Source organism: Meleagris gallopavo, chromosome 6 (assembly GCF_905368555.1).
Source record: "Meleagris gallopavo chromosome 6, MGAL_WU_HG_1.1, whole genome shotgun sequence".
Taxonomy (NCBI): Eukaryota; Metazoa; Chordata; class Aves; order Galliformes; family Phasianidae; genus Meleagris; species Meleagris gallopavo.
In genome coordinates this window covers 31,095,794-31,370,339 of record NC_139409.1, presented here as the reverse complement: position 1 = coordinate 31,370,339, position 274,546 = coordinate 31,095,794, and the positions used below count along the sequence as shown (strand labels likewise).

The 274,546-nt window shown below is 39.4% G+C and overlaps 5 protein-coding genes and 1 long non-coding RNA gene across 27 annotated transcripts; 4 read left to right on the top strand and 2 right to left on the bottom strand.

Moving 5' to 3' along the window:
• Nucleotides 1-14,467: 14,467 nt before the first annotated feature.
• On the top strand, nucleotides 14,468-32,540 carry SPMIP4 (sperm microtubule inner protein 4). Of its 2 annotated transcripts, none has more exons than XM_085226215.1 (9): nucleotides 14,468-14,601; nucleotides 18,037-18,201; nucleotides 19,790-19,861; nucleotides 23,769-23,798; nucleotides 26,158-26,342; nucleotides 27,961-28,051; nucleotides 29,185-29,285; nucleotides 29,504-29,595; nucleotides 31,770-32,540. In XM_085226215.1, the coding sequence occupies exons 1-9, from the start codon at nucleotides 14,468-14,470 to the stop codon at nucleotides 32,442-32,444; spliced, it is 1,545 nt and encodes a 514-aa protein (XP_085082341.1). In that variant the 3' UTR covers nucleotides 32,445-32,540. The 2 variants fall into 2 exon arrangements, with proteins under 2 accessions (XP_085082341.1, XP_010711092.2); XM_010712790.4 differs by having other exon boundaries at nucleotides 14,471-14,601; nucleotides 27,961-28,049; nucleotides 29,111-29,285.
• A 4,030-nt stretch (nucleotides 32,541-36,570) lies between these two features.
• CYCS (cytochrome c, somatic) lies at nucleotides 36,571-39,133 on the top strand. 3 transcript variants are annotated; one of them, XM_010712789.4, is made up of 3 exons: nucleotides 36,571-36,718; nucleotides 37,582-37,758; nucleotides 37,923-39,133. In XM_010712789.4, exons 2-3 carry the CDS (start codon nucleotides 37,590-37,592, stop codon nucleotides 38,069-38,071), a joined length of 318 nt encoding a protein of 105 aa, XP_010711091.1. In that variant the 5' UTR covers nucleotides 36,571-36,718; nucleotides 37,582-37,589; the 3' UTR covers nucleotides 38,072-39,133. The 3 variants fall into 3 exon arrangements, with proteins under 3 accessions (XP_010711091.1, XP_010711090.1, XP_003207183.1); XM_010712788.3 differs by having other exon boundaries at nucleotides 36,582-36,743; XM_003207135.5 differs by having other exon boundaries at nucleotides 36,589-36,739.
• A 30,151-nt stretch (nucleotides 39,134-69,284) lies between these two features.
• OSBPL3 (oxysterol binding protein like 3) lies at nucleotides 69,285-158,273 on the top strand. 8 transcript variants are annotated; one of them, XM_085226214.1, is made up of 27 exons: nucleotides 69,285-69,431; nucleotides 87,180-87,305; nucleotides 107,812-107,943; nucleotides 108,238-108,419; nucleotides 110,287-110,336; nucleotides 110,861-111,104; nucleotides 121,346-121,465; nucleotides 121,704-121,757; nucleotides 121,964-122,077; nucleotides 122,617-122,787; nucleotides 127,219-127,345; nucleotides 128,091-128,194; nucleotides 128,336-128,428; nucleotides 129,045-129,201; nucleotides 131,305-131,435; nucleotides 136,384-136,491; nucleotides 139,221-139,355; nucleotides 140,020-140,113; nucleotides 142,225-142,475; nucleotides 144,417-144,554; nucleotides 147,224-147,287; nucleotides 149,596-149,674; nucleotides 150,834-150,978; nucleotides 152,268-152,412; nucleotides 152,998-153,124; nucleotides 153,681-153,803; nucleotides 155,404-158,273. In XM_085226214.1, exons 6-27 carry the CDS (start codon nucleotides 111,012-111,014, stop codon nucleotides 155,498-155,500), a joined length of 2,670 nt encoding a protein of 889 aa, XP_085082340.1. In that variant the 5' UTR covers nucleotides 69,285-69,431; nucleotides 87,180-87,305; nucleotides 107,812-107,943; nucleotides 108,238-108,419; nucleotides 110,287-110,336; nucleotides 110,861-111,011; the 3' UTR covers nucleotides 155,501-158,273. The 8 variants fall into 8 exon arrangements, with proteins under 8 accessions (XP_085082340.1, XP_010711085.2, XP_010711080.2 ...); XM_010712783.4 differs by lacking the exons at nucleotides 107,812-107,943; nucleotides 108,238-108,419 and having other exon boundaries at nucleotides 121,349-121,465; XM_010712778.4 differs by lacking the exons at nucleotides 107,812-107,943; nucleotides 108,238-108,419.
• A 12,101-nt stretch (nucleotides 158,274-170,374) lies between these two features.
• On the top strand, nucleotides 170,375-195,318 carry GSDME (gasdermin E). 8 transcript variants are annotated; one of them, XM_085226209.1, is made up of 13 exons: nucleotides 170,386-170,525; nucleotides 171,634-171,741; nucleotides 172,218-172,311; nucleotides 173,269-173,385; nucleotides 173,812-174,042; nucleotides 175,143-175,335; nucleotides 182,376-182,547; nucleotides 183,474-183,594; nucleotides 187,914-188,102; nucleotides 190,423-190,550; nucleotides 191,026-191,212; nucleotides 192,691-192,764; nucleotides 193,826-195,318. In XM_085226209.1, the coding sequence occupies exons 5-13, from the start codon at nucleotides 173,832-173,834 to the stop codon at nucleotides 194,066-194,068; spliced, it is 1,518 nt and encodes a 505-aa protein (XP_085082335.1). In that variant the 5' UTR covers nucleotides 170,386-170,525; nucleotides 171,634-171,741; nucleotides 172,218-172,311; nucleotides 173,269-173,385; nucleotides 173,812-173,831; the 3' UTR covers nucleotides 194,069-195,318. The 8 variants fall into 8 exon arrangements, with proteins under 8 accessions (XP_010711078.1, XP_085082339.1, XP_085082334.1 ...); XM_085226208.1 differs by lacking the exon at nucleotides 171,634-171,741 and having other exon boundaries at nucleotides 170,379-170,525; XM_085226212.1 differs by lacking the exon at nucleotides 173,269-173,385.
• A 1,360-nt stretch (nucleotides 195,319-196,678) lies between these two features.
• Nucleotides 196,679-251,565, bottom strand: PALS2 (protein associated with LIN7 2, MAGUK p55 family member). Of its 5 annotated transcripts, XR_014883885.1 has the most exons (13): nucleotides 251,278-251,563; nucleotides 222,642-222,763; nucleotides 219,060-219,212; nucleotides 212,793-212,945; nucleotides 212,078-212,305; nucleotides 210,987-211,118; nucleotides 209,654-209,753; nucleotides 209,012-209,080; nucleotides 207,787-207,948; nucleotides 205,966-206,168; nucleotides 205,428-205,556; nucleotides 202,516-203,450; nucleotides 196,679-201,811 (listed from the first exon to the last, which is right to left on the bottom strand). XR_014883885.1 is itself a non-coding variant. In XM_085226206.1 (12 exons), the coding sequence occupies exons 2-12, from the start codon at nucleotides 222,756-222,758 to the stop codon at nucleotides 203,274-203,276; spliced, it is 1,605 nt and encodes a 534-aa protein (XP_085082332.1). In that variant the 5' UTR covers nucleotides 222,759-222,763; nucleotides 251,278-251,565; the 3' UTR covers nucleotides 196,679-203,273. The 5 variants fall into 5 exon arrangements, 4 of the variants coding, with proteins under 4 accessions (XP_085082332.1, XP_085082333.1, XP_085082330.1 ...); XM_085226206.1 differs by having other exon boundaries at nucleotides 196,679-203,450; nucleotides 222,660-222,763; nucleotides 251,278-251,565; XM_085226207.1 differs by having other exon boundaries at nucleotides 196,679-203,450; nucleotides 222,660-222,760; nucleotides 251,278-251,565.
• A 5,347-nt stretch (nucleotides 251,566-256,912) lies between these two features.
• LOC146544125 (uncharacterized) lies at nucleotides 256,913-263,515 on the bottom strand. The gene is made up of 3 exons (XR_014884140.1): nucleotides 263,398-263,515; nucleotides 259,775-259,819; nucleotides 256,913-259,234 (listed from the first exon to the last, which is right to left on the bottom strand). It is a non-coding gene; the product is annotated as an uncharacterized LOC146544125 (long non-coding RNA).
• Between the last annotated feature and the right edge of the window lie 11,031 nt (nucleotides 263,516-274,546).

Here is a 274,546-nt window from a genome sequence, read left to right as displayed (position 1 = left end):
ATGGCCTGATCCTCTTCTCACTCATAGGCCAATCAGATTCAGAGCTTGCTAGCAGATTTTCCTCCCAGACACGTGAACAGGTCCCTCTAACAGCTGCTCGTGACGTGGTCCCTCTAAGCAGCTGACACACAGCCCTGGTCCCTCCAGCCTCCTGACCTATGAACAGCTCCCACATCTCTTATCCTGCTCAGCAGCTAATCCAGCCTTAAGTTTATATTAAGGTTGTGTGAACACACACACATACATGCACAAACGGGTCGCTCCATTAACTGGTGCCTTGACAATCATTCTCTTCTCAAAGAGAAGATGGATCCAATTGAGACCTAATTTCCATCTCAAGTTGCTGGCACTCAGAATGCTCTACTCACTCCTTCAAGCTAGTTTAGCTTGAAATTTTTCAATGGGTCATACATAAGCACACAAAACAGAGAGCACACTCACATAGGAAAGCACAGTTATTAATTAACAAGAAGACAGAGCAAGATGCTCAGGCACAAGGCATGACCGGACAAACATAGCAACAGCAGATTATTTGCATGCAACAGATTTCCTTTAATCCCAGCCTTCTTCATTTTCCCATGGTTGTTACTCTCTCAACTATCTTGATCCCTATTCTTTTGACTGTCTTTGGCTTTCCCCTTTCCCCTAAACATCCCCAAAGAAGTTTACACTTTCCCAGATCCCTTTATAATATCCCATATTAAGTTTTATGTTATCCCACAAGCCCTCTCGAATCTTAAGTTTGCTCTTTCCCATGGTTATTATGAGATCTATGACAGGCAGTTACAAAGCTCTGGCTGAGCCTCATTGAGGCGCTAAGAAGTTCTTTATGGCCCTATCAATCAGTGATCTAGGAGTTCTGCTCTTTGTTACTGTCTAGTTATCTCCAGTTCCTCAGGGGTTGGGTATCTGACTGTTGAATTTATTACTTCTCCTGTATCTTGGTATTTTATGCTGAATAACAGTAACTTGATATCTACATTCCACATATCTTTAGAGTAACCTTAAAAAATGAAGAAATCACAATCAAATTGATTTTTTTTTTTTTTTGTCAGATAAATTTGTAGTTGGGACAGAGTCTGAGATGCCATTCCTCTACAAAGTTAATGAGGCTGCTTGAAAGACAATGCTAATTAATCAACCTGTGTCTGGTGAATCTACACGTGTCACTCTGAAAGTAACACCTTCTATTTATTTTCATGGAAATTACAATGGATATAAAGAGGACAATAATACTACTTGATAGAACAAATTCTCAGCTAGAAAAGACTATTTTTTAACATAGGCATCACAATTAGCTATGCATTTTTGCAAGCAATGAATAAGAGTCCGCATGCTGTGCTCAGAAAAGTTTGCAAAAGCACAGGTGACCCACTATTTCACAGCTACTATGACAAACTACATCACTGCTAGGAAAATTTTGCCCACACAGCCCATCTTCATTGGCCCAAACAGAAGGTGCCAAATCCAAATTATATGGCAGGTGTGGTAAGACAATCCAGCCAAGACTGGCAACATGCTCCACAGTCTTCAAACTGAGAAGGGGACTGGTGTTATGATGCTGCAGGAGAAAGGCTGTCATCTTTTCTAGCCTGACTCTGGCAGTACAAGTCTTCCACTCAGTCAGAGCAGAGATGTAATGGTCAGAGTTAACAGTTTCCCTGGAATCCAGAAATCCAGAAGGAACATCCTCTTCCCATCCCAAAAAATAGTGCAAATCTCTTTACCCGATGGCTGATTTTTCTTTGATGGAGAATTAATGTCACTGATCCATGGACTGCTGTTCTGACTCTTGTGGCTTGTAGTGGGACACTACATCTTATCACCAGTAACAGTATGATCCAGGAAACTATCACCTTCAGCCTTTTATTGGTTCAATAGGACCTGACAAACTCTCATATAGGGCTCTTTCTGTTCCTGCGTGAGCATGCATGGGACCCACCTGGTGCAAACCCTGTAACATTCCAACCTTACCACTATCATTTCCAATGCTTTGAAGCCAATATTCAGCTCCATACACAGTTTCCTGATCATAGTTTGACAATTTGCATGGATGAGATGACCAAGACTCTCTTCTTTCTATGGTGTGACAGCTGTGCATGGCCAACAGAACATGGCTTGTCTTTCACAATGCTGTCACCACTGCTGAAATGCACCACCCACCACCTCACTGTGCTCACACCTGCTATTTGGTCTCCATAAATGTTCAGCATGCATCAGTGTATGTCAGTGGATGCCATTTTTTCCACACAGAGGAATTCAATTCCACTCCTTTGCTTCATACACACTTCCATGTCAGACACCATTCTGTCAGACTGCCCTTCTGCTGCCAACTTCTCATGGCAACACGATGTTATGGAATACTGGTGGGAAGGTTCAACCTCAACTGCCATACCACCAATATCTGCCTCTGAAATTGTGGGCCAATATAATGAAATAGGAGGTATTACTTTGAGAGCAGCCCTCATAATTCAATCTGAATTAGTAAAACTAAAGTCCTGAGAATATCTAATCTGTCTGTTCACTCACACTGAAACACCAAAGAGAAAGGGAGATAAAAAAATATTATGATGGGACTCAATCTTTTGAAAGCAGAGTCCCAAACCTATCTTTGTGTTTCTCTCTGAGTTTCAGAAAACACTTTACCTAATAAGTGCTGGTAACATCGGTTTTGCAGCCCAGCTCTCGAGCACTGCTGCTAAGTCAATGCTGAAGGATATTGGTCAACATATTGTTTGTACAGGGGAAAGTCCAAACCACAGCCTATGAAGTAGTTTTATCATTGCCTGTGTATGGGGCTGCTGAATCACAGCCTGAACCTTTGATTGATCACCTGAGGCAAGCAATGAGTCAGCACGGGAGCACAGGTGAAGGCAATTCACCTGTGCTGCAGGAAGGGGTGGAGCCTGGCTGCACCTCTCCCAGACCCACTTAAGAGCTGACTGCCAGTGGGGAAGGGTCTCTCTGGAGATCTGCTCCATCAAGAGTTCATCTTGTGAGCCCAGGACAGGGTGAATGACTTTCTCTCATTTCCTCCAGTATAAATTATATTAGCCAAGCTCCTGGAGATACACTCCCCAATACACACCCCCCCACACCCACCACACCCCCCATCTGTAAATACATTGATTAAACAGCCTGCCACCAGAACAGGATATTGTTCTTTCTGTAATCAGGAATACTGTGGAATTTTTAGTGATTTATGGTCAAATGAACAGCAGAAGGAAATTCTCTGAGCTTTGAATTGTGTTCTGGTCCTGCAAACCCCAATGCATATCACGTGAACCAAGAGAAAATAAGATTTGTGAGAATCTCTGAGCAGCAATAGGAGCTGCTTTTTTAAGACACATATCACCAAGCTTCACAATTGGGAAGGGGTACACATCAACCGGCTTTAATGATGGCTGCTGTGGGAGGAAAGCAGAAGCCCAAACAATGGCCCAGCACCAGGTACAATTAGGTCACCCTCTTATTGCAAGCTCCACAGCACGGACAGAGGAGATGGCTGTTGATTTATTTTCCCTCAGCAGAGGAAGAGCTAGGTGAAAAGTACATAAAGGAGGAATTATGCTATGCTGTGCAAATTTTCTGTTTGGTTTGAGAGCACGTGAGCCAAGAAAACAATCACTGGATAGTGCAACAAGAAGAGAAGGGGCACAACGGGCAACAAAGACTGCTATAGCTATTACTCACTGGATTATTTATTATCTGTATATAGATATTATTCATGAATTGAGCAAAAGCGAGGAAAGGACTAAAGTAAATCAAGTGACAGACTATCAAGGCTCACCAGCACAAATTCTAGTAGGATTCAGGAGCTCCCAGCCTTCCCTGCCATACACGTAATATTTATGTCTGTTATTAAAGCCCCATGCAAAAACAAAACCAGGCTTATTTTAGATTCTGACTTCAGCTCATAGAGAGGACAGCTGACAATCTACTGATTAATTTAAAAGTCTGAGGGATCATCATGTGGTTGATCGCAATACATCATTTGGACAGATTTAGTGGAATGTAAAGAGACACTGTTGTTTTACCCTCAGAAGGAGCTGAAAACTTGGGCATCTGGCATTTGAAAATTCCCATTTGTCTGTCAGTTTTCCTTCACGGGGGCAGAAAATCAGCCTCTCACACTTCTAAAGACCCAAGAAGCCAGCCAAAGCTGGTCAGTGGAACGGAGACCATTTCTGTCCTTTTATTAAGCATCTGGCATGCAGGTGCATGGTCAGTTGGCACTGCTCTGACTGCAGGCTCTTGGCAAAAGGATCAGTGCTTCTGCTCTCCACCCTATGACTGTAATACTCCACCATGTCTCTAGTAGCTGTATTAGCCATCATGAAATGGTAAGGATGGAAAAACCCTACAAAATCCCCAGTGTTTTGTTTTCAATGGGCTCAGCTTGCACTGCCCTATAATCACTAATGACAATCTAAAGGAAAGAAGATTGAGTTTAACACAGGCAATTTTTCAATCTTACGTTTGCTTCTGATGCTTTTGCAACTGCAAAAGATGATAAGTGTGATGGTCTTGGTCCAAGTGCTTCCAAAGCGACAAGCCACTAGAAGTTTCCAATAAGACATTTTAAAAATTGCCCCCTTTTGAAGAGTAACTATTACCAGAAGTTGAAAATGTTTTCATTAGTGACACCCACTGAATTATGTCTAGCAGAGAATCATGGACATCCATAGATACTCAGTACACACTTGTGCAGCTCACCTGAGGACATAAGAAGTAAAGAGGCCTCAGAATATATATGAAAAAAAAAACCTCACCATCAGTAAGGGGGAAAAGAGGCTTGCAGGAGGCTTATGTATGCTTTATCTCAAATGGACAGGTGTGAAATATATTTTTTCTTCTTTTCATGGAATCACACAAAATGGGGGGGGTTGGAAGGGACCTTTGGAGATCATCTAGTCCAACCCCCAGCTAAAGCAGGCTCCCTACAGCAGGTTACACAGGAAAGTATCTAGGTGTGTTTTGAATATCTCGAGAGGAGACCTCACATCCTCTCTGGGAAGTCTGTTCCAGTGCTCTGTCACTCTCACAGTAAAGAAGTTCTTCCACATGTTTTTATGGAACTTCCACATGTTCCAATTTGTGCCCATTGGCCCTTGTCCTGTCACTATACACCACTGAAAAGAACGTGGCCCTATCCACTTGTTGCTTGTTCTTTAGACATTTACAAGCACTGGTAAGATTCTCCTCTCAGTCTTCTCTTCTCCAGGCTGAAAAGTTCCAGGTATCTCAGCCTTTCCTCATACAGGAGATGCTCCAGGACCCTAACCTTCTTTGTGGCCCTCTGCTGTAATTTTCTCTAGCAGATTCCTGTCTTTTTTTTAACTGAGGAGTCCAGAACTGTATTCCAGATACATCTCACCAGGATAGAGTAGAGGGGGAGGACCTATGCATGTGGATTCAACGAAGCCAGAAGTTTGGTCCTATGGTCAAAGAATTACAGGAAAATCTATGAAGACTAGTAATTCTCAGGTGGCAAAAGAAACGAACAATAGAGGAAATAACAAGAAGATATAAAATCATGACTTGTACATAGAAAGAAGAACAGAAAATAAGTTTTTATTTCTGGTAACACAAGAACAGATGGAATGAAAAAAATGTTGAATGAGAGGCTTTAGCTTAAACTAACAGAAGATCTTAACAGACAATATGCAAACGATGGATTTCATTGCCATGGAATGCTGTGCAATCCCAATATCTGCCACAGGTTTCTACTGGAGACAGGATGCTTGGTTCAGAGGAACCTTTGCCTTTGCCACTAAGGCCGTTCTGGTTTTGGACACAAGCTAAGAGCAGCTCCTGAATGAGCTGTTGCCAGAGTTGGAAACTCAAACTTGTCATGTATCCAGTTCTGATGTCATACCTTTGGGCAGACTCTGAACTTAAACACTGTACTTCCAGTGCATGCTGCTGTTGGGCAAGGGTCTGGGTAAACTCGTAAGAAGTTTTACCTTGTTTAGGTGATAAAACCCTCCCTTACAGAATGTGATGAAGAAGTACTGAAAGATGGAGATACTAATTGCTTCAGAAGGCTGATCCTAGTCGTGTGAAAATATACAAGGAGTTGTTCTGCAAAATAGTAGAAGGACCTACAGTTCAGACAAACCTGGAGGGCCAATCTTACAGAAATTGCTAGAGATAATCAATAACCAAACGAGGTACATCTCAATCCTTTCCATTACAGCTTCACATTCTACCAATTGTAAAACACACGTTCACTTCTTCCTCAGATATATCTGACATCTCAGATATAACGAATGAAGAAATGGCTAAATATTAGAAACTAAACCACACACCTCTGTAACATAGCTCAGATGCACAGACATGAACAACAAAATACATACATTGTAGGGCATATTAACTTATCATATCTGACTTTGCAAATATCACAGTTGTACATGTACTCGTACTGAGTGATAGATGATCAGTGGTTCAAAAGCAGAAGCATATCCTAATTCAAAACTCTGCTTGGGTTTTGACCCTTAGTCTCTAAATCCATCCTGCCTCACATCAAAGAGAATATACTAAATTACTTCGCATCACTGAGAATCAAAGTGTGTAGTAGGTCATCTTACAGCTCTGAGGGGCTTTTATACCTTTTTTTTTTCAGTTGAAAACAAATAGATTTACAATTTGTGTAGGTGCTGAACAGAGGCAGCATTTTCCGATGACCCTCATGTACTGTTCATTCCCAGCAGGAATTAGCTGGGCTGTTTGCATGGATTTGTGAGGGAGAACAGAGAGGAACTTTGTAAAATCAACCGCTTCTCTTAGCTGCTCAACTCTGTGAGTACATAAAGAACATCTGTATCTTGGGGTAATAAAAGTGTTGAGAATTAGTTACATTATGGGACCAATATGGAGAAGTTTATTTGTAAAAAAAAAAATGGGGATAAACTCTCTCTGAACCCTGCTGTTGAAGAGAGAAGCTCAAGTTTAAAATATAAACATATGCTGGGTCCCAAGAAGTTTAACCCACTTGCCTCTATGGACCAGCACCAAGCTGCAAGTTTCCTTTCAAGAGGCATCTCAAACAAAATGGTACATTTTGATTCTGCAGCTGATGTTTTTGGCAGCCAGGAAGGAGAAGGCAGCAGTTTAATCTAGATGCCTACAAAGAAATTAAATGCCAGGGAATGCACACTGCAGTACCTATTGTGCTGTTATACTGGGATCATATGACTTGAAACAGGGAAGTGTGAGTGCAGCTGGTTCTGAATTGCTCATGAAGTAGAAATGTCAGTTGTATGTGAAAAGAGCAGGTGAAAAGAGCAGATTGTTGTCAGAACACACTTCCCACATCAGCTCAGCCACTGCTCCTTGCTTTCCCGAGTTCCATCCAGGAAGACATTTCCTTACGTGCCTGCACATATTTATACTGCACATGAGTTTATGAATCCCCAAGGGTTGTCTGGAGGACTGCAGAGTCCACCCCCATCTCAGATTTACAACTAGTGGTAAATGCTTTCTGGGTCTTATTTTGCTCTCATGCCAAGGGCAGGTGGTGCATGTTGAAATGGGCATAACAGCAGTGCAGTCTGTGCTGGTGCAATAGCCCTCAAAGGGAATTTTTCTAATTTCTCCAGATGTCAGAGTGATTGGGGTATGGTAACTTGGACTGAGTGTGGAAAAGGAGCAGGTACGGGAAAGTCTGAAGTAAATATAGATAATAGTGGCTTTTGTTGTTGTTGTTTCCTAATAAATATGTTGTTATAACAGCAAAATACTCTCATCTTGTTAGTGTTAACTTGACAGTGAATAATCTATTCTGTTCTTGTTTTGTGTAACATTGCTCTCTTAAATACTATTGCATTCTAGGCCATTTTTTTTCCTATTATTTGTCTGCTATGACATTTACTATTCAGATCCTTAGCAGCTAGAGAACATTAGAGTGGCTTCTGTGCATGTATACGTCCCTATTCTTTCTCCATATGTTTGATCATCAGAAGAGTGATAAGCAGCAGCTCACTTAGGCCTTGAATGAAACTGCACAGCCCTACACAAAACCCTTAAACTGCACAGAGTCTTTGTAAAACACAACTTGGCTTTATGGTATAACCTTGTTCTCACTCAGGGATCAGTGTAAAGGAACTTCACTGGAATCAGTTCATTTATTAATTGATTGATTTAACAAAGAAATTTTGAGTGGGCTTTTGTCACAGAAGTGAAGGAGCTGCTGTATGCAGTGATGCAACATGTATCATGCAGACAAAAGTGAAGCATAGATCCTTGAACTGAAATGACCTTAGTGACTAAAAAAGAAATTATTCTTACCTGCTCCTCCTAACATGCAAGTCACATCTTTGCATTCCATGTTATCATATAAAACTAAGAAAAATGTATATAATGAATTTGACAATTTAGATAGTCTAATGCTCAGCTAAATCACATAAGTAAATACAATGTATACAGAAAAGCACTTCATGCTTTTGTAAAGTAAAAGACATTAGGAGTAACCAAGTGCAAAGCAAGCTTTTGAAAAATCACGTCGTGGCAAAGCTGCAGCACCGCCGTGTGGCCACCTGAGGGCAGAAAGAACACTGAAAAACGGATTCCGTTACCGCCTCTGCTGCTGGTCACCGTGAGAGCCTGACAGAGCAGCTGGGAGCCGGACGGAGCTCTGAGCACACTGACGCAGCTGTAGGTGTCCCTGTTCATTACAGGGGGGTTAGACTAGATGGCCTTTATGGGTCTCTTCCAATTGAGATGATTCTACAATACTATCATACTCCATGTATTCCATGTGCAAAGGTACTGGTTTAGTAACTGTAAATCTTCATTCTTTCTGTATTAGTTACTGAAAAGTTTGAAACAGCTCTGATCTGAGAACATGCATATGCAAAACACACACAACTATTTTATCTGTGTGTCAGAGCCAGTAAGTGACTTTATGCCTTGGGAGCTGAATATTCTGCTTAACAAGGTAAACTACCTCCAGTTTGTAAGCTGCCTTGTTACAAAGCTCCGTCCTCCCTTTGCTCCAGGAAGAGGGATCACTTTCGTTCACACTTTCCACAAAGCTGCCCCCAGCATGGGGACACCTTTGCCAGTTTGTAGGGTAATGGGAGCAAGCAGTCAATTGGCTACTGATGTAAGAAGCAAAAAATGTGGGCAAGACCTCAAAAAGAGCCTCATACTGATAAAAACAGAAGGAACTCAAAGGAACTTAATATAGAACATACTTATTGTGCATAACTATCCAGCTTAGTGAAGTTCTCAGCCTTGTAGTTGTCATTTTTAGGACTGGGTTGAGTTCTACTTCTTTTTGGTCTCCTGAATAACCTGACAAAAATTATAAGCCATCATATATTTCTTAATGTCACCTCATTTCAACTTTTCTTTTCTGATTTCCACAGTATTTCAGAAATAGATCTGATTGTAACAAATCTATTCTCCACATTCTTGAGGACACAAGATGGGTTGACAGGAACCTCAAGTAGTTTAACAAGAAGGACGAAGTCCTGCACCTGGGAATGAAAAATCCCAAGTATCACTACTTGCTAGGGGTCATCCAGCTGGAAAGCAGCTTTGCAGATGAAGGCCTGAAGGTCCTCAGGGACCTCCTGTTGAACATAACGCAAAGAAGGCCAATAGCTAACCTGAACTACATGAGAAAGAATGTTGACAGCAAATCATCTCTCCTGCGAAGAAAGGCTGAGCTGGGACTGCTTAGCCTAGAGAAGATTCATGGGGAATCTCATCAGTGTATTCAAATACCTAAAGGGAATCTCTTTTCAAGTGGAGCCCAGTAACAGGACCGAAGGCAATGGGCACAAACTGGAAAACAGGAGACTCTGAACATCAGGACACACTTCTACTGTGAATATGACTGAGTGCTGGCACAGGCTGCCTAGACAGGTTCTGGAGTTTCTCTTATTGGAGATACAAATGCCTGGACATGGTCCCGGACAGCCTGCTCAAGGTGACACTGCTTGAGCAGGATTTGGGCAAAATAACTTAGTAGAGATCCCTGCCAACCTCAACCATTTTGTGATCTGTGATAAGATTCTGTGATCTTGTGACATCCATCTTTCTCTAATTCTTTCATCACATCAGCACGGAACAATCCCTGTAGCCCAGTAAGGGGGCAATAGAAAGAGGTCTTATGGACCTTAGTCCTCCCAGGCAGTTGTTTCCCACAGAAACTCACTAACTTGCAGACACCGGTGGGAGATGATTATATAACAGAGATACAACCAACTTCTCAGCAGGCAGTGACAGGTTTACATGCTGGGAGATCTCTTCTGTGTGAGGATTCAGATATAAGTGATGATCTAAGATATTTTACCCCCAGCACACCCTCCATAAAAACAAATAATGAATGTCATTCCTGTGGTATCTTAAAACCACAACTCTAAATCTCACATGACATATTTGGAAGGAAATAATAGAGTTTTTCAACAGTTGAGTAATTAATGAAATTAATGAAGGAAAAGATTCTTCCAAGCCTTTCCATACATTCTGGTCTAGACTAAATTGAAGCATGAGAAAGAAACATTAAAAATATTATTTTTTTTAAATATCTTGAACTTGTTAACTCTGGGAATTACTGATAGAGCTATCACATTTTACAGAGCAAAGACATTAGTGTGCAGTTCCCTTTAATGTGATGGCCAAGCTATCCACGTTAAAAACAAACCAGTGTTCCAAAACCATAATAAACCAATTACCAGCTCCACTGGCTGATAACACAACAGTCCATTTAATTGGTATTCAGAAAACCTGTTTATGTATTATCACTTGCCAAATGACTTGCTTCCAGCTTTTTTTTTCCCACCACTTTTCCATGGAAAGGAGGATCTCCAGCTAATTTTGCCATGCTTGGTGAAAGAAACAACAGAACAAAAACACTCTCTTCTAACACATCCATTTATTTTGACAGTTATTCAACTCAAACAAAAAACAGATTGAGAGAAAAGAAAAGGTCAGCAGAAGAAAGTAAAACAGATCAAAATCTATCACCATGTCTGTCAAGCACAGGCACGCAGAAACATCCTGCAAACCAACTAACCAGAATCCATACTCCTTTGGTGTCTATTTTGAAAGACGTTGGGAAAATCCCACAAAAGACACAAACAAAGGATATTGGTGTCTCTCTGGGAATGGAAATAATATGTCATAACTCATAAATGATGTGATGCCATGCTGCTTGCCTTGTGTGAAATGTTTTAGGCTCAGCCAGCTTGGGAAGAATTTAGTAACATCCCTACGGCTTCATTCAGTCCTTCCCAATTATATTCAACATGGTCAAATTTTCTTAGTGAAATGTATTTTGGCTTGGTTTGTGGCTATACTTACTACTTCATTCAGGAGAGGTAAAACCTATCATCGCTACTTGTATCTCAGACCCCTGCTCCCAAGTGTGCTGTGACATCTCCTATCCCTTCATGCTGTAGGCACCCAGCTGCTAACATCACCAGCTGCCTCACTGCAGGAATCACTCCAGAAGATCCCCAATATTCTCTCATAGTGATGTCAAACACTACTAGAACACAGGACAAAGCATACCCACACTGTGTCACACTGAACAAGAAGGTAGGCTTAGCCTGTGCTTTTGCTCTGTGTGATTTCCATCTAAGCTTTTCTTCTGAATACAGACTGACATGCTTGAGAAAAGAGGGACTAATCCTCTGCTTTGGAATAAGATCTCTCTGGTGTTTGGTAAATACTGCATTTAAAATATCATTACATTCAGAAGTTAATTTTTATAGAGATATGATTAGTTTTTCTGTATCTTCCTGCCTTCCTGACTGGCCTTCATAGCTTTTTGTAACCTTAAGGCTCATAGTGAGATGATTTATTGTCTTAGCCACGAACTTCTGAAAACTCTGGGGGTGAAATGTGAAGGATTGTGCTTCCTGCTTTGGAAAGACATAATCCTGGAAACTAGTGATTTCCTTTTGAGCTAACCTATGTAAATAATTTTCCCTGGATCAGGAAGGACTTGAGATTTTGGTCCTGACAGTACTTAGCTCCACCTGGCTTATTATTCCATTATCTCTCTCCTAAAGGTATCCTTTTCCATCTATTGCCAGTCCTTTAGCTTTGGTGGCCTCACTGAGCCATAAGACCCTTGGTTTCTTCTGTGGAGGAGCTGAGCCAGTTTCTCAAGCAGCAGAACAAGACAGAGAATTGGGTCCTTCCACACACATTAGACTGTCTAGAGTGCGACTGTTTGTAGGTATAGAATAATAAATGCCTTGGGTTGGAAGAGACCCTAAATATTATCCAGTTCCAATCCCCAGCCATGCGCAGGACTGCCACCCACCAGCTCAGGATGTCCAGAGCCCCATTCAACCTGGCCTTAAACTTCTCCAGGGATGGGGCATCCACAGCTTCTCCGGGCAGCTGTGCCAGGGCCTTACTGCCCTCTGAGTAAAAGACTTCTCCCTACCACCTAATCTAAATCTCCTCTCTTTTAGCTTAAAATCATTCTCCCTTATCTATCAGACTGTGAAAAATGTTGGTCTCCCTACTGTTTATAAGTTCCTTCCAAGTACAGTGAGGTCTACCTGGAGCCTGCTCTTCTCCAGGCTGAACAAGTCCAACTCCCTCAGCCTTTCTTCATAAAGGGAGGTGCTCCAGCCCTCCGATCATTTTTGCAGCCCTCCTCCGGACACACTCCAACAGCTCCCTATCTTTCCTTAGCTGGGGGCCCCAGGCCTGGATGCAGTATTCCAGACAGGGCTTCACAAAAGCAGAATAGAGGGGGACAATCCAAAGAAGATGAGAACTTTGGCACCTCCCCATATGCGCAACATTAAAGAGCAAAAGAGCAACCAGTTATAGACCTCACTTGAAATTCTGTCTGCCAGGAACATATTTCCCAGAAAGGGTAGGAAAGCTGGATGGAGAGGAACTACATCATACAGCAGAACCACAGTAGTTACATTGAAAGGAAAGTACGGCTTCTGTTTCTTTCCCGTAATGTCAATTGTGAGTCAACAGCTCTGAACATTTTTCTCTTTGCAAGGAAGTAGTACTTGAATTTGAGTCAACTGTATGAGATTCCTGTACTGCTCATGTAGATACCACAGCAGACCACACAACACTCTAGAAATTGCCAACAAGATACAATTCATTTTAATTTTTTCTTTTGAACATATTATAGCAGCTTTTTTTCTTGTGATACAACTGGCCTAAGTGCCTGAACATCTTAGAATAGTAATGTTTCAAATATTTACAAATTATTTTCCTGTTTTAGTAAGTGGAAGTGAAATCCTTTGCATTTCACTGATGCATGCCTGAAGAGAGCTTGATGAAAATATCAAATTTGTCAAACCTTTGCCAATGTCAGGATTGCAAACATGTACCAGTGAGATGAACTTAAATTGTTTCTTTCTTCTTGATACTACCCTCAGACTCCTCTTGCCATTAGAAGTTCTGTATCCAAAAGTAGTACAGAAGGTTAAAGGTATAAGTCAAAATGTGAGGCGATAAAACGAGGGCATCTCGACATTCTAAATACAACGAGGCATTAGTCATTAATCAAAAGGAGCCTTACCACCATTTGTGGAGAGCAGAGTTCCTTTTGTATCTATAAATTTCTACTAAAATCTACTATATACCTGCCCTGGGTTTGAATAGAGCAAATCTGGGAAATGTAGAATTCTTCCATAAGAAGCAAGGCATAGATACAAGAGAGTGTTCTGCTGGCTCCTGTTGGAGGAGGAGGAAACAGCAGTGCTTCTTCATACGCTTTATCTAAGAAGCTATTGGTGTTATTCGACAGAAGACTCCCAATGCTGTCAACCAGAGCTTTAACAAGTAAAGAGGACGATACTTTTCTCCTAATACTTCTCTTTTGCACACCAGAGGAGCTCTGAACAGAGGCAACCTGTTCAGATAGAAACACCTGCATGAGGTCCTAGACAGCAGGATGCTGTCTGAACCTGACAGTATGCTGATGCTGACTTGATATACTACCTACCTGTCCTCACATAGAGCTCATTAGATTATGTACCTTTGTCACCAGTGTTGAAATACAAGTGGCAGAAGCACTAAAGTACTTCCTCTCAGCACACAGGTAGAATGACAATTGCGACAACTAGAAAAAAAGATTCCTATGAGAAACTTTAAGGGAACAGAATCATCTTTTCCAGAGTGGTACTGGTACTTTACACTGAATCCAAATGATCACAAGTGAGACATCCTGTGTACAACTCTAAACTTCCTTCAGCCTTTTCCTTCAGAAAGTATTTTCTAGCTCCTGCTCACCAATAACACAAAGCAACTGAATCATACCTTTGTATTCTCAGTTTTGGTTTATTCTATAACCGAGTAGAAATGACCAATAGCTGGAGTAAAAGAAACAGTCACTTCCAGTCTATACTTAACCAAAATATGCAGAACTCATCTATGTTCCTTATTTAGCAACTGTATGCATAGGCAAAACCTCTGATTATTTGGTATTTTATCCCTCTATCCTCCCCTAGAACATCAGATATGAAAAATGATGATATTGCATGACCTGCTCCGCTACCACAGAGAAACGGGAGGGAAGACAATCTTATCGAGAACCTTTGAGTCCAATGAGGTACTGACTCCACTTCAAATTCCTTCACCTCCAACTGTCTTGCAAGACAGGTAAGAAAAAAATTCACACAGAAAAATGATTCCATTAGAAGTATTTGATATCCAATTGCTGTTACTAAAAAGTATTTTTCTAAGGGTTGTATTTTTCTGGCATATTCTTTTCTTTCCATTATAGCTTAATGCTATGGTCTGTCAGTTATCTGGGAAACATGATTATAACAGAAAATATATCATGTTGTGGTTTTAGGGTTCAAATATCTCTTGAAATAATTTTCATGAAGAATCAAAATGACATGCATATTGTACTTCCAATTTGGAAAGAAAATTAAAAAATAAAAAAGAAGCATATTTCACAAATGTTTATTGCGTTCTTCTTTGATCTAGTTCTGTTTTGAACCCTTTTTCTAGACCACAGATTGACCTAGAATTACTGAGATAAACTTTAAGATAAAAATTTAATGACAGGAAGCCTGCAGTTTGCTTTGGTAGTTATTAACATGTAATAAGAAAGTTTTTGGAACCAATGCGTTATTATATTATTTTATGGGCTAGTTAAACTGTTAGCTGGGAGTCAGCATGTGGCAGAATGCCAAGAGCTTTTAAATTTCTGGCAATCTGAATCTTCATGGTGCTCAGTACTAATGCCAAAATTATTTTGGGATCTACATTTCTATTTTTTTAGATAGGCAACAAATTCAAGGGTTAGATTCAAGTCAGCGTTCTTTGACATGAGATTTTATCTCTGTTGTTACAATATTTAGTTCTGAGTTTTCATGTAACATACAGAGTTCTGTTTTACTACTATTGCTGACTTCTACTATTTTTTATGTTCTGAGAAAATTGAATTTCAGGTGCTGTTTAGTTTAGATTACCTCTAGTACGATTCCAGGGACTGAGTACTGCATTATATTCCTGCTGCATTCCTGTAGCACATCTTCCAGTTTATTTCATCCAGAACGAACCCACTTCATGTCCTTCAAGCCAAGGCACTGCAAAATAGAGACTACTACAAGATTCATGTCAGAAGTGCACACCTGATGCAAATTAAAATGCCTGTGCCAATGGATCCTATGTAAGCTCATATAGAATTGAGTCCCAGTTCTATTGCTCTAAGAAAACACTTTCCACAGATCTGGAAGCTGTTGGCAACATACTTTCAGTTGTGTTGGCTTCATGCGCTGATCAAATCAGTTACTGGCTTCACAAGCTCACAATCTAAGACACTTTATTCATACTTTGGCTTGACCTTCATACAACAAAAAGAAATTTGAAGGCAAAAATGCAACTTTTCTAAAATAAAAAGGTGCCTGCAAATAGATGTTCTGATACCAGAACATCTTCTTTTTCTTTCTTCTGCCAGAACAAAAGAGCTAGAAAGTTATAAGTTGTCTGGCAGCATTCAGAATACATCTAGAATCATGGATATCAGAAACAGAAAACTTGTATTAAATCATTGGCTATACTGCCATGAGCTATGCTTAATGAGCAGTACTTTGTTCACAGTATCTTCTTTAAAAGTCAATCCATCTGAAGCTCCAATTGATATTTTCTGGGCAGAGACACTGTTTCTCTATGTCCTCAAAATCTTTAATATCACTGAATCAATATCAACTATAAATATTTCTTTATGAGAATGAAACTTGGAGACATTTTAAGCTTAACAGAGCCTTGTTTGGGCTGAATGAGCATCAGACTCAGGGATCTGTATGCACAATACTTCATCCTACTGCTTACATAAAATGGCTGTTATGCTAATTAGTAACCTAGAGATAGCAGCCAACAGGGATGATTTATCAATGTTTCCAATGAGAATGGTTTAATGAATACAAATACCACAGCCATGCAGATGGGGCAGCGTCTGCCTGACTACTCTGAGAAAGTGGAAAGGAAGATTTAGGAAGAACATAAGAAATGGATGCTTAAATTCCTTCAGAAATTTAAGCTTTCTGATAATCCTCAGAACATCAGCTTTTTATTTTGGTTCATACTACAACACAAATGTATTGTCCCTTGCATAGTGGCAAAATCATAGAATCACAGAATCATTAAGGTTGTAAAACATCACTAAGGTCATCTAATCCAAGCACCTACCCATCCCCACCATGCCCACTGACCATGTCCCTCAGTGCCACATCTATACAGTTTTCAAACACCTCCAGGGACAGTGACTCCACCACTTCCTTGAGCAGCCTGTTCCAATGCATCACCACTCTTTCTGAGAAGGATTTTTTCCTGATATCCAACCTGAACCCTTCCTAGCACAAAGAAGCAGCACTGGGTGGCAGCAGCATGGTGCTAATATCCAAGGATGAAACCAAATGACAGGATGGCACTGCACTGCCAGGAGACCACAGTGAACACAGAGAACCACACAACAGCAGCAGTGTCCATATCTCATACATCACCATCTCTCCCCTAGAGTTACCTCAGATCTGTTTGAATACACAGGATTCTGCCACGAGAACTTTGGGATCTAAATGCACTTGGAGAAGTTTGTTTGTTTGCTTGTTTTTGTGGCTATTTTTTTTTTTCCTTTTTAAAAGTCTAAACTCACAGCAAAAATCAGGATTGTAAAGCTTGTTGAAATACAGCCACATAATAATGGGTTGATTTCTCTGTATATTTTAAAACATGCAGACTCGAGGTTATTATTCTACCTTCAAATCAATATAAGACTAGACACAGGAGAAACAGCTGAAAAACACTGTAAGCCTGAATCCAGCCAGTACATGTAGAGTGGTGCTTCTCCCGGGTATAGTTTAATCCAAACACTTGCCCCATCTGGTTCCAAATTAATGATCAATATTCCCAAGGATTAATAACATCTCTGCTTCTTTAGCTGATACACCCTGCTCTATCAGAAATTGTACCCATGCACCTAGATCTATGCCATACTTTGGAGCACATGGCAGAGAAGTCCAAGCTGGCTGGGAGCAAGTTGCAATACCTGCATGGCTCACCACATCCTGATTCACCATGTCCTGTGTTGTGGTAGCAGACCAGTGGCTACCCCACAGGCAACAAATGTTTCCTGGTCTGCAACCATGTCCAGATGCTTCACTCACCCCTCTCTAGAGACTGAGAGGTAAGGCACTCAAAGGCACAAACAGCAAGTTCTGAAATCAGTGGGAATTAGATGTTAAAGCTTCCATCTGTGTCACTGTATATGTTCACTGTCCATATGCCGCTCTGTAGTGTTTACTGATGGGACAAGTGTAGGAATCTACATGCTGGAAGCTAAGGTTTTGTGAATGTACGTGCTGCACGTATCAGCTTCTTTCTTACTCTTACTGATCAAAACATAATAGACTTGATTTAACCTTTATTGACAACTGCCAGTCACCACTGTACTTCTAGTGCCAATTCATCACCCAAAATAAGACTGAGTAACTCAGAACCAAGAAAATAAAACCACATTTTCATTGTTGGAGCAACCATCACCATTGCTGCTGTAAAAGGATTACTTTGGGGTGTTCTTTCCTTCAGATACGAGGAGTTCAGGGAATCCCTTCATCACTGCAAGCTTCCTGGGGGAACAGAAAGGGAGCATGGAGGAATTGTTCTGCCTGTATTGTCAAAAGACCAAAAGTCACCATGCGCACATGTGAGAGGACATCCTCATTTTGGTAGTAATGTATTCCCTTGGCCAAGGTAAGCTCAACAAATACTTTTCACAGTCAAAATGTTGAAGTAGAGGGATTTTAACACGAATAGACAGTTAACGGTTTAGAGAGCAATGTAGACTGAAACATGCAAATATCTGAATTCCAGAAAAAGAGCGTTTTAAATTTTCACCCTTTTCACAAAGCCTGCAATATTTGTGTGTGAATATATTGGTACCCACATTATCTCTGCAGAGTATTGTGTTGAAAAACTTAGAATTCCACATTTCCATAATTCCTTTTTTTTGTTTTGTTTTGCCCATCTGTTGATAATGATTTACTATTGACTGCTGTCCCAGCCATCCTTCCTGACGTTAAAAGTGTCTAGTGGCCTAATTTACGCTAAAGTTCAGCATCCACAAATCCCATAGGCATAAAAAATGACAAGTAGATGCACAGCTTTTTCAGAAAGTGATCTGTCTTCACTAGACAACAGCTGAGGGGTTGAGCTCTGGGGTTTGTTTTCTGACTCAAGGTACCTTCTCAAACTCTTAGCACACTTTGCTCTCTTGGTGCTAAACAATACAGCTTGGACTGAAAGCTGCCATTCACCCATCGTGATGCAGTCAGACCCAGTTCAGCAGTGTATCATCCCCTCTGTGCTGCCATGGCCCAGGATCAGATGAGTTCAGGGCCTCTGAGTTCTGAGTTCTGTCTCCTCTGGCCTTGCTCTGTCCAGGCCCTGTCCTTGACTCGTGGACTGAACAGTAAACCTGACTTTTGCAGTGGAGATTATAATAGTTCCTATGGGTTGTGGATTCATTGGTTTCTGGACTTTGGACTTCACCTGGCACATGGAGAGCCTACTAGCTTAGGGCTGACAGAAAGTGAAAACATGTAGTAGCACTTTCCACACCAAGTCGTAAACCCCACTCTTCCCTGCCAGGTCAGACCTCAACCCAGTGCTTTCTGCCCATACTTCAGCTTAGACACAGGGTCCTGTTGACACCACACCTATACATACTCACAGACTCTTTGGTCCCAAAGAACTTGGAACTTGAGTCTAGCTCTTCCTTTCTTGCTTACTGACCTCAGCCTTAGCCTTAGACCAGTAGCCTTAGCCCAGAAATCTCTGTTGGCTCAGATAAGCTGACTATTGCATCTACCTGGGAAAAATGTAAACAAGCACTCCAAGGGGCCCAGCCTCAAACTCAGTTCATCATCTTGTCAGCCAAATTCAAATCCCAGCTCTGGCCCTAACCCAGCTTTCCTGCTGGCAAATCTAAAATAATCAGCTGGTCCTTACTTGAGTCAGCCCTTCAGCATTACCTGGTAACCCAACTGTAAGTTAGGTTCATTGTCCCTTATGATCTTTAAGCCCACTTGTATCCTAGATAACTCTGTCTACACCTCTAAAAAGCCTCTAGCTAGAAGGAAGAACAGTTTCTCAATACAGTATACGATTCAACGCACTCACAGCTGAAATTCTGTTTCTCTTTGAATAGACACACAGTGTATCTTTGCTTCTTCCTCAAGGGGTTCAGAATATATCGGTGAGAAACCAGATCCCGCAGTTTTGGATATTTAGAAGAATATAGGGAATAAGCATTTTGCATTTACATTTTCTCTTTTCACAGAGGCCTTCCCATTGAGCAGTACTATGATGTCACCCTGCTGAAAAAAAGTGATGTGCGTATGAATGACGATCTGTAAGTTCAAACTGTGCTACTCAGCTTGTGAATTTAATGTATGTAACAGCAAATTGAATATTCATTCCACTCTGCTGATATACACGTGATGTGAAATACACATATAACACATGAAAACTAAAAGGACACATTCTGTAAAAAGGGACTAGCTTGTAACAAAAGAGAGCAAACAGCTGGAATAGAAATTCAGAAGGCAGCATTTTGCCCCTTCTTTTTAGCGTCTCTTCAACAAGGGTCTCTGAATTTGTTTTACATGTTGGCCATATTTATCAACCTGTAATACTCAAAAATACCAGCCTGCCTGCTAGGTGGAATTCAGATTAAACTGAATTAACTGCAGTAACCATGACGCCGTGTGTATATATAGACACATACGTACATATAGAACTGGACTTCTGCAATACAACATTTTGCCACTTGATGGCACCAGCAAAACATATAAATTTGATCAAATGACTGCGATTTTAGATTAAACTAATTTAAAAATTAAATGTAAACTTATCAAAAGCAGATAATGAAACATGTTATACCTCTCACGTCGGTGTTAGTAGGTAAGCATATCAGAAACCTGAGAATAATTCTGCAATGATTTTTCTCAGTTATCTTTCCAGGACTGTGAGGGGTATTGTTTGACCCTGTTTAGCCTCCCTGCATAGAAGTTACCTGCTGTCCATTTTGTGTAGACTTAAAACACTCCAGAAAAGCAGGAGAGCTTACTGTGAACAGGCCACAGAGCTACACAAGGAAAGCTGCCACCCTGCCCTTGTAGCCCGCTGCTCTCTGCAAGCTCCTCTTTTTATTGCCTCATTACAGGACAAGAGGAGGTGAACTCGGTTACCTACAGGAGTGCACTGCTTTTTATTGGGACAGACTATGGCCTTTCGCCAGCACTGTGCACATTAACTATATCAGCTGTGCTGCTTTTGGATAATTTGATTACAGCCACAAGGAAGCAGCAAGCTTTCCTGCACACTTCTTCCTACACGTCACCTAGGAACTAACTAGCAATAACTGGCCAATGCACTTTTGTGACATAATGGAGTACTTTTTTTAAAGCTTTTTTTAAAACCAACATCTTTTAGAAAGCTAGCAGAGCCCAGTCCATATACATACTGTGCACACATCTCAAGTTTGAGATGTACAATCAATGCTGAACCAGGATCACCCACTCCTTAACACCAATCACTTCCACAGATTTCTGCTTCTCTTATGTTGCATAGTCAAGGCAGTTGATTTGGTTTTATTTCCTAATCTGCCCCAAGAAAACTCCCATCAACTGCAATGGAATAATACCAGGAAACAATGAGCCCATGATGACCTGCTGGTCAAATAAGTGTCTTGTAATGTGACATCTGTATTGGTGTCCCTGAAACAGCAGAAGCACAGGTAGGTTACACAGAACAATTAAAAATTGTCCTCTGGGTAAGGTAGCAGTGTTTTCAGTATTTCCAAGGCTGGCCAGTCTGAAGTACACATTGGTAAATGAAGCCCAGGGACTCAGGAACTTGTTCACAGCAAGAGATGTCCTCATGCCAGTTCCTCACCACAGTGGATCATTCACATACTCAGGCTGGGACAGAGATCATGGCACATTTCTAGGCATTTGCTTCCTTCAGAGAAAGTAATCAGGGACTGCTCTGACTGTATGGCCTTGTGCTGTCTACATAATGTGGAAGGAGGTGGTAAATAAGCATGCATATTAGACTCTGCCTCCACGCATACTAGAATGTGCATAACCTTGCATACAACCTTATTTGATGTACTTTCTCTACTATTTTGAACCTACATCTTCATCTGAAACATGCCAGATCTCTAAGAATATGTTACAGTTTACACTTTGTCCTAGTTAGAGCAGGTTTTTTTCCTTTAAGGTTATATTCTCTCTGTCTTTTAAAGACTTAATACATCCTTTAAAATGAAAAATGAAACATATGCCAAACAATTCTACCATGTTCAAAGTTCAAGGTCTTTCAGAGCAAACAGTCTTTCTACTGTCAGAGACTATTAAGCAGTGACAGCCACATGGAATGTTTCCTGAAAAATGCTCACTGAGTGCTGCTCTGCAGGTCTACCTGGGAGCTGTTAATACACAGTTTATTTACCTTATAGCCCTGCGAGGGCTCCTCTGAGCCATTAATGTCTTTTGTGGGAGATGAATTACCAGGCATCTGCACTAACTCTGTACACTTTCATGAGACAACCCTGCCTTTGCCTTAAGTACGCACACTGCAGCTCCTTGTACAGTTTTGTATTAGAATGAATCACTTTGTACAGATGTATTTTTTGTGAGTAGTGCACTCAGACCTGATAATCCAATTTGAGTATTAAAAATATAAGGAACACTCTAAATCATTGCCCACCTTTGAATGCGTAAAGCCTTCCTTGCTGCTACAAGAAAGCTTCTCTACATCACAGTACACATGAAATTGCAGCTATCCTTATTTTATTGTTCTGCCTTATGTTCAGATATTATAATGAAGAGTGTTCTACAAAGGTATTTAAATATTTGTGCAATGATGAAGCCCACAGCAGATTTATTCTCCTTATATAGTGAATGCAGTGAAGAACGTAACAATTCACACCGTAACATAATGTGAATGGAGAATAAACACTAACAATTTTCCTGCATGTCTAAAGCACCAAACAATTTTGTTCTAAATGGAGAAATCAAAAACTAATTATCTGTGGAAACCTCCAAAGATTGCTTTTCTGTAAGCATGGTTATTTTTGTAAAGGCTTTCATGTTCCAAGACAGGTCATTATAACAGTATACAAATGATTTTCAAAATCCAGCACTTTGTGAAAGTGCTGCTGTCTTTGTAGGATCACACATGAAAAGGAAAGCAGATCTTTCATTCAACTTAGCTGAGGCATGAGTTATGCTGGTATGCTAATTTTTGAGACATAATACATCATGGTGATCACACTCAGTCCCACAGAATCCCAGAACAGATTTTGCATTGCAGCAGGAATGCTGCACACTGCATCAGAATAACACATAAACAAAACTGATACGGCACTTGGAAGTTTACTTCACAATAACCATTACAGTGAGGAGAAAAATTGAGCACAGGTCTGTATTTAACATCTTTAGGCAAGAGTATGTTTTCTCTTTGTTCCTGTGCAACATCTCTTTTTATGGAGATTAGATCAGGGATGAAGCTATCACCTCCTGCTTGGGAATGAGTCCAAGACATCTCCTCACTGAGAAACACGAGGGAGTTTGGCCAATTTTTGGGCTTCAGTGGAACCATTTTTATTTTTTACTAGGTGATCTGTCTGGTAATGTTCTTTCAGACATTTTTCTATGTTTTTGTTATATCACACAGTACTATTAAGCAAATTAATTAATTTTTTAATCTTAGCCATTTTTCTGGCTTGGTACAATCACCAAAAGACTCTTATCTAGACTCAGTGATTAAATTCTTGCCCTTAAAATTTAATGTTTTCCTTTAATTACATTTTAAAAAATTATTTGAAGCATAAAATAGAAGTCTCCAAGGTAAAAATATAAGTAGTTTATCAGTATAGAGTTAATAAGTGCCTTCCCTGCAAATATGAAAAGGATAAGTTTTCTGATTTGCATTACCAATTTGTTTTTACTGGTATTGCTTTTGGTCATTAATTAATAAAGGATTTATTATGCAGGGGTGTAAAATCCTAGGTTTTTTCCCTCACTCCTTTTAAAAAGACTTTTTTCAGACCACTTGTTCTAGGCACCATTTCTAACTCCCATCAATACCATGCATTTATCATGGAAGAAGTGATATCAGTAATATTGTATGCACTGCTTACACATAGTTCTGTCTTTAATATGTATTGATTGCACAGATCCAGACAAAATGTGGAAGGTGCAAATAAACATGGGTCATTTCGACTAATTCATTATTTTTCTTTTTTTATACAGACTTTGTAAACCACCAAGCAGTTTGGCTAAGTAAGTACATTTCAGTATACTGTACCTTATCTCTTCCTTAATGAAATAAAAAGATAAGGCCTTTTTGCCATAATTGTACAGTGAAAGCCCCTTGGAAGGAAAGCTACTCAGCAAAAAGCTCTCTCTCAAATGAAGCATATAACGATGTGTTCAGCAGGTTAGCAGTGTTTGCCTGGCACACCCACTCTCCTAACAATACCTATCTTGCTGACTTGCCTATGGTCTAATTGGGTTTTCTTGGCTGTGCTGTTCATGGCCTTTTTACCTGATGTGATTTAAAGAGTTTGAGAGCATCTACCAAGAACATTTAATAAAGTATGTATAAAGTGAATTCGCGAGAGAGAAGCCTATGAAGAGCTCAGTTTTGTAAGACAATTTGTTACTTCATGATGCATAGTCTGGGGAATGAATTTTGCTCCCATCTGAGGTCAGCTCTTTACTTTCAGCAACAACTGGGAGATGGCATTTGCTCTCAGTGAGCTGCTGCATGCAGTTGTGGTAGAGCTCAGGAGAATCCAAATGGGATGCTGCTCTTCTGCTGGAATAAAGTACAGCTTTCATTTTCCTCAGATTCCTGTTATTTCAGGATTTAAAATACTTTTTGACTAGTCTATCATGAAAAACCGAAAGCTGAAAAGAACAGCCACAGCAACATGGGAACTCTGTGAAGCCCTGGTTCTCGGAATCCCATAAAACTCTCCAGCTCAGCTTCATCTTTCTTACTCCCAGAAATAAGTGCCTGCTTATATACAAATTTTGATTTCATACACACAAACTCAGTTACTATTAATTTCAATTTCAGCTCTGTGAGAATCAGAAGTTCACATTTCCCTTCCCTTAAGCCACATAAAACTAAATATGAATTGGTATGACCAATTATAAACAAAAGCTGTCGTTCTTTTCTTGCTAAGGAAAGATATAGGCAAAAGAAAAGATACTTCTCATTTCTACTTTCTTCAAGCTACTAATGGGAATGTTCTTCATGCAACATTATATTAAAATCAATATTTGCAAGAATGCACTATTTGTATTTGATTTTTTAATGGTAATAAATAGTTGGCTACCGGAGCCACAGAGATTAGCTGCAGACCTAGCAAGGGATCAACGTGTCCTGGTTTTACATCAATAGCAACCACTATCCTGGTCCAATAATAACAAGAAATCCTCCTGTAAATATTAATTTATGTCAGTCCTTCTAATCTTTTTAGGACAGATATCTTCTAGTATTAAAGTATTAGCACTGGAGTTCTTTTTCACTGACCCCCAGGTTTACTTAGAGTAATTACACATGAAGGGCTGAATAAAACCCAAGCACAGAGAACACAGTTACTGCCACAGGAAACCACACCCACAGTTAATCATGTCTAGAGGTACAATAGTCTCCTGTACAGCATGGAAGTGTAAAGAATTGAATTCAGTGAGTTTTATCCTCTCTCTTTCTTCTGCTTTGTGTCCTGGCCTCTTTTACAGCTCTGCATGAATGAGTGACATGAACATTTGCTTTGGATACAGCAATTGCATCTGAAATCCTTCCCTGTTCTCTTCTAAGGTCAAAATTTCTCAGTCGAGGTTGCACTTGTGAATGGCAGATGAGATTGCTTCTGTTGTGTTGGGTGTTCTTCACTTGTTATTCCCCCCACTTCTCTTCACACTGCTCCTCTGGACAACCTTGCTTTACTTAACCCTTTCACCTTTTGAAGCCTGCAGGAAAACCTTTTCTTCTCACAAGTTCTTCAGTCATTTAAAATTTTCAAAGTGGGCACCTGTCTCTGCAGAGCAATCCTGCCCTGCATCCCATTGAGACCAAAGTAAATTCCTGAATTTGACAATATTCAATATTGTTTGTGATAGACTCACAAGAATTGCTGTGTCTGAGAAATTTATTTGTACATAATTGTAGCTAATAAGAAGCCTATGGTGAAAGAAGCAAATATTTTTATTTGCTTTTGGGGTCTGATAGAGGTATCCCAGTTGACTGGGTTCCATCTTTAAGTATCAGAAAGAAATTGCTGAAAACAGTAGATACTACACTTCAGCACTGGACATGTCCAAAAGGCAACACAACTGTGCTTTGGGCTGAGGAGTGCCGGTGGTCCATGTACGCAGCTCTGCAAATCGCAAGATTGAATGGCTCTCTTTTATAACAGCAAACAACACAGGAGCAAGGCAAGGAATGATCATTGTGAAATCATTATAGGGTACAAGCAAGGGAGGATTAAAGAACAAAGATGTCACCTCTGCTTTTTTACTTCTCTCCTAGTTCTTGCAAACTGCTATATTTAATGCTAAAACTCTGTGAAATGTGAAATAAAAATTCTTTCTTTCTGTTCATTCTCCTGCCAACTGAAACCAATTCAAGACCGCTGAGCCTGCCGTTTCCCACCTCTCATCCCTACCAGACACACATCTCTAAGTATGCCATGTTCCCAGACTTCAGATCACCTGAGGACCGAGACACTGGAACTGATGCAAGCAGTTGCCAGTCTTTTCATTCTAATATCTCTTGCAAGGCTTTTGACATGGTTGTTCTAAGGAATACCAGAGGTAAGATGGTTTTGTGTTCTTTGATCACGTATTCAAGAATCTTATTTAGAACTCTGCTTAAGTCTCATGACTCTTTTCTAACGAAGCTTAAGAGAGCCAGAATCTGAGAACACAGGTGGTCAAGTTGAGCATCTTGTGTGCTGATGCAGTCTCCATGGAGAATATCTCAGCTCTGAGAGTGATGAATTAACCTCTGTTTCATGTAAAGACTTCGTAGCCTCGGAAGCTAACAGAACCATTAAAATTACTGTTAATCTCCATGAAAGCAAGATGTATCCTCCAGCATATCTGATGGCTTCTGGTAGGCAAATAGTTCTTCACGGTCTGAGGGAACAGCAGATGGAAACAGATGGAAAGAAACCATGAGAGGGTTCAAAAACTAGCAATTTTTGGGCAAAAGCCATGCCTGCCATATCTTGGCTGAGGACAAAAGAAGTATCCCTGAAATAAATACTGACTAATTAAAATCTTTTACCACTACAGAAATGATAGAATGAAGTCTAGAATGCCAAAGCAGCTTATTTTTTAAGGAACACAGTGTAAGCCATCATGATGTGCCAGTGTTTAAGCCCAGCAGCATTTTGTCCTGAAAGTGGTTTAAATAATACATTGGATGAAAAGGGAAAGATAACTTTGCTCTTGTTCTGCTGGTTTTTTTGTTTTTTTTTTTTGTTTTGTTTTTGTTTTTGTTTTCTGGGGGCAGCCTACTACATCAGGACTTTGACAGGTACTTTCTTTCCGATGACTTCCCAGACTTACTTGAATGAACTGATGAACAATATTTGGCAGCTGTTGACCACACAGACTCAGGGGGAAGGTGGGACAGAAGAAAGCCACCACCTCTCTGTTCTATGGCTCTCCAGAATGGTTTTGGCAATAGCTGTGTGAAACAGAAGCAGCACACACTGGCATGGATAAGAAGCTTTTCAGTACAGTAAAGGCTGATAATTTTAAGTAACAGGTCAATTTGCATTAATTAGTTGCCATTCCCAGTTGTTGCCACAACTGTACACTTATGTATGTAACTGTGTATACCTTTTTTTTTGGGGGGGGGAGAGGAGGAGCAGGGCAGTGCTTATTTATCCAAATAAAAAATTTCTCCATAGAATATCAATGCCAGGAGTGGCTTTTATTAGTCACTTTTCACTGATCATTGTTCAGTTTTAGAAATGCTAATCACACATGTGGAGGTGGACTTAACGAAGTCTATTTTTGCACAAAAGGAGGATCATTGGAGGCCAAGATCTATTTCCAGAAAAGCTAAGTAGGTTCAGAATTACTAGCTAAGGGAACAGGTACTACTGGCACGTAGGAAGCATTTTAATTTCATTTGCTGTTCCCTCCATGTGATTTGACAGCAAGTGAGAGTTTGATAACTTTCAGAAAGACAGCTCATTAAATACATGAGCTGATCTAACTGCTGATTTTGTTACAGAAGAGTGAAGATGAGTTCTGTCTGCAAATCCGTGAAGTCTCTCTATCTAGGTAGAAAAGACATTAGAGGTGGCTCCAGAAAAAAACATCTGCAATCAGCACAACTGTCTGCAGTGTGAGCAAACATCTACAGCTTAAAATACAGATCCATCTGTCATTCTGACCAATGCTGTTACTATTGCAGGTAACCCATACAGGCATGAAGTTGTCAGCATTCCCTTTGACTCCCTGAAGGAGGCTTTGTGTTGTTCAAGACAGCGCGCATGCTTGCAAGTATGTCATTCATAGAGCAAAGAGTAGAATGTCTTTTTTTTCCCCTTTTAAATCAAATTTCCGTATATCTTTCATGGAGGAAAAAATGTTACATAGGAAGGTACTGTACTGTTCCAAATACTTTCAGGTCATTAACTGAGCATCACACATAAGAGTGCAAGGCTTTCACCCACCACAGCAACATATAAAGATCGGCAGCTAGCTGTTTGTCTTGTGACTGAAGTCCTTCAAGGACTTGACTAATTCTCATAGGTCCTAGCTGAACAGCTCTGGAGATAAGACCAAGATCTAATAGTAGCTGCTGCTGATGCATTCAGAGTTGCAGGAAGTGGGGGGAACCTTTGGATCAGAGAATAAGATTACACTTTGCAGTCCTTAAGAGAAATGGGTCTGAGCAGTAGTTTTTGTTCCTCCATACCTTTACAAAAGTCCTGTGAGCACACTGACAGGGTGTTATACAGACTCTATTTTCATGTCCTGAAGGAAATAGACATCTTTTCTTGAATGGGCTCCAACCTTGCTTTCCTCAGCTATAATGATGGGGACTATCCTGATCCATGAAACAGAAGATTGAAATTCTTTGTGAATGATTGGGTTTCTACTATTCTTCAGCCCAGTTAAACAGTAATTCTCTTCCTAGAGGGATGTAGCTTGAAGTTTATTGACAGATAAAAGTCAGGAAGAATGTAGGAAAAGATAGTGGTAAACAAGAAAGCTATAGACAAGGTCTTTGAAGACACAGTCTTAGGGATGCAAAAGAGAAAAATCAAAGTGGCAGTCCATTTTCAGGCAGGCTATTATTGTGACTACAAAATAAAGCTTATATAGCTTGCAATGTTCTGCCTTCGTGTGGCAGAGAATTTGATTCCAAGTTCTTTGAACAGAATTCAACTGAGTCATGTATCTGTTAAATGTTCCCACTTCAGTCATAATACTGGAAAAAAGATTTGCATCAGAATTTCTAAACAGATTATGTTGGGGTGAGTGGGATGCTTTAAACCTTTAAAACATTTTATCCACACGTTTGGTATATACCTTACCTATTTCTTCTTATCCTTTAGCTTCCTAAATTCTCTGAAGAAAAGGATCAAATATACTATCCAAATCCATCAAAAATTGTGGCCCCTAATTCTACTTTTAGAGAGTTAGAACATAAGGTCTCTTCAAGAACAAGCAATATACTACAAAACATTGAAAGAGCTCAGTGGATCACAACATACAATCGAAACTTCACAGGTAAGCATTTTGTTGTTGTTGTTAATTTACTTGGGATCGCAATTAAAGACCACAAGATGTTATCCCCTAGTTCTCTCAAAGATATTCACTTTTTGTAATTTAGTAACCAAGGTCACATAAACTGTAAATTATCTGATATTTTTCAGAGAGATTGAGCACTAATTCTCATTCTCCTAACTAATAAAAAATGCATGACAATAAAATATGTCTCCATTAAGGAAGAGGTCCTATGAATCCCCTTATCCTGGATGACTACTACATGAAAGCAGTTGGCAGATTAACTGGAGAACTCGGTACAGATGTGGAACTTGTAAGTACAGCATTTACTAAGAATCAGATGCTTTCCCCACAATTAATATCGACAAGAGTATAACCAGATTCAGCTGTAAGAACAAAGCATTCCCTTTCACACCACTTAAATACAAGGCAAGACTCATTCTAAAAGAAAGGCAAAAGTTCAGTATACAAAATCCTTCCTTACGTAGCTGCTTGATAGAACATTTGTGATGAGTTAGTGACTTGTTCAGGGCTTGGAGTGCTGGTGTCAGGTTATTGTGGTCATCTGCTTATTTTTTATCTTATCATTTAAAGTTGCTACCAACTCAAAAGGCCTTTTGCTTTGGGAAATACAAGTAACAGCCTACATAAAAGGAGTTGGCAGCTCTCTAAATGGTGTGGTCTTGCAAAAACTGAAATACACTTGCTAGACATTTAGCTGGTGTTAATCAGCACAGCTGCACTGAACTCATCAGCTTAATGACTTTATTGCCCATTGCCTTATTTGATAAGTGACCTACTACCATTGCAGACTGTTGTGTCCTTGCTAACTATACCAGTTTAAGTCTGGAAGAGTTTCTGTGATTCATCCTCCTTCATTTATGTGAGTGGTTTGCCCTTCTTCCCTAATGGTGCATCCGTAATATTACCAAATTGTATTTTAATGCAAATGCTTACTTTAAAGAATATACAAGCTCGATTGGAAAACTCTATCCTTATTCCCTTTAACAGTGTTTGTATTATTGTGACCTGTATGAAAGTAAAAAGACACTGCAAACAAAGCATGACATGATACATAGGAGTAGTAAATCAAGTTGAGCTGCTTCTTGCTAATGCATCATTACCTGTAATGGCTTAAGTCCTGTCAGTGACATCTGCACACTGTCTTGCCCAGTACATATACAGGTATAATTGATTGGAACTGACTAAGCAAGTCTGCAGGTAGAACAGATTCCTGCTCACACTTTCACAGTATTGCTGGTTTTACAGCACTTGCAGTTTCAGACTTCTTTGCCTGTAATGCCTTCAGATATGACTGCACAGTTACACAAGTAAAGAAGTCAAATGCAGTCTTTTTCTTTCTTTCTTTTTCTTTTTTTAACTTATAGTCCAAAAATGATCCTGGCTAAAAAGACCCCAAATTGTCATGCTTTTTACTACTGGATTTTTTATTTTTTTACTTTTTTTAATCCAAGAAATGAAATCTCCTTCAAAAGGATATTTACAAGTTGTCGATAACTGAATCACTGCATCTGAAATGGAAACACTGTCTGGCTTTTTCTTTAACGTGATGAAGAAACAAATGTTTTGCTTCATGATTATGAACACTTTAAAGAACCATTTCAATAGCTCATCTCTGGAAATGAAAATCCAAAGTCACAGCTTACGTCAATTCAAAACAGAGCAGTTTTATTGCCCTCTGTCTTCCAAAGTGTGATTGGTAGAAACCTACCTTGTGCCATGCTGATTTATCTAAAAAACATTATCCTATTTCAAAGATGCATACACTAAATATCAAATACTCAAAATGTTCAGCATGGTAACTGCTGATGTCCACTCTCTGGGAACATGACACAAAGGTGTTTTGTTATACAATGTGGCTTTGAGTTCATGTTAGTATCTGAAGCTTCAACACAATAAATGACGAATACACAGTAACAGTATTCAAGCAGCGGGTCAAATTGGTTGAGAGAGCTGCCTACCAGTCAACATCCTCAGTCCCACTACCAACAGTTCCCCCAGAAAGTTAGAAACGTGCTATTGCAAGTCACTGTTCATGTTACAGAACTACTTACAAAACCAAAAATTGGAAGATAATCGCTTATAGAGAAACAGAGGTGAAGGCACAAGACCTTTATAACCCTTTGTATCTAGTGTTAAAGCAGAATATTTTGTCTTTTCCAAAGCAAAAAGATCAACTACAACGCACCTAAGCAGCAGGGCCATTACAAATGCTTGGGCTGCTTCCCTTTGCCAGCATGTGTTTTGCATAGTGTCAGAGTGAAGAAGTGGCCAAGAGTGCTGTGGCACTCACACCAGGCATGTTACAGCAAGCTCCTAAGCATCACGCTTCCCTCATGTCCCACAGTGTGGGGCGGTAAAGACAGACCCAGAAATTAGTAATTTCACTAGTCTCAGACAACGGTTACACCAATTGCTGCTAAGATGCTCAGATTACAGTGTTAATTCTGTTCCTTCTTCCCTTAGAAAGAAACATTCATGTCTAGTCTCTCACAAGCGAGGCCGCTTGGAGGGCGCACGGCGCGTTTACTGCAAGGCCGACGTCCCCGTGAATCTGTTCTGCAGGAACAGCAGTGCTGCCACAAGCAGGCCAAACTGCCTCAGGTATCCCACCAGCAAGACCACTATCTGGACGCAGGGCTGCCAGTAAGCAAATTTCAGAAAATCATTGATAGAAAGCAAGCAGAAGCACTGTACCAGGGGCAGTTTTCAGGAAGGCCTGAACTTCAGTCCCTTCCAGAGTCTGTGCATTCTCTTTCCTGTGAAGATTTAAAGCCCAAACATCTGGACCAACATACAATATGGGCAAACCCACTTAGTAAGACAGTCTTGCCACAGGATGGAAACAGGGAGGAAAGCAAAATTGTATTGCACGAGCTCTGGAACCAAGAAGCAAGTGAGCCTGCATGGAGAGCAGAGGACAGACTAAGAGAGCTGGCACTGCCCGAGTGGATCCCTGGCTCTGAGGTTGCTCGGCGCCAAACAGTGCTGCTGGAATTGCAGGATTCCTTCTCAAAGACAGCAGCACAAAAATGTTTTCATGATTCTATCAACGGAGAGACAAAAGATCTCAGAGATAACATTAATGAGGGAAGGAGACATGAATTCTATGGTTTCAATGCTTTTTATTTCCATAACTGACACATTCATTGGTATTTTAAAAATAGTAACAAATAAAGAAGCACTTCAATACAACCTGCCTATTCTTTTGTGTTGCTTGTGGCAAAGATAGAGTTTATTTTCCCATAGTGGCTTGTATGGTGCTATGCTTTGGATTTGTGATAAGAACGGTGTTGACAATGTGCTGTGTTTTAGCTGTTTCTGTGCAGTGCTTAGACAGAATCAAGGAGATTTCTGCAAGTGAGCAAACTGGCAGTGTGTAAGTTGATGGGAGGGGCCACAACCAGCACAGCTACCCCTAATGGACCAAGGGAATATTCTACACCATGTGCCATCATGTTCAGCAATAACAGCTTGGGGGAAAAGAAGGAAAGGGGTATATTCAGAGTTATGCTGTGTCTTCCCAAGAAACCACTATATGTGATGAAGTTCTGCTATCACGGAAAAGGCTGAACATCTGCCTGTTGGTGGAAAACCGTGAATTAATTCCTTATTTTGCTTGCTTGCGCAGCTTTTGCTTGACCTATTAAACAGTATTTGTCTCAACCCGTGAGTTTTTTCACCATTGCCTTTCTGATTCTCTTTCCCACCTCTCTGGGGAAAGTGAGTGAGCAGCTGTGTAGCTTGGCTGTCTACCAGGCTTAAATCACAACACTTCATTTTGGTGCCCAGAATGGGGGTCAAAGGGTTCAAGATAATGACAGATTGCTGTATGCTAGACTAAATTTATAGCACTTATATCTGCTTATCTGCTAATTGGCAGGCTCCTGTGCTGGACACAAGGCCTGCTTCTCAGAAGGAATCAGATTCTCAGACAACGCTGAAGGACATTTTATACTTCTTTTAACCGTAGCTTTCCAGTAAACTGTATCAGCCTCCACAACAGCATGAGACTAAGATTAAACTTTCAGTCCTTTGTACACCTGAAACCTCTCATAGCAGCATAGCCTTTCTCTCTCCCTTAATACCACATAGCTGCATCAACAGCTCTACAAAATTCACTCTACAAAAGAGGAAGAGTAGATACAAAAAGAGTTTTAAGTTCTGCTTTATCTGCTGAGATCAAATCCTTCAATAGCTACTTTGCACCCTTGGGTACATAAAATACTTCTACATACATACCGAAACATGTTATCTTCATAGCATAGGTATGACAATACAGCAGCGATTCTTTTTAATATCTTTACTCTTTAATATCTTCATCAGTGACAGTGACAGTGGGTCGAGTGCACCCTCAGCAAGTTTGCAGATGACACCAAACTGTGAGGTGTGGTCAACACACCATAGGGATAGGATGCCATCCAGAGAGACCTAGACAGGCTCGAGCAGTGGGCCCAGGTGAACCTCACGATGTTCAACAAATCCAACTGCAAGGTCTTGTACTGGGCCAAGGCAACCCCCACTACCAATACCAATACAAGCTGTGATGTAGTGATGGTGATGAAAGGATTGAGTGCAGCCCTACCAAAAAAAGACCTGAGGGTAATGGTGGATGGCATCTGGACATGAGCCAGCAATGTGACTTTGCAGCCCAGAAGGCCAACTGTATCCTGGGCTGCATCAAATGTGGCATGGCCAGCAGGGCAAGAGAGGAGATCCTACCCCTCCATTCTGTGCTGGTGAGACCTCACCTGGAGTACTACGTGCAGATGTGGAGTTCTTAGTACAAGAGAAACATAAATCTGTTGGAGTGTGTCCAGACAAGGGCCACAAAACCAATCCAAGAGATGGAACACCTCCCCTGCAAGGACAGGCTGAAAAAGCTGGGGCTGTTCTGCCTTCAGAAGAGAAGGCTCCACGATGACATGATAGTGGCCTTTCAGTATCTAAAGAGGAGCTACAGGAAAGAAGGGGACAGACTCTTTAGCAGTGTCTGTGGTTATAGAACAAGGGGAAACGGTTTCAAGCTTAAAGAGGGGAGATTAAAGTTAGATATAAGGAAAAAGTCTTCTATACTGAAGGTAGTGAGGCATTGGTACAAGGTGCCCAGATAGGTGGTGGATGCCCCATCCCTGGAGAGTTTCAAGGCGAGGCTGGATCAGGACCTGAGCAATCTGATCTAGCTGTGGTGTCCCTGCTCACTGCAAGGGATTTGGATCAGATGGCCTTTAAAGGTCCCTTCCAACTCTAAGGATTCTATGATTCTACGACCCTTTTTATCTTAACAAAGCTTTTATCTTTTCAATAATGGAAAAATATACATTGAGTGCAATCCAGATATTCATTTTAATATTTAATCCAGATATTCATTTTAATATTTAATATCACATTTTTCATTTGAAAAAGGATATTTGTCAAAGACAACACAAGATATATATCACAAAACTGAGAAATAAATCATGATCTCCTGAGTTCCAGCCCAGTCCCAAGAAGGTGATCTTTCCTCTTTCATCTGCAGTGTACCTCTGAAGAGAACTGGTTGGATGTGCTGTTATGTTTTCTCTAAGCTGTACTTTGGTATATATTTGTTTTATTTTCCCTTCTTTCAGAACAAAACTACATTGCAATAAGCATAAATAAGCTGCAAAATAATCATTGCAGTTTGAAATGATCTGAGTGATTAAAAAGATGAAGCTGTTTAAGGTATAACCACTCTGAATAACTGAAAGCTTAAAACACAGTTGTTCCAGGCAAACCACATCAAGGTAAACATCCCAATTAATTTTATTACACCTAGAAAAGTAACAGTGCACTGAAAATGTGTTGAGTAATTTTAGTTTACTTCTGCAATGCAAACCCATAAAGACACAAAAGCCCTGACTTTGCCTTCTGCACAACCTCCAGAAATTCCACGTATTCTCTCCTACTGAAGAAGTCATAAAACTTATGCAGGATTCATGCAAAATATACACTACAAATCTTGTGTCTAGCAGAGAAGGGTAACATTTCATTACTAATCTGTCCTACTGTAGAATGCACCTGATCTAGCCATAGATGTCTCTGTTCACTGCCCTCGAGCTGGTCTGGATGGCCTTTAAGAGCGAGTCCCTTTTAGCTCAGATGGGTCTATGACTCCCTCAGAAAAGGAATGAGCATTTCTATAATGTCCTTCTACCTGGATCAGAAGTGGTTACTGTGAGGCTCAAGACACAATGCTTAGTACAGAGCGTACACATTTAGACACCAAAACCCAATCAAAATGGTGAATCACACATCCTTCAAGTCTGGCTGTGGTGAAGAACAGACCTTTCCAGTGGATGTCAGCAGGCACCAATGCTCACCAAGTCCTCCAAGCAGCCTGCATCAGCCCTCATTGAGTGCTTAAAGAAGCTTAAGAGTTTACACTCCTGTCAGTTCTTAAGGCAGCTTAAAAGGCACCTCCTGCTCTGTGATGGAAGGCTTACCATGAGCCTCAGGATCCCATTACATACACCCAATGCCAAGAAGCACTGCAAACACACAGGCCTTATTAAAAAACCAACCAAACCCCAAACTAAACACAATGTCTTTAGTTTTTAATCTTTCCAGTCATAGTTCTGGGAGTCTTGGTTTGAGATTGGAATTCAGCACTGGCAGAAATCAAGGTGAGCATTTCAGTCAGCTCCCTTGGACCTCGCTGACACGAATCTAACCATACATCATAAGCAAAGTAGCTTTATTTTAGTAACTTTACAGTTGGTGACAGCGTTGTTAACCCTTCACAGCAGGCAGATATTGCACGTCCACCACGTGAGGAAATACCTTAGCATCGCTTTCACCAACTGTGACGCTTCCTCCACCCTTTACTCCCTTCGGGAACCACACAGAACTCGCCCCAAACAGCACAGAGTCCTCGCGGAAGCCCAACTCCCCCCCCCCCCGCGCTCCTCACTCTCTCCCCGCCGGGCGGGGCTGACATCGCAGTCACGGTACTGGCCCAGGCCCCGCCCACCGCCACGCCGCCGCCAGCTGAGGTCAGAGCGTGATCGGGGCGCCCCGGGACACTTGCTTCACTTTCCGTTGTGCGCATGTGTTGCAGGCCCTCCCGCGCTTCGCGTCTGCCTTTACGTAGAGGAGTTCCGCCAGACGTCTTCCGCCGGAAGTAGTAGGAGAAGGAGCCCGGCGCCCGCGGTCGCAACCTACCCCGCTACTCGTCAGCGTCGTGACGTCATCCTTGACGGACAGGTGCTACAACCAGTCATAAGTCCGGCAGTCTGCATTTGATTGCTTACTGAGCCAGAGTGGGCGGGCGGGGTGCCGGCGCGGTTTGGCTGCAGCGACACCGGCTTACATAGGGCGGAGTCCGGCGTGTCCTTGGGCGCAGAAGCCGGACGGTGCGGGGCGGCCGGACTTATAGTCACCGCCGTGGGCGCAGCGTAAGCGGAGCGGCTGGTCAGGCAGGTGCGGGCGGCGTTAGGCGAGGCCCGCGGGTGATCAGGTTTTGACCTCCAAGTGGTGGTGCCCGCGTCTGGTGCCACTACGCGGCCCGGCGGACCGTTAGGCGGGAAGGGGGCGATGAGGGATGGGGCAAGGTGGTTCTGCCGCCTGCCTGGACGGCGGCCCGCTAGGATCCCTGAGGCGCGGCCTCAGCTGGCAGCGGAAGGTCACGGCCGGGCCTAGCGTCTCGCGGGGCGCCGCGTCCTGAGGGGCCCGGGGAGGTGCGGGGGGCCTCGCTGTGGATGAAGCTGCTGGGCCAGCCCTCGTCCCATCGTGAGGTGACCGCTCCGAGCGCGCCGCTCGCCTCAAGGTCAGCCCGGGCTGGGCCAGCAGCTGGGCATTGTGCGGCGGTGCCGCTCTCGGCGCTTCTGAGGTGGCGTGTTGCCCTGCGGGAGTGGGAATAGGAGCTGCTCTGTCCTTTATGCGAGGCTGTTGGTGACTGGGATGCCCCGCAGTTGTTGATCCTCAAGCTATACCTAGAACTTGTGCTCAATTTGCACTTCAAAAGTTACTGCCGTGCTTCTTAAATGCTCTGGGGCGTACTTGAGCTGAGGCATGTTTTTTTTTTTCCTGTTCTTCAGGCGTAAAATCTGTCACCCTAGTACCTTTTACACAGTCTAATAGTTCTATGCAAATCTTCAAACCAAAGAGCTGTAACTCGTGGCTGAAAGGCATTCAGGAGCGTTACCAGATTGATGACTGTAGCTGCAGTTTTGTAAACCAATGTGAACCTTTTTAAACTTTCTGTTGAGTAGTTGACCTTGATATTGTGATCCTGACCTCTGTATGTTTCCTGGTCTAGTACCAACAATGGGAGATATTGAGAAGGGCAAGAAGATTTTTGTCCAGAAATGTTCCCAGTGCCATACAGTTGAAAAAGGAGGCAAGCATAAGACTGGACCCAATCTCCATGGCCTGTTTGGACGCAAAACAGGGCAAGCTGAAGGCTTCTCTTACACAGATGCTAATAAGAACAAAGGTAAATGTGAAAGAGCTCCCCTGAGCTACTGGTGGTTCTTGGTGATAGTCAGAAGTACTGAAACCTGCAGAAAGCAAAATAATGTGAACGACCAGAAAAAAAATGTATTCATTTCACTTTGAAGTCGCTGCTTGTTTGTTCTTATTTTTTCACTTTTTTGCCAGGTATCACTTGGGGTGAGGATACTCTGATGGAGTATTTGGAAAATCCAAAGAAGTACATCCCAGGAACAAAGATGATTTTCGCGGGTATCAAGAAGAAGTCTGAGAGAGTAGACTTAATAGCATATCTCAAAGATGCCACTTCAAAATAAAAGTTATCTGCTGCCTTATTTATTTCACAAAGGAGATGGCAATGGAAATGTCTGTGACAAGATTGGTTTTTAAACTTTCTATTTTTACGTATACCATGTCTAACCTTAAAATCAGTTTTACCCATCGGATAATATCACTTGTGGTGGGTTACTGATGAGCACACTTGGCAGCCGTTAACTTATGGAATCTATGTAACTGGGTTGATTTAAATGAGTATAATGTTCAGTTGTTCTTAATCATGAAATTAAAAAAAAAAAAAAAAAATTTCCTGCCTCTTCATTGTTTAGAACAAAAAAGTACCAAACAAGTAACTGTAAAAAGTGTAATAGCTTTGATAACCCAACTTTTCAAAGTAAAAAAAATAGAGTGGGTCTTGGCATCTTCCACTGTAAGTCTTCTATTACATTATACTAAAGATTTAAAAGTAAACAAAGACTTAAAAATATTTTTCTAAACTTGATCAGTTCTAGGTGTTGTGGTGCATATTAATCTATCTAAAGCTTGGGGTAAGAATGCATCTCAAGTGCTACTTGTAAAATGACACTTGTGCCCAGATCCTTCGATCTAGTAGAAACGTTACTTGATTTATCTGCATTTTCACAGTTGCATGCACCAGTAGACTATAATTCTCCAGTATCATCTTTAAATCTTTTTGAATGTTATTGAAACTCTGTGTTCACTAGATCTCCAGAGAACAAACATTTGTAGTATAATGAATGAAAGAAGAAACATTTCTTCTGGAAAGGTAACTACAAAAGGCTGAGCTGAGAGTTGATAAATCTTATTTCAGCAGTAGCGTTAACCTAAAATCTACTGTTACACACAACTGCTGATGGAGATGCACAGCAATGAATGCACTGGTAGACTAATAAGAAACAGTCTTCTTCTGTGCCTGGCTGTAGCCTGTGTTATTGACAGTGTTAAGTAGTATTTTAGTATTTTAATTGCTTTTTTCTTTTTTTTCGGACTAAGCAAATTGTTCAGATGAATGTATTTACTGTGTATCAACAGTAAGGCACAACTAAGCGATCCATCTTGTAAATTAAAAGAATTCAAAGTTTTGTTTGCTGTATGTGTCTGAAACAAAAATGGTGGGGTTGTACAGGCTTTATATCACTACAGGACAAGCAAAAGCTCAGCATGAAAAAAGTAAATGCTAATAGTGTGGTGTGAATGCTGGTATGAAAAGTACTTGGAAGTGTGGCGCAGTTAGAAAGTATTTTGAACTAGAACCAGCAAAGCTAGGCTCTTCTTCCAGTGTTACCTTTGCTGTGCTTCTTTAACTGGATAGAACTGAAAACTCTAAATATCTTGAAGCTGTGCTGTGAAGTTGGTGGAATTCTCAAGTTATGTCAGGACAGAATGTTTAGCAACTGAGTTGGAAGTGACTGTTGTTCACAGTAAGTGGGGAAAAAAAGATTGCTGAGAAGTCTCAATGGTTGCTTCGTCATGTTTTGCGATTTTTTTCTTAATTTTTTTTCCAAACAATGTGCAAGTAGAGTTTCATGCAAACAGGAAGAAAGACTCAATATTAAGCATGTTGAATCAACAAAAAAACCAACAGAACTGAAGACATACCTTCAAGCTGTAGTTGTTAGACACTGCACAGTCTTCAGAAGTGGTGTTTTTATTGCATCTGTATGGCTATGCAGAACTTGTTGGTTTTTCACTGTGTCAGAGCCCTCATAGAACAGCCCTAGATGAAGAACATAACCTTACCCAGCTCTACAGTTTTTTTAAGATGGATTATAAAAGAGTGCTGTGAAACGAAACTGTTCCATTAGCACCTTTGTGAAACTGCAACACTTAGATTTTTCAAGCTGTCATTCTTTTCTGATAAGGGTGAAGAAGAAACAGTATATTCTGAGGAGTGTTTTGCAGTTAGACACCATTTAAGTCTGCACAAATCAAGTTATATCCTATCAGAAAAGAACTCCAGGAAAAGACAGAATGATCCTTTGTCCTAAGGTAGTAGTATATTTAGTTTAGCTTGTTTGGTTTTATCTGTATCTTAGAGCCTTTTTACAAGAGTGAAGTTCAAGCTAAAGCATAATGTTGGAAGGGGAGAAAATTGAACTTTTTCTTTCTAGATTAGTGATACATCCTTATTTATGTTTTGAAGGAAAGACCTCACTGTTAAAATGACATTTTTCTATGCATACAGTGCTGGAGATCAACAGATCACGAGATTTGTTGTAGTAAATAGTTAGCTTCCATTCTACTTGACAACACTGGGCAAGTGTGCTACAGCATTGCTGCAAGTGGCTCAGCAAAGTAGGAATACTGAAATGGAAGAATGTAAAATTGTCACTTATTGAGGCTAATATGAGTGCAAGTACCTGGGTGGTACTTTTTTGTTGGTTTCTTGGTTGGGTTTTTGTTTTGTTTTTGGAAGGAGGTGAGAGTAGGGAAGGAATGAGATTGACTGTGTATAATCAGTATTTTGTTCTTTGGTTTCAAGTTTTACTGAACAGAAATCTTATGTTTTGTGAAGTAGCAAGTGAATTGTTTTCAGTCTAAACACATATGTGATATTTCAGTAATTTATAATTACAAATTAAGGAATCGAGGCACCAAACATTGCACAATCCCATAAAGATGGGATTTTAATGGGACTATGCCATCAAACATATTCCTTTTCAAAGTATTGCTTTTCAAAACCAGAATGAAAGAGGAGAATTTTGAAATCATGGAAGTTATTAGTTATGCATCCTGGTGAAATTTAATGATACAGAAGCTCCATTTTAGAGTGATAGTTCATGTGATCTCACTGCAAACAGCTGCATTTGGGGAATCTGCATTTGTAGCAATTCACACCATTGTAGGTCGACACTTTGGCTAAAGATTTTTTTTATTTTTTTATTTTTGTTATAAAATATAGTATCAGTTGTCCAAAACAAATGTGATATGTTAGGCTTCTCTTAAGGGGAGGAAAGGAGATTGAACTTGTAAAGGAATTATCAGATATTCTAGTCTTGTCGTACATATCAAAGGTCATTAAAGTGCGCACGTTTACTTCTATTAAGCCTGGTCATTTGCTTTTAAAATGCATCCAAAAAACTTCCAGGACCTAAACCAACAAAATTCTTTATGTTGCTGCATATGGGATGAATAGAACAGTTTAAAACTGATACCCTGAAAACCAGGTTATTCTGAGAGGAGAGCAGCCCAGTGCTAGTAAGAACGTTAATCCTGAGAACCTGTATGCAGTCATGTCCTTCTCCAGCAGTCATGTCTGAATCGAGACTGAGATGGCTACATCCATTTGCTCGTGATTCACTGCTTGCGTGTAAGTACCTGCATGGATTTTTTTTTCCCACAATTATTTTGCTCTGAAATGGAGAAAATGTAATGGTTGCCTTTCAAATAATTAGTTTCTGGTTAGAGGTTTCACTAGAGGTGAGAGACTTGGATTACATGTTTGCATTGGTGACAGGATACCAACTGACATTCCTGAATTTCTAGAATATTGTTTTAAACATCAAGGTGAACACGTGCTAGAACAAAAATGTTCGCTGCTTCTTTTGGTGCTGTCTTTATGCAAGAGCAGAACTGGAAAGAAAACAAGCAGTGGGGACCTAACTGTAGCACAGTGTTCAAAACACATACCTTGGAGCAGGGAAGAAGTTGTGTGCTTTCCAGATGGTTTATGCATTTAATTTTAAACAGTCACGTATAAAAATAAACTTGGCAGTGGAGATCAGAAATCAATACTCAAGGCATTCTATGTCTCATTAACAGTTTTCGCTGCTGCTTTCTGCTGTGGGCCAGTGTTTGTTTGATGATGCAATGTGAACCCCTGCTCTCTTACCATCAGAATCACCCACTTTCTCGATGTGTTTTCTTCCTCCTCGTCATCCAGGTCTTGAAACATGCTTTTGTATGTTAGAATGTGCTGCCCTCATCTCGCCATACTGCCAGTGGGTCGTAAGCACCCAAAAGCTGTTGAACAGAAGAGTGTTCTCATCTTTACAGTACCCTACAGAAATTTACTGCTTGTGTCCTCGGTCAGCTGTGACTGATGACAATTTAACATGTCTGATGGTTTTTAGTTGGTCTTCCACTGACTTTTGCTGATCTTGTTTAACTCTCAGTTTTTATTAGGACTAACAAGCAGGTAGTTTTACATGGCTTTTAGCTGCACTATGTCAGGTCTTATTTATGGTGAGCTGCAACGTGAGAGCTGAGCAATAATTTGGGTCCACTTTACCTGATATGTAGTGCTTCCAGACAAATAAGAAAAATGCACTACATCTGGTAAATTTAAAAAATATCATTGGTGTCACCTCTGTGTGACTGGTCACCTCAACGTTGCAGCCATGTGCTGACGCTGACTGGAACCAGCCTTTCCCTGACAGCTTTTCATTCTACTGCTGATTCATTGCTCAGAGAGCAGAAGGAAATGAAAATCAGACTTCTCCATACTGTAACATGTTCCTTATGGGACTGTGACATTTTAATTCCAATTATGTTGTCAGCTTACCTTCTATTGATATTAAACCTGAAGATTTTGCCAGTGCTATTTTTAAAGGAAAGGTACCGCATTTTCAATTCTACAGATTTCTACCATAGTCACTAATTTTGAATTCTGTTTCTCATGTAGAAGTATTCATTAGTTAGTTCACCTACTAGGTCTTATTTCATGCTACTTTTATAATTAATAGTTTTTCTGTTTTGCCTGAACTGCAGGTAGTTCAGTGCTCAAATTAACTCTTTAATTTCAATGTCTCTTAATTCTGTAGTGGACTTTTTTCCAGTTTCTGAAAAATCATTTAACTCAGAAATGCTAATTTAATTGTCTTTTTCATCATTTAAAATAAGATATATATTTTTTTATTTATTGGAGAGTTTGCTTTTTAACAAAAAAAACACAGTTGCATTTTAGTTGATTACTCTGTGTATACACTTTTTCACCCAGGTATTCTTATGTATTGAAGAGTGATTGTATTCTTCATTAGGATACCTGGAAATAATCTTTCCTTGTAAGCTTTTGGAACTTGCTTCCAAAAAGCAATCGCATTCGGTGCTGACATCTGTAACTGATCACTTTGTTGTTTACACCAAATGAACAGAAGAGGGAGCCAATGTACTAAAAAGCAGAAGAAATTCATAGCGTGTACTTGAAGGCAATTTTGAACGAGCCTTTGACCATTTGAAAGGCAACATTCATTTGTACAAAAAGCACTTTTACTGGAAGTGCTCAGCAAAAAGCGCTGGAGATTATTAGTACAGCTGAATGCCTTGAAATGTCTTCTGAATTCTTAAGCTGATATGTGTTTCATATTTCATCAGGCTAACTCAAGTTTGAAGTAGCTTATATTTAATTTCAACTTATTCATATTGTAAAAGATTCCTTCAGTTAGAAGGTATAATGTTACTTTCTGACTGTTAAGAGAATCTTAATCGAAAGTGGGGATCTCCAATGCATACTTTGGCTTTGTTCCTGCTGTGGAGCTCCCCTGATGTTGTCATTTCAAGAATTGTGCCTAAAATGGATTTACAGATTCTAGTAGTTTCTCCACTAGCATTTAGGTAGGAACACATAGATCTTCGTTAAAAATAAGCTTTGTCCTGTTTTTAATACTGATACATAAATAATGCTTGGTGATAGACTCCAATTGCTCAGAAAACCATGATATATAATATAAGTATATACTAGCATTGTTGCAATTTAAGGTCCTAGGGAAACAGACACTTAAAATCTTGAGTGAGAACCTTAATTAACTAGGATATGTATCTGGGTGGTCAACCATCTGAATGGCTTTTCTGGCACATACCTAAATATAAGGCATTTTCAGCTTCAAGATCATGTTGTTTTTCGTGTCAAATCATACTGATTACAATTCAAGCTAAAATGTTGAATATGAGTGCCAGTTGGGAATCCCATCTCCCACTATTTTCTAAAATAATAATAATAATAAAAAAGGCCAGCTTTGCAATACTCAAGGCCTTGAGCCTTCGTGGGTGTTCAAATCTTATATTAGGTCTAAACTTGTTTTTCAGTGCCTATTAGAAGACGTGTGAGCAGGCATTAAAATTTTAGTTTGTATGTGTATGTGCTGCCACTCTGAGTTCTCAGAAAGATGACACATCTTTCTACACCAGCATGCCGATGACACATCAGAAACAACTCCCTGTAGAACGAAGCAAAGGTTCATGGAACAATCCAAAGGTTGGACTTTGCAGTCGAAAGATTCTTCCATATCAGAAAATCTATCAAGGATAGAGGGAAGTCTTCAACAACTGAACAGGGTCATAGGATAGAAATCAAGATGACACAAATGAAGGAAAGAAAGGGGAAACAAAGTGGAAATGAAACAAGGTTAGTAAAGGTTGAGATGTTACGTATTCTCCTTACATGTTCAGCATTTATCAGGATTAGCACTGTGCCTGTGCTTTAGCCTACTTAATAGATGCCAGGTACTGCAGTCTGAAAGGAAAAGCAGTGGAAGCCTAGAAACAATAAGCAATAAACTCACCTACCTGCAACTGAAAGTTTGGCAACTCCCTGTGTTCAGTAAATTTTCCTTTGGTTGGATGCATTTAATTTTGCTTCAGCTGGTGAAATCACCCAGATGAGGTTACCTGTCTCCAGTAGTCTATATTTTGCTGTCACTTATTTTAATGTAATATGTTCCACGTTAGCAAATCAGCCAGCTGAGGCATGGTGTGATATTTACTCAGTGCATGTATCAAATGATATTTTGCAGGGCTGCAAGCTCTGATCCTTCTTCTGCAACACTGGAGCCCAATGTCTCCACTTACACAATGTGCTTGAGTTACGCTACAGTTGATGATATAACTTCAAGTTTCAAATCCTACCTGAAAAGTACAAGGCAGTAATCTGCACTAGCTATTGTTAGCAGAATATAGGTAAAAGGGCAACAAAGAAGGACTCAAGAACAGTAGAAACAGTAGAATCAGCACTAAAAACAACCTCTGTTTCTTAGCTAGAATTTATTTTTTAAAAAGCATCGATGTGCAGGGGAGTATGGCCTAAATTATATTTACATTGTGGGCTTTTTCAATTATTATTTTTTATGGAAACTAATTCTCTGAGGTGCTCTGTGCCCGTGCAGAAATCACTTTAAAGTCCTGTCATCAACAAACAAAGATAAAAAGCCACAAAGCCCAGTAAATTTGCACTGGCTACAGTAAGGTCTGCTTCTTAGCTGTCTTAATCAGTTATTTTTCTTTTCCTAGACCAAGTATCCTAAAGCTATGATTGATCAGATTAGCCAAATTTCTGTTTTGCTCTCAGGAAATGGTTTCCAACAGCTTCTCTTCATTATTACAAGATTTTGAGAAACTTATTAGCTTGGTAAAGAAGTTGCTTTTACTTTTCTCCTATCAATCAAAATTCACAGCAACTGTAAATATTTCTTTGTTCATACATGTCATTAAGACTCTGTAATCATTCTGGAAAAGAAAAATGAAGGAAAGATACTTCACAGGTAGATACCTAGAAATAGGATGCATTTCTTGTTCCATCTTCTCCAGCTCTCCTGAGACCAAGCAATAGATGGATGGGTATGCATTTGTAAGCTTTCTTCCTTTTAAGAGTCTGAGAACACAAGCAGATTCATTCCAAGATTACATGCTTATGCATAATACCTTGACACAATGGTTTCTCCCTTCTCCTACTTCCCTCCGAACAGGGAAGAGAGAAACATTTTGATTCTGTCTGTTCAGGAAGAGAGAAGAGATGGGTGTATGGTAGACTGCTTGCTGGGGGAGAATTAAAAAGCCCTTCTTAGAAAATGATTTTTTAGTGTAAATCAGTGCTGTATACAGCACTTAGGTATTCCCAGAAGGAAAAATGGCCACAACCACCTTAGCTGAAGCTGTTACCAGTTGGTGCACTGTGATGTGAGGGTTATGCCTGAGAGAGTTTCCAGTTTGGGCTGGTATGCTGTGAGATGTTTTGCCACCCAGAGCAATCTTTGATTTTGATCTTCCCGCTGCCTGTTAGCATTAGCGTCTCCACTGCCCCTCTGACTCCTCTCACTGCATCTCCTCTTCTGCTTGGCTGAGCAGGAATTCTACCAGCTCCTGGGCATGTTTGGCTCCTTCCAAAAGGAAGAGTCTCCACTGATATTCCTGCTGGGTGTGATTTTTCTTTCTACTGCATTACAATTTCCTTTCTTTCTAGCTTTAACGTTACAGATTTTGGTTGTTACTTTTAAGAGCAATATGGGACGTTCTCTGGAGCAATGACGTCTTGCCTAATCTTTGATTTCTCCAGGTCTCTCTTGGGCAATCCAATCACTCTTGTTTGTTTTACTGAAGGAGTTGGGCTTATTATATTCTGTAATGTCATCCAAGTTTGAGGAGTGGTTTGAGTGGTTTTTATGGTAGATTGGGTGAATTTTTTTTTGTTTGTTTATTTTTTTGTAAGAACGAATCATTTTTAATTTGTAATGTCTCAATGTCTCCATCAGTCCCTTCATTGTGGGAGAAAAATATAATATAATGACAGGGGATTTGTATTTCTTCCTATTTATCTTACTGGAAAGTGACTCAGGGACTTCAACTATTGGGTAATTATTAGGTAATAAATTCTTATTACTTTACTGCAGAAGTTCTGTTTCTTGGCACACATCAAAGACTCACTTTCTCTTCATTTCTGGACATGTCATTCTAGAGTTTATAAGTTCACTGAAAACAGTAGCAAATATCAAGCATGTGATTTATGACAGCATTCAAAATCAAAAGGTTTCAAATACATTTTTCCTAACTTTCAGTAAAGCAGATGCAGAAATCTAATCAAAAGCTTTATTCTAGCACAATGAGATTCTATAATATGAAAGTTTCATATTATAGCTACACATCCACAGAAAAACAAACATATTGCTGTAATGATTGCTAAACCTAGCTAGCAGCTAGCAAATGCTTGTTTCAAGCTATTTTTAACAGTGCTCCTGCATGAATACTATAGCTTGTTCTTTTTTTTTAATTATTATTATTTTGATTTAACTGAGGCCCTTGTCTCTCTCTCACACACCAGTGTGGAAGAGGGAAGAGTGCTCATGAACTCTGACTGCTGTATAACGCACTTTTCCAAAACTCTGCTCACAGTACGAATGGTGGGAGTTTCTGTTTCCCATGACTTGTTCATGCAGTTACTTTCCATCCACAGAGGAGGAAACATTCTTCCTTTTTGTGAAGTCACCTATTAAAGGAAGGCCTGGTGTTTTTTTGCTTCAGCCTGTCTCTTCCTGTAATACTTATTCAGTAGGTGGAATGAGTCTGAGTCTGTGCAGTCTTGTGCCAGTCTGTGAAGTTTTCTTTTCAAGAGATGCAGGGATTTTATTTGATAAATAGGAGATTTCATTACTTCCAGGACAGTGCCCACATTCAACTATAAAATTAAACGCTTTTAATTTTCTGACTGGGGACAAATATTATGTGTTTCTTTAATATTTGGAAGTGGGTGGAATTCTATCTTCCCAGGATCAGCAGCAACTACATAGTAATACAAGTAATTTGTAAGTATTTAATGCAGTTTGGTCAATTTAAAAAAATACTATGTGTTTCCTTATGCTTTAGTGGATATATGAAATTGTGAACTTGCCAATATATGTTTAATCACAGAAAACGCAAATGCCGGTAAGTTCACAAAGCTTATACAAAATAAGTTAAAGTTGTGTTCTCAACTGTTTATTTCTTGTCAGTCTTAAGAAATCCTTAAAAAATGTTAGATGCCAACTGCGGCCATATATACTTATCTCAAACGTGGGTGCCTAAAATTTGGCTATATTCTATACTCACACTTCAGTGATAAAGATTTACTCCAAGTTGGCCTTGGTTAGTGTTAGTTCCCTGTTACCAAGACCAAAATGAGAGCTGTCTTCCAAGCATTGTGTTGGCTGGGAAAGCTGGGTGTAGATCATGGCATCAGGGTATCTCAATATGGGCTCGCAAAGCTGATGTATACATGTAAGGCCTGAAGGCTTAGCATTTAGTTTTTCAACTTTATAGTTACTTGCTGATATGTCCTTTTCAAGGTTATTTTCCTTATAGCTTCAGAGTTTGCCTTGGAAACACTCAGACACCAATATTTCTATTCCTTGTTTGAATTCTGTTTTAGGGAAGACATAGCAGAGGGTAGTGCAATACTTATGAAGAAGTTAACATTTCACTGCTGTTGTCTTGAGTCTCTGATAGCCAGAAAATCTAATTTGATAACTACAGCAACAACTTTGTTTAAAGACATCCTTTATCTGTAATCCCAGCATTCTGTTCTAGAGGGATCAGTGCTTCATCCTTCCTTTATCCAGCATTAAACAGTCAATTCAGAAAGAACTTGTTTACTATGAATAGGTAACAAACTTCTTCTTCTAGCTCCTTCTGAAATAGTGGTTTGTCTACTTTCTCTGGACAAAATGTTGTCTTTGTATGGTTCTGCAGTTTGCTCAATGATTGCTATCTCAAATACAGTTATATTCTATTGCTTCCTCAGTGTTCGTACTAGTGAATAAAAGCCTGCATGATGTAAGTTACTATAATAATAACTTCAGGCTTGCTGCACTGATTTTTTTTTTAATATATATTTCTAAAGTAATGACTTAAAGTAATGACTCCTGGTAGATCAGAACTGATAAATAGAATGTTGGATAAAGATACCCAGCTCTGGACTATATTTTCAGAAATCCTGCTTTTGCAGCTCCATTTTTACTTTTCATATGCATCATTTTTATCAATGTATATGGAGCTCAAGTGGAAAATAATCAGCTTTTGTGGGATTTAGAGCTTGCAGTGCTTCTCTGTTTCTAAGCATTCAAGTAATAAGGGCTTTGGTAATCGTCTCCAGCATACAGCTTCACTGTCTTTCCAAGGCCGCTATTGCTGTTAAGCTTAATGGCTACTCTGCAACTTAGGAGCAGCTATGAGTATCAAAAAGGATGACACCACAGCTATAGACTGAAATCCAGAAAGCTATGGTTTCTGCTCCAAGAGAATTATTGAATGCATTAGCAGAACATGACTTCATTAACAGCATTAAAAGTTAGCATTTACGGGAAGGCAGGCTCTACTTTGGCTTGTATTTCATTAAATGGCAACAACTTTTTGAATATTTAAACTAACACGCATCGACAGCTCGTTTAGGGCACAGGTCTAAAAACATTTAAGACTACAGCAATTTCTTTAAAACAATATGAAGAATTGTTATTACATTCATATTTTTTTTAATTTTGAAAAGGAATTTTCCAGAACGTTTAGTATTTACTGATGTTCATATATAATTAAAACCACAGCCAAGATCATGTCTCTGAGCTAATTTTGTTGCTCAGCATCTTTCTAAAAAAATTGTCTTTTGTGCTTTTATTTTTACTTCACTGTAAAAAAAAGAAACAGATTCTAAATTTTGTTCCTTTGTGGCTTTTATAGCTTTGCTTAGGGATGGCTCAGTTTGGAGACAATGGGATTGGACTGTGTCCTCCTGGTTCTCCTCTATCCTCATCTTTATACCACAGACTGGATTGAATGAAGATCTCTTATTTCCATCTGGACAGCAGAGTCCTCTCCTAGGTAGCTGTCATAGCTGCTTCTACCATGAGATTCAGCTTTTGTGACCTTTCCGGGAACAGTGAGACAGATCTCTTGCAAGCCACCTAACTGAATAATACTACTGAACTAACTAACTGAATAACACTACTCTCTAAGTCTATCATTGTTTCCTGAGCCAGCAAAACAACAGCGATCATATTTCTTAGCTGTGTTGATGATATTTTTTTGCTCTTCAGCTTTGTGATTGTTACATGAATAATTGCTACAATTTTTATTTCAGACAGCATCATTCAATGTTTCAGAAAATAAGGATCAATTTCAATTAGGGTTTTCCAATTACCTTTTACTTATAGAAAAAAAAAAAAAAATCGAAGTGGGTAAGAATGCTATTGCATCTCTGGGGACTTCATGCTTACAGTTGTAAGACTTGATTCTCTTATCTTCTACAGTGATACATACCAGGCATAAATGTAAGGCATAATGTAAATGTATGCTGATGTAAAAGCAGAGAGGAGAGAGAATTTGGCTGCATGAAGTGCATCTTTGAAGTAGAGGGGACAAAGACAGGAGGTCCAGTAAGCTTGAAGTGGTTGCAGCAATTGGAACTCAAATCCTGCAGAGAAGCATTAGAGGTAACTGGTTTGGTGTCCCTGCCAACTCTCTCCTAAGTTGTATATTTTTGGGTACAGATCTTTGGACAAGAAAACATACAGATGGGCCACTTGCAGACAGAAAGGGAATATAACCATCTGCACAAACCTTCTCTGCACTTTTAGGGACTGTGAGAGGAGAGGGAGGGCCGATTGGCTGCCCTTGTGTCCTGCCTGGGGCTGAGTGGCCACAGACCAAGTACATCTCACTGTGACATAGAGAACCCAGAGGTTCTGAAACCCAGGATTACCTCTCAGCAGCTGAGATGCCCAAGGCACTGCAGATCTGCAAGGAGCTTCCTTTGCCATGCATGGGCCTGGAGCAGATGATGGAAAGCAGACCTCTCCTCGGCAGTTAGAGAAGTTGCACAAGTGTCACTTGCTGTCACCGCATCCTAACAGAGGCAGAGGTCTCATCTGTAAGGGAGCTGAGCACTGTCACTGCCATACTAAAATGGATGAAAGATGAAGTTTAAAGAAATATGAGAAGAAAGCAGGAAAATAAATAATGCCAGGAGTCAAGATAAGAACAAGCCTGTCCTTCTGCTATTGCAGTAAAGGAGTGGAGACAATAAATCAGCAAGACCTAGTCGGAGGACAGAGTACTGTATCAGTTAACAGCAGAAGCTGAAGATGTATGCTTGTGTCTCGAATATTCACCTTATTACTCACATTTAATTGTCTACCAATGCTTTCAGTAATAATGTCCATTAAACAATACCATGTGTATACACCATGGGGAGAAGAGTCAGTACAAATTGTGGGGGCACCAGGAAGGTTATGGGTAAGCTGCTTATCCCGTGCCTTCTTGATGCAGTAATGCAGAGATACTGGAATAAAAGGGTGAAAACTGAAGGGAGGAAAGGAGCAAGGAAAACAAGAAAGGGGTAAAGGGAAGGCTAATAGATTTCATGGAGAAAGAATGTCCTCAGGAGTCCGTTCCTCAGGAAGAAAAGGACAAAAGGATGAGGCAGTGAGAGGGAAGAACGGATATTGAAGTGATCATATGGAAATTAGAGAGGCAGACCTGATAACATCTATTGAGAGACAGAACTAAAGGGATATCAAGAAGAAAAGCAGAAGATTTTAGGAAAGGGGAGTGGGGAAAGCAAATGAAATTTAAAAGGACCAGACTTCCTGGAAAAGTGTGAGAAAGACAACAAAAAATTCACCCAGACATAAAACAGTCAAAGAAGAAAGGAAGAATCATAGCAGGAATAGGACATTTGGCCTCTCCAGCAAATTACCCTGTGAGTTTATGGGTAATGGCTTGCTTCCTTCCCTAGACTGTTTGTTTGAATACAGTCAGGACTAACATATCCATGATACACTAGATGATGCTGTTGTTAAGCTGTACTTAGTGGAGTAAACACCACTCTATGTAACATTTGTTCTAACCTTTGTGAACTTGTTGCGGAATGAGTGTGTTTGTGAGGTCAAGGTTGATGACCTGGGAGAAAGTGTGCTGGGTTAGGACAGTCCTCTAGATTCTGATTCATGCAAAACTAGTAAGGAAGTTTGCCTTTTCCTTCCCCTCCGCCTTTTCCTTCCCTCCTTTCCCTCTTTCCCTCCCTTCCTTCCTTTCTTCATTCCTTCCTTTTCCTTCATTCCTTTTCCTTCCTCCCTTCCTTACTTCCCTCCTCACTTCCTCACTTCTTTTCCTTCTTTCTTTCCTTTTTCTTCCTTCTTTCCTTCTCCATTCTCTTCTTTCCTTCCTGCCCTCTTGCCTGCATGTTCCCAGATAAGCCTGCCAATTGGCAATTCATGCACAGTGGCCCCAGCAGCTCCAAAGGACTTTATCACTCGCAGTGAGATCAGGAGATCTTCACACCTTTGGTTCTCAACCAAGCTTCTCCATGAGAGGCCAGGCTGGTGGGTGGCAGTGGCAGCCCTGCAGTACAAACATGGTATTGATTCAGTTCTTCCTCCGTCCTGAACACAGCAGGGCTCTGTTCCTCCATTCCAAGTGAAGCAGCAGAGCAGGCCTGAGGCAGAGCAGTGTATCAGGGAATGCCTGGGGAGCTCTATAGCATCATAGCCTGTGCTGCAGCACTGTGCTATTGAGTTTGCTCCACTCTCTTGTCACCAAGCTGCATTAAAGCTTAGTTCTCCTAAAAGCTACATTACAAGGACATGGGTAGAAGATCCGCTGCACCTCCACATGTTGTCCAAAAAGCTTTCAGGATTAGATAGGCCTAATGTGGTGAGATAGTGTATAAACTTTCTCAGTGATGGCTGGAAATCTTTTTTGTTATGCCAGGCTTTGCTGTCCTGAGAGAGAAAGAGTATTGTGTCAAATTCCATCCTGAGTGCAGCTCCATAAGTCATTGTTAATGCTTTGCTTCTTAGAGCTATAGGCAATTAAGAACAGCCTAAATGAGCAATAGTGTATATTTAACTATGCATGAGGTATGATTTGCACAACACAAAGGCTGTGTGTTGGATGTGCTATCCATAAATGCAGTAATGAAGCTGTTTCCTCGGGAACACTCACTTTCTTCTAGCCAAATGACAAGAAATCCTTTTTGGCATTGTATGGTAATGATACCGCAAGTTTTGAAGTGCAGAAATAAACTTGAAAATCTAATCTAACACTGAACAGTAGCTTGCTGATCACAGACCATGTAATTTATTTTGAGGTAAATCACTTTCATCTAGACAACAGCATTTAATGCCTAGATACAGAGGTATAGTGGGCAATTGAGAAGACAGTGATGTCTTCTTCCCCATGTCTCATAAACTCAATGTCCAGAATGTACATAGTGCCGCTTAACCTTCAACAGTGTCCTTTGAAGAACACATTGCAAATGTTCTGGACATTTGCATCTTAAAGGACGACTAAAATGAAAATGGTCATGGTTTATTCTTGCTGTTGTTTGTTGCAAGATCCTGACCGAGATTCAGCCTGCCTTAGGGCAGCTTTGCACCATGCTCTGGAGCAGGATGCTCTTGACAAGGGCATAGCTGGTGTTCTGTTTGTGGACTATACTGCAAGGGGTCTTAGGCAGCAAAAGTCAATCTCTACTTACTCTGTGATCTTTTTTTATGTAAGTCAGAAAAAGCTAAGGGCAGAAAAGCCCACAACATTTAGTTTGTAAAGAGTATGCTGCCTACAGCCTATGTTAAAATAATGTTTGGCAAACAAATCCAACAAGATATCAAATTGACTCCTGCTAAAAATTCCAAATCAGGCCTTAATATTGAAGAAAATGAGTGAGGGGACCAGCCATTCTAGCTAGCACCCTTTGAGTTTGCTGCTTGGTACTGATGCTAGAAGTCCAAGTTGGCGCTCAGAATTTAGTCTGACAAGCATTACCTTACTTTTACCTTTTCCTGAAATGTACTGTAGTATAACTGGGCTCTCATCTACTTTTTCCTGAGTAATGAGCTTCTATCATCCTAATTCTGCTAAGAAAAAGAAAGGAGACAGCGTCATGTCCACTGGATTTAGCTTATACCTGAAACTTACTTTTCTTTCTCCAGCCTGTCCTTTCTGCATTGTCCTTCCTTTTCATTTCTGTTATTCTTCCTTCTCCCTCTCCCTCTTCTTGAGCAGGTAAGATATGACACCTGGATTAGAAAGCCTTAAAGAGGCTGAATGCTAATACCATCTCACTTACTTCTGCAGGCTGTGGATTTAACCTAGCTGCAAGAGTGCTTTCTCTCTGCTGAATGTACTTTGTTTTGTCTTTGCAGAAATACAACTGATTTCTCAACAGCTACAGTGAAAGATCATGCTATCTGCTCTTTTCTTCAACAAACTCTTCCCTGATCAGAGAAGTGCAACAAGAAGGGTTCCTGTCTCAATGCTGTCAGGCCAGCATGATCCATCTTGATGCAGGGAAAATCAGATTTGTCTCTCCTCTGTATCTTACAGTCACAAATGTGCATGTGCACACACACAAATTTCTTACCTGTCCTTTCCAGTGCTCTGATTGCCACGCCAGCACACTATAGCATAGAGGAAGGAGGTTCCTCTTTCCTGTATGCTTAGATCTGTCCAGTGACATCCCACAACATGAAAGAGAATCAAGATCCAAAACAGCCCCTGCAGTCTGCTTTTGTGTCTGACAAGCTGCACCATACACTGAGACTATCAGCAAGTGCTGCATTCCCCAACCAGTAACCAACCTGCTCCTGTCCTAGGACTGAGCAGACCTGGTTGGACCCATCACTCCGAACTGCCCTTATTTACTGTCCCACAGAAAGCTGATTGTTCAAGCCCCACTCATTCATCTTCCTCATTTCACCTCTGACATTAGCTCAAATCTGGCCATTCTTCACTTATAAGCCATTATGTAGGCAGATGAGAACGCTGTTGGAATTCTTATGCCTGTATCTGCTGGAGGAAGCAGCTGATCTGCAGAGCCTGGGGCCTAATTCTTCAGCATGAATGAAGCTGGGATGGAAATACCTCCCACACACTTCAGGTCATGCAGAAGCCAGAATGGAGAAAATATTTGCTGCAACTGATAGCAGAAGTAGACTGTAGTCAATCTCAAACTGCAAGTAAGCACACATTATGAGACTAGGTAAGCATGTTTAAATATTAAAAGACTGATGCAAACTGTATGGTTTCTAGAAGAGTCTGAGTTTTAGCTTTCCTCATTAGAAATACAAGTTTCTGCATCTTCATCAATGGTGAAGTTTAAAACAAGAGTGAAGCAGGTGTCAGGAGCAATCTTCGTACTCTCCCTGCTGCCACTGTGGAAGCCACAATGGATTTGATATTTTCTTCCTTTAATTATGTCAATTTTCGTTTTCTGGCTGTCCATAAGGAAGCTACTAGCCTGGAATAGCTGCTGGAGCCATGTAAAATGAACTCCAGCCATGCCTAGGCTCCAGCAGACGGGTACTGCTCTGCACTGCTGATGCATCTGGTGCTGACATACCGTCCTGAAGCCAAGTGCAGAAGGCTGAAAGCTGGATATGCCCTGGAGATCAGTTTGTCCTGTCTTCTTTGGGGTTTATCTTCTTAGGCCTTGCAGAGATGGATTTATGGGGGGGAAGTCAGGAGAAATATAATGCTCTCCATCTATAAGTACCATAGTGTATTTTGCATCATAAGAGAGGAAAGTGGTCATAGCACTGATTTCCTTCCCGAAGCACCATATTTATAACTACTTTATAACTAATCCAGAGCTATGGATGTGTATATACAGTGCCTCTGGAAAATCCTACCTACCTTTTACTCCCCACTTTCCACCCCAGAGAACATGGAGCAATTTCTTGAAAGAAGGCAAATCTGCCCTGGCTGGAAAATGTCACCCCAGCTAAAACAGAGGTTGATCTCTATGTCAGCAGAGGTGATTTACCTAAGAACAGTAGTTTGTGTGCTGCTCTAGGCTTCTGCCTTGGAATTTTTATCTCAGGGCATATTTGGTCAGTGTTTCTGCCCTGGTTTTACCTGTTCTGTGAGTGATATTATGTGGCCTCCAGTACTTCCAGTGCAGTATGTGGCTGTAATTTTCCCAAGACTCCCTTTGTCCTGTCACTCTAAATGATCTTTACTTAAATTAAGGCTGTGTTTCAAGGGGAAAATCAGCAATTCTATGGTGAGTCAAACAGAGGCATGAAATCAGCTGGCATAACTTAACAAGAGAGAAACTTGTGTGTTGAAAATTTCCTCCTACAAAATGTGTTTGGTTCAATTTAGGGCACTCTTTCGCCATGGACTAAGTCCCTCAGGATTAAGGACCACTTTAGTCACATTAGGACCACTTTAATCCAAAATGAAAACATCAATGTGGGGCTCTAATACACTTGGCTTCCCATGGTCAGGTGAATTGTCTTAACTTACCGAGCATCCCCTTGCAGACAAACCCTAAGTCTCCTTTGTTTTGCGTTTTTGCAGTGTCCTACAGCAAAGGACTGCTGCATCACACCTGCTACCCCACGTGTCTAAAATCCTCTTTCCTTTCCTAAGTCACTGACTCATCCTCTCATCAACTCTTGACTCTCTTTGCAAAGTTTCTAGGCTGCAAGCTATATAAAGAAACAAATAATGCTCAACTGCATTAGCAAGAAGCCTGGAGGGATTTTTTGTTTTCTTTTTATTTTTTTTTCCATGCAGCATCAGAAAACAATTTGACCAAATCTTCAAACTTTCTGAAACATTTGACTCACATTCCTGATTTCTCAGGACTACTTTGTGCCTTGAAATTACTGCACGTGCCAATACTTCACTCTTTCATTTACTGCCTTCTTTATTCAGAGTCGATGACTTTTTCAGAAATAATGCAGATGATGTTACAATTAGATTATTTCACATAGAACAGTCACATCCATCTACTCTCTCACTGTAATTAGAGAGAAAAGTTTCACATCTGAAAATAAATAACCTAAGCATGAGGTGTTTTTGTGGAACAATTCAGAACAAGTGGGAGGACAGGAATGCAGAAACAGAGCCAGGACTCTGAGTGGCAGAAATTGGCTCATCTCCATTAGCTTGCAAGAGCTACAATAGCTTGAACTCTCACATTTGGCGACGGGCTATAAAATGATTAAAAATGCATAGAATAAGGAGAAATGTATCCTTTTAAGCTGTTCTTTCAGTAGAGCTCTACTGGCAACAACATTTTCAGAAACTTAGGATTCTTCAGTTGCACTTCTGGCTGCAACTCATAGGGGCTTACATCAGAACAGAACCGGGGTCTCGGTGACAGCTGGAGTGAAGGATATATGCAGGAGGTAAGTGAAAAGATTTTCCCTCTTGGAGTGATCTGAGTGATATGGAGATATGATTACTCAGATTGACAATTCATGACTTGTAATTTATGTCACCGGGTAGTGAAGAGAGAAGAATATGGTAAAAAATCCTTGGATTTTCTCCTCTTCTTACTAGCACAGCTGTTTCTTATCCTCAGTTAGATTCTGGAATAGTCTCCTCAAAAATGCCTACATTTCCTTAAAAAACCTGGGATGTGAGTTCCAAATTCAAGGTGCTGTTAGAAGTTGTATTCCCATCCTGCCAGTCATCACTAACTTGATATCACCATCCTCCCATGGCACAGCTTCTGCTTAGTTTCTCACAAGCAGATTTCTAGTTTTTGTAAGTTGGTTGGCCTTCGTTGGTATCTTCCAGATCATGGACAGTGCTCAATAAACAACCAAGCAACTAAAATCTTCTCCAGTAATAATTTTGTTAGCACTAGGAAGAGAAAAGCAGATCTTTGTGACCCAGATTTCTAGTGTAGTACCTACTCATAGAAATGTGTCTGGAAGCAAGAGCTTATTGACTTGTTTGGTGCTGCTTAAGGAAACCAGGACATTAAGTCCAGTTATTTGTACTGATCTTTACTTGAGAATTTTTTCTTTTTTATTTTGCTATAAGCCAAAAGATTTTAGCATATCCTTAGAAAGACCTCACAACTGCTGTGATGTTTATCAGTCAGAAGTCTGCCAAAGCCTTTTCTCTTTATGACTCTCCAAAAATATTCTTGCTCTCTTTCATTTATTTCCTGCTATTGGCTGACAGCAGCTTTTCAATCTGCTTGATAAAGCAGGTAAATATTATGAATTTGCAGCATATAGAGCATCAAAGGAGAGAAGTACATCTTACTATGACCTCTCTCATTTCTCAGGCTAATTTAAAATGATGTATGCTTCTGATGCTGAATTGGAAACAAATTGTTGTTTCATGTATTTTTGTTGCTCTTGTTGTTTGATTTAGGTTATGTTTAAAAGGGTACTCTACTCTCACATACCTACATGGGAAATATTATAAGTAAGAATCATCTTTATTGCACTTTCTTCCTCCATGATGTTAGCAGTAGGGATAGCAAGGATGTTTTATGTGCTGTTCCATTCCCTGACAGCTGAGACTGAGACCAGTACTTGGTTTTCAGAGCTGACAGCTGAGTTTCACACTTACATGACTCCTGTCCTGGAATCTGCAGGACACAATTATTTGTGCAGAACTCTGCTAAAGTATTAAGGACTATTATTAGGACATTGTTGTGAAGAAAGAAATTTCTATCCACTGTATGTTTAGCTACACAAGTGACCCAGGTGTTTATGTAAAAAGCTCATTTTTATTATTATTATTACTGAACGAAGTATGTTAACATGATTATTTATTTGCTGAGTTTTGCTACAATGAGCAATCCAGCAGTCACTTGTATTGCTGCTGTTCATGCAAGGGGAGACCACAAGAACACTGCTAAGGACCAGAAGTTGCTCAAAATTGTTTATTGGTGATAAGGTTGAGATGCCTGTGACATTTCAGGCAATACTTGCAGTTTGGGGGAAGTTTGGGGGATGGGAAGAATCAGAATTGAGACTGAGAACTTGCATGGTGCTTCAGCCACAAGGGGCCATCTGGACTCAATGCCCAGGAAGTGCATTAGGGACTGCCAGCATCACTTATCTGCAAGCAGAAGGGAATGAGTAATCCTTTGGATGTCACCCTGCACCTCTCCTGCTGCAGAGTGGTGCTGTTGCTACAGAGGAGCCACCATCACACTCTGGGTTCCAGGGTGGCAGCAGGAATACTGTCTCAATCAGTTCTGCCTCAAACAAACCCTTGGCATAAGTGACACTATGGCCTTGATTAAGAAGAAATAAAGAGCTGAGCCTGAGAATATTTTCCCTACATTTGGGGGGATATTTTTTTGGAGCACCATGCACCTCCAACCCTTCTACAGGTTCTCACTTCCATAGGTTCTCACTGTCCAGTGTTTAAGGATGCTAAGTTTCCATGCTCTTCTTAATGGTTTATTCCTATTAGAGAAAGAGAAGAAGGGAGAATAGAGTGTGTTTTTTGTTTTTTTTTTCTTCCTGGTGTTAATTCTTCCTGGTGTTTTCTTCCAGGCTTAATTTGCTTTACCGCCAGTGGAGTAAGTTATTTTTCCCTTTAGTCCCAATTGCTGTTGCTTTGTTTTTGTATTGGATCCCTCATCAGCAATGACCTGAGAGGCAGATACAATCTTTCACAGACGCTTGAGATTTTAGGCTGGCAAAAAATAGCAAGGGAACAGCTCCCTGACAGCTACAGTAAGCAAATGGAAGAGTCCCAGCTCTAAAGAGTGTGTGTGTGTATACATGCATCCATGTGTGTACGTGCATGTATTTTGGTAGCAGATCTCTTAGCTCAGTGATCTGTGCAAATTAAAAGCAGAAGTCAGTAACAGCCAGCCCATTTTAGCAGAATACTTACCAGAAGTGTGGTGTTTAACACTTTCTCCTGTTCTTGGCTTTTGATCTGTCTGGTGTGGGTGTTCTGCAAATGTGAATAGTCTTTATCAAGCCTGTGGCCTTGAAAGAGCTGCTGGCATGCAAGAAAACAGACTATGTTCATACAGCACTTGTGTCAGAGTCACTCGCAGTCCACCATGAACTTCTTACCCACTTGCTTGGTGAATGGAGGTATTTTTCACTTGGCAGTGTGCTTAATTAGGAGTTAGTATCAACCAGAGATTAAATCTAGTTCAGTTACCTACTTCCAGGAATAGCATTTGCCATACTGTTTCCATTGTCAAGGTAACTGTGTCACCCTTTTTGTAGTTCAGTGTTATGTTTGTATAAGACTTCGGATTTTCTGAAGTTGTAAAGCAAAAGGCAACATCAACAACATTTCTGTGATGCTCCAAGAAAGTGGTGGGCTACTACAAAGTGAAAAGAATTGGGATAATAACCCCTATGCTTTCAGAATCCATGCTACTCATCACATAAAGTACCATGAAACTTACAAAACTTGGCATCAGCTCGCACAAACGGGTATAGCAGACAACTCGGCAGTACAAGGCTCTGCAAACCCATGTGACCTTAATGCAATAAAGCCTAGAATGCATCCTATGAGATCACAGATACATTGCTTTCATGTTCAGGCTGGCTCGCCTGGAGCCTGTGTGACAGTTTCTGCAAAGACAGCACAGCTGCCATGCTCACAGTTACTTCTGCCCCAGATAACCAGGAAGAGATTGCCATTGCTTTGGTTCCGGATGGATTAATAGCAACTGAAACGCTCTTGCCTGTATTTTGCACGAACTAAAACAGATGAGAATTACTTGATCTGGTGCTAGGATGGCAGCGTTTTACCAGAAATATACTGTTCCATGCTCATAATGCTTCAACCCAGCTTGGAGACTATATTGCCTCTTTATTCTTTTGGTTTTTTAGGAGCTAATTTCCATTTACAGAGTTATTTCATCTGGATCAGATAGCTAAGCTTTATTTCTCTTATAATGGCAGAAAATTATTTACATCTATTCATAGGGAAAAAAGCCCTAAATTTTGGGCATTCAAAAGAGAAAACTATTTTTAGTTCATTTTCTTAAGGAAACCATGCCCACTCAGTCAAGTTGTTTGTTCACCCATCTATCAATTTGGTTCTAATAACTATGAACCTGCACACTGATTTCAGCCAGATTTGGCAAATTTTCTGTGTTCCTGCAAATCATCTAAACACATGTGGTTAGATTGAAAGAACCTATTATTTCCTTCATCATGCAGAAAAAATCAGCTATTCTTTGCTCTTTTGGGTGAGAGAAGCGTGGCCAATTAGTCTGTGCTACTAATTGATTGGGTGCAGAGGTGTATCTAATACAGCTACAGCACATCTGGCCCCTTCCCTGCCTGCTAATTATAGCACTCTGAGGTGAGACTACTGTAGGAGAATGTAGGGATATATGGAAAGATAAGGGGAAAACTAAGGTTATTGAAGGCCTGTTGGGGGCTTTGTAGGAATCAGGAAGAGAAACAAATCTGTAAGAGATCAGGCTTCAGTAGTTCTGCTACTCATGAAATACTGTCTTCTCTTTCCCCCAGGAGTATCTCACTCTGAGCTTTTTTGCCATTTATACTCGTAAACCTCACCTGAATGACTCAGATCTTCTCAGCTGGCACTTTGAAGATGTCATTGCCATTCAGCCTACATTTGCTGGATAAAAATGACAGCCACCTTTCTGGGCATCTCCTCTCTCAACTACTTGAGAACACAGAATCCCAAAAGCACACAGCATTCTCCCCCCTCACTCACACACTGTCTGTGTCACTTTTCATCCTTTTCTTCCTCGGGAGAATGAACACTGAATATACATCTTTCACTGGAACAGGGGAACTTTTATGGTGACAGTCATGATTTGTGAAAGAGCCAGCTGGCTTTGCCTGGTTTGTCTCTCTTGTAAGATATTAATAATTGCAAGCACACATTTTAGCAAGTATCTGCTAAGCAAGGTACTTTTCAAATTTAAGATCTTCTCTATCTCAAATACATACACAAGTGAAGGATGGCAACCGGAGAAGGTGAGAGGGGAAGAAAGGGAAAAATAGAGGGAAAATAGTAACGGGAATATCTGAGGTTGTGCTTGTGGTATACGTGAGTCAGGTGAAGGACTGAAGAAAAGGAGTTGATAAAATGAGTGAATGGGAGTGCAAAATACTGCAAAGCAAAGCAGTGTGAGATGTTTTTGCAAATCACTTTCTCTGTAGTAGCCTTTTGTGATCTGACAGAGGAATCCCCAGAGGAACACTGCATGGTATCATATTGTTTTCTTCAGTACCTTTCATTCTGTTGTTACAAATTTTAATGCTTTACTTAGTATTTGACATCTGCTGAGCACTTGGCAGACGTCTTGGATGAGCTGTCAGCAAATGCATTTGCATCTTGGGCACTACAAATCGGTTTGACGGCTAAACTGGATAATTTAAATAAAAATAGGTTACAATGAAGAATGAAATCTACCTTCTGCTCACCAAATTAAAATCCTAAAAGCATAGGTTCATTTGGCACAAATATTCCATTCAGCCTCGGATAGTCTTTGCTTAGAAGGAAGGTAGAAGAAAATACACAGTAACCCTCCAACATTACCGTCCCTGCTTCTTCGGTGAGAAAACATTCACCAGTGATGTGGGAGCCCTAACCACCCATCTAACATGTTTTCTTGCATAGCTGAAAGGAATCAAACTTTTCTTGGCATACAACTAAACAAACATGTGGATCAGGTAGAGTCATCTTATGAATAATTGCCAGAGTCAGAGATTGATTATTTATTTATTTATTTGTTTGTTTGTTTGTTTGTTTGTTTGTTTATTTATTACTTTGAGTAAATGAAGCCCCTCAGCCCGCCTGCAGTAGCCCTGATGTTGTCGCACGAGATATGCACCTCCCTCATCAGGAAGGAAAGTGAACTGGTTCGCCTGCATTATTTCAAATTCTCCAGTTACAATTTCACTTTTTTTTTTTTTATTGGACTTTCAAATATATATATATTTTTTTTCTGGAGGAAACAGTTTGACACAAACAATTAACACTGGCCAGCCGTTTCAATTAATGACAGCAATCACACTGGCAATTTTACAGGTGTTTTTGGTATAACCTTGCTGCCTGTTCCTTACAGCTTTCCTTGGAACTTACCAAGGAAATTCACTCAGAGCCCACTGCATACATGTGCTGCAGCCTATTTTTCTTCCAAAAAGCCATATCTTAAACTTTCTCTGTTGGCATTTCCTTTACAGTTATATTGCTTCCAAACATTTATAGTAGCTTTATTAGATCCATCTGGTATCCATCATAATTCTCAAACTGTTCCAAACCCAAACAATGCGTATCACAAGCAAATTTTACTAGCAGACGATTCATCCTCCCAGACTCTGAATAATACACCAAACGTTGGCTCCAGCTGGGGTCCTTGGAGCATCCTGCTATTAACCTTTTTCCATTTTAAGAACTTGTAATTTATTCTGTCTCTTTGTAGGCTCTCTTGGCTAGTTTTTAATTCATGACAGAACTTTACCTTTCACCTCTGATTCTCAAGTTCCTTTGCAGCCTCTCTGAAAAAGATTTTACTGACAGCGCTTCAAGGCTTTAAATTAATTGCACCCCCACATCCTCCCATTATTTTAATACTGCAATATGTTTATGCCTTAGAAAATAAACACTTTTCCTACCACTAGGAAGTGACTTCATTTTGGCTTACCAAAACCAGTTCATGGGAGGTCTATATGCTTGCTTGCTTTCCTTCCCCTATCACTATAACTGTTGATTCCAGCCTATAGCAGTCCCCCAAATGCCTAAGAAGTGTGCCTTTAATACTTTAGCCCAACACTGAACTATAACTCCATAACCTGTATGAGATCCACTTTGAAGAGTAAATATTATTCTTTTCATTTTCTCCTTGCAAAGGAAATGTTTGCCATAACAGATTACCCCAGCTCTTTGAGATTAGATAAACAGCCCATTTAATTCACTGTGAGCTTTTCATTCAGTGGGATAGGTTTTCCTGAATTCACCTACTTCTTATTTTAGTTCTCGCATTCTTATATCACCTGTTCCCCATTAGGTAACATGATTTAACTCATCTTCTTCAAACATGTCTCCAGGAGTCTGTATAACTTCTAACAGCCAAGACAGAACTCTGAGTTCCCATTCCATTACACTAACTAGTGTGAGAATGAATGTGCATAAATAGTTCTATTCCCTTTCCCAGATCTCTTTGGAGGCAAGAAAGTGGGAAGGCAGCCGCGTATCTCTGTCATAGTTGAGGATACTGTTAACTGAATTAGTGCAAAGCGGCTACTGTATGATCAGCAACTGGCTGGACTGAGGTGGCAGTGATGAACCGGCTGTACCTGGGTTGCTGGCAGGTAAATTTCCTTCCCTGCCTTTTCCTAGTGACCTCTATATTTGTGCTTGCCCACGGCACATTGTGTGGGAGGTTTGTTTTTCCTCTATTTTACTTCGTCGGTCATTCGTGTCAGATTGACAATAATGTCAAAAGTACTTTCATTCTCCTTTGCAGCAATCACCTCTCAGTTCAAACGAAAGCTTTCATTGCTTTATTGTTGTCAAAACTTCTTTATTCACAGAAACTCATTCCTTAGCAGCAAACCTTTAGAAACAACAGCATGTATGAAATGATGCATCAAGCATTGGACTAGGAAGCCTCTCTTGCCTCATTTATCACTGGGACAAATAGTAGGGGCAGGTGTTGCCCTCCCAGCTTCTGCTTGCATTCTTATGAACGCCTTGAGATCCAATGGAAATTCCTGCTACTCAACATTTTGAGCCATTAGGTGAGGCATCTGACTCAGTCAGATGATTTTTTTCCTTGATTTCAACAGCTCTGCATCTGGTCTGAGGCAGCTGCCTGGAACTATAAAGCTAAAGGTGAAGATTTTGTTTCCTGGACATCGCTTCTGCCTGGAACTTTCACTAGCCTTCAGCACAAGACAATACAAGATGAAACATAACAAAAAAACCTGTGTGAACTTACTGGCTTTTGTGTTGAGTCTGGTGTACAGTGTCTGTGAAGATGTATTTTTCTGTCAAATAAGGTCTGCTGCCAGCGGGGAAAATGGGAAATAAGCCATATTTGCACACACCTGAATTGTTTTAAAACTCAGACCCTGACACTAATGGCTGTGATACAGAAAAAGAAGGTATTGCTATTGTGTACATCAGCAGAACTGAATCTGCTTAGCTTTTCCCCACTGAAACCTGGCAGCTAGAATGAATAGCTTTTCTGTTTGGAAAATGCCTGATGCAAAATGCAGTCAATTCCCAAACCAGCAACAGGCATGCTTTCAACTCTCCTCGAGTGAAATTCCTACCTACATATATCGTAGAGCTACCACATTAAATAGGCACATTAACCATTTACTGAGGTGCAGGCATGCAAACTATCAATAGGCACAAGCAGGCTGAACCAGTGCCTGTTCTGACAACTGGGAGACTGCCTGATCATGGGAGGGAAAAGGCTCTGGAGCAGCTCTTTGGCTGGAGGCCAGAAGTCTGACTTCAGAGTGTCTGTGAGGAGCGTTGTCTCTCTGCTCCTTCAATCCATCTGTCAGGAATAACTATTTGCTAACAAGCTTAATGTCTGTAACTGGACTTGTACATGTTTTCAGGACTGTGCTTGTTACTGCCATAATGGAACCTTTCCCAATATCATGTGCACTCAAATGAAGCATTACCATCTTCAAGGAGTTTACACAATGGAAAACGTCACCCATGCTGGCAGGAAACATACCTGGTTAGGTACATTTTACAAGGTTTGAACAACATCATTTATTATCCCTTCTAAATGAAATACATAGGCATCTGTCCTACAGCCTTCCAGATATATTCAGTGCCCTTCATGGTCCTGAAAGAATGAAAGAACTCAATATTGGCAATAACTGGGCCTTGAAGTTGTGACTTTTTTTTCTTCCCTGTTTTATGTATTAAAAGGAAAAAGCAAATGGAACCAAATTAGTAAGAGAATGTGGATCCTATTCTCAACAGGAGAATAACAAAGAGGACAGTCCAGCCTCTGGCCTTGAAGTGTGCAATACTGTGTGCAATAGCTAAAGAGAAAGAATAATACAAGGAGTGCCTGGGCCTCACCCAGAGCCCAGTGAAGTAAGTAAAACTCTGGCTGCAATGACAAGTACATCAAGTCTTCCCTCTGCAACAGCATAAAACTTATAAAGGGAAAAGGACAATGAGCGTTGGGATCTCTCTGCTAATCCCTTCTGCCCCACAGGAGGTTTCTGTCTCTCCTACTTGCTAGCAACCTGAGTAAATAAGCTTGCATCAGTAGGAAGGACATGATAGCCCACCTTGCACTGAGATTGTTTTTCAATAGCTGTATGGACTTCTTTTTCAACTGAATGGCATCTGAATGCTAGATTCTGCAGAGATCTGTATCACGTCTCTGCAAATACACTTGCTGAAAATAGAAAACTTTCATGTACTTTGGTATTTTCTGCCTTAAATAATATGGAAAAAATACAACATTTTTTCCATCCGATTGCATTTTAGATAAATACTAAAATCCAAGAATACTTGGAATAATGAGTAATAGTCACCAATCAGGGGGAGGAAGATAAATATTATAAAACAGTGTCGGGCATGTATTAAACCAGTACCGGACTGTCAAATCCAGAATCTTAAATGGCAAATTTGTTTAGTTTCTATTCTTAAAGGAAAACACTACAATTTTTAAAATATCAGAATCATTTTGTCTTGAAAACTTGGAGTTTTCTTTAATTATTTCCAAGTCAGTATCAAAGTTACATGTCCTTGTCTGTCTGAAGTGGAAGCTCAGTGATTTCTTAACTCCCTGCTTCTCCAGTGGTTTGGGCGTTAGATTCACTCATTCATCACATGGTAACCAGCTGACATTCACAAGCTGGCCTTCAACTGCAATAAGCCTGGGAGCTAGACTCACAGCTGGGTCCTCTCATTTTCCCTGAAGCTGGATGGAACAGACAAATCTACAGCAGCAAATTTACATTTTAGTACTAGTGATGAATGTTACTGTTTGGAATTCAACTATTTCCAAATCCGTGGATGCTTACTGAGGCAGCAGCTACACAAACACACGCAAAGGCAGGGTTCTCCAAAGTCCGCATTTTTGACTTGTTTATACAAACAAAAAATTCTTTACTTATTTGATGCATTTTGATGCCTTCCAGCAGTAGATTAGCAGTGCTGTGGAAAAAAGCTGTATAGCTACAATGGGTCACATTACTCAGCAGGCACACCCCATGCACGGTCACTGCAGCCAGAGCAAATCTGTGCTGCCTGTTTCACCCTACCCTTGCTTTGTAACTTTGGGGTCAGAGCAGATATCTTCTGACAATTTGGCACAGGAACTCTCTTGAAGAGCAGTTTTGGTATGGTAGAAGGAACAGCTGCTTACTTTCTTCACTGTGGTACAGTATCCTGAGATAATTCCTTGTGTGCCAGGCTGGTGGACATTCATTCCTTTTTGGTTTTTCTCCTTTCTTTTTCGACTAACTTCTGGCCACACATCTGCTTTACCACCATAAAAAGTCTGTAACCTTCCTGCTCTGAATGAGTAAACTGGAGCCAGTTGAGCCTCTTGTGAAAGAAAAAGTTGGTGGGACAAGAGTCTGTTTTCCCTGAGCTCTTGCCATGAGACAAATGAAAGGCAGAATTGAAATCTCTACAAGTATTTGCAACAATTCATGAATTGTGCAACAGAGGTGAGATACTTTCACATGGGTACTGCAGCATCAGGCACTCGAGAGGAAAACTTTGCACCGCAGAGGTATTCAAAAGCACTCCAAAGGCAGCTTAATCAGGAGAATTTTGGCTGGGAAATACAAGAACCAGGAAAGAGGGCCCAGAGACTACAGATATGTTAAAAGAGCGCTAGGCAGATTAGGGAGATGATAGATAAGTGTTTAGAAATTCAAGCAAGACATATGAAAGCTAGTGCCAGAAGCTTGCATAATACCAGCCTGGATATGAAACAGGACAACAGTGGCGTTTGCCAAAAAAATTGTCAGAGGGAGAGAAGGTTCTTGAGTGTCTTTGAGGGAAAGGAAAAAAAAAAATACAGGATTAAGAACAAAAATGACATGATGGAGAGGGCTGGTGGAAAAGGAAAGCCACCAAGGACAGAAGGACAGATTTATTTTGGCAGACAAGGAAAGATATCGCTAAATTGCAAGACAGATAGCTCCTGTCTAGGACTGAAGATGTATGTGCTAAGTTGTAAGAAAAGAAAGAGTTAATCCAATGACTATGCACACAATTCTACTGCTGCTCACATCTCAGCCACAACGACAATGATAAACATTCCTCTACTGTAAATCTAGAAGGTCTTCAAAAAAAACTTGTCTCAGTTGTTCAACTCAAATTCTAGGATGTAATTTGTCTCTTACAAGCCTCTCTCTGGTCCATATACATGGTATGGGTTCTTGTTCACCAACACGAGACTATGATTACCTGAACATGAAAAATCATTGCATGTCATTGAGTTCAATAGAGATATAGTAATTATTTTCACCTAATAATTAAAAAAAACAAGTGGAAAGCAAAGACAATTATTTTTGTTGCGCTCACTGGAAACACTACTGTGAAACTGACATTACGAAACCACAGGAAAGAGCAAGTTAAAAGGACACACGTAATGGTGGAGTTTTAATTCAGACCACGCAATTTAATTATGCATTACATTAGATCAAAGGGAAACTGAATTAAAAAAAAATAATAATAACTGCTGGATTGTGGAGAATGGAGTTCCTCTTCTTAAAAGCTCTGGAAAGATTGAAGCTGTATCAATCAGAACAGAAAAACCAAAGCGCAAGGATAAATGGAAGGTTAAGTGCACAGGGCTGGGGAACACCCTAACCACTTTTTAAAAGAAAACTATTATAGACCGGATGGCTTTGTGTTGATGGATCTATTGAAAGGGAAAAACACCGATCTATATCCAGGCAGAGGCTTCCTGCCTATACATTTACCCTGATGCATGCAACCATCTTGTATTTTGCCATATTGAAACACTGACACTATTTCTCTGCACTTTGATTTCTCTAACAGAAAGAAGAACGGTCTGATTACCAAAGGGATGCCTACTAATTCATTGTTAAACTTTCCTTTAGCCCGGGAAAAGACACCAATCCAATACAGCTTCACGTTTCTGTCCAATAGGAGAACGGAACAAAAGCGCAAGAAGCAAATCTGTAGAAAAATTAAATTCCTTCCCGGTGTAACTGCAGGTAATACATCCCACAGCTACGCTGAGCCCATGCCTTTCGCTGCACTGAACACAGGAACGCCAAATGCCGTGCATGTCCGCTCCTAGCGGCGCAGAGCTAATTGCTCATCGGAGATGTTTCTTTCCGAGCGGGGTTTCTCAGAGCAGGGCTCACGGTAGGACGGCAGTGCGTGTGAGTGAAGTCCACCCCGGGGCGGCTCTCCCCGCCCCGCGCTTCTTCTCCTCAGCGCACCGCGGGCGAAGGACGGCTGAGGCCGCCGCCAATCCCTCGACGCGGAGCCCGCCCTAAAGCCGCAGTTGGATTAGCTCCGTCCCTCGCCCCCGGGGCGCGCGGTATGCCCTGCCCCGCCCGGCCGCGGGGCTCAGCCCCGACTTAGCACAGCGATCCCGCTCCCCGTCCCCGCATCCCCTTAGCGCAGTCCGCCCCACCTGGCCGCGAGGCGCTGCCCGTGACGTCATGGAAACACCCTCGCCCTCAACGGCCGGGCGGTAATAACGCCCCTCGCGGGCAGGAGGAGGAAGGCGAATGTGATCTTCCCGTTGGCCGAGGCGGCTGTCAATCCACAGCGGCGGTCCCGCCCCCGGCCCCGCTCGGGTTCGTCCCCGCGGAGCCGAGCCGGTGTGCCGAGCTGCGGTGCTGCTCTGCGCGCTCCTGCTCTTCCCGGTGCAGTTAGAGTCGTGCTTTGCGCTCGTGGTTGCCGCTCTTGCCGACTCCTTCTGTCCTCCCTTCTTCCCTGGGACCGGTAGGTGTGGGGCTCAGGTAGGCGCCGGGAGACGGGGCAGGGCGGGAGGCGCGGGCGGGCAGAAGGACTCGGCGGCGGGGCTGCGTGGGCTGAGGAGTCGGGCACCGTCCGGAGGGCAGCGGGAGCCGCGCACCGCGGATAACCCCGCGGTCCTCCGACGTCTCCAGCTGTGCTTTTCGGGGCGACGTGCCGCTTAAACAAAAATCTGTTCCCCGCTCCGGTGGGTTCTCGTTGTGTGTTTCGCTCCTGGCGCGCTCCGTGCGCGTTAGCCGTGAGGTAGGGCTGACTCCGGATGAGGTGCAGAAGCGAGCGCCGCTCCCAGCACGCGGCCCCGCGCCCGTCCCGCTGCCGCCGGCGGTCCGCCCGTGTTGTCGGCTCTGCCCCGCTGTGTCCGCTGCTCGGCACGAGGAAGAAGGGCTGTCGCTGTTACTTACTTATTTATTTATTTTCTTTCCTGCCCACGTCTCAAGAAAATAGGTTAATTAAATCCAGGCGCTTCAGGATGGCGCTGAGTTGATGAAATGTCCATTTGAGGGCGAATTAAGCTGTTTGAGCTTTAAATACTCCGTTACTTGAAGCCGTTTGGAATTATTCCCCAGTACACTTGCTGGTTTATTTTTATTAGGAGATGTGGAATGGCTGGAAAGAGGGCACTTAACTAGTGCACTCCTTCCTTGTGGGATGATTTCTATGCCCCGTGATTTTCCTGAGCTCTAATGCTGGTAACAGACCCAAGAAGGGACACAGGTTGTTGTGGCTTCACCCCTCGGCTCTCATTGAGAACACTCACAGAGTTCCAGATGCCTCTTTCTCCTTTTCTAAGTCTGGTTCACATGCTTGGCATTTTGCATGAAGCCGTAGGTAACCGCAGCTTCAATTCCACGAGCTTCACTTTATTATTACAATAATTATTATTATTCCTAGCAGTGACTAACCAGTAGAGTTCCCAATCCCATATCACCTTTCTCCTTGCTCTGATGTCCAGCCACACACTGCATTAGGCTATGACTGTCCTGTTTGCTTTGTACAGGACCCAGGTCTGGAAGCTGGGAGGGGAACTGTAGGGTAGGGTGATGCTCTCTGTGCAGGTGTAGGTACACACTGTGCTCTGAGGTGCTGCTTAGCAGCTGTGGTCAGGCTGACACTGCTGCACGGTCACTGAGGGCAGGAAGTGATGCTGAGCTCTAATGGAGTTAGCTTGTTGCAACAGTGCGTGTGCAGCCAGCTCACTTACTTTTGAAAGCGTGTATATCATCTTAAAGAATTGGGTCTAATTAGAACACCTATGCATGTATATCTAATAGGCTTTCCTTTGCTTATTGTGTACTATAAATTTTGTTGCATGCTCTCTAGGTGAAATGTGACATTATTATGGCAGTCTTGGATCTTATGGTTTCTATTTGTAAGAATGAATTTTCAGTTGCTACAAAGAGTACTCTAAGCAATTCATATAGGAACTCTATTTCCAACAGGAAGGTTTCCCTCCTTTTGCAGCTGATGTACTTTAGGATTAACTTTGATTTGTTCTCAGCTCTTTGAGATGTGAGGTTTTGGTGCCTATCCTCTGCCACTGAATTTACAAAGTGGGGACAGGCATTGCTTTTAGTTGAATGCAGCTGCCACTTGTGGTACCAGTATGTGAATCTTCCAATACTGTGCCTGGAATTATTGCATTATTGCTCTAGTTCCTTATCTATCTGAAGGATGAGGAGGCGTTGTGTATGTAATGTTGTGGGTACTTGTCTGTATTCTGCTGACATAGAAATTGACACTGACAAATGTATTTTAATTGCCTTAGAGTAATTTGCACTGCCTGCTGTCAGGGTTAAGAGACGTGGGTGCTGATGGTAATATGACAATGTAAGTAAGACAGGAAACAAAACAGTCAAGAAACACACTGCTGAGGGTCTGACAGAACCAGTGTCCATAACTCATTCTCCTGTCTGTCTGCCTTAGGTTGCTCCTTCTGCAGAGTCCTCTTCCTGCTGCTTGTGGCTTTCATGTAGCGCTTATCATGTGTGCAGAAACACCAGATTGTTTCAGATGAAGTAATGACATGAATTAATGCAGTATTTTTAGTGCTAGTTTTGGAGCTCTGTCAGTGTGAAGCCCACAGCATATTGTTTCACATGAACTGAGACAAAACAAAAGTTAAGGGCAGCCTCAGAGAGAAGGAAGAAAATAAAGAACTCAGCTTCTTTCTCACTTGAAGTGTCTGAACTGAGATGACTGCTAACAAACAGCCCTCCACTCAGATAACTTTTGTATCGTTACAGATGTAATGGCAGTTGTGGCAAACATTGTCAGTAAAAGCACAGTGCTGGCTGAGGTCGGTCAGTGCAGTACAGCTCAGCCCACACGGCCCTGCCTGCCTGGTGCGCAGAGCTCTGCTGACTCAATGCAACCTCCTTAGGGTACGAGTCACGTGTTAATATCTAGCAGTGAGCATAACAGTGCTTAATTCTGTTTCAGTGTCTGGGTGTTCCATGGTGCTAACCACAGAAGTAAAAACAAATAGACTTCTGATGTGGAAGGCTCTGAGCAATTTTTACGATGTGCGCTTGCTGAGAATTCTGTCTTCGGCTGAAGGCTGTCCTTCATATAGTTCTTGAGGTGCTTTTTTTCCTGAGGAAGATAAATACCAATAAATGTGGCTTGATAGGAATCCTTGTTATGTGCAACAGAAGAGAGGAAATGAGTGAGGACTGACTTTCGCTGACCTCTGGGCCTTGAGTTGAACCAGTGCATTCAGTACACTAGGAGCGTTCAGAAATGGCTAGGAGCTCAGAGTGATCTCTGAGTGTACTAATCGCATGTCTGATTGCAAGAAAGCCTGATACAGTGACGGCCTAATAGCATCTTAGTAAATTACGGGAGGAAGGCAGCATATGTGCTTCCTCACATGCCTCTGGCGTTGCTCTGCAGTTTTATAACGGCTTAAATTGAATTTGAACAATTCGTCCTTTGCAGTCACTATATAGAATATTAGCCAAGCTCTGTGTCCCTTGTCTGACCAAGAGGTGTGCATGGATTTTTGGCTTGAGATTTCTCCTTTCCATGTCCGGCTGTTAAGATATGAGCACCTGACCTGGACATTTACTCCTTGATCTTTCAGTTGTGGGGGTTTTGTTGGTTGAATCATATTTAGATTGGCAAATATAAATATTGCCATTTCAATGATTTTTTTTCCCTCTGAATGTTTTATTTGGTACTTGTGTTAATATATGCACAAACAAATTTACCTTTCTTCTTTCTTCTAATTCAGTGCATGAATTGGTAATCTTTTGATTTATCACTTCACAATAGCATTTTATGCTATCTTCAAACTCTGCCTGCATGTTGGTTAAATTCAACCCCTCTGTCCTCCCAAAAAAATCAGCAAAAATGTTAGTACATTGCACAATGAATGTCAAGCAGTGCTTGTATTTAACTGTGGCTCCTAGAAGAAAGACAATAATAATCCACAATAATGAAGCTGGGAAACTAATAATCCTTGTTTGCACCCATATTAATTTTAGATCTATTCTTTGTTTATGGTAACGTTCTGTGTTGCACTTTATTGCTGAGTTTCTTTAGTGACTTTGCTGCCAGTAGAAGAATGTGAAGCATTGGGCTTTCTGTCCAGGTGGTGTATCCTCTCATTAATGGTTTTAGAATTGAAGTCTGAAGCGGTTCCCTGGCTGAAGGCAGTCTTACTCTTTCCACACTTAATTTGTGCCATTTCTGTTATCACTACTTAGGGTAGTACCTCTATGACTCTTTTCACCAGGTGTCATCTCTTATCTATTTTTACACAGAGAGTGGAACGCATTGGAACAGGCTGCCCAAGGAGGTTGTGGATGCCCCATCCCTGGAGGCATTCAAGGCCAGGCTGGATGTGGCTCTGGGCAGCCTGGTCTGGTGGTTGGCGACCCTGCACATAGCAGGTGGGCTGAAACTAGATGAGCATTGTGGTCCTTTTCAACCCAGGCCGTTCTGTGTTTCTGTGATTTATGATCGTCATCACTCGTTCACTTTGAGATCACCTTTCTCTGACACTGTCATTTTTATTCCCCTACGTTCTGAAGGTTTTTCCTACTCAGTGTGTATGCATTATTCTTCTGTTTGTTGTTTGTTCCATTTTTCATGTATTGTTGGTGAAACTGAATGAAACTTCCAGTCTTAACAGTTCCAATAAAGAACAACTGTGTGGGTTTACACAATTGCCCTAAGCATTTGCTTCTTTCTGCCTGGGCAGTAGCTGAAACCACAGAAGCGACAAATTCAGACTGGCTTGTCAGTCCCCAGCAGAGCGGTGTGTGTGGGAGACTTTATCCTTCTCAGCGCACAAGTCTGTCTGTGTCATTCTTAATTCTGCTTGTTACAGAAGGTTGTCTTGCCCTTCAAGTTTTTAAATGAGCAGAGAAGGATACTGCTCTCTGGTACAACTTTGTTCTATCTTAACAACCGTTTACTCATACTATTTTTTTGTTGTTGAAATCATAGAATCCATGGAATAGAACTGTGGAATCAGCAAGATTAAAAAGACCTACAAGATCACCTAGTCCAACCATCCACCTATCACCAATATTTCCCACTAAACCATGTCCCTCAGTACAACATCTAAATGATTCTTGAACACCTCCAAGTTTGGCGATTCCACTATCCTGTTCCTGGCAGCCTGTTCCAGCATTTGACACTCTTTCTGGATTTTTCCTAACATCCAACCTCAACTTCCCCCGGTGCAACTTGAGACCATTCCCTCTTGTCCTATCACTAGTTACATAGGAGAAGAGGCCAACCCCCACCTCACCACAGCCTCCCTTCAGAAGGGTGGTAAGGTCTCCCCTGAGCCTCTTACAGACTAAATACTCCCATCTCCCTCAGCTGCTCCAGGCCCTTCACCGGCTTTATTGCCTTTCTCTGGACATGCTCTAGGGCCTTGATGTCTTTCTTGTAGTGAAGGACCCAGAACTGAACACAATACTCAAGGTGCAGCCTCAACAGGGCTGAGTACAGAGGGATAATCATTTCCCTGCTCCTTCTGACAACAGACAGGATGCCATTGGCCTTCTTGGCCACCTGGGCACACTGCTGGCTCATGTTCAGCTGTTGACCAATACCCCCGGTCCATTTCCTCTCCACAGTCTTCCAGCCACTCTCCCCCAAGTCTGTAGCATTGGCTGGTGTTGTTGTGGCTGAAGAGCAGGACCCAGCACTTGGACTTGTTGAACTTCATCCAGTTGGCCTCAGCCCAGCGATTAGCTTGTCCAGATCCATCTGAAGGGCCTTATTACCCTCTGGCAGATGGATGCTTCCTTCCAACTTGTTGTCATCTGCAAACTCACTGAGGGCACACTCAATGCCCTCATCCAAGTTGTCAATAAAATATCGAACATGACAGGCCCCAGTATCAACCTCTGGGGAACACCACTCATGACTGATCACCAGCTGGTTTTAACTCTGTTCCCCACCACTCTCTGGGCCTGGCCATCCAGCCAGCGCTTTACCCAGCAAAAAGTGTATCTGTCCAAACCATAGGCTGCCAGCTTCTCCAGGAGAATACTGGGGGAGACAATATTGAAGGCTTTGTCTCCATTCATTTCAGTGCGATTATTTTGTAGTGTGTCCAGAAAAGCCTTGAGAAAGAATGGAAAGAGTTTCTTTGTAGCCCTACACGAAACATGCGATTCTAAGAGAGCTTTTGCTGTCTTGTCTGTAATTGCAAGAGATGGCTTTAAAACCAGTCCTGATAAGCTTTATTGTCACAAGGCTTCTGCTACTAACAGAAAAGCGGCAACATCTCCACTAAACGAGATGCAGAGCACGTCTTGCACATATTGGTGTCTGAAGCTGCTCTGGCTGCAACCAAAGAAGCTTGTTTAATAGTCCTATAAAATACTGTCTGCTGTCAAAGTGAACAGTTTCTGTATCTCCCATGTGTGATAAATAGGAGTGCTGAGATCCCCCAGACACAACACTGATAGCATGAACTGTGAACTTATAATGTAGTGGCAGGGTAGAAGGGAAGTTTCATTTTGAAGTTGTCACTTTCCAAATATTTTAATTAAAAGAAAAAGGAAGTGACTCTTAATTGTCTGTGGCACTGCTTGCGCACTTTATGTAAATTATCAGTAGCAGTGGGGATCCCCAGGCACCTCCTGGTCATTACCATTCGCCTACTGGGGAGCTGATGCAGTTCACCTCAAAGGATGTGGGTTACAGAAAGCCTTTGCTCACGTGGTGAGATGACTCTGCTTGGAGTTTGTGGTGCCTTTCTCAGGTTCCCTCCCTGAATACCTTGCTGCTTGTCAAAGGCATGCAGGTTGATACTTGCTGAGAGATTCCTTTCTACAATTTAGAAACTTTTTTTTTTTTCTTTTCTTTTTCCCTCTCCTAATGGGATGTATCTGTCTGCTGCTCAGTGATATGTGCAATCATTTGGGTAGCAGATGTTCAAAGAGCAAGGTAGCATGTATCACACAGTTTGTATCCAGCAAATTGTAGGTCTTTGCTTTTTAAATAAGTGAGAATGGCACAAAAGAATGCCCTATTGCATTTATTTTTTTCCCCCAAGACTATACAGTAAGATTTCTCCTTAATGCTTTTGCTAACAAGCAAGAGTGATTAATAAACCACTGTGGTCTGTGCTGGTGTTGTGATGTCCTGGAAACTTCTCAGAAATGGATTTTGCTTGCAATTAGACAGGGTTAACTGGGTTTGTGGAATAACTCAGAACAGTTATCTGTAGTTTCTTTAAAAGATAGCATTCTGTTAGTGGTTTTATCACTTGTTAAGATGTAGAAGAGGACAAGAGAGGATGGGCACAAACTGATACATGGGAAATGAGAAACAACAAGAAATTGTATATGGGAGAGGGAAGAATCTAGACTAAATCTACTTCTGTTACTGAAGTCTAGCCATTTCGGGGAAGAAGAGCTATTTCTTTTTTAAGTCCCAACAGTTGGAGGAGGAGAACTTTTGGTGCTGGTCTACAGGACTTTGTCATGTCCTGGCAAGAAAGTTACCAGCTTTTGGGAAGTGAATTTGGTAGGTGTACCCTTTGGAGCATCAACACATACTGTTTATTGAATAAAATGTTGGGGGATTAAGACTGATCACGAATCTTCATTTGCTTACCTGTTGGTGGCTGTGGTGTTGGTACCACTGCCAGGTTGAGAGGGCACCCAACTGGGGAAGTGAAATGCAAAATAAACACAATATTTGCATGCTGAGTAAAAAAGTGGGACAAAATATTACAATTGCTTCTTGTCGTTTTTAACTGAATGATGCTAATAATTTATACTGAATGACTGCTGTGTGTGAATCCTGATAGACAGCTTAGCAACTCCAAAACCAGTAAGTCAAAAGTACCAGTTTGGGCTTAGCTTACATTATAGATTTCTTGCTGGCTGGGTAAAAATTCTTACATCATTGCCACAGCTGCTGACATTCAGGAAGTATGAAACCCGTTCATTCATTCATTCTTTCCTGTGATGTGAGTTTTTACTGTTGGTTTGTTTTGTTTTGTATTTTAAGAGGAAAGGTACAACCTCTGAATTTATTCCACTTATCTTGTCTATAAGGCAATAAAACTAGAAGCATTTAGTATCACATTAACCTTATGGATCTTATAAAATGAAGGCTCACTGAATGTCTTCTAGCGCTTAGAGAGTTACAGATAGCTGAGAAAAGGGAACTTAATGAAGTAGAGAACTGCTGCTATGAATAAATAAAGTCCTTGCCTTTTAGCTGATGTCCAACTATATGGCCTATTAGCTGTGTAGTTGAAACAAACTAAGAACTGACGAGCACAACTTATTTTTCCCATTCAATTTACTGAATAAATATGGAAAATCGTGCCAGATTCAAAAATAAGATGTTAGAATTTTCCACAGAACAGCAGAATCACAGGCTTTTTTCCACACGCTTCTTTTTTTCCCACATATTATAATCTATTGTATTTTATCCTTTGAAATTCAACAGGATCAACACTTTTTGCAAATTCACAGCTGAGCCATTTCCAGGATGTTACTCAGGCAAATGAAATTTTTTCCTTGGAAAAAAAAATTATTGGTAGACTTTCACAAAATAGAATGTTTGATAAGAGTGACTAGTAAAATATTTTTTTTTCCTCTCTTATTGCAGGAGCACTTAAGCATCCAAGGTCACTTTCTTCTGCTACGTCATATATGTGGAATTGCTGGTGTAGTGAGGATCCCTTACTGGTGATAATCTTACATTTCAAAAGATCAAATTTCAAGTAATGGGACACCACTGATCGTTTCTGAATGCATGCGAGGTCATTGTTTTTATCAGGCAAGCTTCTGCAATCTCCTTTTAGACCTAGCTGATTATTATGATAAGCTGGACAGGGAAGATCTTCTTCCATTTATTCCTGGCTGTATCTTTGTCCCTCTTCTTACTTTAAAGCATATGACTTTCTCAATTCCTTTGTAAGTGGCAGTGATACAGTGACTGTATTAAGCTGTCAAATGCCTGAGTGCTCTCACTTCAGGAGATACTTGTGGAGCTTCTGTGATGGTGGCTGTTGTGAGCTATAAAGACCTAGCAAAACTTTGTCTTTGTGGCATGGGTCAGTACTCGAAAACATAAACAACTTTCTGACTCTGGATGATGTATCAGTCTTGGTAATTCAGACATAGTGACAGTTTGTATTGAATTATCACATTTTTATTGCCAAATGAGCTTCCATTATTTACTTAACCATGTACTCTGGTCATATTAAACATAGAAATATCCTATATGCAGTGCAGAGCAAGAGTTGTGTGCTGTTTTCAAATGAAACTATTAAACAGAATTTTAGTGTGCAGAGCTCTACTACCTAAGGATCACCTTCATTTGCTGTTACGTGAATTTTATCTTCTGGAAAATAAAATGTCTGTTGGATGTTAGGAAGATGTAACACCTCTCTCAGGACAGCTTGTCTCCCAGATTCCAGCATTTGCATCTTGCAGAACTTGAATTAATGAGGGAATTTCATACTTAACTTCATTGCCAACAGTCCTGAAGTGCATTGCCACTCAGTCAGCTGTTACACTGGGACAGAGGAGGTGTAAATGAAACCATCTAAGGAAACTAGAGATGAAGGCTGGGAATCCAGATTTTTTATATGAATACATATAGCTTCTTATTCCAGTTGACCAAACTGTTTGTTTCGGTTTGTTGTTGTTGTTGTTTTTAACTTCCCTGTGGTTCCTTCTTGACCCTTCTTGATGGGCATCTCTGAGCAAAGCAAAGTCATCTTATAAAACTTTTTATAACCACTGAACGAATACCTTTGAAACACTTGTGTGTGAAAAAGTTTTGTGGAAGTAGGAAAAATGCAAGCAGAATTCACAAGTTGTAGCCTGGGTAGATTGGAATAAATAAATATTTATTAAAAAAAAAAAAGAAAAAAGAAAAAAAAAAAGGTCTGGTGGAAGGGAAACTCTAGCACATCTCATGTCCATGCTGTCTGAGTTGTAATGGTTTGCTGTTTATGTTAGATTTGCACTGGATTTACAAGTTAGATTGTAAAGGCTCAAAAGCTGAAGCACAGGAGTCTTTTTTCTTTTGTAAAAAAAACCAAAAAACTTTGATCTCTTATCATGCATTTGATAGCATGAAGTGATCCTAAGGAAATTTGCTGAATAACAGTCATGTCTTTGTGGAGAGAAGTTCACTGGACTACTTGTTAAGAAGTAGATGAAAGGATATGGGTGAGTTCCCAAAAGTAAAACTTACACATGTAAGTCAGTTTCATCTGACAGTGTCTGTAATGTGAGCCTTATGCAGTAAAGAGGAAAATACTATATATTCATTTAACAGCTTAAATTTTAAAAATTAAATGAAAAGGTTCACATAAGTCATAATCAAGTTATAATTTTCATCCTGATTGCCCTCTTTTGGGGAGTTGAAGGCACATGTTCTGATCCCTGCGCAGAGGTTTAAAAATGCCTGTTTGTGTGTATCAGCCTTCCAGAACTCTGGGAATTGCTGTGATTCGGAATATGGGAGCACGCAAAGTATTCTCATCTTTGAAAATCTGTCCTTGAATCAGTAAGAAAATACCAACAAATCTCAAGTCAAATGCTACACGTGCTCAGTTGCTTAAACATAGATTCCAAAAAGTATTATTTCTTTGATCTGCAACTTTTTGAAATTAATATTCTGTAAATATCCTTAACCCCCTTCCTTCCTCTTACACCTTCACAAAAAAGATTCTTGAGTAAAGTTGAAATTTTGATGTTTTGGTGAAGAGATTCACTTTAAATTTATATATAAATCAGTTTTTGGAGGGAAGTTTTAACTTTATTCCTGCGCTTTAACGTATGATGTGCAACTTATCTTTAATCAGTTCCTTCTCTGCCATTTTAGGAAGGCTTGGAGAGGCCTACCTATTCAGGCTCTTTCATCTTAGAATTGTCTACTGCACACTGCATACCATGAGGGATTTCAAGACTGATTTCTGCAGCAGCTCAGCAGTTCTGGTTTGGATTTCCGGATTCTTCAGCACTCCTGACTTCTATAGCTAATTCCTTTTGCTTATTATTCTCTTGTTGGAGAAGTAAATCTCTTGTAATGCACAGTTCCCTGTGATTATAATGAAATCTGTATCAAAGCTGGATTTTTGGGATCCATTTCAGACCTGCAGCATTCCATACAGGATGGTTTTTCTTTGAAGTGCCTTTCTGGACCAAAACAGAGTGTATTCTTTCTTTGTAATGTCTCAGTTTTATATAATGTATCTATTTTAGTCTATCACAGTTTTAAGTTGTGTAGATATGCACCACCCATACATCCACTTCTGTTTTTTCTGAATAACAAGATGTGCTTTAGCTGCCACGGCTCTCTAGTCCCTGTTATTTTTAGGCTTATATTTAATACCCAATTCAAGTTCTTCCGCTTTGTAGGTCTTTTTTTTTCTTTTTTTCCCCCTCTTTAATTATTATTATTTTAAAACTAGTACACTGATACTTCAAAACATTTGCTGTGGTCATGCAAATTTGACTGGGCAGTCTACTTGTCTGCCTGACCCCGCTGTCATCCATGTTAGGGCTTTGTCTTCTATCAAAAGATTAGAGAGAAGAATCCTTCTTGGCCACATCCTCATATTCCTCTGCTAGTGCAGTGAGGCTGCATGCCAGCACTTCGTGGGTGCCCGATAACTTTCACTTCTCACTTCCAGCTGTCAGTCCCTTCTTGGGTGTGTCACCTTGTCCCCCAAGTTCAGTGTCTTGATCTCATGAATGAAGTCCATTTATGAGGAAAGTAGCCACAAGTAACTCAGAGTACTCAGGAGTTTCACCCACCTTTCTCTCTTTCTTATTTTAATTTCTCTTAAATCACCTGAGATGTGGCTGGATCAGTTGTTTGAAGTCTTGCTATATAAATAACCTTCAGGGCTTTTCCTCCCAATCTGTTCTCGAACTGTATTTTGACGAACCTTGAAGAGCCAGGAGAATTACAGCTTTGGTTCAGCAGGGAAGTACCTAAAGTGCAAAGAGGGGGGCAGAAGGCCTTCATTTGTGAATTGTTTGATCTGATGGTGAAAACATTCACCTAAATGTAACTTGAGATGTCTGTCTATCTAAATTCACATTAAGTGTGCATCTATCTACAGATAAATATTTGTATGAGAGAAAACATATATCTGAAGTCATATAAAAGTGAAAATATATATAAATATATATTTTTATTTCCCCATAATGTCACATATATAGCAATAGCTGTTGTTGCAATTTTTCCCCAGCTATTATTACAGCTGAATGAAGCAATCTTGCAGGTCACAAGATGCAGAGAAAAGCATCTGGTAAATTAATGCATTCTGGAATGTGTAGACACGTAATTGGCCGTTTCTATTTCTGTTTATTTGTGCAGGAAAAATTCTTTGAATAAGCCAACTTTGAGTAGGTTGCAGCTTCTGAACAATGACAGAAATTTTATTCTCATGAGTTTTGTTGTTTTAATTAATGGAAAAGCAGTTATGTTACTGTTTCCATGGAAGTTTTGTAAATATTGAGGTTTCAATTGTCCTGACTTGAAACTGAATGTGCTCTGCTTCTTTGATTTTCTGCGTGCAGGTGTGAGACTAAGAGGAACAGAAGGAGGGCTTATACTTACACAGATGTTCTAATTTTGGAGAGGAAAGTAAAACCACTCCAGTATTACTGAGGACAAGAAAACAAATCACCTTTTTCTAGTATCTTTTCTCTCTAATCTTCAGATCCAAATTTACTAGATGGCTACAGGTTATTACAGTTGCATGCTTCCTTTCCCAGACAAGTGTTTGCTTTGCCGTTGTCCACTGTTTTTTCATCTCTTTGTGCTTTTCTTTCTTTTTTTTCAGGACCATTTTTAAAAGGCAACATGTGATGCATCTCTTCTCTACTACATTTTGTACAATGGTTTTAAATATGGCTGGGAGATGCAACCACCCCTGGCAGGCTGCCCCCAATGCTGCCTGTGCCTGGCTGCCACCGCCAGCCAGCAGGACACTGAGTCCTGGGTCACTGCAGTTACCATATAATACTAGGAGTGCTTTTATCCACAAGAAGTGGGTGATGTTGAGTGTGCAGTTATTTTTTAAATAGTCAGCTGTGCTGAATTACTGAATAGGCTGTTGTGATTGGCAAGGTTTTAAAACAGAAATGCTGTATGAGTGGCAGAAAGTCTTTGTATTAAGTCTCTAGAACATTTATCTCTATGTTTGGTATTGTTTGTCTGTATCTTGGTCTGCTACTTCAGAAAGCAAAGCCTTAGTGGCTCTGTTACTGCATTTACCAGAAGTGGATGGAAGAAGTCTGTGTCTGCACTGACAGCAGGGAGCCTTCCTTCTCTTCTGCTCTGTGTCAGCTCTGCTAGCAGGAGAGCATGGATGTTCTAATGTAAAACAGCACGTCAGGAGGCTTGCAATAAACAGCAAATCCACAGAGTTCCTTTAACCTGGTCTATCCAGCCTTCCTCCTTGTCTTGGAAAGTGGTAGGCCAGGGGACAGGAAGTGTGGGATACTGGCTTTGGGCTTGTTCAGTGCAGGAGGTTCCTCCTGGCAGACCTCCAGCTGTGCTTCTGCATCGCGTGCTCAGCTCTGCAAGGCAAGCAGGGCTGGAGTCAACTGGCCCCTCTTTTCATCTCTAATGCCACATTCAGTAATTCTTACGGTCTGATGAATACTTTTTTTTCCATAAATAGCAACATTCTTGTCTGCATGCACCATAGACAAGGGGTGAAGTCAACAAGAATTCTTAAAAATAAGGTTTTTTTTTTTTTTTTGGGGGGGGGGGTGTTTGCTTTTTTAAATTAAGACCTCACCTCAGTAAAATGAGCAGAGGATAGACAAAGCCAGAGAGGAAAAATAGGTGGAGGAGGGAGAAAAGTCAGGTGATGGCACAGTGAGGAGGGGGGTGTAGAAAGGGTGTTGCAGTCAGTGGGAAGTCTGCTGTCTCATTACAGCAGTGATTTATGTCCATCCCCTATCCCCTCCCCCCCCAGCCTTGAGCAGTAGAAAAAGTGGGGAACTTCAGTTACATAATGACTTATAATGCTGGTTAACAAAAATGCTGAATCTATAGGATGTATTTCTAGTTGTCAGCCGAATTTTCTGCCTTTATCAGCTCAGAGAGGGAAATTAAAGCCTGCTGCATAGAACTTTGCATTTAAGATATTTGAAATCCTGATTTGGTGCAAGAAGGTAGAATAACTTGTTTCATGCCTTTATCAGGGTGGTGTAGTCTCTGCTGCTGTATCAGTTGTTGGACCTCTCGTATATGTAATGCCAGTACAAAAGCAGCAGGTGAGGATCAGGCTGCACACGTGTACAGGAGGACACTTGCCCTCGTCTTCTTCCCCTGTGCTGCTGAGCCAGGTGGTACACAGAGAAAAGCACGTGGGTACCAGGGCAGTAGCTTGACTGGAAGCATCGGGCAAGTGGGATTGAGTACAGCCTGCTAGTAGAGCAGAGAAATGGCAGCGCTTGGACAGAAGCAGGTACGTGTGCTTCACTCACTGGCTGTAATTGGAACCAGGGTGAGTGGTGGAAGAGGAGAGCAAACAGCAGCCTACTGCAACCAGGAGTGCTGCATGAGTATTTGAGACTCCAGCTTAAATTGTCTCAGTGGTTTGCTTTCTTTTTCTCTGTGATGATGCACAATTGGATATACCTATTTGCTTTTATTAACTTGAATTTTTTCTTCTTATTGAAAGATGGAAAAGCTGAGGGGGAGCTATTAGATTCCAAGTTATATTTAGCTTGGAGCAATTAAAGCTAGCACCACATAATGGCATTTGTAACTGGCTTATCTGTCATGCAAACTGTAAGATGTTAATGTGTGGTTTCAGTCAGACCTGGCATTACTGATGGCTTTTACTCACATGCATCGAAGTGAATTTAGAAGCCATGCCTATTGCTGGCTGATTCTGGCAAGATGCTTGCTTTCTTACTGCTACTTTGTTCTGAGTTCCATTTTCAGTGTCAATCAGCATAATTTCATGCCACTTCCAAAAATGGGGTAGCTGCTCTCTGTGTTCCTTTGTGCAGCTGCTTGGTTTGTTCTTTTTCTTGCATGGATATTGGCATCCATGCAATGAGCTAGTTCAGCTAACAGTGTGGCTAAAAATCTGGCTTTTTTCCTGTCTGAGATTATTAGCTCAATTACTTGAGTTACTTGGATTTATTTCCCAATCTCATTCCAGTCATGTTGCTACTGGCTTGACCAGCAATTGCAGCAGGAACAAATGGCAAAACATTGAGAAGGTGAGAGAATTGGCCAATCACTCATGAAGGGCCTTGTTCTGCCTGCTGCACGCTTCTACCAAATGACATCTAATTGCCAGGTTTGGTATTCGTTTGTTGCAGGCTTTTCCAGAAATACTTAGAGATGTACTGTACCAATACTAGATAAGCTACATAAAAAGCTGAATGAATTGTGGAGCTGTGAAAAAATCAACTACTACATTTTTTTTTTTCTTCTTTTTGAACTTCCTTAGGTGCCAGATAATTGATTTCCTTTGTTCTGCATTAAATGAGCGTGTTTCTATGATGCTCACATGAGCTGTAGCTCCCCTCTGAGAGTTATGTTTGGTCTTCCTTTTGTCATTCTATTCCAGTGTATCGCACTCTACTTGTTCTGATGTCTGTGAAAGTGATAGTGAGAAGTTTTATGTTGCATCTCCACAAGTGGGGATTTTTTTTTCTTTTAGAATTACAAAAAAATTTAAACCATAGATGGACCAACAGGCTGTGAAGTGTTGCAGTTTATCTGGTCTGGATTTCCCAGATGATTTTAGGAAGTGTGCACCTATATTGCAGAATACTCGGCAACAGTATTTATTTTTTTTAATGAGAATAACTTATTACCTGTTGGCCTGTTCACTAGATGAGTTATAAAAGGACTGGAGTTATATAGATATCTGCATGGTCAAAGAACTACTGCTTTTGTCCTCCAGATTTAGAATCTGATCTTTATCTCCTAGGAGTGGAGGAGGTGATGTTTTATGCTATGCTATGTTCCCCTCCTTACCCCTCAAAAAAGTGCATTTTATTTGCAGACATTCTGAAATGCCTCTGTTCCCTGATGGACTTCTCAGGTACCTTTGGGAACACTGTTCAAGGTGAATGCCCCTATACTGGGCTTGTCCTATGTGGCATGTAGATCACAAATTCTGCAGTTGTAAAGGCAAGGCCAAAACTCTTGCACAAGGGGCTACGAAAGAAAGTGGAGAGCTGTAGGTACCGTTCTGTGTAACTCTTGGCTTTCTTTTCCTGTGACCTGTTGGGATTGCTGCGTAATGTCTGACCTTGTTGGTCCCCTTTAGGGTTCTGCTATTTCAGTGTGATATGGAATATACTCCTGATGAACAACATAATTTTCTCAGACTAATCTATATCAGATTATTCCTTCTATTTTTCTTACTTTGTTCATATCATCAACTCAATAAGTTAAAGGCCCTGTTTTTCAAAGCTAGGTATTTGTGTTTATTTGTAGGGGCTTATCATGAAGTTGTTATATTGCCTTGAAGATAAGAAGTTTATAATGAGGGACTGGTGGAGGTTTTTAATGCGAAGCAGCTTAATTTTTGAGATACTGGGAAAGATGCCAGCCATAGATTTGGGAAAGTCTGACTAATAAAATCGTAAAGCTGGTTCATCGCTCAAATATGTTATTATTTCAGCTGCCTCTGCCCACTGCAGGCTCCTACAGGCTAAAAATGTCAACGGGCTATTGCATTAATAGCTATTTTAAGTCACAAATCTTAAAAGGCAGCACAAATGACAGAACTTTGAATTAATACGAAATATCATGGTTAACGCAGCTCTTCCAGCCTTAATATTTTGATACACGAGCTCATACATTAAAAGATCAAATCCTAAAATTAGATCACAGATGTTTAGATTTCAAACCAGCTGGGTGTGGTGGTGGCATTTCTAGGAGTGTAACAAACAGAAGAAGTGAGGAATTCAGTGTAAACATGAAATTAGGAATTATTAAATATAGACAATTGGTGAAAGATGGCAAATGTGTTACTCAAAGCTCAGCGAGATGAAAACAGGAGAAAAGATTTATTTTCTTATCCTTCGGAAAACATGCCAATATTTTAAGAATAATACTAAATGAAGGCAGTAATGCCACTAACTCAGCAAGTACAAAATAATTTAGTTCTACTTCTGAAAAGAAGTCTATTCACAGCATGTCGAAACAGCATGTTAACTTATGTTAAACTAGAAGTTTAGAAGTTTATATATATATAAATATAATATATATAAGACATATATATATGTAGCTTTAGCAGTTATAATTTGTAATTTTTTTTTTCCCCAAACATACATAGTGGATAACAGTTTTGAATCAAGGGTACATATAATTTGAGGAATTCTGTTCTTTCCTGTTGATCTTGAAGAAAGATCAGGAAAGCATCAAAGCGCTGTAGGAAACCTAAGGATACACTAGCTTTTGTAAACAGTAAATGCTATGTGGTACCCAGACACCAGTTTGCCCTCTGCTGATGATAAAGTTCTGGGAAGATTATCATCAGGCTGTTAGGGAGCTGACTTGGTTCAACAGAAATTGAAATACTCAGATTGAAGACCTGTACAGTCTACGACTGTAGAAATAGGTTAAAATATTGATCTTTTTAGCTCAAATTGAGCACATACATAGCTTTTGTCATAGGCCTTTTCTGATTTGCAGTGTTGATATTGTACAGAAAAGTATTACAGGCTGTGAAAACTGCAAAATTGGAATGTCTTCAGAAAAAGTGCATCAAAATACAAAACTCTGTGTTGGTTGCTAGAAAGCAATGGCTGAATAATGGTGCGGATTTGTCAAAGATGGTAGTAACCCCCAGCATCTCCTCCCATGCAGGATTCTTTTTCTTCTTTATGCTGACAAGATGTATGAAAGCAAGTTTCCCAGACCGTAAGCAGAGTTGCCTCTGTTGTGCAGAATTCTGGGCCCTTAGGACAAGAAAGATTTCTGTTGCAAATGTATTAGTCAGGTAGTGTATTAGTAGACTAAAACTTAGTTGCTTAGTTGTAGGAGAATTTTGCTAACTTGAACTTCTAGTGTATACCTGTCAGGAGAGGAAGATGTAGTTATAGGTGCTGTGTTTTAAGCTAAGGTTTTAGTTAACAACAATAGGGGGAAAAAGAAGAGTAAGAAGCTTTCCAGATATTCACAGATCATATTCCCTAGCTCCCTCATACTTTCCAGGTATGGGAGGACAAAGTAGCAGGAAGTTTATTTTAAATCTGATATGTTTGTTTTCAGATCCAGCAGCAGACTCGCATGAGCTTCCCAGGTGTTGCCTAATGGAATTGCTTGGACTTCTACCACTCTAAAAGAAGAAGAGATTTGTATTCTACACGGTCAGCTCTGAGGAACTACCCACTGATTGTAAGTCAGCCTTCCTTATGTTGTGGATTCTGTTCCTTTTCTGTAGGAAAAAAGAACTTAAATTGACATGGAGCCTTTTCTAACCTAGAGGGGATGTGATGACAGAAGTGGTATAAGAAGTTTCTTGCTATGAACAGTCACCTTTTATTGGATCCCATTTATGTGGATTCATACAGGGGGAGATAATTACATTTTTACTTGCGTAGAGGCAGCACTTCCATCTCTTTTTGAGATGATTGTGCTCAACTGCGTTTAGAAGAATTGAAGGATGTAGAAATTCTTCCAAGCTTCATATCGCACAGTTTCCATTGTGAGCATGTACTGTTAGGTGCATATTGTTCAGGAAGGACTTGTATTCCTTTGGAATGTCAGAGTTGAGTCATGAAAACTGAAATATGCAACAGGCTCTGGGTTTGGATCTTTGCAAGATGTGGCTGCTCTTTACACATAAACATCCATCTGCATTTTTTGCTTCTACAAATGGGAGACTGGAAAATAGAGGAGAGCAACAAGTGGAAAATACTCCTACTTGGTTTATTTGCTTTGGTAGGTACTGCTATACTGCTACAATGGTCTCATTCTGGGAGGTGCCCAGTGGCTATAGGATCTTTCTACCTATGCAAATAACAGAGTTTATCAAACACGGTAACTAAACCAGTAACTGATGATATTGGCATGCTTTGTATTTAAGTAGTGAAGTAATGTTTTGTGCTTGTCTACAGACTTGCAGAAAGTTTTGCGTACTTGGCAGAAATGAGTATAGCCCTGCCAAACCCTAGTGTACAACATGTGGCTATTTTATTTTCAGAAGGGATTTATGACACAAAGGTATGTTAATTACCTGCTGCGGAGTAGAACAGGAAATCTTCCCTTTGCGTATCCTAATCTCTAACTTCTGGTGCAAGAAAAACAATTTTGATAGTTGTTAGAAGGAAGGGTGATAGATTTACAGGGACAGAAAACTAACAGTTTGAACAATTACAGGGAGGAAATTCTTTGTGTCTCTTACAGCTACGGAAGAAGGCTGCTATGAGAACCATTACTTCTCAAAAATATTTTTGTTTTCTTACTGGCATAGTACTATCCTGTTGAAATATGTTCCTGGAATCCTTGAAGATTCTTTACCCTTCTTTCATACAATCATAGATGGCCTGGATTGAAAAGGACCTCAAAGATCATCTAGTTTCAACCCCTCTGCTATGTGCAGGGTCACCAACCATTAGATCAGGCTGCTCTTCTTTCTTAAGAGATGTTAAGTCTCATAGTAATGCATGGTGTAATTTTGCTGAATAGCTCTGTCTTAGGAAAAGAAAGGAAACACTTCTTGGTTCTCAAAGTAAATTCACCTTAACATGAATTAAATTCATTTTATGAAGTTGAAAACTAAATCTGTGGCTATTATAGAAAAAGTTTATATGCATTAGTAAGTAAAGGATTTTTTACTACTCACTTGAACATAGGAAAAGACTGTGAAGTAAGTTTTCTCAATCTTCATGGAACTTCTGTGCATTCACTGGTAATTTGTCTCAGTTTTCCCAACCTGAAATTCCAAGTTCAGTTCTTGTATATACTATGTATGTTGATTTTTGTTTTTCTCTCACCTGAAGCACTTGCACAGTCAAATTAAATATTTTTCATAATATTTCTTTTGTAACATTTCTGTCAATATTCAGCTTATGAACATTAGCAGTTCAGCTGTATCTGCTGTCTCTTTACTCTTGTATGAGAAGCTCTTTTGTAAAGGAACTATGAATTCAGTGCTAAAATATATTTTCTTGCTTCGTTTGAAAGAAAGAGATCAAATCCTAGTGTGCACGGGCTTCTAAATGCAAAAATAACCAGTGATCACAAACTTAGCTCTTTGTTTTTCTTGTACCTTCAAATTATTTGTCTCAGTTGAATGACAAAGCATTTCTTGTGGATTTAGTTACTTTCCTTGACTTGTTCAGTGTATAGTAGCTTAAGTAGATGTTTCTGGAGGACAAGAAAGGGAATGATTGGAGGAGAGGGGAAAAAAAAAAATTGTAACTTTACTGTCTCAGAAGTTGCTACTGAAACACATTAATTTTGTTGTTGTTGAAGACTAAAATAAACTATATATCTAAGCATACTGGATGGCATCTTATGCAAGAAAAAGCGGAGGAGAAAGATGACTTTACCTCATAAGGATGTAGTTTATAGTTTTTATTTTATTCATAGGCATTTATATTATAAACAGAGATAACATCCGATCAGACGGAAGAACTGTTTGGAACAACTGGGCTGCTGATTTAGTATGATCCCAGAATAATGTAATTTTTAGAATTTGCCTCAGTAGAAATGAAATGTTTGTGAAGTTACGAAGTGTGGATCAAATGTGCAGTCACAATTATTTAAATAGCTTAAATGCCTCTTAGGGGAATTTGTAAACAGCACGTGTGTCTTGGACTGATATTGGGCTTGCAGAGGTAAGACACTGTGAACTCTGTGATCCTGCGGTCCCTTGCAAAAGAAGCACAGCATGTCTCAGCCTTGAAATTCAGATCTTTCTTGTAGTTACTAATTTCTACATGGTGAGAGACATGAACTCAAGTGCTTGATATAGGCGATTAGCATAGTCAAAAGTAACACGTGAGAGAGGATTACAAGTTTTGTCTCCTGTTACTCAAACCTGTGATTCCTCATGCTTACACACAGAAAAAAGTAGCGTCTGCTACTGTCATTCTAGAAGCAATTGGATTGGTTCTCCTGCATTTTAGGAACAGGGGGAAATTATCTTTTTGTTGGTGCTACTCGGAGGATTTTAACAAAGTGAGGTTCTGTATTTTGGTTTCTGTAAAGTGATATGGAAAAATCCATGTTTTCACCCCTGAGCGAGGTGTTCCCTTTTTAGCTGGATTTCACCATGGAACCAAACTTTTGATGTAAATCAGCCTTGTGCTTGGAGAAACCTTCGTTTTTCCTAAAAATGTGTTCCTCATTTTAAAAGTGGTTCTAACACAGAATCTCTGTTTTCATTGCATGTTTGAACGTATGTTTCCATCAGGATTACATATTTTTCTAGAGAAACCAAGTAACTTTCTCCTGTTTGGGCTATTGTAAATCTGTGGCAAGATGTTTGCTTGTTTTGCAGTAGAAGAAAAAATAATAATGATATACCAGATACATCATAAGGCAAAAGATTTGTCACTTTTCAAGGAATGACTTGAAGAGGAAATTTATTTATGAAGAGCAACGATTAAATGTGACCAAGGCCCCTTCCTTTTCAGTTGTGTAGTGGCAGAGGTTATGCATACAAACTGATTGTGTGGGAGGGAAGGAGAGCTGTAGTCCTTTGTGGACTCCTTCAGTAATATGGTAATGAGATGTGAAATGAATTTTGATCCTGGCATATACTGTTGTGAATTAGGTATGTTTTTGGCCTTTGACTTCTTTGCTCATTCTCTGACTTCTTGATTAAATGCTTTATACTCCCATTTGCTTTTGAGAAAAGGTCATATCCTCATTTTAATTTGAAAGAAGTGTTATTGTGGCAGTAGGTATTTGAAGAAGAAATGAAAATTGTGTTGCTCCTTAGACTTGAAGAAGCTTCCCAGACTAAACAAAAAAACCCAAACAAACAACAACAACAAAAAAATCATGATTATTAAAGTAGGTACTTTCCAAGGAGGAGATTATTTTAAAGACTGAATGAAACATGAACAGTGCATTTATATATACATATATACTTACATATATAAACCATCTGTGTGAAGTTTACCATCAACGTCCTTCTGCAGTGGTGTGCTTTGATCTTACTTTACTTATCATCACGTTGATCCAGGAATGTAAGCTGTTGCTGTTTTTGGTGCTGTCCTTTTGTTTTGCTTTAATTATACATCTTATCAAAGCATATGTGCAATGGGAGGAGGAAAGAAAAAGCTCGAATCTGACCAAGGATAATTATTAGTAGCGATTAGTAAACAGAAGTGTTTTTATGAAAATATAACGTTTGCAATATTTGTTTGACTTTATTAAACACGTGGGCTCTGTGCATGTGCCACACATCTATAAAACAACATGTTTTGTTGTTTTGTGGAGACAAGTCTTTTCGGTTATGAAACTGTAGCAAGAACTTGGACAAGAAAAATACCTTCTACCAACAGCTGAAACTATGTTGAAAGAACACTGATTCTGGCAGAAAATCAAACAAGATTTTATCTGGGAGTAAAACAAGCTGCCTGGTAACTTTGTGGGCACAACAGAGTGCATCAGAGTAATCCAATATAAAATTACTTTGACAAGCTTTAGTAGGTTTTCAATGTAGCTGCCTGATTTACTCTAACTTTCACCATCTTTGTATTTTGTCTGTATTGCCTTAGCTCCCGGAGGAGACCTGGGTATTACAGCTGTGTAGAGGGAAATTCCATAGTGGTGCTAATTGCTGAGGCTTCCAAGCAAACAGCTGCACGGAGGGTTCCGAGTGGAGCTCGCACAGGCCCAGGGAAATTCCCTTCAGTCAAAGACAGCTGTGTGGGTACACAGGATGAATTGCAGGAGGGGCAGCTCATTCAGAGGTTAGAGGGAGAAAACCCCTCTTGTTGGGGCACGAGCTGATGTGAAGGGTCCTCTCTCATCCCTAAGTTGACTGGAGACTGAATGTGAAGTGTTTGGGGCTGGCAACTGTGTACAAAGACAGAGGTGTGTGTATTACAATACACATAACAATACTGAGAGTTTATTTGATTATTAATTTGCACCTTCTTTTGAAGTCAGTCTTCTGTTTCAACTCCAAAAGAGAACTTTAAAAGAAAAAAAAAAAAAAAAAGGTTCTCTTCCCTTGCCCCACCCAAGGTGTTACTGGTTTGCAGCTCATCATAAATAATGCTCACCTGCAAACCTTGTTTTTCCTGTGGCCTTAGACCACAAAGTCTTCCATGGCTCAGCTGCTCTTTTTTTGAAGGATGGCAAATTATTGAATGAAAAGCTCTTTATCCAAGAGCAGATTTAATAGGGAACCTTACCTTATAAAATACCAAGCCCCTTCTCATTTCATTTTGTTGTGGTGGTTTGTCTTTTTTTTTTTTTCTTTTCCCTAGATTTTGTTCAAGCATGCATTTATTCTCAGGAGTTTTTATTCCCAATATTAAAGCTAATCTGTACAATTTGACAACTGTCTGCAGGTGTGTTTGAGTGCTGTGCAAGTAGTAGTCTATTCTAAATAGCAGATCCCTTGCTTTCAGAAAAATCAAAGAAATTTCAATTATGCTTTGAAAGTCTTGTACTAAATGATTGATAAAAGTGGTGATACTAGAAAATTGCCTTTCCGTAGTGCAATAAGTCTAAAAGTGTTTTGAACTGCTAGCAAACTGTCAAGTGCTATGAAATGAAATAATTTTAATTCTTGTGGGCCTTAATGTCATGTTAACTAAAAAGTGATGCTGTCAGCTATAGTAATAGTCAAAAGACAGCAGTGCTGACTGTGTTTAGAGTGAAAAAGCTCAGTGTAATTGAGATACATAATAGAAATTGAATTGTTGCTCATAAGGATAAGGAAGACTTCAAAAGTGCACTGTTCCTTTCAATGCAGATATAACTCCAGGTTTTACATTTGCCTCCAGAGGCTGAAATTGTTAATACAGTTTTTAACTTTTAATGACTGACATGCAGTTCCCTACTTGTTGCTTTTATTGTTGTTGTCATTGGACAAAAGTGATCCAAACAGCAAACGTATTTTGCAAGGTAAAATATGTTCTGAGACACAGTAGTTGGCAGCTTTGCCTGTAATACAATTCAGCTTTTTGTCAACTACTTCGGAGTGAAAATATTTGATTCAGGAAAAGTGGGGGGAAAACTCATTCTTTGTTTGGCTCAGGTATTAGGACTCCTAAGGAAACTACTGGTTCTTCACTGTATGAAGGAAATGTGCTGCTGAATTTCAGAACAGAAATATTCAGTGGATTTTTTTGATATGGGAGTGGCACTAATTTTTCTAGTAATTTTTCTATACCCGTAAGATGATTTTTCATAACTATTAAACTTCTGACTACGTTGACACGTTCTAACCAATGGGCTGCAAAAGTGCAACAGAGCGGACTAACCGGATTGTTCCTCTCTACCCATAAAAAGAATGTGTGTCCATGTCCACTTGGATTCTTAACTTCAACTTCTATTTTTAAAAAGTTGACGAAGATGGTATCCTGTGCATTATCTATGATGAGCTGCATTGGCATGGTAATTAGATAAATCCCAAAATTAATTTTATATTTAATTAAAAAGTTGCAGTATGCAGAGAATTGCTTCGCAGAACCAGTGGTGTTGTGTGGATTTTTTCTAGTTCTGTTTCAGAAGCATAAAAGTTGTAGAACTTATCCCTCTTCGGTTTGTTGGTGATATTTTGTTGACTTATTAGGTGAAAAACAAGTAGGTTTTTTTAGTTCCAATTCAGCTTTCCACTTTTCATTGTGCAACGTGCAGCCCGTGTGACCAGGCACACATATTACCTGAGGATGATGTTGTTATATAAAAGCTCTTTAACTTTTTAGACTGCTCCTGATGCCAAATGCATGAACTCTTAGGATCTCAGTAGATTAAAAATGAGTCATGGCAAAAATCTATAAATGCCAGAAATTTTTCTATTTTAGAGGCAAGCAATGGATCCCACAGAGAGCCTGTTTGGGAAGATGCTTAAGAATGTGCTTACTTTAAGCCTGTGCTTAAATCTCCTTGCTGTATGTGAGTTGGACTTGGTTATCCTTATGTGTCCCTTCCAATTTTGGATATTCTATGATTCTGTGATTACCAGCTCTTCCTAATCTTGTGGTTAGAGTCCCTATAAAATCTTTCCTTTAAGAATTTGCTGTTTTATTTTGCCTTTTTCAATTTAAATGATGTTTAGAATACTGTTGTCAAGCACTGTATCATAACTTCAGAAATCAAATTTCAAGGTCAAAGAACATTTTGACAAGATTGTTGGTGGGTTTGTTTTTTTTTTTTTTTAATCTTTCTGGCTGTCCACTGCAACTAGAATTTCAGTATTTCTAATTTTTCTCATCATCTGGGGATGACGGCCTTTCCCTGTCTTCTGAGAAGCAGAGGATGCCTGCCTTCTTCCTTCCTGTTTTTTTAATGAGAATAACAACGGATCATAAAATATGCAAAACCTCTGACTGCCACAGTCTAAATAACAATGAGACAGTAATTTACTTCCAATAATATGTTTTAAAAGCAGTAACTACTGAAGATTTTTAAATCAAGTTGGTCAAACTCTGGATATACGATCTGGTAGTGTTGTAATTTGGAAAAGGTATTAATGAGTACAATTGCTTACTTATCCTTCTGTTTCAGTATTAATGAATTCAATTGCTCACTTATCCTTCTGTTAAAGTAAACATAAACAAAAGTTTTAGGAAGTGGTGAGGGATTTTTCTTCAGCAGACAGCTAAATAATTTTGTTCATGATGTATCTTTGCTGTATGGCCATAGAAGTGTGAACATCTATTTCTAAATGCTTATGAATTTTTTTTTTGTTCGGTTTTCTTTTAAATAAATCCTTGACAAAATGCATACTTATTTTTATTTCACCCATTGTGATTGGAGGATAACTTGAAGAGAAGGCAAGGGGATGATAGCAGTGATGAATCAGGGTTGTTGTTATCTGGCTAAATAAAGCTGATCATTTTATTACTCTAGTTAATTATCTTCTTAGCTTTCTGCATGGGCTTTTCTAAAGAAGCAGGCTTCTTATCCCAAATTTGATGCTCTAAGAATTTGATGATCTAAGAATTTGTAGACTCCATGACCAGAAATTCCAAATCTTTTGAAAATCTTCTACATGTGAAATTATGCTTCCCTAAGTATGATTCATGCTCTACCTTAGATGGGTATTTGTTCTACTTGGCTTAGGTGCAGTTTATAGTTCATCTGTAAAAATATCACATGTGGTTTGTGGTTGTTTGGTGTTATTTGGTTGGGTGTTGTTTTGTTTGTTTGTTTTTGTTGTTTTGTTTTGTTTAAACCGAACACTTAGAATAGCTGGTTATAGCTCAGTAACATCTGTTGAGGGCATGATCCAACATCTCCCATTGTAGCAGACACTTGTATTCTTACGAGATTTCTGCCTACCCTGTATCTGCAAACTCCTTGATGAAGGAAGAGTTGGCAAACAGGTCAGGAACTGCCACTCTGAATGTGCCCTGGGGTTTTTCTGTACTAACCTCTGACACTGGCCAGTAGCAGATGCTGTGGAGGAATGGGCATCAGTCCTTATCCTGAAGAGTTACAAAGCATCTGCTTATGTTTCAGACTTTTTCTTTAATCTTTATCTGATAAAGGATGACTTATGATCTGATGTGAAAAAGGCTATGTTTAATTTTTTTTTCAAAGTTTGTAGAAACTGCATTTTTCTGTTCCAAGTACATACCTTACTTGGTGGCATACCTGAACCTAAATATGTTTCAACTACAGGGACTGACTTTGCTGCATATGTTTGGCATAAATAAGTTGCTTTTCAAGGGTGGTGTACATCACTTCCATGGGCAAAAGTTTAGCTTGAAAAATTAAGGTCTTTTGTTTTAAATTAAAAAATAAATAAATAAAAATATGATTAGAATACAAGGAAGAAAATCCTGGAACACTGGGGTGAAAAAAAGAGCAATTAATGAACTGTAACAACTGCAATAATGAAGTTAGACATTGAAATGAAAGGAAAAACATGCATGTAAACAAAGAAAGCCCACAGTGAATTGGCTTTACACTGTGTCATTAAATCACACTTGATAAAGATGAGATGTCTGGTTCAGGGCTTTTGCTATAAGAAACTATTTTTTTACTCAAGGCCATTCTCTTCCTGCCCACTGAAATGCTTGCAATCTCTCACTTTTTTTTGGTTATGTTCAGATAAGTTTTTATTTCTTTCTGGAGTTATATTTCAGATGGAAGACTTTTGAATAGTATGAGAAATATTTGCCAAAAGAAAAGGCACATAGCGTACCTAAATCCCAAGTATCTTTCAGATTGTCAGTGCACCAAAACAGTGTCACTGGAATGAAGTGTGCTGTAGCAGAAATGGGTACTTTGGAACAAAAGTAGCACTACACTTTGATAGGAATCATCTCTGCATGGTGGTAGTAAATGTGGAGGGCATCCTGGCTGAAAAATGTGAAGGATGGTGACAGGAGGCCTTAGGGAAATATAGGGAAATAAAGAAAAGAGTAGTAAGAAATTCTTACAACATTGTTATTTTTGCACTTAAAGCCATATATCGTTCTTTTTCCATTTCTGCTTTAAAATATATTATACTGACATTCAAATTAGGAACTGATTATAGACTTTTGTAAAACATAACTAAGCTAAAATCTAATTTCTAAGGGCATTTCATTTATGCTAATCTTGTCTTGGGTTTACTTAGAGTTAAAACCCTCCATTAGGACTGAAATGCAACTCAGTTTCAGTGTCAGCGACTGTCCGTTTCTTCTGATTGTGTACTTGATAGTCTTTTCTCTGAAGTCCTGATGCAGCAGCATATAAATACCTAATTGATAGCTAATATAAATTTGAGTGAAAGTGTCTTACTCTGTATCTGTTCAGAACAAGTTTGAATATCTTGGGCTTTATCTTAGCACCCTACACTTATGGCAGGCAACAGAACCATGAATGATTCTGAAGGTTTTGAGGTGGGATCTTTGTGAGCCGTGGAGGTCAGTTGGAAGCCCTTCTAACAGTGGGTCCCAGGGGATAAGGACAACTTCCTTCTGCGGGATGCCAGCCTGAGTGGGGATGAAACTTCTGCTCCACTTGTGCTACTCCAGCTCTTCATCTGTGAGAAGATCAATTTTATTTTTACAGTTGTGTAACTATGCATCACCTTATATTTAACTTATAGCCCAGAAGTCTGGCCTCAATATACTCAGTGTAATGTATGTGTTTAAAAGAAAGGCATTGTCACAGAAAAAAATCTACTCACTAAGAAAACTTAATTTAAAAAAAGATCATTGACACTTTAACTAGATTATGGTATTCCTGTATATGTGTGTTTAGAAAGAATGTATATAAATGTTAATATAGCTGGTAATAAAGCTAAAATAATAAAATAAATTTATGCCTGAAGAATTGTGGGATCTGCTATGGAACGTACCATGGCTGGAAATGTTCTTACAAGTGGAATAAAGCTGTTAAAGGTGCATTCAGGTAGGGGAGGATGGGGCCCACCCCATTCTCTCAGGCCTAGGATTGTGTGACCAGCTGTGAAAGCACAAGTGATGAGTGCATGGAATGAAGTACCAGTTCTGTTCAGACTGCAGTGACTCAAAGCAGGATGCCCTCAGCCTCAACGTCCAGATATGCTCTGTGTGGTCAGTGTAATCTTGCAGACAGTGACCTTTAATTGCCCTTCAGCCTTGCAGGAGCAAGCTGCAACTGTCACACCCGAGTTTTAGGCAGTAAAATTCCTGTCACTGGGCTGTAGTCTGGGAACAACATTCTTTTTAGTTGGGGTAGCTATATCTGAGATCACACAAAGCATCCTCAGCAAGTTTTTTGCTTGTTTAGCTGCCGTGAAGCAGAACAGCTTATTACCAAGTGCAGGGGAAAGAAGATGGACCTTCTTTAGTAAAGAATATTTTACTTCCGTCACAAATATTTCTGCACTTTTGTTTCAGAGTACTCTGAAATAATTGTAAAAAACAGCATTGCTGACTTTTTTTTCTCATGTTTGCAGTTGTGAACAAGTCCTGATCCTGTATGTTACAGGAAGGTCAAATGGAAGGCTGCTTATAGTGCTGGATAAACTGGCAACCTAATTTGAGCTGTTCATTTTGAAGTGGTTTATTTAAATTGCTACCTGTAAAATATCTTGTTTCAGTGCACGTAGATGTGCCAAATGATTATTCTAAATGGGTGATTCTCAAGTAATAGATCACCACTTGCTCAGCTGAAGAAAAATTGAGCCTGCAGCATCCCTGGAATCAGTTCTGAACTTTTTTTTTTTTTTTTTTTTTTTTTAAGAAAAAAAAAGTCTATGGTTGATTATGTACATAATGTTAATTGTCATTTTGCTGTGTTCAGACATAACTGATGCATGACATAATCTGGATACATTAGCTGAGAATCATTAAATTCACATGGAAAGAAATGCATTTGTCACATGTATTTAGTTTCCTATGCTTAATGCATAACATCCAACTTGACAACTCCTGCACTTGGTGAGTTTAAGCCTCTTAAATTTGCCATGTAAGGTGGTTAAGCTGCTGGTTTTAACTTCTAACGACCTCACACTTTTTCCATGTCCTGGCCTAGCTCTAGAGAAGTATTCCAGGTGCAGGAAGTGGGGCAAGGAGAAAGGTGAAGAGAGATGGAGCTGCATGAACAAATTCACAGCAGATGTAAGCTCTGGTTCAAGCAGTCTGTTGAGTCCCCAGGCAAATCTACTAAGATCTCTCTGCACAAGGGAGCCAAACCAATGCATCACAGCATTTACTGGAAGCTCTAGTTATTCCAAACTCTGTATACCGGAATTGTATGAAGAACTGCAAGAAAAGATGACAGGCTTTTCAGAATGAGCTGGTGGGCACCACAGGCAGAAAAAGCAAATTTATATTAAGTTTTCTGGAATGGTACAAAATTTTTGAGTAGATTGGTACTAGATACGATTGTATGGCTGGGAATATTATCATTCATGATGAAAGCAAAGTGTGAAAGTTTAATGCTGCTCTGAGTCAGTCTAAATGAACAGTACTTCAGAGTGGATGTTTTGGGAAGCATAAAGATACAGTCAGCTTTTTCTGGATACTATTTAGAGCCCAGCATGTGGCTCTCATTTGTCCTACTTTCAAAATCTTCAAAAACGTAATGGTGCTGAATGGAGAGAAACGTAAAAGAGAGACATAAGAATCTTTTAAATCCAAGTAATTCAATAACTTTTGGGATACTTTATGCAAGAGTAAATTACTCAAAATGTGATTTGTGAGCTTCCTAAATAAACTGGCATAGTATTCCGAGAAAATATTCATACAGTTTATCGAAATGAAGAGACAGAATACAAGATCATGTGCTTAAGAAACATTGTGTTGTGCTGTACTCTGTCTCGACTTTTGTCATTTTACAAAGTATGATAGCTACTCAGCTTATTAAGAGATCTATTCTTAAAATCTTGTCTCCAGGGATTGCAAATGATACTGGAATGTTACAGGGGATCCTACTTGCTTTATCACTGTTTTATTTTATAGTTTGGTTGCTAATTTGAAGTAGTATAGTAATACCTAATTGGTATTGTATAGTAATACCTAATTGGTATTGTAAAATCATGGAGCACTGAGAACAGTCTTTCAATCAGCTCACTCTGGGAACAATGTAGAAATGGTTTCAGCAACAACTGTCTTGTGGTTCTCCAGATTAGTTCAAGTTTTCCGTTCTGAAAGATCACTCCAATGAGGGGCATCAGGGGGCTGTGACTGCTTGTGTCTGAGGATTACAGCCCTGGAACAGCGATTGCAGGACTATGGGCTCCAACTGCCTTCCTGATTGCAGCTGGAACAAGCAATTCCCTTACTATTTTTTTTAATACAGAATGGAAGTCTGGAAAACTCCAATTACTGCTGATGTAACTTCTCCTAAAGCAATGCTTTCAACTGCCATCAGTAATGCCAAGAATTACCTTTATGTTTCATGTAAATTGACTGTGTGAGCTTTGTTATGGGAGCAGGTTTGTGATGCTGTCTCAGAAATGAACATATGCATTTCCTGTGGAAGAAGTGTTACAATTCTCTCTACTTAGGTAACCATTCACAGTAATTTTTTTCACATTCTTCTTCCAGCTCTTCACTTCTGAAACACATTTAGTTTTTTCACCTTTTCACAATGAAATGTATGGAACAAAATAACTCATTTTTAAGTGTTGTGTTGACACTGTGTGTTACTGTGTGTAGGGCATAGATACTCTTGTAGAAATAAAAGTGAGTTATGAAGATGCTTTAGACTCAGCAGAGTTCTTCTGCAGTCAAGGCAACAAAAACTTCACATACACTTTCAATTACAAGAGCCTTTGAAAATACAACTTTGTCAAAAGTATTTTATGGCATTAATTTTGTAAAAGTGTTTTCCTCTTTTATGCAGTGTCGATTTTGTAATAGAAAGAAGATGTACTTGGATGAGGTTTCTCAGATGTTTTAACCTAAATGTGTTGCTTGCTGAAAAAAGTGTAGAAAATAATCAATGGAAGATGAATATTGAGCACAAGTGAGCAAAAAATATATAGGTCAGCCTGAATAAAGTGGGCATGACTGCTGTCTGTTAAGAAAACAAAATTCAATATTATGTTTTTTTATTCTACATATTTTACTACTTGAAACATAATTTTAAAAATATATATATTTCAGCTCCTTCCTTTAGGAAATTGCTTCTTTATTCTCATGTTCAAATATTTATTAAGTGCATTATACAAAAGCTTGTGGAAAATGTGTTAAGTGTCAGGATGCACTTTATGCTGCACTACTCATAATTAAGCACAGGTTTCATTTATTTTGTGTTGTAAGCCATGATGATTAGAAAAGCCAATAACAACTGCCAGCATTTTAGAAGCAAATGCAAAAAGGATGAGAGTTTGGGAAGAGAGTATGGAGAGACAGGAAGTGAAGAACATTGCTAGGTGGCACCTTTCTACACTGAGGAGGCTTCAGGGGAGTCTGCCTTCTTTGTAAACACTTTTGTTTGTTGCTTTTCTTTATAGTCTATAATTAAAATCCTAGTTGTTCAGCCATAGTTCAAGTATAACCAACATCAAAAATGCTGTGAAGCAACCATGATGCTAGTCTACATTATAAAAATCTTCACGTTTGCTGTCTCTGTATCCTGCTTAGTGGCTGGAACTGAAATGAAAAAATGACTATGGTCATTAGAAGTAAGAAATATGGATTGTTAAGCTGTAGTACCCTTTCACTAAGCTCACATCAAATTCCTTGTAAGTTATTCATTCTTTCATGTCGCTGAGGCATCCTAATTAAAAACTCCGATCTTTTACACCTCTGAAAATGCTTGAGAATGAGATTGTAGCTGAAATTTTTTTGTGCGTGGAATTTCCTTCATTTTTAATTAAATTCAAATGGGATGGTAGTAGGTTGCAGCAGCCTGAATCTAAATGTAAGATTAGGGGCACAATGTCTTTTCCAGATCTGTCTGAATCAGTTGAAAATAATACTGCTTCCAGTTTCTCATTGCTGCCTACAGGCTGCTGATTACCATGCCTGCATTTCAGCCAACTGAGCAAAGTATGTGCACCACCCACTGTGACAATTGACTCTATGCTGATGTTCATTATGGAAGGCTCCTATGATTTTATTTGTTTGTTAACTAATTTTTATTTATTTATTTATTTTTCCTGAAGGGGAAGTTACTTATCTCCAGTAAAAAGATAGTAACAAATTGTTTGAGGGCAAGAATACCTTAAGCTGATTTGGTCTTTTTCGTAGTGTGTATGAATTTAAACTTTAAGATATCAGTTGGGGAGCACTGAGCTACTGTTGAGAGCTATGAAAGTTCTCAGCAGAGGTATATTAACTATTAGCATGATTGCTCGAGGGATGTCATATTCTACATTGAGATACTATACTGTAGTTGAATGGTATAAAAAAGCTGGGTGCATTAGAACTCCATACATCTTCCTGCTGGATTGTATGTAATAACATTAAATTATTCACAAATTTCTTTTTTTAGTGAAGCTTCTCTTTTTGATCAATCTCCTAACTTGCTCTTAGATTTTGTTCTGTTGTGCAGGTACTGACATGAAAGCACTTGCTGAAATGAACTTGTATTCTTCCCTGGCATGGCTTCTGCTTCTGAAGCTTTACGTTCACTTTCTTCTTTATCGAGTTTAAAAGTTCTCCTACCAGCTCTGTTTGACTAGAGTTTTTAAAGTAACCCTAGGAAGATTCAGGTCCATCTTCAGTGGCAGTGAACTAGAGGACGAGGTAGCAGTGGTTGCAGGGGTTTATATTGTTTTAGCCAGGGAAAAGATAAATTTTATGGTCCCTTTCTTGTGTTTGATTTTTTTAGCCTAGTTGGAGGCCTTCATCTCTTGCCTGCATCATTTCCTGCTGACCCAGCTGTTGCAATTGATTCTTTCCCCTGGTTTTCTTCGTTTGGGCACAAAACACTGCATGTAATCATGTGTCTCATATCTCCCTCTAGGTCTCTTTCAGTTCATCTTTATTCTATGCCACAAGGATAGTGTTGCAGAAAACCTGATCTGTGGAGCCTCTTTCCTGGCTCCCACTGTCAAGGTGTTTGTTACGGTCATGTATATGAATGACCAACTGTATAATAATGACTCATATATTAAGACAAACAGTGATATACATGTCTTCCAAGAGAATGATTCAGTCAGCAGCTGCTTCTCACTGTTCTTGTATCTGCATATGTGTACACGATGTGTTTCCAAGCAAAAGGGCAGTCACAGGCATCATTCAATCTGTCCTGGAGGAGCTCCATCCCAAGCCTTAATATATTTAATTTTCATTAAAAGAAACACATTTCTGTGTATGCTTTATATTAGCTTTTTTGTTTTTGTTTTTGTTTTTCATCCAAAGGTCAGAGTTAACGAGCTGTTCCTTCTTGGCATTTACAGCATCAATCCTTGCACTTGTAGAACTAATTATCCTCAGTGTACCTTCTAAATGTTAATTGTTTCTTGCAACACTTCTCCAAAGTGTCAAAGTTTGTTCACAAATTGCTGTGTTCAGAAGCATGATGTAGAAAAGTTAGTGGCCCTCAACATAAAAAGTTAGAGAAGGTGAACACTGATGCACTTACCAAGCCTGTTCTTTTGTCAAAATACTACACATCTTTGATGTTTCAAGCAATGTTGATGTGAAAGACAATCTGTAAAGCCCTAATTTGTACATAAGCTTTAGAAGAAAGCTGTAGCTCTATCTGCGGCAATCTGTAAAACTATGCTAAATTGATCAGTAAATCTGACGTTTCCGTAGTCCACGGTCACTACACTTGGTAAAGTGTGCATACAAATTTGTCTTTATCTGGACAAGAACTGAATCTTGTTGCCATGGTCATTAAAGTTAATGAGATTAAATTTTTGAGCTAATAGGCCTACTTAGAAAAGAGAAACACTAAATGTTCTCAAAATGAAGTGCTGGTTCCCTTGCAACTTCTTTCGCTTAGAAATTGGGACGTACACTAGACATATGTGACAGCATCATGGGAAATAAACAGGTATCTGCAAGGGGAGAAATACTAAAAGCTTTTTTAGAAAGTATATGATGCTGAGGTATGAAAATTTAAAAACCACATCAAACAACAGAGGAGGCATGTTAGGCTCTTCTGCTGATTAAGGAAAACATCTAACTTTCTGCATAAGATTAGAGGATCTCTGGGTTATGTTTGTTGTTCATACGTACACTCTGACATCTTCCTTCAGGCCTCTGTTAGAATAGTTCTTGGTCTGCAAAAGCTCTTCTTCCAGTAGTCCTAATTGCTATTCTACATGAAACCACGGGTGACTGGAGTTTGCTTCTCCAAAGTTAAACCAACTAAGTCAGCTGGTTTAATAAAATATATTGTGTGATGTCAGCCTTGGTAGATTTATGCATCTGCCAGTATTATGTAGCTTATCAGGTGATAGAGAGACAGTCTGGTACAGAATTATATGGATGCCTTCAGTGATTTCACAGAAAAGTAATGTATTCTTCCTGATGTAGAGACAGCGTTGTCTTAAGATTGTGAGTTACTACATGCTGGCAGACTGACAAGAAGGCTCTGACTTCCAGAACACCGTGCCTATCAGAACTGAATCTAAGAAAAATGTGTGTATTTCAGTAACATTTTATCAATGAGTTTGAGTTTTTTGTTTTGTTTTTGAATAAGCCTGGAGAAATAGTGGAATATCTTTGTTTCAGTGAGCAAAGCAAAGCTTTAAATACCAACAGATAACAGTAAAATGAGAGGTATCCATGCTTGTGCCAAAGCTCTGATGGTAAGCGTTTCCACTCATAGCAGCCCTGAGACCATTAGCAGGTGGTCTTTTCCAAAGATTTAGTACAGAATGTGAAATGTTATTGTATGCCTGCTCTTTTTCTTACTGAAAACAGAAAGCTTTTTTCTCACTCCCATTCCCTCATCATCCTTTGTCTTTGGGCTCGTGAAACCTTCTCTGGATGAATAGCATTTCCATGTGAAGAGTCTCTGCTTCTCTATTACTTAAGCTTGACAGCCCTCCCAGCGCTCATTAGCACTGCTCTGTGCAATGTGTGTGCTCGCAGCATAGCGTTTGATCACAGCTCAGTAGCTTTTACTTTCCTGACAGAGAGACTGTGGACCCGTCTGTTCCAGCATTACAAAGTGGCTCCTGCGGTCCCCAGGTTTGTGGCATCTCGGTCATGTGTGTGAGTTTTACGTGGAGCTGGAAGGGGGCACGTGGGACCTCATTCCTTCTGGCAACCTGTGCTAAGGAGCACAGAGCTGCCAGCCTGGCTCTGGGCAAGACTCCCTCCAAAAGGGGCGGGGGAAGATGAGGAGTTAATTATTTAGGACGTGCCTGTGAGCTAGGTATTTGCAAATGCAGTCACATTCTCGTCTGTGATTAGAAGCTGGGTTCAAAAGGTGGTATGGCAGCTAACCAATTAACATAATAATGCTGCCATTGCTAATACATATTTTGTGTAACTCATCACACAGATATTTTTATCATATCTGTCTAGCATATATATACAGTAAGTCTCATACAAATGCAATCTCTCACATCTCCTTAGGGAGAGAAGCAAAAGTGTCAAGATTAGACATTTAAAATTAATTATGTCACAAGCAGTATTAAAGTCAATTTCAACAGTAGATATGATGGAAAGGTGATATTTTTATATATACTTACATTTTAGGATGCCTAACCTACTTCTAAATTTATATTAGGTCTTTCTAATACCAGGTACAGAATTATTTGCCCCCAGGGTTATTGAAACTGCAGATACTTGCTTTGCTTTGGGAAAGCCTGACTAGACCTGACATTGAAGCATGTTCTTCTTTGGTGTCTTACCTGGGATACATGGTAGTGGATTATTTCCAGGTGGTTGAGTTTGGGGTTTTTTGATTATTTTGTTGCTGTTGTTTTTGTTTTCTTTATGCTTGGAACATGCCGGATGTGCATTCACTAAATGATGCATATTATACATGAAAAGTAATCCAATGTTAAATGTAGTATGTTTGTTCTTTGTCTAGTTTTCTCCCTTTCCCACCCTGTGTCTCTTTTGATTACACAAGTAGGACAGTTTTGTTTGAACTAAATTTTCCTCTCTTGGGCCATTGAATTATTATGATTTAATTACTTACTACAGTAGCCTCCTTAAGGAAGTAAACAAGATGGAGCTAACTGTTTCTTTGCATCACAGAATACCTCAGAGGATAGTATACATCTGTGGCCAGTGGAAGTGTCTGCTCAAGAGGCTGTGATCTGTATGGTGTGTAGGACAGCACGCAACTGAGGGAGGGTCTCAGGAGCTTCCTGTTACTGCTACTTTACTTAAGCTGTTTAAATTGTTGCTTCCAAAGATCGTTTTAATAACTTCTTTCTTTTTAACTACTTTATATGTGCAAGTTTTCTTTCTCTAAAGGAGATAGCCTTATATATATTTATATGTATATCTAAATATATCTATATTTATATATTTGTATGCTGTGCCTTTCAACGGTATGAATGTTACAGTAATTCAGGAATAGCAAATACCTTCCTAAAAAAGACATTTGCAGTAGCTGTACATGGCTTATCTGTAGCCTATATATAATTCTTTTTGTTTTTGAGCCAAATGAAATTGTTGGATAGATTAAAGCTGACAATTTGAAGTATGACAGAGAAAGCCATGAAAGCATTACTTTGAAAAGACTACTGCTTTTTTTATCCAAGTGGACATGAGTGGACCTAATAATTTAATAATAGATAAAGAGCAAAGGTTTCAGTGTGGATTCTTTTTTAATTCAATGGAAGTCACTGTGTTGCTTGCAACTCTGACTTAGATTGCTCTCTTGCACTTGCTGTGTCTACATGGCTTTCATCAGACTTTCTGTTGTTCTTCTTCTTCTATCCCCAAAATCTCTATTGTCTACAGCTATAGTATGAAATGTATTTTTGATGCTGATTCAGCTCTGAAACAGCTGTCTTTTTCTTCTAAAGCCATAACAAAAACGATTGCATAATGTTGATTTAGTACTGCAGATTTCCAGAATTTTCTAAATTTCTGCCTTTCTTCCCTTGTGAAACGTGGGATTTTGCTGTAAGCTTATTGCTTTGAGAATTGCTGGAAGCGAGTTATGATGTTGAGAAGTCATTTTGAACCAGTGCAAGTGAGAACAGCATAGGACAGTACATTTATATTTTTCAAGTCTTTCTTGAAAATGTTGTACATGTTGTCGTATGTCTACCTCTGCCTTAATGGATTTTGAATGATAAGTCTCTTAGAAACAGATAATAAGTTGAGGAAAGTGCTGTTTATGGGTTTGAGATACAGTAGCTATAAATAATATTTGACTCTCTCTTTTCTTAGTTCTTTAAAGTGCACCTGCTGAGGTCGTTTGCAGGAGCAGTCTTGGCCTACTTTTGCTGCAGTTGACTCAGTAGAGAAGAATTAGGCCAATACTTAGCACTTGTGAAAATTCCTGTCCTAAATGTATTTGAATTTGCCTCAGCCTTCTGATTTGTCTTTTTGGAACAGAACAAAGTAGCTCGTTCTATATGCTTCAGAGGAAAGGTGGGAACAAGCATCATTAGTTCCAAATTTGTTTCGTGGCATGGGGAGGAGCAGAAAGCAGTGGACCTGAAGTAAATGGATCGTGATGACCTCAAATCATGAGAGTCTGCTGCAATTTTAGCTTAGTTTGCATAATCCTGACTGTTATGCCTGCTTTAAAGTCTTAATTGCTCATGTACCTTTGTAGACTTCAGTTCTCCAGGTAATGTAAAATATGAGTCATCCTAGAAAGGCTCAGTCATTGCTACTGGCAGCCAGAATATGAGAGTCTATTTGGGATGCAGGATCAGTTTTTTTACACCTTTCTGGAAGCACTGAGTTGGTTATTGTTGAAGGGCAGCTGTGTTGTCTTTTTTTCTTTCTGAGGTGGAAGGGAATTTTAAAAAAGGAACACAAAGCAGTTGCTGGAGAACACAGCAGTTTTGACAGATGGGTTGGGGTCATGTTCAGTATTCATACATAATTTCATGTTCAGATTTGGAATTCTTAAGGTAATAATTTAAATTAGTGTGAAACATTAATAAAATATTAATAAGACTTTGGACAAATGGCACACATTGTTCTTGCCTTCTTTGGGGCCAGTAAAAAAAAAAAAAAAAAAGAACAAGCCTTTGTCCATGTAGTAAATTAATTTAAAGGAATACAAGAAAATTGGAAAGCCCTATTTTGGAAGTAGACTCTCAAAATACTTCGGGCATTCTCTGTCAGATTTATCCTACCTGTCTCCCACCCTTTGCTTAAGGACCCCGGGTTAGGCAGCTGAGTCAATTCATTTGAATTCTAGAAACATGCCTGTCTCTTGTTGATTACAGAAAGACAAATGACTTTGCCAAAGGAGATCTGAAGTGCTTGGCTGAGTGCCCAAAGTCTGTGTCTAGACCATATCAACGTTAGTGAGCAGAGCAGTGCAATAAAAGTGGGCCTTTTCAAGTGAGTCATTTATGGTGAGTACCCCACATTGGCACTGAGATAGGACTATTCAGGATGAGCTTGCATCTGGTGTCATGGACAAAGTGCTGTGATCACTGGATGCATTCCTGGAGCACATCTGGAGCACATATTTTCCAAAAGGAATCTGGTGTCCATACTCTAAGACTGTCCTGCAGATTAACCCAAAACATGAGCAGAGGTGGCTATGAGGAGGTTTGCAGAATAAGCGTTCTTCCGATCTGTTCTAAAATGCAAATGTAGCCACACTTTCTTTTCTTTTTTTTTTTTTTTTTTTTTTTTTTTTTTAGATTCCACAGAAAATAAATGATTATAGAAATATTCTAAATCCACCTGGATACCTACCTGTGCAACCTGGTCTAGGAAGCCTGCTTTGGCAGGGGGGTTGAACTAGATGATCTCTAGAGGTCCCATCCATCCCCTACAACTCTGTGATTCTTCTGACTACGCAATTCTTTTTGTATTAACACTGGTGAGACCTCCATTTCATTTTTCCATTACCTTAAGCTTTGAGGGTGTAACAACCACTTTGCTGTGTTCAGATGGATGAAGGGATCTTGTAATCTAGCGTATCCTGGGGATATGCTCATGAGGTATTGATAAGAAGTGCGTTTTGCCACGAATTAGAGCCTGTTTCTTTTCATCAACTGTGCCAATCTCTGCCAAAATATCAGGTAGTGAACAATGAATAACAGGTGCTATATTGATCACTTTAGTCATTTTAGACACGGAACAGTGAAGTAGCATCTGAATGAGTAGTGAACAGTAGTTAAACTCTTGCTGTGTGGCAATTTTGAGGTGATATTTGAACTATGAGTTTACAGAAAGCTTTTTTACGTTCCTATCATGAGTGTTTGATCTCTGCTCGTAAATAGAGATATTCCATTAAACTGTTTTACTAAATGCACTTTGAAACTAATTAATAAATTTATGCTTTATGCTTTTTCAATGGTTTAAACCTTTTAGGAGAGTTAGTCCTTGGTGAAATGCCACACAGATATCTTTCAGATAGGAAGAATCCATACCTTCTCCAAGGCACAAGCTTCCTAATCTCAGCAGTAATTTCAGTGCAAAACTTGTGTGCAAGGCCCAAATCAGGTCTTGTTATCACATCACTGTGCTGTTCTGTTTCTCTTAGGTTCTTGCATTGTGATCAATGGCTTTGTGAAACAGCCCTACCGGAGCTTGCTTTCTCACTTGATTTTTGGAAACTGGGGATTATTTCTACAGTACTTGAGGTCACACTTCAAGTCTGGAGAAGGGAAGGCTCAGGGGAGACCATGTAGCACCATACTACTACCTGACAGTAGGTTATGGTGAAGTGGGTGTCAGCCTCTTCTCACAGGTAGCAGAGATAGGATGAGAGGTAATGACCTTAAGTTGTACTGGTGGGGGAGGGGTTCAGGTTAGATACAGAAAAAAAAATTCTTCTCAGAAAAAGTGGTGCTGCAGTGGCACAGGCTGCTCAGGGAGGAGGTGAAGTCACTGTCACTGGAGGTGTTCAGGAACCATGCAGATGTGGCACTGAGGTATGTGGTTAGTGGGCATGGTTGGGTGGGTTGACAGTTGGACTAAATGATCATACTGGTCTTTTCCAACCTTAGTGATTCTATGGTTTGTTACTTTGCATAGATCTACTCTAGGGGTAATTGAGTATTTCTAAGTAGATAAAATAAATGCTAAGAGACCAGCTAAAAAGAGAGTATTGCAGAAGAAGCACTGTGGGCTGAAAAATGTCTTTGTTCAGAAGTTGGACATCTCAGACTACAACACTTAGGAGCATGGTTAACTCCAACATAGTGTTGTTGCTGTCTTAAATGCAGCACCAGTTTGTCATGGCTTTTTTGCTTGTTTGTTCTTAAGACAAACTAGAATTTTTAAAACAGAAAATATTTTGCTAGAGATCTTAAAATACTTCTCTCTGAATCGGTGTTTGTGACTAAAATGAATGGATAACTCAACAACCAGTGAGCTTAGTTCAGGGCTTTTCTCACAGTGCAAGCAGGCAGGTGAGTTGTGAAGTAATGCCTCCCTGTTTTGGAAATTAATTTTTTTCTTACCTGGAAATGTCTTACATTCCTCAGTGATGGTTTTGCACTATTTCTCAAATTCCTTGCCCAAGACAATAAAATCTTAAGTGAGAGACAATTCATAAAGCTCCTCCGCCATCCCAAGTTTTGTAAATCATTACCCTTTTGTTATGTCCTTAAAAAAGTACTGTTACCATGACAACTCTTGCCCACACTGGAAATCCATTATTAGGAGTTTCTGGCTTGGGTTTTATTTGCATATGCTGCAAACAGCATTGTTGTTAAACAGACTGCTGGTTCTTCTTCCAGTCACTGAGTTGGTGGGTGATGTGACAATAGCTACAACTTCTTGATTGCAGGTAAGAATGGTCATGAACAGCTCTGCATAGCTCTCTGCTTCTGTGTATTGCCTCCATTGTATGTTCTTTTTCCTTACGATCTGAAGCCATGCTTACTTTAAATTATCAAACAACTTGGAAAAATGTTTTTTTTTAGTTACTTAACATCCTTTTTGTGAGGCATTTGATTAGATGCTTTCTCCTCATTTCAATAATGTTTTGATCTTTTTTTTGTATATTTAGTGTATTCTGTGTGTCTCTATTAGACTTCTTTTTGTTATTAGATTATTAATTTAAGTCTTAAAAATGATGCTTGATGCTGCACTTTGTCTTCTGCATAAATACTGACTATGCAATTCTTGCTAGTCCTGTTTGATAATAGAAAATTTATCATGAAGTGACTTTTGTGTTAATTTCTAGTAGTGTATAGTAATGTTGTCAGCTTGCATTACCAAAGGCTATATTATGATTTCATGATTTGTTCTATGGAATGGCAGTAAAAGATTGAGTCGTATAAATTTGGCATTTTGTTTTTTTCATTTTAGGAATTTTCTATGGGATGCAGATCATGCTACTGGAATGCATTTGTGTGAAGAATATGTTCTGCATTTCTCTCAGGAGTCTTCCAATACATTTGCTTAATTACCTTTTAATGACATTCTAAGTGAGCTGATGTGAAATAAATGACCTTGAATCATGAGTGAAGAAAAAAACTTTAGTGTATCCCAGAAAATGTTGTCTCCTTCAAGAAGTACTAGCAGCTGCTCCTCTAAGCAGGGAAGTCGACAGGTAATGCAACCAAACTGAACTCATTTACAAGATTGGCTGTTACTTTTGCTTCTGAATACTGGTGAATGTTTAAAATTCTGTTTTCCTATTTCTTGTTTTATTTAATCACTTTTTTGGTTTCTTTACTCTGTTTTTTGTGTGTGTGATTTTTTTTTTTTTTTAATTTCTGTAGTAGCATCTTGCTTTTAGTGAAATGCACTGAACCTGTTTTACAAATATTATTTGTAAAATAGTGTATATAACCTGCCTGAATAGCAGGCTCTTGTCAAACTGGAACGCTAACAGCAAATCTTTGTAGTGAAATATTACTACTGTGGAGGCTTGTTCCTGAAATCTCAACCCCTCTCTGGAAGATAACATTTCTGTGGTAGAATATTGGGTAACAGCTCTGCTTATTTCAAGTTTCCAGGGAAAGGCTTGCATGTAGAGAATGCATTTTTCTGAAACTTGACGTTGAAAATGTTCATGTGAGTGCCTATATGCTGATTGTTGTAGTAGAAACGTAGTTAAGAAAATACATATTTGTATAACATAATCATCTAGATGCCTGATTCTGTACGAAAAATGAAACCATACATTGTCTTCTACAAAAGTGATCATTTATGCTATTCTTTCAACCTTTACAGTGAAAACCCGATTGTAAGCATTTGTACTTGATGAGTGAGACTGCTGAAGACAGCAGCTTTTGCATGTGGGCAAGAATTATTGACCTGTAGCACTGCTGAAAATCAAGCTTAAATACACTCAAAGCATGCTTGCAAAATGATGAGCAATACACCCAACGTACATAAACTTTTATATGTACAGATGCAACAGTGGAGCTCTTGGAGCTGCTTCAGGTTGAAATGTTAATTGGAATTGAGCCTTAAAGCTTTGGAGACCGCAGCTGCATGTTGAAAGAGCACCTGCTTTTCTGGGACTTCTGACCCTACACGTACAGTCTCTGCAATTTCTGCATTTTAAAGTGCTGTGCTTTAAAGAATTGCTGTGCTTTTCTCATACACTAAGCAAGTAAATCCTTGCTTTCAGCACACTTTTTTTTTTCCCTTCAACATTATTTTTTATATCCTCAGTATGAGATTACCTTTAAAGGCATAATTTAAAACATTTAGTATTGTCTATTCCAACAGCTCCAGTCAATCATGTGTTATCACATAGTATTTAAATAATAAGATTTATATGGGCGTGTCTAAATCCCTTGGTGCATTACAAACCCAGTAAAATCAACTGTACTTATGCAGGAGCAATTTATGCAAGAAAATCACTTACTGCCATTTAACATGTTAAAATCTGTAGAAAAGCTGAGGCTTTTGATACTATTGTTGGTGGATCCCATTTCTTACCCATTTTGTTCTCACCTGTACCCGTTGGAGGAAAGGAATAAATCAGTAAGGTTTAATATCATCTTGTCTGTCTCCAGTTTTTTATCCCTTGAACGTCTGTACAAAAATGCCTGATAGGTGTGGGAGATAGAATTTGCTGTTTTATTTGTATTCCAGGTGCATCTCTGTTCCTTGTCAGGCAGATGGCTAAGTTGCCTCATACACCTATCAGGTCAAGCTGAATGAAGGTGTAAAGTAGGTTGATTCCCAATCTATTTTGAAGACAGTACAAGTAATCTTTCTTCATACCAGGCATAGTGATAAATATCTCCACTTTGATTGAAGTTTCAGTATTAAAATTTTTATGGTCAGTCACTGCAGTACCAAGTAAGTAACTGGATTCTTTTGCATCTAGGCAACCTAAACGAGTCAAATGGCTTGTCCATGTTTTCAGGAAGTGTTAATGATAAGCTAGCTTGCATGAGTTGGGGCAGCTCATGTGACTTGTATGCTGAGGAATAATTGCTAAGCAAGGCTAAAATTTTTGCTTGCTAGCTTGTCATATATACCCTGAAAATTTAGAAATACTTGTTTTTAGAAATAACATGACATTTTTAGTGTCTTTATGATTTGTTTTTTAATAGAGACTTTGTTTGTATGGAATTCTTTCAAACTTATCTACCCCTTTTCTTATCAAATATAATAACTTCCAATCTTATCCTATAGCTTTGTTTGCATCTGCTGAAGTGATCATGAGGTCTTAAAAGTAGTCTACAATGCTAAAACAAACAAACAAACAAATCTAAATTACAGTTTCTTTCAGGATTGTCAGTGTTGTATGAGAATTGTTAAATTACAGCCTGAAACAGTGATTGAGAACCTGGTGAAAGGACACAGTCAGCCCTGGGAGCACAGGTGAAAGCAATTCATCTGTGCAACCAGAAGGCCTGGAACCTGGCTCCACCCCTATCTAAGCCTCATGTAAGGGCTGGCTGCCACAAAGGGGGGATCTCTTGCAAGAGATCCCTCCTTTTGGAGAATTCAGTGAGCCCTGATCCTTGGGATGGGTAAGCAAACCTTTCTTTCTTTAACTGGATTGTGCCTATCATCCTTTTTTGGGTAATTTTGTATTGGTTATCTCCCCTTGTGTTTCTCTACATAGCTCTTATGTGTGTAGCAGTGTATTGTTGTTCCTTATTTTATTCCCTGATGGTTTTTTATATCTTTCATGTGGCTGTTGTTTTGTTTTTTTTTTTACATTGAAGTAGTTGTGCAACTTACAGAACAAACTGCTTTGCTGAGGAAAGCAAAGATTTAAATAACCTTTACAGTATGCACTTTAGATATTTACTTGAAAATAACTTGTGGGTCATTTTTCCCATATGATTTTAAAATTCATTTGTTAATTACAGTTTGCTTTGATAGAAAGTTTCAGTGAAAGTTTTGATGAATGTTAATCTCTGCTGCATGCAGAAAGATGGTCCTTTAGGTCTAACAAAGTCAATCCACTGCAGCACCTACTAGCCTGGACTCGCAAGTGCTTTGAGAGAGTCTCTAGTCTTGCAATTTATGAAGACCTGCACCTTCTTAGAAGGACCTTCTCTTTACTAGTGTAGATTGTAATATAATAACATAAAATTGCCAGAGTCTTTCCGTGACAATGTAGAGTTCTGTTGTTTTCTGTTTCCTTTCTCGCAGAGGAGTTCTTGTCACGTTTCATTGAATACTATTGTTTTTATCATTAATTGCTCCTTTTTCTTCTCAGCCTCTTGTACTAGTAAGTTGGAGCTTTGTTGACTGTCCATAATATTCACCTCCTAGTGGATGTTGTCAACCAGGTGCCAGACGAGACTGGGATGAATAAGATCACCAACTGAGATTTACTTGTGCTTCTCCTCTGCATGTTAGTTTAAATAGAAGCAGAGCTGTACTGCGTAGAAAACAGCAGCCATCTGAAGTTCTATAGAATTTCTAAAGTATCTCCTATATAAAATATAAAAAGTATCACCTATACAACATATAGGCTTTGCTTTTTTTTTTTTTCTTCTCCAAAGCCCTGTTAGAAGACTGCAATATGATACGTTAAGTCCTGTATTAACAGTATTTTGAATTAACAGTGTATTAACAGTATTTTGAAAGTTTAAGTAATTTTGCCATGTGCTCTGTGGAATGTCGAGTGAGTAGTTGATTTTCATTTTCTTTCCTTTATCTTCCAGTTTGATGGAAGGCTTCCTACTCTTTGTCAATCTTTTGTGCCCCTTTCAAGCACCGTCAAAATTAGAATTACTTGCAAGTTAATGACAGATCTACCTGGGTGCTTTTTTCTGTGCTGCTGATTTGACATGGACATGGTAGTTCTTTTAATCTAGTTAAGTAAAAGTGAATCCTGGAAAAATGCAGGACTCCTTTTTGTTTTTTTTTTTTTTTTTCCCCATAGTAGTGGGATTTAAGCTTCCCCTAATCACAAAGCCCATTGAAAGTACACACTGGCATTGAGCAATAAGCAACTTGAGATTGGGATGTGAAACTGTGGATGTGTAAGGCCTGTCCTTGGGTTCCAGTGGCTGCTAAAATGTAGTTATTGCTCCTCATAGAGCAACACGCGCCAGCACTGTGGAGCATAAATGGAGACCTGTGATACTGAAGATAGGCTGCTGTGCCACAAGGGTTGATTGAAACAGACCTGCAGGACTTTGAGAGGCCTGCTCCTGCCTTTGCTAAACTTGGTGGCCTTTTCTGTCAGATGCAATGCGTTTGCAGTGTGAACTGAAGACACTAACAGTTAACGCTGTTCCACTATGTGCACCTCACCTTGAAGCCTCATAATAGGTTAGAGACTGCTGCCATGTCCTAGCTCTCTGCCTTTCTCTGTCAGTCACAGAAGGATCTGTCTTCTACAAAGTCACAGCTCAGACTGTTTTGTGAGCATGGAAAACTGGTATTGGTCATTACGTTTGAACTGACCTACGTGCAAAGGAAGATATATTGTGATGATAATTTCTAAGTCTAATATGCTAATGAACTCTTAAAATAAATACAGTAGGGAAAAGCCTTATGAGAGGTGAGCTGCTTAAAAATACTCCGTGTTCTAAAAAGGAAAATTGAATCATTTCTGCCAATTTTATGAACCGTAACAAATGCTTTAGTTGCAGCTGATGCCAGCTCTTATCCTCCACAAAGCAAGCTTCTATTTTTGGCACTTTAAAATATTCGGTACAACTGACTGCATTTTATACTGGAAGAGAGTCTGGCACTGTCATCTCTTTCATTTGGGAAGCAGTAAGTGCAAGCATCAATCTGAGAGCCGTTCAAATTTGTTATTTCATTCTTTCTCCTGAAATAATTCACCTTGAGGAGCTATATGTACGCAATATTGCAGAAAACAGGAAGGCTTTTATTAAATATAGAAAATGACTGCAGTTACCTAATAGCAGACTTATCTCTAGAGACTGAAGTGTATGCGTGGTGGGTTTTTTTTCCTCATCCATAGGAACCCTTTAACTATAGTGTGAATTCCTCTGCTGATCTAAAATGAGCATCTTTGAACCTGTGATATGTAACAATAGTGCTTCTTCCCACAACCTTGAGTGAAGCATCTGCCTCAGGCGGCAAATGCAGAGTTGATCATTTTGTGCAGACTCTTGTCCTTAATAATGCGAAATCTTTAGTAGGGTTGTAATCTTTAAATATTGCTACTCTGGACTGGGCATTGTTAATGCAATTCAGCTGTTGTTTTGTTTGTTTGTTTGTTTCATTTCAGGAGGAGGTGGATGTTGCAAAGCAGTAATGTTTTGTGGGTATTTGTCCTCAATTTAGCATGATGGTTTTGGGGTATCTTTTCCAGTTCCCTATGTGTGATAAGAATCAATAAAATAAACCATAATCTGAATGCTTCCATCCTGTATTTCCAGTTTGCTCCTCAGATGTTTCAGACAGATGAAAAAAGATAATAACCAACCAGTTTGATTAATTTGTCTTCATTTTAGAGTAAGCAGTTGTTGTGGTTTTGTTGTTTTTTTTTGGTTTTTTTTTGCTTCTGCAGCAGCTGATGTTTCTTACTCATTAAATGTGGTGTCGGATATCTTGAAGAATTAAATACTGATGAAAATCCTGGTTGGGTGTAGATTCTGAACAGATCTTAAAAAAAAAAAAAAAAAAAAAAAGTCACAGTGCAGTGTTTTGGAAAGTGTGGGAGTTAGAGGCTCAAGTGGGAAAGGTTCTAGCCAGAAGATGCCAACAGAACCAAATGCTTGCTGTTATTGCAGTGTTGAGCCTAGTAGTTATCCAGTAGTTTTCCAAGTTGTTAATTCTCTGAAATATTCATTGCATTTCTTTGGGTAATAAAGTTGATTAAATAGTCCTGTGCTTTTACGAGTTCTAGACCAATTTTCAGTTCAGCTAAATCTACCCTTTAATGTACGGTTTGAATTGAATTGTGAGGTTCCCAGATTCTCAGAAATATGAGTGGAAACCTTGCCATCACCTGAGATTTGGCCAGTGTTGGTCCTAATCAAAGGGAGGTGGTGCTCCTACTTCTGCTTTTCTTTCTGTTTTCACGCTTTTTTTATTGTAAAGGCACTTTTTGACCAGGCACTGTAGAAACAGTGAGAAATGCGGATCTTCAGAAACAGGAAACTTCTTGTGCCTGGACTGCAGAAACTGCCAAAAGTAAGCCTTATTTGAAATACAGGCCAAGAATATGCTCTACATTTAAAAGTTTAACCCAAACTATTGACACAGCATGTATTCCAGATGGGAGTACTACAGCTCTACTGTTTCTCAACTGCTTTCTTTGTCTTTACCGCATATTCCCAATGTAAACTGGATCTAATTTCAGCAGTCTCTTTTTTCCCAAATTTATCCCTATTAAAAAAGTGAATCTGGATTCTTGCTTTTTTGACTGTGCTCAAATTTGTTCTTGTCTCCTGCAAGTAGACTGCTCTGTTAACAATATGCTGTGTTTAATCTTAAGCAAAGACTTTGAGAACTGGATCCAAAGCTCAAGAAATATGATTCATTAGGCATAAAAATACTGAAAAGGTCCTACTGCTTGCTAGTCTTGACGGCTATCAGCTTGGTTTTCAATGGAAAAATTGTTTGTATACTGCAGTGTAATATATTTTGAATAAGGCAGTGGAAATAACTTGCTTGGTAATGATGTAATGCAGTTTTTAAACTCTTCTGGCTAATTTCAAGAAGGAAGAAACAACCGTGAACATTACATTATTCTTAATGTTCTAAATGTTCCTATTAGTTCTTAATTAGAATCATCTTTCACTTGTTCCATCAGGTTTCATTACTTCTTAATGTTTACCTCTTTTCAAGTCCCCAACTTGAAAAGTCTCATTTGCAGAACATATTTCCCAGGGAGGGGTAATTTTATCCACCTGTGGATAGGGAGTAGCAGTAAGTTCAGTAGTTAGTGACTTAATATAAATTGTAGCATTACACTATACTTGATATTTTAAGAGGCTGCTCAGGCATCATAGACTCCTAATGTTAGTAATTATAAAAGTGTTAATTAAATAATCTTTAACTAGAAAAAGAATTCCAAAATCACTGTAGAAAGCATTTGGTGGCCAAGCATTTCCATTTACGGTAAAAGAGTTGGTGGAATATCATTTCTCTTTGCTTTCAAGGTTGAGAGGCTCTGTCAAAAAAGAAAAAAAAAAACAAAAAAAACCTTAATTGTGGAGGCTTATAGCTGCCTTTGTACTTCAATAGCTGTCAAGCTGCAGCTAGCAAGCTGCAGCTAACTGTCACTATAAGGGCACAAGCTGGCTCTGCTTCATTCTCTGATGGCTTCACCCCACAGAAGACTCACTCTGCTGCTGTCTTGCAGCAGAGTGTGCACTGCTGTGGTTTGTGATGAGCTGATATGCTGGCAACAGCCCAGGGAGCCTTCTGCCTGCCTTCAGCACATTAACTCCTTGTGTCTGAGTAGCTTCTCTCTTCCCTGACCTGATAATAATAATTCATCTCTAGGCAGGGGAAAATCCATGATTATTCAGATTCCTAAGTGAATCCCAAGTTGACAAAAATGAATAAAGAATATGGAGCATAACTTTTGGTTTCCCTAGGAAAAATATTATTTCTTATAGTAGTCATGAAATCATGATATTTAACTAGCTGTCAAAATATTCTAGATTGGAGGAATTAAAAAAACATAAAATGCATGCTATAGTAACTTCATTTAGGGTGACTGCAGTTTTGACTTGCCTTCAGGTGGCAGAACTTTAGAAGAGGAGGCTTAGGGAGACCCTACTGCTCTCTACAGCTACCAAAAGGGAGGTTGTGATGAGATGGGAGTCAGCTTCTTCTCCTATGTGACTAGTGGTAGGACTAGAGGAAATGGTCTCAAGTTGTGCTGGGGAGATTTAGATCGGTTGTTAGCAAATACTGTTTCTCTGAAGGAGAGGTCAGATGTTGGAGCAGGCTGCCCAGTGAAGTGGTAGAGTCACCAACCCCAGAGGTGTTTAGATGTACAGGGGGACATCATTTTGTGGGAGATATTGATGGAGGTGAACAGTTGGACTTGGATGTCTTTTCTAACCTTGATGATTCTGTGGTTCTGTGATCACTAGGTGATCTGTAGAGTGTTGAATGATGAGAGCTGGTCAACCCTGTTTCTGATGCTTGCACTCTTTTGTGTAGGATTGGCAGAGTGAACACAAGTCAGAGAAGCTGACCAGCTTGTAGTTTGTTCCATAAAGTGCAGTGCAAGGAAGATAATAACAAAATAGTGGAGTGCTGCCAGTAACATCTTGGAATAAGAGATCGTGTTGCTTAAGCTGTTTAATGAATGTCTTTTTGAAGATGATTTCCCATTTTGTCTTTTTACTCTGGTAATAGGCATATATAACCTGATGTAACTTATGTTGGTTTTTTTGTTTGTTTGTTTTTGGCTGAACTTGAATGATCCTGGAGATGGTTAAATGAGCACATCTAGTGCCTTTGTTAATTTTTGTTTTAAAGTTTTTGAGTCAGTAAAATCTGGGAAGGGGAAGAGGGGATACTTCATTTTAGCTTAAATGAAAACGACCACAAGAACTCACTTGTGTAGTATTCTGTTTTCACCTAAGTGTTTCACAGTGGTCTTTTATATTGTTAAATTCTACAGATTACAGTTTTCCTCTTTTTCATGTATATATTTTTATATATATATATATGTTTGTGTATATATATATATATAGCAATGATACAAGCACATGAAATTTTATTTTCTGACAGTTTTTACTAATTATGGATCTGTGAAATCCCGTGATAGCTGGTGATAAATCATTCATGAGGTTTCTGATCAGAAATCTTGAAATTTGTGTTATGTGGTCATTAGCTGTTTTTCAACAAAAAAGAATTGTAAAAAAACCCTCTCTTTTCTGTTAGATTGTTGCAGAGTATTTCATACAAGACTTGCTGATGGCAAGAGACTCTTAACTAGAGATATACATGATTAAACTGGGGGAGTATTTTTCTTGTACTCTTTCCTTCTTACCACATTCCTCATATTTCAGATAGGTTCTTAGCTTTTTGTTTCTTTTTTATTTTTTTTCTGGGAAGGCTGCAGTTTGTAAGAAAATACAGATCCTTCAGTTATCTAGTATAGACAAAAATGTGCTATAGTCTTCAGAGTCTTTTATTTCTTTTTCATAATCTGCAAATACATCTTTTTTAGCATAGGCTGTTTCTACATGTGACAGCAGAAATCTTTTTATGGTAAATTGTGACCAGGCTGTGTGTATATGTATGTACAGATAAATCATAGAATGACTTAGGTTGGAAGGAACCTTAAAGATCATCTAGTTCCAACCCCCTGCCTGTGGATAGGGTTGCCACCCACTAAATCAGACTGCCCAGGACCCCACCCAGCCTGACTCTTTTATCATCTTTGCGGCCCTCCTCTGAACCCACTCCAGCAGCTCCACTTATTTCCTGTGCTGGGGACCCCAAGCCTGGGCACAGTACTCTAGACAGGACCTTGCAAGGGCAGAGCAGATGGGAGCAATCAATTCCCTCTCCCCACTAAGCCTAACCCTTTTGATGCAGCACAGGATTGGTCTTCCTATCTACAAGAGCACACTGCTGGCTCATGTCCAGCTTTTTGTTCCAGAACCTCCGAGTCTTTCTCTGCAAGATTCCTCTCAAAGAATTCTTCTCCAGGTCTGCATGTGTCTGGGAGCACAACACCTTGCTCTTGGCCTTGTGAACCCCATTAAGTTCACATGGACCCACTTTTCAAGCCTGTTCAGATCCTTCTGGAGGTTCTCTTCCTTTTGTTGTATCAACTGTACTGCTCACAGGAGCATGCTGCTGGTTCTTGGTCAACCTGTGCCAACAGAGCACCGAAGTTATTCTCCACAGAGCTCCTTTCTAGCAAATCAGCCTTTAAACCTGTACTGATGCATGTGATTATTCCTCCTCGGTGTAGGACTCCACATTTGCCTTCTTTGAGCCTCATAAGGTCCGTCTCCATCTAACTCTCCAACCCATCCAGGTCTTGCTGAATGACAGCACAGCCTTCTGGTGTGTCAGCCACTTCTGCCTTTGTATCATTGGCAAACTTGGTGAGGGTGCTCTCTATCCTTTCATCCAGGTCATTGATGCTACATGTGCTTCTTCGCAGCGTAACTTTTATTCAGGATTTTTCAGTTTTTTAATGTTTTATCTGATAGAAAGATGTTGATATTAGATGACTTATTTAATAAGCCTGTTCTATTTTATCATCACATGTTTATTTTACTATTGCATTGTTATTATTTACAGTTTCTTATCTTTATTTCTGTAGACATCCAGATAATGAGGTGCTGAGAATGTTATTAATGATGGAAACCCTGTAGTTTGACTTTTTACTCATCTTGGATCTGTCTTAGCAATTCCATTAGTTGGAATAAACAAGATCTAGACTTATATTTTCTGTTTAAGCAGGACAGCTGGGAAATTGTAGAAGGACTCCGGGGAGCAATGAATTGTACCCAGGAACCACAGAAACAGGAAGGCTGCTTGCTGAAAAAAAGAAAATGGCCTTTGAAGGGCTGGCACAAGGTAATAAAGGAACATCTGTATGAAAGCCTGGTTGCATGTAAATGTGGCATACTGAATGTGTTGTTACTGGAAAAAAAAAAAAAAAATTAAGGGCAGGGAGAGATGTTCTCCGAATAAATGTGTGGGTGTGTTTGAGTTGGTATTTTTTGGTTTTGTGTGGTGGTGGTGGTGGTTGTTGTTTGGCTGTTCATGTGATTTATTTTTTTTTTCTTTAATTCTCTCCATTTTTTGTTTGCAGAGATACTTCTTTTTGGACAGAGGGATTTTGAAGTATTCTAAATGCCAAGCTGATGTAAGTGATTTAAAACCCTTTAAAGCCAGTATAAGGTAACAACAGTGTTTTATCTGAAATAACAATAATTTCATATTCATAGTAAAGAGAAGTAGAGTTTCAGCAGCTCTTAACAGTAGATTAAATGCAGAATAATGATGATCAAAGCAGGTAATGTCCATCTTGCTGTATTCTGGGGTTATTGTATTCTTTTCTATTTTCTGCAGATAGAGAGAGGGAAACTTCATGGCTGTATTGATGTTGGACTTTCTGTCATGTCTGTAAAGAAATCAACAAAATGTATAGACTTAGATACCGAAGAGCAGATATATCATCTGAAGGTAAGTCTTTAACATTGTTCAAAATTTGCTGCCTAATGTAGGAGTATAGCAACATGAAGTCTGTGTGTTGAAGAGCACGTTTATTTTTAACAGCAGGAGGTCTGTTAATTTCACTTAACTTTTAGTCTCAATGGACTAGTTTTACACTTTATAACGTGAGAGGCTTTGCTGTTCCAGAGTCAGGCACCCCATTACATTTGGTGGTAGCTGAACCTTGATGAAACCTTAGAACTTGTAACTAAGAAGTGACAATTTTTATTTGCTTTTTTCTCTCTAGAAATTGCTAAGCAGCGTGTTTTGCATTGCAATCATAGCTCTGATAACTGAAGTTTCTGTTTTTATTTTATCCAGTGACTAATTTTGTCATGCTTAAGCTCATGCATAATATATTCTAGTAGGAGAAAAATTTTTAGAAAAACTTTCCTGGAATTTTGCCAATAAAAGTCAACTAGGCTAGCCATCTGATGAGTACAAGATATCTTAGTTTCTTTGCTAACGAATTTGAACGTGGGTGTTGTAACATCTGAAATTTTGTGTAGGTGAAATCTCAGGAGCTGTTTGATGAATGGGTAGCAAAGCTTCGTCATCACAGGATGTATCGTCAGAATGAAATCTCCATGTTTCCTCATGACGTCAATAATCTTTTCTTCCCAGTATCTACTACTGTGGACTCTGGCCCTGGTCTGTGTGATTTGACTCCAAGTAGAAAGGTAATAGTGATGATTTATAAACAATGAGCTTTTATCAGTGATTAAATTAGCCTGATTTGTTTTAAAGTAAAGAGCATAATGAAAATTTGTATGGGTTTAAGTTGTGGTCTATAAAGAGCAAAATATTACTATCTATAAATTTACTCCAGCAAGTACTTTCCTCTGTGATGCTGGTAAATTTTTTAATGTTGTCCCAGTGTTTTAAAGAAGTAAATAATATTTTCACAATGACTTTTAAAACTGGATTTAAGTTAGAATCCTCATAATTTTTGACTGTATAATATTATTTGTCTGATACAAGCTAGTGAATGTTAATGTGAGTCACAGAAGAGCACTCAGCTATATCTGTATATTTTTCCTATTCTCAGATTTTCATTTTTCCTTAAGCTAATAAAACCTCTCCCTTATACAGTAATACATCTGACTGTGGTTAACTAGTAGATAGGGAATATTGGACAGCTGTAACCTATGAGTACTATTTACATTTTGTGAGGTAGCCTCACAAAACAGTGATTTTATTCAGCACCTGAGCACAGTCTGTCTCCAGCAGTTTGCATATTGACTGGCTGATGTTCACACAAAGAAACGCTTCTGCTGTAGTGTAGAACCAGACCTCTTTTGAGAATGTTTTTTTTTTTTTAGCAATATTGTGCTCTACTTACTGTAACTGTTTTCTGTCAACTTCACAAATATATCTTATGCAGCAGTCACTTCTTTGTTATCCTACTGCCTAAGGTATTCTTTTTCCTGGCTATATTGCTGTACAGTTTGAGTGGGCTCATTTCACACTACCTGTAGTTCGAGGATTTTCTTTTTACTGATTTGATGGGACTCCTTCTGAGCAGTCAGCAGCACATTTATCACTGTGTTCTGAGGAGTCTCCATCTGTCAAATTTTAGGTGGATGTTTAGGAGTGCTTTGTCAACTTATCCAGTATCCTTTCTCACACATCTTTTTTGCCTTCAAAGATGCAAAGCATAGTGCATCCTCTGCTACTAACAGGGGAAAAAAAAAAATAGGAAATAAATGTGGAGTGTTTACACTTCCCCTTTTGACCCTGAAAGACTGTTAAAGATTAGACAACCTCTCTTATTTAGCTGAGCATGCATCTCTGGCTTGATAAAAGTATAATAATAGATGCATAAGACTAAATCTGTGCTGCATTAGAATGGGGTTTGAATAGCTATAGTATCATTTGGAACAATGTCATTCTGAAGCTTGACTATAAACTGCATGAAGCTTGGGGTCTGTCTAAAAGGTCCTGATATGAGAGAATATTTGCTACTTTGGAAGGACAGTGCTGTAGCTGAATAACAATTTTTTTTTTTACCAAGCACAAACACGTGCCGGAACTGCTTTTTGCTATTGGCTGAGAGGGAGGGGATCTATGCAAAATGGCAACTGAAAGAGCAGACTTGCCCTCTGGTAACAGCAGTGTTCAGCAAAGAGCAGTCTGTGTGGCTTTGTGGAGCCAGCACCTCTGTGACTCTGACAGCCATCTCTTCTGAGTCTGTGAGGAAATGGAAAACCTTCTGGGGCACTCTAGTTCTTTTCTCCCATAAGACAACTTGGATAGAAGGGGCAGTACTATATTGAGAGCAAAAATAGAACATAGCAGTGTCCATTTATCTCTATGCCTTTGCTCTCAAAAAATAAAAAATAAGAAAATATAAAAAGGATCATGTGACCAGCATATCTAAAATCTGTGCTCGCTGTCAGGATATTAACTATTTCTTCTTTAGCATGAGAAACTCTAATTCACTTTTAATTTGTTAATCCAGATTTGCACTGCAAAGAAGCCCTGCTTATTTTCATGTGAAAAATAGAAGGGGATAGTTCTTAAGCTGCAGTTAATCACCTTAGCTCTGCTGAAGCTAAATGGAGGTTTGCCAATTTACACCAGCCTTAGGCTAATGTTCATTGATTTCAATCCAGTGGATAAATATTTTGGGAAAAACATAAGTAGTGAACTTTGCATTGCATTTTATCTGCCTTTAGAGACACCTGGTCAATTTTCACACTTTTTAAATAGTTGTTGGGGAATTAATGTATGTATCTATGTACATTTGTGAAATTCTTGGATTCTAATGCTCAACCATTCTGATCACAATCAAAATTATGCTAATTGGAGCTTCACAGACTCTCTCTTGACTGTTCCTTAGCAATGTCGTCTTGTTTCTTTGCTCTTAATTATGCCCTTCATGTGCATATGTTCTGGAAGAGAATTGGCTATTTTGCATGAGATAAACGTGGGATTTTTCTCCCAACGTCAATACATTCAGAAAATCACAGAATCACAGGGTTGGAAGGGACCTCAAAGATCGTGAATCTCCAACCCCCCTGCCACATACAGGGCCATCAACCTCCCTATTTAATACTAGACCAGGCTGCCCAGGGCCCCATCCAAGCTGGCCTTGAACACCTCCAGGGATGGGGCATCCACAACCTCTCTGGGCAGCCTGTTCCAGCACTTCACCACTCTCTCTGTAAAGAATTTCCTCTGACATCCAATCTAAATCTCCCCTCCCTCAACTTAAAACCATTTCCCCTTGTCCTGCTGTTATCTACCCTTTCAAAGAGTTGACTCTCCTCCTGTTTGTAGGCTCCCTTTAGGTATTGAAATGCTGCAGTGAGGTCACCCCGCAGCCTTCTTTTCTCCAGGCTGAACAAGCCCAGCTCCCTCAGCCTGTCTTCATAGGGGAGGTGCTCCAGTCCCCTGATCATCTTCGTGGCCCTCCTCTGGACCCTCTCCAACAGCTCCCTGTCTTTTTTGTACTGGGGGCTCTGCACTTGGACGCAGTACTCCAGATGGGGCTTCACAAGAGCAGAGTAGAGGGGGACAATCACCTCCCTGTCCCTGCTGGCCACCCCTCTTTTGATAGAGCCCAAGATGCCATTTGCCTTCTGAGCCGCAAGGGCACACTGCTGGCTCATGTTAAGTTTTTCATCTGTCAAGACCCCCAGGTCCTTCTCCACAGGGCTGCTCTCAAGGACCACTCCTTCCAGTCTGTATGGATGCCTGGGATTCCTCTGGCCCAAGTGTAAAACTCTGCACTTTGCCATGTTGAACCTCATCAGGTTCACCCGGGCCCACCTTTCTAGACTCTCGAGGTCCCTCTGAATGGCATCCCTTCCTTCTACATGCCTTATCTTTAAATTCAGTGTACTTGAGCTTCTAAAGGTACTGGAATCATTTGTGTTTACGTATATAGATGACTGCAACTCATACTGTTTGATGTAGGAGTAAAACAGCTGAACTGCATAGGTTAACTTTAAAACTACTATGCTTATTAATTCTTCCTGCTATTATGTGATATATAAATTGATGTGGTACTGAGTGACATCACCTGCACAGTATTTTGCAACTCAAACTGAAGCATGAATTATAAACTTTAAAAGGCTAACTATGAAAACAGCAACAGATGAGAGATAGGTGATGCTTCATATGAATAATTTTAAAACAAGTATTACTTAAGCCTTGGTAAAAGATGGGCACGTTTTGTAAAACGTGTAAAAGAGCCAAACAACTTAGCTCTTCTTATCATCAGTGAAGTGGCCATGTAATGGCAGATAAGGTGAAATTTTAAATAAGATATTGACAAAGTATTAATTGCTTTGTGCAACTTCCTGATGTATATTTTAGAAAAAAGGCAAAAGATTTAATGAAGTCTAAAAAATAGTTACACATTTGTATGGATACTATTTGTTGTTACGTTAGGAAAAAAAAAAAGCTTTATAAGCCACTGATATAACCAGTATTGGGAGGAAATTTCTTTCCACTGGAAACTATTTCACTGTGCTGCTCAATTAGCTCTTAGTCATCACTTTCAGCATTTCTTGTAGCATCTGATAGTAAGCACTTCTGAAAAGGATTACTGAGACATTGCAAAATGATACTCTTTACCAAAGTAAGATGTATGTCATACATGCATTAATGTCTATCAAGCTAAATCCATGCTAAAGTCATATGACCTAGAGTAAAATTTTTAGAAAGCATCTAGGATCATGCTTTCTTCATTGAAAAACAACTCTAAGCTCTAAACAACTATATGCATGTTACATTTCAGTTACCTTTGGGCTTCTTCAGGGATTATATGAAAGGAAGAGAATGTGCTGTTTTGGTTCTGTGCCACATGTGGCACTTTAAATGTATTAAATTGATTTAATTGATGCAGAGTTTTACCTTTCTTCAAATTTCAGTTTTCAGCAAAGTTTTATTATTCCTTTTGTATCTGCTTTTGTACGTTATGTCCTAACAGTATGCTTGATGACTATAACGCATAAACTAGTTCATAACTTTTTTGTTACTGCCATGCTGTTGATGCCTTCAGTCCTTGTTACTGATTGTGGACCTCAATTGTGGCTTGTCAAAATCTGTCCTTACAGCTTCATAATATTATTTGTTAATTTTCTTGTTTTTCTCTGGAACAGGCAGGAAGCTTGACCAAACAAAACTCGCTGTCAGCTGGTGGTAACTTGTCATTTTCCTTTTCGTGTAATGAGTCCAGGATTCCATCCTGGCTACAGTCTTCTGAAGACATGGAAAAATGCTCAAGAGGTAATGATATTTGAAGGAAGAGGAAAATAAACTGATATTTCTCCTACTTCTTCTTGACAATGACACTATAATAGCATAAGGAGTCATTACAGTTTTTTCTGAAACAAGAGAGAGGAGGAATGAGGTAGTTGTTGATTTCCTGCCTACTTGCTTGTTTTCAAGAGAGCTAATGAATGAAGAGGGTACCAGTTTTGAGGATCTCTTAAAGGAACCTATGTATTCCAATGTATTTTCTTTTACGAACATTACACTTGTTAGTAAAACTTGAGCTGTCTTAAACTAGGTTTCAAATCACCTTCTGCTCATGCTTTCCTGAAATAATAAAGATCTCTTTCACATTGGAGAAAGTGTCTGTATGATGTATGGTTTTTACCTACTAGGAGATGTTTCATCTCTAGCTCTGCATGAACTATTCAGTCTCAAAGTCTATGGCATTTTTACCCTGTCCATGAGTCACTAGTTCGGGTGACTAGTCCTGTATGGCAGTAACTCATTTTACCTTGTATTTCTACAACCAACTATGACAAAACACCATATATCATATAGAGGCATTTTAATATTTTGAAGACAGAAGGATACAAGCTATTTTAGCCAGTTGTCTAATGCTCTGTTTTGTTTTGGTTTTTTTTTTGGTCAAATAATAACTTAAGCCAGCAACAATGAAAATAAAGCTAGCCTATAAACAAAAGACTTTCATTATATTTGTTACTTCAAAGCAACTGAAAATATTCTCCTGTTCAAACAGATCTCTCCACTTGTCATGCGTATTTACTGGAAATGAACCAGCTGTTACAGAGCATGGATGTGCTTCACAGGACCTATTCAGCGCCTGCTATAAATGCTATGCAGGTGTGTTTAAAAACAAACGAAAAAAACCCTTTTCTCTTGCTATTCCAAAAACCAGCCACGAATTCTAAGTGATCAAATTATTTACTCTTAACTTTGCTACTTCTATGACAATCCATATTTTGTCTTGCTTGTTGTTAAAAGGTTGGACCTTTTGAAAGCCCAAAGAAGGAAAAGAGAACACATAGGAGGTGGCGATCTAGAGTTGTTGGGAAAGAGGCTAAGGGAACATTACAGGTGACTTCAGTCCTTTCAGTATCTCATCTTTTCTTCAATTCTTTCTTACTGATAATTTCTCGGCATAACCACTTAAGGAAATAAGAATCCTTTTGAAGTAATGTTCGACTCTGACTCATTTTAAGCAGTAGTATAATATACAAAACACTATTGTGTCCTTGTTAAAATCTGCAATAAGATCTATACTAATTTGTTCAGGAGATAAACCTGTTTTTCACCCATTTTTTCAGTTTGTCTCCAACTGGGGGCATGGGAGGTGTATCTGGTATTTTTTCTCTTTTCAGCAGTACCTATTTTTGCAAATTCTCTGGGTAGTTTTCCTTGTATTTGCATTCAGTATGCTTGTCATTAGATACTTATAAGCAGAGGAAAAAAAATACTATTGTATATGTTACAACTCTCAATGGACTTCTTTCTTGGAGATTTGTCAAATCTCCAACTATGAAATCTTGGGCAAAATTTTGTCAGTGTTTTCATCTATTCTAAGCCTATTGGTAACTGACAGAAGTTCAGTTAGCTTCGGTGTCCCAGATACAAACAATTAAAAATAAAATTCTTTACAGTTTGTCTAAAAAACAAGACAGAGACAATCACAAATTTACTGTTATCCTTACAGGTGCCTTCAGTATTTTCTGCCCCTATGAGACTACATGCTTCCAATCCTAACTTATCTACAATAGATTTTGTAGAAGAGAGAAACTACTCTGATGGCTCTGAAACATCATCAGAATTTACTAAAATGCAGGAGGACTTATTTCATATTGCACATAAAGGTAAATAAAGTCTGTTTTTCATATTTTGTATCATCTCAATTTAATGTGATTTCTGAAAACAGATCCTCTTTAATATTTAGAAAAAGCACAAAACGCCCTCCCTTTAATTCCCTTGTGGAACTGTGAATGTTGATGTCTTGAGTCTTCTGAAAAAAATGACTTATTCTATTTTTATTTTTTTATGAAGGACCTCCCTTTTTTTTAATATGTTAGACTAAGATTCTGTTTGTTGCCCAAAGGTGAAAATTTCCACAGCAGATTATAATCTTATGTGTGTCTGTGTACATGTCTAGATAAGCACAAGTATGTTTGTATACTAAGTTGGTTCACCATATTTGAGATTTGAGAGTTCACCATTTGCTGGTGATGCAAAGGTTGCTATGGTAGTAACCTATTTTTAGTGAATACATAAGAGTAAAATCATGTGAAGCCACAGGAGGGGCAGCTTGACTGTAAATGTTTTGTCTCTTGAAGTCATTCTTCATAGCAATACTTTGCCCTGTCACCCTCAGACCAGAAACATTTTTATTGTTTAAGTACATTTATGTCTGAAAGACTTTTGGAAGGATAGGTGTTTCTCCTTTTTGCATAAGATGAGTTGTTTGATGTTATCAGTATGCATTCTTTCATTGTTTTTGCCCTCTGGTGCTGGTGTATCTTGATTCTGTTATGGAAAGAATGTGTCTATTTTAGCAGTAAGCTTTATAAAGTAAATTGTAATCAAAACTGATGCATGTTTTCTGAAACTAGAAAAGAGGGTGGGAGCGCAGCTGGAAAAGTTGCTATGTACTGGAACACTAGAATTCTTCTGTTCAAGATGATGTTAACTAAATGCCTGTGTCACAAGTTCTTATGCTTGAGCATTTGATATAGCTGAAGTGTATTGTTAGTACTTTATTCTGTAAAAGTTCTTGAAAATTTTAGTATACCAGCTATTAAATGAGATGTAAGGTCACTGAGGATTCTGGTCATGCCTCTTACATGTGAAAGGCTAATGTAAAATAGATTGTAATGGACACATCTTCCTCTTCACCCCCAGGGAAGTTGTTAGATTTCTTCACATAGATTAAACTATGAAAATTCATTTTGATAATGGTTTCTGATGATGAAATACACGTAAGGATTATTTTCTTTTTAAGACTAAGTTATGTTACCTGAAATACTCGATGAGGTAATAATTATTCAGGTTAAATCTGGGAGATATAAAACATGCTTTATTCTTTACTCTTCCTGTGCATCTATACTCAGGGTTGGTTTTTTTTTTTTTTTTTTAATCTCCATTTCACTGGTAAATTCCCTGATAAATTTTTGCATTCCCCATTCTTGTGATTTTATTATAAGACTTAAACAGTCCCTCAAAAATCTGCTAGTTCTGCAGAATGATGAATGTTGAAATACTACATAAATATTACCAGATTAAATTTTTATTCCTCGTGGTTATATAAAAGATCAAATGTCTCAAAAAAAAAAAAAAAAAAAAAAAAAAAAAAGCTTGCGTGATCTATTATCTAATTTGCCTGTTTGGGGCTAGTGAAATGGACTCAGAAAGAAGTGGGAGCACCATCACGTTCAGGATCTGAGCTGTTGAGTCAATAAATCATCTAACAAGCTGAAATGTCATTATACCCAAAATGAATCACCACTGTTAACTTGTGGTGAAACTACTAACCCTATAGCTGTGACACTATGTGTTATAGCTGCCTTCTTGATTGATTTATTTTTTTCCTTCTCTCTCCTCCCCCACTGGAATTCATAAAGGAATGTGGAGTAGAATCATGACCATCTGAAGATTCAAGCTAATTGGGAAACAAAAGCAAGTGAAGAGCAGACGTGGTTAGTTAGCTTTGTTGCCATCTGTCACAAATTAATCAAAGCAGTTTTGACTGTGGCTAATATAGTCATCATGTTAGCATTTACCATAAACATTTCCCCTGGTTAAAAAAATAAAATAAAATCTGATAACCTTGAATAATATACTATCCTGGATCTCTCAAGCTAAATTCTTGTTTCTATCACCATAAATGATGTTTCATTAAAATTTGACGTAACTGGTGTATTATGTGTAGCTGTTTTTAACCTCATTTTTTTACAAAATGGTTCTAGTTTACTTCACCTTGAAGTCAGCTTTCAGCAGCATATCTACAGAGAGAGAAAAGCTGAAGCAGATGCTGGAGCATGAGGCATCATCATCTCCATCTGCACAAATAGTTGGCTTGAAGAATGCCTTAACGTCTGTAAGTGATATGCTGAAGTTCAGCAAACTTCATTATCATCAGTTACTACTTTTAAATTTTGTAGTAGTTAATTTCTGTTTTGTTAGTGTCTGCTCTGTACTAAAATTTACAATATTGGAGCATAATGAGTCATGATTATACATAGTATTTTACAAAGACTCTCTTTCCTAAATGGTAAAGGTACTGAGAAATCATGAAGACTTGATAGATCTTATTGTGCCCTAAATAAATCTGTATTATTTGATGCTAAGTATAAGAGTTGCTTTGTGACTGAGTCTACTTTGTCTGGATCAGTCATTCCATTCTGATAGGCTACGGTGCTGTTTAGGAAAAGCCAAATATTTGCTATAACTTGGAACAAAATAAAGAAGGAGCAGCTGAAGGCATTCGGCTGTCCTTTCTATTGCACCAGAGCTTTGCTGCTCTGCACCAAAACACTGAAAAACAAACTCAAGTACAGCTTGTTTATATTGGCTTCCACCTTCATCTGTTAGTCATCTGAAAGCAGCAATGGATTAGTTCAAACAAAATCCTAAATGACAAAAGATTATGCTCTTTAAAAAAGTTGGTTGGATTTGGTTGCTACACTTTTTTCAACATGAACTGGTCTCAAACAGTTTCAATACATCAACTAAACAGTAATCTGATTTCAGAACAATGAGGGCCATCATTATCATGCTCTTAAAATTTCAGTCTATATCTCAAATTGCTAACCAGAGGCAGGAGTGACTCTGGTTAAATGTGCTATAGATCTTTGAATTAGTTCAATATAAAAGCTTGCTTTGTTTTACAGAAGTTGTGTATGGTTATAGCTTTTCAGTTTGAAATGTTTCTTCCCCTAGACCTGTCGATGTTATGATGTCTTCATAGAATTTGGAGAAAGCTGAAGCTTGTTGCATAAAACTACATTCACTCATTTGTTTTTGGCTTTCAGCTGTTCCACTTGGGACATCTAATTGGGTGACTTCCACTTTTTCCAATGTTTCCAATTTGCTTAAAATTTTACATTAAAAATCACTTCTAAGGTTTGTGAACTGAGTGAACACTCAGCTAAACCTGGATTCTTTTTGTAAGTGATGAAATTCTGTTCATCTTCTAAATGTCTTCTAAAAATCACAGTCTTTGCTCTTATTTGTTATTTACTAACCCTTCTGTAACCAATCCAAGTGTGATTTCTGAACTCTGGCAGTTTCAGCAGAAGTAACACCTATGTGAAAGCTACTCTTAGCCTTTAGATCTGTAAAGCTATGATGCCAACAGAAATTTTCTCACCATGCACAGCAGAGAATCCTGTAGGAGAAAAGAATGAACTTCCTTTGAAGTCTTCTGGAAGCACAGATACGATAAACTCTAAGACTGTTCCTGTTAAGAGAGTCTTGTACTCATGACTTTAATGTTTGTTTTTTATTACAATTTTTATTCAGGTCGTAAGGACCAAAAATCATACAGGTTGAAAGCTATCAACTGTTAGGCTGTTTGGTTCTTATTGACTTGGCAGGGGAAGAAATCAAAACAGATTTGAAGTGCATAAAATACACTTTTCAAAATAAGTATCTCTGCCTTTGCTTTTCCGTAATCAAAGTGTTGTTCTTGACCTCCACACGGCAAATAGACAAAAGTCAACAGAAAAAGAAAATGGAAGAAAGCACAATAGAAGAAGATAGCTACAAGAGAAGGAAGAAAGTAATTTTAGTATGATATACAGGAAGGCTATATAAATTCTTTATTGTATTAATTTGATGATGGGGGGGGTATAATACATAAGCTTTTCCACCTGAGCACTTGAGAGAGGAGTGATAATGCTAGTATGTTGAAGCTAGACCACACAAATGTACAGCCAGAGAATCCTCTTTCTCCCATTCACCATCACTTCGGACCTACTGTCTTTCCTACTTCCAACAAAAAAATACCATCAAAATCAGAATTGGACAAAGTGAATGCACAAATTGCAACATTCTTGTATTGATTCACATAGCAGAAGTGGGCAGTAAATCTTCAGTTTTGTTCCATCCTGATGGCTGGATTGTTTCTTTTTTTAACTTTTATACCCAACTCAATATACACACATAGGAAACCAGTTTTTGTAAGGGCAGTTCTCTACTGTAATTATTTAAAATTATGAGCTTGGCTAGACTTGCGCTGCAGTACAGGAACTATTACTCAGAGGTTTTTTCTCTATTTTCTTTTTATGGCTAAAGTTGGTAACACAGGTTATTTTCATTGCAGCAGGGCTACATTCTCTTCCTACTGACTGACATATAACCATCAATGCATTCAATGTGAATAACTAATTACCAGAGTTTGTTACAGAGGGTTTTTTTTTCCTAATTATTTCTATTAAAAGGCTGTCAGGACACACGTTTTAAACTGTTCTTTGATTCAGTGTTAGAAAGAATTCTGCAACTCTGCTAGCTGTAGAGAATGACTTGGAATGTACAGACTACACTGTCTACTTTGGCAGAAAATATTTCAGAATAGTCAAAAATCTACTTAATTTAGAATGCAGCTTAAAGCAGCCTACCATAGAAGAGATTTGGTATATAAAGAACTAATCCTGGGAGAAGAATATTACAGGAAAATCTTTTCTTCATTCCCACTTTTACTTTGATACAAAGCTGAGACCAAACATTTAAGAATACCTCTCATGCTCTCGGTACTTCTAACCATCTAAGGATTTGCACAGATTTGAGACTTCGCACGATGAACAAGCACTAAACTTATTCCTCAGATTCCTAGCCAGAGTCACCCCTTTCCTTCAGCTCTACATCAAACCATTCATATTCTGTGGTGGAGTGTATTTCAGATGTATCTTAGCAAGAAGATTCACTGCTGTGTTTCTGTAGTGACAGGAGAAATGTGTAGATGATTAGGTGGAAGAGACCTCTTTTGTATCAGTTTTTAAAGGAGAAGGTGTTGACATAAACAGAGTAGTCTACATAGCCCTGTCAGAATCTTAAGTATGCTTCTTGGTTCTCCTCAAGAAGATGAGACAAAAGAAACTGTTTTATGCTTACTTATTCCTGTATTTGCTTCCCTATGTGGTTAAATCAAACTCTATATGTGAAATCCTTATGGAAAATCAAACTCTATATGTGAAATCCTTATGGATGATCAAACAACTGGGGCTGGAACATCTCTTCTAGGAAGAGAGGCTGACAGAGCTGGAATTAAGTCTCTGGGGAGACCTTATTGCAGCCTTCTGATACTTGAGAGGGAGGGCCACAAGAGATGAGGAGAGACTCTTCACTGGGGTATGTCTTGATAATAAAAAGAGTAATGGTTTTAAATGAAAAGGTAGCTTTTAGGTCAGATATAAGGAAGAAATCCTCTACTATGAGGATGAATAAGGCTCTAGAACACATTGCCTGGAGAAGCTGTGAATGCCCAATCACGGGAGGTGTTGAAGGTTGGATGGGACCCTAGGCAGCCTGATCTAGTGGAAGGTTCCTGTGGCAAAGTGGTTGAAACCATATATTCTTTAAATCCCATACCATTTTATGCTTTCATGGTTGACAGTCACCAAGAGGAGATAAGAGCTGTCTCACAAGCATGCCTTTCAGAGGTCAAGTAAACATCCAGGAATTATAGATATAGTCAGAGAAGCAGGGAAGCATCTGAAAAAAATACACTAAAAAAAAAATCCCTCGTTTCAGGGAATAAATAAGCTCAGACAGGGCCATCCAAACACCACAGCAGAGCAAAGTCTTGTCAAACTCTTGGTTCAGGCTAATCCCCAAGCAATGAACGGGCTCCTAGAACTTCTGCACCTTCAGTAGTTCCAACAGAGTATGAGGGGAAACCCACCTGATCTCAGAAGTAGTATCATCTAAAGGATTGCAGTGTGTCCAGCTGACAGCTGTGGCTGGAGGAGTGCTAGCAGTCTTCATAGAGCATGTGTTGTTTGAATTGCTCTGTACAGCTGGGAGACAGTGACTGCTTCTGTGTAACTTTATGCTCTGTGCACTTGCAAAAGAGTGTATTACCATAAGTACAGTTGGTCTTACAGTGCTACATGTAATTGTAACACTGAAGAATTGGATTCCTTTTTATTCATAAGCATCCCAGTTTCTGAAATGGAGCAAAGAAAGGGCTGTTTCACTATCAATATCTGTAGAGGCTTACTTTTTAATGGAGTAAATTTAAAATAATGCTCATTATGCTTATATGTTCCATTACTTTATAGTTATGTAAGATAGTATTAATATGGAATATTAAAAAACATAGTACATCTGTAGTAAATACAAATACATATTTTTCTCAGCAAAAAAACAGAGCTAAGTTGGTTTTTTGTTTGTTTTGTTCTTAATTACGTTGTTTGTTCATAGTTTTTCTGTATGGTTTGGAGAAGTCTTTCTCCCCCAGGGCCTCATTACATCCAGTGAAACTTGCTCCCTGCCATTTCTGGAATTGTCTCTTGGAAAACAATGTCACGTATAAGAGTTGTCTTATATTCATTCATTATATTCATTTTCTGTTCTTGCCTAGTGCAATAGTACCACTTCAGTTGGGGTGCAGCAATAAAAGTGGAAGATAGCTTTGTCTTACTAATTAGTCTGAAGTAAAATATTACTTCTTTGGCAAGAGTGAGAACATTTAGAGACAAGGTAGAGGTGAGGGAAAGAAGCTAAGAAAATAAAATTAAATTAAAAAAGCACAAAATTCATTCATTCTTAAGCTACTATGTCACCTTGCACAACCCAGTAACTTGAAAGTGCCATCCCTGGCTTTTATTCTCCACTTGTCTTTTCCTTCACACTGAAGAAAAATAATTTTAGAGACAAGGTACAAGATTTGAACCATTTATAACAAATAATTTGCTACCAGTAACCAATTATGTGTTTAATACTGCATTTAAAATACTCCTTCCCTTTCTTTTTACACAATAAAACCACTGTTCAAATTAGTTGAGAGAACTTTATATCCCCAATATTTTTGTTAAATATTCCAGGCAATAGCACAAAACACAGATCTAAAAGACCGGTTACGCAGAATACATGCCGAATCTATGATCCTTGATTCAGCATCTAATGCAATATCAAGTCCAGATTTGGTGCAGGTGGGTATGGATTTCCTCTTTCAGTGATCTTTTCCTCCAGCTCCTACATCTAGATGGTGTAACATCTTGTCCTGTTCTTCATGTCTTCCCTACAGTGTATTGTGTTAGCAAAATGAGTCCGCTTTTGTGATTATGAATCATTTCTGGTGATGCATTGTGTTATATTTAATTTCAGAGATTTTCCTCGTGAGCAGTTTTCTTGAGCATACCACCATTGCTTTTGCTACTGGCTCCTGGTATTCTCCCTCACCTCCTGCCCCCTTCCCATTCAGCATGAACAAAGCTGTCTTGTCACCTGCTGCCAGTGGTTTTCTCTCCTTGCGTTCCCCTGTTAACTTTCATGCCTGTCTGAACGTTGTTAGCCCAAAACATTAACTACTGGTGTGACTGATTTAAGGTTTAGAGCCATTTATAGACTTTTCATGAAAGAATCAAAGAAATGAAATGTATGGGATCTTCAGCCATTTCATTTTGTGTGTTTGAAGACAAGGAGTCTTCTGCATATCCAGTTAGCCAGTTTGAGATACACTGAAGTACTGACAGTTTTTTGGCTCACTTCAGAATGCATATGAATATGGTGTATTTATAGATCATAGGTCCTAGATATTTAAGATTCTAGTAAGGGAAGCAAGAACTTATTTCTGATGAATTTTCCTACGTGCTGATACAGAAACTTCTGCTGTGCTTGTATAATAAATCCTTCATTAGAACTTGAATGGATGTAGTGTTGGGTTTTATATAACATACTATTTCCTTTCATTTTTAAAGGCAGTTTAGTCATTCAGTCTGTTCATTTCTATTTTAGTTCCATTTTAGAAGTACTGATTTTAGTCATATTTTGCCTCTTTTTTTCTTTTAAGGTAATTGATCATTTAAATGCCTTTTGCTTTTAATCCCATAAAATTTTTGAATAGTGCTGCTGTACAGAGAGGCATTAATGAATAAGTACATTGGTTTTTAATTTCAAGACTAATCTTCCTGTTTAGGGGAGGACCTTGTGAAGATACTGGGTTATTTCTCAAACATAGAATCATAGAATTGCTTAGATTGGAAAAGACTTTATAGCTCATCAAGTCCATGCTGTATGTACTGCATATACAGTGATAAAATTAGCTTTTAAAATGTCCTTTAGGGCATTTGTTAATGAGTTCCCTCTGGAACTTACAGACAAAAATCATTTATACTGGAAAACTTTCATCTTAGATTGTCTGAGGACTGCAATACAGTACTGCTGCTGTGAGGTCACTGCACAGAGCTTGGCTCTAGATGATATATCAGCTGCTATGATAGACCTCTGGAAATTGAAGCGGTATTAACTAGTTTTTCAAGCCTTTGCATAAAATAAACATTTAGTTTATATTTGAGTCGTTTATGGTGCAGTTTATCTTGCCACAATTGAAACATGAACGAAGACAAAGTGAAGCTCTCATGTGATTAAATATAAAAATCAAACTGTTCTTTTATGAGCCTCTTCTGCTCATTTTGCTTCTGAGATTCAAAATAGAGTTGGAAACAATCCCAGTAGCACTGCTCATGCACATAGGAAGTTTTTTTTGACTTGCAGGCCAATGTAACTGCCTCCCCCCAGAAAAGTCAATTTTGAGATTACTTCTTTCTTGCAGCTTTACTGGGATTATACAATTAAAAAAAAAGCAGATATCTTCTGTAAGTAACAAACCAAACTGTTATTAATCTCACCATTATCAGCATACAGTGAATAACATTCTGTACTGTAGTAAAACTTACCAGCAGAGAAGCCTCAGAAGATTTGTCAGTTTGATTGCAGAATTACCAGATAATTCATTAAGTGAGTTCTGAAAGTAAAGCTTCTAAAGATTTTTTTCATTTTGCAATTCCTACAAAATTATGATAGCAAGGGCAGCCATGGTTACAAGTTAAGAATGCATCACATACAGAATAAAGCTTGAGAGCAGCTGATATGTTAATTTGGACCAGCCAGTCCTATTCCTTAGTAGGGATGGAGCTACGAGGGAACTACCAATACTCGCTGATAGTCCCACCTTTCCTAGACTACATTTAGCAACTCTGCTTATGTCTCTACCTATAGAGAGAACTTGGGGCTTCTGCAGGTGGAGGTCATGAAATCTGTACTTCAGCAGCAAAAGCAATATCATTGATGAGGCTTTGATAATATGCTGACTTGAGTTGAAACACAATTCTTGGACGTGAATATGAAACTTTCTGAAGCAGAGCATGGAAAATAGCCTAGTGGAGATAGTTAGGAAAATAACTTTGCCCCTCTGAATTTTGTATGCTACTGCTTGCCCAGACTTGCATTAAGCAAGGCCTGGGAAAGGAGAAGACTAGTGTGTTTATTAAGATCAGCAAAGAATGGAGACCAGTATGTAGTAAAAAAAAAAGTTGGAATTTTCTCCTTTCTAGGGATTTCTTAGTGATATGCTTGCATACATATCTGGCTGAACCCCTCAAATATCAATGCATTTTCACATTTTTTGTCAGAGGAAATAGTACATGGCACAGTATACACTTATCTACTGAATTGTACATTTTTTTTCTTTTCTAGTCTGTTTTTCTTTGGTTTTAAATACCCTCCTCAGAACATGCTACCTTTCACTAAGTTGGAAAAGGAGCACGTGCAGTCTTCTGCCAGGCATTCTACAACCCTTTAACTTACGTGACTGGATTTATATGCGTGAATGCTATTTGTAGTATTTTTCCTCTCAACACTTTGTATTTCTTTTAAACAGGAAAATTCGAGAGAAGAAAACAGAGGTCTGGTTCACCAGATCTCCAATGAAAGCAGACTATCTATTGCTGACTCTCTTACAGAATTTTTTGATGCACAGGAAGTCCTACTGTCTGCTAGCTCTTCAGAAAATGAGGTCTGAGCTTTAACGTTGACACTATTGTTATTTAGTTCATTATCTGCTACTCAACACGTGGTCTTTCAATGTACTAATTGCACATCAGATGATTTGACAAAAATAAGTTAGTATGCTGCTTGTGTTCATTTGTTATCTCTTTACAGTTGAATGTAAAAAATTATTGTGGAAAAGTCTTATATGCACATGTAGGAAAATGGCAAACAGGTAGCTAATATGTAGACACTGCATATATTGTATGATCTGCCTTGAGTCATCATGCAGGAGCTAAGGAAATTCTATCATCGAAATATAAATATATATCTGCTCTGTAGGTATACCTTGGGGCCAAGATTACACATACTAAAACTTAATGCTGACTTCTCCGGGACTCCCTAAATGCTTGGTGTTTGATGTGGTGAAGGCCCTTTAGCTCTGAGACCAAGATAATGAAGCACGTTTTCACTAAAATAAAAATTGAATTATCACTGATGGTAATAATTTCCAAAGTATTTAATTCTTAGGCCCACTTAGTACTTTTCTCCAATACTGAAACACAGCTTAAAAAGTTCAGATCTACAAGAAATATTAATTGCAGCAGAAGGTAACAATTTGTGTGCATGTGGAATTACTTTAGTGGGTACGCTAGTGAGTAACAAGTCTTATTTCCCCATCCTGCACATAGGTATCAGATGATGATTCATATGTAAGTGATATCAGTGATAATGTCTCAGAAGATAACCTAAGCAATGACATAGAGAATGAAAGACAAACTTTAGGTAAGTTGAGGGTTTTACAATATCATGTTTTGGGAATTGTGTTTCTTGTTTGAGGTATTTTTTTCTTGTTTTGTTAGAAAACATTTGATGTTACAGATTGTGATATAGACAGCTTGTGCGTTTTTTTTTCCCCTCCCCCTTATCACCTCAGACTGCTTTTGAGCAGCACATTCTGATTAATCTGATTAAAAGGGCCAAGGCACCATAGTTTAAGCAGGATGGTCGTTCAGTATCAGCAGAGAAACACCAATGTGCTTGTCCTCTCAATTTCAGCTCCTTTTCAGATCCTTTCATGGCCACAGGATTTTTCAAACTAGCAAGGCTTGCTGCTTTTGGTTGCTTTTTCATTTCATTTTTCTCTAGAAAGTAATTTGCTTCAATATAACAACAATGTTCAAAGTTTTGTCATTTTTAGTAGATTTTATTGTTTAAAAGAACATGTGAATTATTTACTGTCATACCTCGTGCATGACCATACAAATTTCTTCTCTACCTGTTTTAATTATGACAGGCTTGTTACTGGGTACACTTATTTAACAGTCCTGCAAATTAGAGTGAATAAAAAAATGGAGGCAGAGGAATTGGTCATAACAAACTAATTGGCTTTGTGCTTTCAAAGCATTTCATCTAATCACAATCTTCTTCCCACTTTATCTATGTGGGACATTCAGTAATGCTGACCAGTTGTTTCTTACTTGCAAGTGTTACCTGATCATCTCCAAGGATGAGCCCATCCCTTTACATTTGGTAGTTAACATGTTTGGAGATCTGTTCTGTAATGTTTTAAAAATGATATTTTGAAATACGGGATTGGTTTTCTTTTCCTCATAATCTGAATCTTAGAAAACTAAGAGTGTAGCTGTGTTCATCCTGCAACAAAGACTACCACTGAAACTGTGCTGTGTGAGCAGCACCTCTGTGTACTTCTGATACCTGTTTCTGTGCTTTGGTCAGTCTATCTCTCCCATTGCAAACTGGATACCTTTTTTCCTACATGGGCTTTCACTGAGCTATGAACTGTAGAGTTTTGATAGAAATCTTTTGACCACTGCACTGTCAAAAGTCAGACCAGATGATAGTAATGGTCCAGTCTGACTTGAGAAGTCACTGATTCTAGCAGGTCAGGTGTCTTAATCTCCTTCAGTGTTGTTGTGGCTGTTTGTCACAGGTCTCGCAAACCAGGAGGGGGTTTCTTTTCAGTAGGAGTTGGCAAACTACACTGTAGAGAGAAATCACATCCATCTGACAAAATCTCATTCCTCTGAATCAAAATTGATGTATAACTAAACAATGTACCTGTTGCAGAAGCTCATAGCCCTATTTTGATTCAATAGATGTAATTTCACTGCACACTTTGAACTATTTATTCTGTTATGACTGCTTTGACAACAACTCTGGCCACCTCAGATATTCTTGTAGTTGAGTCATTTTTATTTATTTTTTTAATATTAGCAAGCCCTTAACTCCAGAATTGCTTCAGTTTTTCTACCTGTTAAGCAGGTAGAAAGCAATACATGCAATTAAATAAGCAATATATGGGTGTATCTAAAAGTCAACATGGTTTAACATTTTTAAATTGCTCAGTCTACAGCAAGCACAGTAGGAAAGCCTTCATGTAAATCTGTGCTACACTAGATTTCCTTGTAAGCAGTATCAAAAAAAAATAGATAGGAGCTTCTTTGGTGCTTAAATCTGTAATTTATTCCTTGTCTTCTGAGAAGTGGCAACTTAATTGAAGCTCTGTCAGGGAGGGAGGTTTTATGTCACTTAAACAGATAGGAATCTATCTCTGTTACAACCAAGATAGCAATAATATTTACTCTTTCAAATTCAGCAGAAAGCCTGAGTCTCTCTCCTAGCCTTTAAGGGTAAGGAGGTAGTTTTTTTATGCTACTTTTCTACCTTCAGTTAACTTAGAGATATTAAAGTCACGTTTATTCTTCACCCCTTTGTAACAGGCTATCTTTAAACCACAGGTGAAGTTATTTGAATGAAATGTGAAGGTGTTTTATTTTTTTTGACAAAGAAAAGTTACATTTTAATGTATATTTGTAAGAGGGATAAAAAGTAAGTAAATTATGTATTAACTCGTTCTGCATATTTATTTTCAGACTGTATTTCTGAAAGTGGAATTGGATGCCATTCTAAACGGAGAACATGTTTACCAGCTCCATGTCCCAATACTAGTAACATCAGCCTATGGAATATCTTAAGAAACAACATAGGAAAGGATCTCTCCAAAGTGGCCATGCCTGTGGAATTGAATGAGCCACTTAACACCCTTCAGCGTCTCTGCGAGGAGCTGGAATACAGTGAGCTACTAGATAAAGCAGCTCACACACCTAACCCATTTGAACGGATGGTAAACACTTTATCCTAAATTCTTAGTAATAATCAGTATAACCAGAAGAGAGTACAATGTGAAAATCAATCTGTCAAATACATGAAGGTGTTCTACTCTATTTTTCTTTCCACCCAGCTGAGAGAGGCAGGCTCTAACAAGTCTGTGTTTGTTTCTGTACCCACTAGTTTTTATTCTGCCTAATTTCTTTTGCTTTGTAAAGAAGTGTATCTCCTAAACTGCCTTATCCTGCAAGGTTAAGTGAAGTACAAGTTGAAATCTGGTTTGTATCTTTTCTCTTCCTTCCTCTTCTAATTTTCCAAGATTAAGAACTTAGAGCAAAGAGGAGTGAGCTATTATGCTTCTGGCATAAGTATGGAAGTTACAATGCTATGTATCTTTGTAACATGAAGTTGCCTAATCTGGAAACAGTTCTCCATGGAAGATAGTGGGTCTTCCAGCCCTACCCTACTGTGATAGTTTTGTGTCAATTAAGTGAGCTCCATTTGTTTTATCAGCTGGTTTTTTGTAATTCTGAGGATGCTACAAAATGGTCAGGAACTCAAAACTAGGTACTGCTTATGTATGTTGTTTACTATATTGATGTAGTCTTCTACTACTGTAGAATCCTAAAATTCACAATTTGATAAATAACAAGAAAAAAAATGATTTCAGTTGTTTGCTTCTAGAGTCACAAGAGTTACTTGATGCGTATGCCTATAAATAAAGGATTTTAAAGCTCCCTATATTCTCTTAAATAGAAGAGATGGATTGTACCCTACACCAAATTAAGTCTTTTGATCAATATTTCTTACTTTAAAATGAGGCTATTAATGAATGTAAATAATTATGTTATAAATGCTACTTGAAAATACACTTGCTCCAACTCTACAAGGATCATAACTTTGTATCTGTCCTCAGGATTTAGCAGATGTAATACAATGGAAAGCATAGTAATGACAGCAAAATAGCAAGGTCCTAGGTTGCAGCAGGTGAGAGTTTACTCAAATGCAACAGTCATCATCACAGAGATAAAGGGGGAAAACCCACTTACCTTCAGATGGCTTCAACCATGCAGGAGTCTCCAACAAGATACCCTTACCTCTACTGCCAACCCTTAAATGAGATCTGGGAAGGGGTGGATCCTTCCAGTCACTTAGGTGCATTGCTTGCACCTGAGCTCCCTTGGGTTGGCTCTGCCTTCCTACCAAGTGCTCAAGTACTGCTTGGAGCCATGACTTAGTATTTCTGCTATAGAGAGTGTGGCTGTTAATTTGTTCTTAGGTATAGAACTCTTCCTTGTTTTTGTTAAGAATGCATGTTAAAAGAAAATGAACAATAGGTCTTTGCATGGGAATGAAAATAAGTTTTTTCATTCCTTCCCTAAGCATCTGGAAATTGAGTCAAAATGTAGTATTCTTTGACTCTGAAAAACTCTTGAGGTAAAATTGTTGTTAGCTGTTGTATCATAATTGCAACGTTTTGCTTAGAATAGCTCATTTATTAAGTCAGTTTCTGAACTTGTGAAAGGAAAACATCTCCTCTTTCACATAGAATAACAGACCATAACTGTAAAAGCCAATTACAATACAAAATCTATCAGTGGTTTTTAAGTTTACTGCTTTCAATTCTGTGTGTTCCAAGATACTGAATTATGTCAAACTGTTTTCAGAGACACTGTTTTCAGTCAAATAATTTGCGAAGTTTGATCCTGTTAACTCTATCACTGGCCTCTTGAATGATTCATTGAAAACTGAAAAACTCTATAATGCATGAGCTAATGCTTAACTCCCAGGAGGGGCATACACATTTATAGTCTGCAAATAATGGAAAAAATAAATAGCTGATGTCAGGATAAGGCCTTTGTTTATATATATCTCTCTTTTGTTAAGTCAGAATCCTTTGAAAAAAAAATGCATGATTGTGATAAAGTAATCAGAATTCTCTGTGTGTTATTTCCAGGTATATATAGCTGCGTTTGCAGTATCTGCATATGCATCCAGTTACTACCGAGCTGGAAGTAAGCCATTTAATCCTGTTCTTGGAGAAACCTATGAATGTATTCGTGAAGATAAGGGTTTCCAGTTCTTTGCAGAACAGGTACTGTATGCTACAACATTTACTTTTGCTATTTGATAGACTACTTAATTCTGAATGCATGGCTGGTATCCCCCAGAGCTATAGCAAAATGCAAAATTACTTTGTGTAACCTTAGCCCAGCAAAACTCAAGGGATGCTATAGAATTATAAATGAAGGAAATGGCTTTGTTTATTGAGGAAAGGCAGCTAACGCTGGGATGGAATGTGACAACCAGTCACTGACAGTCAGAAGCAAAGGCTTGGCAGGCTGTTACTCCAGTAACTAGGTAACTTGTTTAAGATTCTCATTCTGAAATCTGATCGCTACTACAAAAGCTTTGTGTTCTTGTCATGTTCTTTTGTGTGCAATCATTTAAAATTTTCATAACAAATTGTCTTTTTTACAGCAAATATTTTATTCACATGAGTTGATCAACCACCAGTATTTTTTATGGCACCATGAATATTTATCCTCCCTGTTCAGATACTTTGTGGGCTAAGCCTGTCAAATCTGGTACCATGGCTTAGTAGCTGAAGGATGTATACAGCATATCAAGGTCTGAGTGTTGCTGAAAATTGCCTTCCTGTAGTATGGTTATTAAGTGTGGGTTAAAAATATATAATATTTGAACCAGTCCAGATATCAAAACTGCTAAGCTTGAGACATAAGTTAAAATGAGGTAAAATTTAAAGAATCTGGTTCCTATCAGAATGTAAGAAGGATTGAAAGCTGTCTTATTCTGTCTAGACATTGCAATAAAAATTAGAAAAGAAAACTAGGCAAGGCTGTGCAGCCTAGAAATTTGATCAGTAGAAGCCTTGTAAGAGACTTCTATTAGTAAATGAAAAGTGGTTTTGATGCACTTTGTACATCATACAAAGGACAAGAAGTTGCACTATGTGATCTTTCCTTAGTCTAGGAAGACAAGCATAAAAATAAGGAAAAAAAAGCAGAATGGTCAAAGCAAGAATCAAGTCTAAAGTTCAGGCAATGTGTCAGAATCTTTATTGTGTTTAGTTCTAAGAGTTAGTTCTTAGAGCAGTGAAGTTACCAGTGTAATGTCAAATTGGAGTAGCAAAGCAGATAATAAAGTTTGGAACTTAGTTTAATGTAAGTTTGAATGAAAGGAGAAGATTTTCCCCTAAATATTAGACAAATCACTACAAAGGCTACTTTTCCTAAAGAAGATTTTAAAAATATGAGTGTTCTTGTTTTGTTAATGACTATTGTTCAAATATGTGCCGTATGTGATATGAATGGTAAAGTTTTACTATATTATTATGGGGTGGAGGAATATTTGGAAGGGAGGGTGATATAGGAGGAAAGAAATTTCATGCAGCTTGCAAGCATTAAATATTTCTTTTTGCATCAAGAGTCCTTATTTATTGCTTGTTTGTGCAAGTATTTTGATGCTTACCCTAGATAACTTCTTAGTGCAGGTACCATGTAATGTGTGAAATAGAAAAGTAGAATGTATGAAATTATAGAGATCTGTTCTATTATTAGGATATGTTCAGAATAACTCTACTTAGCTCCATGACCTTACTCTGGAATTATCACAGTTTAAGTGAGAGCCAAGTTTAACCTAGGAATTATAGTGACATCTGGGGTTAATCTGAACACAGTATGTGAAAGAGAGAGAGAGAGAGTTGCTCTCAGTGGATTAGGGCATAGCTGAGAGTTATTAGTACTACTTTATTTCTTTTTTAACCATGTGAAGATTGGTCAGGGAGAACTGCATAAAATAACAAATTTGCAAAATGAGAAATAAAGAAGAAAGTAAAACTGCATTCGAGTCATATGGGTGATTAAGAAATGAAATTCATAGTTGGAATTAGCAACTTGATTTGAAAATAAAGGTGTCTTTGTCAAAAGAACAGTAGGCATTACACATCAAGGCATTGGTCCTGGTCAGATTTTAGTCTTGTTCACCCAGAAGGGAGAATGTAGAGAGCTTTTGCTCTGTGCAGTCACTTTATTATTTCCTATTTTATTTGAACAGTATGCATAACATATTTATTTATTTACTTACAATCCTCACTTCGTTGTTTCAGTCCTTGCATTGTTATGTATGTGCTGTTATTACCCAAAGCTGATAAAATGCAGTGTGTGTGATTAGAGCTTCACACAAGAAAAATTGGATGTGTCATTTGTGCAGTCTTAAAATTTGCTAGATGGAATTTCATGGCTTTATTTCTCCACCATTTTTCTCCTTCAGTGATGCTGATTGTTGTCCCACCCCGTAGTCAGGGTTCACTAAGCTTTTGGCCTTTTGGTTTTTGTTTGTTTGATTGGTAACTTCTACATTTTTGCTGTCTGCTTAAAGCGCATCTTCTGTTAATATATGTATGAGGCTTTCAGATGAAGTGTAATTATTACATTAGAGACAATGTACAAAATCCATGGTTAGATTTCTTTCAACAAGCAAATTTACAGGCCTTTTAAACAGTGCTTGCCTTTTCTTTCAAGGCTTCCCTAGGTCTCAGTACATTGCAAATCTCACTGGCTCCCCCTTAAGGAAACAACTGCAAAAGGAAAGTAAATGTTCAGATTGTAAATGAATGAAATATATGAATAGATGAATGAAAAATAAAGGGGAAAAAAAAGAGAGAGAACAAAACAAAATGACTCTTCATGGGTTAACATTTTTATCTTTGCTTTTTTTCCTTCTTTCATGTCTTGCTATTAGGTCAGTCACCATCCACCTATTTCTGCATGCCATGCTGAATCTGTGAATTTTGCTTTTTGGCAAGGTAAATATTCAGTCTATCATTTACTTTCACAGCCTTCATAATAATTGCACTGTATATTTATGATTAAATATCCAGAAATAGGGAAAAGATTATTTTTTCTGCTTAAATCATAACAGAATGGCTTTAAAAAATCCCTGGCTTACTGATATTTTTTTTACTTTGATCTTCTGCCATTACAATTATGTGCATGTATTCAAAAATTTGTTAAATAATTTTCTTGGGTTTTTTCTTCGTCTGTTTGTTTTTGGTGGGAGGTTTGTTTACAAAAGGAGAGTTGTACCTCAAGATATTTATAAAGACAACCTAGAATAGAACTTGGGAAAACTATGCATTGAATCCTGAGCCATGACAGATCCTGCAGTTCTGCTTTGAAAATAATTTCTAGAAATATGTATAACAGCAGGAACAGCACATTCACCGTGTCTGTCTCTTTTAGTATTATTACAGTGCATAAAATTTCATGCTGTTTCACTATTAACATTGTCTTTCAATAAATGGTGTTGGAGCTTTGTTTGCTCTACAAGTCTAGTGAAGATGTCAGCCAGTTACAATACCTGAACAATCCAATATTTTTGGAGTGTACACAGGACATAACTATGCCTTTTAACTCAGTTAAAATCCTTTGCCCAGACTTTTGTCAATTCACTATGTGGCATATTATAGCCTTTAATTCTGTTAGGATCGACTTTGCTGACTTGATTAGAGTTATTACAGGTGGAATTGTATTGAACAGAAATTGCAGCTTTGTCATTAGTCTAATACTTTGCTTTGTGAACTCATACAGGGCAAGAATCCTTCTGTTCTTAGCTGAAAAGCAAAGATGACTAAAAATTTATCCATTTGCTTGTATACAAGACTAGATAACAGCCTGTCTCAAAAACTGAAGATACATTTCTTTAACAGATCTTGGAAAGCTAATGTCACTTAACTATTGTAACATGCACTTAGAGAACAAATTTGTTCTGTAAAAACAAGAACTGAGAGTCTGGTCAATTAGAGAGAGACTGAGGTCTGGTCCCAGTGACCCAGAAGACTCAGTCAGGGTGCAGCAGGGTTTGTTTTGGTTTGGTTTTTGTTGTGTTTTTAAATGTGTCTAGCTGAGCTTGTTGGAGATCTAGACAATGATTTTTTTCTAATGTAAATGTAATCTGTAAATGCTGTGGCCTCTTGTTACAGGGCTATATTAACTTGTGGAAAGATTAACATTAACTTAATCATAAAGGTATCTTGTCAACGAGATAAGTTCTTTCTGTGCAAACGTCTGTCCACTTATCATATTGTCTCCTCTGCTGAAAGGAGACAGCCCTCAGCTACAGTGCTAAAATAGTGCTGTCATCCCATCAGCTACTGAGTGACATGTTTTAACATAGGGAAATCTCTGGATCATTTATGAAAAGCCAGAAGAGTGGGTTCTGATAGGGACAGTTGTTTCAGAAACTCTTTTCCCTTATTTAAGAAACTAACACTACTTTTGTAAGACCTGTTTGCAAAGGACAATTGCATTGGAAGCTGTAGTTTGGTTTTTGTTCTGTCTTAGCATCTTTTTGAGACTGGAAATGATTTTTTCCTTTATTTTCAAATGAATCTGTGAATAGAATTGGAGATGCTGGTGTCTAGTACAGCAAGGATACTATCTTGTAAGCACTAAAGTCACTGTGAAAGTTACTGTCTGATTGTCTAGCCTAATTTAACTCCATACCCCTTATGCTGTGCTTCTCTGTCCATGTTTATTTCACTTTGAAGTGAAATAAATTGCTAATTTAACAGCTTCCTCAAGATATTTTTATAAGCTTTCATTGAGATTTATCATCATCTTTTTTTGGAGGAAATGATATAAGACTTGGACAGTTCTTCTGATTCAGACCATATTTTACAAGACCAATTAAACTTCCAGGGGAAGTCAAACTAAATCCCTATCTGATTTTCTGCCCTGTAGATGTTGTTAGTTGTTATATTTTTGTATTTGGAATTTTCTTTTTGGTTTTTGAAAATGTCTGCATTCATTCACTAGCAACTGAATTACAGATAAATGTACACTGCCTATAGCTTATTTAAATTCCTCTCTTTTGAAAACGTTTTTAAGAAGCGACTCTTAAAAATCTGGTGCTTTTCTATTTAAATAACCAGTAATATTGTGAATAAACACTTAACTGTTCGTAGGTTAGCATTATTTTGACCACTCCTTATTATGTTACACTTCATTATTTTGTGTTTCTTAAAGTAGAGCCAAGATGTAGATGGATTCACCCATGCCGATGACTAAACCTGCCTTTTATTTTTCATTTCTTTTTCCCTCATCCTTTTTCAGATGTAAGATGGAAAAACAAATTCTGGGGAAAGTCCATGGAAATTGTTCCCATTGGTACAACGCATGTAACTCTTCCAGCGTAAGTGCTGCGATCACGTATTGCTGTTCACACACAGAAACACATATAGGCTCACCTGCACTGAAGCTCCATTTTTGCAGATGAGAACCTGTACTGTGCAGTTGAGACCTTTGGAAGAATTGGTGATTAAGATTTAGTTTAAAAGTAAAGAGAGGGAAAAAAAAACAAAATGGAAGCTCTCAATCTTTCAAAGGTCAAGCTCTAGATCTTTCAAATGTTATAAAACCAATGACGAGATAAAAGCCATCAATTTCATATGTTTTAGTGAAAAAGCAAAGTTTGCATTTTCATACTTAGGTTCAGTTACATGGAAAAGCTGTGTGGTAAAGGACGTTGCAGATTTTTTTTGCTTGAATATGAATTTGAGGTTGGGAGGTTGTTGCTCTTTTGTGTCTACATTTGTACAGACCCTAACACTATGGGGTCTAGGTCTGTAGCTGAGGCTGACAGTTGTCCTCACTGCTTAAATAATTATCGTAAGTGACAAATAGCACCAGTAGCATATCTGGTATTTATTATTCAAGGAAGTAAGTGCTCACAAGATACTACAGTTTAGGTTGATTTTTAAAAATAAAAATCTACAGTGCTCCTATGCTGGCTTGTCTAAGTGTCCGTTATAGATCAACAAACAGAATCACTCAAAAACTACCCTGTGTCCAGTATGGTAACAGAAACACAGGTCTAAAGGTTAAGTATTGTTCTAATTAAATTTGTTTTCCAAAGAGAGTCTACAGATTTAATTATTCTGCCAAATTTAAGAAAGAAGAAAAACAACCCAATAAAGTATCCAAAAGGCAGTGTGTATAAAAGATACTGTGTAAGCTGTGCATTCCAAGGTCTTTAGAATATGAGTGAAGGTTCGGAGGTAAAGTAACCTATGGATTAGTGCCCATTATCCCCATTAGGGCTGATGAACTGGAAAATTTTCTGATTCACATGTGGTTTTCATGTGTATATTTGTATCCCTCTGGAAAAAAATATCTGAATTGTTGTCATAGGCTTTATTAATAATAAACAGATATTCAAGAATATTAAGACTTTATTAAAAATTTGTTTTTTGATTCATTTTTTCTTTTGAGTTCCCTTTGAATTTTTTTCAGAAGTTTATAAGCTAGCTTAAATATGGCATAAGACTACTCCTGTGTTTATTTTGTTACAGTTCTAGAGACCATTTTGCATGGAACAAGGTGACATCTTGCATCCATAACATCTTAAGTGGACAAAGATGGATTGAACACTATGGAGAGATCATCATCAAAAATCTTAATGACGACACTTGTTATTGCAAATTGACTTTCATAAAGGTGACTTTCAGTAACAGTAATTTTGGCAGTGTCCTATCCAGCAAACACAGCAGGGGGTGGATGCTGTCTGCTGAAACTCAGTTCAACTGCTTACAAACTGTGTTTTCATATAGTTCTGAAATTACCTGTGATTCTTTGAGAATCATGAACTATAAATGAACTGCAGCTTACTAGGTAGAGCCAGGCAAGAAAGAAAAGCACAGCCTTCTCAGGTGATTCTAGCTGAGATGCAGGAGGAAAAAAAAAAGAGGGAGGGAAAGGAAGAAATATCATCAAAAACCTAGTCTGTGTTTGACAAGAGAAGTAGACACAAGGTGTTTACTGAAAGAGATTTACCACACACCTCCTACTAATCCATTGGCATGTGCTACGGTTGCATTCATCCAGCAGCTATGGAAACAGTGCTTACACGGGTGTTGGAAGCAGTGTGGAGCCTAAGTGAGGGATTGTATTGTTCAAAGTTTTTGCTTCAGTATAAGGATTGATATATAACTACCTCAAGAAATGCCCTCATAACTGAAATTAAAATTAATTTTGGCAGTAGATGACTTCTTCAAGAAAAGAAAAATTAATTGAAAGCCTAAAACAATGCCAAAATTTCTAACCTGAGAAACAGTTTTGCTCTGGATTGTAAGAAACTTACCTTAACCTGAGTTTTCTGTATCTGATTGCTGGAGCAAGGCTCTGCTTCTCATAGCTTGTATCTGCATGGCTGCATGGTCTATCTGTAAGTACTTCAGCATGCCTATGCACTGTGGTGCACTCAGCAGCAGAAGGAAAGTGAGTATCATCATTTTCCTTCTCTTACTTTTTTATCTGAATACTGTATGCTTTCTAAAAAGCATTAGAGTAATCTTTTTAGGTATTATTCAAAGTACGGTAATGTATTTCCAGAGTTGTAGTAGATTTTGGAGATGGAGAGACTGCAAGTTTATATATTCGATATTATAAATTGGCTAAAATGGAGGTCACTGTGAGTAACAGTTCCTTCTCTTCCTTTTCTGCAAATCTGGGGAGGATTTAGGTAACCAAGTCAGGAATCGGTGTTCTCTGTCATTGGACAAAGTTCATGGTCAGCTGTGCTTCAGCTAGTGCTGCCCCTAACAAAGGGAGAATAGATACAATTCTCAACAACCCATTTTAGTAGGCTGACTTATAGTTCTCACAGCAGTTCTTTATGTATGATGTTGTAATGTACACCTAAATGAATAGATTCCAATTCAGAAGAAATATCGTACAGCATGGCAATATCGCTCTCACTTGGTCTCTTATGCACCTTTTGATTCTAGGCAAAGTATTGGAATCCGAATGCACATGAGATCGAAGGCAGTGTCATGGATAAAACTGGGAATGTTGTGCATCGACTCTTTGGGAAGTGGCATGAAAGTTTGTACTGTGGGACAACTTCATCTTCAAATTGCATATGGAGAGCAAGTTAGTGACCAGAATGGCTAACATACAGAACTTAGAATGTGCTTGAGAATATCTGTTTTCTATCTATTTTAATCTACCTAGTAGACCTCAACTTCTTATTACAAAGAATAGTAAAATTTTTTCAAGGACTTAAAATTTAGACAAGAAAAATAAATCATTCAAATTATATAGGGAACTTAATTCCATGGCTTCCTGTATTTTCCTCATTCTCCCTCCTTTTCATATCTGGCTATGAAGAAAGTATTGAGGACTCTGAAAGCAAAGAAAAAACATTTTATTGTGTGAAAGCTGTGGTGGTTTTCATGTATATTAAACTTTGGAAGATTGTACACTTAGCTCAGTTCCATAATGAGAACCATATCTGAAGTTTCTCCAAAACCTTGTGGGGTTTTACCTACTGAAGTTTGAAAAATCACTATGATTGTAGAATGCGTTTCATCGCTGTTTTGCTTTGACTCAACTTATTGCCCCAAAACTGAGGCCATGATTCAGAGGTTTTGAAAAAGACTGAGGGGAGTTTGGTGTTGTCCTTCTAAAGATAGTAACATTTAATTGGAATTCTAAATGTTCTTTTTTCTGCTGTAGATCCAATGCCTAAAGATTATGAACAGTGGTATGGATTTACTCAGTTTGCACTGGAGTTAAATGAACTGGACCTGCAAACAAGGTCATTACTCCCATCCACTGACACACGCTTTAGACCAGACCAAAGGTAAAAAGTTTTTCCTCTTAAGTATATTCCTCAAAATCTATCCATTTACTTTATCCCTAAGCTCAGGCTACTTAGTTTAGATACCTGCAGAATGTTCCCATTTCTACATTAATTCCGCATCTGAAACAGAATTTTAATCGCTAATCAAGAGATGTCCAGTCATAGACCAGTGTTTTCTGGAACTGGTTTTGGATGCTCTAGTTTCTAGATAACTGTCTTTACAAAGATGTTACAGCTTTTCAGGGATTCTTTGTTGAGCATACTGTGTTTGAAGAACTGAAACCTGAGACTCTTGAAACTTCTTTCTGTGGGGGAATTTCTACCATTGCTAATTTGCAGGGAAAGGAATCTAATACAAATATTACTTCGAGCTTGTTGTCAGTTACCTTTCCATAAGTGCTTTTTGGTAATGCAATTATTGTCTATAGATATAGTTGTTTATCTTTCAAACACCAAGCTCTCTTCTGTAAAGATTAGATTCTGGAGTTCTAGAGGACCTAACAAAAATAATGGACCGAAGCACCAATTATGTTTTTTATTACTGCTGGTGCTACAGGTTTCTAGAAGAAGGGAATATTGAAGCAGCTGAAATGCAAAAACAGAGAATTGAGCAGCTGCAGAGAGAACGACGGAAGGTGCTGGAAGAAAACAATCTAGAGCATCAGCCTAGATTTTTCAGGTATTATATAATAATTAGTATATAACATCATTTATTGAAATGTTTACTACAGATCTGGTTCTGATCTGCCATAAAGAAGGCTCCAGGTTTTCCCAGGTTTCTTCCATATTCTTGATTTTTATACTGAAGCAATGTAGAGCACTCCAGACTTAGTTAAGGAATACAGGATATGCTTTTTTATTACCACATCCCTGATTTTTTTTGTTTTAAATTTTTGCCCCAGAGGTAAATGGTATTTGGTCTCAGTCTGGATTTGCCTGAGGAGTGAATGTAGCATCTTTTGATTTTTTCAAGCAAGTTGAAGTGTGGGTGGTTTTAGCTTAATTAGCTCTGCTGAATTTGGATTCAGTGGGACTGCCTTGTGCAGCAGTGTTTGGAGCTAGCATCTTCCATTTTGAGAGCTGGTTTTGAACATTTCCCCTATCTAATGGCAAGAGAATTGTGATTTAGAGGTCATTTTATTTCTTCCTGTTGTAAATCAATTAACAGGGGACTTCAGCTGTTGAAAGACAAGAATGAATGCTAGTGACAACACGGCCTTATGCCATGCAGGTTCTCTGTTCAGGATGCAGTGAAAGAGTTAGACCCAAGATGAGTGCTGTATGGGCGAATGTGTCATAATTAACAGATCTTGGATACTAATTGTTTTTCTAGATAGACACAGTACTAATGAGAAGTAAGATCTGGAGAAACATAGAAATGTTTATAATAGATGCAAAAAGAAAATGGCTTAGTCCTCTGCCTGACAGAAGAGCTGGTGAGCTAATGAAATGGAGGCACATTTTCCTTCCAGGAGGCTAAGCAGACAGAAGAGAAGCAAGGTCTAATGCTATGTTATTGTATATTCACAATGAGGAATGTAAATAAGGATGAGGATTTGAATCCTTAAAATGAAGATTTGAAAGCTGAGATTTGTGCTATATGTTTAAATAACAGAATAAAAAATATTATTACTGTATAACAAAAACGTGAGCAAGTATTAGAGTAGATGTGAATTACACATTTTGCTTTTCAACAGTGACTTATTCCTTCAGTAAATCACAAGTTCTGGTTTACTTAATAGATTTATTTATTGCTTTTTCAAAAATGTTGCACACTACATTAAAAAGATTGGTGCATTCAGGGTTACAGTACATAGAATGATGAGCCTTGCTTCTTGGCTGAGAGCTGTGTCTCTCCTTATGTAATAACTGTGGTGAGCCACCTTTGGAGAGGAAAAAGGAAACTTTCAGATTCCATGTCAATCAGGACAGAGACAATGACTGTTCAGATTTTAAAAAGGCATATTCTTACAGAAGCTTATGCAAAGCTGCCTGATGGCATTTGAGACCATGAAGTAAACCTGGAGTGTAGTTTTCAGTGCTAAGGACTGACAGGAGAGCGAAACAGGTGGTGTTTTGTATTTCCCCAAGACCCAAACATACCAATTAAGTTCACCAAGCTATACCGCCTTGTTTGAATGTTGTACTGATCTTCATTGCATCTGGTTTATGGACTGGATTAGGTATCTGTATGTAGTGCATGCTACATTGCATCATACAGCTAATACATAGAAAAGATAAGCTTTATGTTTAAAAAAGAACTGTTTAATCTTTGATAGGAAATCCAAAGATGACTCCTGGGTGAGCAATGGAACCTACATGGACCTTAGAAAAGAACCGGGTTTTTCCAAACTGGACAATCCTGTCCTCTGGTGAAAGAGGAGCCAAGTGAAGATGTTCCATGCTGTATTCCTGGATCTGATTTTTAAAAAGTATATATATATATATATATACACACATATAATATATGTGTGCAGAGTGTGTATGTGTGCAAGTGTGCATATCTTCAGAATTGTGCTTAATTTAAAATCTGATAATTCATTTGTTTTCTCTACTCTGTTTCAATGATTGTTTGAATGTACAAATACCCTAACTTCTTTTTATAAAATATTTAATAAATAGCACCGAATGTGAACAAGTAGAGGGAAAAGAGGAGCTTTTACACTACTTTTCCAATGTGTAATAATGTCAGTTAAGAGTTAATTTATGCCTTATCGAGTTGCATTGAAGACAGTAGCATCAGCATCTCCTAGCTGTGCTGAGAAACGAGCGTTAAGCCTTACGACTCATACTGTAAGTAGGCTTCCACAGTTCAGTGAGTAATTCAGCTGTCTATGGACTGGTCTAAATTGCTAAAACAGATTATCAGCCAGTGCTGAAATCTGAGTACAATCTTTTGCTGCTTGTGGAAAAGACTTAAATAAGCTTTTCTTTCTATTAGCTTTCTTATTAGCATTATTGGAAGGGGGAGTTCTGCAGTTACATCAGTGAATCAGGTCATAAATATAAGCTGTACCTGGCTAAAAGTAGTTCTAGAAAGTCAGGAGTCGCCAAAATTTTCCACTGAGAATCTTCAGATTTATAGTCGCCAACAGGGCACGAGGAGATCTTTTGTATATAACATTTGAGCACTGTCTAAATGAAGCAGCTCTCTCTTTTTGCAGGAACTAATATGTATACAGAGCACGAAATCCTGTGCTTCCATAGCTTTGTTTGTTTTTATTAACCTAAAAACTGCAACAGTAAAACTTTTTAAAAAGTAAGCAAACTAACTGATTGTTTTAAGCTGGAAATTCTTTCTTAGTATTTTGATATTTTCTACCTCTTAAGAAATAAACGACATATTTAAGATCTTATATTTAAAAAATGACCATCTGCCTTATGGAGAAATGTATGGAATCTTTGATCTTCCTCTGTTTGTTTGTTATATTCAGATAAACATTCAAGTGTCTTGCACTAAATCAGTTGCATCTCTTTCCTTTAATTTTATACATTTGGATAGATTTGCGGAAGCACTAAGTCACTGATTATAATATAACAGGAAAAAAATGTAGCAGAAGTCTTGCTTTGAGTCAAGACTATAGCGATGGGCAGTATCTTTTTTTTCCATGAATTCACAACGCTATGCTCATTAACAGAATAATTTGCATTCCTACCTATCTGCAGTTCAAGCCTGACTCATGATTCTTCAAATCTCTTCTGTGTATGTGTGACTCTCTGGCATCAACACGGATTTCAGGTGTAGATCAATGTCCACCACCACTCTCTTTTCTTAAATACCATTTCAAAAAAATAAACCCTGTCTATGATAAACATTGTTAACGTGAATTATGACTGGAACATATGGACAATGCATGCATAAGAGTGACTCAGGACAAGTAGCTTAGAAAAGCTTACAGCTTACTGTGTGCTGCTTTGTTCTGAAGAAAACCCGTTAAAATTGATCAATATAATACTTGTAACATGAAGTAAATACTATGAAAACTTCCATTTTAAACCAAATCTGTGACATCAGTTTAGATGTATATTTAAATTTTGCTTTCTGCTACCTTGAAGCTTCATTGTGTCCCAGGCAGATAAATGTTTTCTCACTATTATTCACTTTGCCCAGGAACTCTGGGCTCACTACCATTTCTATAATTTATCGCCAAAAATGTTAGTATATTTTCTTATAGTTAATATGTCTTTTAAAAACTCAGCTAGCACTCCAGCAGCTTGCAACAAGGCATGTTTCAAGTCAGCATGAAAACAAAATCTGGGCTTTCATTCAGAAGGGAATCTTAACCTTTGGGAGCTGTTTGGCTTTTTGAGGAAAATGAAGATCTCTTCATGACTGGAATCTTTCTTGTTTTATTCTTGTATTATCAAAACTTGACACAGAAATGAGTGGATATTTGTAATTATCCTTGTTGTTTGCAGTTACCATTTATAACTAATAATTACATGCATTTAACAACGGAGGGTAAGAGAAAGAAGTGGAAAAATGCTTTTAAGAAAAGGAGTAGCATTTGTGATGGATGCATTGAACTTCTCATTGTCATATTTGGCAGCTGTTGTGATTATTGTCTGATCTGATTGCTGGTTTTGCATTTTCTGTGTATGGAGTGGATTTCCCCATACTTTGTCATATGAACTAATAGTTAATAGCATTCAAATAAAGGGACTAGGGACAAAGTTAAAGAACTGTAATGCATTAAAGTCTGTGGGTGTTAAACAAAACTAATCTCATTTTGATGTTTGAGTCACAATTTCTTGAGAAATCCAACTGGCATTGTTTTCCTGTATCTTACAGTCTGAAATGTCTAAAAGACACTTAGTTAAAGACAAGGAGCAGTGAGCTGGGAAGTGCCTTATAGAAAATCTTAGCAAAATTCCCATATCAAGAAGGCAAACATCAGAATTTCACTATTTTCTTCAGTAAAATAATGCCCAAGATTATGCTAGGCTTTTATCTGGTGTAACAAATGGTGAATGATCCTCTGGTCAGTGTTTCCAGCTGCAGTATAGTTGTCCCTGCCTATGTTTGTATGAAAGAGTTGGGTTTAATTGCTAAGCTTCTGTCAACTATATATTAAGTGGAAAGAAATTGTCTTGATGTTATTTCTGTGTATTTCTGTATAAAAATATATTAATCATTCACAAACTTTAACATACTCTAGAGTTATTCTTGGTGAAATATGAAATTTGGTTTTCCCCAAATAACTTCCATTTTCTTTCAGTGATGCACTAGGAGATCTGTTGTATTTAGTAACGGACGTTTCTACCCTCAGTGGTAGAAATGAAGTATTAGGTGACTGACTTCTTTACTGCACGGCAGTGATTCCCAATCTGTTCTGCTCCGTGCATCAATCTTAAAATTTCCTGAGGACACTTGCCTCCTGTTTTAGCACTCTTACTTGATGACTTTGTAAGCATTGCTTAAGATTATGTGGGGGGACAGTTTGAGCACCAATCATCTAGTTCTCCCCTTCTCTGTGCACCCCTTCACAGAGCAAAAAAATAACCACAAATTTACATCAAGGTAATGGAACAGCTCATGCCTTTGAATGTTACAACACTGACTCAGTTTTCAAATTCCACAGCAAAGGGAGAAAAGGTCCCAGGGAAATAGTGTTTAGAGAGACAGAAACCTACAGCTGTACTTCCAGATTTACAGGTTTGACACTTAGAATCAGGTTTTGTGCAAAGTTTGGTGTTAAAAAGCAACAGTTTAACTTGTTTAGGACACTACCCTTGGTAGTACAAAGTGCTATATAGACAGAGTGGATGTAGTGTGTGCCATTCATCATTGCCTTCCTTTCTTAATCTTTATTCTCTGATACATGCTTTGTATTAATTTGCCTGCATTAATCTATTTTTTTGGGTGCCTTTGAAGTACAGATCCAGTCAAGTACTTAGGTTCTTCATACAGAGCTTGGATAATCTACATTTATATGTAACTTGTACTCCTTTGAAGGATCTGAAGCAGGCTTCTGATGTCTTTTAAGACCTGGCCCCTGGAGGAGGTGGTGGTTGCAGACACTGTCACCTTATTATTTGGCAGCTTACTGCTTAGTGTCCCTGCAAGAGTTTCAGGCTGTTGAGAAGAGGTCACTGGACAGAAAGGAACACAAAGGAATATACAACCAGGGGCAGCTTTGGGGCTAGGGCTGTTCTTAAATAAAAAAATGAAGTATCTGCCCTTCAATTTCCCTCAGCTGTTTACACTGCTTTTAGGTCCCCTCAAATCTAAAGGTCTTATTCGTTAATGTGCTTGCATCTGCTTTTGTGTAAATCTGTTCTGTTATGTCTCTGGATGATCAGCTTTTCAGAGCTGAAAATTTTGTTTTGTTCAGATTTTGTGTGTGACTCATAGGAAGTGGGGGCATGCTGAAGAGGAATGCAAAACCTGGACTGCCACACCTATGTAACAGTGAAGGGTGAAATCCACCTTCTTCACATAACTGAGTACAGCTTGCATGAGCTGGAGTGGGATGGTGCTATTCAAAGGAATGATACTAAAATGGAAGGCTCTTTAGATTAGGTATGTTTTCATTCGTGGATTTTGCATACTATAAATAAACTCATCTTTTCTATCTTCTAGCTACTGAGGGGCGCAACTCAGTCCAGCAGCTGAAGTTGATAAGGACTTGCAAATCTTACCTGGCTTATCTATTAAAACTTAGTAAGTGCTGTAACTTACCACCAAACACAGTATTGTGCTGCTCAGTTCTTTGATGCTGTTCTTGCTGTAGTTTTTGAAAGCAATAAGAGAAATTTCCCACATAAATAGTTGCTGTATGTTAAAAAAATATTTTAAGTGATTCTTCTTCATATATATACAAGTCGTCAATTAGGTGTTACTGCTGTATAAAACAAAACTGTATTACAACTTATGGGAAAGTTTTGGAGATTGATCCACTAGAAATGCTGAGCTCTTTCACCTCCACACGTCTGGGGTGATGGTGAAAATATTTGATATTCCTGAGAACTGTATTTTTGTTGAGTGTTTTACTTATTCCAGTACTGGAAAAACATGCCACATGTATGAGGTATTACATATGCAGTGCTGCTAAATACTGACTTTGTTGTATGTTTTGATAGAGTGTTAATGATTTTGGGATGAAGAAAGTTATCTTCTGTGTTGGGTGACCACCAGCTTTCAGATTTTTGAGAAAATTTTCTGTAGTCAGCATAGTTCCTGTTTTCTGCTTTACTTAATGCAAAAATTTGTAACGTTGGAGCACCTTGCTGCACAATTTCATTTACATTTCTGTCTCTGTAACCAATTTAGTTGGATCTTAATAAATCATACTTGAAAAAGACCACAGAGCACCCTCACTTCTTCCCAGGAGTTGTAAGCATCTTTCTTCAAAGGCTGTTAGTGACAGCTGAACCCAGGCTGGCTGCTGTATTTTTTTACTGTTTTTCAGCTGTGGTTTTTACACCTTCTAAAATGACAAGTACAAAAGCAATTCCATCTGCTGGAAGTCTTATTTATCACGCTTACAAACTGCCTAGTAGTTATCTTTAGCAGTTTTCCAGTTGTTTGCCAGTTACCTGCACGCATGGTACAGTTGCATGGCTGTTATACCAGAGAGTGGAGCAAGAAAAATTCAATTACAGCACTAAGTTGTAAACAATTTTTAGTAGACAGATGTGCAACACAAATGTTGTGTATTAGCATGAAAGTGCAGATCACAAACTGCATATTCTCCAGAAAACAACTTTTAAAACAAGGAAACATTGTTTACTATTTAAAATAAATAGCTGGAAGGAAACTATCAATGTGATGTTTTCTCCCTCGGAGAATGGTGGTGTAGTAGAACTCTGCTAGTCTCTGGCATCTGACAGGCCCACCGTGTGTGTATAAGATGCAGTACAGATGGATTAGGGTCTTGAAGAAGGTGGAAATAAAATAAATGTGGTACTTGATGAAGCTCTTATTCCAGCCTGCAGTTCTATGGTGCTTTCCAGTTTCAACATGTAAAAAAGGTTTGGTAGGAGGAAACATGGATGTTTCAGGAGGAGTTGGGAAAATTGGATCAGTGAGTCTGTTACCTCACAAAACATCCTCAGCTGTGTTATGGAGCAGAAAAAGGAGAAAGGCCACAGGAAATGCAGCTTTCATAGAATACAACAATCACCTTCTGCTGTGTGAAATCCATCCATTTTGATTGTGTTTCGAGTTTCTAATTTAGGACTTAGTCATGATATCAGTGCAGTCACTTCATTGCCAATTAATTTCAGAGATCTAATCTCCTTTAATTGTACCTGAAACAGCTGGCATTTAGAGCAAGTCAAGGGGGGAGAAGAAAAAAAAAAACTTTACAGAATTAGTGATTTTTTTTTTCCCCATAATTATAAAAGGGAGAGGAAGATGGCAAGGGAACACTATTACTTATGCTCTTGATCATGAAGACCTCAGGCAATAGAAACTTCTCTCAGAGAAATGGATATGGGTGAATTCCTCACGGTTGCCAAGTTCCCTCTTTCTGGTCAGTGCTTCCTGGAGTGCTGTTCTACCCCACAGAAGTGTAAGGTGAATGTGGTTTATGCAGACCCTGCATCCAATTGGTGTTTCACCTCAGCTGGCTGTTCATTTACAGTAATCTCTACTTAAAAGTCAGTGCTTACTGCAAAATGATGTAAAGCACCATAGCGTGAGGAAAAACAATGACAGCTGAGCAAAGTTTGCTCTGCACAGCAACTGTCACATATTGGCTGCTTCTTTCTTTCTTTTTTTTTTACAATGCCTCCATTACATTTCTTGGATACATTGCTTTCCATGCTCAATTTGTTGATATTTAACTTAGACCCCCTTCTCCCACCTCTAGTGCAAGATACATAGAAACTGGTAGGGTCAGTCCAGGTTTTTAAGGATATTAAAACTAGCCAGATACCAAGTTCTACTGTGTAGTTATGAATTTCTATCTTCGCTTACTCTGCTCCAAAGGAAATAATTACTGTGTGTAAAACTTCATCTGAGACAAATCAGAGTTCCTCTACTGAGTGGGATATAGCAGAATCTTAATTTAACTGAGAACTTGAGTCTTTAGATTCATTGTGTATTTTTGTAGGCTCTTGGAACAATAATAAATTGCTGGAAGCTAAGACGTCACATACAAATGCATCAGCTGCAGTTCCTGCTTCTAATTTCATTGACTTAGGGAATTACTTGGCTTTCTCTATTAGGGTACTATCTCTCCTTAAGGATTTTGTTTGAGCTGATAGTCAGTTTCTGTTTAACAAGATCAAATGTCAGAATTAGAAAATATGTGGATTTTTTGTTTTGTTTTGCATATTTAACATTGCTTTTCTTTATGAAGAATTTCTTTAATGAACTGTAATTCCTAAATTACAAACTTTTCGCTAATGATAAAGGCTGCAGTAAAACCACTCTGAGTTATTGCAGTACAAGCCTTGAAAAATCTTTTCCTTCTGAGATTTTGTAAGAGTATGTCTGAAATGCACTGATTGTTGCCTAGAGCAAGGAAGATCTTGTAGATTTATCAAGTCCAATAACTGAAAGATTTACTGTTTTGTTTACTGTTTGTTATCACCTCTGCCGTTGTCAAACTGAAGATGGAGTGAAGTCAAGAGATCATCCTACTTGTATTAGTTGTTTGTTGCTTGCATTTTGGTCACTGAATCCAATCTTGTGAAAACAATTACATAATAGCTGAACAGGTATTTGGGATGAGAAAATCAGTTTTCTTATAAAGTTCAAAAATAGTGCACCAAATTCTTAAGTCCTTTTGTGGGAAAAACTTATGCTGAGAAGTTTGTCTGAAAAAGAGCACTGCATTAGGTCAGTGAGGGCAAACTTGATTTCTTCTGAGTTCTCTAGGTACTAAGAGATTGCAAGCCTAGCTCATCCTTAACTCATGGATATTATATTCTTACTTTCTGTGGATATCAGAAATTGGAAAAGAGGTGCTACATTGCATGAAAGGCCATGGTAGGAGCTCCATTGTATTTTATCTAGTCACAAAGTTTCAGAAAACTGCTCATATGAATGCTTTGTTCTCTAACACTGGCTCCAATAGATACCAATATAGATACCAACAGGAATGACTTTGAAATGATGGGAGAAGGGATGAGGGGAAAGAATATATATTGTTGAGATAATATTCTCAGTACTGAAGTGTGCAGTCGTGAGGTCCTTGCTGAAAGAATGCAGTTCATGTGTTCACAGTACTGGTTGCTCATTGCTTCCTTTTGCACTACCACTTCCTCTCAGGACACAGCTGGTCCTCCTTCTCTCTTTCAAGTTGCATTGCTCACACTGTAGTATATTTGTACTGATGAAGCTGGACTGCAGCTATCCACACAAAAACCAAGTAAAACCCAAAAAGGCTCAGGCTGACTACAACCAATTCTGTAGAAGGGAAGCACATCTTTGTCTCTCAGTTGCTAAGAAAGTGGATCTGGGAATAAGAAAGTCATCCAGCCAAGGTCACCTGCATCATCCCTTTCAGAAGCTTCTCACCCAAATCAGTGTGTCATTCAGACATACAAGGGCAGTACAAGGAGCAAAGACACCAGTTTTTCCTGTGACAGAGCACAGAAAATTGTATTTTTAATAGTGTGACAACAGACCAACACTATTTCATAGCTGACTTTTTTTGCAGTGCAATTAATACCTGGTCTACAATGTAATTGTTATATAACAAATAGCATAAATATCCGCACTTAGCAGCCCACGCATTTTTGAGCTGCTTGCCAGCTCTTACTCCTTGTTTTGACAAGAAGTGTGCTTTTCTCACCCTGCTTTATTAGAGTGGAGAAACTAAGCATGTTCCTACCACAGTGTCTGAATGATCAGAGCTGTATAAAGTGGGGTCTGTTTTTACGTTTAGTCCCACCTTGCCACGTGCCTTCCTGCAGCAGATGATGAAGATGGCCACTGGCAGTTCCTGCTGCAGAGACACTGAAAAACCTCAGGCATCCCATCTCACCCATTGTGGCAACACAACCTCACAGCTCCTCAAAACCCTCTGTTTTTTTTTTGCCATTTGCAGTCATCTCCTCAGCGCATCCACTTCTTATGTGAGCTATGGCCTGCTTCAAAGCTCTCAAAACCAATTTCTCCATTTCCAGCTCTGTAGATACAAAAAATGCATTTACTTTATTCGTCTAGAGAGACTCTTTTCAATTTGCCCTGCAAAAGGAATGCTAGTCATAATTCAGTTCTGAAAGAGAGACTGAGCTGACAGTTAACGTATAATGAGAAGGAAGGTTAAGGAATTGCGTAATAATTGGGAAATACAACAAAGGAGCCACAAAAACTAAAAGAGAGACACAAAATTTGTTTTAAATCATAATGAAGCTATAGCTACAAATGTTGCAATAGATGAAAACATCCATCTGGTGTTATTCAATGAAATATTAATGTTAGCAACATTTTGTTAGAACATTTTGCAAGGTTTGACTACGGCTGTGCTCCAGTAGTGTCCATTGTAATACAAACACCATCCGGCCTGCTGCCTTGTGAGAAATTGCCAACTTCTGCAGGTTCTTTGGAAAATTCCACCCAAATAATTTGCTCTCACAGTTGGATCTGAGAGTGCTTGTGCTCTGAAAGATCTATGTGCAAAGGTAAAAAGCTTCATTTTTTTGAAGCTCAATGAAATCTATCCTCCTCTATGTGCAACATTTTTAGAAGAAATCCTAGTATTTCTTACTTTAACAAAGTCATTCGACAGTATAGCTCATGTTCCAGCTGCTCAAAAACCAGATTAAAAAAAAAAAAAGGAAAGAAAAGAAACTCAGAAATATTTTTAAGATGAATAAAATTAATTAACGATAAAATCATTTCAGATTTGATTTTTTCATGTCTTTCTTAGGATTAATGTAGAATAATGTGCTTTTAAAAGTACTGTGTGTATGTAGGACCTGCATAAATGTTTAGGGCTCTTGCAAAAAATTTGATAGCCATTCCATTTGGTTAGTTTATGATCAAGTTCTGCTGCTGAGTAGTCTGAACAATGCAACAGCCAGATGGTCTTTGATAAAACCTTAATGAGACCAGATGGTTCATAATAAACTATTATGGAAAAAGAATTTTGAGGCACGCAAGAAACATCACCTATCCCTGTATCTTCACTTACCATTATTGTAAAAGAAGCAAAGTTCTGTGGCCGTCATCTAATCTACATTTTAAAGTTAGAACCACTTTGTGCATCTTCATGCAAACTGCCTTCCATATTATTGTTACAGATGTCACTAGATGATTTTTCAGGTAACCACAAAGATCCTAGCCTACCTTTTCTACCATTTTTTTTTTAAATCGTGGGAAAATCATCAAATAATCACAAATTCTTCATAGGAAGATGTTTAGAAAGTTACAGCTACTTTAAAACACAGTCGTGGCAGAGATGAGAAAGCTTTTACAGCAAGAGAGGTGAGCCCTATTGCCAGAGGATATTCTCTACGGAAGGGTAAACTGTGTCCCGTCTCCCATGCACATCAACACTGACACCATGATCTGAATTTCAGCACGGGCGATACACTGAGTTACACTGGACATGTCTGTCTGTCACTTTTCTGCGGCTGTCAGCATGACACTCCTCAGTTTCCTTTCATGGGACTAAAAGATCCACTACTGGACACTTTTTTCTTCATTCTGGTACACAAAAGCTGTAGAGATAAACCTGACAATAAAACAGATCACCTCTAAACAGTGGCCAAACTCATCTCACAGGCAAAATCTCCAATGCTTAAAGTTGGTGTCTTCCTGTTGCCTTCTTCAAGAGCTTCAAGGACAGCAGCTCACAGAAACAGATGGAGAAATGCAGCAAAATGGCTTTGTGGCTACTCCAGATTGACACAGTCCGACTGACTGTGTGAACTGACCTCCACTAAGCAGGATCCAGTAACTTGCTGTTTGTGAAGCCTGTCCCTGGTTCCTGGTGCTTTGCCAAGGGGCTGGTGGCAGCTGTGCCAGCAGGAGAGTGAGAAAGCTGTTGTTTGCAGCAGGAAATGTTTCTCGGGACACCACTGAAAACTGTATAACATCCCAACAAAACATGAGATGGGTCTTAATGTACAATATAAATGAGGCTGGTTGGTTGATTTCAAAGAGACAAAAAATCTGTTCAGAACTTGTATTCTTGCAACAGGAAACGGGGAAGACTTTCACCCTTTCAACGGTGATTTGGCTTATGTTGCTGGACACCTTCAAAAGAATTTGCTTCACCAGCTGTCCTTTTTTTTTCTTCCCTAAATGGAAGCCCAAAATAACTTCACACTTACTTTTCTGCATTTCCTCCACAGAACTGAAGCCAGCAGACCCTTTTGCAGCCAGCATGAGGGTTTAAATAAAGCCTAGCATACAGCAACAGAGAGCTCTGAACAGCTCCTGACATTCCAATGTACAGTCTGGATTTAAGTGAGCACTCTCTAGCTGGGCTGCCTGCAGCCTGAAACAACACTGTGACTGCTATGAGGCATTATATACCATTAGTACAGTTGTTGATGCTGCCCTCATGAAAGCATTTTAAGAAATTCTGAAGATATAAGACAAAAAACAACTTTTAAGAAATTCTCCTTTGCAGACAATTTTGGTCTTACACTCTATCCTAATATTAATGACTAGAAAATATATGACAGATTATGCTATCAAAAAAAAAAAAAATTCTAATATATAATATTCATAGGATGCAAAGACCTCTTCTGTATTGGGCAGAAATAACCATTCTGCAATGCTGACATCTGGTGGTGCTCAATGATTTCTTTTCTTAATATAATGACTGAGGAATTTCACAGAAGTATAGTAAGAGCACACAACTACTGTTTGCTTTGTTTGTTTCCTTTCAAACTAAGTTGCATTTTGGGGAGATAATCCCCTTTTATCTTGCCCCAGCTAGTTATCAGTTTTTCTAGAGTGGTAGAGAGTAAACCATTAACCTTCCAAGGAATTTTTTCACAAATGCCTTCCACTTACAGTATCTCTCTCTTATTATCAGGAGACCATGCTGGCTTTCCCTAGGGGTGGGATTGTAAAAAACTATTCAGAATTATTATTTTCATCTTCCCATTTCCCTCAATTCTTCTGGCCTCCATCCTAGATTTTGTTTCCTCTTGGCTAGCAAATCCCATGAATCTCCCATAATTAATTATCTCTTGCACTACTTCTCCCCATATTGTATCAAGGGGAGCTCCCATCTGTCTTAGTCAGAGAGTGCACAACAATCCCCTAATTAAAGCGTGTAACCTTTCTGGGTCTGCCACATATTGTATTAGTAGATTGTTGTGCATTAACCAAAGGCAAGCAATTTTCTGCACAGTTTCCAAAATATGGAATGTGCCTGATCAATCTGGTGGCGTTCTGTGAAGGAGCAACAGCATCAAAAGATGCTGCCAAGACAGGTTATGGCTGCACTGTCCCAGGAGGCGTTCAAGGTTGGATAGGGCCTTTGGCAGCCTGATCTAGAGGGTGGAAAACCTGACACCACAGCAGGGGGGTAAAAACTAGATGATCATAGCATCATAGAATCGCCAGGTTCTAAGGTTGGAAAAGACCTCCAAGATGACCCAGTCCAACCATCCGCCTATCCCACTAAACCACGTCCCTTAGTACAACAAAATCTTCAAGGTTCTTTTCAACCTAAGCCATTCTATATGGCTAATTACTCACAGGTGATGTGAATTACTCATTTTTGAGGTTGAGGCTGTGAAGTACATGTGTCAATTGTCTGTCCCACTCTACTTAGATAAGACACCCAAATCTTGTACAGTGCCAAAGGCAGTTTGTCACACAAACAAAACTTTTTCTCCCTCTGTCCATTCTACATAAAGATGTTCTAATACAGTGCCAATGCAAAAGAATCTTCCAATATGTAACAGATGCACATCATGTCTCAGCTCCAGAGATTCAGCAAATGACAGACATATCTTAACACAGAACACACTCACCACATACATTTCCTATGCTCTGTTCTCACTGCTGGCTCCCCAGTCAGTCAGGACAAAGCTATATGCTGTGAGTTTTGGCTGTGCTACATATCTGAAGAACATCATCACAGAATCACCACAGAATGGCCTGGGTTGAAAAGGACCTCAAAGATCATCTAGTTTCAACCCACCTGCCATAAGCAGGGTCATCAACCACCAGACCAGGCTGCCCAGAACCATATCCAGCCTGGCCTTGAATGCCTCCAGGGATGGCGCATCCACAGCCTCCTTAGGCAACCTTTTCCAGTGCATCACCACCCTCTGAGTGAAAAACTTCCTCCTCTCAAGTTTAAAACCATTCCTCCTTGTCCTATCACTATCACTATCAGGCATGTAAACAGCTGTTCCCTCTCCTGTTTATATGCTCCCTTCAAGTAATGCAAGGCCACAACAAGGTCTTCCAAGAGCCTTCTCCAAATTAAACAAGCTCAGTTCCCTCAACCTTTTGTCATAGGAGAGATGCTCCTGATCATCTTAGTGGCCCTCCTCTGGACCCATTCCAGGAGCTCCAACGTCCTTCCTGTACTGGCAGCCCCAGGCCTGGATGCAGTACTCCAGATGGGGCCCCACATGAGCTGAGTAGATGGGGACAATCGCCTCCCTCTCCCTGCTGGCCTTTTTTAATGCAGCCCATGATATAGTTGGCCTTCTGGGCTTCAAGCGCACACTGCTGGCTCATCTCCAGATTCTCATCACTTTCATTCTTCATTATTCATGGAAATGAATAATGGAAGATCAAGGCAGGTATTCAATCCTAAATGTCTCCCACTTGCAGCCAGTTTCAATATCAGTGTTTGAAGCCTTTACATTAATTGCTGCACGGCCTCAAAACTGTTAGTGTCCAGACCTGTTTCTGTCTCTTCTAATTAACACAAGTCAGCTTAAAACTATCTTATGTTGGCTTGTGTCTGTTAAGTGGATAAAAGATGTCTGTTTGATGTCTTCCCTTGAAAACATGGAAATATCCTTGTGCAGACACCTCTTAGTTTGCGCATACTTAACCACCAGTAACTTCCTTGAGCAGACTGGCAAGTTTCATTGTTTTTGCTTCCTTCCTCCCTAGTGAACATTTCCATGGTAATGTGTTTCAGTGTCACTTCCTGGCCTGATTTCTCAAAATCTGCTTGAGCAGACACTTGCATTGGAAATGAATCACCTGCTGCCACTCCTTACAAAAGCACGTGACTGCTAATGAAACGTGCTGCCACTGGCCACTGGACATTATGGCTGGAGCTAGTAATTCTGCAGCTCGGCATTGACCCTAAAAAGAGATCTCCTGAGGACTTGTAGGTGCTTTTCTCAGTATGAGGCTCAAAAAGCAGAGCTTTCCTTTTCATAGAAAGTAAATTGTCACATATGCAGATACTTAGTTACATTCAGGCTTTTTGTTAAAAGTTGTGAAAGCAGGTACAGCATAAGAAATCTATTTATCATTGATTCACTGAGGATCACAAAATCGTTAAGGCTGGAAAGATCCACTAAGACCATCTAGCGCAATCATCAGCCCATCCCTCTGACCACTCCAGACTACGTCTCTCAGTGTGACATCTACCCTCTTCTTGAAATATACCCTTTTCTTCCTAACACCCAACCTGAATCTCCCTTGGCACAACTTAATGCCATTACCTCTCATCCTGTTGCTGTTGCTGTTACCTGGCAGAAGACGCTGACCCCTACACACTAAACAACCCCAGTTCCCTCAGCTGCTCCCCATTAGACTTGTGCTCCAGACCCTTCACAGCTCTACTGCCCTTCCTTGGAAGACAAGAAAGGAATATTTCCTGGAGAAAATGAAGCGTTAGAGTCTGGGTAGATGTCATTTATGGGAATCGGAAAGGGTTTATAGGTTAAAATCCACTGAAGCTAACTGGAAGGTTTGCTTAAGGTTTGTAGTTAACACAATGGAAGAAACGAGTATGACTTCAGCTATGAACACTGAGCAGTACTTCTCACCCAGGAGTGCTCATTTCAAGACATCCACCTTTCAAACTCTTCTCCTTCCAAAAACCAGCCGGGCTTTACTCCGTTAAGATCTGGTGATTCAACACTTGTGGCTGCTTGCCCAATGCTCTCTTTAGAGGGTAACGTAAGGACCCAGCTCGTGGCACGGCTCGCTCAAAATTACTTCTTTGATGCTTTGATACCTTCAAGAACTACTCGGTATTTCTGTAGGCTCATAAAGATCTCACTGAATGGGTGCTACTGCAATCCCTACGGCATTTTGTTCTGGACAACGGCAGCAGCCACGTGCTGGGCGACAACATGGCGGCGCCGCGAGGCCCCGCGCCCCCTCCGCACGCCGGGCGGGGCCTTGCTCCCCCCGCCTGCCTCAGCGCTGCTGCCCGGCCCAGCCGCGACTCGTTGCTGGCCCGAAGCCCCCTCCTCTCGGCGCTCCTCCGGGCTCTTGGCGGAGCTTCGCCTTGGGGCGCGGAGCACCACATCTTCGGGGTTCGCCGGAGCGGCCGTGAGTACGGGGACGGACGCGGGGGGGCGGTAAGGCGGGCGGTGCCCCCGCTGAGCCCTGCTCGCCGCCGGGAGGGCGGGGCGCGCACAGCCTGCTCTGAGTCCTCGGGCCCGCAGTCGTCTCTGTCTGCTTGTGTGCTCTCCGGCTTCTTTACGGAGGGAAAAAAAACTACCAAAACCCTCACATAAAATGATGAATCGCCGCAATTCATGAGTGATGTTTGAGGAGAAACCTGGCGCTTGGCTGCCCGCTCGAGCTGCCTCGGCACCCGCTCCTCGCCTGGTCTCGGGTCAGGTTCTGGGCTGGCACCACCCGGTCAGGGATTGAAAATCTTCGGGATTTTATGGCTTTTTGTTTGAATTGTCTAGGAAGGAAAAGAAAATAAGGCTTTGTAGTATGATCCATGCACTGCTTGTCATTGCTTTAGGCTTCTTTCAGCGTGAGTCCTGGCTGACGGGGCTGTATGTTAGTTGCAGGGGAGTTGGACCAGATGACCTTTAAAGGGTCTTTCCAACTCATACAATTCCATGATTATACGGTTCTTGAGGATGTGAAGGGTGGCACACAGTCAGCTGAAGTCCTCTACATGGCTGTCTGCAGTCCGCAGGCGTCAGCCTTCCAGTGCATTCCCTTTCAGCTGCAATAAGTGATGAAGTTGCTGTAAAATCTTTGCTTGATCTCAATCTCTTCATTGAATAATCTGCCTGTAGCCCAGGTTCAGGGTAATTTTAAATTTCTCAGTGGGCAATGAGCCTACTCCTTTCTTTCCTGCGTTTACACCTAGCTGTCAATCTGCAGGAGTGAATTCAGGCCTTTCCTACTAGCTCTCGTACCTTTCCCTCTAATTCTGGCAAATCAAATGTGGTTCAACAAAACTTCAGAGCAAGGAATTCCAAAAGGAGAGTTGTCTTAGTGCTATGTCTGTGACCATGTGGTCAGGATGCCCTCAGTCCTGTATTATCTCTCTGATGTTGACCATGGGGAATTACCACTCTCTCTCTGTCCTTTTGTGAGCTAGTGAAACAAGATACTGGAATGCATTTGAGAATCTATGTTAAAGGTACTATGCACGAAGAGATAATTTGAGTAGAATATTAATACTTTGCAGGTATTGCTGCACCAGCAAATAAGCTCTTTGCAAAGATGTTCCCATGATAGGAGGTGTTAATGTTGTCATCAACATCTGTGGCTGAAGGCTGAATCTCTGTCCTGCCATGTGAGTCTCTGCAGTTTACATAAGCTCTCTGTGATCTTTCCCAGATGTTCTTTTTGCCTATCAGAAGCCTCATTGCTGGGAGCGAAGTCAAACCACCATGAATCAGAACAGGGTTTTATAGAATGGTGTCACTGGTTCTTCTCATGAAATTTAGTGAGAGTGTAACAGAAAGACAAATCGCAAGAACTTTTTGTTGCAATTTCTCTTCTCATGAGCTCCTTAGAAATTGGTGAGCCTTTTTCATTTAACAGAATGCAAACGTGAGTCCATTGTGTGGGAATGGGATCAGAAAGAGTGAGCAATCACATAAAGCACAGGAATGTTTGAAGGAGGATATGTTGGGTGACAGCAGCTAATGCTCTGGAAGTCAGTGGAAATATTCCCAGTGTATCTCCAGGTTTGTTGCAGCCCCAGTTGCAACCTTCAGCAAAGTGTTGGAAGCATAGAATGACATTCTTCAAATCTTTTCCCTGCAGGTGCTGTTGAGTAACGCTCTTTGCTTGTTTATGGGAAGAACTAAGAGTAGGCCATGGAGATTTCATAGGAAGGTAGCTACCTCAATGTGAATTGGTAAATACTGCATGAAATATTATCTGAAATGGGATTAGGAAAAGCTAATGGAAAGCTGAGTTTCTATCTACAAAGAGTGGTTTTTATCTTTCCCCCAGCTGATAGTAAAACATGAACCCTATAGTCCAGCTACTAATATCTTTACTCACTTTTCCATTTTCCCGCAGTCTTAAGTGTCAACTACAATATCTTTTCCTGTTTGTTCCTTTGAAGCCTGCCTTAGCTTATTCTGGCCTGTGTTTGTAATGGGCAAATCCAGCATCTGTTTGAGCAGGACAGGTGAATTAATGAAGAATGTGTGCGTGCCCTATTTCAAAGAAGAGAAATGGGCACCTGGGGCAGCTTATGCCTGTCAGCTGGAGGGTACAAAGGAATGCTGCCAACTGAAAAAAAAAATGTGGAAATGCCACCAGATCGAATAAAACAACTGAAAGAAAAATTCTTGTAAGGTTGAAAATGTAGATTTTTAGAATTGAATGTTTGGTACTTCTGAGTGGTCATTTTTATCAGTTCTCCCATGCACTTACCTAGTTTCTCATATTGAAAAACTTTCTTGTAAATAGTACAATATATCGTGTGGGATAAAGGAAGCCTTTTAAAAGACATTTAAAAGCTAGAATAAGATAATGTAAGTGGCTGTTTAGCAGATGTAAGTAACGTTTGCAAACAACATATGTTCTGTTTAGCTGTAGTTCTGCTAATGGGAAATAGAAAATTGGAAAGCACTGAAGGTAAAGATAAATTAAAAAGTTCAAAAGAAAAAAATATGAATTGGGACTTTCCATGGGTGAAGTTCGGAGAGAAAACTTAGTCACAGTGCTGCCAGTAGAAATATTTGTTGCTTTCTATGGAATAATTTCTATTATACCTGTATGTATTTATGGACTGTTAAAACACGATAATCTGTATGAATAATACCCAGTTATCTTCTATGGAGTGAGGTGATTTTTATGGTAGGTCATAAAAGGAGCCTGTGGGGAGGCAGGAGTGCTCTGCCACTGCAGCTGTGTTCCTGTGAGCCCAGTGAGTCTCTGCAGGGTGCTCGTTAGGAGATGCTTTTTCTTAGAGCTTCAGGTAAGTTGTGTAGGTTTTTTTCTTCCCTAGCAGATTAATTACCTGTGGGTGTTCTTTCAAGGATTTTTTCAGTTTTAAATTGGGTTGCTTCTTTTCTTATATATTTCTTCATTATTTGCGTGCTCACGAATTTCAGGATCACTGCAGTGGTTAAGTCTTCTATATCATGCTTGCAGTGCACTGTTCTTTACTTATTCACTATTGCTTATTTAAATTTTCATCCAAAGTTCCATCGTCTGTTACTGTGAAAATCTTTTGGGGGAAATGGTGGTAACTGTCACAATTCCCAGCTTAGAGTGGAGAAGGTAGAATGAAAACAGTATTCCTGTATTAATACCAGTACTGTGAAGAGCTCCGTAAGGTGCAAATGTAATTAATATTTGTATCTTCTGACTGTAGTTTTGAAAAACAGATTTATTCTTTCAGGCTGTAAATGATTCACCAAGATGTTTGCAAAAGCAACAAGGAATTTTGTGAGAGAAACGGACAGCGGAGGTGACTTGATCCCTGTCTCCCACTTGAACGCCTCAGACAAGCTGCAGCTTCTGAGCTTAGTTACAAAGAGGAAGAAATTCTGGTGCTGGCAGAAGCCCAAGTATCATTTCTTGGCAGTCTCGTTGAGTGATGTGCTTACTGAAGACAAACCTATAAAACCAGGTAAAGCTGTACTCAGGCAGCACTATTGTTGCACATGAAAAGAATACAAAGCCTAACTTTTTTCTTTGTTATTCTCAGTCCTGGTACTAGAGGGCTTCTTTGCTCTGAATTATTCTCCATCTTTAGAACTGAGATGACTGGATCTTTTTCTCACTTGGCTATTTGTTTAACTAAGAACAGTACTATTAAATATTTAATTTTTAAAAAATCTAGGTGGGCTGCTGCAACCGAGTGCTGGAGGTTGTCAGGCCATACAGTGTTGGTATTTGTAACATTGCTCTCTGCAGCCTCAGGAACTCCCTGGATCATTTTGGGAAGTTTCTGGTACATGGCATGAAACTGTAGTGTGCTCCAGGTGAAAAAGCACTGGACAAGGGCTGGTGATAGTAGCCCCGAGAATGCTTACAAGTTTTATTGTGGCTTCCTTTCTTCTTGCCGAGATTGTTAAAAATATTTGATCCTTGTACTTATTTCACCATCCAGCTGCACCAGACCTCACCAGGTAGTAGGAGCAATGATCTGGAATCCCATATTTCTGGGCATGTCATAATTCTGAAGGTAGATAAACAACAAGTGCTTCAGCATAGATGTTAATTATGACTAACATGGAAAATTAGCTGATTCTGAGACTGTCCTTTGATTTTTAGGCATTTGAGACTCAGATTTTGATTTAAACCAATTCAAAATTTCCACTGATTTTCAGTGAGCTTTGGGACAGGCGTGCTATGAGATATGTAGAGATAATGGCAGAGTATTAAGTCTGTTGCACAAGCAAGTATGCTTCAGTTTTTCCTTGTAGCTGAAGTAAATTTCTGTCATGCTTTATAAGTCTTTTTAGTGCTTTTTAGTGTTTGAGTTCAGTATTTGACTCCTCAGATGTTTTCCTAAAATGGCAAAACATAAGATAGCTAATCAAAGATGAAAACGAGGAAGCAGAAGTTGCAGAGCTGTAAACTTATCTGTTCACTTGCTCATTGCTGTTATTGCCTTCCTTGATGTTAAATCTTTGTGTTTTCTCTACCTTTTTGTTAATCTGATGAATTCAGGACTGTTTTAGCACTTGTCTTAGTGGTAAGCAATTACTTTTATTGTTTTCCTAGTAATTGTGGAATCTGACTTTGCAAAATATATGGGAAAATTTGAAGATGTTGTCCAAGGAAGTATTGAAACTTCATTTGGGAAGATCAGCCTGGGAGCCGGAGCAAAGGGCTGTGTGGAAAGCCAGTCCTCCTTTGGAAACCTGAGGAAACAGGAGGTTGACTTGCAGCAGCTTATGAAAGACGTCAAGGACAGGTATGTTTTAAATATAGGCATTGCAATGGCCAAGAAAGATGACTGAGATGAAAAAGATTAGATAAAATACTTGTGTCAGCTGTGATCACTGAATGGCTGATTCTGTAGCATTGGCGTATTTCAAGAATTATTTTCATTGTAAACTCTCACTTGCAGGTGAAAAATGCAATACACCAATGAATTTTTCCAGATTTTGAAATCTTGGTGGTCAAATCTTTCCTTTTCATTTTATAAACATCTCTCTGCAGTTTCACTTTGCACTTTGGCATAAATTACAAGGTGAAACAAGGGTGAAATCCTCCCTGCTTTGGGGGACTGTACTGAAGGAGGAAAAATGTGATTTGACTCCAGTGTGTTACTGAGATAAATGGTGTGGAAACTGAATTCAGAACTACCAGTGTTCTTGTATGGAAGCTTTAGAATTGTAATATATTTTCGTAAAAAACATTAAGAGGAAAAGTTGAGTAGGTGTGATCAATGTACATTCTAGTTGTTGGACAAAATACAGTTCACAGAATTATTGATCACTGCTATACACTATAATAACAGAGGAAAAGAACAGATATTCCAAATGATAATTTTAATTTTAGAAAATATGCAACACTTCGTGTGCTCCTCTGAAATCTGATTGCCTTTGCAGTAAGTCATGGGCAGAAGCCTATCTGGCAAGCAGCTGAGAAGCCAGAGGTCTGCTCTGTACTGGAGTTCTGTCTTAGGGGAGTTGAAGGTGGTTCGTTTGTGGCAACATTGTACAGCATTGTCTGTAGGAGGTGTTGTAACACATTTTGATAGCCTTTGATTCTCTGAAGATATGGATGATAACTTTTTGATGTCGGCGCAAAAGTTATTGGAAGCAGTGTAATTTGCTTTAGTACCACTGATGTTTTAGAAACATTCAATTTCCTGTTCTCACAGAAATGAGAGCCAGACATTCTTTCTCTCTTAAGCATTCCCAAGTCACCCAACTTGTTTTAAAAAGGCACCTTGCTATCTTTGTACAAAAATGCCTTATTAAAAGCAAAAAATATCTGGGCTTAGTGTGTATAGCAGGCCTGTAAAATTAGTATGCATCTACTATCAAAAAAATACCATCAGTCAGGACTTAGAATCTTGTTACTTGTTTGTGTAAGGACTTGGAAGAGATCTGCAGTTTGTTTGTATGCTGGAGTTGGAAACACATTGAGATGCTGACTTCTTATGAAGGAGGTAGGCACATACACAATCCCACTGGGGTGCTTAGTGGCTGTGGCAGTGAAACAATCCAGTTCAGTGTGTGTGAAACTCTGTACAAGGAGCAAGTTCCTTAGTTCACACAGCGAGTTCTATGCTCACAACTTATTTTAAATTTACAATACAAGCCATATAATTGATATCCAGTAAGCCCAGCTTCTGCATATTTCCCACTGGAAATTGTGTCATTTCCTTACAAAGAACTGTCTAGTTACTAATTCATTAATATTCTGTGATTTATGAGAGAGCCTGTCCATGGCTTCTGGCTTTTGTCATCTCCATGGATCACGCTGCAGAATTCAGTATTTGGGAATGGTGATGCTTGGAAGCAAGTGATTGTGGATGCAAAGCATTATGGTACTTATGTTTACCAGTCAGTCCTTGTGGGATGAGAGTCAATTAAGTGTTCTTGATTTCATCTAATGATGTATATTGCTTGTGCTTTTTAGAGCTATTATTATTTTCCTTATTATTTCTATAACCTAATTAAAATACAGTAGAAATTGTTCTTGTGTTAGGTTATTTAAGTCCAGGTTGCATATAAATAGCAGAAAACACATGTTAAAAAACGTTAATGCTGATAAAGCTTCTCTACCAAGTCATGGGAGCCTTCAAAATTCTGAAAATTGAAGTGCTGAGTGGCAGCAAATCGGTTTCCTATTGCTTCTCAGGTGAACCCTATAAAGGAGAAACCTGCTGATCTTTAATTAGATTCCAGATGCTGCATTGGCTCTCCTTTTCAGAACAGGGCTGACAACTAAAGGGTGTGGGATGAGATCCCACCTGATTTGCAAAAGCAGTGACATTCTGAATGCAGAATGCACGTATTAACATAGTATGCAGTGCAGAAATAAAGGGTTCTACTAGGAATATGATCTTGATATGTTTTGTGATGCATTATTCTTTCCATTTGTATTACCTTGTTGTCTCTAGTTCAAACTACTGAAACAGACTAAGTTTAGGGCAGTCTTACGCGTTTAACTTGGTGAGATTGCTGTGGATTTAAGAGTGTATTTCATCTTCTTTAAGATCCTCACAGTGAGGCTGATGAAGAATGGATAGATGAGCAGGCTAGTTGAACAGGAGAATGATCAGTGCTACAGGGTCAGACAGTTTGCTGACAACACCCAGTTGCTAGGAGTGGCTGATAGAGCAGAGGGTTGTGATGCCATCTAGAAGGACCTTGACAAGATAGAGAAATGGGCTGATGGAAGCCACATGAAGTTCAACAAGAAGTGCAAAGTTCTGTGTGTGGGGAGGAGTAACCTCATATGTACCAGTACATGCTGGGGACTGCGTTAGGTCACACCTGAAGTATTGGGTCCCGTTCTTGTCTGCCCAGTAAGGAGAGATGTGGATGTATTGGAGAGAGTCCAACAAAGGTCCACAAAGATAATGAAGGGACAGAAGTGTGTCTCCTCTGAAAAAAGGCTGAGAGACCTGGATCTGTTCATCCTGGAGAAGAGAAGGCTCAGCTGAGGATGAATTCTCATCAATGTGAACAAATACTTGAAGGGAGAGTGTAAAGATGGAGCCAAGCTCGTTTCAGTGGTGCCCAGTGATGGGACAAGAGACAGTGGGCACGAACTGTTGGAACAGAGGAGGCTCTGTTTGACTGTCAGGGCATGCGCTTCAACTGCGTGGGTGACAGAGCAGTGGGCAGTCTGCTCTAGCTGAGAATTCCATTCATTCATTTGCTTTTACCATCTCATGAAGTTGTGTTAGGTGATGGAAACAAACTTTGGGAAGACAATGACAGAAGAGGAAGAAACAGGATGAAGTGGCAGCAAATGGCAGGCATTTGGTGCACATCAGATGCAGAAGGCTTTTTTTGCCGTTCACACTTCTGTCATCTCCTGTGAATGATTCCTAACACTCATTAGCATATTAGAAAAACAGGATAAATAGTAATAAAATATGGCACAGTTGAAAATAAATATTTTTGTACTATCACAGATTGCCTTTTATCTTGTACTTTCATTGATTGTTGTTCACACTGAGAGAGAAATAGGTGCCTGTTCCTGATCTGACTGTGGTAAAAATTCAGCCCGTTAACTAGTTATGCTCTCACCCAGTTTTCACTGGCTTGACCTGTCCAGGCATTCTTGCAGTCTCATTCTGATGCACACCTTTTGTTATTTATTCATAGCAACTCCTTGAGCATTTATGAGTATGATGAGAGAGCCGTGCATCAGTTTTCTTTAATGTGCTACATCAGTTGTACGAAGTCACGATTATGAGACAGCGTTGAATAAAATCAGTTGTGTGTCTGTTATTTAAAACATAGGGAAGATGCTGAATAGAAATCACAGGAGCTGTCACTTGTACTCTCTAAAGTATTTGGAACTCTTGGGTAATTTGTTCTGTAAAGTAATTGTCAAGTTATTCTGTAGGAAAAATCGTGAAATGCCATCAATAGGATGACTACAGCAAATACTGGGTTTTGGTAGGAGCAAAAATATGTCAGAGAGAGTGTGTCTGAAACAGATTAACAAAAGAAATACCTGTCTCTGCTTGGTGTTAAGTGCAGAGTGAAGCACTGACCTAGAGGTCTTTACCCAAAAAGGAACAGAGCAGAGTAAAGGCTGACGCTGCAACAAGCAGCGGTTGGATGGAAGAAGTCAGACTGCTGATGGAAGTGAGGAAGATTGAACAAGTGGAGGAATACTGGCAAAGCAGCTGAGAGATGTTTTGAAGGGAAAACATCCACGTGGTGGGTGGGTGGGTGTCAAGGAAGAAGTGGTGTTTGGGCAAGGTGATGAACACCTTACTTGGGGGATTTGTAGGATAGGTTACTGAGAAAACTAAATAGATTTTGGTGGAGAAATGGTTCTAGCAAATATTCATTGTGCCTAGTCCAGTCTGAGATGCATGCCTTGAGGGAAGAACGAGGTCTCAGCTCTGAGTTTTGAGAAGTGTGAGACTTAAACTGAGAGAACCTAGCTGTGATGCTAGGTGTTGTCTGCTTTCTCTTATTTCTGTTGGTTTCTGCCGTTCTCCTTTCCTGTTTATCACTGGCAGCAAATTGCCTTTGTGACGGTTCTTTCTCCGCTCCTTTCCTCATCCAAGAAGAAAAAAAAAAACTGAATAAAAGTGAAAAAAGCCTTTGCATTATAGGTTAGTGAAAGTGTTAAATCCAATTAGATGTGAAGTGAGACCAGAACGTAAATTTTTTGCTCTTGTTTGATGGGCATAGTAAACCATTGACCTCAGGAAGGTTGTTTGAGAAAAACAAATAATGAAGCAAAAACCCCATAATCCTTATCTTTTGCATAGTGTTTCCTTTTGTGTACCTTAGCTTAGCTTCTCAAGAGAGGAACAAGTTCAGCAGCAATACAAGTCGCACAGGATTGCTATGCAATAGGTGGTCATAGAGATGGGAAGAGTGATGCAGGGCTGCAATAAGAGCTCCAAAACGTGACCTGCAAAATAAAAGAAAGCAAGCACTTGCATGCACCTGCATGCCTGTGTTCTCAGGGTTTTACCCCACTTGTCTTGCTCTTCTTGATATTCATTGTTATGCTAGCAAATGAGTTCAGGCCTTCAGAAATACATTCAGATGGAGCAGCCATTGCCCTGTGATACTTTCAGCCTTGCTTTTATGGTCAAACTTTAACCCTGTTGCAGTTTGCCCTCAGTGACTGTTTTCAATACTAATTTAGATAAGCCAGTTACTTGTTTACATCATGTTGTCTCCCGTTGAGTCACTGTCATGTGCCTTCCTGTGAGGAGGATGGAGTGTTCTGCCTTCCCCAGGCCATGCTGTGATACCCTTGATGTGCCCTCACATATAACACTGGGGCCTGAGCGCATCTAGGGAAGAAAGCTTGGTGCCAGAAGTCTTGGAAGGAGTTTTGAAAGAAAAGGTGTGACTGTAAGCGTATGTGTTTTAAAAGTCTCCACCCTGTATTCTTGAAATGCAATGGGAAGAGGCATTTCTGCCAGCTTTACAGCTGAACGCATCCCACTGAAGTCACTTGGACAGGAGACTATGGCCACGCTTCTGGCACGCAATGCAGTTCCACGTGAGTGACCTGGAATCACCTCTGAGGCAGTGTCCCTGGAGGCGTGCTGCCCTGGGGACTGAAGCAGGCCTGTGCCCGGTGCAGTTGCTGTGGCTCATCCAGCAGCAACTCAGAAACTTCTTCACTGACCCACGCTGTGAGTTGAGCCGTGTCTTCTGAGGCACTCACATCACTGCTCTGCTGTTGGTTCTTCAGCTGAACTTCGGAGCCAGGAGTGTGAGGAGGTTTCAGACAGATTTACCTCAGAAAGAATACTGTGGAAATAAATGGAAAAAAAAGTCTCCAAATTATTTTGGTCGTTCATTTGGATATGATTAAATCAAGCCTGGATATGCCTCCTGGGTTCATAGAATCCATTAAGGTTGAAAAAGACCTGCAAGATAATCTAATCCGACTGTCAACCCATCCCCACCATGCCCACTGACCGTGCACCTAGTGCCTCATCTTCACTGTTCTTGCACACCTCCAGGGATGGTGACTCCACCACTTTCATGGGCAGCCCGTTCCAATGCCTCACTGCTTTTTCATGCTCATTCAGAAACAGCAAACCTCTGTTTTATTTTCTATCTTTGAGTGTTTTGCTTCTTTTGCTCCAGTACTTGGCTTATCGTGCTCTAAAGCAGGTAAAAAATACATCATATGAAAGCAAGTGACAGATTGCCTTTGTACTTTTTTCTTCATTATGTTTCTTCACCTGTGGCTTCTTAGGTCGTATATTAAAATTGCAAGCTCTCTCTGGCTTAATTTATGTTCTCAGGATGCTAGCACACCTCTTCAGAGTCATAAATAATTATTGTGAAGTATATGATAGGTTTGATGGTGTTCTGCAAGATACAGTGTAATTAATAGCTGCGGTTTGGCAGACGCTCTTAAGAATGGCAGTGTTTGTGATTGCATGACATTTCTTCAATTTCTCTTAATCCAAAGATTCATTGCATTCCAAGCATAAAGCATGGCTTTTCACCACAAGAAAGGAAGTTCTATTAATAATCTGAGGAATGTTTGGGGGTACTTTTCTAGTGGCTGCTGCATTGCTTCAGAGGTATTTTCTTTCCTGTGTTTAAACAATCAACTTTAAGGTTTCCAGACAGTTCATTCCAACTGATTGAACTTTCATATAAGCATGTAACTCTCCAAAGATCAAAAATTGCCTCAGGATATTTTTAATTTAATAAAGAGCCAAGCTGACTTCAGGCTTTTATGGACCACGTAAATCCCAAACTCCAGAATGTAATAAATCTAAAACTTTTTAATTAAAAGTGGAGATAGATATCTTGATTTAAATAAAGTGGAGTCTTTCTGTCATATTTTTGGGGAATTGCCATGTAGCCTCATGAATAGTAACTTCAGCCACTTCAGTAAAATAGAGGAAAAAAAAGACTTCAGCCAGGGATAGCAATCTTGTGACCTTCCAGATGTTTTGCTGGAGTTCTCTGCTCATGGAAAATACTTTATCTCATGCGAGGACCTTTCTGATGGGTATTTTGCAAAAGTATAACATAATGGACATATTTTAATCAAATTATTGCTTAGAAGTTAGCCAGATGACGTTTTTCTTTGGAGGAGGAAGTCAGGAGTTCAATATGTATATTGGGGCTTGCTGCATAGTACTGACATTTACAGCCTTGCTGCTACAAATAGCAAAAGAGGACATAATAATTTTGTGCAGACTGCTCAAACAGAAACCATTGTTATTTTTTCATAAAAGCTTCTTGAAACAAAAGAAAAGAAAAGTGTTTTCTTCATTCCGGTATTTGTTGTTAATGGTGTCTTTTTTTGTTTCAGAATGATAAATTTAAATAGTAGTTTACTGCAACAAGTAATAGAACGAAAACGTGAAGTACTGTGCATCTTGAGGGAAAAGATAATAACAACACAAAGGTGTACTATATCTGAACATATCCAGACAGAAGAAAAAGTCAGCGGTCTGCTGGGATGCAGTATGAAGATAGTACAGGTAAAATGTATTAAAACTGTAAGGAATAGAACATTTGTCTTGTTAATATCTGAGTAGCAATTGATTTCTCTATGCCAAATAGATTTCAGAATATTTTTCTTTAACGTTTTAAACTCTGTCAATGGCAAGAACTCACTACATTACTTAGTTGTGAAATTTTACAAACGTAAAATGTATTCCTCATTGCCTCACTGGCAAAAGATGTCATCTCTTAGTGTGGAAGTGGCATTTCCATCAATGTTACAACCTTATGATTTCTCTGTAGAATTCTGTCTACAGCAAAATGTAAGCCAACAATTCAGTGAAAGTTGAAGTGCAGAAAGCATTACTGAAGCAAATTCGTTTGAACAGCAAAGGAATGATTTATCAGAAATGTTTGCAGTGTTAGCAAGTTTAATAATATTTCTTGGGAAACTACTGTATTTTTGATCATGGCAGTAGAGATTAATTGTGTAGTGAGGACATTGTGAATTGAGAAGAAATTGCCAAAGTCATAAGATATGAGAAATCACTTCTGTGTACAGGAGTCTTGAGTGGCAGCCACCTGGGAAATGCATTTCAGCAACGCTGTACAAGTGCCATCTTCCTGGCACTGGTTACCAGTTGACCAAAGGGATATCAGGATAGAGAGGGTAGGGCAGGATACCAAAGAGTATGCCAGTTTCGGTGACAGAGCTTCACGTGGCAAAAGCTGCAATCAGGACTCAACTTTGAACAGAATGGCTAAGTTTGAGACCTGCACTTGGCACTTTGGTGCTCCTATCTTGCTGCTCATTTTGTTCTTTTTTCAGATGTCAGACGTGTGCTGTGGGTTAGACATCATGAAGCATGTGGGTTAGACATCATGAAGCATGTTCTGTCTCTATTTTTTTTCCGTGTTTAAGCTGCACAACAGCTGAATGAAATAATCAACTAATGTTTTTTAGGTTTCGGTGAGTGACAGTGGAAGTATGATGAAGGATTCCAGCGTGATTCTCGAGATTCCTCCTGCAACCACTATTGCCTATGGTGTAATTGAACTATTTATAAAGTGTGATGGGCAGTTTGGTAAGTAAAAGCTTGTTTTCTGTGATGCACCATTGAGTGGTGGGGAAAAAATTGTTGAGCAGTGGTTTTTGCATTCCCCTGTAATCAAAGGTGATGATGTTACATAGTTTCCACTGCCGTGGTAGTTACTTCCATTTTGAAATGCAACACTTCTGATCTGCTCATGCTTTTTTGTTTGTTTACCTAAATTACAGGCTCATTAAGTAATTTAGGTTTCAGGGAACTACAGGCAGTCCAATGTAGAGCCAACTTTTAAGGTTTGATCCAAGTTCAGTGTTAGATCAGATTGTTTGTGTCCTTGTTTATTTGAGTTTGGAATATCTCCAGAGAGAGATTCCATAGCCCCTCTGACCACCATCAGGATGAACTTTCTTTTTCCCCTTAATGTCTAACAAGAATGTCCTGAATTTTTCTCTCTTGCATGTTTGTCTTATCATCATATGGAATAGTCTGTCTCTGTCTGCCGTAGGTAGCAGAGAAAGGTCGTCCCTTATCTATATTTTCTCGAGGCTGAACAAACCCAGTCTCTCAGCATCTTATCCATGATGTTCTCCAGCTCCCAGCAGTCTTGTTGGCATTGCTGTACTTAATCATACAATCATAGAATGGCCTGGGTTGAAAAGGACCTCAAAGATCATCTAGTTTTAACCCCCCTAAGCAGGGTCGCCAACCAGCAGACCAGGCTGCCCAGAGGCACATCCAGCCTGGCCTGAATGCCTCCAGGGATGGGGCATCCACAACCTAATACACTGCTTCTATATACATACAAATGTCTTTCCTGTACTGGACACAGCACTCTAAATGAAGTTGCTCAAATGCCAAATGAAGAGTCACTTTGATCAGTCCCCTAAGCTACACCCTTGGTAGTGCAGCCCAGTAGCAAGGAACCTCAGGAGCTGCAAAGGCACCTGGAAATCCTTTCAGATTTGATCTAAATGTGGAGTCAACCAGGAATGTTTAGACAACAGTCGTGCTAACAGAAGAATTACTCATAAAATCTAGTAGTAGAATTCAGACTTTTTTTGTCTAGTTTACGCTTTTGTATATAGATTGTTCAGATTGTTCACTGAATGGTTGCAGAAATTTCCTTACCATGTCTTTTGGTTGTGCTTTGCTTATTTTAAATGTGTTTTTTTAATTGGTTTGGTGAGTAGATGAGGTGGTAACTCTGTGTTAGCAGCTGGATTTTTCTTTCTTGCCTGTCCTCAGTTAAACTCCCTGACTTAAAGGAGGTTTCAGGGGATGTTATGCAAAAAAGAGAGGAGTCGGGTGGGCTGAGTAGGACTGGAAGTTAGAAAGTAGTGGTGTAGAAAGAAACATGAGGTACAGTTGAGAGATTTGAATCTAGGGTGCACTTTATTTGGATAAGAAATGCCCATAATAGTCTCCATCATTCTCCTTCAGATGAATTCTGATACTAAGGAAGCAAGTAGGTTCAGGAATATGTGTAAATACCACATGTAAAAAATAAAATAAAAAAAAAAAAAAAAAAAAAAAAAGTGGAATTGCTCTGCCATACAGTGAACACAGAGATACACTAGAGGGCATTGACTTCATGGTCATAACAGAACCCTGATTCACAGAAATCAGGTGCAATTAAAGCAATTGTAAGATAGCATGGATATATAGCTGGTATATGACCATGAAGTTTTAGCTGATAACCTACTTACATGATTTCAAGATGGAAAATCCTATGTCTTTCTAGCTGATAATTAATATGTGAGTGTTGTTAATGATCTGTAATTCTCTGCTTTTTTTTTCTTCTGTTTTTTTTTTCCATTTTGTCTCACATTTAGCGTTATATCTCAAGCTTCAGAAATATCACAGCTTATTTCATGTTTTCTCTCAAACAATGTCCATCTTACTTTTTTCAATCAGTACTTTCTTCCCTTGCTTCAGTGTCATTGAAAAGGTTAAGTGGAGGAACTGACATCAAAAGTGGGGGTTTCTAGCAAGAGTGAGTATGGTGGAGCTCAGCCTTCAACTTCTTAATGTCTGAGCAGTGGGCAGTGTCTGTTTATGGAAATAACAGTTGTCTTTAAAGTTAAAGCTAGGGACTGATGTGGTCCTTTCTCATGGGACTGAAAGTGGCCAATAGCTGGTGTAACATAATGAGGTTTTCTTCACAGCTAATTGTGGAATAAGGTGCACGTATCTGTGTTCCTTTTTCCTTGCCACTGACAGGCAGTGTTACTTGGTATGGAAGAGTGCTGTGTAAACTTTCTTGAAAATGCCCTGGCTAATGTGACTGGATATCTTTGAGCATAAAAAGAAAGGAAAAAAAAAAGAAAAGTCTGATCCCTTTCCAATTTCTTTACCGCACTGTTTTCCTACACTCATTCTGTGCTCATTTGATTTCCGCAGGCTCATTTTCTCCTTGAGCTAATAGCTGTTTCTATTAAAGGCTGCTCAGTTCTCTCTCTCTCTTCATTTCACCACAAGCTGCCTTGTTCTCCCTTCTCAAAACAGGCTGTGGCACCTGGCTCGCCAGCGTTGTTCTCTTCATTGCTGTATATTTGTGATGTTCTTATGACATGCCTGGGAATTAAACTGTCCTAATCTTTACAGCATCTCAGTGCATCATCAGTGCATCGTTTTTATTGGTCATCTTTGTATTTCTTTCATTTTTGCTGATGTTTCTGCCAAGGTCTAACTGCCAGTGGAGATTTGTCAGCGAGGTCTGCAATAGAATCCAACAGAAAAAATATCACAGTATTAGATATATTCTTTCATTCATGTCTTTTTCCTTCTCTTATAAAATTAATGGGTTATAAAATTATTTAATGGTCTTGTTAGTACAAAGCAAAACAGTCCTGTTAGAAGATTTAGCAGCAGATATGCACTTTGCACGATGCTGTGTGTTGATTTCCCTTACTGTCTTCCTCTCTTTTCAGTGCAGGTAGTTTATTAGCCCTATCTTCCTCCTTCAGGGTTCATGTGAAAGCCTTATCGTTATCAATGGAAGTTACATGAGCATGTTGGCCTTGTGATGCCTTTGCCACTGTCCTGAGTCTTGTTGCTTTGGGAAGTTCTTTAATTTGGGTTAATCACTTTCTGCTCCCCTGTAGCTTGCTCTTCTCTGTGAAGGGTTATGCAGGCATAAAGGTCTCTTTCATTTTCCACGGCAGGGATTTCTTTGTCTGCTCTCCCTTTGAAAAAGCTTTTTGCTGATGGAGTGCTCTCTGTGCTTTCTCATCTGCTTTGAATGTCCTTAATTTGGTGAGACAGACTGTTACAACTGTGGGAAGGTTATATTTAGGTTCTGTGCCTGGTACATGTGAGCACTGTGCTTGATTAGTTAAGTTTTTCCCTTTGCTGTCAGGTACTACTTCAGAATTGACTTTCTCTTGCTAACCTGCCTGTGTTCTCCTTAGACCTGCTTTGGAGTGCCAGGGCTATGGTTTAAAATCTTACATTTAAGCTGCTAAAAAAATTATAAAATAATGCATAGAGCTTTGATTATGTCATGCCCCAAAGACTCAGGGAGTCTGACACATGAGCACGGAATTTATATGATATTGTAAATTTCTCAGGAAAACTTTTACAAAGGCTCCTTCCTTTCAGGAGTCCCGCAGCTTCACAAAGCTGGGGCAGTGGGGAGCAGTCTAGTAGTAAGAGATAGGCAGTCCTGCTTGGGTGAGGTAGAGCAGTGCTCGGAATTCCAAGAGAAAGTTATGAAGATGCATCAGAAAGGGGAACAGACCAAGAGTATGTTATTTTCTCCATCTTCTTGCAAAACAGACAGTATAGTGAAGGGTTAGTGAGTGTGGCTAGGAGAAATCCTTCAGAGACCCAGAAGAGCCCATGAATTTTCACCTGTCTGGAGATCTTGAGTGTGGATCTGTCTTGACTCAGAGGGAGGTGTCTGTCAATGCCAGACCAGAAGTTCTGTGAGGGATACTCTGAGAGCTTTTTATAAATCCCAGAAAGTGCTTTCATGTGCCTCCATTGCGAGTGGATTCTGTAGACAGTATCCCAGTGCATCTCTTATTGATAGAAATCCCAAAAAATTCTTATCTGCATCTCTTGCATGCAGCGTTTGGGTTCACAGTGTCTATGAGAAGTTTTCATGTTACTTGCTGGCTTTAATTCATGGAAACTGATGTCACATTTTGTGGCTGACAGCTGCAGCACAGGGCCTTTGCTGGTGCATTAGGGCTGCAGAAATAGCATGCAGCAAGCAACCACTGGCATTATTTCCATTTAGGAGAGATGATGTGTGGAGAAATTGTGTGAGAACACTTGATGATGTGAGCATCTCGTTCAGTTATTGCTTGTGTGTTTTGTGACATTTTTTTAAATTGTATTTCTGATTTCAGAATTCTGTCTGCTAGATGAACAGCAAGGAGGTTTTGAAAGAGAAAGCTCAGAAGGTTCGACGTCACCCCACTCAGTGCTGTTCAGAGATACTTCTTTCCTGTATCACCCAGATGCTGTTGATAATGGGATGTACTTTGGGTCTGAAAACCCCATTCCCAGCCATGCTTCTTTAAGTGTGTTGAAAGAAGGTATTGCCAAAAATGTTTTATGTGATTACATTACAGGGAGTTAAGCAATGTGATAGAAGGAAATAATCCAGTAGGATAATACATAAGAAATGATGTTAGTTCATTTTTGTAGCCCTTATCAGGAAGTCCTGTGAGAATGCACTGAAAGGACAAAAAGATTTACTTCTGTAATGGGGACATGCAGGGAACTGCTCTCTGGCAACAAACTGAATCCCTTTGCCATAAAACCCTAATATTTTAAGATTATATTTATGTCAGTTCTGTTATATTGTGCATAATCTCTATGAAATCAGAGAAAATTTGTGCTTTCATACAGAAAAGTTCACTGAAAATATTTGGTTATGATCTGGAAAATACTCTCTGAATATTCCTCAATTAAAGTCTCAAAAATTGCCAAGGCATCCACTCCTTCTCCTTTAGTTATTCTCCTTCCAGGACCTAAAGGGAGCCTACAAACAGGAGGGGAATCAGCTCTTTGAAAGGGTAGATAACAGCAGGACAAGGGGAAATGGTTTTAAGTTGAGGGAGGGGAGATTTAGGTTGGATCTCAGGGGGAAGTTCTTTACTATGAGGGTGGTGAGGTACTGGAACAGGCTGCCCAGAGAGGTTGTGGATGCCCCGTCCCTGGAGGTGTTCAAGACCAGATTGGACGGGGCCCTGGGCAGCCTGGTCTAGTATTAAATAGGGAGGTTGGTGGCCCTGCATGTGGCAGGGGGGTTGGAGATTCATGATCCTTGAGGTCCCTTCCAACCCAAGCCATTCTATAATTCTATGATTGTTTTCTGACAAGCTTGAAAGGTATGTTTCATAACAACTAAAGCTGGTAAAATTAAAATACGCTACAAGTGGAAATTTGTGAATGGATGTAATGTGCCAGGCACAACTTGCTTTTTGTAGGGGTGCAGGAGGGGTAAGGTTAGCACATGAGGAATGGAAAAAGGGTAACAAATCAAGGCCTCTGAACACACTTTGCTTTTCATCAGTTCTGGGTTGAGCTCTTACAGCTGTTTCTGGTGCTGAGCATTACTTTTGTTATCTTTGAATTTCACCCTTTGTTCATGACTCTTCTATAGGCTGACTTCTACCAAAATAGATGTCTGTTGTCCTGGAAGTTCTCTTATTACCTAGTACTGAGTTGTCACAAAGGAATAACTACCTCTGTGTGTTTTGGGGAAAAAAAAAAAAAAAAAATTGTAAAAAAATAGTATGCCACTGTTGCAGTTTGTTTTAGCTTGACGTATCTCCTTGCCTTTCTTTGAAGACTTGGAGGTTTCCTTTAATTGACCTGAATTAGGTAAAAAACGGAAAAGAAAATATTTCTACCAGCGCAATTTAAAGCAGGTTTCTTACACTGTTATTTGGGCAGACAGTTACGTCCAAATACATCGTATTGCATCAGATGCAAAAAAAATCTGCCTGCAGGTGAGCTGTTTTGTTGTGTTTTTTTTTTAATAAAGTAATTTTCAGATATAAAAGGCATCTTAGTGGAGTGACATCAAGGCGAAGTCTCTTTGCTTCTTTTAAACAAGGTTAAGAATGCTTTCATGCTCATATTTTTTTGGAATGTGAAAGAGCACATTCCAGTCTTCCAGTTGACACTGTTGACTTGAAAACTTCTTTCGTTTTACCTAAGTGGGAATTTTGATACAATCACGTGATATTTTGTTGTAGAGTTATAATTGAATGATGGAAAAAGAAAAGCACTGAACTCTCTTGCGTTTCTGTTTTATGAACTGTAATGAATTCAGAATTTCAATCAAGAAAATATTTTTGTCATGAAGCATAACAGGTCATTCTGGGAACTGAAGGTGTGCAGTGCTTGGATCCCTCTGTTGAAATAGAAGGATGCTTACAATTGAGCATCACAACAGAAACCTCCAATTCTCTGTGTGGACTCAGAGCATTGACTTGGTAATTGGCATTAACCCGTAGTCCAAAAAGTGAGGTTATGAGCAGAGCACTGCATTCTGCCTTAAAATGAACATTGTCTGGAGATGAACATCCAGGCTGTACACTTAATATATGGTTAATTCAGTTAATATTAAAATACTGACTTCCAAAATACAGAATGTATGGAATGTTAATCCTTAGCAGAGGTTTTTTTTTTTCCTCAGAATTTTTGTGGCTATTCTGTTGGCTAATTAGGGAAATATATTCAGATGTGTTCCAGCCTTTCATTATAACTTGCACTGATGAAATCAGGAATGACAAGATGTGGTGATAAACTAGCTTATGAAATGCATAGCAAAAACATTAACTGTTTTTACTGGCGCTGGTGTAGCAGTACTTAGTTTTACTTTTTACTGCTTTCTTGGGAAAGGTCTGTCACAGTTCAAGGCTCAGTTCCAACCCTTTGTGAAGCTGCCAGAAGACAAGCAAAGAGCTTTATATAAAAGTCTATGTGAACTCCTGCTGCATGAAGAAACATTAACTGCTCTGGAAGATGTGGTAAGATAAAGAAACTTTTCCTTGCTTCCTAAAAGTAATTTCAGAACAGAGCAAGCGTTATCTTGCACTCAAACTTTTTTCATACAATCATAGAATGGCCTGGGTTGAAAAGGACCATAATGGTCATCTAGTTTCAACCCCATTGCTATGTGCAGGGTCGCCAACCACCAGACCAGGCTGCCCAGAGCCACATCCAGCCTGGCCTTGAATGCCTCCAGGGATGGGGCATCCACAACCTCCTTGGGCAACCTGTTCCAGTGTGTCACCATCCTCTGTGTGGAAAAACTTCCTCCTAATATCTAACCTAAACCTCTCCTTTTTTAGTTTAAAACCATTCCCCCTTGTCCTATCACTATCTGCCCTTGTAAACAGTCATTCTCCCTCCTGTTTATATGCTCCTTTCAAATATTGTAAGGCTACAGTAAGGTCTCCCTGGAGTCTTCTCAAGAAGTTGTGCTTTTTCTTTGGCTTCCAGTTAGATGCTCTCTGCGCAGGAGACAAGCCAGACCTGAAGGAGTTAAAACCTGCACAGCAGCAGGACCTGGCTGACTTCCTCCAGCTGGTGGGGTGCAGTGTACAGGATGAGCTACTGCTGCAGAACTATCAGCTTCAAGATGAAGAACTGCTCTCAGCTGTTCACCTCCTCATCAGTGCTATCTCTGGTATGTTGTGAATGAAGAAGAGAGCCTTTTTGTTCCATCCCTTCTACAAATTCCCTCTGTGTAAAATGTTTGTGGCTCTTTTTGAGCAGTTGGTGAGCTTAGCAAATGTAATTGGTTCTGTTCCTTTTTCTGGGATCTGTATGATGCCAGGCATTCCTAGCTGTGAATTAAATTCAGCCCTTGATCTCTTGCAGATTTTACTTGTAAAACACACATTCCCTTAAGATTACTCTACTCTAGTTTCTGCTGAATGTGGGCATTTCCCATTTGACAAGGTAATTTCTGTTCTTGCTGCATGCCAGAGTTCTTCCTGCCCAAATGCTGAGAATTACAAATGAGGTGGTGTCTTCTCTGTAACAGTTGAGAGCCAAACTATATTTAGCAAAAATGAATTTAACATGGAGACACTGCAATTAGAGCTATTCTGCAGTCACTGAAAAAGGAGATTAAACATAAATGCCAACTAGGTGGTGAGGATGGCATTTATTTGACACCACAGTGTCAATTACAGGTCATCTGCAGAATCCAAGATAGATTCTTTCCTGGCTTTTTCTCCTCTCTGTCAAACATAAAGGATTACCTGACATTAAGGTTAACAAAGGAATCCAGTGCAGTATGAGGTAGAATTGGTACAGTGCAGCATTTGCTAGATGTGACGCCATGCAGCAGAGTATCAGTTTGCATCCATATGTGAACGGTACACAGATAGGAAAGCTTAACTAATTTGTAGATAGGGAAAAGAGATAGAAAACAGCCACTGGTGTGGTAATGCTTGTCAGATGCTATTAACAGCAGAGTGCAGCTAATTGAGCATGCTGCATTATCACCTGGCTTTGGACATGACGTCTACTGCTTGTGTCCAGGCATAAATGTAGCTGGATTAAGAGCCAAGAGCTGTTTTATGACTGTTGCTTCTCTTAGGGCTTTCAGTTAAAAAGTTAAGGGCACCACAGGAACCATTCAGTCCATCTCTCCAGGGCAGAGTAAGCTAAATCATTCCTCTCAAATCGTGTTTTGGCTGAGGTCAGCATCTACAACAAAAATGAGAACAGAGGTTCTTGTTTCATTCGGAACCTAAATCATATGCCTGCCTGCAGGTGCCCAGAAACACTGGGGAGATACCTGGGGCGAAGAAGTAAATACCAGGCAGGAGATCTTTCCCACCACTACCTTTCTGTCAAGGGCAAGGACAGGCAGTGCAGGGTTTGCTTGCACCCACTGCCCTTCCCCTTTGATTCTACAGTCTAGGAAGCAAGCAGGAAGCTCTTCCCTGTGTCCAGCAGAGCACTTTGTCACAGCTCTCCTTGGTGTAGAATCTCTTTGTTCCTATTTCCCAGGGCTCCGTACCTGCGTGTGGGCCTCAGAAATGCAGTCTGCTGTTGCTGCTCAGCAGGAGAGCTCCACAGCAGAGCTCCAGCAGCCAGCCTTGTACCCTGTTCACTGGAAACAATCTTTCCCTATTAATGTCTCCTTCACAGAGCTGTCTGATTACACTCTTGTCCTGCTGCGTGCCTGCTCTGATCTACAGGTTGTTCCGGCATTGTGTTGCTTGGTGAGTAATCAAAGCGTGCCCGTGTAGCATGCGGGCACCAGCAGCAGTAATGGCTGCATTCCCTGCCTCATTGTGTTCCCACCCAAGAAAGCAGATGTCAGGCTCCAGTGTGAATTTGAGCTTGAAGCATTGCTTAGACAAGGGTCAGAGTCTGGCAGTAGCAAACAGTGTGGGTAACTTACTGCAGGTGGGTACCTCACTTCTGAAGCATTTCTGCATTTTGATGACATTGTGAGCTGTGAGCAAAAAAAAAAAAAAAAAATTTAACTTGAGTTTTAATTTACTAGTACTCTCCATAGCCCATTTAAAAATCTCACTAATGATAATCACCTGCCCTTGGGGAACAGAAACTCCACTTTGATACCAGCAGTGCTTGGGCCTTGGCAGATTCTGAAGTTCCAAATCTCAGAGGCCATTCATTAAAACTATTTAAAGAAGGCACAGGGTTGACATTTGCTCTGAATTTCTTAAGGTCAGTGACAAAAATTACAGTAAAACCCTTTAGATGTGTAGGGAGAAGATGAATGCTGGAGTTTGTTCAGAGTAAGAGGGTTAAATGTAATCTGTGGAGCAGCTCTTTGCCATGGTAAGTCTAAACTGTCTTTCTGCATGGTAGTGAGTCACCTACTTGATTATGGTTGGAATCTGGAGGGTTATTTGGAAATCCCTTAAAACAGCTTCAGGTTTTGGTGCCTGCATCAGGATACTTAAACTGTTAGCATTTGGGTTTCCTTGGTACTGTAAATCCCAGGTCTGGCCTGGGGATGCTGGTATCCCCAGCATCCCAAGGGTGACCCAGGGAGTGGGTGCACCGGGATGGGGGCCATCACAAATCAATGGAGTATTTGAAACATGGCTGTGGGAGGTGAGCTTTGGTTGGGGATGAGTACGTTGTACTTGTCAAGGCTGATGGAACAGGGAATCTTTCCCTTTTACACTGCCTTGTAAGCTCTCCAGTGGCTTTGTAAGAAAGAACTAAGCTGTGCAACACCAAACAGCACTGCTTGAAAGGCCTTTTTAATGTCTTTGTTTCTGTCTTTTTCTCTCTCTCATAAATACAGCCTTACATCGCTTCAGCTGATGGCACCTTGGCACTGAGCAGTCCTTTGGTGGCAACTCTCACTGACAGAGGAAGATTTGATGTCGTGCAAAGGCTTTTTGCTTCAGCGAACATTAATTTGGAAAAGACAGAGTCTTCTGTAAAAGCTGTAACTATGAGAGAACCCAGATTCTTCCCACTTGTTCTTTATGTTGCACTATGCGGGCTTCACAGTTTGAGTGGGACTGTAGAGGAGCTTTTCTGAGCAGTTACTGCCCTACCCTGTTCTTCCTTGTGTAGCTCTGCAGCGTAGCATTGATGCTTGTGAGCACCTGAGAGCCCTGGGGTTGAGTTCTCAGGGCAGTAAAGCCAGGTGGCACAGGGCAGCGCAGGCAAGGAGTGAGCACACTGCTGCTCTGCAGCTCCACTAAGGTTTGTCTGCAGTGGAAACTACATAAATAAGTAAATAAGGGATGCAGGGCAAGAAGGAAAAAAGGCAAGCCTGGAAGAGAAATTGAATATAGCTATTCTGATAGTTGTCAGAACTGCAGAGCAGTGGAAGCCTGATTGCTCGCATTAATATGCGTGGGAGAAAACTGCAAAGAACAAACTGCTTTTTGTAAGCAAGCGAGCAAAAAGGCTGTGGAAATCTAGCATTCTGCAGTGCAATACATGCTTTGCTCACTTAAGACCTGACGTGCAGAATACCTTCACACTGGAGGATGTGAAGTGGAAGGCACTTCATTAGGTTTTTCTTCATTAAGTGTATTTTGGCTTTATGGATGTGAGCTGCACATTGCAGGAAATAATGAACTTTTTTTTTTTTTTTCCAAAACTGAGACCACCTTAGGGATTTCTACCTCTCTTTTTCCAGTAAGTTTTTACTAAGCTTAGCAAGTGTCAGCTGCTTACATTGTATTTTGAACTTTCTCTTTGAGATATGGTGATGCCTTCTGGTATGTGCATACCAAAAGTCCTTGCTGCACTCCACAAAACAATCATTTTACCCATGTGACGTTTTCAGTGTTTTGTGTCTTTCACTAACAGCTGAGTTAATGTAAAGCACTTTGTGCTTTGAACTGTTCTGCCTTTTTTTGATCATAATTTTCTGTGATCATGGAAATGGGACAGAAGTGCAGGAGAGATCACTGTAAATGCAGGAAGCTGTTCCAATGAAGTGGGCTCTCAGTGCTTTTAGCCGGCACTGAGGGATGGTTGACAGGTGACAGTTGGGCACCTGGAAGGAAAGGTGCTCAGACTGAGATGGTGGTGTTTCAGTGTCTCATTTGTAATGTGAGCGTAAAGTGAAGCTGCTGGTTTTGGCCTAACGCTGCACTGGAGCGTGTGGAAATGTCCTGAGAGCACCTTACCCTGCTTGTGTGAGTTGTGTGTCTGTACATGGGAAGGTTTGCTTTTGCCAACTACTCGTAAGCAAGTTGCCTCTGTAACCGTTTTATTAAAATTTTGAATTTAATGTCATGTATGTCAAAACAGTGGAATAATTTTAAAAATCAATTTGCGTGATTTCCATTCATCCTTTTTCTGATTCCAGTCCTTCTCTTGGCTTTGAAAATCGTGCACGCAGCAAGAAGACGCGTGTGAATCCATGTAGTGCTGCTGTCCACTGATTTTACTCTTGTTGTAAGCCTTGTATGTGCTGCACTGAACGGCTTTCAGGGTTGGTGGGCTGTATCGAACATGTATGAGGGGATTTGTTTTCATAGGAAAAAGACCCCCAGGTATTCTATAGAAACTTAGTTACAAAAAAGGAGGCATTGGTTGCACATGGCAGCCACCAGGCATGGGCCTGCCCTTTTATGTGATCTCTGTCCTTCTGAAAGCAGCATCTTTATGCACATGAACATTCAAAATAGCTCAGGCTGGGGATACATAAATCCAAAGAGGCAGCAGAAGCAATGAGTCTCTCTCCATCTAAGTTTTGTTCTGCCCTTCCATAAGCTAAATGAGGAGAGCCTCTTCAGGGACCCTGGCTGCACTGATCCAAATGAATTCAGATCCTACTCAGCGCATCCTGGCTGAAGCAGTGATTGCTTGTGACAGGCTGGCCTCGTACAGAAAATGCTCCTTCAAGGTTAGACGGGGTCTTCCCTAGAAAACAGAGGTGGTAAGAGGGCACTGGGGTCTTGCAGGAGAGGTTGGCACTTCATTTCGTTCTCAGCTGTCTCTCCCTTGTTGCTTCCTGATACACTTGCCTTGTACAGAAGGGGGAAGACCCCACACCTTTGCATTTCAGAATCAGATCAGGAGAAGGGAAGGTGAGGTCAGCAGTTGCTATTCAGTCTCTTTTTTTTGTTTGTTTTTTTATTTGTTTGTTTCCAGCAGCCTCAGCCTTGCTGCCAGTAATGACTGCTCACCTTGTAATGGCTGCAGGCCCCAGCTGCCTGAGCTTTTACGTATGCTGGTGAATTACAATGTGAACATAGGAGACTGACCCCCTTAATAGGGTAGTGATTAGAAAGTAAGCAGCCCTGCTTTAGCAATGGCATTTATGAGATGGTTGAAGAGGCCCAGCGTGCTCTGCATCGGATCTGGAATGGGTGCATTCAAAAGCCAAACAGTCACATTTCTGAGTTGTGACCAACACCTTTCTTTCCTGAGAGAATCTCCATCCTGTTTCACCCCCTTTAAACTAGTTTCAAATGTTGAATGCCATTCATTTCCCACCCTCCAAGCTGTAGCTGAGTCCCGGAGCTTAGCATAGGAGCACAGCCCTTCAGTCTGGAAGGAGGGCAGGGGAATTCGACAGCACTGCCCTTTCTTCCTGGTAAGCCTTCACAGCCTCTGGATAGCATCTTTTAGTTAGTTACAAGTCACAGAAAGACCAAAAAAAAAAAAAATCCAACAAAAAAGAGTGTAGTTTTTCAATATTAAATCTTTATTATATACAAAAATATTTTGTTGGGAATTAACAGAATTTCACAATTTGTACATTAATATTTTTTACGCTTGGCTGTGTTTACTGTGAAAATATTAGCTGTGAAAAAGACAATGGGTGTTTTAGAAAACCAGTTACGATTCAAAAATGTCCTATGTGGTAGCTGATCAATAGAAAGTCAGCATGCTATTGAGTCCCACCTCCTAGGCCTGCTCTAAAGCATTGTATTCAAACAACAGCTAGCTACTAAGTCAGCTTCAGTTTAGCATTAGAAAATTTATTGAATAGTTAAGATTGTTTTGTAGGATATTTTCAGCTAATAGAAAGTATTTCTTTACAGGAGAGCAGTTCTTCAACATTTACAAGTTTTAAATCCAGTTTAGGTTTTCTGTAGAAGGAAAAAAAAAAATCATTCAAAGCTTCCACAAGGGAAAAACAGGTATGAGAAGCAAGGGAAAGAGATGTACACTGACACTTTTAACACACATTTAAATCAAAACACTTCAACAAGGTTTGATAGCTCTTAGCCCAGCTTGGGGTGAGAGGGTGCCAAAGTTTCTGCTTTAAAACCTAAGGAAGAAGTTCTGCCTTACTTCGGGGTACTCAGGTGTTACATACAGGAGATGCATGCTGCAGGAGTCAGGGCCAGGGAAAGCTCAACATGCATTTTCAGTGGGGGAGAAATCACTTTCTGCAGTCCTCTCTGTATGTAATTCCACAAGAGGAACCAACACAAATTGGTCAAAAAAACCCAGAACAAAAACAACCCACAAGAATTTCTGCAGCCAATGATTTTGCTGCAGCTCCCAAAACTGTACAAAGCGGTGTCATTAATGCTGCTCTGCGTATCGTACAAGAGATGAAATGACTGACAAGTTACTTGGGCTGGAGGAAGAGGTTTACCATACTCCAGGTGAGTGCTGTCTACCCATGGAGTGCTGACTTGCATCAGCTGTGAAGACAGCCAAACTTGTACAGACATGCACTGCCATGGAGCTAATGACTTCAAAAGAATAAATGGGAGAAAATGTTTCCAGGACTACTTTAACCCTTTTAGCATTTTAGGTTGGTCCTATTCCCCATCCAACCTCAGCATAAGCAGCAAAAGAAAATCCATACCAGACTAGTATGAGAAAAGATTAAAAATATTGAGAACAAAATTCACACTTAAACTTACTGTATCCTAGAAAATATAAATATTGCTGAAACTCTCCTTTAAAAAAGGAAGAAAAAAATCTATTTGGAGGTAAAACTGCTACACAGCCTTTACCAAGCTGGAATTTTTTATGTAAGCAGGTGAATTCCAGCTCCAGTACCAGTAAATGAACAAAGGATTCAGCAGTTTAATGTGACAGTTTGTGGAATAGTATCCCACTGTGGTCCAAAATGGAGAATTCAAGTTAGCAAATACTGTTTTAAATACTTGCAGTACATTAATCCTAATTTCTATTTATCTATGTCTATATAGATAGCGAGTACACTAATACTATTTGGAAGCCAAAGCTGCCTCTGAAAATTTGTTAATTTTACATTTTTTTTTAAATGTTTTGTTTTGCATCCTGTATAGCACTGCCAACAGCAAGTTCCACTGTTCTTAAGTGCCAATGCTTACGTTGACCAGTGTGTCCTCTGAAGGAGGCAAGGTGAGAATCCCAGACAGTTCACATTAGAAAGATTGTTAAAAATGTGAAAACGAAAAAGGGTGGGGAAAAAAACACAGAAACCAGGGCCAGAACCTCTCCACCTTCAAGATTGACAGTCCACCAGAGAAATCAAAGTACCGTTCACTGAAGAAATCCTGTTAATGGCCCAGGAGAGGTTTTCTGTAAGAACTATGGGGATATTTAAGGCAAGAGGTCTGGCAGACTAGAAGTCTCTTGTGTCAACTAACCATGGACAAATCGATCTCTGAACACTTCTGCAGAGGAAGTACTGTTAAATTTGGCAATAACAACACAATGCTTTAACCCTTCAGAATTTGGGTGAGGCAAGAAACCCTGCACGAAGCAAATACTCCATACATATTAGCATGATAGATGTGACAGACTTCCACCTGTAATTAAAACTGTACCTACAGGCACAAAAAGTGACTGGGAAACTACTGCAGCAGGCACTATAGATGTTTTGAGAATTGGCATCTGCCTCCAAGTTCAATCTGAAAGATGAAGATAGATGAAGACTAGAGGGGAAGCCAAGGAATAGGGAGAGAAGTTCAGGTTGGATCATGTTCACAGTAACAGCTTGTGTAAAAACAGATAACCCAGCTCTCCTGATTTCTGTCCTTCTCCACTGGTTCTTTCTTACGCACAGCAGAGAGGCAAACTTGGCTTCAAAGGGGCCCTAGCCTGGAATTTTCTGTCTTCAAAAGTTAAAAGAAAATTTCCTATTTATTATCTGAATCAGACTTAAAAAAAAACCACAGGACACTTCCTGAACACTGAACTGCTGGCAATTTGTACAGCAAATCACTCAGGTGGGATTTTAGAGGACAGTGAGTTAGGACAGAAGATAAGGGAAAAAAAAGTTGCATTTTGAGCCTACCAAGGATGTGACAGGTCATATAAACACAGATTCAGAAAGAGCCGATCTGCTATCCTGCAGCTTTTGTATGACTGAGCACACAGAGCTGCACTGATCTGACAACTGCAGACAGAGTACCACACTGGGTGTAAGGCTTATTTCCCTTGCCTGTGTCAGTACGTGATACTGCTCCAATTTTACCTCCATTTTATGCTTGCAGATCATTATTAAAGCCCTTTATAAGTCTATGCAGGATGACATATTACACCAAACTTTAATTGACTGTATGTTGCCACATGACTTAGAACCTAAAGTAGACCTGCAGGTCTGACTGTTGGAGACAGCAAGGTAATCACGTGGGTATAAATGCACCAAAAAGTATTTACATTAAGGTTGAGACTGGTGTATAGTTAGGGGAATTTTTGGTGCATTTAAAGAAATAACTTATGGGTATTGGCATATTGACTGTGGTTTTATGTATAACTTTCATATAGAGGGCAATGACAGTGTTTCTTCTATAAGTCTCTCTATATGTACAGAATTTTACAGCACCTCCATGCACTGTTTAAAACATAGAAATTACAGATAAATATAGAATTTTTAGATTGAAATATCTGTATATTTAGAAAAATATACATTAGTAAACACAATAAACCAGGTAGAGAAGTGTACCAGTTCTAAACTGTCACATGCAGGTACATTTCTGGATTAAGTCGTGGGAGATAGAAATGTGGTTGCAGACATGAGCGCTTTTGTTTCACCACCCACATACATACATATACACAGACAACTATTTGATAATTCACTTTTCTAATCTACCTACTTAAATATTTATCCTGTGATACATACCACATATCTTAAACATTTAGCAGCATCTTCGCCTCGCTCAGACACACCTATTGTTATTAACAGTCAATATAAAAGTTTTCCTGTTATCTGGAAAATGAATGCTCAGTACGGAATGAGAGACGTGACATCCTAGCTATTTATCCCCCAGGAATACTTCAAACAGCTCTTACATGAAATGGCTTCCCTTGCTTAGAACTCGCCTTTCACACCATCTTTTTCCTCACAGTGCAATGCACAGCTCCCTGCCCAACTTCTGACTTAGCACACTGTAACAGGTGGAGTCTGGCACCACCGTGTACGTGAGCAACATGGCATCCTCATTCTAAGACTCTCCAGGAATGCTTTGGTTTAATAAAAGTAACTTATTTTCAATCTAGTCACCCTACTGGGCAACAATAATCTAAGCAGAATATCTGATGAAAAAAATATAATTCCCAAACACTATACACCTGCCAGCATGGACTCTCAGTTTGTATGATTTAACAAACAGATGCAAGGAATGTATTTTTTCCTCCTTTGAACTCACATGTGACCATCCAGTTAAAACCTGCACTCACTTTGATAACGGTTCTTGAATGCAACCTTAGCAACCCATTGCTTATTGCCTCAGATCGTACTTCTCATTAGCATCTATATTAACAGCAGCAAAGGGTCAGCTGCTGGGCTCCACGGCGCTAACTTAAATGTGCTTGATTGCTAAACACTGTGTGGAGCTTAAGCGAAAGCTAAAGCTCCAGGCTTCAGCAAACACACGGCTACTTGGAGACTGCTCACTATGTAGGCCCTTTGCACAGTATGATCTCTGAGATGGAAATAGGAGGAGCGAGGTTTTTGTCACTGACTCTTGGTGCCCATGTCTCATGGGATTCTTTTGGCTGAATACTTGTCTGAAAAGTGATGAAAACAGGTGATGTTTGCAATATGAACCACTATGGGGCGGAAACTGAAGAATCATTCCATTCGTTAAGGAAGAGTGAGCTCAGCCCACTTTTGGCATCACAAATAGAGTATTTTCTAACTCGTAATGAAAAGGCATTGCATCTGTCCAGGAAGCACATCTTATTTACAGCACATGTAGGTCTTCTATTACACAGTATACAAACACAATTCCATCACGTTAAGCTTATAATGCCAAAACAAAACCACTGAAATAGTCAAGCAATGGCTCTGCTGTCTTTGCTGCCACATAAAACACTCCATCTATTTCTCAGAGCATTCTCTGAGTGACAGGATCACAGAACACATCTCTGGGAAAGGCAAATAAAGGGCTAGTGCTGGTGCTGCCACACTTAAAAGCTCTACCCAGCTTAAATAAAACCAAAGCAAACAAAACCAATAAAGCAAAGTAGTAGCACAGATTTTCCTTTGAAACTTTCAGATTCCCTCCATAAGACCGAAATCTCAGTGTTCAGAGCCACAACACCACCCCATGCTTACACAGCTCTGTCAAACATTTTCCAAATACACTGTGATCTTAAGCTGCCCCCTGCCAACCAACCAACTTCATCAGCTTTAAAATTCACCTGTAGCATACAGGTGGGGTGGTTTTGCTTTTTGAGACATAAGCTTTTCTTGTATCAACAGTTTCTCATGTGCATGTAGAAGGCTTTAAGAGCCCCAGGAACCAATACTGCTTTACCGTGTGCAGGCCTCTTTTTCTTCAGAAAAACCTCTGAAGAAATTGCCTTTTTGAGTGTTCTGTATCACACTTCGGTGTTGAAAAAGAATTCAGAAGCCAGGTACCTGTCACCAGATGGAAGAGAAATTAAGCAAATAGATGACTTCTGTTAGCTTGGTAAGCGATAGTGAATGTTGCTATATACAACAGCTAACAGGGTAATATAAAATGTGATCACAAAAAGAGCGAGTCTCAGTGACAAGCTGTATTTTCAGTTTGTTCTTGTCAAGCAGAAACTTACATTAGCATAAGATTTGATCGACGAACCTAACATGACTTATGTCTATGAGCCTACAAAGGGGAGAACTGTCACCCAACACAAAAAGTAGTATGTTGTAAAGCACAAAAATTATGAACAGCTTGGCTTTTTAGCAGTAAGCTTCCAATTTACAAGCTACCTAATGAAAAAATCAATTAAAAACACAATGCAACAAAGAGCACAGAAATTCCATTACATCACACTCAAAAATTGTTACAACAGTTGATCACACAAATTTTCCAAAAGAGAACACAAGATATCTCAGGAAATCAAGCCACAGATCACTATATAAACATCAATGATGTCCTAAGAAAAGAAAATTCTGGCTTGGATTCTTTTTTTTTGTTGTTTTTTGTTTGTTTGCTTTTTTTTTTCTTTTTTTTTTTTCTTTTTTTCAAATCAATGTGTTTTCACACGCATGAATACAACAGTCCTAAATATTAAGCTTTACTCTACAAGGCTCCGCTATCAGGTTCTCTCTCCAGCTACATCACCACTGCACTGAATTACCTTGCATACACGCTCCCTCCCGTAGGTACTTCCACCACAAGAGGCTTCTGACCGGTTGGTTCCCAACAACAGCTGAAGAGCAGCTTGCAAGGTATTGCTTCGTGTGATTTCAAGGGACACGTAAGGGAACCTACAGAACAGTTGACTAAATCAAAAGACACCAGGAATTTGTGAAACATCAAGAATGCTTCAACATTCAGCAGAAAGAAGCTGGAGCAATGGAGCTGTGTCGCTTGTTGCTTTTAGCATTTGAAATTCTACTGTCAAATCATTACTTTAAGGAAAAAGAAAAAAAAAAGAGAAATTAGTGTTGTTTCCTAATAGGAGCTATAGACTTTTGACCGGTTAAACACTGACATTAACAAGTTTTACAAAAATTGTTTCAAGTATCCTCTTTTTAGTCACAGTGAAAATGTAAGACCAAGATGTAAATGTTAAAGTGAAGGACTGAAAGTTTCTCAGATGAAAAAGGCAAAGGTACTAAATCAAAACGTATAAAATGCTTAAACGCATTTCCTTCATGTGATATGAATAGAAAGGTTATCTGTAAAAAGTTACAAAAATTAAAATAAATTACATATTTAAGTACACTTTCCCTTCAGCATTATTATAAAAAGTCAGAATAGTGTACTTTTGAATATACAGAGTAAAAATGCGCAGGCGCCGCAGTTATCATCGCTATCTACACCACATCTTGTCACGTTAGTTTGTTTCCTGCAGTTGATTTTATTTGTTACTTAAGCTCATCTTCAGCAATCTCAGTACACCCAGCTGATCGGGACCCACTGTGGTTCCAGCCTCAGTTTCTCTATAGCAGTCTGCAGCTTCTCAAAGGCTTTGTCTAGGTTGTCGTTTACAATGGTCAGATCGAAGTAGTGGTTGTACGCCCTCTGGATCCGGGCACTTTCATCCACTGTTTTCTTCAGATCAGTGTCCTGTTGGAAGCATTTGGAAGTTACTAAGAACGTAAGACTTGCCACATCCTTACCAATTGAGAAGTACCAGTTCGTGACATAGTATGAATGACTTCATTTAAAGCTTCATACTGCTGTGTATTAAAATAATAAAATATTTACAATAAAGTCACAAAACCCTCAAGCTAAAATGCACTGACGGGACTGACAATTTTATATTCCATGTCAACAGTGTTAAATATGGAAACTAAATATTGCACAGCTGGTGATTTTTAAGGAAGTCAATAACAGCATGTGAAAGGGGCCCTATATGCACCACAGACAGTTCATCACTTTGTGGAGGCAACTGACAATTCAATCAGAATAGTTAATGCTTTGGGAATAATTGGGTTGGTTATGTGCATTTATTTATGCCTCTTTTTTCTTCCCTACAGAAAGCACCAAAACCCCAAGAATTTAAATTAGCGTGAAATGAAAGATTATGAAAGCTGCGTTTATGAATGAATCTCAAATCTTTAAAGCACCACTGCAGTGGTAAATACAGAAGCCAAAATTAAGAACTATGTGAACAGCCTTCCTTTCACAGTAAATGAAGGAGGCAAGCAAATGCAGCACCACAGGAGCCAGAGTTCTTGCAGCGGCCTGGGAAGCCAGGAATAGTTTAGACAGACCCACTAGCAAACGATGTATGCAATACTTTAAATGCACATTTCTTCTTTGTTCAGGAAGCTGCAGACCTCCAACATTATAATGCAGAATCTGTACAGATTTATAAAATGCATATTTTAAATGTAACCATCCTCTTTCTTATTCACAGAGGAAATAAAACAAAAGCAAGGATGTCCCTTAGGGAATCAAATTTTATTAAGTGCAGGAAATTACTTTTATACTTGTCTGGACAGTCTTAATCTTCCCTCTTGATTACACAAGGCAAAAGCCAGTGTTTGGAGGAAGGAGGAAACACAAAGCACCCACAGACATACCAGAATCCATAACAACTTGCGTCCACAACTAGGGCTGGACAGTTTCTCACGCTGTTTACAGAACAGAATCTCACAAGTTTCAGGAGAAAAAAAAGACAAAAAATCCCATATTCCTTCAGTATAAATTAAATCTCTTCCCATTTTATAGCTTGTAATGCCCCATCAGCATCACACAAGGTATTACTACTATCTAAGCTATACAACTACAGCTGAGTTGTCAGCATGCCAGGGCTTTTCCCAGAAGGGGAAGACGTACTGCTGAGCGTAGAGAATGATTTCATTAACTGCCCATTAACTGAGCTTTTTTTTTTTTCATTTTTTTTGGACCGGTCCTGCAGTGGGAAAGTTCAAACCCATACAGAACATTCATAATTCGCTATGCCTCTCATTTGCCTCTGCTGGGTCTTGGAAAAGAAGACAGGATCTGAGAAATAAAATGTACCACTTTGCTTTACGTGACAAATCCAAGGAACGTCACAGGAGGAGAAGCTATTCAATGCTGCTTTTTCTGGCAGCTCTCAGCCATTTCTGGTGCAGCGTGTGCTGCTGCAGCAGTGGAAATGAGGTCCAGTTGAATTCTGGTTGCTTTGTTTGGCTTTTTTGTTTGTTTATTTTAATTCTGTTTTGTTGTTTGTTTGTTTTGAACAGTCTGTAATGTCTTTCCTAAGGATTACAGATTACATTTTTAAGGCACACCTACAACATAAAGACAAACCTGAAAAAACAACTGTGCTGGGGGTGAGGTGGTGAAGTGAAGGAAAGGCACTTATATAAAACAACATCTCCTGCCATCAAGGTATCTATAACTCACTGTAAATAATCAAAGGTGGCACTTCCCAAAGAATACATTGCAAGTAATTCTTGTAATCAACACTGTCTGTAAGAAGGCTATTTTTAAGGAAGAAGCACTTTCTTGAAGACTTTAATTTTAGAAAAAAAAATAATAATAATAAAATTAAAAATAAATTAAGAACATCCTGTTCAAAGCAAAGTAAATATGAAATAATTTGCTTACAGTGAGAAGTTTGGTTGTAATTCCAGCATCTACCACTGCCTTGTGCATAGCACGCAAAGTCTCCAACTCTGGAGCAGCAATGAACACTACATAGGGCATGAATTCTGAAGTCCTCAGTATTTTCAGGGCCTGGAAGCAATAAAAAAAGAGAGGGGGGGAAAAAAAAAAGAATGAGAATGACTCAAACATCCCCTTTACTTAAGGGGCACTGCAAAACTATTATGTTACAGTCAGTAGAAATACAAGATTGGTGAAGATTTTTAATTCTATTTCAGAAATTCCTACATTGCCTTTTGAAATACTCAGCATCATTTTTTCTTGGTTAAAAAGAGCAACTGCTGCTGTGCAAGGCTCCCACTTCCATGCAGAATCTGTTTTTTCCCTACCATCTTTATAACTTACTCCAGCTAAGTTCCATAACACACAAATCCAGTTGGCAGCATAGTCTTTCAGCCAGGTAAGAAGCCTTCAGATTTAAAGGCATGTCTCGTCAACATTATACTCCACCTGTTTGAGTGTAACATTATGAATGATATACCTGTGGATTCACATCCAAAATGCAGGTCCTTCCTGTCTGAACAACTTCAAGGATAGAATCAATTTTAGTGCCATAAAGATTTCCTTCATATTCTCCATGCTCTAAGTATCTGCCAGCTTTAATATCCATCTCCATTTCAGCTCGTGACACAAATCTGTATGCTTGTCCATCCTTTTCATCATCCCTTGGCTTTCGTGAAGTGACTGAAAAAAATTTAAAATACAAACTGAATGTTAATCTTTTTGTACTTGGAATACATGCCCAAGATTGGGCTGCCTTTAAATTATGGAGATTATGATAAGGAATAAAGTGTAATTATCATGGTTCCATATACAGAATCATCAATTATTCTAGCATACATTCCAGGACTGTACACAGCCCTTCCCATTCTCTTTATTTCTGTTCTTTCCTACACACTGCTTACCCTTAGATATTTATTTTTCCTTTGCATTACTCCTGGTCTCAATGCTAAGGATGTGCTTTAACCTAGGGCATCGTGGATTCATCTCAGCCATTTTCCAACATACATAAAAAAACATCTTTTGTGAATAATCAGAAGTTTCTTCTAATCAAAGAAACTGAGGCCTGATTCTGCTGACTACTGATTATCCTACTGAAAAATCTCAATATAAAGTAGAGATGTCATATACAACAAACCACAGATTTAATACACATGATGAAACTGTCAGGTGGTTGGGAAAGTCTATTTTGATACCTTTGAAGGGTATTCAAGAGCTCCAAGTGAAAGCATTTTAACACAGCATTACATTACTTATTTATAGATACAGTGTTTTAGAGACATCAGTAATTTTGAGGACTTTTTAAAAAGGAGAAAAAAGTTGAAGTAACAAAGTTTCATACTACTTTGCCAATAATAAATAATGGGATTTCCAAAGGAAGATTTCATTTAAAAAAAACAACACGGTACCCTCAACCTTTTTAATAGTTTCACAAATGGTTTGTGCACTGGCCAGTTTTAATGGTTAGAGAGTGAGCACATAAGGAAAGAGAAGGTTCTCTCCCCACATGGCACAATTCATCCAATTTAAGACCTGTTCCTCCTCTCCTATTATCAGCACTACTTCTTACCAACTGGAAACAGATTGGCTTTGAAATTCTGAAGGGCAGGTGGCAGGAGGAGAATAGTATTGTAGCTAAGGGTCTCGCATCTATGTTCAAACAGAAGACCACCACCACCTGGTTCCCTTAAGTGAGCAAAAGTAACCAACTGTAGCAAAGACAAGAAAACAAATATTTCAGTAATGGAGAAGGGGAGGAGATCCTTTTTCTGAAGCTGAGAGTAAAAAAGATCACGGGTTTGAGGCCAGGTGGAATAAAACATCAGATAATCACACGGACCCTACAGATCACAAACACTCCCATTTTATTGGAAGTTTACATCTTTCCTCTCCCTACACTTCCAATACTTTTATAATGCCTAGGATGCTTCTACAGATGAAAAACTAAACAGAAGACCTGAAAAACTCCACTGGCTGATTATTACAGAAGACTGCTAGCAACTTCTGCAATCCCCTCAAGTGATGGCAACTGATACTGAAAGAATCCAGCAGATACTTAAATAGTGGCTTTCTGCAGCAGCAGTAATAGTTAATTGGTAGTTGCAAATATCTTAACTGTTGTCTTATGCTAGTTCTGTTGTCTGAGAAGATGAAGAATGTTTTTTTTCTTTTGTTTTCCCACAATAAAAATTCATATACTCTGAGAAATTACTTCTACCACCAATGAATGGGATAAACTTCACATGTTTTTCAGATGAAAAACTCAGAACATAGTACTACAACAGGAGTGCTGACAACTTACATGGCACTGTAGTTCCAAACCTAGAAGGATTCAGTACTATGAACCTGTTCTTCAAGCTTCTTCGTCCCACTCCTTGGGCCCCAATTAAGACCAGTGTTTTCCTCTGAAAAGGAGGCATTTTGGCTACTTCTTCATAGATCTGGATTTCGTGACGATCAAATTCTATATTAAGAAGAATACAAAAAATAGTTAATACCTAGTCAGTAATGTAAAAAAAAAAATGAGTTCTACCAAAATGGATATATATAAATAATAGTCAAATGACAAGGACTGATATAAGCTTTCTTGCATTAAATTCATATGGAAATAGAACATATTTGTGAAAACTCTAAGGTCGGATTATTGCCTTTATTTCCAAGGAGAAATTACTAGGGTCATCAGAATGGGAAAACTGTGATTAACCATTAGAGAGCTGTCACAGAATCAATGAATGGTTGAGTTTGGAAGGGACCCTCTGAAGATCATCTGGTCCAATCCCCTTGCTCAAGCAGGGCCACTAACAGCCACTTACATCCAGGTGGCTACTGGATAATTCCAAGGAAGGTTCCACAACCATTCCATGCCAGCATTTAATCATCCACAGCATAAAAAGTGTTTCCTGATGTTCAGAAATTCCTGAGTTTCATTTTGTACCCACTACCTCTTATCCTTTTGCTGAGCACCACTGAAAAGAGCCTAGCTCTGTTGTCTTTGCACATTCCTTCAGGTATTTTTACACACTGATGCGACCTCTGCCTTTAGCCTTCTCTTCTCCAGCCTAAACATTCCTACTTCTCGTTCAGTCTTTCTTCACAGGAGAGATGCTCCACGATGCTCCATTCTGACATTTCAGTGGCCTTTCACTGACATTTCAGTGGCCTTTCACTGAGCTCTCTCCAATAATCTGTCTCTTCTTCTGGGCAGTCCAGAACTGGACACAGGACTCCAGGTATGGCCCCACCAGTGCTGAGCAGAGAAGGAGCACCTCCCTTAGTTCACTACCAAGTTATAATTTTTTTTTCCTCTTCTAACAAAGATCTTCTCTAACTTCAACCTATTGAAACACCTATTGAAACTTGGCACCATTTTATCTACACTGGTCACAATTGCTTTTAAACAACAAATTTCCCTGACCAAACTTCACTGCCCTAGCCAAATATTTCACTGCAAATCTTTCACCTTTGGATACACCAGACTATTCAAGTTTAAAAGCATAGAGAACTTCATATGTAAAATTCAAAGATACCTGCATTTCTTGTAGTAAGATACATCATCTTTTTCTTTTTTTTGCTGCTTATTGTTCCGCAGAAAGGCCCTACAAATAAAAATTGAGACAAAATCAGCATTTTTGCTCAACATTTTTCCTGAAAGTATTTACATATCTGATTTCCATGAACATGTGTAAATTTACATTAATTGCACTTAAAAAGACTATTTTCAATAAATTACTACGTTTCTTTTTCCAAATCATCTATTTTACGGAAGGACATTACATCTACTTTCGTATACATTACAGAGTGTAGTAAGAATAGAACACAAAAGAAAAAAGTTCTCCAAGAAAGTTGAAAAAATCCTAGAAAAATCTTTCAAAAATATCTTTTAATTTTCAACGCGTATTATAAAAACATCTTGAATAAAAGAGAGTAATCCTTACAGCTTTCCCGCCTCACTTAGCCTTTCATCAGGTAGTAGAACTGATTCATGTATCTACGAAGACTAAGCACATACTTTAGTCTCTGACCTTCACTCAAAGCCAGAACCATACACACATAGTCGTAAGCATTTAGCAGTATTCCCATACAACAATTTTCAAGTATCTGAGAAGATAAAAAAAGCGAAACAAACTGAGTCAGAGCAAAACATAACCGTGAAACTTCTTAAACCTCACCTGAGTTGTCCCAGTCCCTTCTAACAAAAGCCTTCCTCTTCTCTTCCAGGAACTGGCTAGGAATGAGTCCTGCACTTCCTCCTTCTTTGACATGGCTAGCCTGGAAATTAAAAAATAAAATAAAAAAAAAAAATCAGAGGAAACATGTAAGAAGCATTCTTCTCATGACATCTTGATGACTGACTTTTACCCTGACCAAATTTCTCAGTGGTGAAGGATCTGCAGTAACTGGTTCCCATCCTGTTACTCTCCTGTAGCCAGCCATAAACTTTCAGCATAAAAATCCGAAATGGAATTCAACAGCTATGGCTCTCAAGTGACAAAATTCAAGGCTTTGTAGTACACAGTACCTTTATTTTGTATTCTTGAACAACTTCAAACAGGTTCCAGCATAGCTTAATAACTGTCATTTTACAAACTGGGAATGTTACGTACAGATGTCATCAATGCCTTCAGGCTTCTGTACTATGAAACTAGAGATTTAAATCTGAGTAACATAAGTATTCTTGGTAATGAAAGCCTGGCTAAGAATTTCTAAAAAATAATTTAATGGCAGGCCCAATTCTCTGCAAGCTTAACACATACAAACACACAGTTATGAGACGTTACACTTTTCCATAACTAGCTGGCTTGTCACTTGCTAACAAGACCTGTTTGCTTTTCAAGATGTATGCTTTTACCTATTAGTGATTCACTGATTTTTCACAGTTCACGAATTCCCAGTAACAGTTTACCACTTACAGAATGGCCAAGGAAAAATCTAACTTTCTTTTCCAGTGGCATAACCTGCAACAATACTCATATATTTGTTTGTTTCATTTTTGCCACTCATCAAGGGTGTTTATAAGCGCACTGGATTGATTTCTTCTGGACACCCACAAGTTACAAGCTGAAGAATTTTGAAAAATTTATTTCAAAGACAGCATGTAAGCTAAATGTCAAACTACTCTGAAGTTTGAGATTGTTCAACTTCTGAAGTTAATTAGTTTGGCAGTAATAAATTTTCTGCATCCCCTCACATGATGAGCTGTTCATGTTTGAAACAGTGCTGAGCACTTCAGTTATGAACATGTGTGTGTTCATAAAAACAGCAGTAACAGTAAAAACACAGTGTTACATAAGCAGTTTATACCACTGTAATATATGTATTTCTATGCACTACTACTGCAACTGCTCATACTTTCACTTTCAATACTAAGAGCTTGAAGCCAGATTACAATGTAAATATTTTTCTTCTGTCTACTGTTAAGTAGTTTAAATTAAAGAGTTTATTATAAAGGAAATTAATGAAATGAACTTTTTTTTTTTTTTAAATATTGATTTATTTACCAACCTGCCACCAATTTGGATCTTCCCGGTTTACAATCTGAAGAATTTCTCCTTTAGAAAATTTCAACCCTGCTTCTTTGCATGGGATGAGGTTGTCATTATATGGATTATAATCAAAATGACATTTCACAAAAACCTGAAACGTGGAAAAATTTACAGTGCTTAAACATTACAGAATACATTCTCATTAACTCATCTGTCAAGTTGAAGTAGTGTCTTTACCTATAGCATAACAAGTTTGATATGATGGAATTTGCATTTCGCAAGAGGCAAGTTATGGAAAAAAAACTTGCAAAGAGTAAACCAGCTGAGAGAGCAGAAATAATCTGCAGTGCAAACCTTAGCTAAGGGAGCACCAAGACAAAAATAAAAAGCCAGATGCTCGACTGGACAATGTATTCATGTTTTCACTTCTGTATATGCAACTTAATTAGTAATCTAACTTTGACTTACTTAGAAACGCAAACATTTCTCAGAGCTCAAGCACTGTTCTCAAGGTTTGTTTGATCCTAAGAATTTCGTTTGCTATTAACTCAATGTTTTAAGACAAACAAAATATGCTGAATGGAGGCATAACCTATTATATTCATGGGCATTAACATTCACCACCTGAAGGAGTCTTACAGGATGTTTCAAATGCTCTCGTTTACAGCAACAAATCATTTCTGCATTGGATAAACTGACCGTATACTGCAATAGCGGAAGTTCCGTCCTAAAGTCAACAAATTCAAGCTCATCTGAATGCAACACGTATATCTGAATTCCATGAAACACTACCTGGACACGGATCATTTACAACACAGGCACTTTACTGCAGTTCATTGTGATTGTGGCTAGGTCATCAGAGGTGAAAGAAACAGATTTGCACAAATAAAAATGCCTATCAGTCTAAGATACTAATAATTTTTTAAGCAGACATGTCATCTCAATACACTGAATAATCTCATTTCTAATACGTACTTTAAAGCAAATACCCCTTTTGCTAGCATTAAATACACACACAAAAAATCTCAAAACATGCCTGCTCCTAACCTTACTCACTCAAGTACCAAGTAGAAGATCTTCTGACAGAAATGTTAGAAAAGAGCTACTGACCTGTTGAGGAATTACCGTGTCTCTGTAACTGGGAAGAATCTTCAGAGTGACACTGCCACTAATATTTTTCAGCAGTTCCTGCAATTCTTTTGGATTGTTTCCAACCTCGTGGCCGTTCACCTCTTTAATAATGTCACCTACATGCAGAAGACCTTGTCTATCTATCATTCCACCATGCAGAATTCGTGCTATAACCAGATCGTTGTTCTCAACTCGAAATGTAACACCCTGAAAGAAGTACGTAACACCTAGTTTACCACTGTCTGAATTTCAATTGCATTTTACCATCATCTCAAGCAAAAAATATACATCTATGGGACACTGTCTCCCCCAGTGAAATCAGACAATAATACAATGTAAGAGTCGAGTATAGGTAAGTATCAAGTGACAGAGTACTTTCTGACAAGATTTTCGTTGCTCTTGATTGCATGCAGTCCTGTCATTTTGTGTGAAGACCAAACAGATGCTGCGTTAGTCAGTTATGCTAGCAGGTAAATCTGCCTATTGACTTCCTGTTCGTTAGGCCATGATTTCCTAGAGAGAACAGGGTAGAGAACACACACGAAATCTCCCTATTCCTACCCCTCAATCATGACCCATTAAATTACGCAGTATAATAAAGCTAAGAATTAAAACTTAATGCAAGAAATTAGGCACACACAAATGCTTTCACTTACGCTTTAATTTAAAGACTTATTCATCTTGAATCACTTACGAGAGGTTCTCCTGCTCTTTTGTGAATTCCAAGAATACGAATAGCATCTACTGGAACGATCTGGTTGTTCACTGAAGAATTATTGACTTCTGGACTAGAAGGAGGGGAATCATAACATTTTGAAGCCACAATATCATGCGCTTCCAAGAGTGACTACAAGAGAACAGAAAAGGCTATTTTTAATATAATGAAATAATTATTTTTAAGAGAGATTTGTGCTGACAACCACTGAAACTGACATTTTAGAATCTGATTTGAAAACATATTTCATATGGTATACACGAAAAATCATTTTTTATATTTGTATGAAACAAAAGCACTCTCATGTCCTGCTTACCCTACTGGCTTGGCAAATATGTTCTCTTATGTAAATACAAGTGATTCATCTTAAGGAAACACAGAAGAAATATAATTTTTCTGGGAGGCAAATGTGAAATTACTGGGAAGAAGATGGAAAAAGGATTAACTGCAACAGAGCTTCACCCAATGAAACAGTATCCAAGCAAATGGTTAAAGTAAACAAAAAAGCAGCTGCAAAAAGATGAACATAACTCATTATTAGATACTTGTGTTTAATGTAAAAAAGATTTCCTCCACATTAATTTGGAAGTAAGGGTAAATTAAAGATAATTGCAGGTATGTAAGAATTTCTAGCAATCTGCAGAATGAGTACTTTATGCTTGCAGAATTCTAACAGCAAATTAATCCAAGTTGACAGAATTCACTTTTGGAAAGCAAGAGCTTATATCTCATAATTTATGGTGTTTTCACCAGTTCACATATGTAAATACAGATGAAAAGGAGAAGATCCAAACAAATACAATCATCTCTGGAGGATTATTAAATTTATATTTAATTTTCTTATTAAAAAAAGTGCTTCAAGACTTAAAATATTTCTAAGACAATATGTACAGGTAAAGCAAGATAAAACCTGTGTACTGGATGGCAGAGGCTTCCTATGTTAAAGAAGAAAAGGGACACACTACAACCACCACATAACGTAGTCCAATAAAAAGTGTCCAAGGCTGCACTGTCTCTCTGACACATACAGCAGAAAAAAAAACAAGTAAGCAGGAGAGATAGCTGTTAGGCCTATCTTATCATAAGCAACATAAGCAGCTTTGTTTCAAAAATGACCTGATGAGATACGGTCATAAGTTACATTACTGACTGGTTCAAATAAGTAGATAAAGAGAAGTCACACAGAACAGGACATCATAGGGGCAATCAGTGGTAGTGACACATATGCTAGAGGAAATCAGCAAACAGTACTAGAAAATAGGAGGACAGGCCTTTGAATTTAACAATTTTGCTATGCAGCCTGTTCCATTCTTCTGTAAGTAACCTCTAACTTAAAAGTTGTGCAACCACATTAACACAGTGCTAAGCAGCTCAACGTGAAAATCCTCAAAGTGCCATTAGCAAGCAACCATTTTACACTGCCCACTACAAAATGACCCTGCTGATGTTTTAACTTGAGATTAGAGGAGCGACTAATTCTGCTACTAATTCTGCCCCTGCTTTTAAGACCGTGAAGGCTTGTGGCTGCTCTGATATTGTGGACATAAACCAAATCAAATGAAACAGAAAACACAATTATTTATTTAAATCAAGCAGCAGTCAGATGGTAGCAATGTCTAATTCTTCATCATCCAAGATGCATCCAATCCAAAAACCAGGAGAGCAGATCTCTGTTTGCTCACATGTGTGAGCAATGTGTTTTACCCTTTTTACATTTCCAAAATGACACCAACTAGTATCAGCTATGTCTTTTGACACATTACCACAGACAAAACAAAGTAGATGGACCTGTGTGATAATTCTAGTTTTCTCTTTTGGTCACATGCTATAAAACAATTGCTGCCAAAATTTCTGGCCACAAACCACTCAGTTTCTCACAAAGCTCACACACAAGCATTCTGTACAGCTCACTGCCCTTAACAGTTATCTAATTTATGGATTACAATTGAATCCACAGCCAAAAAATGACTACTAGACAAACAGTGCCATTCTTTTCCAATTAACATGCTCCATAATACTCTTCAGTTCTTAAAAATCATCTCATTGTTCACATTCTCATCCTATTTATTCATTCCATTTCATGGACAAGCATGAGTTCTTTCAACTGCTACTTAACCATCTGTCAATCACAAAATCTCCTTCCTGCTATTTCCATGATAGCTGAGTCACAGAAAGACTATCAGGACTGTAAATTGCTACCCATAATTACAAAATGATTTGAGACAAGAAATGTATCCGTTTTCAAAACAAAAGCAAAAAACAACCCCATATAGTTCATTTACTATATTCCCATAATTAACTCTCACTTCCAAAACCCAAGAATAGATAGTCTGGCAACGAGGAAGCTCAGGGGAGACCTTACGGCTCTCTACAGCTGCCTGAAAGGAGGTTGAGGATGTGGGTGTTGGCATCTTCTGCCACATAACTAGCGACAGGACTGGAGGGAATGGCCTCAAAGTTGTGCCAGGGAAGACTCAGACTGGATGTCAGGAAAAAGTTCTACTGCGAAAGTGGTCAGGCACTGGAACGGGCTGCCCAAGGACATGATGGAGTCATCGTCCCTGGAGGCGTTCAAGAAACATTTAGATCTTGTGCTAAGGGACATGGTTCCATGGGGAAATATTGGTGGTAGGTGGACAGTTGGACCAGATGATCTCGGAGGTCTTTTCCAACCTCAGTGATTCTATGATTCTACATCAGGTTTAAAGGACTGTTTCCATCAAGATGGGTCACGGTGTATTGTCCTGAGGAACACTTAAAAGAAAGTGACCTGGCAAGAGAGGCCAAGTAAATATTGTTGGATCACTCTTCAACATTTTATGTTGATCACAGTTACTTTCTTATTTTAGTAATACAGTTGGGTGACTGAAGAAACATAGTTACATGGATTTGACTTTTTTCCTTCCTATGGTATCTGAAAAAGTGATATCTTCTGCTCCTGCAACTCCAATTCTCCCCTGAAATCTGACCTTTCCCATACTGGTGATAGAACATTTATAATACCACAGGCAAAAGTCCACAAAACAACATGGACTGAGCGGTCTGCATCCATAAATAATTCAAATTTTCCTAAGTATATTATAAATAAACAGCATCAGTAGCTAGCCAGCACTGAGTAACTGTTGAAAGGTTCTCATGGAAACAATAGCAATGGTGCCTGAGTAAGGCATTTAGAAGAATTCTCAGCACTTCACAAGAGACACAGAACACTGGAAACAGTACTGTGGCAGACAGTATGGCTCCTCTCTGCAAGACACTGTCAGAAAGTAATCCATAACTTAGAACATGTTCTTTAGTTTTCTGTGGCTGTACTTATTTGCCAGGTAAAAAAGAAATCTAAATTCCAAATTCTAAATTCAGTTCTAAATTCTGTAAACAAAGTAATATTAAGCTTTCAAGGCTCTCTTCAGTGCTGAAGCCAAATTCAAATCTTCGTTTTTCAAACAAAATAAGCAATGAAATTAAAATAAAATAAAATAAATAAAATAAATAAAATAAAATAAATAAAATAAAATAAATAAAATAAAATAAATAAAATAAAATAAATAAAATAAAATAAATAAAATAAAATAAATAAAATAAAATAAAATAAGAAATCCACAATCAGAAACCTCCCAGCATGGTTTATGCAGGTTATGAAGACTGCTTGACCCACACGGTAACTATTTGCCCAGCTATGTTCCAATAGAACAGGTTCATTTCAAACTGGCTTGGGGGAGAGGTTTTAAGATGAAGTATTTATTGCCAACAGAATTTACTATTAAAAGCAGTTTGCATAACTCTGAGAAAGGTGAAAGGAACTGAATAAGCTCTTCCATAAACAGCAGAAGTGATTTTTCTGCATGTTTAACCTCCCCAACTGTGCAATGCTTCCAACTCCTCGCTCTTCCCCCGAGGCAAACTCTCTCACCACTTCTGCTCTCCAACTACTGTCAACACTTGCTATAACTTTTCTTATGCAGTGTATGGCTTTTTCATGCATACCGCCCTGATAGCAAACCGTCTAAACTGTGGAATTCATAAGAGCTTAATATTTTCCGCACTCTGACCCCTAAAAAAATGTAATTAAAACTAAAAAAAGGGGGTAAAAAGTAGAAGGGAGGAAAAACTAGGATGAAATGAGAAAAGAGAAAAGAAAGGGAACAGATAGTCAAACATAATAGTATAATCATAAGTGCATGAATATTCCATAAGCCAGTCCCTACCCAATTTATCTTCTGTAAAAGTGTAAAAAAAAAAAAAAAAAAAAAAAAAAAAGTCCAATTCCATAGTTTAGTATTTTCAGCACTATGCATCTTAATATGCTGTTGCACCAAATACCTGCATATCACATTTGACACTTACATGCCAAGGTAGGTTACAAGTGCAAGATGATACTGTGGTAAAGCAGTACCACTCACTTGCAAAACATAGATAACCAGTTTCTAAAACAGTTACACGATAGAATCTATGAAACTTTAAGAGTTACGTTCTTCCTGGTGGCTTGCTGCACAATTTCACTGAACTGGATACAGAATGAAAATTACATTTTCTGTTATTACAAATCACACTGAATTTTTTCATTTTATCTTCCGTGAAGAATTTGGAATATGGAAAAAATGAGGTAGAAAGGATAACGAACTACTCTGAAAGAAAGTGCTAACTTTCAGAGAGAGAGAGAGATCTTAAATAAAAAAGCTTACTTGAAATAATGCAACTTTGTCCTCAGGGATTTTTGTTTTTCTGCCTGCCTCCAGATGGAAACAGAAGCACAAAAACTTAGGCTGCTTTAGGCTTTTCTTTTTTAAGTGAACTCAGTAATTCTGAACTCCTGAACTCTGACAAAGTGAGTGATAATTTACTTCTCAAAAGGCAACATTTAACTACCTTATCCATTAAGTAGTATCTTCTTTTAGCTTCCCACCTGATTCTTTGCGTACCATCCAGTTTTTGCACCAAATGAAGCAGGGAGCCCTAGAAATAGCTTATTTCTCGTACATGCTCATGACTCACCCAATGGAACAGTGTAAGAAGGAACATGCAATCTTCTTCAAAGCATGCAATAAATATGACATGCATTTTTAAAATGAGTTTCCAAAAAAGAATCAAACAGTATAACTGTAAGTCTGACGATGATACAAAATAAATTAGAACTTTCTAAACGAAAACACAACAACAATAAAAACAGAATGACTGAAATATTTTTGCACTGTAATTACCAATTCCTCCAAACTCATCCTCTGCTTTTCCAATCCCAATTTTTGCTAGATTAAAGACTGATTTTAAGGGTCATTCACCAGTAAGTTTCTAAATCAAACCCTTTGGTCCCTTAGTAACGATGCACAAATAAGAGCACAAGGGAGGCCAACAAACTTTCAGAACAGCATTCACTAACAGTTACAATGGTGAAAGTTGAAGTAATAAAGTGTTCCCTAGTTCCAACAGGCCATGGCACAGTTTGTCAGCCTTTCCAGTGCCTATCCATGTTAAGCAGTAATGCACACCATTATGTCTGTATAGCGTACAACTGAAAATTTAGAAAACAAAAACCAACCAAACATGATTAAACATAATAACAAAAAATGTTTATATGGCTCTATACCTATCTATGAAAGGATGTGTTTATGCTGTAGCAAAAGGTTTGTTATTTTTTTTTATTTAGACCTACTGCAAAGTACCAAAACAAGTTGAAGCCAGCCTAGAAAGTCCAGAATCCAATGAGGATTTACAAATCCTAATCTTTAAGGGGCAATATGGAACCTGGTAATAGAGTAGCAGAAATGGGAAAACAAAAATATGTCAAAATTTCATTTATGTTTAACAGAACATCATGTTAAGTAAGAAGGATGTAAAGTTGCAATTTAAGCTCAATGTAGATCACATGGCATAAGAGAATCAAGTTAATTCATTCTGCAAACTGTACATCTGACATGGGTATGAATGCAAAAAGCTGAACTGAAATGCAGAATGTATCAGGAACTGAGACCACCTGGACAAGCTAGGAATAAAGCACTGGAGTAACCTCCAGTACACATAGAGACTTACAATAGAGACAACACCACGAATGAAGATGTACTTGAAGTGTTAAAGACTAAAGTCATGTTCATTCTTAACTCCATGTGACTACTACTTTACCCCGCATCCAGAGTAAAATCCTACATTAAAGTTGGCTATAGTTCAGTTATTGTTTCATTATTACACTAAGATCCATATGTGCACAGTAATGCTGTGGGTCGTATAAAATGAAAAGGAGTAAAAAGGAGGCACCTGAAAATGAGGTTCTTTGAGTATTCCAACCAATTCTGCAATATTTTCATCTTTATTTATTAAGGGACTGATGTCTTCAAGAATTTCATTCACCAGCTCCAGGTTGTTGTCACTGACAGCCTCAAGTTTAGAATCTTCTAGTCTCTCGTGAGCCTGTAAGACATAATAATTACATACGACTATAATGTAATTAAGTTTCAAGTAAATAGTACTTCTAAATTTTAAACTTTTTAATTAATTTCTTAGTGCATCCTTCAGTGGGAAAACAGGAACAATTACATATAGTCTAATCTGTACATCTTGTCTCTGTAAGCTGCTGATGGATTCTGTGTCCTTGACAATGTGACATGACAAACCTTAAAAGCAGCACCTGTCAGATATGCTTGCATGTCCATACTTTCTATGGCCTCCATGTTACATTCATCAAACAGCCCTCTCTGAACACTATCAAGCCTCAGACTTTTCCTGCTTCAGAACCCAGGACAAGCAGACCTTCTAGAAGAACAAAAATGGAACTATGCAAATGGCTTGGAAAAACACAGTCTGCATTTGAGAAAAGTTTATCTGAGGCTCCTCCTAGTCAAATGTATTTGAATGGCAAATTTGAAAAGAAAGTCTGACGATTTAAAGGAATTCTGAAAAACAATCTGCAGAAAAGGAGGCTAACTATGCTGGGCTGCATTAGTCAGAGCGTTGCCAGCAGACTCCCCTCAACTCAGTGCTGGCAAGGCAACAACTGGAGACCCATGTCCAGTTCTGGGCTGCCCAGAACAACAGTGAGAGGGAGTTGTTGGAGAGAGCTCAGAGAAAGGCCACTAAAATAACAGAATGGAGCATTTCTCCTATGAAGAAAGACAGAGAGCTGGGAACATTAAGGCTGGAGAAGGAAAGCCTTAAGGGGGACGGCCTCATCCATGTGTACAAATACCTGAGAGTACAAAAAAATGAAATCAGGCTCTTTCCACTACTGCTCACTGATAGGGTAAGAGGCAAACTGAAACAGTCTGAAAAGGCTGGAGGGGTCTCCAGGCAGGTGGAAGGTGTTCCTCATAAGGAAGCAGGAAAGTTGGAACTAGTTGGTCTTCGAAGTTCCTTCTAACCCACACCATTCTATGACTCTGTGATTCTAATAAAGGAAAAGGCTTTTTATATTTCTGGCTGGTCTGAAATTAATGTGCACAAATAGTCTGACAATCTCAGAGTTCTCTGAGAATTCACAATTCTGATAAAACTAGCATTTCTAATAGAAAAATGAACTTGATCTATTTTTAGAGGCAAATGTATTGGTACAAATTCCATGCGTGTCATTCATGAAGTGTGTTATCATTTTGACCTTGTCCTCATTTAGATCTACTGTCTGGGATGGAAGTTTGGGGTTCAATGAATCAGAAAAAAAAAAAAAATTTGAGTGTGGTCATGCCATATGGACTCAGTTAAAACCTTCCAGCATTCTTGAGAAAGCAAGTTTATAGTTAAGATCATGTCTGTTTCCATTACACTTTTTTTTTTTTAAATCTGCTTGTTAAATTCCTGCTAATTAAATGTTACATTATAATTGGACAACTACAGATTCTTCGGAATTACTGGAAAACTACAAATTCTTTGCAATAAACATTTTCTTCATGATAAATATTGTAGATGAAGTACGTAATAGATTCTGCAGCTAGAAACAACTCGAATCAACAAAGTGCTTTAACTTAACTCCAATAAATTTAGCACATAAATTTTCCCCTCTTCAGTTCTCTCACCAACAATGAGACACTTCCACTGTTTCCATTTTTATTCCTATGCAACTTCTTCAACTAGTAACCAGTGTTTTTGAACAGTGCAGTGACATGCTCTTCTTGACCTGACTTTTATTGACTTTTATTTGTCCTGCCACTGCTTGAGTGATAAACACCATGGATGGTTGTGATGGCTGCATCTGACTTCAGCAGATAACCACCAGTGGCAATCGTAATGGGTGAAACCGGTTATGAAGGTTGCATCCGGCTGAGAACAGACGGATGGGAAATAAAAGACAATAGCCAAGGGCTAATTTGAGCTATCTGCCCACCTAACAACTGTGCTAGTCTATGTTTGACTCAAGACAAATTTGAAAGAAACTAACATCTGTAGTCGGTATGTAAATGTGAGTGAATCAGTCATCTTACTCCATAAATAATGAGCAGCCTAAGAGCCAGTTGAGCTCTCCTGCATGGCAGCTGGCTGCGTAACAGATCTGCCCATAAGTAGGGACAGTTCTTGAGGGTACCGCTGCTGCTGCAGCGACCCCTCACACTTCAACATCAAGAAATTCCTTGCTGCTACAAACCCTCAGTAGGTGAATAGTTTGCTAAGCTTTGTAAGCTTGCTAAGATTATATCGTAGATTGATTGAGCACACACAAACCACTGACCAAGTCTGGGCTAGGAGTGAATTCAGCCAAATCTAGATTCCTTACCTCTGCTGTTCAAGGAGTTTAGAAAACTAGGGGATCCACTCTGAACCCTGTGACTCGATGGAAGGGTCTCTTGGATGAGTGTGTTTAATCTTATTTTCTATGAAGTAAATAATCAAGTGTACCTTGAAATCTCAAACCCTGCTAAATCCCCATTTTATTTAATCACTACTTTATGTCAGTACACATATTGCTGCTTCTCTCTTCTGAGTAACGTTCTATTTGTAATTAACAGTTAAACAAAAGTGAATTCTTACACAAACTCTTATGTTTTCCTTTCCAGCTTTTTATAGAGCAAAATCTGTACGCAATGATCCTTTAGCTGTACAGGATATTTCCTGGCTGCCCACAGGGCATTGCTTCAGATATTTATTCATATTAAAGAGACAGCTATATTTCAGTTAACTCTTTTTTCTCTTGTAAGGAATATATTTTTATGAAGAATAAGAAAGAATGCAAGTGCTATATGATATTGGCTGCATTTTCTTGTGATAAAATAAGCTACATTTTAACTTTAGGGTCTAAAGAATTTTAGTGTCAACATCACCTTAGATACTTATAAATGAATACTACCATCTATGAATAAAGTAGTCACGTAATGTAAGACCAAAACTAAGGCTAGCCCATGTCTGACTGCTGCCAATCAAAGACCCAACTATTACTCTGAGATCTAGGAAAGGGCTTGGAGAGCATATTTCATTGGGTTGATCAGAAAGTCATTCTGAGCCAAAAAGGCAACTTGTTTATGTCATGGGGGAAAGAAGATTATTGCTCTCACTTTTCATCTTTGGAAAAAATGCTAGAAAACAAGAGATATAGGTTTTGCACACAACAGGGGTCACAAGGCTATTAAAACCAAATATCTCTGATTTCAAGTATTTTGACATTATCTTCATAAATAACATTAACACATTACTACCAAAGTCCCTGAGTTTTACTCTTTCCTCTAGATCTCCCATGTATCAATAAATAGTTGTACACAGAAATTATACCAAATACACTCTGTTTTCAAGAACACCTTTAAGCCTTCTAACAAGACATACCATACATCAAAGGCACACCTCAATCCATACTCAGTGTTTCATGTAACAGTACCAGTTACAACATTTTCAGATTCTATTCAGAGCAGGACATTGAAATACCTTAGCAAGTGATCTTACAATAGGGTTTTCCATGATTCCTTTGAGAAAAATTAGGTCTATTTCTTCAGCGCCTGTCGACGTCGGCAGATCAGTAAGGTTATCCAGTACCTGCTGCATGGCTGCTGACAAGAGAAAAAAAAAAGACAAACAAAACAAAACAAAACAAAACACAAAAGAAAAACCTAAGTATTGAGCAAAATAGACTTGGATAATTAGCAAAAACTCAAAAAAAAACACCACGGTATTAGAATTAGAGATTTTAAACAGCTAACTACTGAGCACAAGCAGGCAGAATGGATAAACTAATATTCTTTTATTTGAAAGATGGAAATAAGTTATCTATCCAAATCCTTAGCATCACAGTCAACTCGAAGGAATGTTCTGGGCCTGGATTAAACATTAACTATTACTTAAAGACTGACAAAAATCTCACGTATAAATTAGATATGCATAATATCCAAATACAATGAAAGCAACTAACCTGTGATTGTTTTGTTTCATCTCTCTTTCACAGAAAATTTTCAGCCCTCATACATAAACCAAACAACTGTAAGTTTTAGAATGCTTCTAGGGGCAGATGTCACTGTTCTTGAAATGAATACAACTTCAATTATTTTTAACCAAAAATGTATTGCTAAGGAAGATCTCGACAACACTTGCGTGCACTCCCAGCAGTCATTTACAGCCCCCAGTTCTGACTTACTGCACTCTGGCACTAAGTGCTGTAAATGCTAACACCAAGCTGGCTCCACAACATACTTGTATCGGGAAGTGTATCTTAGAACTTGAAGCATACTGTATTTGCATGGTTTTCCCAGTGGAGATATTCTTGGCTATCAACAGCCCACAGAGAGAACTACAGTAGCTTGGGTTGAAAGGGAACAATGGCGCTCAAGAAAAGCTCTGTAAATCCTACCATCCCCACTGTCCTGTCTCACAATGTCATTTATGAGGTGATGAGAATTTATTGTATAACCACGTCCTTCAACCCTTTCATTTAAGATAGAATTGAAGAAAACAGATCCTTTATGTTAGACAGCAGTCAGCACATTCACACACTGCAGAGTTCTCGTGCATTTGAGCGTGTGTGCAGCAGCCCCTTGCAGGCACTTCCTAGGCTAGCTTCAAGTCTGCAGAGATGAGTGTATGCAAGCTCAGGCTCAGCACACAAGCGTACATCACTGAAGAAAATTATGAAGTCCTTCACAAAGTAAATGATTTGTTTCACCTCTTCCAACACACAATTAAATACACTCATCTTGTTAGCATTACTTTAGCAGTGAAAAACCTACACTGTTCTTTTTTCTAACAGTGTTGTTAAACTCTTGCAGAGTTATGTTTGCATATTCAGACACACACATACATAGGCCTACTAAAAATTTTTCTGTCAAGCTCCTCAACAAAAGTGTTAGAAAAAAATACTGTGTACTGCAATACTCTTCATGTTGCATAGCAGCATATGTCAAGATAATCAGAAAGCCTATATGCCCCCCTCCCACACAAGAATTTACCCTCAACTCTCCTCATTGCTTTATAATGAAAGTTATTATGAAACACGGCAAAGCAAGAGAACAACAGCATTTCTCAACACCTACTTTCTAATTTGAATGTTTCATAGACAATTCCATTCCAAGAAAATACTTTCTGGCTGTACTTTCCCTCAAGTAGAGCTGACTTTTCAACGATCAAATCATCTTGTATGGTACATTTTAACTACAGCAGCAAATGTCAAGAGACTTCATATTTTTTTAATGCTCTAACCAAGCTTCTCGCTTCCAAAGCACAAATCCTCTGTGAAACCATGGGAAGGAAGAAAAGTGACACTTAAACTGTGCTTTCAGATTCTGAAGCAATACTATTTCTATGTTTTCAATAGACGAGGTGCTGTTAGTGATAACACGTTGGATAAAGTCACCAAACCAACCTGGAAATAGTCCCTGTCTTCCTCAGACTAAGTATGTCTTACATCTTGAGGAGTCTAGCTACCAATGCATAAGGCATTCCCTATATATCTCCATGTTAATAAACTGTTTCCTATGTAACCCTTTCTGAATTCAGTTAAGAGATCTTGAGAAATAGATAGAACTAAGGAATTTAGAGGTCACCAAATCCAAATATTCTATCAAATGCTGCCTTTGAGCCTCCCATCTCTTCTTATTCGGCACATCTGCCCTTGAAATGTTGAGAGAGGTTATTTGCTGGGGAAGGTGGGGGAGAGAGAGGGAAAAAAGATGAGGAGAACTTAAATGTAAAGTCAGGCATCCAAGAACCACAGTGAACAAATAGCCTGGTAGGCTGTCAAATTGCATAAGCCAGGTTCTCAGGAGTGCTACGTGTTGTTGAGTGCTTTGGTGTCAAACAAAAAAAGAAGTGTCTGCTTTTCTTTTGGGGGAAGTATTAACTATGTCTCTTGTCTCTCCCCATTCCATCTTTTAGAGGAAACTGGTAAGAACATATTAACTTTAAAAGCTGTACTATTTACTTCCTTCTCCCTCCAAATAGAAACCTTTTTTGCATATTCAAAGAGCTGCCTGGGTAAAGCTTCTAATGTTCATCACAACAAAGGATTTGCTTTTGTGAGAATAATAGGTAATAAGCACAGTTGAAGGAAGGAGCAAGGAATACAGACATTACAAGAAACACACCTTGACAATAGCCTCCAGATAGCATAGGAACTAAGCAGCAGAAAGAGGCTTTCAGGTGAGACAAGGTGTTGAAGTAAAGGACTCTCAGGAACAAAGTACCAACAGAACAGAGCTTGAGATAGGACTCCTAAGAGAAAATGAGATTACAATGGGACACCTTCACTAGAGCCCCTGGCTTAGTGACAGGGAAAACACACACACACCTAATTCCCACAATCAATTTTCAAAGAACATCTTCATAAACTTTGGAAGTTTAAAGCCTGAAGCAAGACTCAGCAGGAACATACTATTCTGTTGTGTACATGCACTGAACAATTTATCCCTACTGAGCAGGTGAGTCTATACTCGAAGTAACTAGTTTGTCATTTGAACCCCTTATCAAAAAGGGAAAGGAAGATGCAGGGGGAAGGCGTGTAAACTGGTCTTTGTAGTAGTTACCATGCATCCTCGTGTCTAAGAGCACAGAAATTTCACTTATGAATGCAGAATTTACTAACCAGAATTAACTCATCCTAAATTCATGTATGCTTCTTCAGATAAGCAAAGGCAGATGCTTCAAAGGCTTAATCTACATACTGTACCTTACAGCAGTAAATTCAAATCAAATAGAAGTAAAAGTTACTATGACAAACGCTTCCTAAGAAAAAAAAAAAGATTTTCAACAAGCTCTCAGCTGTGACTCTTCCATCAAATCTGATTTTTACTTTTTCTTTCAGTGCCTAATTCTTGACTAGATTAATTCTATGTAGAGGAAAAAGGAAGCATACATTTAAATAAATTTTCCAGATTTGCAGACAGAAGACAAATGTGTCTCTCACTAGGGAAAATGAAAGCTTTGCAGAATGAATACCCTGCACAGATTTTTTAGCTTAATTTCATTTTATTATTCTCCAAGCTAACAAACGAACGGGGAATTAAAAGAAAATTGTGTAATATACTTAAATAAATGTATGCATAATTATTTTCCCATGACCCACTCATTTGGATAGGGAGGTGCGATAAAAACCTCAAGGACTATTGGTGAGAGTAGTGGTAGAAATCTAGAAAGTTAGATTAAAATCTTGTCACATACACAAGTTTGGAAACAATTTCTCACAGGGAATGAAAATCTTTTCAACAGGGATATATCCAAAAGAAAAGTTTCTTAAGACACCGAAATACATACAGGAAAAAAAAAAGAAAAAAAAAACAGAGGATTTATACTGCAGGTTATTCAGTTATCTGAACTGTTCGCTTCTCTCACCACAGGAATACCAATGAACATGCCAACATTTTGAACTGGCACAAATTATTCACTAACAGACTATTCATTAAGAATATATGAAATATTAACTAGAAACAGAGGGCTTCATCAGCGTAAGGTTCAGAAACCAGGGTAAGATAAAAATCTCTGGGAAAGCAGTGTGCAGTGAGACACAGGACATTGTACTCACATTGCCACTGCCAGCAACTGAATACACCAAGCAGAGATCAGATTTAGAAACCAGACAAGAGCTACACAAAGAACACACAACTGCAGCCTGGTCTCTCTGCCACGTTACAAATCAGTTACACAATGCCATGTGAAGAATGCCTATGCTGTTACTGCTGTAGGGTACAGTGATGCTTGGGTTCTCAACCATCCAGAAACTGTGCACGTACAGCAGTGTGAGGTGTTCTCCAGGCAGGTAGCACTGGGCTAGAGTGGCTGTACCCCTACTGATAACCCTCTTAAGTTTTTCTGAGCAGCACTCCACTGTAACATCACGTTGGCATGTTTTCTAAGCAGGACTCTTCCTCAATCAGTAAAGAATGGACCTCCTCTCGAAACAGCCAGATTGTTTAATTAAGGAAGCTGCCGCCTGCACCATGCATACCTCCTTGACTGCAGAATCAGAGAAATGAATAGCATATCTGACAGTGAATTAGGAACAGAAGAAGGAACAATCTAATTGATAAGACTGAATGCTCCCCTGGAAACTTACAGTCTACTCACTGAATTTTTGCATGTTGAAAAAAAGTAACAAATGACTAGAGATGTTTTCTATTTTTTTAACTTCATTTTCTCCACATCTTCTGACAAGCAGAGACTAAACTATTTTAACTATAAATAGAAGCTCAGCAGCCCATACCCTTAACAGACCCAGCTCTAGTACATTTTACTTGCCCATTTTCTGTCATGGATCTTATGGTCACAAGTCATGGGGGAAACAACACTTCCGCATCCTAAATACTGTAGTCCCACTTCTTTCAGGCTATTCAGTTCAGCTACAAAATGAAGCAGCACACATTTTTCGACGAACAAATGGACCTCACAGCTGTATCTTTTGGAAAGAAGAACAGTATTTCAAAATTATTTCAGTAAAGATAAAAAGGGAACACACACAGCATCACACCTCCAAAACTAGCGGAATTAAAAGGCTGTGTTTCATTTGCAGAGAAATATCATGACCAACAATACGATACTGCCAATAGCTAGATTGAAATTCAGTACCGAGGAAGTTGTGATGGACTTCTTGTGAAGAACTGTAAAGAAATCATCTCAATCATAAAGCTGCCTTAATGTGAAGCCCACTAATGTCGATGTTTCGATGATAAACCTATGCAGGTATTTAAACGACAGTAACATCAAAAACCTTGGTAATACTCATTAGAGAAAGACCAATGCAAGATTCAGACACAGATGATGAGGAACTGAGAAGCAAACACACAAATATGCTGAATGTCTTTTCTGACAGATAAAAGGTATTTCATGTGATAGTTTGTACTGGACAAGTCTAAGCCCACAGCTGAAAGTCCATTGCATTAAAAAAAAAAAAGTTAAGCAGAATAGAATCCTGCACGGCAGTTTCTTTTTTACAGCCTGAGCCACCTAATGAATGTGCTTCTTCATGATGGTATTTTTGCCACTGAAAGAGGCAGGGAGGCATAAGATATTTCTGAAAGGTTCAGAAGATGCAATTTAAAAGAATTCACTTTTCCATTTTTCTGCTTAAATAACTTCCAATCTCCACCAAAAATAAGCAGCATTTTTCAGTGAATTAAAACATATATAAATGTTTGAAAAAAAATCAGTTAAAACAAACAATCACTTAAAAGTAAATATTTTCTTCTCAGTGGTACATTTAGGAAAATAACAGAACACAAGAAAATACTTTTACTGTGAGGGTGGTCAAACACTGGAACAGGCAGCCCAGAAAAACGATGGAATCACATCCCTGGAGATACTACCTTCAAATGAATATTGGTAACTCATACTAATAACTATACAGAAAGATAGAAATCTCCACTCTTTCCATGATATAAGAGGTTCCAGTTTAAGCCCTCAAATACCATCAGCTCATTGATGGATGCCTGCATCTCTCTAGGGCATCTCAGGTGACACTGAAGATGATGTACTACAATTGCTGGTTTTGAGCTAAACATAAGAATTTTCACAACACCGGAAAAAAAAAAAAAAAAAAGAAGCAGACCTATGCCTCCAAACGATTTATGAAATGATACTGAATTGCTAATATGCTATTTTACAACTTCTAAATACTGTTCATTACAAATGCAGTGACTACAGTAAGTCTTTGCTGAATGTCTGAACACCACCACTACCAGCTGCCAACAAATAAATTTACTTCCACAATTTCTGAGAAGATTACACATTGCCATAAATATCTACAGCTTTTGTTCTAGCTGAATTTTCATGACCGTGTTAATCCTCCTAAAGGACAGTACTAAGAAAGGAGCCACATTTTAAAATCAGCTTAGTTTCCCCCTCAAAATTTTATATTTCAGTTAAAATAAGACATAGCTTAAAAGAAACCACTACTTTTCCTCTCACTATAATATGTTGCCATTTTGATGAAATATTTTTTGAGATCTTTAAGAAAACCTTCTGCATGTATACATTTCTTTGAACCTGTTAAGCTACAGATACGAAGTTCAAATATTGCAGAGATTGAAGAAATTGCTATCAAGCACTCGAATAACCCAGAAGCCTAAGTCTGTAGGAGGTCACGGAGGACAGTGAAGGGAAAAAGAGATATTCCATACTTCTGAAAGCCACTATCTGTAGTCTAGACAAGTAGGACAGTATAAGCTTCCACTGCAGGAAAAAGTAGATGTGTTTCAGTAGGAAGACAGGAATAGAAAAGTAGTTGAAGATGTGCAGAACCATCTATCACACTGATGTCCTAGCAAATTGGAAATCAGTGAAGAACTCTTCCTAAACCAGATTCCCTCTTCAAACAAACAATAAATTTAGGAAGAGAAAAGAGTGAACAGTCTCCCAAATGGAAAGAGTTCTACTTTGTGTGTTACATACTTTCATCCTGTCTCTGGTTTCAATAGTGTCTTAGCAGGAAAATGTGAGCTGTGAAGCCCTGAGATACAAGTTCTGCTGCACTTCTAAGAGCAGACACTCCAGAAACAACTCAACAGGCAGTTCAGGTCTTATTACGAACGCATTTATTTAAGTATTTATTTAGGCACACTACACAGGTGTACTTCCAAAGGAGAAAGCCAGAATTCACAAGGACTGCAAGGTACTCTGCTGACAATGTGAACGTCATGGCACACAACAATACGCAAGAGCCATTACGTAACATGCTTTGTCTAAGTCTGCCAACAAGACATGGAATCTTTATAAAATGAGTTACTCTATATAGAGCAAAGTAACAACACTGTGCCCACTTGTAGAGTAGTGAGGTTCTTCCAGCCCTAGCATCTCCAGAGACCCATGATGAATCCCATTACTGGAGATCCTGCTGTTATCGCTGAAGTTTGCATCCTTCCCATGAAATCACCTGATCACTCCTTCCACTCAATTAAAAAAAAGCCACTGGGCATTTCCTAAATCTTTATCAACATGTAACTGAGTTTGAGCAGATCTTACTTAATCCAAACCTATTTGGTTTGGATTACCTACCTATTTATAGGTAGAAGACAATGCTTCAACTTTCACTTCTCTAACATAAATAATGCAGTTGAGCCTCTCCTATTTATAAGGCAAGAAGCAAACCTTGAATAATTACTCCTCTTCCTACAGTCTCTTCCAATCTGTACCTCCTTCCAGCATGAACAGTCAGAACTATTCAAAGTAAATTGGATGCAAGTCTCATGAGCTCCTTGCACAACACCAGTAATATTTCCCTTTCTACTGATACAGGCAGATCATATGGTCTATTTTGTCTTACAGTTATATTATATTATATGGTCAGCTCAACCTGCTGGCCTGACAGAAAGGAGTGCAAAATATCATTTTGAACTTCTGTCTCCTAAACCTTAATTTGTAGCTGAATTGCCCTTTCCTTTAGGTGCAAAACACTACATACAAATTTTGTCCCACTGCTATTACTCCAGGCTTTAAATTCTTTTTTTTCACATTGGTTTTCATCCTCTTTATATTCAAACTCTTAAGACAAGGAACTTCAACTGAAATCATCTCCTTCATTCAGGCGCTGCTGCTTTTCACCCTACCTCCTGCTTGAAGCTGTAGGAGACATCGGAATTCTAAGAAGCAAGAATTCTGTGATGAATGATGATGTAAAACTGTATTAACTCATTCTCAGACTTATCTGATAGCAGAAGGCATTAGTGACAAAACATTCAAACACAGCACTTTCAAAACCAGATCGTCCCACTACGATGCAGGCACTCCAAAATCTACACCTATGCCTTTTCAGTACATCACATCCATGTATTGCATGACCTGCTGCAAAATTCTATTATTATAAAGTATTTGTTTAACTAATTACTTCTAACCTAAACTGCTGGAATATTTAAATCAGATCTGCATCAATATAGACATTAAAATACTTCTATTTCATGTTCTATTATAGATGTTGCACAAACATTTGAAAATTGCTCAAGAAATTCAAAAAATCAGAACACAAACAGGAACAAGCACAATATAAGGTGCTTTAGAAAAGATTAAGATCATCTCAACATACTGTTTTGTATCTAGAAATGAAAGCTACTCTAATTTACAGTAGAAAATGCATTTGATTATTATATGATTCCTACCCCATTTGTTCTAGGAGAAAAGACCCACCATGCAAGACGGTGTATGGTGCAATTTTCCATTAATTCAAACTTACTTAATTTCTCTCCAAGTTTTCCCCTGCAAAGCAACCTGTGAATGTAAGGTTTAAGACACGAACAAAACTGTAAAAATTATTATATTTAGAGTAGTTGTCTCTGGACGAGGACCTCACTTTCATAGCATCACACAGTACACTTTCCAGAAGTCTCATCTGCAGTTCATTGCCAACCTCTAACACGTCCACTAAAATAATCATCCCATCACTGCTAGCAGTGACATATTGGATAGAAAATGGTTTTTCCAAAATTTTTTGTAAATGACATTGCTGATGTTTTTAAAATGGTGAAGAACACGACATAAAACTTTTCATACTTCAAAAGAGATGGCAAAACATAATGGCTTGTTAAATGATTGAACTGCATTACTGTCCTAAATGCATCTACCATTTGAAAAACATTTTCCCAGCAAGATTCTATTCTAAAACTTTTCTTTCAACTAAACACAGTCACATTTTGCACAACTACTCCTTATTCTCAGCAGTTACATTACTCTAGCCCTAGGAAGCATATGCTCAAGAACCCTGCAAAAGGAATGAAGAGATCACCTTGACACTCAAATTGTGAAGGGAACTGAAAAACTCCACGGATAAACTCACACTGCCTTTAGTTATGCATTTTAACTCCCAGACTCCTTTTCCACAGAACATCATCATGATTATTCAGGTTCACAAATGTTTGATTAAAATGGGAAATTAAAGTTCAATTTAAGAATATCTAGGCACAGCAATGAGGGGAAATGTTATTTCTAGTGGTCTTCAGACAACCTGCATTAAGAACCACACGTTTTTAAGAAAATGGCAATTTCAGATGTTCACCACCTTCACTTTGAAGTCATTTTGCAACTCACTGCTGTGAACACTAAAAGACAATTTTCCGCATGTTATAAGGTAGATACAGATGCAGAAACTGCAAAGGGTACCTTCGAAACAGTGCTCTGCAATTGTACCTGTGATGCATACTGACAAGTTTGAAATTTTCTACTCTATTTCCTCAGAATACCAAGTTCGGTTACATCAAGTTCTGCACATTCACTTCTGAATTTTCAATCATGTACTAAATCATACGAACCAAAGCAAAAAGCAACAACAATAATACAACCAAAACCACAGAGCTTTTAAGCAAAGGCCTACAGTAAATAATTTGTGACTAAATAGTTAGAAGTTTTTTAATTACACAATGAATTTGAGACACTTGTCCACGCAGCTCTTCCTTTAAACATATTAGTTGGCAGAACCTTGAGAACTTAACTTGAGAGTAGCAGAAGGGCTGCAGCAAATAAGAGGAAAACAAATAAATTTCATGCCCTGAAATGTAATATTCAGCTTTGTATACAAACAACATCTTGCTTCGTACAGCTATCAATGTTTCATCCCCAATGCCCAAAGAATGAGCTTAAATTGAGTATTAAGTACAACTCACTACCAAAACTATACACTGAGAAGTCAGAAACACATTATGTGCCCAGATATAATCTGCTGCTATTGTAGCAGGCCCAGGCCCACACCAGGTGACATGAAAGTAAGCTAAGTCTAGTAACTCCTGTAACAGAAGACAATTATCTCACTTCAGTTTATTCCTCATCTTTGATAGCAAAGAATATGCTTCCAGTCACCTACATTACATAAATTCCTCCCTCCATTACTGTAGCAGAAGCCAAATTCTGCAAATCTTCTGTTGAATTCACTACCCTCCCTCCTCCCCCCAGAAAAAAGAAATTCTGGTAAACGCAAAGACAGCCAAACTTTCCATCTTGGACAGTCTACAGCACTGCAGAACTTAATCAAAGAACACAGTCCATCAAGGCTTTTAATCATTTTCCTAAATAGGAAAATCACTGTGATACATGAATGTAGAAATGTTTAAAACTATGATGACTTCTATTTCATACCATGACCTCTTTCACAGCATGCTTTTGTTTTAAAATGAGGTCACAATCAAACTTGTTCATAGGAGTGCATCTGAAACTGAAAAACTACAGAGAGGAACAAATTTAAAGAAACTTTAAGAACATTTCTTCTAAGTCTCCAAACTCAAACTGCTGTTTCATTTAAAACAGTTCATATATATCCCTGTATGCTATCTTCGATCCCATTTACAGTGGCATAGTAAAAGCTGTCTGACTTTCTTGTCTTTGACCCTCAGTTCTATTGCTCAGGGGTCTCAGAGAAGTTTGGGGTGGGAAGAGAGGAGAGAGACAGATGTTAGTTCAAGCAGTAGCTCATAGAGTGATGATCCCCCTTGGTTTCTTGGCTACGGAATCTCTCAAATTTGCACAAGTTTCCAGGCCCAGTGAGTGACTTCAGTATCACAAGTCAGAGTGACTTATATTCTAAGTCCATCAACAGAAAAGAAGTGGAGAGGACTCTCAAAATAGCCTATTAAAATCCCCCCATGCAAAATCACAAACAGCAAGTTAGGTACTACAACTCTTCTCCATCCCCAATCTTGGAATCCCACTGCAACAGATAAATAATTTCATGTTTTGGCTTTTCCACAAGAAGGTTTTATTAAGCCAGGGTCTTGACCTAGAAGAGTAATTGCTTTGCCAACTGTCTTCAGCATGGCAGTTAAGAGGACTGTTTCATCACACTAAATGAGTTCTCAGGGCAGTCAGTCCCATCCATAGTGGTTTCTGCTTATTATATTCCCCATTAAATTCCTCTTTACCAGAAGTGTATTGGGCCTGAGAGATATATAAAAAGAGAGCAATGTACCCTCCTGTGGATAAATTGGTTTTTTGGACAGAACTAACTTTAAGATTGTGGAATAATTTAACATATTCTCAAGTTCCTGAGTGAACTTAAAAGGGCAATGATGTCTTCTTCCATAACGCTAAAATACTCAATGTTTTCTGGGTGTTACAAGATCAACAATCATTCATAACAAATCATAGCTACTGGAAACAGAAAACAAATACTATATTGACCAACTATATTGGCCATACAGAATATAAAGGAAGCAAGAATCAAATAGATGAAGTATTCATTGGCTTTGAAGTTAAATGGCCTTATTTTTCCCCATCATTTTGAAAGTCCTGAAACAAAACCTAGTCTATGAGATTATGCATTTTCAGAAAGTGCAAATCCCTCTTCAAAACAAAGCAAATCAATCTGTTTGATTGGTTTTGCTGGTTTTTTTTGGTTCCACTCCCTTTTCCCCACTCCCCCAAAATCTCTATTTTTAATTGATTTTCCTCTACACTGGTAAAGGAAATAGAAACAAAACACAAATAGAAAGGTTGTAGGGCACTGGAACAGGCTCTCCAGGGCAGTCATCTCACTACTGAGCTTTCCAGAGTCCAAGAAGCATCCAGACAACACTCCCAAACATTTGGGTCATCCCGGGTGGAGCCAGGAGTTGGACTCAATGCTCCTTATGAGTCCCTTCCAACTCTAGATATTCTATGAAATCTGGATTCTGCTTCAACTTTTAGGACACCATGTATGTTAGCGTGGCCTGCAGCATACCTTCACACACTGCACTGGTCATGGGGTAGAAGAACCAAGACTAACATTTGAGACTGAGACTGGCCAGCAGTCCCCTCATCAAAAAGCAGCTGCAATTTTTAAGCAGCCTGAGCTTGCACTTCTCTTAGCTAACAGATTCCAGCAGCTGAGCTACAAGCGTGCTATACATAACCTACATGTGTGTGCAAAGCCAGACCTCAAGTTTGCTTTCTGGCACAGCTGGGGAGGGAAAAATAGCTTGAGAAAACGGATATAAATAAACTACATGCAGATAGCCAGAACATCATCCTTGGACAAATCCAATGCCACAGCAATAAAAGCACAAGCTCAGTCACCCAACCACTCACTGGATTACTGGTCCACATCACAGTGTTTGTCTGCACATAGGGAGCCACTAAAAGGAGCAGAGTGTCATGTTGAAACTCCTTTAATAACATGCAGTTTAGAAGAGCATTTAGCAGCAATAATAGTACAGTACATTGCTTGGATTTTTTTTCCCCATTAATACAATATCATTTCCATGAGTCAAATTTACTGATGGCACCAGGGATTTCTCTATAGAAACTTGCCATGGTAGCAATAGCAATGGCACTTGATTCTGTAAGAAGGAATTTGCATTCAGTGACTGAAGCAGTTGAAACATGAAAGAGGCTTTCTCAACTGCAGGAGTCCTGGCAGAATGTCTGTTTTTCTAAACACAGTGTCAGGATTTAAACACCACATCACTCCTCAGCATAAGTTTTCAGACCCACATAGGCCAGCTTTCACAGAGAAGGAATCAACACTTTCTTTTTAATACCAGAGAGACTAGTCTGAAAATAGCTCCTGCAGCGCTGGTTCAAAAAAGAAGCTAAGTCTCTATATTTAAAATTTCATTTTTCAAATTACAATCTTCCCGTCCAGCACAATGGGCATCAAGGGCTACGAAGCAAAAAGATACTATCAAGTATGCACCATTTCGGCTCAACACAGGATTAAATTAAGGCCAAAAAGGTTGAGAATTAAATAGTCTTGTGAATATTTTTAACAGATTGTAATTACTTGGAATTCAAAATGCAATTACTTAAAATTTTACATGCTCAAATTTATTTTATTTTGAGCGTGTGTGCATTTCTGTGTGCACACGTGTATGCGTGCACACTTAATGAATAAACTGTTAGCATATTTATCAAGCTCAGGCAGTATACACCAAGGTGCATTGCAATTTCTTGGTCCCATGTGCCTGGTAAACATTTTTTACAGTGACAGAATCTGTAAACCCATGCTCAGTCTCCATGTAATTCCTCTCGCCTATATTATCAGCATATGCTGGACTAAAGGAAGAGAAGGAAGTGTAGGAAGCAACTAGACATGCAGACATCCAAAAACAAGACTGGACACATCTGAACTATGACTCAGAATCAGCGATTCAGATTTTTTACCATAAGCACTAAATTGAGTTTGATGCCAATCCAATGGATTTTACACCTCTTTCTAAAGGTGTCAGCCTTCTAAAGAGGTGACAGTCTTCCCTGTTCCTACAAGTACAGAGCTCAAATAAAATTAAGTATTGGCAAATCCACTGATTACCTCAGGACAAACAACATGCTTGAGTTATCTGCAGCTGAATCCAGCACGTTAACAAAGCTAATGTACCACACAGTGTTCTATATTCTTCAAGGAAGGAATATAGATTCTAGAAAAGACACACACTACAATAAAAGCACCCAATTAAGAGATGTGTTATTTTTGATACCTACTACAAAGAAGCTTCTAATAAAAGATCTGGCTGATTTGAATCCTTTGGAGGTTTTTGCTGGATAAGACATTTGGGAGGGATGGAAAACATTTTCATGAATTTGATCATCACTGGGATGCAGCAATTCAAGATGGTCTTACTGAAAGATTATCTGTGGTGGTTTTTTTTGCAGCCATCTGTTTTGTGTATTTCCAAGTTATACAAGCTATTATAACGCAAATGCTCATACTCTCTCCACCCATCATAAGTGTTTATAATATTCACCCAGAAGTTAAACCCTAGTACAAACAGAAGAAGGTGGTCACCTCCAACACAAAATTGTGTTTGAGGCTCCAAAGCCCTGGACACATATTTACCAGTGAATAATTTCTATAAATTCTATTAAGTAAAAGGCAGAAAGAGACTATTATGATGAAGTTATTAAAACTAGGTACAGCAGAAGGAGTGGCTGAGAAGGAAAAAAATAAATGTATCATAGCCTACAGCGTGTTCCAACCGATGGCACAGGAAACACAACTGTCCTTTTCGTACTGTCTAGCACTGAAAAAGAGTGCTTTTGCTATGCTGGAAAGGGAAGCACTCAAAAGGGACTGCCATCTGCTCCGCCTGTCTCCATGTACATAGCCTGGCATTTCTACAAGAACAATTACGTTATGCTGACCGCACAGGATCCCAAAAGCTTAGGGTTCAATTTGTCACCATGTATCACTATTGTCTTAAAAAAAAAAAATTCGTTAGACTGTATTAGTGGGAAGTGAGATTCACACAGGAGGCATGAGTTCTTGCTAAATATTGCTGAAAAGATTTAAGTGTATGCTCAGCTGCAGGAAGATAAGTAGTTCCAGTGACTCCAAAGTTAAGGAATTCACTATGGCTGTTTTTGAGAATTAGGCCAGAAAAAATGAGCAGAAAAGAAGGAAGCCAATTACTGAATGGAAAGTTCATTCTGAGGTTTACATTCAGATCCCTTCAAGAGAAACTCATGAGGTATTTGCATACATTTAACTTCAGTCTCTGAAATGTCACATAGCATGAGTAAGTCTTGAATAACCCACTTGGTTCTCAAAGGTTATTCATACTAATATGTGCCTAATAAAATGCTTTCAACTATCCTTCCATTCACTGCTTATTTCTGTTCACCTAAGAAAACACTCCTATTTCCAAAGTACACCTAAATACTTCGGAAACAGTGTGGAGGCTAAAATCAAAATGGCTTCTTAGCTGCAATTAGAAGGATGAGTATTTTGATTAAAAACAATCTATGCTATAGACATTTGGAGATCTGCCTAACATGTTTAAATTCTATTTTAACAAATGGCCAGTATTTTTATAGTCTTGATGACTCTTCACTTCTTTTGCCTTTTTTCATCCAGTTAACTCAGGCAGAAGTTGCCAATTAACTCTAAAAACAATGCAATAAGAGCTTTAGTAGGACTTCAGTCTTGATCACAGATAACCTAGTAATTCTAGAGAATATTTGCTGAAATTTATGATGCATCCAACATCTTCGAATACATGATAGTGTTTCTGAGCCTCACTTGAAGAGATGGTATTCAATCTACTGCTGGCAAGAAATTTTACTACTTTCCATTCCCACCCCACTTCTATACAAGAATTATATGCATGTTGCACTTTACTTCAGTTTTCTTCACAAGGATATGTTACTCCACCAAGAGAAAAGACACCTCTAGATGGCCCTTACTTTCAGAAGATCAAATTCAGCTATCTTGAGAATGGAAGTTGGATATAACGTTGTCACTCCTCTCAGCAGTTAGAGAACACTTGCCCTTCTGGTGCAATTTCAACTGCTGTATTATTTATAAACTAAAAAAAGGACTATTTGTTTTATCCAATACAATCAAAATATCTTATGAAGAGCACTTCAAGAAGTCTAATCTTGTTCTTGGTAACAGAACCACTGGTACTTTTATACACTTGACAACTTACATCAAGGCTGAGAACTTACACAGAATATATTCCACTTATCCCAAACCACAGTTTTGCCAGTGACTACATTTCTTCTTCAAAGGCAGTAAGAATGTCATCTTGAAAAAATATTTTTTAACATATTTATTGGGGTGCTGCTTCTTTCTTACATCTTCAACTGACTAACGAAGGGATTAAACACAAGAACTTCGACTTCTGCTAATAAGCATGAAAAGAATGAAATACTGAAAAGCAAAGAGCCCTTTCTGTCCCTCTCTGTCACTGTTATCATATTCCCACAGGTAGTAGAAACTATTTCTATAACATTATGGCTCTATTCTGTACAGCAACTACTGATCAGGTTCTAAGATCTCATATCAGGCTGATTTCACTGATCAAAGTACATTTCTTGTTCACCTTTCACACAGGATAGTCTAGAATTCCTATCTCCACCCTTTTCACTTGCATCAGAGGACTAAACCAAGAACTTAGAAAAAATGTATTTCCTGGCATCTTAAAACCACGAGTTACTGTAAAAATGGAAGTGTTTTCCAAACAATACTGAACATACCAAACTGTTTAGTTGTCTGCAAAACGATTGAAGTGAGTGAAAGATAAGCCAGCTGCTACAGTTGCACAAAATCACAGAATTGTAGGTGTTGGAAGGGACCTCCAGAGATCACTGAGTCCAACCTCTGTGCCAATGCAGGTTCCCTATGGCAGGTTGCACAGGTGGGCGTCCAGATGGGTCTTGACTATCTCTGCAGAAGGAGACTCCACCACCTCTATGGACAGCCTCTTCCAATGTCCCCTCATCCTTACTGTAAAGAAGTTGAGTTTAGACTCAGGAAAGTAGCTAGGCTACAGGAAAACATAAAGATGAACTTCAGGAAGAATGTTTTTCTTGCTTTTTTTTTTTATTTATTTAATCACAGCAATCTGAAACAAATGATTGTTTCCTTACTGTCTATGCGTTTCCATAGAGTGATTGAAAAATCTGCTCCTGAGCACAGTACTGCCAGACAAACTTAGAGTATTTCTCTTGCTAACCTAGCTAGCAGTCTTTCCTTCAGCTTCAGATGACCACCCATTATAAGCACAATGGTTTCTGAGTACAGTAGGTTCATGCAGGACTTTATGATCCACCAATCCAAAACTCAAACTATTAAAATGATCGATTAACCTCCCCACACTGCATCATTTTGTGTTTATTAAAAACACACCAATGGCACAAAGATAATCAGGGGACTGGAGCACTTCCCCTACGAAAACAGGCTGGGCTTGCTCAGCCTGGAGAAAAGAAGGCTGCAGGGTGACCTCATTGCAGCCTTACAGTAGCTAAAGGGAACCTACAGACAGGAGAGGAGTCAACTCTTTGAAAGGGTTGATAACTGCAGGACAAGGGGAAATGGTTTTAAGTTGAGGGAGGGAAGATTTAGGTTGGATCTCAGGCGAAAGTTCTTTACTATGACAGTGGTGAGGTACTGGAACAGGCTGCCCAGAGAGGTTGTGGATGCCCCATCCCTGGAGGTGTTCAAGGCCAGATTGGACGGAGCCCTGGGCAGCCTGGTCTAATATTAAATGGGGACGTTGTTAGCCCTGCCTGTGGCAGGGGGGTTGGAGATTCACGATCCTTGAGGTCCCTTCCAACCCTGGCCATTCTGTGATTCTGTGGCACAGGAGAGCCTCTAAAACTACACAAAGATATTAGCCAAGGCTAGGTCCACCTTACACACAGAACGCCTGTGTGGAAGATGTGTTGAGAAGAAAGAAGTCCTACAGCAACAGACAAGTTTCTGAAGAGCAGGTAAGCATGCAAACAGGTAAATGTGCTCCTGCACTTGGAGGCTAAGTATCTTTACGCTGTTTCAACTGGACACGTCATTAGGCAGCAATAGTCAATGGCCACAAAATCTGTGAGACATCTTGGTCAGCCTGACATGTTTCCTAAGTTACATATATGGGTAATCATTCATCTGTTGCAAACTTACCTCCAGCTCTGTTACCAAAATGAAAACCAGTACAGGCTCAGTCCTCATAGTAGGCTACAAAGATACAGATATCACATCTGAGTTAGCAAGTGCTGCAGAGAAAATCCATATCAATTATTTAAAGAAACTAAAGAGTAATCCAGGATAAGAGTTTCTCATGTTTAGTCAAATAGATCTCCAGTGCACAACAGCAAATTATGTATGAATACTAGTCCAGGAAGAAGTTGAACTAGTTTTGAATGGAAGCATCGCGAATAGTACAAGTATACCCTATAAATAAAATGAACAGCCCACAAACCTAATCCAGTTTAAAACATCCTCAAGTTAAACATTAGCTGGACTCTGGGAGATTGCTTAGGGAAAATAACTTGTACGCTTAGTTTGTTTTTATACTTCCATACAATCATTGAGGTTGGAAAAGACCTCTAAAATCATCTAGTCCATCCATCAATTCATCCCCACCATGCCCACTGACCATGTCCCTCGGTGCCACATCTACATGGCTCTTGAACACCCCCAGGGACACTGAATCCACCACCTCCCCGGGCAGCCAGTTCCACTGCATCACCACTCCAGCAGAGAACAATTTTTTTCCTAATATCCAACCTGGACCTCCCCTGAGGTTTCTTTCCTGGACAGGTTATGAATGCTGGGCTTTTTCTTTAAAGACAAGTGCTCTGTTGTTTTGTACATATATATATTTGCACATATTCTTAACATGTATATAAAGTACTATATAAAAAAATCCACTGTATATATATATACCCGTGAGTATATGTGTACAAACACAAACAGCAACAAATATGTATTTTTAAAGAGCACTTAATGGACTGACTGCTTGCTCCAGCCTATTAATCATAACAATCCCATTCCGTTCAGACAGATAGGTAACAACATTGAGCAAAAAATGAAGAAGAAAGGTCTTGCAGGGTCTTTCTTTAGAGCAACATTAGTAATTTGGAATTTTTTCCTCACAGGCAGCCACTCCTACAGCTGCTTACTTGCATGCAGTGTTTTAGATTATCCTTTTGGATTTACATTTGCTGCCCAGTGACTCGTGTTAAAAAAAAAAAAAGAAAAAGCAGAGTAGTACATGTGTTGCCTTTGCTGTCCACTAGGTGGACTTTCTTTCTGGAAATTTTCAGTTGTGAGCCTTCAGCATTGTCAGTCTTTTCTCTATCTTAGTTCCCAATCATCTCCAAAAAAAAAAAAAAAAACCAAGCCAAAATCAAATCTCTTTGGAAGTTGGTCATGTGTAGGCCCAGGGCAATTACATAAGGCGTTATTTTAGTTGTGAAAAACACACTAAATTCTGTATTCTGTCACTGCTGTAGATTAGCGTATAGAAATTTCTCAGAAGTTTGTTACTAATAGCGTTTAGATACTTGAAACAGTTACACACTTCTTTATCTGGAAGCTGAATTTAAGGCTATCCAGACACTAGATGTTCTGGCCCCAGCTCTCACTTATCAAGAGACACAGACATCCAAAATAAACGTGTTATGGCTTCTCTTCTGTCTTCTTGAAAAAACTATTCAGAAGTAATGTTAAAAAGAGCTCCCAATACATGCTGATGGTTTCAGAAGCTGCACTGTATGTTGGAAGTAGGATATGGAGTTAGATGGACCTTTGGTTTGATCCAATGAAAACTCTTTATCATTTGAAAACTTACCTTATTAAAGAGCAAATACATTCAAGTTTGTAATGTATTATGTGCTAGGCTGCAGGACTTCGCCAACAATACAAGTAGAAACAGTTTTATCCACTAATGTTGCATTTAGCAAAAGATAACTTGCATGAACATATAATGTTCCTGCACTGTGACAACAGATGCCAACTACAGAATTAAGATGGACTGTCTCTGTCTACGTTCTGACTACAGAATGTCTTTACACCAGAGAACAACAAAAATTTCCTTCTGCCTATTTCAAAGCAGCACTGTACTCTCCAACAACAAGGTTCACACATACTCATCTTTGCAGATTTCCCTGTTAAGCAGTTAAATGCACAGCTACTTTTGAAACCAATTAAAAACAAGTATAAGCAGGCCATTTATATAAAGGTACATACAAGTACTTCAGAATTATTTTCTCATCATGGCTCAGTCAGCTACCCAGAGAACTATCCTTCCTGCTGAAGCTCGTGAACAAAAATGGGAAAAACATTTTCTTGACTGTTCTTTCCAAAGACTAGCCACTTTCATCTACTTATTTCATACTAATTAGCTTTATGTCCCTAGACTTTGTAATAGAGGTAAAAAGAAATGACATATTTTGTTCACACAGCTTCTTACCAAACTACTTTAGTTTGGCAGATCCAGATTTGACAAAAGCATAGCTTAAGCTAGACTTTCTTGAAAATCAAAACTGATTTAGTTTGCTTACTCAGCTTATTAAGTAAATATTTCTGATATTTGCAAATTAAGAAACTCTACTAATGAGACTATAAATTAATGTAACCTTTAAAATGCAAGTATCTTTAGCAATGCTAGTCAAGAAAGAAGGAAGAGTGGCAAGCATTGAAAGCGAACTGAATTTTGAATTAATTACAGAAAAATAAAGCTCAAAACTTGCCCTGAAGAAAAAAACAGTAATCTAATTCAAACTAGTCTATGGCTGTCCAGAGAGATTACCTTCTGGAAGTACAGTAATTACATTTGTAAAGTAAAATCACTTACGCCTGGGGTGGGGAGGCCCAAAGGATTATTTTCTTTTTTAATTTTGAAATGCGTATAAGTTTCATAATGCCATGAAGACTGAGAAAAGAATTTTGAGTACAAGAGTATACATTCTGAGTAACGGGCTTCTTTGGTGGTACTAATCAGATACGTGTAACGAATGCAATCACAGAGCCCCAGAAGTCACCTATGAATGAATACAAAGTTCCGCTTTTCCTTATGAGTTTTCAAAATTAATAGGAGTGTTTGGGGAACTTCTTGCAAAGGCACTTTTTTCCAAACCTGTAATTAGACTAATCTTTACAACTCCAAAGAAAAACTCCCACTGGTTCCACTGGACGTTTCTCTACAGTACCTTATAGCACCTTTTAGCAGTACCTTACAAATGAGATTACCTAAAAGCAAAAAAACTCCACAGTATATTCTTATGAGCTCTAGCTTGCCTAGTAGTCCACAAAAAGTGTTTTAATCCAACAACATATCCATTTACAGCAAAACCTAACAGCACTATTCTGACCCACTGTGATACAAAAGTGTCACAAAATAGTTTGGGCATCTTTACAAAAAAAGTAAGATGCACAGTCAAACAAGTTCTAGCCTTATGTCTTATCTATAAAACTCCAGATTTTCTAGAATATTCTAGATTCCAGAAGCTCAAGTTTTGGACAGCTAGAAAGAAATGATGTGAAACAACACTAGAGGCTTTGAATCAGGTATGAAGCATTTACCTCTCTTGCAACTCTCAGATGACTTAGGTCGATACATCTGAGATCTTCCATTTTATTAGCATAAGAGTCCAGCTGCTGAAGTCAGCCCTTCTCTTTTCCATTCCCCATTCATTAGTACCAATGCAGTACTTCTTTCTCAACTCCGTTAACAGTTTTTCTGTTGCTGCTTACAGCTTTCCTGGACTGCAGTAGCATGTTCTGCTGCTGTTAACATAGGCTGTGCTGCTTCCAGACCTATTTGCCACAATTTCCCAGTTCAGTACATATCCTTCAATTCACAGCCAATAAATTCCCTTAAGCAGTAAACTAGCATGTTCCCAGCAAAGAGCAATAAAAAAAAGTTCTAGCAAAGAAAACGCAGTGACCTCCCCAAGCAATACGCTACTCGGACGGAAGAATCCTTGTTAAATCCAATTAATCAGACCAAGATTCTGAAAAGTATCAAGTTTTGGCAACAGCGCACTTCTACAAAACGTTGAGCGTTGAGCCACTTACCGTTGAGCAGCACTGGCTGCGCCTGCACGGAGCGCAAGGGCAGCCAGCCGGCTCCGCTGCCACGGTGCGGCCAGCAGAGGGAGCGCTCGGGCCACATTTCCACAGAGACACGGCGGGGGCTCCGGGCCGGCCTTCCCACCTCCTGCTCCGAGCTGGAACAGAATCCACCCAACACCATCTTCCCGCTCCTTGCAAGCAACACCCAAACGTCTCACCTTCTCAGCAGCGTGCACCTTCAGCCGCTCTCCCATTCCACTAGCTACGACTTCTAACGCGGTCTTCATCCCAAAGACTTGTAACTTGAAGGCTGGGTGTAATTACATGTAATTTTTTCCTATGTAATTACATGTAAAAATTAAAAGAACTCGATGGCCGACTCAGCGCCTTCCTATGCCTTTCCAATGTTTCTTTTAGTGCACTTATGGTCTGTCCTGAAAACTGCTCAGACAGGGGCAGTAAGAAACAGACACCATCCCTGCCGGCAAGAGCAGCAACTCAACTACAGTTGTCCTCTGTGAGACCAGGTAACGCTAGAGAAGTGTTGTTTGAAACCCAGTAGATCTGGCTACCAAAATACAGTGAGTCCGCTTTAGACCATTTTACCACTATTGAGCCAAGACACCTACGAAATCACAGAGCTGACATCAAAAGAATAGGCTGGGCAACTTCTTACACAACAGGCTCGTGCAAAGGTTAAATTTTGTCTCTGAGGCAAAAGGGCCACCCTCGAGAGTCATGAAAGAATGAAAAACCACAGAGCCAGCCCAAACATCACCAGCATCTCACTTCAGAACGAAGCTTCCCCTGAACATTGCTTTCAGTACCGCACAGAGGAGCGTACATGAAATAGAACAGTATCCTCAGAGAGAGGATCGCATCTGACAAACGCAAATTACATCAAGTGCTTTGGGAAGCTGCTCCTCTACTGCACTGAATAAATCTATGTAGAGCTTCACTGATCAGAGCTGACCAAGTCAACCACTGCTCATCCCAGTTTGCCCTCATTTACCAAATCTGACATAAATAGCAAAACCGTCTCAGCAGATTCACAAAGAGAAAGCAGCTATCTGCATGATTTGCATTCAGATGACTGCCTTCCAGTCATATAAACAATACGTTCACTTAACAGTTTCTCCCTGCCAGCATGTTCTTTACCAACGAATGCATAAATTGAACTTTCTATTGTTAATTACACCTCCTCCTGCTCTTCTACTGACACAAAAGATGAAAGTGAAGCTGTGAGAAGCAGTATGACTACAGGAAACTTAGCACCATTCAAGTAATTTCTAACCAGCAACACAGCGCTGCTACAGCACAACAGTGCAGTACACTATTAAGCCAGAATTGCTTGGAAAGGTGAAAAACTTTTCATTCCATTCATTCACTAGGCTGCAGTTTGTCCCCCCAGTTTTAGAACTTCTGCTGGATAAGCAGTTTCATCTTGCCAAAAAGACTTCTGTGAACCTCCAACAGTGGATCAGGAAAGGCATGGGCAGGAATTTTAATAGGATGGCATGTAAAGGCTGACTTACCAATTGGCCCACTGACTTGTTAAAAAAAAAAAACAAAACTGTGACACAGAAAGTTGCTGAGATGTTTAAATACAAAATACACAAAGGCTTTCATCTGACTATTGCATAACCTACCTCCAACCACCAGATTGGTAACAAAGGAATGAACATGGAATCAAATATTAAAAAATAAAATATAAATGGAAGTGCATAATAACAAGTTTGAATGATTGATACGTTTTCCTTTCCCTCCGCACAGACCTACTTGAGTTCTCCCCCACCGTACGCTTGATGCTGTTTACCCTCAGTCTACTTACCCTGCCTATTTACCCTCAATCTACTTTCCTCTATCCTGTGTTTAGGTATTTAAAGTGATATCCCCTTAACTTTTCATTAATGCACATTTGTCCAGTGGGTGGAGATAAAGCTTTAACTAGAAAGCTAAAAGCAAATAATTTGAGTAGCTACTCTTACTACAGAAATGACACTTGAATACCAACACTATCTCAGCAAAGAGGCTTAAACAAAATGATCTTAAAAGTTTTTCTCTTACCTCCTAATTTTCATTATTTGGAAAGTATTTTGAGAAAAACGTTTGGAATAAACAGATAAAGACTAAAGATACTTTGGTATCAACAGCTGTGTCTCCACCTACTGGAAAAGTGAATTCAACTGCAAAATTAATTTGATCCTTCGAAACGTGGATATGCAAAAGCCATTATAGCAACATACTAGTGTGAAATGCTGAGAACTAGTTCCCTTCTCCCCACTACCAAAAAAAGTTTGTGGAAATTACTGACTTTTCCCCAGGTCAGCATGGATTTCATAAGGTTCCTATTCTCAAACTGTAGCCCAATCAATATATTCCAAATAGCACATCCAAGTGATTTCTTACGTAACATTTGCTGCCAATAAATGTGAAAAATCACCTTCTTGCAATGTCTTACTGACTTCCACTGTGTTTTCACGAGAGCCGGACACTAACATTAGGATGAGTTCTTTAGACAACTGACATGGGTTAAACACACAGAACTGCTGTTAACATGGAGCATTTTCAACATGTAACACTCTTGTTTAAAACCAAATGAACAAAAAAACCACAGACATCTTGGAAATAATTAAACATAAGAATCTTCAATTTTTCAATCTTCAGTAATTAAACATGAGTAGAGAATCTTTAACTTTCAATGTTTTATTTTACTTATTTAACACAGGCTGTGATATTACTCATCACTTTAAAGAAACTAACCACCACAAAATAGCAAGGTAAATGCTTTGATAGGAAAAACACCTCTCTCAACCTCTTCTTCATGTCAGTTATTCTTGGAAGAATGACATCAGGCATGACTAAATAATTCAGGCTTCCTTTATTCTGTCAAAAAGAGACTTTTGAGCCACAGAATGGCATATTAACATCATGACCTCATAGCTTACCTTGAGATAAACTTGATGGTTAGCAATAATGACCAAGGAGCCAAATAAAACCTTAACTTAGAAGTGGCCTTAACTGCCTCCCTCACAACCGAATCTGAACCATTCTTCTGACATTTTGCTGAGCTCAGGTTAGAAAGATTTTAGTTACACCTGCACTGAGCTAGCCAAAGCCACTGACTGGCCCAGCTACCTGGCACTGCCTTCTAGCTAGCACACACTGAACTGAAATCCTACGTCAAATTGAAGCTCTGAAACAATCACTGCCTACTATTTGTCCCGTGACAAAAAAGTCACACTGATAGCTTCATGTCCATGAAAACAAACCATTACGTTCCTCCAGCAGCACCTGTGGCCTGCTTGTCTGTATTTCAGCCTGCCTCTCACCTGCAAGACTTAGCCAAGTTCAGTTTTTCACCACATTATGAGTGTTTTCTCTTGTGGAGGACACTAAAACTACATTCCCACAGGCTCGCTTTTCATCCTGTGATCATACTCCACCCCATCCTTCCACACAAATGACCCCAGTGTTGTCTGTGCCGCTCTGGTTGCACGACAGTTCTAAGAAGTCATTTTTTACCACTTGTGCAAGGCCAAACGCAATTCAGTTTGCCACGGCACTGAGTTCACGTAACACAGGCTGCGTACCACTGCAGCGAACTGTTTGGCTTCCTCTCACGCTTCATCTCCTCTACTGGCTCTCCTTTCCTCAGGAGGAAAACACAAACATCTCATTCAAAGCCAAGTCAAAGCAACAGAAAGAGCGGGCAGCAAAAAACAAGTTCAGGTGCACGTGGTGTTGAGAACCCATCTGTTCATGCTACAGTTTGCATTCTGCAGCAGATATTCTTATCCTTATCTTGTAACACAATCACTACTCAGTCAATTTGTCAAACCAATTCTTATCCGTTTTTACCTTAAACACAGAACACAGATCGTATAATTTAAGCTTCTGTGACTCCGTTATTCTTTCCAATCTGAGGACAGCCTAACTCATTCCACGTCTAAGTGGACACTGCAACACCTAAAGTACTACCATAAACATTACCATGATTCCAGCTGCGTTGCTGTCTCTTAAAGCAAAGGGAATTCCCTCTTTCCTGCAGCACAAGGAAAGCATCATTTGTCTACAGATCAGCATCCTGCACAGTGTATCAGAACGCACAAGAGCCTGCGGTGGCCGCATCAAGCATGGTTTTAAAGGACACAAAACTTTTTAAAAGCTGTATTTTACAAATAAACACATTTAGAAAAATGGTATATTCAGGGACTGAGTCACTGTATGAACAGACTCGCACTGAAGGCTCTTTTGCCGGTCATCATGGTACTATGAAGTTTCCTTCAGATCACTGACCTCTGTTTCTACATGCAGACGTACCCAATGCGAGGACCTAATACCAAGCTGGAGCTGATTGTGGCAGCGTAAGTTGAGTGTCTGAGGGCAATGCTCAATCACATCCTTAAAAGCGTGAAATATAGCCAGCCAAATTATTTGCTAGAGTATTTGGATTTCCTTTTGTACTGTGGTTAAGCATCAAGTAGAAATGCCAGAAGTAATCAGATTGTCCAGATTTCTGTTTCCTTATCTTGTTGAGGTTTGCATATATTCAGAAGAAGAAGAAAAAAAAAAAAAGACTAAAATTGTATGCTTTAAATAAGCAGCTTTCTACAAATTAGTTGATTTTTTTCCTCTTTTTTGAGATTCATCCACCCTTTTAGTCCTCTGTAAGACTCCTTCATGTTAGCTAGGCATATTTTCAGCACTTCCTTCATTATTTCTATTTTACCTAAAAACCCATATGTGATTACACCATGATTTATGTGCACAGCTTCCATTATTTGCTTAAGAAAAAAAAGCAACAAGAGGTAGTTCAGGAAAGGTCCAATTGTACATATGTTGCAACAGCTTTTCAATCGTTTTGGAGGCTTTGGGTATGCGCAGTTAGCCCACTAATTTAGCAGCAGAACAGGCATCATTCTGAGCTGGTACTGTGTATTTGTCAATAATTTCTGTATTAAGCAGCTTTGACAAACGGAAACTGCAGTGATCCACAGCATCAGAAACAAATGCATACAGAATCCAGAGAAGCTTAATATACACACTTCTGGCTGAAGGTTCCATAAAAATTAATAATGAACAGGGTAGTATTGTGTCTCATATAGAAAATAAATGAAAAACTAACAATAGGAGCAGCCTTATGGTGACACTGTGCTCGATACTGCAGATTTTTCAGAACAATGTGGATCTCAAGTAATCACTGTAGTGCAGTGCTCGAGAACAAATAAGGAAAGCGACATCATCAACTCCAAACATTTCAAGGAAGGAAAGTGGAAATCATAGATTTCTCTGAACAGTTGTTTAAAAATCACATTACCATTAGCTCAAAGTAGACGGCAATTATCAGCGCTTTATTTAAATGAGAATTTACAGCATTTTCAAGAATTCTGTGACAAACATTGAGCAGACCAGGGGTCGCATGGCAAAGTGTTAGAAGCCAGCCATCTCAGCAGAAATAAAAAGAAACATTACGATGCTACTGTCAGGTTGAACAGACACTATCTGTTCAGAAACAGTACGAAAGATTTGTTCAAAGCTTCCTTTAAGTCCGACATCTATTTATAGCCGCCCAGCCTCTCTACAATTTCTCACAGTCCCTCCTCCTCCCCAAGCCAAGTCGGGGAAGTTTAATGGATGCAATCCTGGGCCTTGTGCCGCAAGGAGCTCTGCAACTCTCCTCCTGTGCAATAAGACCAGGAATGATAATAAGAGAATGCTCCAGCGTACGCAGGTGCCAAACACACGCCATAAACCTTATCTCCGCTCCTTAGGAACGAAGTTATTTTTTGTCTGTCAGCATGCTGACAGCAATGAACCACACAAGCATCAGAGCTAATGTAAAGGTAGCTTCCCTCTGGCCGCAGGCAGCCAGAGCCAACCGCCCTGTGAGCCAACCGCGGCTGTCCAAGTGCGCTCTGACCCTCGTGCAGCAGCAATGTCACCCCTGTACCTCCCCACTCCTGTTTCAGTGTCACAATTGCACACTGCACCTTCCTCCAAGAGACCAGGAGGCCATTGGGTCTTCTCCCGTCGTGCAGCTTGCGCGTTAGACTGGATTTCCACTACCCAACCACGCACGTCTCCATGGAGCGTTGCTCCGGATGGGCTCTCCTTCATCAACCGGCATCTCCCCAACAGCTGTACCACCGCCGAGCGGTGCACACATCTCCTCGCTGAACTCCGCCACGAGCGGTACCGCCCCAGCACCGCGTCCCCTCGCCCGCAGGGCTCTCACGGAGCCCGGGGAGGCGACGGCGCTACGGGAACTCTGCCCACCCCGCTGCCCCCGCGTTTCTCCCGTTCCCGGGCAGGGGCGGACGGAAGGGGAGGACGGGCGACTTCCTCGGAGGGACGGGGCCGCGGACGGGCCGGGCAGAGATCAGGAGTGGAGGAATCATCCCGAAGGGAGCGCGGATAATCCGCGGGGCACGGCGGGGCGCGGGGCGGGGGATAATCCGCCGGGAAGGGGATAATCCCCGGGAGGGGGGCGGATCCCGGGCAGGGAGGGGCGGGAGCTCCGGTAATCCACAGGAGAAGAGAAAACGCGGGCGGGGGTGGGCGGGGGTAATCCGGGCCGGGAGATGAGGCGCGGGGCTCGCGGGGACACGGCCGGGGGCGGCGGGAGGGAGGCCGAGCCCGAGCCCGCTCCGGGACACGCAGCCCTCCTTCCCAGCGCCGGGCGCTGCCATGCCCTGCCATGTCCGCCGCCCCTTAGGCCCGCCCGGCGCCGCTACCTGCGGGCGCCTCCGCCCGCCCCGCGTTCGTGGCTCCCGCCGCCGGGCAGCGAGCCGCGCCGGATGGCCGCGGGACCTCGCCTCCCGCTCCATTTCCCCGCCGGCTCGCCGCTCTCCTTCTTCCCCCTCCCCAGCACACGCGCCGCCCGCTATCGCAACTCACCGGCCGGCACCGGCTCCCGCTTCCAGTCCCCTCCTCAGCGGGCGCCGCTCAGCCCCATCGACGGAGCCGTGGCCCGCGGGCCGACGGTTAGCGGAGGCGCGAGCCGGAGCTGCCGCCGCTGCTTCCCCCGCCGCTTCCCCCGCGGCTCCGGCCCCGCCGCTCTGCGCCCGCCTCGGCGCGCGCCGCCGGCCTGCCAGCAGCACGCGCTCGCGCTCCTCCTCTCCCGCCCCCTGCCGCCTCCGCGGCGCGCGCGCGCGCGAGCGCCTCTCTGCGCTCCAACCCCACCCGCCAGAGCGAACGGCTGAGCGCGTGAGGGGGCGCGCGCCGCTGCCGTCCAACCGCCCCGGGCAGCGGCCCCGCCCCTGCGGGTGTGCGGGAGTGGGGGGGGAGGGAGAGCGGGTGTGCGTGCGTGTGTGTGAGAGAGAATGCATGAGTGCGTGAGGAACTGCGCGTCTGTCAGTGTGTGTGAGAATGTGTACGTGTGTGGGTGTGAGGGAGAGCGAGTGTGTGTGCGCGAGGGTATGAGTGTGATAGTGTGTGTGCAAATGTGAGTGCATGTGTGCGTAAGAGACTGTGAGACTGCGTGTGGATGCACGTGTGTGATGGGAGGCATGGCAGCGTGCATGAGGACGCGTGCAGAAGTGTGCGTGTGTGTGTGCGCAAGCCTGTGTAAGAGCTGGGCCTGATGGGATCAGCAGGTGTCCCAAAGAGGGGAAGTACCAGCCATCAGCTGCATCCACAGCACCAAGGTGCGAGCTGCAGGAAAAGCTGATTTTCCCATGGCCGTTGTCTAACGTTTCATTTGTTCAGAGCCGTGATTATAGACTAGCTGTCACTTTCTGCTTTTGGTTGATTTTATGAAGACTTTCACCTTTGAATACTCTTGGACTTAATGAAATCTGAGTTGCAAATACTAAGGCACTTTTGCATGCAGGATTCTTGTGGAAGCTGAAGCATGCTTACAGGGCAGTTTGCCCCAGAAAAGAAAGCGTTCCTACCCAAAGAAATACCTCATTCCCAGCCCGCTTTCATTCTCTTTTTCCCTTCTCTCACCAACTTTCCAAACATTTTAAAATCCAAGTGTACAGGTCAACGGTAATTATGCTGTTTTAAAAATACGTGATAGCCTGCTGTAGCGTATGGTAACTCTTAATAATAGCTGTTTGCAATTCACACTGGCCTTTGCTGTGGAAGCCATGGGGGAGAAGGAAAAGCCAGAACTTCGCAGGCATTGAGTGCATTTGAACAGAAAATCTGCTAGCTCTTAATTTGCATTTCAGCCAGTTCAGGTTGTGCTTTCCTACCAGATAGCAGATAAACTGTTTGTTACACAACAAAAGATGTCAAAAGAAGCAGCGTATGACAGGTATAAATAAAGAATGGTGGAACAGCAGCCAGCAAGTGAACAACCTTTCTCAGGTTGACCAGTAAATCATAGAATGATAGAATGGCTTGAGTTGAAAAAGATCACAATGATCATCCAGTTTCAACCCCCCTGCTATATGCAGAGTCGCCAACCACCAGACCAGGCTGCCCAGAGCCACATCCAGCCTGGCCTTGAATGCCTCCAGGGATGGGGCATCCACAACTTCCTTGGGCAGCCTGTTCCAGTGCATCACACCCTCTGAGTGAAAAACTTCCTCCTGTTATCTAACCTAAACCTCGCCTGTCTCAGTTTAAAACCATTCCCCCTTGTCCTATCACTACACACCCTTGTAAACAGCTGTTCCCACTCCTGTTTATATGCTCCCTTCAAGTACTGGAAGGCCGCAATAAGATCTCTCTGGAGCCTTCTCTTCTCCAAGCTAAACAATCCCAGTTCCCTCAGCCTTTCCTCATAGGAGAGGTGCTGCAGCCCCCTGATCATCTTAGTGGCCCTCCTCTGGACCCTCTCCAAGAGCTCCACGTCCTTCCTGTACTTCCACGTCCAGGCCTGGACGCAGTACTCCAGATGGGTGTAGAAGACTCATCGAGTAAGACCTCGTCCTCATGTCATTATGAATTACTTTCATTTAGTCTTCAAAATACAGTAGCTACAAAAGGCTCTGAGTCACTCTGCCGAGAAATTCACAAGCACATGGTGTTACCTATCCCTGGGTCCAAAGAGATGACAGTCCTCTTGCAGTTTCTCAAAAAAAGTGCCCAAGTTGAACATATTTTTTTATAAAATTCTTCACAAGTGGTTATCTTATTAAGGTGAAAAGGAATTGAACATGACTTGAGATGACCTACCACACTTTTGGTGTTCATATCCCAGCAGCTACAGTAGAAAAACTGATAGGAGTCGGAAATCCTCATTTCCCCAAAATAACTCCACATCTTTCTCTCTTCTCTGTTCCTCGCTTATTTGCTTGTGATATACTAATGGAAAAACTTTTGAGCCAGAATCACAAAACTCAGAAATGTAATCTCATTCCGCATTTCACAACATCATGTTGACTTCTCTTTCAGTCCCTTCAATTGGGGAGACTGTCTGTTCTCCTCATAAGGAGAAAGGGTTGTGTAAATTTAGTCTGGCATCTTGAATGATGTCCTGACTTTACCTTCATGGCCTATGAAAGAAAATCACTTTACTGCAAAAATCTAAAGTTCCTTATTACAGTTCAATTCAAAGCTTGAATCCAAAACTGTGAAACATGGCAGCTCATTTCTGGCTGTAATAGAAATATCTAAACACAAAGTACTTTGACTGCTCTGGAGCTTTTTGAATGTTTTCCATTCTGGCCTCCACAGCTGTTATTTGGCTATCAAAGTTCTTCAGGGAATGTGCCCCAAATGCTTGCATACCACCTCTTGTCCAGCGCTTAATCCATTTGATCCATTAGGGTCAAGGAAGAAAAAAAACAAAAAACAAACAAACAAAAAAAAAAAACCCACAAAGATGTGTTGTTTAAAGGAGAATTTAGAACTTGACTTCATCCTCACGTAGGAATTATATCTTTCAGGCTTTTTATCACTTAAATTCACGTGCCACGCATAACAGAAATCCCCTGCCCAAGGCTGGCCATTAGAACCTTGGTGGTGCAGTTCATTCTGATTGCTTTACATCCTTCCTAAGGTGCAAAATGACTCTAAATCCTTTTTACCCATACAACAGGCAGTTACCATGCTTCAGCCAAGCATCACTCTGTTCCCATTTTAGGGCAGAGAGGGAGTGGCCCTGGTGAGGCCTGACTTAAGCTCCAGCAAGTTCCAAGTAGTGGTCACAGGCTGCCAGGCTCTACAAAATAGTGCCAAAGCTGAGTTACTTTATGTCATGGATTATCTCGGTTTCTGTCTAACTACAGTCCTGAGGGAGTATAAAGGATGTTTGACATTGCTGATCAGCTCCAGCCCTCATGCTTCAGGGCTGAGCAGTTGGATTTCACTTGAAATGGGGTTTATGACTCTTTGTAGAGTCTACAAAGCTTTGAAATTTGTCTTTGATGACATAGATCTTGCTCAAGCATGTGGCTTCTATTAAGCCTGATGCTCTTAGTAAAAATGCAGAGACTGTGCTAATATTGTGACAGTTCCCTGCTGTGCTACAAGTTGCATGGTACAGGTGTGCCTCCAGAGTCTTCTGCTTTTGCTAGGACTTCTGCATGGGTATTGAAGGTGTAGAGGAGCAGGGACTCCAGTGTACAAAATGTTAGAATGAGTGTGGTGTAGTTTTCAGTCCCATCACAGTTCTGGGTGTAAAACATAATGAAGAACATAAACAGAACAAATATCCTATATTTGCCATCACCATTGCATTACTGAAATAATTGTCTACTGGCAAGAGTAAACTTCTCCAGCTTTTACTTTGTCTTAGGGACTGCACAGTTTCTGGGTCTAAATTCTGAGTGTCTTCACTGCTCTGATGACTATTTTAATGACAACAGGAACAGATGTACCCACATAAGAGCTTTTTCTTTGAGTTAGTTTCTTATGCCACTGTGGGGAATTGTTGAGTACTTCAAACAAAAGACTTGGAGACAGTATATTTTGTAAATGATGTTTTAAGCTGGTTGCTGGTGGACTTTTCAAGTCTGGTGTTCTTCGTCCTTCAGTTTACCTATGTCTAACCGGCAACATCAGCTATATCAACCTTCAGATTGCTGGAATTCCAGACTATTTCTTTAGTTAATAATCCCTAAAATATATTGTCTTAATCACCACATAAATTATAGACAATATAGCATCAGCTTCTTTGCTGTGTTTATCACTGTTATTACCAATCTCCTAATGATGATTTGTTGTGCATCCACTGGCATTCAATGCAAGTGAATTTTTTTTATGAAGTTCTTTGTGTCCAGGAAACGAACTGAGGTTTTGTTTGGTTGTATTTTGGTAGTTGGTTTTTTGGGTTGGTTTTTTTTTGGTGGTTTGTTTCTTTGTTGGTTGGCATACAGCATAATTTCATATCTGTGCAGAAAAAGTTGTTCAAAATATTCTAAAAGATTCAGCCAAGACAGCAAAATCTGTAAGCTGCACTTCATAAGAAATTGCATAATTTTCCAAGCTATCCCAGAGGAACTCATTAAACGATCACATGGATGATTACAATTACTGAAGGGAGAATAAAACCTGTTTTCTTTTAGGGGGGTAAGCAAAACCACAGCAATTAGGACAATGTTGATTTACATGGAAAGGCAGTGTGAAAGAATAAAAGGAGACTATACCTTCAAAGTTAAAAGTCTATGCATCAATTCCTGTGCTATTTCCATCACTGAGGTCTGTTTGCACGTGAAATTCAGCTTCACGGGAGGAGATAATAAAGACAAATAGTATGGCTTTATTTTTAAAAGGGGTGGATAATTTCATGGCAGCTTACAACGTTGGTAACTGGGCAAGCTAAGATAATAAGGCTAATCAAATCTCATGCTCCACAGCACTAATTCCCTGCGGGGTCAGGAAAAATCTTTCTCCTATATACAATACTATACAATTAGCAAGGTTATTATTGGGGAGCAGAAATACAGCCTTCTAAAGCAACAAGCTGTAATCATTACCAGAGAACAGAGGCTGCACTTGGGCAGATAGAGAAAATAGCATTATTTTCTATATGCCACTTTTGCTTCACTTTGCTGTCAGATCCACTGTTTTAGAATTACAGTACCTTTTTTGCTAAAAAAAAATAATAATAATATTTTCCCTGAACATGATTACCTAAATTCATTACTGCCTGAAATCTGTCATAACTCTTCCACCTGTCACTATTAGCCCAGTTCAAAAATATCTGGCACTGATTGGTCACAACAATGGTATTGATTAAGGTACTGCAGGTTGCAACTGCACATTGCCCTCTGGTAAGGTCACTACTGTCACAGAATTTGCTTCTCAGCAGTGGATAAGGCAGAAAGACACAGTACCAAATGATGGTCAGCTCTTAGCTAGAAGCTGAAATAACATGTGTTTGGAATATTTCGTTTTGGAAGTTCTACTAATTTTCTTTAATTGCCTGAACATATTGTTGTAGGTGTTCTGTCTGTATACTTGAATTTTATTTTCATTCAGTGTGTGCATCAGAGAATTTATATTAGTGGCAATTGAAAATATTTTGCTATTTTTTTCTGCAAAATTTACATTCTGTATGTGAATGTGATACTCTTCACAAGTTTTCCTTTTTTAATTTATTTTATTCCTTATAAGGCAGAAGAAAGCCTATACTGAAAGCTTTCCTTCTACAAGCTATCCCTCAGACACAATGAGTAGACATTTTTTTAACCCCTTACCTCAAATGTATTTATTTTAAAAATATTAACTGTTCTCAGATGACCTGTTCTTTGCTCCTCTGGACAACCTATGTGCCTTCTTGACTCTCAGCCCCACACACTATTGAGAGGGGAAAAAAAAAAAAAAAGAATACAAGGAAGTCTAAAAATCTGAGAGGAATAACTCAAATTAATAATAACTCAAATAATTTCAAGCTTTCTTCATAGATGCAAAAGTGATTATTTTATTTAGGTGAAGAACATTCAGTCTCTTTCTTTCCCCTGACTGCATGGCCATGAGCTGTAGAAGGCTCAACTAAAAGAGATACAAAATGGATAAATAAATAAATAAAGTTCATGTTTACTCTTTGGATCTCAGGAACAGATTCAGTAAAGGATCTGCTATCTACAGACTAAAAAACCCCAGAACAGGACCAAGTACAAAAAAAATCCACAGAACTTGAAGAATAAAAATGTAGGTAAGTTGCTGAATAGAGTACGTCATTTAGTTATAACAGGCACAGCTAAGTCTGACATAGTCGGCACATTCTTGCCTTTGTTCTTCACCAGCAAGGTCTCCCAGACCTCTGTGCAAGGAGGAGAAGTACTAGAAATGAGTGAAGATTATGACATGGATTATTTGCAAGCACATAGCTCATATAGTTCCGTGGAATCAAATGTTTTCTTTGGAAGAGCTGAGAGCTTGCTGATATCTTTATAATGCTGCTGTCTGCCATCTTTAAAAAGTTGTAGGGTTCAGAGGACGTCCCCAACAAGTGGAGAAAGACAAATATTGCACCTGTCTTCAAAAAAGACCAACAGGATGATTTGGGAAGTGAATGTCAAGACTTCAGCAACACTTTAAAAGACTTCAGCAAGTTTTTTGACATTGTCTCCTATCATGGGCTGACAGGAACCTCGTGAAAATCATCCAGGATGAAAATTGAGTCCTGCACCTGACACAGCCCTTGCGCCAGTCCAGTCAGGGATGTGTCCAAGCAGAACAGCTCTGCTGAAAGGAGAGTGTTGGTAGACAGCAGGCTGAACAGGGGGTGTTCTCCGGCAGTAAAGATCCACAGCAACGTGAGCCAATTTAGCAAGAGGAAGTCTGTAGATTATTACCTCCCTCTGCTTGGCACTTTTTAGACAACAGCTAAACAATGCTTCCAGTCTTGGGGCCCCAGTACAGAAAGTTTATAAGCTGGAGAGAGTTCAGCAGAGGGCTGGCAAGATGACTGGGGGCTGGAGCACTTGGCTATTGCAGAGAGGCTAAGGAAAGTGGGCTTGTTCAGCCTGAGAAAGGCTGGCTTTGAGAGGGACATCACAGCAGCCTGGCTTCACCTGTGAGGAGGTTATCAGGAAGACAAGAGCAGGGTTCCTCAGTGGCCCGTGTCTGGAGGATGATAGACAAAGGACCAAAATGGAAACGAGAAATCCAGGCTTTAGATACAGAAAACCTTCTTCATTGTTAGGAACTAGAGGAAGCAGTTGCCAAGAGAAATTTTTCAGTCTCCATTCAGGGAGGTATTTCGTACTCAGCTGGATGAAGTCCTTAACAACCTTGTGCACTCTTGTAGCTGTCCCTTTGAACATGACTAGAGACTTTCTGGGATCCTTTCACACCTGAGTTACTCAATGATTCAATGACTCAGTAAGTCCACCATGGAGAAAATTAGCTGTGTCTGCAGAAGGAGAAGACAGTTCTGGCACATATGGTTTATCCAGTGACTTGATAAATATTAAACTATTCTGAGAGCATGGATGAGAATCCAGGTTACAACTGCTTCTACGTGCTGTAATATGTTGGCTGTAGTTCAGTATTCCCTCGTTTGCTCTCATTTTGGCCTCAGCAACCTTACAGTCTTGTCTGTACACCTTCAGGAGGAACGTTTGCATGTATTGAAGTCTTTTATGGCCACCAGCAAGTTTCTCGTTTTTCCAGCTTTTCAGGTTTTCCTTTTTTGATATCTCCTTCCTACAGAAGGAGGTCCACAGAGTGAAAGAGATGCCACAGAAAAATTCTGAAAATAATGCTTGACAGGTCTCTTGACAATGTCAGTAGTACTCATATCTGAAAATAATTTCCTTTAAAGAATGCAGAAATTCCCCTTGCTTGTCGTCCTGTCTTCAGTTACACACAAAGCTGAAATTTTTTTTTTTTAAAAAAAGGAAATACAAATATTCTCACAGCCGCCAAAGGTTCATTTTCGTTGTTAAAGTGATGTCATTTACACTTACTTCAGAGTTCTCTTACACTACATGATGGCTGTAAAGCAGTCCTGGTTTAAAAAAAAAAAAAATTAAATACCAAGAAATCTTTGTCATATTCAATAAAATTGGCGTACCAACACAGGAAATTTTAATTAAAAATGTCAAGGAAACTCAAGGGAATCAAATCATTTGTGAACCTGAGCATATCAGAAAAGCCATGGCTTCATGGCCTACATGAGTAGACTGAGTTCATTTCCTGGCAGTGTTCTCCACTTCATAAAAATTATCGTCAAAGGGACTATGTACCCTCATGCTTCAAGCTAAAATTAATAGTTAGCTGTGGTCAAGAAGAACTATCCCTTACAGCAGAAAAACAAGGAGTACTGGCAGCTTCAGACTGCAAAGCTCCTTGCTCCTTTCTCAAACTATTTGCCTGCACATCTTTTCAAGATGAAGTACCCTGCTGTTCATATCTTCAGCTCAATGGGATACCAGCAAAAAAACTGTGTTTCTAGTGAAAATCATGTAGAATATAATCACTGTCAGTAGCAAGCATTATTGACTGTTCCCTGCTATCTGCCCTGGCAAAGTCATTGAAATAAACTCACAGAATCTGGCAAGGATGACATCAGCATTGGAGGACGATTCTCTGCCTGATGAGGAAATAAAGAAGACAAAATATGAGGTGATTATAAAAGGCATGCAGTTTGGAAAGAAGAACAAAGGTGAGGAGAAATGCTGATAGGTACTTTATTTTTTTAGAGAGAATTAATTTTATTAGTAACACATTTACAGATCATATTCTCATTTTAGACAAGTTTAACATCATGGGAAGAGTAATTAAGAAATAATTCTAGTAATATTTATCTTATGGTACTCCCTGGTTCCTTTTATTCTAATATCCATATGTTTTTAAGACTGTAATATGTAGTCCTAAGATTTGAGTCCATTTGTCATAAAACTACTCGAAAGAAATCCAATTATGGCCACTGAAGAAAACCAAGCATTAAATAAAAAAATTTTAAAAAAAAACCTTAAAAATTGATTGTAGGCACATGTAATACAATATTTCCATTTAAAGTCTAATTATACTGCAGTGGCTTAAACAAACCCCTAAACTGTACTTTCCGAAGTTAATTTCTTTCACAAAATTACTTAACATTTCAGAAAAGTTGGCTCATAGGACTAATGGTATCTTTTTGTTTTGTGTTTTATGTCTAGTTAAAGCACCACTTCAGCTATGAAGCACATTTCGGAAGGCCAGGAAAGAACTGGGCCTTCTGCACCCATTTGTTCAGTTTCTTCTGTGGCAAATGATGATTACTAAGTAGATATACCGAGCTGTACAATTCATCCATGGGAATTATGAACAAAGTTCTCATTTCTTTTACTTCAGACAAATTTCTGGCAGATAAGACAGCTGATAACAAAGCTTACTGAACATGGGTATCACCTGCCAAAGGAGAAATACAAACCAGTTAGTTTTCCTTCTTGCAGTACAACAGTGGTTTCAGGGCTGAATTTCTGGTTATTGGTTAAATACTATCATGTAAGATACTATTTTTTCAGATTACCTTGGAAGTGTAATAGAATTCCCACCATCGTTAAACTTTGAGAACTGTGTCACAGGAGTGGCCCATCCTGCCTTGAAGGAGGGACATGCACTATTTGACTTGTGAGGGCCTTTGCATTCCTATTTTTTGTCCTTTATGGAGAATAATTTATAAACCAAATGGAAATTATATTTATCCAGTGTTCTACCTAGCACTGGATTATTAGCGTATCACCTAGGATCTTTTACACAAAGTAGTTAAATATTTTAAAGAAACTGCAGTTTAAGAAGAATCTATCATTTTTTATTGTATTTATAAACCATGTATCTTTTTCCTTATCATTTTTTTTCACATTTATTATATTATGTTTCTTTACATTTCTTCTCCACAAAGCAAGGATTATCTTCATTCTTTGTCTGAAATGAACAGTACCTATTCTGTTAAAGCTCTACTTGTTGGTCCCTAGGCACTTCTATAAACAAAACTGCTAAAAATAGTAAATTATGTTTCTTAGTTTTTTGCAACACTACATAATGGCCCTTGTTTTGTTGTTGTTTTGTTTTTACTCTGGATTTTATCAGAACGTCTCTTCGGTGTTTCAGTGCCTTTTTGTGCCTTTCAAAAGCCATGTATCCACCACACTGCTTCCCTTCAACACCTTCAATATTTCACTAAAAAAACAAATGTTGTAAAGCTGGGGAATTTTTTTAAAGCAGAAGCTAGAAGAAGCAAATGTTAGAAGTCTGAAATCTGCAGCAGAATTAATGCTATCAGACAAGGGTGAAAATAATTTTACTTTTTTGAACAGACTGCCAGTGGCTTTTAATATCTCTTCCTTCCTACCTGGATTTTCATTTCTTATTCCAGAAATTATCAAGAAGTTGAATACTTATTCAATCAGAATTCAAAGTTGAAAGCAGGCATGAGTAGTCTCCCATACTACTTAAAGCAAAGCCAGATATCAGTGGTAGCTACCTACCACCTTGTCGCAGGTTGGGCTTTATCCTAAGAGAGACCAAATTACTTTAAAAACTTACATACGTGTTATGCAGAGATACTATTTAGACTACCAGTCAAATACTGGAATCTGGAGGGGGGGAGGGAGAATGAAAGAGGACATGCCGTTGATGTTTAACAGTGTACAGCTGCTTCAGGAAAAAAAAATAAATAAGAAGATGTAAAGAAACTATTCAGCTGCAGGTTGGATTAATGAAGGTGGCACACCAAATTTAGCCAGATCACAAGGCCATGTGGTTCCTTCTAGTCATAGTCAGGGATCAGGTTCAGATTTTGTATCCTATTAGATTCCTATCCATATCTGAAGAATGCAAAGCAGTGCCTGAAGGCAGAGGATAAGTGACTTATAGCAAGGCTAGGCACTTTTACAATTCTGTAAATGCAAAGGCATACATGGCCACGTGCTGTTTCTATATTATACAAGGTCAAAAGCATATCCTCTAAATGCAAGGCAATCAATTGCAAAATCGGGCTCCAAATGACAAACACTGAATTCCAGCATCAGCTATTTAAATAATTTGAAATGTGTGCTTATCAGTTGTGACCCAAGGTTTCTGTTCTTTCCCCAGTGGTGAAAGCTGACCTCTGACAATTCCAGCTCCTTTACAGGGAGCAACACCTGTATTCTTTATGACAACAGCTTTGTGAGTAAGGCCTACCTTACAAAGAAAGGTATACCAAATCACAAAGGGGTATGGCATAAGTTGGTCCTTTCAGAGTTAGAGAATTGTTTCAGTGTAGTACTGAAAGTAGGGAGTTGGCAATCCCTACTGTGGATCTATCCCGTTGCTGGGATGTGCAGCTGTCTGCTCTCTTCCACTCACAGAAACAGAAGGGAACATATGGTTTAGTATATCTATCTTCTGTGTCATGACCTTTTTTCCCTTGTGTAAGGGAAAAGGAGCGTTAAAAAATCCTATCCTGTAGTGGTATATAAATCATATATAAATCACCAAGCACAAATTCATGATCCAAATATTTGAGGTTGCTTTTATTGAGAAGAAATCTTAGCACAAAAGATATTGTTTGTGATTATCACACTTCCAGTGTACTGGAGAAAATTGACACCTCTAAGAAATCACTGTGGAGTGCAGTAGGAGCCCTTTACTTCCTTACTGCAATCTATTTCCCTAAATAAAAATATGAATTCATTGAAATGTATTTCATTAAAATGGTTGTTTATTAATAAATGCATTATTATAGCAATAACACACAATAAGGCAAGTTTTAATTGACCATTTGTACAGTTCTAGGGAAGATGAAGTTCCTCCACCTTGAGATTCTGGAATAACACAAGGTGCATTTTAATAGGCTGTTAAAACATGGCATGTTGCGCCCTACTGCTGAAGCAATGCATTACGGAATTAAACAGGCTGCATTTCACTGAGAACATATTGACTGCTTGTAGCCTGAAAAATGAATGAGAACACTGTGTTCCATACATGTTGGGAGAACCAGAAAATTGTGGCATTTCTCCTCAGTGGCACAGAACTTCGTGGAAAGGTTTGAGTCATACTGGGTAGGAATCTGTTGCCTAAACTAAGGCGTTTTTGACACAGCAGGCAGCCTGCTTGGTGTCCAGCTGTCTCTCCAGAAAGTGCCAGTCTCTTGCAGGTCTCTCTTTGCACTCACTGTCATTTCTATGAAGATGTCTTACGTACCTTATGCCATCTGAAGGACTTTAAATTCCTGCTTCTCAGCACCTGAATTGCACCACTGCAATCTCCAGCTCTTGTAATAAACATGCTAGATCAGTATGAGATACTTCAACCACGACCTATGGATGGACAGACATATGGATAAACAGATGGATATGTAAGCTCTCTGCAGGACAATTTTCCAGATTTTCCATAGAGCTTTGTTGTTGAGGCATCCTAATTCTTTCAAGGCAATAGGAAGTGGGTAACAGAACTGGTCTCGGTGCGGTGGTCTCAGCTAATTTTATGCATTTCTGACCAAGGCTTTTACTGCCTCAAAGGTTAGATCCTGTTCGGCTTTCTCCATGCGCTTTTAGCCCTTCCTCAGAAAGAGATGAGTTAAGGAAAACTAAACAAATGCCTCATGAAGCTTCTCAAGCATCTGTGTCCTGCCTGTGGATATCTAACAAGAACAATTAAATTGTTGTGGCTGGCTGCATAGCTCTTCTCCCAGTCACAGTTCAGACAGCATGAGCAGAGCTCCCAATTAGTTGCTACCACTACTGCAGATAGTGGAAGAGAGAAAAAAACCTCTTACACCAGAACTGATTAATTTTGGAATGGTCTAAATTTGTTTCCTGCACTAGGGGTCTCAGTACATTTTTTCTTCCATGTCTTTTCATGTATAACCTTTTACAGTAGAGAGCAGTCTTTGTATTTATGCCTAGTACTTTATCTGGTCTTAATAAAAAGACAATAATAATAAATAATCCCAAAGTGGCGTGCTATGATAGCTTAACGTAGAGCAAAGGATTCTGTTTTCTAATGTACTCAAAAGAGACTACATTAACACTTCAAAAACAGTGAGGTAAATAAACTATGACAGTATAAAGAAAATAGAATCAAGTTAGTGGAAGAGCTGTGTTTATTCAGAGCAGAGTTTGATGTGCTAACTATTAAACATTAACGTATTATCTTGATGGATTTTGTACCTAAACACTCTAGATTTAAAATTAGTTTTTTTGTGATACATGTTTCATTTATGAAATGGGCAAAATGGATTGCATTTTTCAACTTCTTAACATTGTTGTCCTTGTTGTTGTCACATTGAAAATCACAAATTCTGTTTTAAAGCTGAAAATGAATGGCAGTTGTCATTAGAAGTGGGTATTTACAGATGTTATTAATTGAGAAAATAGTATGCTGTTCTCAGTAAGAGAAGACTGCATTTGTACTCTGGAGAGCTGAAAGCTCCCTAGAAGGAGAGAGGAACCTTAGCAGCTTTTGAGACACAAAGAACATGGCCCATGAAGAACGTTCTCTCTCACATACGTTTTTTTTAATTAATATATACCTCAAATAGTATTTAGTGAGTTGCGAATTACTTTTACTAAATTTCACAAACTTAGCAGCCAAAACAGGGATCTAATCCTTCTATGACTTTAAGATCTCTTGCATTGAAAGTATGGGAAGTAGGTGATGTCCAAGGCAGAACATGGAACAGAGAGCACCCAAAAACTTCTCAGGTCCCTATCACCCATATCTTGCCAGTGGCTGCACCACAACAGTGTCCATGGATTTCAGCAGGTGCTTCAACTCCCATTGTCTCTCAGGACAAGGAATGTCATTTCAGGTTAAAAAAAAAAAAAAGAAGGGAGAAATTATTTCCTATTTTTAAAAGCATTTTAGCCCATACTTCCTACCTGATCTGCTTTGTATCCATATGGGGGAAATCAGAAGCAGCGCTTTTAAGTTGTGAGAGAAAATTAAAGGCAGGATTGGTCTGTAATTATCTGGTTCATTCCAAAATGATCTGAATTTTAAAAACATACTATTGAGTCTTCTCTTTCAAGAATCAAAATACAGGCTATTAAAACAGATGTTCCATTAAAGCAGTATGTGGTAAATTTTGGCATGTAATTGAAAATGGACAAAGTACACAATGAGCAATTTCCTTCCTTAATTTTGAAATTAGCATGTTGGAGATTTTCAAAATGTTTCTCTTGTTTCAGTAGGAAAACATAGGATCTTTTGTGATCAAAACATCATCTTTTAATTCCCTGGGATTCTAACTTAAACCAGTTTACTGGAGTAGTAACAATATTTATCATGTGTACATTTCAATAGCATCAAATTAAGTCTAGCAATGACTAACTCATGTACCAAGATGTTGGGCTTTTTTTTTTTTTCCCAATACGTGTTTTTTTCTGTATCTTGCTTCTATATGAAATACAAATATAAAGGCAAAAAGTGTCCTATGTAAGTGAGTAAAACAACCAACACAGCATGATAAGATGCGTAGCCCGAATTTGCACCACTTCACATGGTGCAAAACCACTTTCCAGTATCACAGTGCCTTATAAATATGTGTGTGACAGCTTGCTAGCAAAGTGCATTCCCAATTTGGATGGACCGTGGAAATTCTGTGGGATGTTGGTTCATTGTAAGCCTGTCCAGCTGGCAAAGTAATTAATGTCAGTCTCCCAGAAGAGTTATAAATATCCTCATACACCACACTCCTTCTTTTGCTTTTTCAGCCTTTCTGTGCACAGCGGTTTTGACCAGGGCATGATCACTAGGTTAGCTTGAACCATGTCTAGCTTAGGCTCATCATTTAAGCAGCCAACTCCTGCTTGATGTGGCAGCTCATTATTGAGGGATATCTCTTAGCACATTCCTTTGTGGCTCAGCAGGGTTGCGGGCAGATGGTAACTGCTTTGGTGCTTGAAAGTGCTTGTAAAATCATGTAACAAAAATGTTTAAGCCAGTATCCCAGCCCAGCCAGGTCAGATTTCTGCCAGGACTCTTCAACTCTGGTTCCTGAACCGGGGATCTGATGAACCTTGTCAGAAAAAGACTTTACTGGGCTTACAAAATACTGAGAAAAATAGTTATTGCACCAAATCAGGCTGTTTATTCTTCTGAGATGAGACGACAGCAGCCCAGTGCCTGTAGGGCTGGAGGGAGTGAAACAGCTGTAATCATGTTTTTGCATCAGTATGGCAAATTTAGGGCAGCAACGGCCCTTTATTTGCATTTAACTGGTCTCTGGTCCATATAAACAGCAATAGGCAATGCATATGGCAATTCTGTGTCACTGAGGGACTGGGTATTGGCTGGCAACTCCAGAGCTGCACTGCAAGCTCAGCCTGGATTTAAACTCCAGGAATTTCAGTTGGAAGCATCCAGACAATTCTTCCTGTGATCTGTTTGAAAGCTCAGGCTACTTTCTTGTTTGAAGGGGAAATGCTGAGTGCTGCTCAGATCCCTGCAAAAAGCAGCTGGAGGTATCAGAGCAAGGGATGCAAGCCATGACAGCCCCCACAAACGCTCCCCACCAGTCAGCCCCAATCCTTCGCGCCCTGCAGAGCCTCTGGGAGCATGCCTTCTTCCCCTTGCTGTGGCAAGAGCTTGGACACTCGTCATACTGCACAGCCTCCTGCTCTCCAGGCCACGTCCAGGAGAGAGAGGCATTTCAATGCCACAGTTTAATTACCCACGTTATTTATTGGCTCCCACTCCTTTTCATTGACTGTGTGTCAGAGCCGCATTTACCAGCAGTGGAGTGATGGGGAACAGAGGGCACCCAGGGGCTTAAGGCACTTGCATCGTTTCCCTAAAATATCCTCAATCACACTGATATTTTCTCTCTAAGGGATGGGAGAACATACATAAAAATCAAGAATAAACATTTTGACACATGGAGTCAAGGAGAGCTGTGCCATCATCTGCATTAGAGCATAATTAAACTGCAACTGACCAGCTGCTAACAAGGGGAAAATATGCCCATGTGTTAATACATTTTCATGATGTCCAGATGTGTACATTTACAAGCATGGGAAAGGGCATGTTTGCAAGTCTGAATTACAGTGTGTCTTTTCTAAATTCACAGAAGTGCCACCCTTGGTGTTACCTGTCACCTGCCAGAGGGATATCTATTCTCCCTGTTCCACTGCATATTTGAAATATTTATGTGGGGTAATAAGTAGGGAAGAGCTTTGTCATTAAATAAAACACGTCATAATAAACAGAAACATTCTAGCCTAAAGATACACGTTCAAGGGGAAAGCCTAGATTTCCTATGAGTGCAGTTTTACAGAGCAGCTGAAGTCAAGTTATTATAAATATGAATGAATGAAGAGTTTATCTCTCTAAACTAGAGACAACTCTGAGTAGTGCAAGCCAGTCAACATCCAGTGGACTTTGGAAGCATAACCCTCCTGCTGGAACGAAATCAGATTCTTTTGCATCCCCAAATTAAGATTACTTTACTTCTACATAAACTGCTGTATCACTTCTATGGTGCTGTAGAGGAAGATGAGTCATTAGGAGAAACAGGAACACAGGGAAGTCTTGGCAGTCCAGGGTGGAGAGGATCAGTATAATAAAAATAATGAATATGGGTGAAGAGATGGGAGGAGAAGGCAGAAGAGATGAACAGAACACTGATATTACCTGCAACTGACAGCCTCACAAAAACTAATTGGGGCTGAAGAAGCTGATGAATTACATATGAGAAAATTGAGTTTGAATATTAATAGGCACTGCCCCATTATTGTCCAATTCTAAATCCATTAAATTTGAAGGGGCTTAAAGTTTGGAAAAATACATTTTCTTACTCCAGTGACAAGATGAATAATGCAAGGATTAGGAAATACGACTTTTCACAAGTGTCCAAACCCACATGTGAAGTACAGCTAGCACACAGCTAATAGGCAACTAAAGTCCCACTTAAGTCTTTCCTACTTTGAAGGTTTTCATGAAACGTAGACAGTGAACTAGGCTCTATTTCTGCATAAGCTTGGCAATGTCACTCAGCATTTGCCTTCAGACAAGGAAAAAGTGTTGAACAGAGTATTTTCCATTTGTTTTGCTATTATGGTGATTTAAAAATAATGATTTGCCATTGCTTGGCTCTGTGATTCATTTGATTGTTTTCCCTCATTTCAAGTTGAATCTTAGTTTTTAATCCGTTTGCTGTCATCTGTCATTTCACCAAAGCACACATATTGCTCATATTACCATGCAAATAGGTGCTATATAAATGAAACGTATTATTACGATCATTAAACTAAAAGAACCCAGAGCCATTCATTATACAGTGTGCTCTTGGCCAGCCCCTCTGCATGCACGCACAGCCTGGCTCACCATCTCTGCTGGCAGAGCTCTGGGTGGTGGTGTTCCTGAGCATCCTGACGAAGAAGTGTTGTGGCAGAAGGGCACGTGGAAGTAATGCAGCAGATTTATCACCAGTGAATTACAACATGCTGACCTCAGGCAGGAACCAGGGATGAGAACGTAGCCTTGAGCTTCAAGCTCATCAGTCTTTGGAGAAATGGAGGGAGCAATGGGACAGACGGCGTCACTCAAAGCTGAGTTAGAGCAAGGCCGCCTGACACGTTCCTTCCAGAACGACATCTGCTCAAAGACAAGAGACATCCAGGAACGATTTTTGGAGTGCTCTCTGCATGTGTGTGCTGAGGGGAGGGCAGGCAGAAGAGATCTTATTCACATTCTGTTAATTAAGTTCCTCTATTAAAGAGAATATATATTGTGCTAAATTAGGTCAGAAAAATTAAGTGTATTTGCTGAATGCCTGAGTAGGAGGGGCTGATCTATGCTTTGCAAAGACACAGGGATTAATTGTCTTCTCCAGAGTTCTGAGAGAGGCGAGTCTGCCAACACTGGCCACGTCTGTTGTTGCTTTCTGTTCTGGTGTGCTACGCACCTATTGGCTCTAGATTTCCTAATGATTTGTGTTCATATTGCAAGCCAGCCGGTTCCCGAGGGGGAAAAATATATTCAGCCTGTCAAAACTGCATGCTCCCTTCTCTTCTTAAAGGTTTCCTTATCGCTTGCCCCAGCCAGCAGCTGAGGTACAGTGTGATCAGCTTCCCCTGGGCTTCTGGTGAGCAGCCTGCAGAATTTTGGATGTAGGGTCCACAGCAGGGAAGTTGCACAGACATTGCAGGGATGGCCAGGGTGGGAGCGGGGCAGAGAGAAAAGGTCAGGGAGTAGTTAGGACTTTATGTCCAGGCCTGGGTCCCCAGCTCAGGAAGGATGTGGAGCTGTTGGAGTGGGTTCAGAAGAGGTCCATGAAGATGATCGGAGGGCTGGAGCACCTCTCCTATGAGGACAGGTTGAGGAGTGGACTTGTTCAGCCTTGAGAAGAGAAAGCTCTAGGGAGACGTAATTGTGGCCTTTCAGTACTGGAAAGGAGCTTGTAAGTAGAAGGGAGACAAACTTTATTCTTGGTATAACAGTGATAGATCGAGGAGGAATTGCTTTAAACACTAAGAGGGGAAATTCAGGTTAGATGTCAGAAAGAAATTCTTTTCTCAGAAGGTGATGAGTCTCTGGCACAGGCTGCTCAGAGAAACTGTGGATGCCCCCTCCCTTGAGGAGTTCAAGGCCAGGCTGGATGGGGCTCTGGGCAGCCTTAGCTGTGGCAGCCCTGCCCATGGCGGGGGGGTTAGAACTGCATGATATTTAAAGTCCCTTCCGACCCATGCCATTCTATGCCATTCTAAGACTCAGTAGCTCCTCATGACAGATAAATGTTATTTTAAAGGTTAGGGCAGGAAATGCAGAGGACTTCAAAGCCCAGCATATATTGTACTGGGCAGGTGAGTATGGAAAAGAGGACAGCTACTTAAGGAGCCTTCATAGGATACAGTGGCAGGAGAACTGTTGACTCTGAATGAGGATTAGGAATTAGAGCAAGAGTTTCCTGAGTAATCTGGAAAGAAGCAATGTTTGAGAACAAAGAGGACTAGAGGCTATAACATATATGTATGTTGCCCTTAACACAAACCCATACAGACACACACGATGCCATAGCATCCCCTGTCCTTGTAGGAATCTAACAGCCAGTGGTGGCATGATCAGACTGGGAAAATCTCCCCCCATTCCCTGCTCTGTCCCCCTGCTGTGCCATCACACACATCAGCAGCAGTGGCAGCATGGAGGACAGCACACCTGAGAGCACCAGAGGCTGATGAGAAGTGCAAAGGGCACAGGAAGTTGGAGAGCTGCCACATGGGCCAGAAGGCAGCTCAGCCTGGCTCAGAATTGTTCTCAGCTCAGTGAACGCAGCTGGCAGAGTGCACTTGAGTGTACACTGAGTTATGCATGGTGAGGCCAGGAAATGGTGCTCTCCCAGATGAGGCTGGGGGAAGCTAATGCTGGGGAATGGATAGAAAACAACTCCTTCGAGGCTTCCTCTCCATATCATCTACTATCCATCCTAACATGGATAAGAAATTACCAATGTTGAGATCTATCTTGGAGAAGAAGTTGTGCCTTCCTTCGTAGTATCAAGAAAGCTTTTTGTCATCATAAGGTGAATACCAGATTTTTTTTTTATTTGTGAGACTTTGGTGAGGTTTTTTCGATGCAACTAGGCAGCATTTGATGCAAGGGAAAAACTATCAGAGAACAAAAAAATGGCTCCGGATGTATTGCTGATCTAGAAAAGCTGCTGCTGACTCATTGCCAACTCATGCGGAATGGAATCACAGAAATTTACAAATAATTTTAACAGTACGCCTGTTAAGTACAAAGGCTGAAGGAGCTTTACAAGCCCACTGAAGTGCAGTGTGGAGTGTCAAGGGACAGATCAGTGTAGCTCCCAGCTGCTGAGCACACGTGAGGCATTTGTGCTGGCCTGAAATAACACTTCGTGTCTCAGGAAAACCATCTTACCCTCCACAGGAATTGTCTGAGGACTCACTTTCTGAGGTTTGACTGTTTTGTAGAAATTCATCCGATTCTTTTCATTTTGGCTATCAGAGAATTGAAACAAACAACTCCAACAAGACGTACCAAGCTAGTCTTAGAAACAGCAGGAATGAAAGCTGAACAAGGAGGATTTGTGGTAAAAGGGCAGAAGTCATCTGATATAGGCAGTGCAAACACCCCTGCAAATGGCTCTGACGCTTCAGAGCTGAGTCTACAGAGCCAAGTGGCTCTGCCTGGATGGATCCACACGGACTGCGCGGGCCAGGCAGTGGACTGAACACTGAGGAGGGAGGGCCTTCCTCTGTCCCTTCTCAGACAATCCTGTCTCTTAATGGAAGTGGTTATATGGGAGCATGCTAAGTCCCACCCAAAGTTTCCATTCACGAGCTATCCTCAAGGTGGTCAAAGATCTTTTCTTATCAAATAATGCAAAATAAAAAGGGGAAAATGTATCTGAAGCTGTTAAAATTTTACTCACCATTGAATCTTAAATACAGCTTCGTAACTTCATGCCCCAACTTTGTGACTGCTTCCTCAAAAGCAAGGAGATCCATCGTGAAATACATGCTCAGAAAAAATCCCTCTGCAGAACTTGAACTCCTTCAGCTGAGCAGTTCAGACTATCTATATCTCAGTAACATCTGGTAGATGTGTTTGTTGCTCAGCTTCCGTTTGTAAATATGTTTGCTCTTAGCGCCATGTGTTAATATGACTTTCCTTGTAGGGGTGGATTATTTTCCACTGTGTTGTACAGTTAATATCCCATTTGTAAAAACATAACTTAGCAGCTTTGTCAAAATATATACAGTCATTAAAAGCTAATAGGTAACTGGTATTACATTGCGTTGGGTGTTGGTATGTTTGAGATTCAAGTAGTCCTGGGTAGAGGCTATTGATTTTACTGAGCCAGGAGCGCTCAGCACTTCTGAGACACAGGCCCATAAATTGCTGTTATTTTTATAACTGTCCAAACTAACAGTCTTTATGCCTAAGAATTGTCCTTTCCTCTCCTGGATGTAACAATCACATTCTCATTGTGTCTCTTACACTCCCTGCATATTTGTTTGCCAGAAGTCTATACAGTCACTAGCATACCAAAATTTAAAGGCAGCATGACAACACCCATGTCTGTACATACTCCATCTTCATCACGTTGGAGGCTGAAACTTCCTGGCAATTGGAGAAAAAACATTAATACTCATAGCCTTTTATTAGCCAAGCCAGATTTGTTTTAATTTTCCTTTGGCAATAGCAATAGCTCCTTCGGACTGCACAAGCAGCTACACCTGAGTAGAATCCAAACAGACACTATACTTCCACCGCAGAAATGTTAACTCCTGCACTGTGCCTGGGAAAGAGCCTCGGATAATTCAGTCTCAGGGAAGTCCTCCTGACAGTCACTCAGCTAGAAACAACTGTAACTTGCAATGCAACCACTATTTTAACCAAGGTATAACCACAAGTGTGAAGGTGCACCCAACCTGCACCATGCACCACTGTTAAAAAGCTCCCAGAGCTCAACATAGGGAGACTCTTTTGCTTTATGGTGTTCAAGAGAGAAGGCACAACACCAATCCGAATGCAAAATTTACTGGTGGTATGAATTCAGCTGTTTGCAGAGAAAACAGTAATATCATGAGGTAATAATCAGGTTCTGATTAAGCACATTTCTAGCCCATTGATTTTTGCAGTCTGAAGCACCTTCCCCCAGACGTGATTTTTTTGGACCTTGTTCCATAGCTCTGAGTTTGCAGAGGGAGAGTCCCTCCCTCTTGGAATCATTTCACCTGAAGTGCTGGGTGATGGCAGCTGCTCTGGCATTTCCCCTCTGCCGGTAATGTCAGAGCTACCTTTAACCAGTCCTTCCCTCCCCACCAAAACCACCTTTATTTGTATTCTGTTCTCATCTCAATTCTAGCGAGAACCGTGCCTTGCAAACCAAACAGGGGGAAATGCAGTATTTGCTCCATTTGGTTTTATTTTCTTCATCATTTAAACAGGCATCTTAAAAACTTTGAGCACTGAGTTGCATTTGAAACCGGCACATTAGAGTTCATTTATACTTACAAAAACGCGTATGTTGAAGTTGTTGTCTCCAAGAGTACCTGATTGTTATTCTTTGACAGAGCTGTCACTAGAGGGTCCATTTTGAGCTCATTCATTGAAAGCTGTGGCAGCACAGCAGCCAGCCTAGCTCTACTCTGCCTCCAGAGATTTGCAGAGAAGCTATTTGGAGTTTATCACACAGTTTTGCAAAACACTACAGCCTCAGCAAGCTGTCATAAAGAGGCTCTCATTCCAACTGGGCTCGTTTACAAGAAGTATTTTATTACTCTCTGGTCTGTTTTACCCCGCACCTTGCAAAATCTTTCTTCACCTCTTTTACTCTGCTGATAGACTAAAAAAACCTGAAATAGGACTCCAAAAAATGCTTGGTATTTTTAATGCATTTATAATTCAAGAACTATCCAGCTCCACTCAGAGCAGAGTTCTTTGATGTTAAGCTGTTCCACAACCCGAGCCTGCACAGCCAGGGTCTGCTACACAGAGCATTGCTCTTGCTTCCCCAGGCTGCTCTGCAGCAGCTTATTCCCACCTGTGGACATTCTGTGTGCTGACAATCAGCCCCTTCCATTGGCTCTTTTTGTGAGAGAATTTTAAACTTGAGCATCCAAAGCTGCTGGTGTCTGAAAAGCAGAGTGCTTTTCATCTTGCAGGGTGGATATCAGAGTGAACACAAATGTCCATGAGGCTGATTTTCCCCTGCACTTTGCTCTGTGTGTTGGCTCTGTCCCCAGCCTTCTTTCCAGGGGATGGCTGCTGACTCCATGCCAACTTCCCTTGGCATGGCGTGACAAGGGACAGGAGGGTGTTCCAGTGGGAAGTTCAGATTTGGGACAGTATCGGGCTCGTCATCTTAAGTACATTAAACTGCAGCAATAAAAGCCTAGGTGTGTCTTCCCCACCAGGCACTGACGATGCAAGCAGCAGTGCTGCCAAATGGTGCAGTTTTATCTCAGGACGTATAAACATTTGGTGCTTTTCCCAAAGTCTCAGCTTGGTGAGTCAAGCGATTATGAGCATATATCAGTGTCCAAGGTGTGGAGCCAAGTCCTTGCCACCACTCTGCCCTTTCCAGCGGAGCTGAAATATTGTGGGAAGAGAAGCAAAATGCACCATTTGACACAAGCACATCACTGAGGCCATGAGCTGCATCCACCCGGAGCAAAGGCCAGAGAGGAAAGAGCCAGATCCATGCAGCTGCCTGCCCCCGGGATGCTCTGGTTTGGGTTCCGTGTTTGATGCAAACCCATTCCACAGCAGGGAGAGGAAAGCAGCTGCCACCTTGAAGCTGCTGTGTCACACATGGCTGCCTGCAGGCTGAGCTTCCCTCCCATCCAGCACTCTGCTCTCCTGCCCCCATCGTTCCCAG

Bases quoted from the DNA above. Each gene is read 5' to 3' on its own strand.
- SPMIP4 (XM_010712790.4), top strand. From the start codon at position 14,471: ATGATATTGCATGACCTGCTCCGCTACCACAGAGAAACGGGAGGGAAG. The intron at 26,343-27,960 runs GTAAGATGGTTT...TTACTATTGCAG, and splicing joins TGTTCTAAGGAATACCAGAG to GTAACCCATACAGGCATGAA. The intron at 28,050-29,110 runs GTATGTCATTCA...CTTATCCTTTAG, and splicing joins GACAGCGCGCATGCTTGCAA to CTTCCTAAATTCTCTGAAGA.
- CYCS (XM_010712789.4), top strand. From the start codon at position 37,590: ATGGGAGATATTGAGAAGGGCAAGAAGATTTTTGTCCAGAAATGTTCC. The intron at 37,759-37,922 runs GTAAATGTGAAA...CTTTTTTGCCAG, and splicing joins AGATGCTAATAAGAACAAAG to GTATCACTTGGGGTGAGGAT.
- OSBPL3 (XM_010712779.4), top strand. From the start codon at position 111,012: ATGAGTGAAGAAAAAAACTTTAGTGTATCCCAGAAAATGTTGTCTCCT. The intron at 136,492-139,220 runs GTGGGTATGGAT...TCTTTTAAACAG, and splicing joins CAAGTCCAGATTTGGTGCAG to GAAAATTCGAGAGAAGAAAA. The intron at 140,114-142,224 runs GTAAGTTGAGGG...ATTTATTTTCAG, and splicing joins GAATGAAAGACAAACTTTAG to ACTGTATTTCTGAAAGTGGA.
- GSDME (XM_010712776.3), top strand. From the start codon at position 173,832: ATGTTTGCAAAAGCAACAAGGAATTTTGTGAGAGAAACGGACAGCGGA. The intron at 183,595-187,913 runs GTAAGTAAAAGC...TTCTGATTTCAG, and splicing joins AAAGTGTGATGGGCAGTTTG to AATTCTGTCTGCTAGATGAA. The intron at 188,103-190,422 runs GTATTGCCAAAA...TTCTTGGGAAAG, and splicing joins TTTAAGTGTGTTGAAAGAAG to GTCTGTCACAGTTCAAGGCT.
- PALS2 (XM_085226204.1), bottom strand. From the start codon at position 222,758: ATGCAGCAGGTACTGGATAACCTTACTGATCTGCCGACGTCGACAGGC. The intron at 212,946-219,059 runs GTGCCTCCTTTT...GTTCTCTTGTAG, and splicing joins TCAAAGAACCTCATTTTCAG to TCACTCTTGGAAGCGCATGA. The intron at 205,557-205,965 runs GTATATCATTCA...TATTGCTTCCAG, and splicing joins TTTTGGATGTGAATCCACAG to GCCCTGAAAATACTGAGGAC.